Source organism: Triturus cristatus, chromosome 7 (genome assembly GCF_964204655.1).
Source record: "Triturus cristatus chromosome 7, aTriCri1.1, whole genome shotgun sequence".
Taxonomy (NCBI): Eukaryota; Metazoa; Chordata; class Amphibia; order Caudata; family Salamandridae; genus Triturus; species Triturus cristatus.
In genome coordinates this window covers 787171413-787459770 of record NC_140590.1, presented here as the reverse complement: position 1 = coordinate 787459770, position 288358 = coordinate 787171413, and the positions used below count along the sequence as shown (strand labels likewise).

At 44.2% G+C, this 288358-nt stretch overlaps 1 protein-coding gene across 1 annotated transcript; it reads left to right on the top strand.

Moving 5' to 3' along the window:
• Positions 1 to 45385: 45385 nt before the first annotated feature.
• On the top strand, positions 45386 to 287744 carry ITK (IL2 inducible T cell kinase). Its single transcript, XM_085617606.1, has 17 exons — positions 45386 to 45591; positions 46852 to 46956; positions 56516 to 56597; positions 78154 to 78282; positions 112809 to 112849; positions 129595 to 129746; positions 155183 to 155248; positions 161463 to 161517; positions 179981 to 180060; positions 181607 to 181740; positions 217291 to 217365; positions 221364 to 221535; positions 221640 to 221856; positions 238070 to 238134; positions 250052 to 250170; positions 278371 to 278528; positions 286857 to 287744. The coding sequence occupies exons 1-17, from the start codon at positions 45454 to 45456 to the stop codon at positions 286926 to 286928; spliced, it is 1860 nt and encodes a 619-aa protein (XP_085473732.1). The 5' UTR covers positions 45386 to 45453; the 3' UTR covers positions 286929 to 287744.
• The last annotated feature ends 614 nt before the right edge of the window (positions 287745 to 288358 follow it).

The following is a 288358-nucleotide window of genomic DNA, read 5'->3' as shown; positions in this document are numbered from 1 at the left end:
GATAAATCGGTGCTGATCCCATCACAAACAATGGATTTCTTGGGATTTCAAATCAATTCACTCACAAGTCAACTACTTCTTCTTCTGAAGAAGAGACTGGCAATCAGGAAGGAGTTGAGGAGAGCGCTTGCCTCTCCGACAATATCATTGCGGACGTTAGCTCGCCTGGTAGGTCTTTTGGCAGCGTCCATTCAGGCAATCTTTCCGGGACCCTTACATTACAGGGCTCTCCAGAGATTGAATATCTTGCATTTGCGCAAGGGTCTCTCTTATGCGCAACAGATAGTCCTTTCTGCAGAGGCTCGTACGGAGATGAATTGGTGGTTAGACCATATGGATGCCTGGAACGGCAGGGCCATTTTCTCCACCAGCCCGGACATAGTGATAGAGTCGGATGCCAGTCGTTGGGGCTGGGGAGCACGTTGTGGGACTCTAGAAACAGGGGGTCGGTGGTCCCAGGAGGAACTGAAAATGCCCATAAATTGCTTAGAACTTCTTGCGGGAGCATTTGCGATTCGTACTCTGGCCCCTCAGAAGGTCTCTTGTTGCATTCTCCTCCGCATGGACAATGTGTCCGCGGTGCGATACATAAATCGGCTCGGAGGGACCAGATCTCGTCTCCTGGCGGAAATAGCCAAGGATTTCTGGCATTATTGCCTGGACCATCGTATTGCGGTGACGGCGGAGTACATTCCCGGGTCATCCAACGTGATTGCGGATTGGAACTCACGACATTTACGGGTCAGCAGCGACTGGAGGCTGCATCCCAACAGTTTCAAGGCGTTGAACCACAAATGGGGACCTTGTGTATTGGACCTGTTTGCGTCCAGGCTCAACAGACAACTTCCTCATTTCTACAGCTGGCGGCCGGACCCTCTAGCGGTCGGCTCGGACGCCTTTCTTCACTCATGGACGACGGGCATTCTATATGCCTTTCCACCATTTGCCATGATCCCCAGGGTGTTGGCACAGGTTCGCAGACAGAAGGCAGAGCTTGTTCTAGTTTTTCCATGTTGGAAAGCTCAAGCATGGTTTCCGACCGTCTTAGTGTTGGCTTGTGCGCCTCCTGTGCATCTTCGATCATTCCCGGATATTCTCACGGATCCGCAGGGCCTTCGGCATCCATTAGTGGTGCAGGACCAGTTGGTTCTCATGGCTTGGAGACTTTCAGGCGTCGCTGGCAAGTGCCGGGAGTTTCGCAAGACACTCTCTTTTTCTTATCACAGGCTTGGGCACCCTCCACACATAAACGATACGAATCCGCTTGGAAGCGATGGGTTAGTTGGTGTGGTGCACGACAGAGTGATCCCGTGGGATCCGATATTCATCTGATTGTCAATTTCTTGTCGGAACTAGCCAAATCCGGTTTGACATATCGGACGGTGAATAACTTTAGATCTGCAATTTCAGCGGGACACCCTCATGTGAAAGGCAGACCGGTAGGGGAACACCCTTTGGTTTGCAAGGTAGTGCGAGGTATTCGTTTGGTGAATCCTCCTCAGCCTAAGTACACCGTACTTTGGGACGTTTCGGTGGTACTGCGTTTTTTGATGAACTGGCCAAATAATGAAGCCTTGTCTAGGAAGCAATTATCGGCAAAATTGACAGTCTTGCTGTGTCTAATCTCTTGTAGGCGAGTGTCGGATGTACGGGCCTTGGATTTGGCAGGTAGAGTATTTACTCCCTCGGGAGTTTCTTTTACGATTTCACGGCGTACCAAAACGCATTCACAGTGTATCTCGTACCCTGCTTTTCCTCATCACAGAAAATTGTGTGTTGTCAAATGTTTGAAGGTTTATGAAGATTGTACTAGAGAATTTAGAACTGATGTGTCAGGACAGTTATTAATTGCACTTCAGAGACCTTTTTCGCCCGGTCACTTCTGCAACCCTGGCCAGGTGGGTTACTTGGTTACTGGGTCTTGCGGGGATAGATGTTTCCATATTTGGAGCTCATTCTGTTAGAGGAGCTATGGCTTCCAAGTCATTGGGGGCGGGCCCCCGGTTGCAGGATATCATGACTGTGGTGGACTGGTCAGCTGATTCCACATTTAAAACGTTTTATCACAAACCTATTGTGGATGTGGCTTCGGTGGTGGTGGATCAACTTTAAACTAGCATAATCGGAGCCTCCGTGGACTGACATAGGATAAAAAATTGTCTAGCAAACGCGACAAAGAATTTTCAATTCTATTAAGGACACGGAGGCGAGGATTATCCCACCCAAGCTTAAATATTGATAACAATATTGTGTAACTGTTATAATGTTGTACCCACCCTGTTCTTCTATACATTGACTTCAATGTCATTGTCTGAATGGAAGTTACGATGTCAGTTTCCATTCCAGGTGACCAGACCAAGCAGACTTGAGATTCTGGGATTTCGGCATCTGCAGGGTACAGTTCGGTGACGTGACGGATGAGGTAGCTCCGGACAAGGATCTACATCACGTGAAGTTTAACGGTTGGTTTGGACTGTTGGAGTCTATGGCAAAGAAAGAGGAAGTTACGGCTTTGTTGGACACTCTTATTGTTATGGACTGTGTTACGATTGGTGCACACACAGGAAGGGGTTGTCCTTCCGGGTCATGCCAGTTTAAAGTTGTTTTATTGGCTGCTGTATGTTAGACCTGTCAGCCCTTTGGGTGGTCCCTCCTCATCATTATTTATTTTGTCCCACTTTTGCCTCAAACCCTGTTTGACTTTTTCCTTTTTGGGAACCACCAGACTTTTTCGTGTTGCTACAGATTCAGGGAGCCATTTTGGCTACCCCTGAAACTTCTGTCTGAGGGCCTGAAGCACAAAATGGTGGCCTCCTGTGACATCACCAGCATCCACTGGAACCTACCAGCACCTTCCAGAACCTTCCAGGAGATTCCAGAACTGTGTGACAGTTGGAAACCGTTTAGAATGTTGGGAGGATAAGAGAGGCAGTTGGCAGTTGGAGCTGGCAGTTGGCACCTGACTGGTGAAGAGAGAGGAGCACAACAGTGAAGGAGGAAGGAGTGAAGCAGCAGGGGTGGAAACTTGTGCCTGGAGTGGGGTCCATAAACCCACCCTTGATACTTGTCCCTACTGATGGATCCCAGCCTATAGCCCTGTGTGGGAAGAAGACAGAAGAAAACCATTCTAAGGACCTGGACAGCAGGAACAGGCCTTAGAACCAAGAAAACAGCAAGTTTCTGACCTGAGAACTGGTTTCCCTGGAGTCCGGCGTCGAGTAGCCTGAAGACCTGGAGCCCGAGGTGGAGAAGCGGCGCTGACTGAAGTAGCAGACGTCGTACCCGGAGCCGCCTGAGGTCGTGAGAGGGCGCCGACGGAGGTCGTGAGGAATACCAGAGGTCGAGGAGGAAGTGAACCGAGGTCGAGCGAGCGGCGTCATCGGAGGAGTGAAGTCCGCCCTCCGGAGTCGTCGGAGACCGAGGTAGAGGAGCACCGGAGGTCGGGAGTGAGGATCGCACTCCGGAGTCGCCCGGAACCTGTGTGGAGGAGCACCGGAGGTCGGGGGTGAGGATCGCACCCCGGAGTCGCCGGAAGTCGACATCGAGGCCAGGCCGGCTGACGTCATCGGAGCCGAGAGCGCCATCGGACCGGAGCCGCCCGAAGTCGACATCGTGAAGAGACTGCCCGACGCCGTCGAATCGGAGGTCGAGATCGAACCGAGGCCACCGACATCGGACCGGAACCGCCTACCGGCGTCGTCAAAGAACTGACATTGTGCCGAGGCCGCCGAGACCGAACCGGAACCGCCTCACGGCGTCGACACGACTCCAGCGGCGTCGGAACATCAGAAAAAGGGCAGTAAGTGGAGTAGAGGGCGCCTAAGGCCCTGTGGAGACCTGAGAGACTACTCTAAGGGGCTAGGGAGGTGCTGAAACCCACCTGACTGTGCCTGGGGTGAACTGGGACTAACCTAGAGAGGCTGTGTGGAGAGGAAAGCCAGGGCATTGGAATTCCCCCCTTTGATCTACCTCAGTTTAGGCCTCAGCCTTTGCCTCAGCCAGGGAGTAGGACCCCCCAAGCCTTCCACACCCTACAAGCTGTGCCTGGGCCAAATCAGCCCTTAAGAATTGAAGTGTCATCTGATTACATGAGTGTTACTGTATACTTCTAATTATTTATTGGGGAAACTGTATTTATTAAGTTCTTATCTATTTAATACTGCACTGTATTTATAGGTCCACAGGACTTGTTGGTGTACAGTATTTATTGGTACAGTATTTATTGGTACAGTATTTATTACCTCAAAGTATTTAATTGTCTGTATATATTGCACTTGTATTTATGCCCTGTTATTTATGATCACCCCTATTTATTTCAGCAAACAGCAAATATTTATTTGACCTGCTCTATTTAAGAATTTGTATATTGTGATTGTTATTTATTTTCCCAATCAGCAACTAAGAGAAAAAGATAAAGAAGAATATTTTCATAATTTTTACGGTGTAGAGTCGTTTTTGGAACGGATGCACGCATGGTTATTGTATGGGTATATTGTATGCTTAGCACTGCGCCTGTTTCCTGACCACTCGAGCCAAGCTACCACAGTGTGTTCGGGGAGTCCACCACCACCCTGCGGAGTGGGAGTGGGCTGTTTCCAACATAAATTGGTGTTCAGCGGTGGGATAGAGCTGTGCCTACATATACTCAACAATAACTGTGGGTAGTCCATAGGCCTACACCGGGAGTTTTCTCAAAGCGGCCTTCCTAATTGTGGGTTTTTGTTTTTTCCAAATTTACTCTGGTGGTGGGAGGAGGTATTATTAAAGGTACCCCCCTGCATTGTTACTGCACAAAACCTGTCCTCTAACCTGAGTGGGCAAGATGGAGTTTGTTCTTGAAAATCTAGACACGTACACTGTGGCCCAACTCAGGGAGTTTTGCCAGCGAGAGGGGGTGTACTGTCCCCCAGGAGCAAAGAAGGGTGCACTTCAAACCAGCTTAAGGGCTTGGGGGGAGGCACGCAGGGAAAGCAAGGCTGAGGAGGAAGACAGGGATGGAGAGCCTGACCCCGAGGGGGCTGAGATGTACCAACCTGAGGTGGGGAACCTGTCAGCAGGGCCCAGGACACTTTCTAGGAAGGGCAGCACTGTCTCTAGTGGGGGCTTATCCGAAGTGGAGTTAGCAGATCGGAGAGAGAAGAGACAGCTCACATGGGACTTAGCAAGGCTGGAAAAGGAGAAAGAGGAGCAGAGGATGGCCCATGAATTGCGACTGAAAGAAATAGATCTTCAGATTTTGAGAATCGGGGCACAACCTGTTCCTAATGGTGGCAGCCAAAACCAAGAGTCCACTAGGGAATCCAAACCTTACCTGCCAAAGGACATTGTAGCAAGCTATGGGGCGGGTGACGACATCGCCAAGTGGCTAGCAGCCTATGAGGTCTCATTGAGGGCCCATGGGGTTCCAGCGAAGTATTGGGGAGGGGGACTGTATAAATACATGCCTCCAGCTGGTAGGGATGCTTTATTGGCCCTCGAAGAGGATGAGCAAACCCACTATCCCACCATGAAACTGGCGCTCATCAGGAAGTTTGGACTTACTCCGGAAAAGTACAGACAGAAGTTCAGGGGTAGTCACAAACTGGGCACACAGAATTGGGTGGACTTCCTGGACTATGCAAAGAAGGCACTGGAAGGTTGGATTCAGGGCAGTGAAGTAAGGAACTACGAGGAGCTGTTTGACCTAGTGTTGAAGGAACACCTACTCGAGAAATGTTTCCCTGAACTGCGGCAACACCTGGTGGATAGCAAGCTGACCAGTCCCCGGAAGCTTGCTGAGGAGGCGGACATTTGGGCTAGTACCCGGGTGTCCACAAGGGGGACTGGAGGGGATACTCAAAAGACCGGACAGGGCGCCCCCCAGAAGAAAGAAGGAGGGGAAAAGAAAAAGGAGTTCTCCAAAGGCCCCCAAAATAACTTCCAAGGGAAGGGAACAGGATTCACCTCTAAGGCTAACCCTCCCAGAAACCCTAATCCTGGCCAGAGTCAGCAGCCAAGGGTTGTCCATTGCTACGAGTGCGGTGGCGTTGGACACTATAAAGGAGATCCGAAGTGTCAGAAACGCTCACCCCCTCCCACTGGAGGAAAGCCCCCCGGAGTAGCTAGTGTAGTGCTCGGGGAGGAGATGCCCTTAACTAAGGGAAGGGAGTGGGCGGGTGTCACTTTAGTGTCCCTGGGAGAACGGGAGATGGTTCCTAAGATCCAGGTGCCCGCAAATACTGCAAAGTATGGGCAGTGGATCACCATCAATGGCCAAAGAGGGGAGGCTCTGAGAGACACAGGAGCCAGTATGACTATGGTACGTAGCCAACTGGTGTCTCCAGAGCAAGTCATTCCCGATGTACTCCACCCAGCCGCGATGGCTGACGGCAGAACCGGCCACTATCCCGTGGCTGAGGTTCCCTTTGAATGGGGGGGGGTTGCAGGTTCACTTCGAGTTGCCGTAAGCCCTGCCGTGCCAGTCGATTGTCTGCTGGGCAATGACATGGAGCACAACGCTTGGAAGGAGGTGGAATACCGGACTCATACCGAGATGCTGGGTACACCTGACTGGGCCTGTGTTAGCACAAGGTCCGTGACTACCCGAAGAGGGAGTTCATTCCGGCTGGAGCCTGGAACAAAGGCCCAGCCAGCTGCCAGTCAAGGGAAGAACCGAGGACAGGAGGAGCCTGCCTCGGCGTCTCCACCCCGTAGGACGGATAGGCCACCGGAGGTGGTGGACCAGGAGTCTGCGGAGGGGGACGTTACCAACCTGGAGGACCTACCCATCCCGGCCGAGTGGCACGTGGAGGGAGGCCCGTCCAGGGAGGAATTCTGCCAGGGCCAGAGGGAGTGCCCTACCCTTGAGGGGCTGAGGCGACAGGCCGAAGCCCAGGCAGCAGGGAACGTTGAAGGGAACTACAGTGTTTACTGGGAGGATGGCCTCCTCTACAGTGAACCCAAGGCACCCCTACATGGATCGTCACGAGCCTTGGTAGTCCCTCAACGTTATCGAGCCTTCCTTTTAGAGTTGGCTCACGAGATACCATTGGCAGGACACCTGGGGCAAGACAAGACCTTCGCCCGTCTTGTCCCACACTTTTATTGGCCTCAGATGAAAGTGTCGTCCGATACCTACTGCCGGACATGTGTGTCTTGCCAAGCCAGTGGGAAAACAGGGGTGAAGCTGAAAGCTCCCCTGGAACCACTTCCTGTCGTTAGCACCCCCTTTGAAAGGGTGGGCATCGACATTGTGGGTCCGTTAGATCCGCCAACATCAGCTGGTCACAGGTTTATCCTGGTTCTGGTGGATCATGCCACACGGTACCCAGAGGCAATACCTCTGAGGACCATAACAGCACCTGTTGTGGCTAGGGCCCTGATGGGAATCTTTACCCGAGTGGGTTTTCCCAAGGAAGTTGTGTCCGACAGGGGGACCAACTTCATGTCGGCATATATGCGGGCAATGTGGAAGGAGTGTGGAGTGACCTACCGGTTCACAACTCCTTACCACCCCCAGACCAATGGTCTGGTGGAGAGGTTTAACAAAACCTTGAAGGGCATGATCAGAAGTCTGCCTGAAAGCCTGCGGAGGAAATGGGACGTCCTCCTACCCTGTTTACTTTTTTCTTACAGGGAAGTGCCACAGAAGGGAGTGGGCTTCAGCCCCTTCGAGCTTCTGTATGGGCACCCTGTACGTGGACCTCTTAACCTGGTGAGAGACGGATGGGAAAGAACTCCCAGAAAGCTCCCCCAGGATGTGGTGAGCTACATGCTGGCCTTCCGGAGCCAAATGGCTAAGTTGTGGAAGCAAGCTTCTGACAACTTGGAAGCCAGCCAAGCAGTAATGAAGGCGTGGTATGACCACAACGCTCACCCGGTGGAGTTGGAGCCTGGCCAGAAGGTGTGGGTGATCGAACCCGGAGAGCTTAGTGCCCTCCAGGATCGCTGGTCAGGACCCTTTGAGGTGTTGGAGAAGAAGGGTAAGGCTACCTACTTGGTGGACCTGAAGACCCCTCGTCAGCCCCTGCGGGTGCTGCATGCCAACCGCCTCAAACCCCACCACGAGAGGCCCGAAGTCATCTTGATGATGGTGACTGACGGAGGAGAGGACGTGGAAAGCGAGCCTCTCCCTGATCTGTTTGCGTCTCAAGAAAAGGATGGGTCGGAGGAGGGAGTGATTCTCTCCCCATCTCTAACTCCTGAACAGCAGGAGGACTGTCGCCAGGTCCTGGGGCAGTACTCCTCGTTGTTCTCCCTTGTCCCGGGTAGGACTCACCTGTGCGTCCATGACGTGGACACAGGAGACAGCCCACCTGTGAAGTCCAAGATCTACCGGATGTCAGACAAGGTGAAGGCCAGCATTCATAGTGAGGTCACTAAGATGCTGGAGCTAGGAGTGATTGAACCTTCTAGCAGCCCCTGGTCCAGTCCGGTGGTGCTAGTACCGAAAGCTGCACCACCGGGTGCCCAACCAGAACTGAGGTTCTGTGTGGACTACCGGGGACTGAATTCAGTGACAAAGACTGATGCACATCCGATCCCTAGGGCGGATGAATTGATTGACCGGCTGGGAGCTGCCCAATATCTAAGTACCTTTGACCTTACTTCAGGGTACTGGCAGATCTCGTTGACTGATGGAGCAAGGGAAAGGTCAGCCTTCTCCACACCCAATGGCCACTACCAGTTCTGTGTGATGCCCTTTGGGCTCAAGAACGCACCTGCCACGTTTCAGCGCCTGGTAAACCAGATCCTCACCGGAATGGAGAGTTTCTCTGCTGCTTATCTGGATGACATAGCCGTCTTCAGCAACAGCTGGGAGGATCACTTGCGTCACCTGCAAGCTGTTCTCCAGGCCCTGAGACAAGCTGGATTGACGATCAAGGCCAGCAAGTGCCAGATCGGGCAGGGGTCGGTAGTGTACCTTGGACACTTGGTGGGTAGGGGAGCGGTGCAACCCCTCCAGGCGAAGATCGAGGCCATCATGGCCTGGGAACCCCCCAAGACACAGACTGAGGTCCGAGCATTTTTGGGCCTCACGGGATACTATCGCCGCTTCGTGAAGGGGTACGGTACCATCGTAGCCCCCCTCACGGAGCTCACGTCCAAGAAACAACCTCGACGGGTAGTCTGGACGGAGGCTTGTCAGCAAGCCTTTGAGAAATTGAAGAAAGCCATGTGCGAGGCCCCGGTCTTAAGGGCCCCAGACTTTTCCAAGAAGTTCATTGTCCAGACAGATGCATCAGAACATGGCATTGGGGCAGTGTTATCGCAACTCAACGAAGAGGGTCTGGATCAACCCGTGGTCTTCCTATCCCGGAGACTACTTCCCAGGGAACAGAAGTGGAGTGCAATAGAGCGTGAAGCCTTTGCAGTGGTATGGGCTCTGAAGAAGTTGCGGCCATACCTGTTTGGCTCGCACTTCCTGGTTCAGACCGACCACCGACCCCTTCGTTGGCTGATGCAAATGAAGGGGGAGAATCCCAAGTTGTTGAGGTGGTCTATTTCCCTACAGGGGATGGACTTTCAGGTGGAACATCGGCCTGGAGTGGACCACGCCAATGCAGACGGTCTCTCAAGGTATTTCCGCCTTAGTGATGAGAACTCCCAAGGGGTTGGGTAGCTCTCCCCACTTTCAGCTGGGGGGGACGCGTGTTAGACCTGTCAGCCCTTTGGGTGGTCCCTCCTCATCATTATTTATTTTGTCCCACTTTTGCCTCAAACCCTGTTTGACTTTTTCCTTTTTGGGAACCACCAGACTTTTTCGTGTTGCTACAGATTCAGGGAGCCATTTTGGCTACCCCTGAAACTTCTGTCTGAGGGCCTGAAGCACAAAATGGTGGCCTCCTGTGACATCACCAGCATCCACTGGAACCTACCAGCACCTTCCAGAACCTTCCAGGAGATTCCAGAACTGTGTGACAGTTGGAAACCGTTTAGAATGTTGGGAGGATAAGAGAGGCAGTTGGCAGTTGGAGCTGGCAGTTGGCACCTGACTGGTGAAGAGAGAGGAGCACAACAGTGAAGGAGGAAGGAGTGAAGCAGCAGGGGTGGAAACTTGTGCCTGGAGTGGGGTCCATAAACCCACCCTTGATACTTGTCCCTACTGATGGATCCCAGCCTATAGCCCTGTGTGGGAAGAAGACAGAAGAAAACCATTCTAAGGACCTGGACAGCAGGAACAGGCCTTAGAACCAAGAAAACAGCAAGTTTCTGACCTGAGAACTGGTTTCCCTGGAGTCCGGCGTCGAGTAGCCTGAAGACCTGGAGCCCGAGGTGGAGAAGCGGCGCTGACTGAAGTAGCAGACGTCGTACCCGGAGCCGCCTGAGGTCGTGAGAGGGCGCCGACGGAGGTCGTGAGGAATACCAGAGGTCGAGGAGGAAGTGAACCGAGGTCGAGCGAGCGGCGTCATCGGAGGAATGAAGTCCGCCCTCCGGAGTCGTCGGAGACCGAGGTAGAGGAGCACCGGAGGTCGGGAGTGAGGATCGCACTCCGGAGTCGCCCGGAACCTGTGTGGAGGAGCACCGGAGGTCGGGGGTGAGGATCGCACCCCGGAGTCGCCGGAAGTCGACATCGAGGCCAGGCCGGCTGACGTCATCGGAGCCGAGAGCGCCATCGGACCGGAGCCGCCCGAAGTCGACATCGTGAAGAGACTGCCCGACGCCGTCGAATCGGAGGTCGAGATCGAACCGAGGCCACCGACATCGGACCGGAACCGCCTACCGGCGTCGTCAAAGAACTGACATTGTGCCGAGGCCGCCGAGACCGAACCGGAACCGCCTCACGGCGTCGACACGACTCCAGCGGCGTCGGAACATCAGAAAAAGGGCAGTAAGTGGAGTAGAGGGCGCCTAAGGCCCTGTGGAGACCTGAGAGACTACTCTAAGGGGCTAGGGAGGTGCTGAAACCCACCTGACTGTGCCTGGGGTGAACTGGGACTAACCTAGAGAGGCTGTGTGGAGAGGAAAGCCAGGGCATTGGAATTCCCCCCTTTGATCTACCTCAGTTTAGGCCTCAGCCTTTGCCTCAGCCAGGGAGTAGGACCCCCCAAGCCTTCCACACCCTACAAGCTGTGCCTGGGCCAAATCAGCCCTTAAGAATTGAAGTGTCATCTGATTACATGAGTGTTACTGTATACTTCTAATTATTTATTGGGGAAACTGTATTTATTAAGTTCTTATCTATTTAATACTGCACTGTATTTATAGGTCCACAGGACTTGTTGGTGTACAGTATTTATTGGTACAGTATTTATTGGTACAGTATTTATTACCTCAAAGTATTTAATTGTCTGTATATATTGCACTTGTATTTATGCCATGTTATTTATGATCACCCCTATTTATTTCAGCAAACAGCAAATATTTATTTGACCTGCTCTATTTAAGAATTTGTATATTGTGATTGTTATTTATTTTCCCAATCAGCAACTAAGAGAAAAAGATAAAGAAGAATATTTTCATAATTTTTACGGTGTAGAGTCGTTTTTGGAACGGATGCACGCATGGTTATTGTATGGGTATATTGTATGCTTAGCACTGCGCCTGTTTCCTGACCACTCGAGCCAAGCTACCACAGTGTGTTCGGGGAGTCCACCACCACCCTGCGGAGTGGGAGTGGGCTGTTTCCAACACTGTATATGTCAGTAAAGTTAGAGAAGCATAATCCTCGCCTCCGTGTCCTTAATAGAATTGAAAATTCTTTGTCGCGTTTGCTAGACAATTTTTCTGTCTACTTGCTATGTCGATGTTTGTAAGCACATAAAAATCAAAAAAGTAAAATGCTCACCATCGTGAACAAGGATGCATCTGGCAGCCGGAACACGTGGATGTTTTATCACTCTGCGTTGAAACAGTAAAACAGCAGTGATACAGTCACAGGATTGCAGGAGTCATCTTTCCAGTAAATCGAAGGTCTAACTGTTCGCATATATATAAACCCTGGGCGTAGTGGGCGTAGTGGGGCTACGTGGAGCATCACGAAGTGGGGGCAAGTCTACGCACACCCACACACTCCGCGTAGCCCCACTACACGCCACCTGCCTCCCTCCGGCCCGCTTTTAAAGTGTAGTAAGAATGATTTTAAACTTTTAAAAAACAACCTTAAAGGAATTTTAATAACTTACCTGAGCTGCGGCATCCCGGGGCTCCCTCTTCCTTCTCTCGCCGACTTCTTCCTTACAAATGCGCATGCGCGGCAGCCCGTGCATGCGCATTTGTCACGACAGGAACCACTCAGACACTTTCACGTGCTGCACAAAATAAATATTTAATGGCAAGTTCAAAATGACGCGTTTCGGCTTTACGCCTTGGTCACGCTCGTAGAAGCTCATTGTCACCATGGTTATATCCACTTCCTTCAAACATTAGAGGATGGACCTGCCCAAAAACTGTGTATATACAATACTAGCAACTGTGGCGGCCATTTTGTAGTGTGCAAAATTTATTCAGTACATGTAAATTTTTCTTATTTAACACACATTATGTACACCAGATTCACAGATGAAGCTTGTAAACAACAATCTAAGTGAATAAATGATAATTAGTGCTGCTGTCCAGAATTAATGAATGCAACAGCATTAGTACATGTGCATAACAGTCTCGCCCCAGTGGGCAAAATTAGTTCAAAATTCATATCTATGCAAATAAATAAAATTCCATAGTTGTCAATCCAGCCCAAGTGGGCACCAAGTCTGGTTCCAGCAGATGTGCCTACCCTTCTCCCGGCTGGCTGTCTAGCCCAAGTGGGCATTTATGTACACCTAGTCCATAAACTGATAGATCCAACTCATTCAAAGCAATTCATCAGCAAAAAACTACATTAAGCCACCTAGACTTCTTAGACAGTTGATAGAAGTAGTGCCACAACCTAAAAATATAAAAAGTTAAAATTACTGAAAACATCATCTGCTGCTCTGTATAAAACAATACATCATTATTAATCATATAAATGGATTGCCAGCTCCTCACTTGAGTTGAGTCCCTTCAGTGCCAGACTCTCCAGATCTATGATATATCGTGACTCAAGTTTCCTAAGAGACAATTCCCAATTGCCCCCTCTAACTCCTAGGTTCACAGAGTCAATGACAACCATGCGAACCAAGGTCTCATTCATGAAAGATCAGGTTAACAGAGTCACAGCCACCTGTTTCACCATTCTACGATGGCTGCGTAAAATCCTCTGGATGCTCCCCAAAAACACCCAGAGATCTGTCGTGAATGCCTTGGTGACCTCCAGATTGGATTACGGCAACGTGCTCTATCTGGGGTCCTCAAAGACCGTCACACGGCGCCTTCAGCTGGTACAAAATGCTGCAGCTCGGCTTCTCTGTGGCTGTCCTAAACGTGACCACATCACAGAACGCCTGAGAGAGCTGCATTGGCTCCGTGTTGAAAACCGGATAAAATTTAAAGCTTTGAGCTTTATGCATAAGATCAAGACCCAATCAGCACCCCTCTATCTTCAGGCCCTTGTCAGCCCCTATCTTCCTACTCGGGCTCTCCGTTCTTCATCCCATCATCTTTTTAAGGTACCTAAGTTCAAACTTACCAGAATGGGCGGTAGTAGCTTTGCGAACTTAGGACCCAGACTGTGGAATTCACTCCCACTGGCGCTACGGATGGAAAACTGTCACATGCGATTTCGCCGAGCAGTGAAGACCTGGCTCTTCGATCTCTGAATCTTCTGCCTGATATTGTCAATCTGTCTCTTAGCGCCGGGAAACCCTCAGGGGTAGCTGTTCGCGCTCAACAAATTCAATTAATAAATAAATAAAGTGGCTGGCAGAAAAGTGACGAGCTACCGGGTATTGTTTGTTGTTATTTCTTATAGCCCGAATATGCTCCAACACTCGATTTTTAGCCTGTTTAGTACTCCCCATGTACCACTTGTTGCAGGGGCAAATCAATATAATATATACAGTATATCGTGTTGCATGTGAGAATTTTTCTAATCTGAAACTCCCTTTTGGAATTGGGTACAACCAATTTGTGGCAGTCAGAACTCCCTTTACAGGCTTTACAATTCCTGCAACACCTGAATCCGGGTTTGTCATTAAGACTCCCCCTTTCCCCTTCTGTCACATGGTTGTGGCTTAACTCATCTCTAAGTGAACAACTTTTTCTGAACGTAGTTGCTGCCAGTTGTTAAAGCGAGATGGAAGAATGCAGATACGCCGAAATGCGTCCTCGCAATAAAATCTTTAAGGTGTACCCCGTGAGTGGTGTGTGTCTTACTGGAAGACAGGCCAAAAGAACACTATGGGGCATGCCCAAATGACCCTCCCATACCTGGGCATAGAAACATCTATAATATATAAACAATCGGTGTAGAGGGATCAATCACTTGTTTATTTTAGCAGAAGAAACTATAAATTATCTTGGCAATCCATTTTTTCTTTTATCAAATTCAACAATTATTTATCAGATGCAGATATCTATTAGTGAACATCAGAGTGAGAATTACACATAACTAAACAAAAAATCACAACGAATTTCATTACAAAACAACCCATATGTACAAATTCATACATACAACATATAAACATCTCATATATACAACATATATATCCTATACATTCCCCTAACTAATATTGTAATTATGTACACTTCTCCATCACAGTGGTGCATTCAGAGGTAGTCCTCTTGGCGTCAGAGGTATCATTCCTCTACCTTAATTTATTGCGTGCGCCAAATAACTAATCTTTAGTCAACCCAATCGGTGGACTCCTCATTAATCTGTGTGTCATACTGGAAGACAGGAGCCTTGATATTTTACATGGATCCACCTCCGTGTTACTTGCACCCGTCAAAGAAGAGTGCTGAGGTTGCCAGAAGGTGGAGAAACGGAGCGAGTATGTTATATAGGCAACTTGCACCACCATACTGTATTCCGTGGTAGCAGCGCCGATATAATCGCCAGTCATATATATTTGTGGAGATACGGAAATTCGCCGGCTCCAGCGCCGACTGCCGTGTAGCAGTGTAGTTCGACGAGGGGTCTCTCAAGCAGTAATTTGAACAACAAATGGAGGTACTTTGGACATTGGTGGCAAACAAGGGGAGGACACAAATCTTTGGGAGTGCCCATTATGCAGAACAACAGGCAACGTTTTATGAAGCCACCAAGGCTGGATAATGTGGATAAAACGCCCGAAGCATAGCATCATTTCCCGCAAAATTACGGAGATAAAATGACAGTGATATGGGATTGACCAATCTCCTTCCTCCTCTTACCTGCTGCGCCCAATGGGAACTGAGTTCTGATTTTAAAAGTACTGACACGTAGTTGTTGCCAGTTGTTAAAGCGAGCTGGAAGAAGGCAGATACGCCGAAACGCGTCCTCGCATTAAAATCTTTAAAGTGTACCCCGTGAGTGCTGTGTGTCTTACTGGAAGACAGGAACCTTGATATTTTACATAGATCCACCTCCGTGTTACTTGCACCCGTCGAAGAAGAGTGCTGAGGTTGCCAGAAGGTGGAGAAACGGAGTGAGTATGTTATACAGGCAACTTGCACCACCATACTGTATTCCATGGTAGCAGCGCCGATATAATCGCCAGTCATATAGACTTGTGGGGATACAGAAATTCGCCAGCTCCAGCGCCGACTGCCGTGTAGCAGTGTGGTTCGACGAGGGGTCTCTCAAGCAGTAATTTGACAACAAGTGGAGGTACTTTGGACATTGGTGGCAGACAAGGGGATAACGCAAATCTTTGGGAGTGCCCAATATGCGGAACAACGCGCAACATTTTATGAAGCCATCAAGGCTGGATAATGTGGATAAAACTCCAGAAGCATACCAACATTTCTCGCAAAATTACGGAGATAAAAAGACAGTGATATGGGATTGACCAATCCCCTTCCCCCTCTTACCTGATGCGCCCAATGGGAACTGAGTTGTGATTTTAAAAGTACTGACACGTAGTTACTGCCAGTTGTTAATGCAAGCTGGAAGAAGGCAGATACGCCAAAACCTGTCCTCGCAATAAAATCTTTAAAGTGTACCCCGTGAGTGCTGTGTGTCTTACTGGAAGACAGGAGCCTTGATATTTTACATGGATCCACCTCTGTGTTACTTGCACTCATGGAAGAAGAGTGCTGAGGTTGCCAGAAGGTGGAGAAACGGAGCGAGTATAGTATACAGGCAACTTGCACCACCATACTGTATTCCGTGGTAGCAGCGCCGATATAATCGCCAGTCATATAGACTTGTGGAGATACGAAAATTCGCCGGCTCCAGCGCCGACTGCCGTGTAGCAGTGTGGTTCGACGAGGGGTCTCTCAAGCAGTAAATTGAACAACAAGTGGAGGTAATTTGGACATTGGTGGCAGACAAGGGGAGAACGCAAATCTTTGGGTGTGCCCATTATGCGGAACAATACGCAACGTTTTTTTTAAGCCATCAAGGCTGGATAATGTGGATAAAACTCCCGAAGCATACCATAATTTCCCGCAAAATTACGGAGATAAAAAGACAGTGATATGGGATTGACCAATCCACTTCCTCCTCTTACCTGCTGCACCCAATGGGAACTGAGTTGTGATTTTAAAAGTACTGACACGTAGTTGCTGCCAGTTTTTAAAGCAAGCTGGAAAAAGGCAGATACGCCGAAACGCGTCCTTGCAATAAAATCTATAAAGTGTACCCCGTGAGTACTGTGTGTCTTACTGGAAGACAGGAACCTTGATATTTTACATGGCTCCACCTCCGTGTTACTTGCACCCGTCGAAGAAGAGTGCTGAGGCTGCCAGAAGGTGGAGAAACGGAGCGAGCATGTTATACAGGCAACTTGCACTACCTTACTGTATTCCGTGGTAGCAGCGCCGATATAATCGCCAGTCATATAGATTTGTGGAGATACGGAAATTCGCCGGCTCCAGCGCCGACTGCCGTGTAGCAGTGTGGTTCGACGAGGGGTCTCTCAAGCAGTAATTTGAACAACAAGTGGAGGTACTTTGGACATTGGTGGCAGACAAGGGGAGAATGCAAATCTTTGGGAGTGCTCAATATGCGGAACAACGCGCAACATTTTATGAAGCCATCAAGACTGGATAATGTGGATAAAACTCCAGAAGCATACCAACATTTCTCGCAAAATTACGGAGATAAAAAGACAGTGATATGGGATTGACCAATCCCCTTCCTCCTCTTACCTGGTGCGCCCAATGGGAACTGAGTTGAGATTTTAAAAGTGCTGACACGTAGTTGCTGCCAGTTGTTAAAGCAAGCTGGAAGAAGGCAGATACGCCAAAACGTGTCCTCGCAATAAAATCTTGAAAGTGTACCCCGTGAGTGCTGTGTGTCTTACTGGAAGACAGGAGCCTTGATATTTTACATGGATCCACCTCCGTGTTACTTGCACTCATCGAAGAAGAGTGCTGAGGTTGACAGAAGGTGGAGAAACGGAGCGAGTACAGTATACAGGCAACTTGCACCACCATACTGTATTCCGTGGTAGCAGCGCCGATATAATCGCCAGTCATATAGACTTGTGGAGATACGGAAATTCGCCGGTTCCAGCGCCGACTGCCGTGTAGCAGTGTGGTTCGACGAGGGGTCTCTCAAGCAGTAATTTGAACAACAAGTGGAGGTACTTTGGACATTGGTGGCAGACAAGGGGAGAACGCAAATCTTTGGGAGTGCCCATAATGCGGAACAATACGCAACGTTTTCTGAAGCCATCAAGGCTGGATAATGTGGATAAAACTCCCGAAGCATACCATTATTTCCTGCAAAATTACGGAGATAAAAAGACAGTGATATGGGATTGACCAATCCCCTTCCTCCTCTTACCTGCTGCACCCAATGGGAACTGAGTTGTGATTTTAAAAGTACTGACACGAAGTTGCTGCCAGTTGTTAAAGCGAGCTGGAATAAGGCAGATACGCCGAAACGCGTCCTCGCAATAAAATCTTTAAAGTGTACCCCGTGAGTACTGTGTGTCTTACTGGAAGACAGGAACCTTGATATTTTACATGGCTCCACCTCCTCGTTACATGCACCCGTCGAAGAAGAGTGCTGAGGCTGCCAGAAGGTGGAGAAACGGAGCGAGTATGTTATACAGGCAACTTGCACCACCATACTGTATTCCGTGGTAGCAGCGCCGATATAATCGCCAGTCATATAGATTTGTGGAGATACGGAAATTCGCCGGCTCCAGCGCCGACTGCCGTGTAGCAGTGTGGTTCGACGAGGGGTCTCTCAAGCAGTAATTTGAACAACAAGTGGAGGTACTTTGGACATTGGTGGCAAACAAGGGGAGGACACAAATCTTTGGGAGTGCCCATTATGCGGAACAACACGCAACGTTTTATGAAGCCATCAAGGCTGGATAATGTGGATAAACCTCCCGAAGCATAGCATCATTTCCCGCAAAATTACGGAGCTAAAAAGACAGTGATATGGGATTGACCAATCCCCTTCCTCCTCTTACCTGCTGCGCCCAATGGGAACTGAGTTGTGATTTTAAAAGTACTGACACATAGTTGCTGCCAGTTGTTAAAGCGAGCTGGAATAAGGCAGATACGCCGAAACGCGTCCTCGCAATAAAATCTTTAAAGTGTACCCCGTAAGTACTGTGTGTCTTACTGGAATACAGGAGCCTTGATATTTTACATAGATCCACCTCCGTGTTACTTGCACTCATGGAAGAAGAGTGCTGAGGTTGCCAGAAGGTGGAGAAACGGAGTGGGTATGTTATACAGGCAACTTGCACCACCATACTGTATTCCGTGGTAGCAGCGCCGATATAATCGCCAGTCATATAGACTTGTGGGGATACAGAAATTCGCCAGCTCCAGCGCCGACTGCAGTGTAGCAGTGTGGTTCGACGAGGGGTCTCTCAAGCAGTAATTTGAACAACAAGAGGAGGTACTTTGGACATTGGTGGCAGACAAGGGGAGAACGCAAATCTTTGGGAGTGCCCAATGTGCGGAACAACGCGCAACGTTTTATGAAGCCATCAAGGCTGGATAATGTGGATAAAACTCCAGAAGCATACCATCATTTCCCGCAAAATTACGGAGATAAAAAGACAGTGATATGGGATTGACCAATCCCCTTCCTCCTCTTACCTGCTGCACCCAATGGGAACTGAGTTGTGATTTTAAAAGTACTGACACGTAGTTGCTGCCAGTTGTTAAAGCAAGCTGGAAGAAGGCAGATACGCCAAAACGTGTCCTCGCAATAAAATCTTTAAAGTGTACCCCGTGTTACTTGCACCCGTCGAAGAAGAGTGCTGAGGTTGCCAGAAGGTGGAGAAACGGAGCGAGTATATATATGTATATATATGTATATATATATATATATATATATATTACCTACTGGCGGTCGCCAGTAGGTAGTTATAGTTAGGACCCCTTTTCCATAGGAAATCCGCAACATTCTATTTTGAATAACTTTGGCGCCGGTCGATGAATCCTCGCGAATTTCTCAAAATAGGTGGGGCGCTACGCTCCGCTCCTACCCTGAAAGTCTCGGGGGGATTCGTCAAGCGGGGGCTGAGATAAAAGGGGGGTCCCAAAACGCGTTTTTCCCATGCATTTTTCCATAGGACCTTTAGAACGAGCTACAGCCCGAACGGCTGAACAGAATTACTAGAAATTTGGCAGAGAGGTTGTCCCTAGGTCAAGGAAGTGCCTTTTGTAGGTTTGGTGTAAATCTGTTCAGTAGATTCTGAGAAAATAGCCTTTAAATCAATATATATATCTGAGCCCGCTTACGGTACGCTTACCGTACGCTTACCGTAAGCGTACGGTGGCGTGCGCGAGCGTGATTCTGATTGGCTCTTAGATCTTAGTAAACATTCGAATCGGCCGAAACCAGGAAGCGGCGTCCGCCATTTTGTCTCTCGCACTGAGTGTTATTTATCAAACATGATGGCCAAAAACATGTTACTGGGCTGTTTTGACAACTCCCTCCCACATAGTCATGTTGAGGGAGTCCCCAAACATCCCCCAAGATCAAAAACGTTTTTATTTTTTTTTCGGCAATTTCGCCGAGTACGCTTACCGTACGCTTACCGTAAGCGTACGGTAAAAAAATAATAAAAAAAAAAACACTATCCACACTTACCCCACCCCCTGTGCTTTTGGTGGCCGCAGGCCACCAAATGTGCAGGGCTTATGAATTGTGAAAAAAAACTTAATTTTGGCAATATGAAATGATAAAATCGAAATAAAAAAAACACTATCCACATTGACCCCACCCCCTGTGCTTTTGGTGGCCGAAGGCCACCAAATGTACAGGGCTTATTAAAGTTGATAAAAACCGTGCACGGAACGAACTGCGTTAAGTGGGCGCGCACGCCTCGAATGGCGTAAAGTAACTTAGCATTTAAAAAACCGTACAAATTCACTGAAAAAACCATAGGTTTCACACACGTTATAGTTAGGAATTAGCATTTAAAAAACCTTGCAAATTCACTGAAAAAACCATAGGTTTCACACATGTTATAGTTAGCGGAAATTTTACTGATAAAAAACCTGTGAAATTGCCCCGTTATAGTTAGTGCTGGCAACTATAACTCACGCGACCGCAATCTTCTGCTGATGACATATGTGTCTTTATGAAAAAAAAATATTTGTAATATATGTATAGCTAAAAATGTATGGAAGAAGACATGGGCAAATAAGTGTCTAAATACAGTATTAGCATCAGCAGAGGATTGCGGTCGCGTGAGTTATAGTTGCCAGCACTAACTATAACGGGGCAATTTCACAGGTTTTTTATCAGTAAAATTTCCGCTAACTATAACATGTGTGAAACCTATGGTTTTTTCAGTGATATATATATATATATATATATATATATATATATATATATATATATATATATATATATATATATATATATAGTGATAATGGACACAAGGGATTACATCCAAGAAGCATTAAGGCAATTAAATGATGTTTCCAACTACTGTCAATTAAAAAATAATCCAATAAATAAAATGACGATGGACTTGAACTAACACTTGCAGCAATGGTATGAGAAGAATCTCATCAGTGATGATGAAAGGAAGTTTTTTCGTAAGGATTTTCCAGTAATACCATGTATATATTTTTTGCCAAAAATACATAGGACGCTTGTAAACCCGCCAGGGAGACCCATAGTCTCCTTTTGTAACTCGCTATATGAAAACCTATCTCAATATGTGGACAGATTTCTAGCACCCATTGCACAAAATAGGAGTTTGTATCTAAAAGACACTGGAGATTTCCTTAGAATTCTGACTGGAATAACTTGGAGTCAACCGTATCTTTTAGTCTCAATAGACATAGTATCACTACACACATCCATCAGACATGATATAGGACACTTAACCACACAGAAATGCTTCTCAAGATGATAGAAATTTGTCTCACTAATAACATTTTTCTTTTCAACAAGGAGCTCTTTAAGCAAGAGTGTGGAACAGCTATGGGTATTTCCTTTTCCCCAAATTACGCGAACATCACGATGGGGTGGTGGGAAAGAACCATAGCGTGGAGCACAGACAATAAGGATGATCTCGAGCGGATCATTTTATGGGTCCACTATATAGATGACCTATTTCTCATTTGAAATGGAACTGAGCAAGACTTCCAGAAGTACTATTCAAAACTCAATTTGAATCATGTTGGTTTATCATTTACATGCACTGTAAACAAAAGAGAAATTGATTTTTTGGACACTAAAATCTATATAGAAGATGGACAAATACACTCAACACTCTTTAGAAAAAAGACTGCAACTAACAGCATCCTGCATGGGACAAGCTTCCACCCCAGACCATTAATTAACAGCATCCCATATGGGGAATTTATGCGAATGAAAAGAAACTGTTCTAAAAAAGGAGATTCAGAGAAAAAAATTCAGGAGACTATAAGCAGACTTAGAGTGAGTGGATACCATGAAAGGACTGAAATACATCGGCAGCACAACATGCATGCTCAAAAAGCATATCCTAGAGCATATTCGTGCAGAATGGTGATATAATGTATGCCACGGCAAAACACATGAACATATACCAAAAAGGTGATTGGAGGGCGATGTCTTACTATGGAATTAAACTGATATCCCAAGGAGAACGTGGTGGAGACTGAGTCAAAATGCTACGCCAAATGGAATCCCGCTTCATTATAAGACTCAGAACAAAGTTCCCTAGAGGCATCAACAATGATGAAGAACTTTTTGTACATCTTGATAATAATGCTACACTTATGTAATTTTCAAATATATTTTTCCTGTAAAAAGGGACACCGTTTTTTTTTTTTTAAATGGACACAATATTTAGATGCATTTCGAAAGACAGGTACTATACCTGACAAACTAAAAAAGTATAATATGGTTACAGTTTTTCTGGTTGTATTGATGAAAAGCACTGATGTGCCACTACTGTTTTTTGAATTATGAATGAAGTAGTCAAGAAATGCATCTACAACTGTAATAAGGGTACTATACCAGGTAATAATCATGTCTATTGCACTGAACAAGATATAAAGTACAAGACGGTTTATATACATATGGCAGAATAAAACAATGTTTATCGTGAATAACTGACATGACGCGCAATGTCTTTCTTGTAAATATGTATAAAGTTTTTTTCAATATGTTTGGAGTACACTACAACTCCCACAAGGCCACTTTAAGGCTGGGGTGGGCATTATAAAAGTGTAAGTGAGGAAAGACTCACTAACCGTGAGAAAAAGTCTGCTCAAGAGTGCCGCGTTCTTTGTTGCTAAAATTGAAAAAGGGCCAGGATCCGGCCCCTATGCTGAGCACCCGCTGTAGAGCGCTGTAGAGATATGAGGATCTCTTTGTGGAAATATATATATATATATACATATATATATATATATATATATATATATATATATATATATATATATATATATATAGAAAGACGATAATTTCTCTGCACCTCCACACAAATGGCGAACAGAGACGCGAACCCAACGAAATGAGGTCGTATGGAGTTTTATTTGTCTGAACCTCGAACCTGACGCGTTTCGGGCTTCAGAAGCCCTTGCTCACAAGTCAGCTTAAAACACATACGTCACCATTTTTAAATGCATTACAGTGAATGGAGTGTTGACACCACATGGTGCATGAACATAGAAAAAACATTACAAAACGCTAATGCTCAGGTAGGTCTGTTTTCACAACACTTTGTTACTAATTGCTGCTTAAATGCATATAGATAGTCATGTTAACTAAATACTGTAACCAAACAATGCCAATGATTAAATATATTCCAAAAGCATATAAATATACTAATAAATAGAATAGAAAAGAAATGTGCAAATTAGCCAAGCAAGAATTCATGATAAATAATTGCAACATTCATTTGGTCAGGAGTTTTTACCATATTGTGCAAACAAGCCTCTTATGCCAAACTGGTATCTAATAGCAGCTTAAATGCTGTGCTTTCCCAGGAAGCATTCAAAAGTAGTAAAAGACAATCTTTCACAATGTATCATACCCGAGTATAGGTGCTAAATACCTGATCCTTAAATGGAACCCCATAAAGTGCTAGTGCAATAAAATGTATAAATAAATAGGCGGTTAAAAACATCTAGGTAAAGGAAGGTAAAAACCCTAATCCAACAAAGTTAAAATCAGGGCTAAAACCTAACAAAACCATCTGACGTTTTTTATATAAAAAGAAGAAGAACCGCAGTCACCTCTACAAAAAGACAAAATACAAAAATTGATCAGAGAAAGAAAGTAATATATATATATATATATCTCACCAAATAAGTCGCAACAGTTCAGCGCGCTCTCAGGATATGAAAAAACTCTGAATCGATAAGGTATTAACATATGTCGAGGGGATATTCTGGTGGTTGCTGCTTGCCATCACTGCACAAGGACTGCCCAAGAGGAAGGACGTGATGCCCGAAACGTTCAGCAGGGGAGAATTTTAATGAGGATTATGTTCGTGGCAGTAGCTTTTGTCTGTTAGTAATACACCTACCTGTGTGTGCAATCTCACTGAGGAGCAAATCTTCTTTTTTGATACATAAATATATATATCTATATATATATTCACTGAAAAAACCATAGGTTTCACACACGTTATAGTTAGGAATTAGCATTTAAAAAACCATGCAAATTCACTTAAAAAACCATAGGTTTCACACATGTTATAGTTAGCTGGACATTTCCCTCGTAAAAAAACAATGAAATTCCCCCGTTATAGTTAGTAAAGGGAACTATAACTCACGCGACCGCAATCCACTGCTGATGACGTCAGATATTACATCACTGTATTTATTCACTTATTTACCCATTTTTCTTTCTTTTAACCTTTAGCTATACATATTTAATAAATATTTATTTTACAGAAAGACACATATGTCATCAGTGATGTAATATCTGACGTCATCAGCAGTGGATTGCGGTCGCGTGAGTTATAGTTCCCTTTACTAACTATAACGGGGGGAATTTCATTGGTTTTTTACGAGGGAAATGTCCAGCTAACTATAACATGTGTGAAACCTATGGTTTTTTAAGTGAATTTGCAAGGTTTTTTAAATGCTAATTCCTAACTATAACGTGTGTGAAACCTATGGTTGTTTCAGTGAATTTGTACGGTTTTTTAAATGCTAAGTTATGTATTTATTATTATTTTTTTTTTTTTTTTTAAGGTTTTTCACCGTGCGCGTACCGTATTACGGTTTGCGTAATTTTCACGTTTCTACCGCACTCCGCGATTTTTCGTAAAAATATTAAAAACATTTATGGCCCTTGGGGGTCCTTTGGGGACCCCCTGACAATGGCTAGGGGGTCAGGAACTGTCCACCCTGCCCCCTTTTCATGTTCTCCACCTTTATTTTTCACCTCCCTCGGACTGCGAGAGACAAAATGGCGGCCGACACTTCCTGGTTTCGACCGATTCGAATGTTTACTAAGATCTAACAACCAATCAGAATTGCGCTCGTGCACGGCAGGGTGCGCTTACCGTACGCGCACGGTGCGCGCCTATAGATATATATATGCTTTTAAATGCTATTTTCTCAGAATTCCATCGACCTTGAGATATACATATATAAAACATATTTAATTTTCAGAAAAACACACATTCACTGGATGATGTCATCAGTGATGTCATTTGAGATGTCATTTGAGATGTCATCAGTGATGTCATGAGTGATGTCACTGACCATGTCATGAGTGATATAATATGTGACGTCATCAGCAGTGCATTGCGGGCGCGCGAGTTATAGTTAGCTGAACTAACTATAACTGGGGAATTTCAATGGTTTTGTACAAGTGAAAAGTCCAGCTAACTATAACACCCCTGAAACCTATGGTTTTTTTTCTGAGGTTTTTAAAATGCTAATTCCTAACTATAACGTGCCTGAAACCTATGGTTTTTTCTGTGAATTTCAAAGATTTTTTAAATGCTAATTTCTAACTATGCCTACAGAGATAGGACATGTGAAGAAAGAAGAAAAAATGCACAGAAAGAAAAAAAAGAAGTGCAGAAAGAAGCAACAGAAGTCCTCAAAGACGAAGAAAAGTGCAGGAAGAAGGATAACGTGCAGAAAGAACAAAAAGAAGAGCAGAAAGAAGCCTTGTTGCAAAATCATCCTGTACCCTCAACTTTTTCAGACGGATACTGGTGGTAACTGAGTCTGACTAACCAGTCCTAGAGCCAGTGCTATGTTAAAAGACACTTAGAATACAGTAAAAACACCTACATACACTAGGGAACATTATGCGTTGGGGTCCCCCTGTGATTAGCATTACCTCCTCTGTAAGCCCCTAGTATATAATAGGGCAGGGGGATTAAAACTACCTCTTAAAACAGGCCACAGGGCGTTTTTGCACACGTTAACTCAGGCCCTGTCCCCTCCCTTCACCACTGTGTAAACACGCCCTGTGTCCGTTTTTAGTTGGGAGATTAAGTTCATTTGAATCCTGAGGGTCCCTAGGGTCCAACTAGCCCACTAGGTACCTCTAGTAAGTGCCACAGAGCTGCGTTGCAGAGAGGTGTAAAAAGTGGCACGGCCTGGACCACCTCTCTGCAATGCAGCTCAGTGGCGCTTACTGGAAGCACTTGGTGGGCTAGTTAGCCCCCAGGGGCCCTCAGTATTGAAGGGAAATTATATCCCCAATTTAAAACGTGCCATAGTGCGTGTTTGCACACGTCACCTCAGGCCCCGTCCCCTCCCTTCACCACTGTGTAAACGCGCCCTGGGGCTGTTCTAAGTTGAGAGATTAAGTCCCCTTGAATCCTAAGGGTCCCTAGGGTCAAACTAGACCACTAGGTACCTCCAGTAAGCGACCACAGAGCTGCGTTGCAGAGAGGTGTAAAAAGGGTCTTGGCCTCAGAACACCTGTCTGCAGCGCAGCTCCCTGGTGCATACTGGAGATGCCTGTTGGGCTAGTTGGCCCTCAGGGACCCTCAGTATTGAAGAGGAATTAATTCCCCAACTTACAATTTGCCAGGGGGCGCGTTTGCAGAGTGCTGCAAGGAGGGGGCGTGGCCTCCGGCACGATGCCAGTCTTTTATTTTTTACGAAGGGGGGCTGTGTGGTTCCCCTTCTTATTCTAATTTATTGGCCCTGATGACCCCATCCCCCAGGGCCTGTCTCCTAATTATATTTTTTTGACCCCAATCCCCAGGGCCGGCCACTGTTTTTTATTATTTTTAAAAAATATATATTTATAGACACACCTAGGACATGCTGGACAAACCGTACATACCTATCACCATGATGATTTGCGTGATATTCATTAAAAGGCGACTATGCATACAATGAATCCACGTGGAATGTATTTACACCACTAGTGAAGCTCTGACATGTCTGATGCCCTACCGTGCCTAATCCCGGTAGACACCCTTGTCGTTTATTTACACAAACATGGGTAGCTATTGACGGGCACATTTAATACACATGCACACCAAGCCATTCAAAGGGGATTCGACAAAAATTCGACCAAAACTATGCAAGAAACCCCCCTCACGGTTAATAAAACACACATCCACTGCCGGATGTGTAATACTTTTTATTTTACTCTCTGGAAAGGGGACGAACATCACTTGAGAGTCACAGCGCGCTCCTGGCAGAGCCCAATGCTGTGTTACACCCACCATTGCCTGCTGAGTGCCACACACCTCTGTGTTTTATTCCACTAGCTAGTGCATATGCTATGACACTCTCTAGCCCATGTGCACTGTAACACCACCCCGTGAATATGTCATGCCACACTTGTCTTCGCACGGGTTATATTGCCCCATCTAACGTGCCTTCCTCGATGCCTATGTTATAACGCACAGTGCTATGCCATACATATTACAATCTGGGATCCATATCTTTGTCACAGTGCATATGCAACGTTACACTCCCCAGCACATATTTTATATTACAACTTTAGAGACTAGTTAGGTTATACAACACTGCCCTGTGCATATTACACTCCAAGGCGCATATCGCATAGCACGCGCTAGTGCCTGTGCTATCCTGCGCTCTCCAATGAATCTGTAATTGCGCACAATGTATTGCATATTATATTTCACGCCCGGTTCATCTTATATCACACTTTTTGGTGCATAGTTTATACCATACACTATATCTAGTTTCCATTTTCAATCGTGCTCTCAGGACTATGTTCTATATAACACTGTGTTCACCTACCCTTTTCACGGGCATTACATTTTGCGATAGGGGGTGGAGGGTCAGGGGGTGTTTCTGCCAAGTGAGCCCAGAGTCACAGTCACAAACGTCCTCTTCTTCCTGAATAAAAGTGAGATTATGCTGCATACTTGTTCATATTTTAAGTAGTTCGCACAGACACACGTTTTTAAAACAATAAAGTTCCTAATACCCGCCTTCTCTGAACAGTTAGCTTGCTGCCCCATCCCCTCCTCCCTATCCTCTGTTGTGTGAATCCATGGAGTAGCCTCCTCCCTCCTGCCATGCATGGTCTGATGTGCTACCACTGCCCTCAATTTAGTATGATGTACCAGTCCACTCCTCCTGCCCTCCATTGCCCAATTCTATGCCCCATCATTGACCTCCTGCTTAAACTCTGTGCTTAGCTTTCTGCCCCTATTCTCCTTCCCCCTGCCCTCCGATGTCTTTGTGCATGCCCCTGCTCCATCCTTTTTGCCCACCATGTTCCATGGACCTGCCACTCCTATCTACTCTGAGTGTTCTGTTGAGCAGCCACTCCCCTCCCACCTGCCTAGCATTGTCAGATGACTGTAACCTGTCCCTGCCACCTCCACCCTGCCTGTCCACATGCCATGCCCCTATCCTCTTCCTCCTGTCCTACATGGTCCATTGTACTGCCACACACTTCTGCCCTCCCTGGTCTGTTGTGCTGCAACTGCTCCTCCTGCCTGCCCCATGTGGTCTGTTGTGAGGCTCCTTCCCCTGAACTTTCTTGTCTGTGCACAGGTCCTGACCCTCCCTTCTATCCTCCATCGTCCTTTGTGCATGCCCCTGCACCCTCCTTCTTGCCCATCATAGCCATTGTGCTGCCACTAACCCTCCCACTTGCCATGCATGGTCTTCTGTGCTGCCATGGCCCCTCCCACCTTCCCTGTGTGGTCAGTTAGCTGCCCCTGACCCCCTCCCACCTTCCCTCCATGGTCTGTGTGTATGCCATCACAGTCTCAGTTGCTCTTCATGGTGTGTCTTGCTTCTAGTGCCCATCCTGCCTGACCTCCATGGCTATCTTGCTGCTCCTGCCCTGCCCCCTTGCCCCCAGACCTCTGTTTACATGTGCAGACCCCTACTCCCTCCCTCCTGGCTTGTCTGTTCCATTGTAATGCCCCTGATCCGTCCCTCCTGCCCTTTATGGTCTGTTATGCTGCAGCTTTCTCTCCTGTCTGTCCATTATGGCCAGCTAGCTACCATTGCCTCTTGCACCTCTGTTCTCTGTTGTCCATGTGCATGGTCCTGTCCCCTCCCTCTTGCTTTCTATGGATTGTTGTGCTGCACTCCCGTCCCGCATGCCCTGTGTGGTGTATTGTGCTGCTGCAAACCCTGATGCCTGCCCTGCAGGGTCAGTTTGGTGCACCTCTCCATGTCCCTCCTGTCCTCTGTTATCCAAGTCCATGTCCCTACCCCATTTCCTTCCATGATCCAATGTACCATACTTGCGAACATTTTGAACTTGGTAAGAGGGAGATTTTGAAAAAAAACTGGGGTATTGATTTTCCCCTTTGAGTTACATTGAAAAAGAGGAGATTGTAGACAGGAGACAGATCAAATAAAGCCCATTTGAGCTTGGACGGTTCCTGGCTGAATCGGGTCTGTTGGCATGTATGGTTGTACTACCATTGCCTCTTCCTTCTGCCCACAATGGTCTATTACATTGCCACAGCCTCTCTTGCAAGTCCTGTATTGTTGGTTTGTTGCCCCTGCCCCCCTTTCCACTGCCCTCCATAGTCTGTTGTGCTGCCACGGCCCTTCCTGCCTGCTCAGTGTGGTTAAATTGTTGCCTTTGCACCCTCCTACCTGCCTTCAATTTTCAGAGTCCGTGCCCCTGGCCTCTGCCTCTCAACAGTATCCTAATTAACAACTAGATTGCTAACATTCTATATTTATTACAAAAGTGTGGAACGCCTGACGTCATCTTGATGTAATCAAAACTGTAATACCTAGAGCATTTCCTTTAGAAATTACATATACGAGAGGGTCTTATTGGCATCAAAATTATGGTTAGTGCTCTAAAAGACTAAAATAAGGACATATTTTCTGAGCTTTCAAATAGCGACAAAGCACTTTTAAATTATTTGTTATCTTTATGTTTTTTTATCCAGTTGACCACTTGATTAAATGTTGCACTTAGGGGAGAGGATGTGGTGTTACTTCCAGAACTGCAGACTTTGCAACTGGGGAACCAGGTTGGAGTTTCTGCTTCAGCTCGACATTCTGTGATTCTGGTCAAATCACTTAGTCTCCCTATGTCTACAACCAAAATGAATTTGTTCTTGTGTGATGTAACCAATGCTCATGTAAAGCACTCCAATACCTGACAAGTCTGCACTATATAACACTGCAAAAACACAAAATAATAAGTGTTTTGCACACTTCTGTCATTGGGCTATATTTGGGCTACATCTGGGTGATTTTGGGCTACATTTGAGCTCTTTTGTCTCCGGTGGCCATCTTGGGAGATTTATTTGTTATGAAGTTTCCTAATTTCCTCATGTACTGCAGTCTCCTCAGTAGGAAATGCTTTCAGTTTTTTACTTTGATTCCATCATGAAGGTATGTCACACATTTGCCATAAATTCTGAATGTTAGCACTCTAGTTGCTCATTAGATCACTGTAGTAAAACTACTGTTCACCATGGAAGTCTGCTCCTGGTATTAAAAGTGCATGTTTCAGTCTGCATGTCAGAAGTTTTTAATGAAATAGAAGAGGATTTGAGAAGTCGCTCAAAATGTGCCCTCATTTTCTTTCTTCAGCATTAATCATAATTTCTATGGCAAAATGAACCCCCTCATTGTGTTCCTTTTTAAATTAAATGTTTTAAGTGTTACCAGTTTATTCCAATCAAGATGGCTTCAGGTGTGCCATACTTTTGTCATAATGAAGACAGTAAGTGATCTAGTTGTTTTTAAGAACACTCTGGGACATTCTGTCATTGGGCTATACTTGGGCTACATCTGGGTGATATTTGGGCTACATTTGGGCTCTTTTGTCTCTGGTGGCCATCTTGGGAGACTTATTTGTTATGAAGTTTCCTAATTTCCTCATTTACTGCAGTCTCCTCAGTAGGAAATACTTTCAGTTTTTTACTTTGATTCCATCAAGAAGGCATTCAGATGTGTCACACATTTGCCATAAATTCAGAATGTTAGCACTCTTTTTGCTCATTAGATCACTGTAGTAAAGCTACTGCTCACCAGGGAAAACTGCTGCTGGTATTGAAAGTGCATGTTTCAGTCTGCATGTCAGAATTTGTTAATGAAATAGAAGAGGATTTGAGAAGTCACTCAAAATGTGCCCTAATTTTTCTTTCTGCAGCACTAATCATACTTTTTATGGAAAAATGAACACCCTCATTTTGTTCCTTTTTAAATTAAATGTTTTAAGAGTTACCACTTTAATCCAAGCAAGATGGCTTCAGGTGTGCCATATGTTTATCATAAGTAGGACTGTTAGCGCTCTAGTTGTTCTTTGGAACACTCTGGGAAGCTGCAGTAGAACACAAAGGAATCAACTGACTCTCTGCCCTTGTTGGATGTACATGTTTTACTGAGAATGTCAGACTTCATTCTCACATGACTGAGAAAGATCATGTGAATTTACAGAAAATAAGCTCTCAGTTTAGCTTATAGATCACCTTCCAAACCTCTGTGGGAAAAGCATGAGAAAATATTTTTCTCTCAATCATGATATCCCAGCAGAAGGCTTTTTCACATGGTGAAATCACCTTAGAACATACCACAATTCCTAAAATGAGTATGGTACCATCAACAAATGATTTAGAATGTAACTAAAGTCTTAAAACCTTCTATTAACTGCAATGCTTTTTAATGAGGTGCTATCATGTATATTGGTCCCAAGATGGCTGCCAACACTTCTTGGATGATGTGCTGACAGCCAATCAGATCTCACGATGGGATGTGTGGTTAGGCTCCGCCCAGATATTTATGTGATTTTACTTTTGATTTTCTCAGAAACTACTGAACGGATTTACACCAAAAGGCATGACTCTGAACCAAGGGCTACCTTTTTGCCAAATTTGGTGTAATTCCATTCAGCAGTTCGGGCTGTAGCTGCGCCTAAAGGTTCCTATGGAAAATTGCATGGGGAAAACATGTTTTGGGACCCCCCTTTTTTCTCGGCCCCCGCTTGACGAATCCCCCTGAGACTTACAGGATAGGTGCGGACCGGAGCTGGCCAAAAAGTTTTGAAAATTTTGCGAACATTCGTCAACCGGCGCCAAAGTTATTGGGAATAGAATGTTGCGGATTTCCTATGGAAAATAGGTCCTAAATATAACTACCTACTGGCGACAGCCAGTAGGTAATATAAATATATGTATATATATATATATATATATATATATATATATATATATTACCTACTGGCGGTCGCCAGTAGGTAGTTATAGTTAGGACCACGTTTCCATAGGAAATCCGCAACATTCTATTTTGAATAACTTTGGCGCCGGTCGCCGAATCCTTGCGAATTTTTCAAAATAGGTGGGGCGCTACGCTCTGCTCCTACCCTGAAAGTCTCGGGGGGATTCGTCAAGCGGGGGCTGAGATAAAAGGGGGGTCCCAAAACGCGTTTTTCCCATGCATTTTTCCATAGGACCTTTAGACAGGGCTACAGCCCGAACGGCTGAACAGAATTACTAGAAATTTGGCAGAGAGGTAGTCCTCAGGTCAAGGAAGTGCCTTTTGTAGGTTTGGTGTAAATCTGTTCAGTAGATTCTGAGAAAATAGCCTTTAAATCAATATATATATCTGAGCCAGCTTACGGTACGCTTACCGTACGCGTACGGTGGCGTGCGCGAGCGCGATTCTGATTGGCTCTTAGATCTAAGTAAACATTCGAATCGGCCGAAACCAGGAAGCGGCGGCCGCCATTTTCTCTCTCGCACTGAGAGTGATTTTTAAAATATAAAGCCCAAAAACATGTAAAGGGGCTGTTTAGACAGCTCCCACACACATAGCCATGTTAAGGGAGTCCCCAAAGATCCCCCAAGGCAAAAAACGGAATTTTTATTTTTTCGGTAATTTCGCCGATTACGCTTACCGTACGCGTACGGTAAAAAATTACAAAAAAATAATAATTATCCTCACTCTCTCCAACCCTTGTGCAATTGGTGCCCGGAGGGCACCAATTGTGCATGGCTTATTACACCTGAGATAAACTAAAATATTTAAAAAAAAAATAATAAAAAAAAAAATTATCCACACTCTCTCCACCCCGTGTGCAAATGGTGCCCGAAGGGCACCATTTGTGCATGGCTTATAAAATATACGAAAAATTAAAATATTACCTTTCAAAACGAAGTGCATCATATGTCCTCCATGTGCGCACGGTGCGCGAAGCGCATCGTGCGTACATGGCCCATCTAGCGTAACGTGGGCACGCGGTGCACGTAGAGCACCACGTGCCCACCGTGCGTGCACGGCACTAACTGCATAAAGTGGGCGCGCGGTGCGCGAAGCGCACCGCATGCTCACTGTGCGCGCACGGTGCGCGAATCGCACCGTGCGCGCACGGAATGAACTGCGTTAAGTGGGCGCGCACGCCACGAATGGCGTAAAGTAACTTAGCATTTAAAAAAACGTACAAATTCACTGAAAAAAACATAGGTTTCACACACGTTATAGTTAGGAATTAGCATTTAAAAAACCTTGCAAATTCACTGAAAAAACCATAGGTTTCACACATGTTATAGTTAGCGGAAATTTTACTGATAAAAAACCAATGAAATTCCCCCGTTATAGTTAGTGCAGGCAACTATAACTCACGCGAAAATTGCATGGGGAAAACATGTTTTGGGACCCCCCTTTTTTCTCGGCCCCCGCTTGACGAATCCCCCTGAGACTTACAGGATAGGTGCGGACCGGAGCTGGCCAAAAAGTTTTGAAAATTTTGCGAACATTCGTCAACCGGCGCCAAAGTTATTGGGAATAGAATGTTGCGGATTTCCTATGGAAAATAGGTCCTAAATATAACTACCTACTGGCGACAGCCAGTAGGTAATATAAATATATGTATATATATATATATATATATATATATATATATATTACCTACTGGCGGTCGCCAGTAGGTAGTTATAGTTAGGACCACGTTTCCATAGGAAATCCGCAACATTCTATTTTGAATAACTTTGGCGCCGGTCGCCGAATCCTTGCGAATTTTTCAAAATAGGTGGGGCGCTACGCTCTGCTCCTACCCTGAAAGTCTCGGGGGGATTCGTCAAGCGGGGGCTGAGATAAAAGGGGGGTCCCAAAACGCGTTTTTCCCATGCATTTTTCCATAGGACCTTTAGACAGGGCTACAGCCCGAACGGCTGAACAGAATTACTAGAAATTTGGCAGAGAGGTAGTCCTCAGGTCAAGGAAGTGCCTTTTGTAGGTTTGGTGTAAATCTGTTCAGTAGATTCTGAGAAAATAGCCTTTAAATCAATATATATATCTGAGCCAGCTTACGGTACGCTTACCGTACGCGTACGGTGGCGTGCGCGAGCGCGATTCTGATTGGCTCTTAGATCTAAGTAAACATTCGAATCGGCCGAAACCAGGAAGCGGCGGCCGCCATTTTCTCTCTCGCACTGAGAGTGATTTTTAAAATATAAAGCCCAAAAACATGTAAAGGGGCTGTTTAGACAGCTCCCACACACATAGCCATGTTAAGGGAGTCCCCAAAGATCCCCCAAGGCAAAAAACTGAATTTTTATTTTTTCGGTAATTTCGCCGATTACGCTTACCGTACGCGTACGGTAAAAAATTACAAAAAAATAATAATTATCCTCACTCTCTCCAACCCTTGTGCAATTGGTGCCCTGAGGGCACCAATTGTGCATGGCTTATTACACCTGAGATAAACTAAAATATTTTAAAAAAAAATAATAAAAAAAAAAATTATCCACACTCTCTCCACCCCGTGTGCAAATGGTGCCCGAAGGGCACCATTTGTGCATGGCTTATAAAATATACGAAAAATTAAAATATTACCTTTCAAAACGAAGTGCATCATATGTCCTCCATGTGCGCACGGTGCGCGAAGCGCATCGTGCGTACATGGCCCATCTAGCGTAACGTGGGCACGCGGTGCACGTAGAGCACCACGTGCCCACCGTGCGTGCACGGCACTAACTGCATAAAGTGGGCGCGCGGTGCGCGAAGCGCACCGCATGCTCACTGTGCGCGCACGGTGCGCGAATCGCACCGTGCGCGCACGGAATGAACTGCGTTAAGTGGGCGCGCACGCCACGAATGGCGTAAAGTAACTTAGCATTTAAAAAAACGTACAAATTCACTGAAAAAAACATAGGTTTCACACACGTTATAGTTAGGAATTAGCATTTAAAAAACCTTGCAAATTCACTGAAAAAACCATAGGTTTCACACATGTTATAGTTAGCGGAAATTTTACTGATAAAAAACCAATGAAATTCCCCCGTTATAGTTAGTGCAGGCAACTATAACTCACGCGACCGCAATCTTCTGCTGATGACATATGTGTCTTTATGAAAAAAAAATATTTGTAATATATGTATAGCTAAAAATGTATGGAAGAAGACATGTGCAAATAAGTGTCTAAATACAGTATTAGCATCAGCAGAGGATTGCGGTCGCGTGAGTTATAGTTGCCTGCACTAACTATAACGGGGGAATTTCATTGGTTTTTTATCAGTAAAATTTCCGCTAACTATAACATGTGTGAAACCTATGGTTTTTTCAGTAAATATATATATATATATATATATATATATATATATAAATAATCTACTGGCGGTCGCCAGTAGATAGTTATAGTTAGGACCGTGTTTCCATAGGAAATCCGCAACATTCTATTTGGAATAACTTTGGCACCGGTTGACGAATCCTCGCAAAATTTTCAAAATAGGTGGGGCGCTCCGCTCCGCTCCTACCCTGAAAGTCTCGGGGGGATTCGTCAAGCGGGGGCTGAGAAAAAAGGGGGGTCCCAAAACACATTTTTCCCATGCAATTTTCCATAGGGACCTTTAGTCCAAGGTACAGCCCGAACGGCTGAACAGAATTACTTGAAATTTGGCAGAGATGTAGTCCTCAGGTCAGGGAAGTGCCTTTTGCAGGTCTGGTGTCAATCTGTTCAGTAGTTCCTGAGAAAATCAAAAGCAAAATCATATATATATGTGGGCGGAGCCTAACCACACATCTCATCCTGAGACCCGTGGCGAGTTGTAAGTTGGGGAATTAATTCTCTTTCAATACTGTGGGTCCCTGAGGGCCAACTAGACCAACAGGTATCTCCATTATGCGCCAAGGAGCTGCGTTGCAGACAGGTGGTCTAGGCCGTGCCACTTATTACACCTCTCTGCAACGCAGGTCTGTGGTGCTTACTGGAGGTACCTAGTGGGCTAGTTTGACCCTAGGGACCCTTAGGATTAAAGGGGACTTAATCTCACAACTTAGAACTGCCACAGGGCATGTTTACACAGTGGTGAAGGGTGGGGACGGGGCCTGAGGTGACGTGTGCAAATACGCCCTGTGGCGCGTTTTAAGTTGGGGAGATAATTCCCCTTCAATCCTGAGGGACCCTGGGGACCAACTAGCCCACCATGTGCTTCCAGTAAGCGCCACTGTGCTGCGTTGCAGAGAGGTGGTCCAGGCCGTGCCACTTTTTACACCTCTCTGCAACGCAGCTCTGTGGCGCTTACTGGAGGTACCTTGTGGGGTAGTTGGACCCTAGGGACCCTCAGGATTCAAATGAACTTAATCTCCCAACTTAAAACGGCCACAGGGCGTGTTTACACAATGGTAAAAGGAGGGGTTGGGGCCTGAGGTGACGGTGCAAACAAGCCCTGTGGCGTGTTTTAAGTTGGGGAAATAATTCGCCTTCAATCCTGAGGGCTCTGGGGGCCAACTAGCCCACCAGGTGCTTCCAGTAAGCACCACTGTACTGCGTTGCAGAGAGGTGGTCTAGGCCATGCCCCTTTTTACACCTCTCTGCAACGCAGCTATGTGGCGCTTACTGGAGGTACCCAGTGGGCTAGTTGGATCCTAGGTACCCTCAGGATTCAAGGGGACTTAATCTCCCAACTTAAAACGGCCAAAGGGCGCGTTTACACAGTGGTGAAGGGAGGGGACGGGGCCTGAGGTGACGTGTGCAAACAAGCCCTGTGGCATGTTTTAAGTTGGGGAGATAATTCCCCTTCAATCCTGAGGGACCCTGGGGACCAACTAGCCCACCAGGTGCTTACAGTAAGCGCCACTGCGCTACGTTGCAGAGAGGTGGTCCAGGCCGTGCCCCTTTTTACACCTCTCTGCAATGGCGCTTACTGGAGGTACCTAGTGGGCTAATTTGCACCTAGGGACCCTCAGGATTCAAGGGAAATTAATCTCCCAACTTAAAACAGTCACAGGGCGTGTTTACACAGTGGGGAATGGAGGGGATGAGGCCTGAGGTGACGTGTGCAAACACGCCCTATGGTGCGTTTTAAGTTGGGGAAATAATTCCCCTTCAATCCTGGAGCTAACTAGCCCACCAGGTGCTTCCAGTAAGCGCCAATGCGCTGCGTTGCAGAGAGGTGGTCCACGCCGTGCCACTTTTTACACCTCTCTGCAACGCAGCTCTGTGGCGCTTACTGGAGGTACCTTGTGGGCTAGTTGGACCCTAGGGACCCTCAGGATTCAAATAAACTTAATCTCCCAACTTAAAACGGCCACAGGGCGTGTTTACACAGTGGTAAAGGGAGGGGATGGGGCCTGAGGTAACGTGTGCAAACAAGCCCTGTGGCGTGTTTTAAGTTGGGGAAATAATTCGCCTTCAATCCTGAGGGCTCTGGGGGCCAACTAGCCCACCAGATGCTCCCAGTAAGCACCACTGCACTGCGTTGCAGAGAGGTGGTCTAGGTCGTACCCCTTTTTACACCTCTCTGCAACGCAGCTATGTGGCACTTACTGGATGTACCTAGTGGGCTAGTTGGACCCTAGGGACCCTCGGGATTCAAGGGGACTTAATCTCCCAACCTAAAACGGCCAAAGGGCACGTTTACACAGTGGTGAAGGGAGGGGACGGGGCCTGAGGTGACGTGTGCAAACACGCCCTGTGGCGCGTTTTAAGTTGGGGAAATAATTCCCCTTCAATCCTGAGGGACCCTGGGGGCCAACTAGCCCACCAGGTGCTTCCAGTAAGCGCCACTGCGCTGCGTTGCTGAGAGGTGGTCCAGGCCGTACCCCTTTTTACACCTCTCTGTAACGCAGCTCTGTGGCGCTTACTAGAGGTACCTAGTGGGCTAGTTCGACCCTAGGAATCCTCAGGATTCAAGGGGTCTTAATCTCCCAAATTAACACGGCCACAGGGCGCCTTTACACAGTGGTGAAGAGAGGAGAGGGGGCCTGAGGTGACGTGTGCAAATACACCCTGGGGCGCGTTTTAAATTGGGAAAATAATTCCCCTTCAAACCAGAGGGCCCCTGGGGGCCAACTAGCCCACCAGGTGCTTCCAGTAAGCGCCACTGCGCTGCGTTGCAGAGAGGTGGTCTGAGGCCATGCCCCTTTTTACACCTCTCTGAAATGCAGCTCTGTGGCGCTTAGTGGACATACCTAGTGGGTTAGTTGGCCCCCAGGGACCCTCAGGATTCAAGGGGACATTATCCACCAACTTAAAATGCCCACAGGGCGTGTTTGCACACATATCACCTCAGGCCCCCCCTCCCTTCATCAGTGTGAAAAACACACCCCGTGGCGCGTTTTAAGAGGTAGTTTTAATCCCCCTGCCCTATTATATACTAGGGGCTTACAGAGGAGGTCATGCTAATCACAAAAATACCCCAACGCAAAGTGTTCCCTAGTGTATGTAGGTGTTTTCACTATATTCTAAGTGTCTTTTAGCATAGCACTGGCTCTAGGACTGGTTAGTCAGAGTCAGTTACCACCAGTACCCGTCTGAAAAAGTTGAGGGTACAGGGTGATTTTGCAACAAGGCTTCTTTCTGCTCCTCTTTTTGTTCTTTCTGCACGTCTTCCTTCTTCCTGCACTTTCTTCATCTTTGAGGACTTCTGTTGCTTCTTTCTGCATTTCTATTGCTTCTTTCTGTGCGTTTTTTCTTCTTTCTTCAAATGTCCTAACTCTGTAGGCATAATTAGAAACTATCATTTAAAACACCTTAGAAATTAAGTGAAAAAACCATAGGTTTCAGGCACGCTAAAGTTAGAAATTAGTATTTAAAAAACCATTGAAATTCACTAAAAAAAACATAGGTTTCAGGCACATTATAGTTAGGAATTAGCATTTAAAAAACCTTAGAAATTCACTGAAAAAACCATAGGTTTCAGGGGCGTTATAGTTAGCTGGACATTTCGCTCGTACAAAACCATTGAAATTCCCCCATTATAGTTAGTTCAGCTAACTATAACTCGCACGCCTGCAATGCACTGCTGATGACGTCCCATATTACATCACTCATGACATGGTCAGTGACATCACAAATGACATCACTGATGACATCATCCTTGTGATAGAGTGGCAGAACTCCTCTCACCCTAATATAACCTTTGATACACACATACAAAAATAGAAACTAAAATTTTCAAAACAATGGACATACCAAAACCAGTTACAACAACCAATTCAGAAATTCTAAGATCTACATACACATCCACACATTCACCAACAGTCCTATATAGTCACTCAAATATGTATTCACTCATCATATGTACTCATACACCTATACATCCTGTTACACACCGCCACTCATCCTTAGAGTTACTCACACACATAGTCACTCATGCTAATAAAGAATCAAACATCCATTTACTTGCATATACAGTTATACACACACCACCACACTTACTTCTACAGAAACTTACAGATACTTACTCTTTTGAACAATCACTTATAGAAACACATACTTATTCATACAGGAACTCTTCCAATCTCTCACTCTCACATATACTCACTTATATACACCAAAACTCACAAATACTAGTTTAAAATATATGTATTTACTAATAAAGACACTATTGAGACAGTCATTCACTCACTAACACACCCATACACACACTTATCCACCCATACAGTCCTGCACACATACTGTCTTCAACACATACAAATAGTGACTCACTCATTCATGCATGTATGCACTAAGTAATACCCCCCACTGAACCATACAGATATTCAGACACTCATACTGATACTCGAAAAACCTATAACCCATATAGAAACTCATGTAGCTACTCACCAACCCATGCAGCCACTTATACACATAGTGAGAGACTTATACAGATATTTATATATATAAACATTACTCACTAACCCATGTATTCACTAAGATACAGTTAGTCAGTTATACAGTCAATATTTCATTAAAAAAATCATCCATTTAGACACTTATATACCCATTTATTTTTCCATCGACCTTGAGATATACATATATAAAACGTATTTAATTTTCAGAAAAATACACATTCACTGGATGATGTCATCAGTGATGTCATTTGAGATGTCATCAGTGATGTCACTGACCATGTCAAGTGATGTAATATGTGACGTCATCAGCAGTGCATTGCGGGCGCGCGAGTTATAGTTAGCTGAACTAACTATAACGGGGAAATTTCAATGGTTTTGTACGAGCGAAATGTCCAGCTTACTATAGCGCCCCTGAAACCTATGTTTTTTTCAGTGAATATATATATATATATATATATATAACACACATGCCCACAATCTTCTTGATCACCTGTTGTAGGTGGCCCGCCAATTTACCTATTGCCCCTTGTGTCCTCCCCATGAAAATCACGTCCACAGATGCCACTCGCCCACCTTTAAAAAAAGTAGGCTAATGCCCTAAGATTTTTAACCAGGAGCAACAGGAGCACAGCTAACAACCATACTTTGTTTTGTTCATCAACCTTCAATTCTAATGGATCGATTCAAATCTCATGAGCGATTTTCAGAGATAAGTGAAAAAACTGGAATGGTGCAGTCAAACATAATTTTACAGAACATTCTGTTCAAAAAGAAAATTCAAACCTATTCATAAAATAACTGCAGACCACGCCCTCAGGGGAGTTTTTAGGATGGGGTCACAAGAACATTAAACTATGTGTCCTTCAATGCAGACTTCCATCGCTCTGGTCCATCCCAGCAGCCTTTACATTTCCTGCATCCCCCAACCTTCCTCTGCCAGTTCGCACTTGCCCAAGATTTTCCTCCCTAAAAATGCGTTCACGCACCCTGACAAGTGTTTTTTTTTGTGTGAATATATATACTTACCTACAGGCGCGCAACGCTAATAGGGTTAAAGAGGCTTTGACACCCCCAACATACCCCCCTCGTCATATTTCTCAGTCCGGGCTGCTGCAGCTTTAGCTGCTGTGGCATCAGCTTGGCAGTGTCTGGTGTCTCATCTCAGCCACACCCGAGTTTTTCACAGGTATTTAGAAGACCATTTAAATGCCTTTTGTGAACTGGTTAACAAGGCACTGGTTCCAGTACCCCCTATGTCACCACTCTGCCTATTCCTTACATGTGTATTTTATTTTTACTGCCACAGTGGGAGAATGCATTCAGTGAAAAGGCATCTCTGAAGTAGGGATGCCACCTGTCAAAAAGAAAAATATTGGCAATTTGTTGTTGTTTAAAGAGTCAGCAAAGGCCTCACTTTGACATTAAATGGGGCTGTAAATACAATTGTATGTATTCATTTCTAGCATGACTTTTCTGTCTTTGTTTCCTTTTGTTTAATTAAACTTGAACCGTAATTATTAGTCATGGATCCATAATGCAGCCCTAAAACACATTTAAAAGTGATTTCTATTTATGTTTGCTGTTTGAAGAATGCACGGATAAGTTCTAAAAATACCGATTTTATGTGATTTTGCTTTTTTTTAAACTGGCTGGACATCAAAATATCGGTGGTGCTGGTAGAAATCTGATCAATTGGCAACCCTAATCAGGAGAATGAAAGTTTGTTGCAGGATAAGCACATTATTATTTCCTCCACTCTCCATCCCTGATTGATGCCATTATAGCAATAGTGTAACTTATATCTGAAATCCTAAGCCAGCTGTCAATACAATGCTTATCAACTCCAGATGCCTGAGAATACATCCTGCTTTCAGACAACTCACTCCTCTTTCTCACCACTCACATTTTCACGCTCACCCTGCACTCACAGCGATCACACTGCACTCACACCACTCACCATGCACTCACGCCATTCACCCTCCTACTACCCTGCACTCTCATGAGCACACTAGTCACCCTGCATGCACATTAAACTCCACTCACTTGTCACTTTCACCGCTCACCATAAACTAACAGCAATCACACTGCACTCACACTATTACCCTGCACTCACACTAGTCATCCTCCTCTTACCCTGTGCTCACACGAGCCAACTGCTCACCTTGAACTCACAGTGACTACACTGCACTCATGCTCCTCGCTATGAGCTCATGCCATTCTCCCTCCACTTACCCTGGGGTCACATGAGTACACTGCTCACCCTGCACTCACAGTGATCACACTGCGCTCACATCACTCACTATGCATTCTCGCTTTTCACCCTGCACGTACACGAACACACTACTCACCCTGCACTCATGTGACAATTCACTCACCTGTTACTATCTCTGCTCATGCTGCAATCTCACTCAAACAAGCACATCATTCAGCATGCATTCATTCCTCCCACTCTGCACTTTCACCCACACCCAAACTCATATGTCATATCACTCACCCAGCAGTCACTCCTCTCACCCTACTTTCACACTTTCACATCGCTCACTGTGCAGTTACATAGGCACTCCTGTCACTCACACAGCTCACCCTTCCCTCACATGGGCACAGCACTCTCCCTGCTCTCACCATGCAAACAAGCACAGCACTCACCCTGGAGTCACACCACTCACCCTTCACTTCCTCCTTTCACCTTGCACTCATAAGGACAAACCTCGCAGCCTGCATTCATGTAGGCACTCTGTTCGTCTTGTGTGCACACAGGGACAATACACTGCTGGAACTCATAAGGACACTCCACTCACTTTGCACTATCTCCTCCGACCATGCAATCATGAGTCACTTTCACACATCACTCTTCACCCTTGCCGCTCACCCTGCACCATACACAGGCACACCACTCAACCTGCATTTACACTGCTCACACCACCTTGCACTCACTCCTCTCACTCTGCATGCACTCCTCTCACCTGACGCTTACATGGGCCATCCTCTCACATTGCATTCATGCTGCTCACCTGACACTCACATACTCACAATGTTCACCCTACACTTGCACCACTCATGTTACACTCACTCACACTATTCACCATCACCCAGCACTTAAATGAGCACACCTCTTACTCTGCACATATAAAAATTACAAAACTCTCATGAATATATGCATATTTCTACGAAGACACCCACAGAATGCCTACTTTTTCCATGGTAATAGATGCCTACTTAATTCCATCTGCAACAATGGGGCCGTTGAGGGAGGGGAGAGTGGATTGAGAATGTTGAGATGCCTCAAGGAGGGAGACTAGGGCTGAGGCTTTGGGGTATGGTGCTGGATTGAGGTTTGTGTGACACCTTCAGCCATTCCTAGCTTTCCATTCACCACAATGCTTCATTCTGGGGCATGTAGTTTTTTTTTTTACATTGTAATTTGAGTCTCAAAAACCCAAAAATGCAAAGTGTTACTGGATAAAAATCCTGGTTGCCGAAAAAGTCAAGCATTTCATAATATCACTTGGATGCTGTGATATTACATGTTGTAATGTGGATTAGTTCATTTCCAATATTGTAAATGCGTCATCCACACGTGAAACCAAATATAAGCCCTGTACAGTTATTTTAAGTGCACTTTTCATTCACATCATACTTGTAACAAACATTGACATGGCAATATATTATTATTTTTGAATAGCGTATAGAGAATATGGTTTTTATTAAGCTTCACTAAAAGGCAAGGCAGGTATAGCAGAAGCAGCAGGGCAAGCTTTTCTAACACAGTAAAAGCAGAGTGACTATTGGAAGTGTTAGTGGGCAGTGTGTCTGAGTGTGAGTGTGACAGAGTACAAATGTACGAAAGAGTGCAAGAGATATATTGAGAATGTGTGTGTGAGAGAAAGTGTGTGTGTGAGTGTATGTGTGTTATGCATGCAAGTGTGCTGAAGCTCTGGCATACTGGAGGTTATTCTTGCCTTATGGACAAGGGCACTAATAGAATATGGATGGGAGGTGTTACCTATGGCAAACTGCAGACCCTGACATGGTTGTGGGGGCTCGAACTGTCTGACTAAGAAACCTGCTAACCCAGTCATACCCAGCAGCATGGTCACAGAACACACACCACCACACCTGACCGAAGGGCCTGACATGATGCACTTAATTCTTAGCCTATAGGATGGATCCATAGCAAAATGTTGGAACTGATATTTGAGGTAACTCTTGTCATAAGATTTCCTATTCTCATTTTATAGGGGTTGTAAATGGCAAAATGTTGACCCTTGTATACAAGAGGGAAATTTTCAGAGGTACCCATGACTGTGGCTGAAGTATCCATGGTAAATTTCCGGCACTGTCATATTGAATACACTCCTTGGCATAAGGGGCTCACCCATGAAACAATGATGACCTTGGTGTAGTGGAAGTAATTTCTGACTTAAGACATTTGAAAAAAATGAGATCTACTACTAATAAAGGCCAGGCTTCCCTGGTGCACCATGGAAGTACTGGAATATGTCATGAATGCCCGATAAGGGTATGTGGCATTTTAGAAATCTGATCCAAAAAAGTTCAAAAAATTCTCAGGGGAGAAGTCCCTTAAATCGTCTACAAGAAATCTGTTAAATTGTTTTGCTTCATGGAATTTGGGGGAAGTATTACACCCCACTACTAACATAGATCTTTTTCCTCACGTAATGGGTATGAGGTTAGCTCTGACCCCATTTCTGGAAACGCTTGTCCTGCCCATTGCTAGGAGCAGGACTGGCTTTAGGGCAGTCAAACTGGTGCCACCCTACCTGGCGTTGACTTTGGTTTAAAAGCACATGAACTTCCTTGTGCATCAGGCCTTTTTCAGACAAAAATAAAAATGCCAAGATAACTCTAGTAATTAATGTTCCTACTTTAAGCGTTCGGAATGTTGTCTGGTGGCAGTTTTGGTTCATCCTACAGTAGCGTGGAGGGTTAATGTGCCTTTTGCAAAGAATTTGTACCATGCAGATCACAGAACTGAGTATGAGTGAACTAAGTAGCTCTATAAAAAAGTTAAATGTACATCAGAGAGAGGCCATGGAGAGATGAGGTGCACTGTTGGAGAGTGGTAGTGAGGGAATTCATGGAGAAGAAGGTTATGGGGAGGAGAGCGCCAAAAAAAGACTGTCGTAACGGCCGCCACCAGCACTCGAGACGGCCCAGGCTGGGAATATTAGCCTCCCTCAACCAGACCCCCCCAACCAGTTCGTACCTAGTTGGTCTAGTTGCACTCCTGCTCGCCAGATCATCTCGTTGTTGTCTGTGGTTTGCACAGGGTTGCATGTGTTTCATTTTCTCATGTAATTTTGCAGGTGGTAAATGTTCTGTGCACAATAAATGTCATGACTTGCTAGAGGATGTGGTAGGGGTTTTTGGCTTTGGAAGGAAGCCACGTGATGCTGCCTAGCAGTCTGGTTGCATGCTAGAGGTTGCCTCGGAAGCACCCACGCTGCCTTCCTCCCTACCCCCTCCTCCTCCCTACCTTAACCTCTCCCCCACCTCTTTGTCGTCCGCATAGAAGACTTCTCTGGGACCGATGGGCTTGGTTTTAAGTGAAGATTGGGCCAGCCCTCTCGCACCATGAATAACTCCGTCCTCCTGGAGGAACAGCTCATGAAGAAATCCCAGCAGAAGCGCCGAACGTCGCCCGCCAACTACAAAATGCGCCTCTTCGTGCTCACCCAGTCCAAGCTGACGTACTTCGAGTATCGCAACGGGGTAGGTGCAGCGCCAGTGGGACTAACTGAATGAATGCCACTGTTACGGGGCGGGAAAGTGGAGCATGGCTTCCAGTCCCATGGGATACACGGGCTTCTTTATGGAGCCATGCTGTAGTAGAGGGCACAGGAAGTAGGAGGTTCAACCGTGTGGTGGTGGTCACACAAGGGGGGAGATTCTATGATGCTTCCTCCGGATCGAAATTCGGGTCAGAGAAGCTCTTCTGGGATCAGACCCCGGACCATTGCGTCTCCTGGGGTCAACGATCTGACCAGTATGGCTCGTCTAGGCGTCAACCTTCTGACCGCAACGCCTCCTCTGTTGTCACTGTTCTGAGCCGTGAGGCACAAAGTTCCGACCAATGCGGCTCCACTAGGGTCACATTTCTGACCAGTCTGGCTCCTGTGGGGTCGAAATTCTGACCAGTGCGGATCGTTTGGAAGGTACGGGTTCTACTCATGGTCATGCAGAACATATATTCAGAAGGCCAATATCTAAGACTCATCTCCGGTATCATGGTTTGGTTCCCGTTCTAGGCATCGTCGTGCATTTTACTAGTCCCTTCTGGGGGCAATGGTATAGGGGTTTCCTGAAAGGTCTAGGTTCTCCTCTTAATCATGTAGTACACCAGATTCCTTTTGAGGGTCATGTCCGAAGACTGACCAGTGGGTACTTTGGGCACATTGTGTTGTTCAGGCTGTTCTCATAGTCATGTGTACGAAGAGCTCCACCTAGAGGCCATGTTATAGGACAACAGTTGTATTCTCCGAACCTCTGTGTGAGATTCAAGTCTTGGCCTATGCTAAATGTACACAATTTCCTAGACTGGGGTTGTTATTATGGTCAAGTGCTATATTATAGAGCTACTTCTGAAGTGGATAGTATAGAAATAACAAGATTCAGCTAGTTCTCATTCTGAGTTTGTTGCTTGCAGGGAATGACATGGGTGCGTTAGGACCTAGAGTGTAGTGTGTGGGCTATCAAGAAAATAGTGTGTCGCTCCCTCGGGGGTGGATTGTTTTGAGATCCCTCGCCCATCAGCCTACCAGGGTTTCCCTGAGGCCCATATGGCCAGTCGTGCCCTGGACAACCCCTCACATGTTTTCTAGATTCGCTTCAAGATATTGAGAGGCCAAGAAATGTGCCTGTAAGTCTTGTCACCAGGCCTGGCTTTCTAATGCCAGCTCTGAGTGATGCGTGTGTGTTGGAGGCTTATTTATCTTTGCAGCATATTGACACAGATATTTTCTTTTTCTCTAGAAAAAAAGAACTCTCAAAGGTTCTATTGAGCTTTCACGAATCAAGTGCGTCGAAATTGTGAAAAGTGACCTGATCATTCCGTGCAACTACAAATATCCGTTTCAGGTGAGTACGTCTCCATAGGGGGGCGCGTGTGCATGTACCAGAGGCTCTGCGCCAGGACCTGGGAATAGTACATTAGGTTTTGAAACGTGGGCAATGATACATTTAGGACCTAGAGTCTGTGTGTGTGTGGGGGGCGGGTGGGAGGGGGGTATATAAATGTATGTGCTGACTCAGCACTTTAAGCCTGTCGGGTGTCAGGCAGCTGTCCTCAGAGGGCCACTGAACATACAGGCAGCCTACTGCCTCGCGCTGGACATGGGTGGTTAATAGCATAGTCACACTTTAGTAATCAGTGGTTTACAGTGTCGAGGCATGGAACATTATGGTTTATCCATGACCATAAAATCAGGCCAAGGACACTGGGTTCCCCTACTCAGTCCATGACCACACATGCCACAACCTTTGTAACAGTGTGCTGAGAGTGAAGCCCTACAATGTTTTATATAGTGCTCCATGCCTCCCTGTGCGGCGTCTAGGAACTCGAAGTGCCCTGTGTGAGTAAACTCACTCCTAGCACGAGTGAAGATCCTGTGTTCAGAAGTGATACAGAGATAACTTGGATTGCAGACACATGTATACAGGAGATATAGCATGCCCAGTGGTTATGCAGAGGTTCTAGCATGGACTGTAGATGCAGCCTCCTGATGCAATGCAGTATTTGTAGACCGGATTGTAGAGTCAGTGCACAGATGTTTTTCAGTGGTTGCAGCACGGATTGTAAATGCAGTCTCCAGATGTTATGCTGTATATATGGATTGGATTGTGGAGTCAATGTCCAGATGCTGCATTGGTTGCAGCACGGATTGTAAATGCAATCCCCAGATGTTATGCTGTATATATAGACTGGATTGTGGAGTCAATGTCCAGATGCTTTGCACTGGTTGCAGCACGGATTGTAAATGCAGTCTCCAGATGTTATGCTGTAGTTGTAGCAGGATCGCAGAGGCTGTGTACAGGTGTTATTCAGTCGTACTAGTATGGATCGAACAGTGTCCAGATTTCACGCAGGTGTTATTGCATACTTTGAAGAGAATGTGGGCTACTGATATTATGCAGTGATTCACGCAAGATTTTCTGAAGCAGAACCCGGGTGTTGTGCTCTTGTGATGAACTGATAACACAATGCATAGAGGTTTGGCAGCTGTCATTGAGTGAGGACACTGTTTGCAGCAGCTATGCAGCGCCTGTCACGCAGACTGGAGACTCGATTTACACATGTGTGCAGTGCTTCTAGGGTAGAATGAAGATGCAGCGTACAGATGAATTCACGAGGCTGAAGCCACAGTGCTCATACGTTCTACGTCCTTGCAGTGAAGAAGCAGTGTGCAGATGCTATGTAGCATATATTGAAGGCAGAGTAGATGTCTTCAGAAACGAAAGTGACCTTTTGGTGCAGTTATGCACGTATAGCGTTTATATTGAATTCTTGTCTTATGCTCCTTCTTCGTGGTGTGTCTTCTTTGTGCGATGCCTGAGGGTGACAGCGTTCTCTGGTGACAACCTTAGTGGGGACGTGTCTTTTGAAAAGCTGAAGCTGACGTGTTTCGGCTGATCCACAGAGTGGATGCTCCGGCTGGGCGAGCCTTGAATGGAGAAGCTTCTCCTTTTAACCGCCGCCCGCCGTGTATACATCTGAGCCCAGAACGCAGTCGAGTAAACGTAGGTCCTGGGACCATGTGTAATTTAAGCGGGCTTGAATTTAGAGAGGGAGGGAGGGAGCAGGCAGTGAGTCAAAGTGGCACAGAGAGAGGGGCAGTGACGGGACAGCAGGAGACAGAAAATGATAAAGAGATCGAGAGACATATAGAAAAAGCGATATAAACATAGACTGATACATTTATGGCTTGGTAGTTTCTCTGCTTTTCCCTGTATCTTTCCCTGACTTTCTCTGTCTCTCTGTGTTGTCTTTCTCTCTTCATGTCTCTCTTTTTCTATCCATATCTCGTTTCCCATCTTTCTTTGTCTCTCACTGTATTTGAGTTCACTGTCTCTCCTATCTTTCTTTCTCTCACTCCTGTCGCCTTCTTTCTGTGTCTCTCTGTATTTACTTCTTTCTACCTGTCTTTCTCTGCTTCTCGCTATCTCTCCTTGGCTTTCTCTGACACTCACTTTTTTCTCTCTTTCTCTGTGTTTCTCTCTCTCACATCCCACATCGTACTTTGTCATATCCTTCTTCACTCATTCTCTCCCTATTTTTCCAATCTTGTCTTTCGCTTTCTTTCACTCCAATCTCTCTCTGCCTCTTCATGTCTCGCTCTCCGTTTTTAGGTCTCGCCTATCAGACAGCTCATGTGCTGACTGTTACGAGATATATTGTTGGCCTTCCAAGAATGTTAGACCTGGCATCATTGGCATGAGTCTCTCCTCCATTTTTTTCTGTTTGCCTCCTCTGTTTACGATGTTTTTGCTGGATTATTGCTTTGGGCACTGTGCCACTGCTGATCAGTGCCACAGTGCAAGTGCTCCCTATGTTAAATTGTTACATTGATTGGTGTTACCATGATTGGCTTGGTTGACTTACTGTTCAGACCCTAGTCTAGTGCACTGCGTGTGCCAAGGGCGTGTAAGTTAACTGCTGCTGGTGGGCTTGCAGCACTGGTTGTGCCACCCACAGAAGCAGCGGGTAAAATGTGTCTCAGGCCTGCCACCGCAGCGCCTGCGTGCAGTCCCTGACTGCCATGTCGACTTGGTAAGGAAACCTACTTGCCAGTCTCTAAACCTTCACTTTGCCACATTTCAGACACCTCTATGGTAGGCCCTAGGGCAGGGTGCATTGTTGGTAAAAGGTAGGTCAGGCCCTGATGTGTGTGGCATGACCTAATAGTGAATTACAGCCATTTTCGTTTTTCACTATTGAAGGGCTACCTGCCTCCCATAGGCCAGACTGGGCAGACGGATTATTAACTCCATTATAATCTATCTGACTCAGGGAGCATGGTAGCGAGTCGAGTTTAGTATCCCTGAACTCAGAATTTAATAACACACCCTTTAGGATGGATGGTTTTTAAATTCTATGTTTGAAAATAGCACTTTTAGAAAGTGGCTATTTTCTTGTCCAACTATCTACCGGTCTCTGCTGGTTTGGTGTGTGTGTCAGGGGCTGGGTGGCTCCAGAGGTCTGAATGAGTCAGTGTGGGGTGAATGGGGCGTTTACACATAGAGTGAGGGAAGAGTAGCCTGCCCTGCCTGACACAATACTGGCTCCACCTCCTGCTGGGCGACTGATAGCCCTGCTCCTGCCAGTGACAATACTGGCTCCGCCTCCTGCTGGGCGGCTGAGGACTCTGCCCTGCTCAGTGAATGGGCCAGGTGCCTCTGCCTGGCAACACCCACAACAAACCTGAGATGGTGGGAATCTCCCTGTTTGGACAAAGGGAACAAAGGAGAAATGGGGTATAAGAGAAGGACCCCTGAACCAAGAACTCAGATCACTCCTGACAAGGAAACCTGTACCAAGGACAAGAAGCCTGCTGATCTAAGGACTTGCCTCCCCTTTCTGCCAGAGTGCTGTTTTGCTGTGGAGGAACCTGAAAGCTGCTTCTTTATTTTTGCCAAGGAACAAGGAGAGAGGAACTTGGTGTGTACTCTCTGAACACTTGCTAGGAAATCTCCAAGGGCTGGAAGAGTGCCAGTCTCCTGCTGAAGTCACAGGGCCAAAGGACTTCACCATTTGCTGAATTGCTGGAAAGTGTTGTTTCCAGTACACAAGGGAAAATCTGCAGTCTCGACGCCGCCGCCGAATCCAGCTCGACATCGTGAGTAACGGCTCCAGTGTCCCGAGCCTTCGACGCCGGCCGCCGGGCCCGATCGACGCCAGCAGCAACGCCAGTGAGCAGTGGGTATCGGCCCCAGCTCCAAGTGACCCCGTCTCGACGCCGGTATCGACGCCAGTGAGGAGTGAGTATCGGCTCCACCTCCAAGCGACCCCGTCCCGACGCCGCTGCTGATCGCATCGACTCGACGCCCTTCCCGACGCCGTGAGCGCTGCTCCGGCCCGACATCCCTCGACACCGCTGCGGATTGACCCGACTCCGAGGCACGATCGACGCCGACCTCGATGCCGACATCTCGACGCCGTGGATCATCGTTTCCTTCGTTTCTCAAGGTACTGTACTTGTGGGGTCTGTTGCAACTCCAGGCTCGACGTAGCGCTCCTCGCGGTCGACGCCGAACCTTGGGAATCCTGTAGACTCGACGTCGTGTGACTCCTGTGGGGGTTACATTGTTGCCAGAGAACTGTGCTCAGAAGAATACTTTGCTAAAGAACTATTTGCCAAGAAGAAACCTTACTTGAACTATTACTTTTCCTTCCAAAGAGTATTTATTAAGACTGTGGTATATTTTTGTCGTTATTTGGTCTTGTGCTAAACCTTATATAAAAATCCTATTTTTATAATACCTTCTGTGTCGTGTCCATCTGTAGGGTATTCACTTTATTACTGTATGTGGTCATAATTGCTTAACACACTGCCTCTGAGATAAGCCTGTCTGCTCTGCCAAGCTACCAAGGGGGTAGCAGGGGTTATCTGAGTGTGTAATCCCCTTTCCCTGACTAGAGTTGGTTGGTCCCTATTTGTCAGAAGTGCATACCTCTGCCAACTAGAGACTGCCGGTTCTAACAAAGAACATACAGGGTTTGGAGCCCGTCCATTATTTACCATTGGTTGGCTTTTCATGCTGTCACTCTCATTTACCTGGTTCTTATTTGTGTCCCAGGGTGTCAGTCTTGTGTTTGTCCCTCCCATGGAGCTTAGCCTCTTTACCATCTATTCTGATTGGCTGGCTTCTATGCTTTCACAATTTGCTTTTCAAGCACTACTTATTTTCTTTTGGGTTAAGCACTTCATGAGAGAGCATACATTTGCAAGCTGGATCTCTTGTGTACTTCTCTCCGCCCCCAACCCGTGTTGCTCGCTGTTGCCCGACAGGTTCTCTTCTTCTGCTTCCATGTTGCTCAGTCAGTCTCAGGACTTCATCCAGCGCGTAGCGATTGAGCACCGCTGGTCCCCCCTAATACAACCCGCAACCACCAAGGAGCGATCTTTAGCCCTTGTGTGCTAAGGATTCTGAAGTGAGAACAGATTCCAGCCTCACAGTTTCTAGTTGATGATTTAAGACAGGACTGCTGGAACCAGAGTGGATGGGACATGTTTGATTTTTTCAGATGAGCATGCTGGTATCCCGCTCTCTTTGTGTATTGGAGCCTACGTGCCCGATCCTTTTCACCACAGCCCTCCCTGTAGGCCCCTTACGGTGCCCATTCCCTTATCACTGTCCTGAGGAAGACCCCCACGTAAGGTGCCAATAAGCCTACAATATATATGGGGTCGAAACGTCGACACTTTCGTCTGAGCCAACCACTAACAACAGAGACTGTTCTACTGTGTTTTTTCCTGTGTAGCTTGGCTATTCTAAATCATGTAAACAACTGTGATTAATGGCGGAATAACTAGCCATTAATTTTTATTGCTGAAACTAGGATTTATTACTTGCGCATCCCTCATCTCTTCACATCACTCAAATCCTCACAAAATCACAGACTTTCCCTACCAGCCCTTGCTTTTCCTTGTTCTTCTGGGCACTTTGTGTATGAATTTGATTTTGTAATTTATGCATCTGTGGATTAAATAAAACTGCTCAATCATTCAATCTATGCATTGTTCTTATATTTTGTTGAATATAAGTTTTCTAATGTGTTCTGTGGCTTAATATTGTTCACTGGGACCATCTCATATTGTACTGTCTGCTACCCAGGTCCCAGTATCTTAGGGTCTACCCTTATATGTAACATATGCTGCTCATGGCCTCACATATTACATAATTCGTGAAATGTTCTATCACATCATTCATAACATCGCTGATGACATTGAAATTACATAATTGATAACAACACTGTGCATAGCGAGGGTGCAAGTTATAGTTACTTAAGGGCATGAGTTATAGTTACGTGAGATAACTATAATTGGTGAATTGCAGTGATTTTGTTAGTTTAAAATGTTATGTTTTCACTGACTTTTTCACCTAGCTATATCGTCCCCTTAACCTTTGTTTTTTTCAGTCAGGATATCACATATGGCGCTTCTGCCATGCACTACTTATGACCTCCCTATACTTTTTGAACTAAAAAATCAGAGAAATTCACAAGTTATAACTTGCACTCTCACCATGCTTATGACCTCACATATTACATAACTCATGACATTAGAAACCAATTTAACACACTCATTGGATGACCTTATCAGTGATTTCTTCAATAATATAATTTGAGATTTCATCAGTGAGGTCATAAATGAGGTCATAGAACATGTCATGAGTGATGTAATATGTGAGGTCATTTGCAGTGCATGGCGAGGGTGCAAGTTATGACTGGTGAATTTCCATGTTTTTTTTTAGTTCAAAATGTTATGTTGGCACTGAATTTTTTACTTAACTATAACGTCACTTAAAACGTTGTTTTTTTCAGTGAGTTTCAGATGTTTTAAAAAAACAAAATCAAATCTTACTATCACAACACCTAACTATAACATCACTTTAACCTTTGCTTTCTACAGTGAATTTCTAACTTTAAAAAAACTGTAAATTAAGATATAATCACAATTCTTAACTATAACATTACAAATCTTAACTATAACATCACTTTAGCCATTATTTTTTTTCAGTGAATTTCTAGTTTTTATTTTGATGTATCAATCAATCAATCAAGTATTTGTAGAGCGCACTAATCACCCGCAAGGGTCTCAAGGCGCTGGTGGGAGAGGGGGGTGCAGCTACTGCTCGAACAGCCAGGTTTTGAGACGTCTCCTGAAGGTCAGCAGGTCCTGATTCTGTCGCAAGTGGGTGGGAAGAGTATTCCATGTCTTGGCGGCGAGGTAGGAGAATGATCTGCCCCCGGTGGTCGTCCTGTGGATGCGTGGGATGTTGGCGAGGGCGAGGTCAGCGGAGCAAAGCTGGCGGTTCGGGGTGTAGAAGGTTTGTCGTTTGTTGAGGTATACTGGTCCGGTGTCATGGAGTGCTTTGTGAGCGTGGATGAGGAGCTTGAAGGTGATCCTCTTGTTGACTGGGAGCCAATGAAGGTCTCTCAGGTGAGCTGTGATGTGGGTGCGGTGGGGGATGTCGAGGACGAGGCGTGCGGAGGCGTTCTGTATGCGTTGTAGTCTTTTCTGGATTTTGGCCGTGGTTCCTGCGGATAGGGCATTGCCATAGTCCAGTCTGCTACTTATGAGAGCCTGGGTGACTGTCCTCCTTGTTCCAGTAGGGATCCATCTGTAGATCTTGCAAAACATGCGGAGGGTGTTGAAGCAGGAGGAGGAGATGGCATTTACTTGCTGGGTCATTGAGAGTGATGAGTCCAGGATGAACGCCAGGTTGCGTGCATGGTTGGTGGGTATCGGTGCGGCTCCTAGTGTGGTCGGCCACCAAGAGTCGTCCCAGGCGGTGGTGGTGGATCCAAGGATGTAGACCTCTGTCTTGTCCGAGTTCAGTTTCAGGCAGCTGTTCTTCATCTATTCAGCGACGTCCTTCATCCCTTCGTGGAGGTGGGTTTTGGCGGTGGCGGGGTCCTTGGTGAGGGAGAGAATCAGCTGAGTGTCGTCAGCGTAGGAGAAGATGCTGAGGTTGTGTGATCAGACGATGTTGGCGAGCGGTCCCATGTAGATGTTGAAAAGGGATGGGCTGAGAGAAGAACCTTGGGGTACGTTGCAGGTGATCTTCGTGGCTTCAGATCGAAATGGAGGGAGGCAGACCCTTTGGGTTCTGTCGGTGAGGAAGGAGGTGGTCCAATCCAGGGCTTTGTCGCGGATTCCTGCATCGTGGAGACGTGTACGTAGGGTGTGGTGGCAGACGGTGTCGAAGGCGGCCGAGAGGTCCAGGAGGATGAGGGCAGCGGTTTCGACGTTATCCAGCATGGTCCTGATGTTGTCGGTGGCAGCGATGAGGGCGGTTTCGGTGCTGTGGTTGATGCGGAAAGCCGATTGGGACGGGTCCAGGGTGTTGCTCTCCTCGAGGAAGTGGGTCAGTTGCTTGTTGACTATCTTCTCAATGACTTTTGCCGGGAACGGGAGCAGGTAGATGGTGCATGGCCCCCCTCCCCGAGCTTTTACAGGCCCTGGGGACCCCATTCCCCGAGTTCAAATGCCATAAAAAAGGGAAGAGGGCTGCCTGGCCCCCCTCCTCAAGCCTTAATAGGCCCTGAGGACCCCATCCTCCATAAGTCTGAATTCTAATATGAAGGGGAATGGGGCATGTGACCTTCCTCTCTGAGCCTAAATGGGCCCTGAGGACCCAATATTCTGGGTCCAAATGCTATTATTAAGGGGACGAGGTGTGGGCCCCCCATTTCCAGTCCTCATTAGGCCCCGGGGACCCCATGCCCTGGGGTCCAATTACATTCTTAAGGGGAAAGGGGCATGTGCCTCCGAGCCTTCCTGCCTCCTGGGGACCCCACAAACCACTAGTTGGGGGCCATGGGGTGAGCCTTAGGGTTCCCGTGGCCCGAGCCAGCCTCTGCATACTGCAGGAGCCGGCATTGCACCCACCCAGAGGGAGCAGCTGTTTATGCTTGCTCCCTCCGGGCGGGAGCTATATCGGTTTCCCTACTTGCAGGGAAACAGAAGTCTGCTCCCACCCGGTGGAAGCATTTTTAAATCCCCAGCATCTTTGCTTCCAACCAGTGGCACATTTAAAAATGCTAGTGCGGGCAGGGAAACTACTCTGCCCTAGTGGGGGGTTCTCCTGGACAAAGGCCCAGGGAGGTGGGGTCACATCTACCCTCTCCCCTGCATTAGAATTCGGCCCTGGTGGATGGGATCCCTGGGGCCGCACCCCCCCCCCCTGAAATTAGGAACCTGGACTCTCGGGATGGGGTCCCTGGGTCTTTTAAAGGCCCAGCACGGGGGGGCGAGGGCTTCTTGAGAGCTTTTCTAAAGGTTGGCACCGGTGGATTGTCTCTCTGGGGTTGAAATTGTCTCAGGGCGGGGGGGGGGGGGTTCTATGCACCCCCTCTCCACAAATATTGTTTTTTTTAAATGCGGGGACGCCATATGCTTTTTTAATTTTGTTTGCCGCGATCTCGCAGGATCGTAGCAAAAACATGTTTGCCGTGAACCCGTGGGATTGTGACAAAAACAGACATTTTTTGGGCCCAAGGGGTGGGTCCTTCTGATCCCCCCCACAGGGTCTACGGTGTAGGGTATCCCTACCCTGGCCCCTTACATAATTTTTTTAACAACTTTGCAGGACAGGGCACCAAGTTCCGTAGGCCTGTAATGGCTACCAGCAGTATTTTTCTACATGTTGCTGGCAGCCAATCAGAGCACTCGAGTCCCATGGAAGCAAGATAGACCAAGGGAAAAAAAGCTCCCTTGGTCAATCAGAAGTCTTTATTTTTTAAATTAGTTTTGAGGGACTCTTCAGAGAATCACTCAAACCCAACTGTTGAGATATAAATATAATTTTGGAGCTTAAAATGTCCAGAATTACTGAACAGATTTGTATTGTGGTTAGCAGAATGACTTCAGCATGTATCTCTGTCCACTGATGGGCTCTTTCTTCTCTTCCACAGGTTGTTCACGATAACTATCTGCTGTATGTGTTTGCACCAGACAGAAATAGTCGTCAGCGCTGGGTTCTCACGCTTAAAGAAGGTAAAAGAATAGAACTTGTCTCCTGTCCTTATCATATGATGTATTTACTGCAGACAGGCTCAGTGTTCAGTGAGAGATCTTTGTGTGGTCTAACCACAAACCCTGCAAGGGTGCAGAGTGCAATGAAACAGCGATTTGCAGAAGGTCAGCCAGCAGTCTGTATCTCATTAGAGCACAAGACCCTGGTACCTTGGCAGAACACTGTATGAGCCCCAGTTACAGAATAAAAGAGGGTGTTCCAAGTCATGATTGAGGTGCCTTGGGGAGGGGTATCTGGGGGTCAATGGCAATACTAATGCACATTTGTAGGAAATCCCTTTGAAACATTTCGAACAGAGGAATACCTTTGAGTGTTATTTAGCAAAAGACTATTGAACAGCTCTATTATGGCAGCCATTGGCCATGTTAAATGGTGCACATAATCTAATAACCCTTGAAAGACGTTGCCCTGGGGCCACCCTCAGTAAGTAAACACACATTAATAAGCTTGGAATACTGGAATTGTCTATAAGATGTTATAATCATGATATCTCCTGTGGTGGCTTGTGATTCCTCTACTGATGGGTATAACAGTGTCAAAGAGGTATTGCCAAGGGCCAGGGACCTTTGATATCAGGAAAAATGGCCTTAAGTAGGTCTGATTAGGCCTGGGTGTAGTTTGCAGAGTTTTGCTACGCAGAACTTGGGAAGTGTCAAAAACACTCCACGAAGTTCCGCGAGTGGTGGAGTGCACTGCAAACTGCAGTTTGTGCTGGTATTCCTGCCGCTCGGGTAGAAATTCTACTCGAGCGGCAGCTCGTGCTCGCAAACTTACCTTTAGCGATCGCGAACTTACCGATCGCGAGTGGGGAAAAAACTCCGCTGCACATCGTGAAGCAGAGTTTTCTGCACTCCACAAGCTCCGCGGAGTGCAGAAAACTCTGCAGACTCTGCGAACGGAGCGAAGTTCACCGCCTATTTCTGATGCAACCAGAGAGGAATCTGTACAGCTTGAACATAGATGGTGATACAAATATCTTTACATTTGATAGTTTGGAGAAATAACATAAGATGGAGCGCTTGTTTTAGAAAAGATTTGACGGTTAATGGGCTAGCTTGTTTCTTGACCATCTTAGAATACAGTTCGTGCTATTTGATTAGTTTGTATAAAGCAGATTACTGTTATTGGTGGTAAAAAGGATACCACGTATAGGTCTAACAGTAATTTGGAATTAGAATTCTGCCACTCAAATCAATAAATCAAGTATGTATGTATGTATGCATGTACACAGCTCTCAGAGAGATGCACTAGCCACTATAAACTCTAGAGATAAAGGAATAATAATTATTGGCTTCCAAGGGGTATAGTTCTAATGGATGACAAATATCAAGTAATTCCACAGACCTTGTACAGTTCTCTAGAAACTGGAGAAACAATGAAGCGATGTATGCTTATGTAGGCTTTGTGGTGCCTTGTCCATCATCCTAGATTAAGGAGACTGAAATTATCAATTTAACTCAGAATGTACAAGATTCTAAGGCACGTTCTCCATGCTGTCTCATAGAAATTGTCAAAATTAGCTCCAAAATGTTGTCCATAACTGTTGCTCCTCTGTTTGATTGGTGCCTGATAAAGGATTGGCCTCTCACGATTTGGGAAGGAGCCATAGAATTTCTCTTTTAAAATTTGTGGCTGGGTCTGCCACTCAAGCTAATTCATAAAAATAACAAAAAAGTAGCTAAATGAGGAAAGACTTTTAATAATTGGTGTGCAACGGCAATTTTTAGAGTTATAGCTATAGGGCCACGTGTATGACCGTTTTTAGCATTCGCAAATGGCTAATCGTGCTGTTTGCGACCGCTAAATAGGTATGTGGCATGTACTAACCCTATTTTGCGAGTCGGTAAACTATTCCCGACTCGCAAAATAGGGTTTGCGACTCTCTATTAGAAAGGGGCATGCCAAGGCCGTCCCTTCTTAATAGCGTCTCGCAGTGCCATGTACAAATGTTTTGCGGCCGAAATGAGGTTGCAAAACATTCGCATTTTACCGCCAGTGGAAAGTGGGTGGTAGACTAGTTGCAAATTGGAAGAAGTCCCCAAGGGACCCCTTTCCCTTTGCGAATGTGGGCCAGATATTTTTTAAGTGCAGGAAGTGGTCCCAAAAAATGAAACTGAACGTTTCATTTTTCTTTTTGAAACACATCTCGTTTTCCTTTAAGGAAAATGGGCTGCATTTAAACAAAAAAAACTGCTTTATTAAAAAAGTAGTCACAGACATGGTGGTCTGCTGACCCCAACAGGCCACAATCCCTGTGATTTTCGCAATTCTCAATTGGTCGCAAACTGAGACCTGCCTCTCGAATATTAATGAGGCAGGTCCATTGCGAATCGGAAAGAGTTTCTCAGACACTGTAGTACATTCCATTTTGCGAGTCGCAAATTACGACTCGCAAAATGGAATGTTCATACATCTGGGCCATAGAGTTATAGTTAGAATTTATTGGACATTGTGTAATGGTGCAAGAATTACCGTACCCTACGGTATCTGTATATGCCTTGTGAGGTATTACTGATGTGGTTTACCCACATACCATGTAATGAGGTCGAAAAGTATCAGTAAATTAGCGGCATATATTTGCCATTAGTAATACAAACATGATCCCTCACTCCATTTGAGTAGATCCCACTGAAAGTATGTCTAAAATGAGTGGTGAACTGGAAATGGTTTATGCACAGCTGTGTTAGGGGGTTGAAAATCAGGAAAATTATGTAATGCCTAATCTGGCAGAAATGTGGCAAAAGTTCAGGATTTGTATTCTTTTTATGGATTTGTTGAAATCTAGACAGCTACTATGCCCAACTCAGTGTCGATCATTCAAGAAATTAATTGAATTGAATACTTGGAGACGGTGGGACATGAACTCTATCAGTGCCCCAAACATACCACATTCCCTCTATCACCTGGTGGGCCCTGGAGCCTTGTCCTCACTCTCCCATTCCTGCACAAGCGAGTTTGGGCCGTTTTAGGAATCTAACCTAAGTGATATATTGGTCACCTTCTAGAAATCCTCCTCCCTGAGAGATGGGTAAGACTAAAATCCTCATGTTGGCATCCTAGCTTGAGCACTAGACATCACAAACCTAATCAATTACCCTCATCAAATGATGTCATACCCCGGCTTTTAAACATGAAATAACAATCTGCCGCAGCTGCAGGTGGTGGGCATCAGCAGTGTTGGACTGGCCTGTCAGGCAGTCTGAAAGGGCCAGTGTGTAGGAGCCACAGAAGCAGCCCACTCACTGGTCCTTACAAGGTGGTACCTGTGGTAGGGCCAGACTACCCGGCAGGGCAGTCCAACACTGGGCATCGGGCTCATTTTCAGATCTAGGGCTTATTTTTCAACATCAGACTTTGACCCATAGCAATAGAATGACAGCAAAGGGAGACAGTAAGAGGAAGGGAAATATAAGAAAATAATGACATGGGCAGAAAATCAGGGATGAAAAATAATGAGTGAGATTAAGAGAGTATTGTGGTGGAACAAAGGTGGAATCAGGAATATTCCAGCTTTGGAATTCTCCACCCCTATCATTGGGCAGCATCGGATCCTAAGAAAAGGTTTGCTGGATGAGCCCTTGTGCCTACTATTATTATTATTGTTGTTATTATTATTAATATTATCTTATTTCACAAATAAATTATTGATCATGCAGGTTAAATCTTTCCTCAGGGGAAGTCAGGTAAATTTGTCAAGGACAAGGTTTCCCATTTGAGGCCTAAAGCTTTGCCCACCCCTGATAGTTATGCAACTCTCCGGGTGACAAGCACATAATCAAAGTTTACATAGAACGAATGGTTACGTAGTGAGCAAATCACCTAGAACAACTGGTTTCCTTTTGTTGATTTATATCTTTTCGGGTTAGGGTTCTCCAAAATATCCAGTATATGCGGCTGCTGGGTCATGGGATGCACCGGTTGCAGGTGTATACATGGGGTACAGTGTGGGAGAAGTGTAGCAAGAAATGGGGGTCACTGTGCCCCGCAGGACCTAGGGGTGCTCCCGTTTTGTAACATGGCCATGCTGGACTTGCATATTCAGAGCGTTGAGTGATTTCTGGGACTGGGATAGCAGAGGGTGCTGTTTGTAACGCTTGAAGTGAATCAGCAGACCTGTTTGTAATGCTTGAAGTGAAACAACAGAACTGTTTCTGAGTTTTAGCATTTGAATAGCTGGAGGGACCGAAGGGTACATTAGCACAGCTCAATGTGGGTGAGGTGCTGGAATATAGGAGGAAGAACTGAGTGCCCTATTTTCACCCTTACGATTACACATATCCTTTAATAGTAGTGTCTCTTGTTCAATTGGGGAGAAGGGCTGCGGGCATTTCAGATCTTTGTGGCTGCCCAAAGCAAACGCAGTGGGCCCCTGTAAGAGGGTGGTCCTCTTAGTGCCACATTAGGCACATTTCCACGTACCAGTCACTGGGACCCCTTCCCATGGGTATCCCTCCTATGTCCGGCACCTCTGCAGTGTCATTTCCGGCGCGCAGTGGGCTGGGGACAGGTATTTATACCTGCCCCCTCCCACTGGTTATCCTCTTTGTTCCCTGCTGGACATGCTGTCATATTTCACTTGCTCGTGCAGCACATGGTTATCAGTTTGAACCCTCAAATTTGGAACCTGCCAAGTGGGGTGGGGGGGTAAACAAGGGCTTAGTTAACCCCCAAATGTAAATGCACAACTTTGCACACAGTGCACAATGGATTATATTACACAGAACTGTGGTTACGAAGAGAACAGAAGTTTTAATTCCCCCAAGGGGTAATATTTCCTGCCGGCGCTGTATTACCATACAATTGGAGGTCAGCAGGTAGATATAAGGGTATTGTGTTGGCCACTAACAATAACGTTTTAACAAATATACTGATGGTCTTGGAGGCAAACTCCACTGTGCTTACCAGCGAATCCTGAATTCAGGGCCTGGGTGGTGAGAGGTAAATACAGTGCTCAGCCAACCTCTAATCAGAAGGCCCATATTGGCACAGAAGGCACCATAGGGACATCACACGGAACTGTGGTTAAAGAAGAGAACAGCAGTTTCCCCCTTCCAGGGAGGCCATTGAACATTCGTACGAAAGGATAAGTAAAGCTGTGGTTAAAACAGAGAACAGTAGTCCCCAGCTTCCAGGGAGGCCATCGAACTTTCCTATGTAAAGGTAAATAAAGCCATGTACAAGCCCACCAAGCAGGTGGGCTTGTAAGGTCGAATAAGAAGAGCTTGGTAAATTAAGCATGGCCTCATTAGTGCAAACACTACATGGTACCCCGATAGGGACGGGGCACACCTGTAAGATGTAGTTGGAATTTTCCAGCTAGAGGGACTGGTAACTGCAGGTTGCAGGAGGTCATGGAGCCTGCCGGAGGCTGATTGGTACACAGGTGTACCCTCTTCAGGAGCACAATAGGTGTGCCCTATGCCAATACCCAGGAGTCTTGACGGCAGGACCCTGGATTAAAACGTCGGCATATTTCTTCTTAGTCCTCAGTACTCTCAAAGGTGGTAAAATGACTGAACATCTACAAAAGTTCTACTCAAGAATGCTGCAGTACGCAAAGAACATTACCCATGAGGGTATGATCTCTTAAAATTCCCAGTCGGGAATGCAGGCCATCACCTCACAAATTGGTGTCGGTTGTGAGGGATGAGGACGCTCCCAAAAGTGGCATTTACAGAGAGGTGCATGGACCCCCAACAAAGTAGCAGCCTCGGGGCAAGACAGTCTGAGAGACTGGGACCTATGGAGGGGGTCTACCTCTAGTTGGGCTGTGACATCAAGCAAAAGAGGCATGCCCACTTTTCGAAAATGTTGTGTTCATCATAACTTCCTTCAACCAGTGTCATTTTGCAACTCAATTGAAATGCTTCTGAAAGTGTGTATAATTCTTACCGGAAGCACATTGAATGACATAGGTTCTTCTGGTCAATCAAGTGTTGCTTCACTCCAAAACAATGCTGAGATTGTAAGCCATATATTTAGGCCAGGAAACCTCAGGTCTGAGCCCAGGCGCCTAACACATACCCCGAAGCCCCTGTGGCGCAGAGGGAGGACTTGGGGGGAGTAACCTTTCAAGAGCCCCTCAACCCTTCAGGACCTCCCATGCAGCCCAAGGCCAATGAACATCTGTGAGATGTTGGAGACACAGGGGCCCCTCTTTACATTCCGTGGGGTGTCCCATCATTTTGCCTAATGCCACTGTCTGTGCCTCAACAAACACTTTACGTGAAGTTCTTCTTCTTCAAATATTTATTGTTTTAAAATCTATTGACCTCTGTACTCTGTATTTTGATCATTCTAATAATTCATAAACATAAAGGCAAACACAATATATTTGCTGTATCTCAGCTGAAAAATCTAATCTCAGCTTGCATTGCAAGGGTTCATGTTGTTGACATAAGAGAGCGATTTAAGCAGTGGCAGCGGCTGGTGATATTTCAGAGTGGTGGGTGTAATACCTCACCTGAATTACTGAAAGTGAGTGAGCAAAGCGAGTGAACCCTGATTCTTCTAGAAAGGCTCGGGGCGTTCTTCCCTGGCACAAATTTGAGAAAAGGGTCAAATTGTGTAATTTATAGTAGCATTTCACATATATTTCTTGTTTAGCTATAGAGTATGAAAGAGTACTCTTTACATTTTTAAAATGTGTGTTGTGTGCCACCCACTCTCCTATGTCAATAATGACCTTCAGTGCTCAAGGCCCAGTATTTTGTCATGGGTGCTGCTTGATGTGATGGGTGACCTCCTTATGCCAAGAATTAACTTCAATATGCCAGTGCCAAAACGTTGACATTTATACTGTTTATATTCCATGGGTGAGACATATGTAAACATTTACCTCTAGTATTTGAGGGCCAGCAGTTTGTCATAAGTGCCCAGATACCAAGAATTACTTTCAGTATGGCAGCGCTAGGGTGTTCCCAGGAGTGCTTCCATGAGCCAAGAAGTCTTGCCAGAAAGTAAAGAATTCTGCAGTATGCCAGGGACAGTAAAAGACTCCCAATCATAACACACTCTGTTGTGATGGGAATCTACCCTGCATGGTGTATGGGCCTGCATCCCTTTCCTGAGTGACCAACTGTGTGTATCTGGTACCCTAACTTTTATTTTTTGCCCTGGCATCACACTGATCTAGTGTACGCAGAGGTCTAGGTTTGTCCCTGACTTTGCAATGACCACAGCATGTGACTTGTATAATCGCACCAAGCATGCCCTGTATTGGGTTTAGCTCATAAGGCAGTGGTGGCAGCTAGCTCTGTTTTGGGATCTCATAGAGATGACTAGACCTTTTTATCTGGATCAGTGAGTGTTGCCTACTGCCCCCTCTTGTGCTAAGCTCTGCTGACATCCTGTTTATGTGTGTTGTGTGCACATGTTTAGTACACATTCAGCATATGTGCAGTAGTAGGACTCTATTTGTGTATTAGTCTTAGTACCAATCACTGCGGGATCCATTTTGAATGCTCCTGGTTTACCATGACATAGGTGGACTATGAGCACAGCGTTTCCAGACAGTGGGCGTGTATTGCTTGTCTTTCTGTGGCTGGAGGGTGGTGATCTAGACACTGAAATGAGGAGAATAGAGACAGGGCTACCTTTAGAAATTCCATGAAGACTTTGGAATAAGGGGCTACTGATTAGATCTTCCGGAGTACTGCCATTTAATTAGTGGTAGGGATAATGCGTGGGCCGCAGGTTCTGTTGTGCAAGGCGGGGAAGTTTCCAAGTCAGTCCTTCCCTTTTGTCTGTCCCTGATTACTAGAAACTGAATACCTTTTGAGTTCCTTTCCCCCAAGCTCATAGGCACTAGAGGCAGCATTTCTATTTCTATTGGGTTTTATTCAGGAGAAACCACAACATTGGAGTCAAAATTGGGAGTGGAACTTGTGATCATTTGTACACATTTGTACGATTTCCCACATTGCCAGCAGCTCTTACATGCAGATCTTTCTCGTGTAGCTTAGTTGTTCTGAAAGGGAAAGGAAATGCCATTGCATGTTTTTACAAATGATCACTTTATTTGAACATTTGTCGTGTATTGCATGCATTTAATCCTCGCCTGCTTTTGATTGTAGTGTGCATTATGTAGTGTATGTTTTGGGTTTTCCAGGTGTATATTAGTCTCATATATGCCAGAGTCCTTTGGAAATTAGATATTTTGTTTTTTCAGAAGCCTTCTTAAGATGTGCTGTGTAAGCATGCCTTCTATTGTTAGCCAGTCTGTGCTAGTAGTTGTTTAATGGAATGCATCATGAAAACGTCCAAAACCATTATTCCTCAACATTTATTCCAAATGCTTGAATTGCTTTGTACCATTCTTAAATATAATGTAAAATTATGAAGATGTTCTTTTAAATAATGATACTCAGAAGACATTTATGTGAAAACATTCTCAGTTGTTTATAAATATATGGAGAATTATTCAAATAAAATACGTTTTTGCGTTTTTCACCAGTAAGCACGATTCTTTTAAAATATTGCTTTTGAAAACAAGTATGCAAAATTCTTTGTCAAACCCAGAATTACATGCAAATATTATTAAATTATTTGCAAAGTAAGCGAGGTTCTTTGGAAACAATTGCAGAATGGTTTATAGTAATGTATACGAATAAGTCTTTAAAAGTTAATCAGAAGATTTTTTTTAAATGATTATTCTTTACAGTAGCTCTGTTCTTTTATAAGTCAGACCTTTTTAGAGGTAACTGGCTGAAAAAAAGAATGAAACTCGTACTTCTGTTTTATAAGCATCCTCCTTTAAGAACATCTTATGCAAAAGTTCGCAAATTCCTTTCGTAAACCAAGTCAATGTAGAGACCATTAAGTCAACTTGTATACATGTATTTGTTTATTTTTTACCTTAGGTCGAATTTTAACCACCTGTTTAAAAAACTCTGACCCATAGTAATGACCAATTTTTCCAGTATCACATGATGAATTTAATTGTAATACAGTTTTTTTCCTGAAAAATGTGATGTGCATGATCTGTATGTGGTTAGGTGGTTGGACAATATCAAGGAGCAGTTGTGTAACTTGAAATATACAAAAGACTTTATAAAGGTGTTGTTGGAAATTTACCATTTCTGTAGAGTCATCTGGGTCTTTTGCCATTTTACTGAACCCTATTTTTGTTTGCTGTAGAGCTCCGCTAACCAGTGGTGAAGTGCTTGTGCTCTTCTTTTTAAACATGGTAAATTTCACACAACACTAATGGGCACATTAAATTTACTTATAAGTCTTTAGTATATGGTACTACCTTTACCCAGGACCTGCTGATTAAATGCTACTAGTGTCCCTCAGCACTTATTGTGCCACCCACAAAAGTAGCACTATCAACATGTCCCCGGCTGGCATCTGCAGCATGGGTGTGCAGTTATAAAATATGCCTTTTGCCAGGCCAAGATGCTTCCTTTTTTTATCACATATAGGTCACCCCTAAGGTAGGTCTTAAAAGCCCATAGGTCATGGTGCATGGTATTTTAAAGTTGGACTTGTATATTTCATTGTTTACATGTCCTGGCAGTGAAAAACCTTCAAAGTCGTTTTTTCACTGTGGCAAGACTGGCTCTCCCATAGGTTAACACTGGTTTACACTATTATACTTAATAAATGCTAAATTTAGTTTCAGAATAACTAGAAAAACACTTCAAGGACTCATTTTATTGGTACTTTAAAATCCAACTTAATGCTCAAGTCGGATTTTATTATTACTGTTTTGAAAATGACACGTATAGAAAGTTGTCATTTTCCTACCGAAACCCAAAGGGATTTCCTGCTAGTGCCCAGCTGTCACTTGGCCCATGATGCCTAAACTGTGGTGAGATGTGTATTGCTTCCAGACAGTGACAAAGGGCCCTTGGTGTGGGTGAGTGTGTCCTCCTTTGACAGTTAAGCCCGGGGGATGTGCCCAGCCCCTTTCTGTGCCAGCAGCAGCCTGTGCAGTTAAGAGCAGTGGGGCCAGGGGGGGAGGGGATTTCGACGGATGATGATGTGGGAAAATTAAACAAATAATGACTTTTCCCTTGTCATCGGCCGTCAAATCACCCCCACACGGCTCCACCGCTCTTAACACGGGCTACGGCTGTTCTGCACTTCAAGGGATGTCTACCCTGTCACTGGCAAATGAAACTCACACATAGCCTTTGTCTTTCTAGTCAGGCTGGCTCCAAATCCAGTGGGAGGGGTGGAACTGACCAGAATTGGCTTAGGGGATGGACTAAGGATTGTCCTCCACATATAGTTTGGTACTTGGCATAATTGTGGACCTCACATACGTCTCCTCCAAACACTCCTGGACCCGAGAAGAAGCAGAAGAAGGACTGGCCTGCTTTCTAAAGAGTGTGAAGAAAGACTGGACCTCCATGCCTTGAATCCAGAACCACAGAATTGACTCAAATGGGCAGTTGGCTGACCACCTGTTTGAGCTCAAGGACAAAACAAGCTTCCAGAGGCCTCTCACCCTGTAACTACCTAGCTGACCAGTTCACACCCACGGCACCTATACGGCAAGGAATAAAAGATTTCCGATAAAGAGCCCCTTTATGGGTGCCCGTCGAGCATTGCAGAGCTGGCTCAACGGGGAGCAGACCCATATGATGAAGCATGACACCTAGCTTGCTGGATGTGTGAGGGTCCTAGTTCCGAAAGGAGGTATTTCCCACCTCCCCACCACTCTGAGTATTCACCAGGTGGCCAACTTGCCACCCAGGAACACCGTACCTCTTTTGTCTTCTAGTTCTACCCAGGGCATGTACGGTGGACCTTTATCAAGCCCTCATTGTCCCCCTTGTTGTTTACTAAGTGAATCCTAACTCGCAGGTGGTGCCACACAGGTCCTAGACCTGTGGCTGGTGTAAGAATGTCCTCCTCCTTTCCCCAAACTGCAAGAAGTGGGACTTATAAAGTTTTTGCCCACTCTCTGCCTGGAGAACCAACAAAGACCAGGGTCGCCATTGAAACCACAGTCATTGACATCAAACGGCCGTCGGCTTCAGCTTGCTGGTGTCCCCCGAAGAAGCTCTGACGTCCAGAAAAGTTTCTAAGTTCAAATGTGGAGGGCTTCACTGGGCTCGCAGCTGAGCAGCATCCAATCAATGTCTAGACCTTCCTGGGCATGGCGTATGACCTTTCAGAACTTTCCTACCTTAAGTAGGCCACCGTTGTTGAGCCCCGTTTTAGGAGCAGCTTGCCCAATCAATGACTCACCTACAAACACTTTTTCTCCATAAACATTTCTAAGTCAAAAGATAAACTTTCCACCAGGGCAAACCTGGTCCTTGTATATGTATTGTGATCCACCTCTAACAGCCTTAATGTTTGACTTTAACCCGATCCAGTGCAACCAGATACCCGCAGTTGGCACTTTGTGCTTTTTTATGCTGTTTTTAAATCAAACTTTAAAACTTCATATCTCCAGTTCTACTTATTGAAGTTTTGTTGTTTTGGTGTCATTTTATTTATTAAAATATGCTCTATGTTTCTAAATTGGTTTGGGATTTTTCTTGTGTTTTGTTTCGACTTTATTACTTTATAAGTGCTAAATAAATATTTTACACATTGCTTCTAAGTTAAGCCTGACTACTTTGTGTCAAGCTACCAGAGAGTTAAGCGTATGTTTAGTTAGTGACTTTATTGGTTCACCCTGACGAGAACTGTGATTATTATTCAAAGTGGGTTATCACTCCTTTCAACTAATACTCACATTTCTTGCAGGTGTTATACATTAGAGCAGCAAGATGTCATTCATTTGTTTAGTTCATTCACAGGCTTCAAATAAATACCTGCCTATGATCCCAGTCATTTTACTAGATACTATGCACAGTAGGAATCATAACAGGAAGTGTTAGTAGTTATAATCAGAATAATTCTTATTGCGATATGGAATGCTTAAGAGCTGAAATGGTATTATTAGGACAATACAAAAATGCCTACAGCCCTCATTCTCAGCTCTGTACTAAAGAGGTAATTAATGTTGTAGGGTTTTTCATTACCTCAGCTAAAAATGAAACCATTTGATGTTTGGCTACAGCTTGTTTCTACTGATAAGCCCTCCCAGCTATCAAGAGATTTCTTCCATGACTATAGAAAATGTAAGAAATATCTTCCATGGCTATAGAAAATGTAAGAAATCTCTTCCATGGCTATAGAAAATTTAAGAAATCTGTTTCATGGCTATAGAAAAATTTTAAGCCTCCGTCTCTGCATTCGCTGCCATTCGCATGGAGTCTCAAAATACGGCTATCTCATAAATATAAATGAGCCAGGAGCTTTGCAACTCTCTGCAAATCGGCATTTTGCATTGTAATATACTAGTACATTCGTCACAGCGCAGAATGAAGGTGATGTCACAAGGTAGTTTACATGAAAAAACACTGAATGCTGTGTGACCCTGTGTTTATACGTCAGGCCTACCTTTCTCAAAAAGCTGCTGAATTTATTGTAAGTGGTTAACAATAGGATCATCAGTTGGATGAGGAAACTAAGCCACCTTGAAACTCTTTTCTATCTCCAAATACCACTTTTTTATACTCAGCCAGCTGGCATATTATTCAGATCAGAAGAGCAATTCTACTGATTTCGGATTGGTCTCCACGAAGAGGCCATTCATTTCCTGTGTAGGTACAAATTGTTATGGAACTCCCTTCGATCTGAAATCAAGCTCTTATCCATGCCTACAAGCTTCAGGAAAAAACTGAACTTTTATTTGTTTGCTTAAGCAGTCTTTAGACATGGACCAAACCACCTCAATTTCATTTTTTGTATCTCAAATCAATGTCAGTAGTGTGCAGTATACAAATGATGTCCGTTAACAAAACATGCTCTAGTCTCCTTGTTTACAAATTCTAGGAACAGGTTACAGAGACTGCTTGGCAGGCAAAAGAGTTAAAAAGTATCAGTTATCAATGCTTGTTTTGAGTATTTGACAGGACCTAAGACAATCAAAAGAAAGAGTGTTACATTTTGGATTTAGATGCTCATTTACAGAGGCTAGTGACCTTCTGGTGTACACTGCTGCTATCCCTTTTGGCAGAGTGGCTCTTTCCAAGATCGTCATGCTACCCAGATTGCTGTACCATTCTGTAAGTATACCAGCGGTGAACCCCCAAAAGTTCTTCGTGGCGTAGCAAGCCTGATATATTGGTAGATGGGGGTCTAAAGACATCATACTTTGTTTGATTCATAACATATTGTGGCAAAACTGTAGTGGGTGGCAAAATGGATGGCGCCGGAGGATGGTGCTGAATTTCACTTCTTACCGGAAGAACTTGGGGCCATATGTATCAACACATTTCCCCATAGACACAGAATGGGCAAAACCCTTTGATACATCTGGCCCTTGGATCCCTCCCACTGGCGGAAAAGGTCTGTGGTGGGATTGGGACATGCCCGTTTCCATTATTGGTCTGCTCCCTTGAAGAGGTCCAAAATGGAGGCATAATATGCCCCAGATCAGTCCTTATGGTTTCTCCATAATTTAGCAAAGTGCCACACAGAATACACATTGACATTTGGACAAGAGCCAGACTGATGTGAGAGGGATCCTCTGTGTTGCTAATACACTATGTACGTTTGAGGAAATTCAAAGGAGCATGGATTACATGGTGTGCAGAAGGGGCATATTGGTGCTGTAACCAATGAATTCCTGCAAATATTAACCAAGCATGGACTCGGTATTAGGACAGTAACAAACTGTTACTGAAATCTATTGGACTAGAGGGAGACAGCCCCTGGGCAGATATATTGGATGACGACTGGGACATGAGAATTGAATACACCAAGACAGTGACACGTACCACTTGCTCCAAACTCATCCAATTCAATTATCGCCACCAAAACTGCCTCTCCTCAAAGAAATGGAAGAGAATATTTGAGGACCTCAACAGTTGGTGCACAATATGCAGGAAGAATGATGGTGGCTTTTTTCATATGGTCTGAGAGTGATGGGTTCTGTCTGTACTGGACAGAAGCGCTTATACAATCTTCGAGCTTCTAAACATGAACCTATATTGTACTTTAACCGCATGCTTGCTTGGCCTCATTACTACGCCACACAAGCTGAAATATGGGCTTAATTTGGCAAAACTTTGCTTGACTATCTCCTGGAGGTCTGAGAGCACCAACCAGCGAAGCATGGCATGAAAAGTTCGCTGACTTACGATGGCTTGGAAAGCTTAGCTATGTCTTAGAGATCCCCGGTAGTGCCAGGCAAAGGAACTTGGCTGGGAGAAATGACAAGCTGGACTGAGGCTGCATGCATTTTGATGAGATAAGCTGCACCTCATTTGCAATGGCCTGAAATGAGGACAGTATGGGACCCTACAATGCTAGACCTCAATAAACTAGTTGAGCATGCGCCACCTCTAGCGACTCTGATTGGCAAAACCAAAGACACAAATGTGGATTAAATATAGAGTATGTTCTCCCATTAACATCAATGTGGCCATAATGTGAGGAAAGGCCCCTTTACCCTGCGGACCCTAGTAGCTCAGTTAGTATATGGCCACCACCCACTTTGTGACAGTAATAGTAGAACTTTTGGGGGGCCGATCAAGGCAGCTTTTTGTTGTTAACTGGATTGGCTGGCCTCTGACCTTGGAGGATGGTCAGCAGAGGCTCTGGTCTACCATCCCCTAGCAGGGGGATTACAGCCCTATTATGACGTTTTAGGATGGGGTAAATCTTTAGTTATTTCGACCATGTTACTTTTATAAATGCACATCTCTGTAATTGTAAAATATGTAATTCCATGTGATCAAGTTAGAAGTGATGAAGACTATAGTTATTTTATTTAGTACAGGGGAAAAAAATACAATCAAGTGTGTAGGATAACTTGATTATGTACTTTAGTAACAAGGCCTTACTTTATGATGATTTAAGTACTGCAACAGCGTGAAGTGATATAAATAATCTATTTAAAAAGGTCCTGTGAGCTGCCTGTTTTGAAGTACATTATACAGAATGTACTGATGCCTCCTTTTCAAAATGTATCAATGACTTTGGGCAACCCAATATACCCTTGTGGGCTTGGGTAATAGAGTTAAACAGGTAAAGCTGCCTACAAGGTATTCATTCAAAATATATATTTGTTTTAAATAATTCTGTATGTCTTCTATAAAGTGACAACATATGACACCAAACAATATATAAATCAAAACTTGAATGCTTTATTAAGTAAATAAATTAGAGTAACCGGGAGTATCAAAAAATAATTTGATTAATATTAAAAAATGCAAGAACCACGGGTGTCCAGTTCAAGTGACTATGTGTCTGATTTAGAGTTTGGCAGACCGGGTTACTCCGACATAAGTGTGACAGATATCCCGTCCACCATATTACAAGTCCATTATATCCCATGGCTTTTATAATACGGCTGACGGGATATCAATCATGGTTGTGACAGAGTAACCAGTCCACCAAACTCTAAATCAGGCCCAAAATATGCTGCTTAGGAACAGAGGACAATACATTTGTGATTATAAAAATCCTTATCCTTCTCTCTTCAAACAATATATGAAGATCTCCCATATGGGAGATATAGCAAACGATAATAGTACAATTGTCAGATTTAGATGACCTAAGGTTGTCTTTGTTTTTATATAATGCTTTTTTAGAGAAGGTGTTTACTAATGTGTACTGGCACTATCTCCATCAAATCGGACCATATACTATGGGATTCTGTTAGTACTATCAGAATATTTACGATCTATCAGAATATTTACGATTGCTGTGCTGTCAGTGAAAATTTTGTTTAATATTGTTTTTAAGTGTCATGTTTTAAGTTTGTTTTCAGGCATGTTTTAATATGTAGTTGATGGTTTTAGAATACTAAGCCATATAGGAACTTTTTAAGGAAGATATCTAATTGTGGGTTCTGTAGAACAGGGTTTGTTATTATTTTTGCCACTGAAAAACCAAACTCATTAGGTCGATGCCTGCTAGACATCTCGGCTGTCTAGTTTGCTAACAACATCTTAGGGGCATTTTGAAAGCTTCCTTTGGAATACGTCCAACCCGTTGCTTACCATTGGCGTGGTGTTTTGTAACTCACATTTTCTTGCTTTCTATTTTTTTTTACGGAGTTTTATATAGCGCAAACTTGACCCGGTATTGGTATCAGAGCGCTTTACATAGCACCAGTTGCGTTACATTAGGACACATTCATTTTTGTTAGGCACAGGGGGATTAAGTGATTTGCCCAAAATCACAGGATGTTCAGCGTCATTGCCGAGACTCAAACCCAGTTCCCCAGATTCGAGGTCGACCGCCCCAGCCGTTAGGCCAACTCCTCTCCCCTACTTGCTGCCTTTATTTGTTTTAGGCAGTCCAGCTTGAGTTTGTCCATTCTGTAACCCATACCTTATTTACTGTATGCTTCCAAGTACTCAATTTCTGTAAACAGGGCTTTAAATCTTGTTCTTATCTTGTTACATTTACTAGGCAAAGACAGATGTCAAATGTCAGGCTCTGTGTTCTGAGTGAGCTTGATGTTTACCTTTCCTTCTCTGACTTCAAAGTGAGAGAATTTATGTGACAATCATACTGATTACAGGAGGGGGGCTTGTAATTCTGAGTGGTGGAAACAAAAATGTTAATACGATCGAAACAAATCAATTCACTATGTGATTACATTTTTACACATTATCATTTATGCGCTGTATACTTTTATCAGTAAAACTGTATATCTGTGCAAATGCAATGGCTATTTCAATTGAAGATGTGTTCTCCAAAGAGTGCACTACCTCACCGTGAATACTCAACTTTACCCCACTATACTCCACTCCATGCCACGCCACTGCACTCTACTCGGCACCACTCCACACTACGCCACTCCACTCTACACCTCTCCACACTGTCACAGCATTCTACTCTTCACCATTCTACTTTACGTCACTTCACTTTATGCGTTTCTACTCTACTACTTGTATGACATTGTCTGCATCTGTCCATCAATTGTTCTATGGGTATGCCCAGACGTGGGTCCTGTGCTCTCTATGCCACTGGAGTCAAGCTATCCTGGCTGATGAGGGGTGAAACCCCGGAACCGGTCCAAGGATGCTTGTTTCCAGTCCAGGGAGGACCTGGACTGGCAGTTTGGGCTGGACTGTTCCCATTGGGCGCAGGGTCAAGACCGATATACATATGGCTGGGTCCAAACTGGAATGGCGAGCAAAAAAACGACAGATTTAGGCCCAGATGTCTGGATTGGGGTGAATAGTTGACATTGTTCTGCATTCTGTCCATCAATTGCTCTTTTTGCATTTCTACTCTACTATGCATCACTCTACTCTATGCCAATCCATTCCACCGCGCTATGCTGTACTGTGCACCATTGAACTCTTTGCCACTGCACTCTACATCACTCCAGTCTACACCGCGCCACTCTACTCTGCACCACTCTGCCACTCCACTTTGCAACACTGCACTCTATGTCACTGTACTCTACGGCAATGCACTCTACTCTATATCACTCCACTCTACACCAGTGCACTCTATGCCAATCCACTCTATGCCACTCTAATCTACTCTGCACCACTGCAATCTATGCCACCCTACTTGACAGCACTGCACTCTACCCTGCACCACTCCACTCTGCCATGCTCTATTCCACTCTATGCCATTTTAATCTACTGTAAAACAATCTCCTCTAACCCACTCCACTCTACTCTACTCCACTGCAATCTACTCTGCACTACTCCTCTCTGCGCCACTCTACTCTACTCTGTACCACTCTACTCTAAGCCACTGCACTCTCCTCTAAATGCTACACTCTATGACAATGCACTCTATACCATTTACAATCTATGAGAATGCATTCTATACCACTTCACTCAAAGCCAATGCACTCTGCACCACTGCACTCTATGTCACTATACTCTACTCTACAACATTCTCCACCACTGCACTCTACGCCATTGTACTCCACGTCACTACCTCTATGTCACTCTAATCTGCACCAATGCTCTCTATGCCACTCTACACCACTCTACTCTACACCACTGCACTCTATGCCAATGCACTCTGTGCCACTCTCCTATACAACACTTCACTCTACGACAGATAACACTGCACTCTCTGTCCCTGAACTCTATTCTACTCTACTCCACTACATTGTATGCCAATGCACTCTGTCCCACTACACTATGTACCACTCAACTCTATGCCACCCACTCAACTCTGCACTCTCTGCCACTGAACTTTATGCCACTCTATTCTGCACTACTGCACTCTATGCCACTGCACTCAATACCATTGCACTCTACTCTGCACCGCTCTACTCTACACCACTACTCTGCCCCGCTCTACTCCACACCACTCAATTGCACTCTAGGCCAATGCATTGTACGCCACTACACTGTATGCCACTCTACTCTGCATCACTCCACGCCACTGCACTCTATGCCAATCCACTCTAATCTACTCTGCACCCCTGTATTATACATCATTGCACTCTATGGCACTCCATTCTATACCAATGCAATCTTCCCTGCATCACTCTGCTCTACTCCTCACCACTCTACTCTATGCCATCACACTGTATGCCACTGCATTATATGGCACTGCACTCTAAGCCACTTTCTTTACTCAATACCAATACACTCTACGCCACTGCACTGTACGTCACCATACTCTACTCTGAAACACTTGACTCTACACCACTGCACTCTATGAAACTCTATTCTACACTGTACTCTATGCCACTGCTCTCTACACAACTTTACTCTGCATCACTCTACCCCACTGAACTCCATGCCACTGCACTCTATGTCGCTACCCCACACTTTGCCACTGCACTCTACGCCACTTCACTCTACACCTCTCTACTCTGCATCACTCTACTTCATACCAATGTACTGTTCTCTACTATGCACCATTGCACTCTTTGCCACTGCATTCTACACCACTCCAGACTAGGCCACTCCACTCTAATCTGCACCTCTCCACTCCACTCTGCACCACTCCACTCCACTCTATACCACTCCACTCCACTCTACACCAGTGCACTCTAAGCCACTACTCTATGCCACTCCACTCTACTCTGCACCACTCCATTCTACACCAGTGCACTCTAAGCCACTACTCTATGCTACTCCACTCTACCCTGCACCACTTCACTCTACCCTGCACCACTCCATGCCACCTCATTCTACTCTGAAACAATCTACTCTATGCCATTGCACTCTATGCCACTCTACTCTATTCTGCATCACTCTACTCTTAGCCTCTCTCCTATAAATCACTGCACTTTACACCATTGTACTCTACACCACTATACTCACAACCAACGCACTCTACACCACTGCACTCTACACCAACTACTCTGCACCATGGCACTTTATACCACTATACTCTAATCTGCAACACTCTACACCACTGCATTTTACACCTCTGCATGCTACGCCACTCTGAACCATTGTGCTCTATGTCATTGCACTCCACACCACTATATTCTACTCTGCACCACTGTACTGTAGGCCACTGTTCTCTACAGCACTGTACTCTGCAACACTATTCTACATCACTGCAATTAACGCCACCACACTCTACGTCAATGCACTCTGCACCAATGCACTCTGTAACAACACCACTCACCTCTACGCCACTCTACTGCAATCAATTCCACTACAGTGTATGTCACTCTACACCACTACACTCTACACCAGTCTTGTCTACACATTTGCTCTCTATCCTGCACCACTCCACTTTACCCTGCACCACTTCGCTCTACTCTGAAACAATCTACTCTACGCTACTGCACTCTATGCCACTCTACTCCACCCTGTGACTCTCCACACTGTGCTACTCCACTTTAGGCCATTGCACTCTATGCTATGCCACTCCTCTCTATGCCAGTCTACTCTACATCACTGCACTGTACGCCAATGCACTCTACACCACTTTACGCAAAACCAATGCACTCTCCACTAATGCACTCTTAGCCAATCCTCTCTGCACCAATGTACTTTACACCACTTCACTCTATGACACTCCACTCTATTATTCGCTGCTCCATTAAACTCTGATCTGCTCTATGACACTCTACTCCACTATATCCTACTCCACTCTACAACACTCGACTACACTCTATGCCGCTCTATGATGCTCTGTGCAACTCCCTCTATGCCACTCCGTGCTACTTTACTCCACTCTATTCTATGACACACTACTCCACTCCTTTACTCCCCTCTACACCACTTGATGCCACTCCACTCCGACACTCTGTGCCACTCCACTGTACGACACACTACTCCCCTTTACATCACAACAATCTACAGCACTCTATGCCATTCCACTCTACTTCACTACTACACTCTCTGCCACTCCACTCCACACCAATCTAGTCCACTCTACGCCACTCTACCCTACAACACTCTGCGCAACACCCCCAGGCCCCACTCCACTCTGCTCTACACCACTTCATGACACTCTATGCCACTCTACTCCCTTCCACTCCCTCCAGGACACTCTACAGCACTCTATGCCACTCCATGACACTCCACTCCTCGCTACTGAACTCAGCACCAAGCTACTCCATAGCACTCCACTCTACTCCACGACATTTGTTCCACTCCATTCCACTCTACTTTATGCCACTAACTTTTAGCCAAACTAAACAGCATCCACACTGGTGTACAACATCGCTAAAACATATTGGCAAAGCCAATAACTCTTGCATACGCGAGACCTATTGGCTTTGCCAGTGCTTGTTTTGTATCTTATTATTATTATTATTATTATTATTTTAGTACATTATGGATTGGTGACTTATATAACATTAAAATTGTTAGATACGCAAAAGAGTTATAAATACATATGTGACTTGTGGGTTGTGTATGTAGTCTTTTGTTTTGATGTAATTTTCTGTTTTTAACATTATATGTAATGTCTTAATATCATTTTCAATTTATAAATAAAATATATATTTTTGTATGTTAGTTGTAAGGTTTTTGCCCATGTTGTATCTAATCTAATGAGTGCATTTTTCAGAAACACCACAGGGGAGGTTTTAGTCTTCCTGCCAAAACAGTATAATACAATCAACGTACTTTTTGACCCCTAATGGCAGTCTCTAAAGAGTGCCTTCAGCAGGACAAGGGTATAAATTACTTATAAGTAGTATCCTATAACAATCGTCAAAGGTTCCAGATGAATCAGGATATAATAAGATTTATCGAGCCGAGAAAAGGGAGAAGGATTGTGAAGAAACCCAGAGAAAAGCAGTAGTGAGGAACAGCCGCTTGGAAACCATTTCCGGGAAAATGCGGGCACCACCCAGTTTTACTATTTTGGAAGGGAGCAGTTTTGAGGGTGAGGTAGAGATTTCAGTTGCTTTGCATGAGTTTTTAGGAACGTGTGAAGGTTTTGCAGCACAGGAACAGCAAACTGTTTTCCTTGAATTTAAGGAGTTGAGTGGTTCTGTTCCATCACAGAGCAGCAGAAACTAGCAAAAGGCCAGGCGTGGAAGTAATTATTAGTAATGTGGAATTTACTGTAGTAATATACATTCCCTCTAACTTTCAGAAACCCGGAACAACAACAGTGTGGTGCCCAAATATCACCCCAATTTCTGGACAGACAGTCGGTGGAGGTGCTGTGACCAGAGAGACAAGCTGGCTCCAGGCTGCGCAGCCTATGATGCCACTAAGGATGGTGGGTATCAGGCTTCACAAAGTACATCTTCCGTAGCAGACTGCAGTTCACTGGAGGGATGATTGGCATTAAATGAATGTGATTCTTCCACTTAGTGGGAAAATGTGGCCACATCTTGGCGAAGTGCCCCTGAACAAATGTTCTGCCTTGGTATCCATAGAGATTGGTTGTGCAAGGTTTGCCCAGGTGGATGTGTCAGGGATGTGGATGTTCTTCTTCACCTTGTTCACAGAGCGAGTGAGTGACTACGTTAACTGTGTCTCAGTGGCATCCAAGAGCCTTACTCAACACAAGACATTCTAAAACCTACTGTCATTCTTCGGCAATGTCAACCATAACAGATGTGTCTCCTCCTCTCCCTCCCATGGCCTTGTGTGCTTCTCACTTTCTCTCCCACATCTACTTCGATATCTGTTGTGTTGCTGTCTGTCTGTCTAATGCCACATTTTCTCTTTTTTCATTTTTTTTTATCTCTGTTTTTCTGCTTTTGTATCTCTTTAACTTTTGCAACTTCTATGTCCCCTTTCTAAATCTCATTTACTGTTCTTCTTTTCTGTCTTTCCCGCTAATCTTGCATATTATAATTTGGCTCATTTGCTTCTTTCTGTTTCTTTTTCTATTTATTTTCCGTGTCGACAGCTGAACTCCTTTTGTCTGTCCCTCAGTCTGTCTCTTTTTTTACATTTATTAAGTCACTGTTAATTAATTTCTTTATTGGCACATCTATCTATGGGCTACTTTTCCATTAAGTTATTAAGGTTTCAGATTAAATGTGGTTTTAAGGTTAGATATAGCCAGGAAACATAAGCTTTATTATCAAAGTTTTTTTCTTGGCTTGAGACATCCTTAAGAATTTATTTCTTTATTTATTTTTAAGGAAGTAAATGAGAACTCTCTGTAGCATTTAGATATTCAGGGATGACCAAAAATTAAAACTCTCTAGTCTTGTATTTGATTATGGTGGACCATCTTTACATATTAAACCCTTTGGCACATCTGTTGGGTCAATAAGTGCAGTGGCACTACCTACAACCCAATTACACCCTTTGGGTGGGGATGGTGACCAATTCCTTAATTAAATTTGTAGAAAGGTGGAATCTGACTACCTGGTGGCCCCCACTTTTTTCCTGGTGTTTTGATGGTTTTTGACTTAGTTTGGCTGGGAACCTGCTATTCAGGTCCCCAGCCTAGCTGCTTCCTCTCTAAATTGATTCCATGTACTTTAAGTACATTACAGATTGGATTCTGAGGTGCCTTTATAAGTCCCTATGATATGGTATACTATGTACCTAGGGCATAGGTACCCCAGAGGCCTACCAGGGGCTGAAGCATGTGTTATGCCACCCATGGAAAGCCCTCCAAAATGACACCACAGGTCTGCTACTGCAGCCTGGGTAAGGTGGTGCATGCACCCCTTACTGAGATATAGGTTCACTATATCTCACCTATCACTGCACATAGGAACCTATCAGTCACCCCTATGGCAGGCCTTATCAATCCTGAAGGCAAGGTGCTTGGTTATATGTGAGAGGGTGCCCAGGCATGAGCTGAGCCCCTCTGCAGCCTTCGGAATCTCTTCTCCGGGGTTGTCAGTAGTGCAGCCTGACCATATACTCTTAAGTGCATTATATCTAAAACGGTTAATGCTAACTTTGGATTGGCTGCACAGAAACATGTCGTGTTTGGTGTCAAACACCTTGGAATCATACCCCCACATCAATTCCTGATGTGAGAATATGATCCCATCCTTCTAGAGGGAGAGACATGGCAGCACCGGTGTACCCGGTACCAACTTAACAGAACCGTGGCATCACAAAATGGATGCTGCAGCCACAGACACGGGTCTGGCCTCCTGCTGCTGACCGAAACTCCGGCAGGGGAGGCCTGGACAATAGGTTTCCTGTCACAGGGAGGTGTAACCACCTCCCAGACAGGCTTATGTGTATTGGGGCTGGGTGGGAGCACTCTCAGAGTGCTTTGAAGTCTTGCACTGGGGGCACATTTGGTGTCCCTGTGCATAGTCCAGCTCAAACCATTTCAGGGGCTTCCAGCCCTTGCTCTGTTGCAAAACTGGACAAAGGAAATGGGTGTAGCCACCCCTCTTTCCAAACCCTCCCATAGGTGGGTCCCTAGAGTTAGTCCAACCCCTTCCTTAGGTATACGAAGGAACCCCTGGCAACAGGACTTTCGATATCCCTGGACGAAACTCTGCAACTGAATCCTGGAACTTTGACACTCTACTAAAGACTAGAGGATGGAAGAAATCTCCCTTTGGGTCAAGGAGTGACTCCCCTGCTTGGCAGGCACCAACAAAGCAATTGCCGGTCTGCATCTCCGAAGCTCCCTCCGGACGCCGAAGACTTTGCAACACAGGAAGAGGATTTCCAGACTTCTCAGAGGCCAACTCAAGTCCCCAGCAAAGCTGAAACCCGCAGCCCTTGTGAGTAACGTGGAACCGGAACTCCTGGTCACCGTGCACTTTTGCAAGTGCATTGACTTCTCGACGTCTCTTGAAGTTGTGCTTGGGGTTACTTGTAGCCCCAACCTAGAGGAGAGAACACACTGAAGATTGTTGGCCTAGTCCCCCCGAGTGACTCGTTGGCCGCCATTTTGTGATTCCTCTCGAGGTCCCTTTGCGATCCCTGGTCCGTCAACTGGTGGGCCCCTGTGAAGGTAACTTTGATTTTCCTTGGGCTTCCCTCTTTGCTCCAGACGTGCCCTGACTCCCTACCAAGTGGTGAGTCCCTCAGACCTTGTTGGTCACCACCGAAGCATCTTTCTCCTTTCTGCGTTGGTTGCTGTTGCCAAGGCTTGTTGTGTCCAATCCGGGCACCGACACTGCAATACTCGACATCCATCATGGGACAGCTCGAATCCAGCTCCTGGTCATCCTCAATGCCTCCTGGTCCTCGTGGCTGAAGAGTCATGTTTCACCTTCTTCACCTGAAATCCCCTGACATCGGTGGGCATTCACCTATTATGCTCCTGGTCACTGGCTAGTGACCCAGACTCTGTCCCCTCTGCTTTCAGGTTCATCTCAACTTCGATCCAGGCTTGAATCTCTTTGGGCACTTCGCATCTTCCCGGCAGCAGCACTTCTTTGCCAGCTCCCATTGAAAACGATGAGGCGACCCGACAGCATTTGACACCTATGTACCCGGCTTCCCTGAGTGAGGTAACTCGAGTACTCCGGTGCTCCCGTGGGTGTTGACCCTAGAACTTCCTAAGTCGAAAAGGGTTTGGTCCTGACTCATTTCTAAGTGCCCCTAATCGTTAAAAATCTAACCGCGACTTTCCCCATAGAAGCTAACAGGAGCTCGCGGCTGTGTTCTCACACTGCACACGGCCCCCGTGGGTCCCCTGTGTCACTACCTTGGGTGGTTCCGTGGGGTCCCAGCAATTCTACAGGTTCTAGGCCTTGTGTCTAGTTAAGTCGTGGTTCTTATACAACTATTTTAGTATATGCTTTGGATTGCCCCTAGGGCCTGACGTGTATTTGTGCTATTTTACTATACTATTTGAAGTGTAACTTATGTGTTTAGATCTCTAGCCTCATAAAGAGACTAGTAGGGTGTGTTTAGAAATAAATACATATATTTTATATATATACCTGGTGTGGTTGCCTTTCATTTGGTCATTCAAGAGATTATAGACTGGTAAAACAAGCTGCTTTACATTCCTTCAAGACTTAGCCTGAAGGCTGCTCTCCATAGCTACCACTAGGATAGCTTTCAATAAAGGCTGTCTTTAACCTATCACCAATAAGGGGTTATTTGGACTGGTGCAAGGTACCCACTATAAGTAGTGGACAGCATATACCAGGCTAACTTCTCCCAAAATAGTCCTCTAATGTAAACAGATTACACTCAATAACTTTAAGGATTAGGACAAAGACGTTTCTGACCTGTGTTCTAACTCTTGCCTTAGCACTTGATAAAACAACTACATGAGTCTAGGTAAATCACTTTTTTTGTGTGTGCCTAAAACTGTACTTAACATCGGTTACTGTGCTCCACCAGCCGCCAATGCAGAAGCAATTTTACAACGTCATCTTTAGAAAGGAATGCCCTTACCACGACACCTTTATCACGAAATGTCTTTACAACGGAAAGCCTTTACCACGAATATGCCTTTAACATGCATGCCTTTACCTCACATTGCCTTTACCCACAGATGGCTTTACAACAAAAGTGTGTGTGTGTGTGTGCGTGTGTGTGTGTGTGTGTGTGTGTGTGTGTGTGTGTGTGTGTGTGTGCGCGTGAGTGCATGTGCGTGTGTGTGTGTGTGTGTGTGTGTGTGTGTGTGTGTGCGCGCGCTTGGCGATGAAGAAGGCACGAACCTCTCAAGTAGGCGTAAGTACATTTTATTTCCCACATGAAGTTTGTCGTTACGAGTTTCGACCGATACAACGGCCTTGATCACATGCGGAAATGCATTACTGTGAACAATTTTATACCACCCCTATGTGTCACATGTTCCACCATAGACATAAGAATAGCACATATTGCTTTTTTGTGATCTAAAATAGCGTCAGCCGGTATTATTTATAAATATGAGACTAAATAAAGGTAAAGACAACAGTAAAAAACATTTTAAAATTTGATGAAATCCAGCACAAACTATGGGACCCATGTATATTTAGTGCATGAATGCAAAGTTGCTGCAGATCAAAACATATTGCATGGTGTAAAACCGGACTCTAAAAATTAACATATTAAGGATATTTGTTAAAAATCACTAATGATGCTATAAAGGGAATCATCTAAACCTGATAACCTTATTGCGTAAATGCAGCTTCTAATGTTACAATATATGTCATGGTTTATACACATCTTACAATGATCTGTTATTGATGGGTCATGCCCTTATGTCCTATTTTATACTACTTGTTGTCCTACATTTCATCTCATATCACAAGCATTGTGTCTTACGCAAACCTCCTTCACAAATCGTTAACGCACAATGGCCAATGCCCTTGTGCAAATCTTGCAAGTAAAGTGACTAATGCATGGTAGCTCATAGCTATATGCAAAATACCGCAACCATAAAGTGCTATACATTGTGCAACATTGATACAGTACATAGAAAATGTTAGCAACAAATATATAAAACACATCTAAAAAAATCTTTTTGGGGGTTTTAGTTTTTAGTGATTAAAATTATGTTTTTGATCAACAGATGGTAATGTAAACCAAGTTCAAGTTCAAGTTCAAGAAAACTTTATTTCGGAATAATCCATAAAAGCACATAAAAACAGTATAAAACATTGACAACAATGGATAAAATCTTTAAAAATAATGCATCCAGCCAGCCAATACATACTAATTACATACATAAATCAGGTTGACATTTTTAGGTATTTTTTCCGTTTGTGCCAGAAAGCCCCCAAGAATTTTGCCACTGCAAAGACAATGTGTGCGGCCGTTTCGCTCTTGAGAATTCTAAAGGCTTGGTGACACCTTACAAAGCCCATGTTCCTACAAATCGGAATGATCCACTTTCTGCGGAGCTCAGTATAGCCTGTGCAAAAAAATATAAAATGCAGCTCAGTCTCCTCACTTGCTCTGCATGCCGGGCAAATACTGGATGTCGACAGGGACCAGGAGCTAGTGAAAGCGCGGATTGGCAAAGACCCGTGCCTCCATTGTAGGTAGAGCTTCCTAATTATTACGGGGTAAACATTATCCAAGGCCGATTCGAAAATGTATGTGCTCTTCATGAGAAGGAATTGGTTTGTTAGGGACCCTAAAGATTTGGAGGGTCGAAGTAAAGGAGCCTTAGAATCATGATACACCTTGGTTAGAGCCTTTTTAGAAAATTTGGGACACACATTTCCAGGATCATTCCATAGTGCATCTAATCCTAGGCTCATCAAACTATTCCTTATGAATTTAAGCCAAGGAATATTCCCCGAGTTTGGGAAGCTGAGAACTTCCTGGAGACCCTGTCTATAGTGAATCAATTCAGGCACTGTCCATAATCTGCGCCAGTAGATCACAGGACGAAGTGCCAACTCTTCCTCCAATGGTCTAATGCCTAAGTCAAGTCGTAGGGGCACTAGCGGTGTACTCGGAGGAAGGGCTGCTAGACACCTAAGGAATCTATTCTCCTCCTTTGTCAGACTATCCAGGATTTTATGACCCCATAGTTCACTCCCATAGGTAACTACTCCTCTTGCTTGGACTCTATAAATATGAAGAGGAGGGCCTATGGGTTTAAGGGTTGACCTATTCTTCCCCACCAATGCTAGTATTCCTCCGATATGTTGCGCCAGCTTCAGCCTTGTTTTCTCCTGATGTTGACCCCACCCCAATTCCTCATTGAGTGTGACACCAAGATATTCAAACGTGCTCACTCGGTCTAGTACATTTTCCCCAATGCGAGGAATACGGTGAAACCTGGGTGGCGGATTGAAGGCCATAAATTTGGTCTTTGTGGTGTTAATTTCCAATCCATGCTCTCTACAGAAGTCCCCAAAACCATCCAGAATACGCTGGATTCCCATAGGTGACTTGGAGAGAAGGAGGGTATCGTCAGCAAACATAATTGCTGGGACCCTCCTTCCCGCCAACTTCGGGACATCCGAATTGGGGACCCCATTAAGGTGGTCAATGACCCCGTTAACAAAGAGGCAGAACAGGGTCGGTGCAAGTACGCACCCCTGTCTTACCCCTCTCTCAACCGGGAACTTGTTTGAGAGTGCGCCCTGCGCACCGCACCTCACACGGGCATAAGTGTTTGTATGGAGGCGGATGATCATGTTCAGGATATCAGCTGGCATCCCAGCTTTCGCCAGGACTTCCCAAAGCTTACCACGGGGAACAAGGTCGAACGCAGCCCTTAGATCAACAAATACAGTATAGAGGCTGCCACCCTCCAGCTGTATTGTTTTCCAATGTATAAGGGACAGCCTAAAGACCTGGTCCACGGTAGAGATCTTCTGGCGAAACCCAGCCTGAAGAGGGCTCAGGACATCCCTCTCCTCGATCCAGTCCAAAAGTCGATCCAACAGAAGCCTCGCAAAGAGTTTCTGTGGAACGTCTATCAGACTGATCGGTCTATAATTGGCGGGGAGCAAAGGTGAGCCCCTTTTAAAAATGGGCACAATCTCCGCCCCCAGCCAAGTTGGTGGAAGTGCCATCCCATGAATAATTGCATTAAACAGTATCAGAAAGTACAGTGCCCAAATTCTGACTTCGTGCCTTAGGAGGTCGCCTGGAATCTTATCTAAACCTGGCGCTTTTCCTAAAGAAAGGCAAGTGATTGCCCTTTCCACTTCCTCCAGCTTAAAGTCTTCCAACACCGTGCAACTATCAATGGGGTTCACTAAGCTCTCAGGCGGTGTTCCCATTTGGTCTAGCCCAACACTGCTATAGAGGGACGAGAAGTGTTTTTCCCAGACTTCAGCTGTAACATTACCTTCTATTGCCTTTACAGGCTCAGCAGAACCATGTCTGACTATGTGCCAGAATTTTTTGGAATCTCTAACTTTGAGAGCAGATGTTATTTCTGACCAGTTCTCCCAGTCCCAGTCTATTTTCGCGGCTTCCAGACTGGACTTATAGGCCACCCTCTTTTCCCTGATCACAAAGGATGTTTCCTTATTTTTAAGTGCTTGGAGGAGATCTTTCTTTGCTACCCTGCAGCTGGCATTGAACCAAGAGGCTCTTTCGCTCCTCTGTTTCCTGCCCCGGACCACAGGATTCAATACCTCAGCTAGATTGACACAGAGAGCCTGATGGATATCCTCAAGGGAAGAACAGCCATCCGACGAGGGCAATTGAGGGAGAAGGCTCTCCATTCTTTCCAAAGTTTCAGCCACTTGCTCATATATAGCCCTTATACGGTTCGGTTTCTCTAATAGTCTATCCCACCTTAGTCTTCGTCTGTTGCTAGACAGAGTGAGGCTAAGGGCAGGTAAACCGTATCCCCGAGAATCTGGCCTAAGGAGACCATCCGCAGCTAAGGAAAGGATTAGAGGGTTGTGATCACTATCAGCCCTTTGGGCAATTTTAAAGTCTAATGCCAGTTTCCAATCTTGGAGTTTGATCAGTATGTAATCGATCCTCGACTCCTGCCTTGGTCTGTTAATGTAAACCAATATATCGAGGCTGTGATTGTTTCATATTTTTTCTCTAGCTTGTTATTCTCACTCAGAAAAAGCCGTACTTATAATAACACAGGACTTATTTTATGTGTGTTTTCTACCAAGGGAAATTAAGGGGACAGACAAATTCTGATTTATAAAAAATTATGGAGGTCCTCTGTGGTATTTAAACCCAACGGTGTCTTGCTGTCAAATTCCAAGATCATCCTTGTTTCCAGTTTCCTTAACATGAGCTCCCTATTACCACCACATCGTGGGGCGGGGATGGCATCAACTACAAAGTATTTAAGACAATTTAAGTTGTGATCATGTTCTGCCTTAAAGTGCCAGGCAACAGGGTAATTGGCATTGTTGTTGACTATAGCATGCAGATGTTGTAAAATACGTACATGTACCTGTAACCTTGTGCTGCCAATATAGTTCAGACCACATGTACATGGGATAACATACACCGCAAATTCGGTACGACAAGTGTAGTGACCACTTATTTGTCTTTTGTTAGGACTGAATGGTACCATATATTGAGTAGTATTTTGCCTGAATTTGCAGGCCCTGTACGATGAGCATTTAAAAAACCCATGTTGAGGTTTCAACCATGTGGTACTGGAAACTGATTCCGGGCTACTTTTAACCAACTCAGTTTTCATGGATTTGGCAAGTCTAAAAGTGAGTGTTGGTGTAGTAGGTAAACTTGGTGCCGGCACTCCGTCCGTCAACAATATGGGCCAGTTTTTCTTCACTATTGCCCTCACTTGTCTCTGTTGTCTACTGTAAGTTGTAATAAGTCTAGGTGCAGTAGTTTCATTAGTAATGTCCTGAACATTAGACAAAAATGTCTGAGTCATGTTAATTGTATCGTTATCTTGATGCAACAAGGATTCTCTGGTTCGCAATTTAGCTTTCTTGATAGCTTCAGATAACATTTTCTCATTGTAACCCCTTTGTCTGAATCTTTTTAGAGAGGCTTGTGTGCACATGAACAATTCTTTATCTGTGCTACAGAGCCCTTTTAATCTTAGTAGTTCACCATATGGAATGCTAGAAACTAAGTGCTTGGAGTGTGAACTCATGGCATGCAACGTAGAATTGCCTGATGTGGGTTTTCTGTGCAGTGTTGTTTTTGCAGTGTTGTATATATATATATATATATATATATATATATATATATCTATATCTATATATATATATATATTATATATATATATATATATATATCTATATATATATATATCTATATATATATATATATATCTGTATATATATATCTATATATATATATCTATATATATATATATATATATATATATATATATATATATATATATATATATATATATATATATATATATATATATATATATATATATATATATATATATATATATTAGAAAAGAGAGTTGCCTCCAAGGATGAAGCCACACCACGGCAAGTTGAAACCTTTATTTGCGGATTGCAGGACAAACAAACCATCTGCTCCATAGCACAAAGTCTCGAGCCAAACGCGTTTCGAGCGTCACACCGCTCTTGGTCACTGGCAGGCGGGGGAAAGGCAGCACACGCACCACCTGCGCAGAATTTAAATGTCCCGCCCCAGTGGGCGTCTGCGCTAAGCATGCTGGTAGTTGTGCTGCAAAGTCAATAATAGTCAATGTTACCCCAAGTGGGTTGCATGCCTCGCCCCCAAATGTTTGCAATAATTACCCAAGTGGGCTGCTAGAAGCAATTTGGGCTGCCATCCTGCCCATACACCATCCACAAAGCGGACTTGCCGTCCCCGCAACGTCTTTGATTCTTGTCGTTGAAGGCCCGCCTTGATAGCAGTGGGGCTCCCTCGCGGCGGGGCACGCCGCATAACATTAGAAAAGAGAGTTGCCTCCAAGGATGAAGCCACACCACGGCAAGTTGAAACCTTTATTTGCGGATTGCAGGACAAACAAACCATCTGCTCCATAGCACAAAGTCTCGAGCCAAACGCGTTTCGAGCGTCACACCGCTCTTGTTCACTGGCAGGCGGGGGAAAGGCAGCACACGCACCACCTGCGCAGAATTTAAATGTCCCGCCCCAGTGGGCGTCTGCGCTAAGCATGCTGGTAGTTGTGGTGCAAAGTCAATAATAGTCAATGTTACCCCAAGTGGGTTGCATGCCTCGCCCCCAAATGTTTGCAATAATTACCCAAGTGGGCTGTTAGAAGCAATTTGGGCTGCCATCCTGCCCATACACCATCCACAAAGCGGACTTGCCGTCCCCGCAACGTCTTTGATTCTTGTCGTTGAAGGCCCGCCTTGATAGCAGTGGGGCTCCCTCGCGGCGGGGCACGCCGCATAACATTAGAAAAGAGAGTTGCCTCCAAGGATGAAGCCACACCACGGCAAGTTGAAACCTTTATTTGCGGATTGCAGGACAAACAAACCATCTGCTCCATAGCACAAAGTCTCGAGCCAAACGTGTTTCGAGCATCACACCGCTCTTGTTCATTGGCAGGCGGGGGAAAGGCAGCACACGCACCACCTGCGCAGAATTTAAATGTCCCGCCCCAGTGGGCGTCTGCGCTAAGCATGCTGGTAGTTGTGGTGCAAAGTCAATAATAGTCAATGTTACCCCAAGTGGGTTGCATGCCTCGCCCCCAAATGTTTGCAATAATTACCCAAGTGGGCTGCTAGAAGCAATTTGGGCTGCCATCCTGCCCATACACCATCCACAAAGCGGACTTGCCGTCCCCGCAACGTCTTTGATTCTTGTCGTTGAAGGCCCGCCTTGATAGCAGTGGGGCTCCCTCACGGCGGGGCACACCGCATAACATTAGAAAAGAGAGTTGCCTCCAAGGATGAAGCCACACCACGGCTAGTTGAAACCTTTATATGCGGATTGCAGGACAAACAAACCATCTGCTCCATAGCACAAAGTCTCGAGCCAAACGCGTTTCGAGCGTCACACCGCTCTTGTTCACTGGCAGGCGGGGGAAAGGCAGCACACGCACCACCTGCGCAGAATTTAAATGTCCCGCCCCAGTGGGCGTCTGCGCTAAGCATGCTGGTAGTTGTGGTGCAAACTCAATAATAGTCAATGTTACCCCAAGTGGGTTGCATGCCTCGCCCCCAAATGTTTGCAATAATTACCCAAGTGGGCTGCTAGAAGCAATTTGGGCTGCCATCCTGCCCATACACCATCCACAAAGCGGACTTGCCGTCCCCGCAACGTCTTTGATTCTTGTCGTTGAAGGCCCGCCTTGATAGCAGTGGGGCTCCCTCGCGGCGGGGCACGCCGCATAACATTAGAAAAGAGAGTTGCCTCCAAGGGTGAAGCCACACCACGGCAAGTTGAAACCTTTATTTGCGGATTGCAGGACAAACAAACCATCTGCTCCATAGCACAAAGTCTCGAGCCAAACGCGTTTCGAGCGTCACACCGCTCTTGTTCACTGGCAGGCGGGGGAAAGGCAGCACACGCACCACCTGCGCAGAATTTAAATGTCCCGCCCCAGTGGGCGTCTGCGCTAAGCATGCTGGTAGCTGTGGTGCAAAGTCAATAATAGTCAATGTTACCCCAAGTGGGTTGCATGCCTCGCCCCCAAAACCGTTTTTCCTTGCCTAATTGGAGTGAGCCAGTGATCAAGAGGAGAGTATTCTCGAAACGCGTATGGCAGTAACTTTTTGGGAACTGGAGGGCTGGCTGAGAACCCTGCTGCCGGTAGCTGTGTGCGCTACCTCTTCATGTGTGATATCCTCACTTGGGGCAACCTGTGGCTTTTGTATTTAGCGGCTGGTCCGGCCGCGAGGATGTCCTGCCGCTGCTGCGGTTCCTTGACGCTCGGATCTGACGAGCGCTGTTTGGGAATGAAGGGGGCCTAGCTGCTGGTTTGACATTGGCAGAGTTGGAAGCAGCCTTTTCGGTCCTCGAGCCCATTGGGGTAGACATTAATTCAGTGAACATTCCTTGTGGGAGAACGGTACCCAACCGGGTTTTATATGGGATCTTGACTCAGCGACGATGGGCTGTACTACAAAGACCATGATGCCCTGTTTTGCTTACGCCCACATGGGCGGGTCTACACATTCAAATAAAAGGTGTTTCCTCTCAAAACCGTTTTTCCTTGCCTAATTGGAGTGAGTCAGTGATCAAGAGGAGAGTATCCTCGAAACTCGTATGGCAGTCACTTTTTGGGAACTGGAGGGCTGGCTGAGAACCCTGCTGCCGGTAGCTGTGTGCGCTACCTCTTCATGTGTGATATCCTCACTTGGGGCAACCTGTGGCTTTTGTATTTAGCGGCTGGTCCGGCCGCGAGGATGTCCTGCCGCTGCTGCGGTTCCTTGACGCTCGGATCTGACGAGCGCTGTTTGGGAATGAAGGGGGCCTAGCTGCTGGTTTGACATTGGCAGAGTTGGAAGCAGCCTTTTCGGTCCTCGAGCCCATTGGGGTAGACATTAATTCAGTGAACATTCCTTGTGGGAGAACGGTACCTAACCGGGTTTTATATGGGATCTTGACTCAGCGACGATGGGCTGTACTACAAAGACCATGATGTCCTGTTTTGCTTACGCCCACATGGGCGGGTCTACACATTCAAATAAAAGGTGTTTCCTCTCAAAACCGTTTTTCCTTGCCTAATTGGAGTGAGCCAGTGATCAAGAGGAGAGTATCCTCGAAACGCGTATGGCAGTCACTTTTTGGGAACTGGAGGGCTGGCTGAGAACCCTGCTGCCGGTAGCTGTGTGCGCTACCTCTTCATGTGTGATATCCTCACTTGGGGCAACCTGTGGCTTTTATATATATATATATATATATATATATATATATATATATATATATATATATATATATTACCTACTGGCGGTCGCCAGTAGGTAGTTATAGTTAGGACCCTGTTTCCATAGGAAAACCGCAACATTCTATTTTGAATAACTTTGGCGCCGGTCGACGAAATCTCGCGAAACTTTCAAAATAGGTGGGGCGCTACGCTCCGCTCCTACCCCGAAAGTCTCAGGGGGATTCGTCAAGCGGGGGCTGAGATAAAAGGGGGTCCCAAAACGCGTTTTTCCCATGCATTTTTCCATAGGACCTTTAGACACAGCTACAGCCCGAACGGCTGAACAGAGTTCCTTGAAATTTGGCAGAGAGGTAGTCTACAGGTCAAGGAAGTGCCTTTTGTAGGTTTGGTGTAAATCTGTTCAGTAGATTTTGAGAAAATAGCCTTTAAATCAATATATATATCTGAGCCAGCTTACGGTGCGCTTACCGTGCGCTTACCGTACGCGTACGGTGACGTGCGCGAGCGCGATTCTGATTGGCTGTTAGATCTTAGTAAACATTCGAATCGGTCGAAACCAGGAAGCGGCGGCCGCCATTTTCTCTCTCGCACTGTGAGGGGAGGAGGATTAACAAAGGGAAAAACATGTAAAGGGGCTGTTTAGACAGCTCCTAATCACATAGCCTTGATGATGGTGTCCCCAATGAACCCCCAAGGTCAAAAAATAAATTTTAATTTTTTTCGCAAAATCGGCGATTACGCTTACCGTACGCGTACGGTAAAAATTACCAAAATAAAAAAAAAATCAACCACACTCTCCCCACCCCGTGTGCAAATGGTGCCCGCATGGCACCATTTGTGCATGGCATAAAACACACTGTATGAAAAGAAAAAAGATTTCCTTTCGCAACGAAGCGCATAATATGTCCTCCATGTGCGCACGGTGCGCGAAGCGCATCGTGCGTACATGGCCCATCCAGCGTAACGTGGGCACCGCGTGCCCGTGCGTGCACGGCACTAACTGCGTAAAGTGGGCGCGCGAAGCGCACCGCGTGCTCATTGTGCGCGCACGGTGCGCGAAGCGCACCGTGCGCGCACGGAACGAACTGCGTTAAGTGGGCGCGCACGCCACGAATGGCGTAAAGTAACTTAGCATTTAAAAAAACGTACAAATTCACTGAAAAAACCATAGGTTTCACACACGTTATAGTTAGGAAATAGCATTTAAAAAACCTTGCAAATTCACGGAAAAAACCATAGGTTTCACACATGTTATAGTTAGCTGGACATTTTACTGATAAAAAACCAATGAAATTCCCCCGTTATAGTTAGTGCAGGCAACTATAACTCACGCGACCGCAATCCTCTGCTGATGACATATGTGTCTTTATGAAAAAAAAATATTTGTAATATATGTATAGCTAAAATTTAATGGAAGAAGACATGGGCAAATAATTGTCTAAATACAGTATTGGCATCAGCAGAGGATTGCGGTCGCGTGAGTTATAGTTGACTGCACTAACTATAACGGGGGAATTTCATTGGTTTTTTATCAGTAAAATATCCAGCTAACTACAACATGTGTGAAACCTATGGTTTTTTCCGTGAATTTGCAAGGTTTTTTAAATGCTATTTCCTAACTATAACGTGTGTGAAACCTATGGTTTTTTCAGTGAATATATATATATATATATATATTCACTGAATCACTCGACATCACTCCACGCCTCCGGCATAAATTAAAGCTCGTCAGGAACTTTCCAATTCTTTTATTGTTAGCCAACGCGTTTCAAGGCACAAAGGCCCCTTCTTCTTGGGCAGCTTGTCGAACCTCACTGACACTCACAACTGATTTTCCGCCGGTTTAAATTACCCACATGGCCCTGCTGCAACTCTCCCACTCACGTGTTGCTGCAATGTCTTTTGGGGCATGTAGTTCCGTAGTTGTAAGTTAAAATATTGACTTTAAGTAAGTTCAGTCAAGGTTCACGGTTACCAGCATTCTATTTCCTTAGTGGATATGGAATTGTCATGACGGGCTGCTTGATTACTTGCAGAGCGATGTGCCACATAGAGACGAACAGTTCCTCTCCCAGCCTCTCCTGATACGAGATGGTGCTTCCTCCACGGCAGGGACCAGCCATGCTGAAATAGAATAAACAAATTGCCCGAGAGCATTTGAGGAATCACTCGACATCACTCCACGCCTCCGGCATAAATTAAAGCTCGTCAGGAACTTTCCAATTCTTTTATTGTTAGCCAACGCGTTTCAAGGCACAAAGGCCCCTTCTTCTTGGGCAGCTTGTCGAACCTCACTGACACTCACAACTGATTTTCCACCGGTTTAAATTACCCACATGGCCCTGCTGCAACTCTCCCACTCACGTGTTGGTGCAATGTCTTTTGGGGCATGTAGTTCCGTAGTTGTAAGTTAAAATATTGACTTTAAGTAAGTTCAGTCAAGGTTCACGGTTACCAGCATACTATTTCCTTAGTGGATATGGAATTGTCATGACGGGCTGCTTGATTACTTGCAGAGCGATGTGCCACATAGAGACGAACAGTTCCTCTCCCAGCCTCTCCTGATACGAGATGGTGCTTCCTCCACGGCAGGGACCAGCCGTGCTGAAATAGAATAAACAAATTGCCCGAGAGCATTTGAGGAATCACTCGACATCACTCCACGCCTCCGGCATAAATTAAAGCTCGTCAGGAACTTTCCAATTCTTTTATTGTTAGCCAACGCGTTTCAAGGCACAAAGGCCCCTTCTTCTTGGGCAGTTTGTCGAACCTCACTGACACTCACAACTGATTTTCCGCCGGTTTAAATTACCCACATGGCCCTGCTGCAACTCTCCCACTCACGTGTTGCTGCAATGTCTTTTGGGGCATGTAGTTCCGTAGTTGTACGTTAAAATATTGACTTTAAGTAAGTTCAGTCAAGGTTCACGGTTACCAGCATTCTATTTCCTTAGTGGATATGGAATTGTCATGACGGGCTGCTTGATTACTTGCAGAGCGATGTGCCACATAGAGACGAACAGTTCCTCTCCCAGCCTCTCCTGATACGAGATGGTGCTTCCTCCACGGCAGGGACCAGCCATGCTGAAATAGAATAAACAAATTGCCCGAGAGCATTTGAGGAATCACTCGACATCACTCCACGCCTCCGGCATAAATTAAAGCTCGTCAGGAACTTTCCAATTCTTTTATTGTTAGCCAACGCGTTTCAAGGCACAAAGGCCCCTTCTTCTTGGGCAGCTTGTCGAACCTCACTGACACTCACAACTGATTTTCCACCGGTTTAAATTACCCACATGGCCCTGCTGCAACTCTCCCACTCACGTGTTGCTGCAATGTCTTTTGGGGCATGTAGTTCCGTAGTTGTAAGTTAAAATATTGACTTTAAGTAAGTTCAGTCAAGGTTCACGGTTACCAGCATTCTATTTCCTTAGTGGATATGAAATTGTCATGACGGGCTGCTTGATTACTTGCAGAGCGATGTGCCACATAGAGACGAACAGTTCCTCTCCCAGCCTCTCCTGATACGAGATGGTGCTTCCTCCACGGCAGGGACCAGCCGTGCTGAAATAGAATAAACAAATTGCCCGAGAGCATTTGAGGAATCACTCGACATCACTCCACGCCTCCGGCATAAATTAAAGCTCGTCAGGAACTTTCCAATTCTTTTATTGTTAGCCAACGCGTTTCAAGGCACAAAGGCCCCTTCTTCTTGGGCAGCTTGTCGAACCTCACTGACACTCACAACTGATTTTCCGCCGGTTTAAATTACCCACATGGCCCTGCTGCAACTCTCCCACTCACGTGTTGCTGCAATGTCTTTTGGGGCATGTAGTTCCGTAGTTGTAAGTTAAAATATTGACTTTAAGTAAGTTCAGTCAAGATTCACGGTTACCAGCATTCTATTTTCTTAGTGGATATGGAATTGTCATGACGGGCTGCTTGATTACTTGCAGAGCGATGTGCCACATAGAGACGAACAGTTCCTCTCCCAGCCTCTCCTGATACGAGATGGTGCTTCCTCCACGGCAGGGACCAGCCATGCTGAAATAGAATAAACAAATCGCCCGAGAGCATTTGAGGAATCACTCGACATCACTCCACGCCTCCGGCATAAATTAAAGCTCGTCAGGAACTTTCCAATTCTTTTATTGTTAGCCAACGCGTTTCAAGGCACAAAGGCCCCTTCTTCTTGGGCAGCTTGTCGAACCTCACTGACACTCACAACTGATTTTCCGCCGGTTTAAATTACCCACATGGCCCTGCTGCAACTCTCCCACTCACGTGTTGCTGCAATGTCTTTTGGGGCATGTAGTTCCGTAGTTGTAAGTTAAAATATTGACTTTAAGTAAGTTCAGTCAAGGTTCACGGTTACCAGCATTCTATTTCCTTAGTGGATATGGAATTGTCATGACGGGCTGCTTGATTACTTGCAGAGCGATGTGCCACATAGAGACGAACAGTTCCTCTCCCAGCCTCTCCTGATACGAGATGGTGCTTCCTCCACGGCAGGGACCAGCCGTGCTGAAATAGAATAAACAAATTGCCCGAGAGCATTTGAGGAATCACTCGACATCACTCCACGCCTCCGGCATAAATTAAAGCTCGTCAGGAACTTTCCAATTCTTTTATTGTTAGCCAACGCGTTTCAAGGCACAAAGGCCCCTTCTTCTTGGGCAGCATGTCGAACCTCACTGACACTCACAACTGATTTTCCGCCGGTTTAAATTACCCACATGGCCCTGCTGCAACTCTCCCACTCACGTGTTGCTGCAATGTCTTTTGGGGCATGTAGTTCCGTAGTTGTAAGTTAAAATATTGACTTTAAGTAAGTTCAGTCAAGGTTCACGGTTACCAGCATTCTATTTCCTTAGTGGATATGGAATTGTCATGACGGGCTGCTTGATTACTTGCAGAGCGATGTGCCACATAGAGACGAACAGTTCCTCTCCCAGCCTCTCCTAATACGAGATGGTGCTTCCTCCATGGCAGGGACCAGCCGTGCTGAAATAGAATAAACAAATTGCCCGAGAGCATTTGAGGAATCACTCGACATCACTCCACGCATTATGGACTTCAAGTCCCACAAAGCTTCAGATGGACTGTGCACTAAGCAAACGCCCACTGAGGGGCTTGAATTAAATAAAAGGAACCGGATATAAGAATAATGCGTGCATCCATTTTCTTTTGTGCAGCCCAAGATGAAGGGGCATGGAAGCCCTGAAACGCGTCGGCACTTTTAAAGACATGTGGAGTGCGAAGGCAGGCTACAAATCAGAGCCGGATGGCGGAACGTCTGTCGAGTGATCTCGGAATGCTCCAGGGCAATTGTTTATCTATATTTGCACACGGCAGCCCGGCCGTGCCGAGAAGCACCATCGCCTGCAGGGAGCAAAACGTGACTTCCGGCGAGGCTTGAGTCTCCAACTTTGTGGGATTCTTTGGCACAGCGTTCCTTGTCAAATAACCTGCTTAAGCGCAAAGCAACCTACTCAAGGTAATTGATAAATTAAGCATAATACAACAAAAGAACAATGGAGCTTACTTAAAGTTAGCAGTGTATGCGCATTATGGACTTCAAGTCCCACAAAGCTTCAGATGGACTGTGCATTAAGCAAACGCCCACTGAGGGGCTTGAATTAAATAAAAGGAACCGGATATAAGAATAATGCGTGCATCCATTTTCTTTTGTGCAGCCCAAGATGAAGGGGCATGGAAGCCCTGAAACGCGTCGGCACTTTTAAAGACATGTGGAGTGCGAAGGCAGGCTACAAATCAGAGCCGGATGGCGGAACGTCTGTCGAGTGATCTCGGAATGCTCCAGGGCAATTGTTTATCTATATTTGCACACGGCAGCCCGGCCGTGCCGAGAAGCACCATCGCCTGCAGGGAGCAAAACGTGACTTCCGGCGAGGCTTGAGTCTCCAACTTTGTGGGATTCTTTGGCACAGCGTTCCTTGTCAAATAACCTGCTTAAGCGCAAAGCAACCTACTCAAGGTAATTGATAAATTAAGCATAATACAACAAAAGAACAATGGAGCTTACTTAAAGTTAGCAGTGTATGCGCATTATGGACTTCAAGTCCCACAAAGCTTCAGATGGACTGTGCACTAAGCAAACGCCCACTGAGGAGCTTGAATTAAATAAAAGGAACCGGATATAAGAATAATGCGTGCATCCATTTTCTTTTGTGCAGCCCAAGATGAAGGGGCATGGAAGCCCTGAAACGCGTCGGCACTTTTAAAGACATGTGGAGTGCGAAGGCAGGCTACAAATCAGAGCCGGATGGCGGAACGTCTGTCGAGTGATCTCGGAATGCTCCAGGGCAATTGTATATCTATATATATATATATATATATATATATATATATATATATATATATATATATATATATATATATATATATATATATATTCACTGAAAAAACCATAGGTTTCACACATGTTATAGTTAGCTGGAAATTTTACTGATAAAAAACCAATGAAATTCCCCCGTTATAGTTACTGTAGGCAACTATAACTCACGCGACCGTAATCCTCTGCTGATGCTAATACTGTATTTAGACACTTATTTGCCCATGTCTTCTTCCATTAAATTTTAGCTATACATATATTACAAATTTTTTTTTTTCATAAAGACACATATGTCATCAGCAGAGGATTGCGGTCGCGTGAGTTATAGTTGCCTACAGTAACTATAACGGGGGAATTTCATTGGTTTTTTATCAGTAAAATTTCCAGCTAACTATAACATGTGTGAAACCTATGGTTTTTTCAGTGAATTAGCAAGGTTTTTTAAATGCTAATTCCTAACTATAACGTGTGTGAAACCTATGGTTTTTTCAGTGAATTTGTACGGTTTTTTAAATGCTAAGTTACTTTACGCCATTCGTGGCGTGCGCACCCACTTAACGCAGTTCGTTCCGTGCGCGCACGGTGCGCTTCGCGCACCGTGCGCGCACAGTGAGCACGCGGTGCGCTTCGCGCACCGCGCGCCCACTTTACGCAGTTAGTGCCGTACACGCAAGGTGGGCACGTTAAGCACCGTGCGCACATGGAGGACATATTATGCGCTTCCTTGTGATAGGTAATCTGTTAAATTTAATTTGTAAGTGATGACAATAATATGCCATGCACAGAGAGTGTGTTTTTTTTAAAATATTTTTTAGCGTAAGCGCACGGTACGCGTACGGTAAGCGTAATCGGCGAAATTTTCAAAAAATAAAAATTTACCGTTTTTGGCCTTGGGGGATCTTTGAGGACTCAACTAACATGGCTATGTGCATGGGCGCTGTCTAAACAGCCCCTTTATATGTTTTTTGCCTTTGTTTACAGCCCCTCCCTCACAGTGCGAGAGAGAAAATGGCGGCCGCCGCTTCCTGGTTTCGACCGATTCGAATGTTTACTTAGATGTAACAGCCAATCAGAATCGCGCTCGCGCACGTCACCGTACGCGTACGGTAAGCGTACCGTAAGCGCACCGTAAGCTGGCTCAGATATATATATTGATTTAAAGGCTATTTTCTCAGAATCTACTGAACAGATTTACACCAAACCAACAAAAGGCACTTCCTTGACCTGAGGACTACCTCTCTGCCAAATTTCAAGTAATTCTGTTCAGCCGTTCGAGCTGTAGCTGTGTCTAAAGGTCCTATGGAAAAATGCATGGGAAAAACGCGTTTTGGGACCCCCCTTTTATCTCAGCCCCCGCTTGACGAATCCCCCCGAGACTTTCAGGGTAGGAGCGGAGCGTAGGGCCCCACCTATTTTGAAAAATTTGCGAGGATTCGTCAACCGGCGCCAAAGTTATTCAAAATAGAATGTTGAGGATTTCCTATGGAAACGTGGTCCTAACTATAACTACCTACTGGCGACCGCCAGTAGGTAATATAGATATAGATATATATATATATATATTCACTGAAAAAACCATAGGTTTCACACACGTTATAGTTAGGAATTAGCATTTAAAAAACCTTGCAAATTCACTGAAAAAACCATAGGTTTCACACATGTTATAGTTAGCGGAAATTTTACTGATAAAAAAACAATGAAATTCCCCCGTTATAGTTAGTGCAGGCAACTATAACTCACGCGACCGCAATCCTCTGCTGATGCTAATACTGTATTTAGACACTTATTTGCCCATGTCTTCTTCCATAAATTTTTAGCTATACATATATTACAAATTTTTTTTTTTCATAAAGACACATATGTCATCAGCAGAGGATTGCGGTCGCGTGAGTTATAGTTGCCTACAGTAACTATAACGGGGGAATTTCATTGGTTTTTTATCAGTAAAATTTCCAGCTAACTATAACATGTGTGAAACCTATGGTTTTTTTTTTCAGTGAATTAGCAAGGTTTTTTAAATGCTAATTCCTAACTAAAACGTGTGTGAAACCTATGGTTTTTTCAGTGAATTTGTACGTTTTTTTAAATGCTAAGTTACTTTACGCCATTCGTGGCGTGCGCACCCACTTAACGCAGTTCGTTCCGTGCGCGCACGGTGCGCTTCGCGCACCGTGCGCGCACAGTGAGCACGCGGTGCGCTTCGCGCACCGCGCGCCCACTTTACGCAGTTAGTGCCGTACACGCAAGGTGAGCACGTTACGCACCGTGCGCACATGGAGGACATATTATGCGCTTCCTTGTGATAGGTAATCTGTTAAATTTAATTTGTAAGTGATGACAATAATATGCCATGCACAGAGAGTGTGTTTTTTTTAAAATATTTTTTAGCGTAAGCGCACGGTACGCGTACGGTAAGCGTAATCGGCGAAATTTTCAAAAAATAAAAATTTACCGTTTTTGGCCTTGGGGGATCTTTGAGGACTCAACTAACATGGCTATGTGCATGGGCGCTGTCTAAACAGCCCCTTTATATGTTTTTTGCCTTTGTTTACAGCCCCTCCCTCACAGTGCGAGAGAGAAAATGGCGGCCGCCGCTTCCTGGTTTCGACCGATTCGAATGTTTACTTAGATGTAACAGCCAATCAGAATCGCGCTCGCGCACGTCACCGTACGCGTACGGTAAGCGTACCGTAAGCGCACCGTAAGCTGGCTCAGATATATATATTGATTTAAAGGCTATTTTCTCAGAATCTACTGAACAGATTTACACCAAACCAACAAAAGGCACTTCCTTGACCTGAGGACTACCTCTCTGCCAAATTTCAAGTAATTCTGTTCAGCCGTTCGGGCTGTAGCTGTGTCTAAAGGTCCTATGGAAAAATGCATGGGAAAAACGCGTTTTGGGACCCCCCTTTTATCTCAGCCCCCGCTTGACGAATCCCCCCGAGACTTTCAGGGTAGGAGCGGAGCGTAGGGCCCCACCTATTTTGAAAAATTTGCGAGGATTCGTCAACCGGCGCCAAAGTTATTCAAAATAGAATGTTGAGGATTTCCTATGGAAACGTGGTCCTAACTATAACTACCTACTGGCGACCGCCAGTAGGTAATATAGATATAGATATATATATATATATATATTCACTGAAAAAACCATAGGTTTCACACACGTTATAGTTAGGAATTAGCATTTAAAAAACCTTGCAAATTCACTGAAAAAACCATAGGTTTCACACATGTTATAGTTAGCGGAAATTTTACTGATAAAAAAACAATGAAATTCCCCCGTTATAGTTAGTGCAGGCAACTATAACTCACGCGACCGCAATCCTCTGCTGATGCTAATACTGTATTTAGACACTTATTTGCCCATGTCTTCTTCCATAAATTTTTAGCTATACATATATTACAAATTTTTTTTTTTCATAAAGACACATATGTCATCAGCAGAGGATTGCGGTCGCGTGAGTTATAGTTGCCTACAGTAACTATAACGGGGGAATTTCATTGGTTTTTTATCAGTAAAATTTCCAGCTAACTATAACATGTGTGAAACCTATGGTTTTTTCAGTGAATTAGTAAGGTTTTTTAAATGCTAATTCCTAACTATAACGTGTGTGAAACCTATGGTTTTTTCAGTGAATTTGTACGGTTTTTTAAATGCTAAGTTACTTTACGCCATTCGTGGCGTGCGCACCCACTTAACGCAGTTCATTCCGTGCGCGCACAGTGAGCACGCGGTGCGCTTCGCGCACCGCGCGCCCACTTTACGCAGTTAGTGCCGTACACGCAAGGTGGGCACGTTACGCACCGTGCGCACATGGAGGACATATTATGCGCTTCCTTGTGATAGGTAATCTGTTAAATTTAATTTGTAAGTGATGACAATAATATGCCATGCACAGAGAGTGTGTTTTTTTTTAAAATATTTTTTAGCGTAAGCGCACGGTACGCGTACGGTAAGCGTAATCGGCGAAATTTTCAAAAAATAAAAATGTACCGTTTTTGGCCTTGGGGGATCTTTGAGGACTCAACTAACATGGCTATGTGCATGGGCGCTGTCTAAACAGCCCCTTTATATGTTTTTTGCCTTTGTTTACAGCCCCTCCCTCACAGTGCGAGAGAGAAAATGGCGGCCGCCGCTTCCTGGTTTCGACCGATTCGAATGTTTACTTAGATGTAACAGCCAATCAGAATCGCGCTCGCGCACGTCACCGTACGCGTACGGTAAGCGTACCGTAAGCGCACCGTAAGCTGGCTCAGATATATATATTGATTTAAAGGCTATTTTCTCAGAATCTACTGAACAGATTTACACCAAACCAACAAAAGGCACTTCCTTGACCTGAGGACTACCTCTCTGCCAAATTTCAAGTAATTCTGTTCAGCCGTTCGAGCTGTAGCTGTGTCTAAAGGTCCTATGGAAAAATGCATGGGAAAAACGCGTTTTGGGACCCCCCTTTTATCTCAGCCCCCGCTTGACGAATCCCCCCGAGACTTTCAGGGTAGGAGCGGAGCGTAGGGCCCCACCTATTTTGAAAAATTTGCGAGGATTCGTCAACCGGCGCCAAAGTTATTCAAAATAGAATGTTGAGGATTTCCTATGGAAACGTGGTCCTAACTATAACTACCTACTGGCGACCGCCAGTAGGTAATATAGATATAGATATATATATATATATATTCACTGAAAAAACCATAGGTTTCACACACGTTATAGTTAGGAATTAGCATTTAAAAAACCTTGCAAATTCACTGAAAAAACCATAGGTTTCACACATGTTATAGTTAGCGGAAATTTTACTGATAAAAAAACAATGAAATTCCCCCGTTATAGTTAGTGCAGGCAACTATAACTCACGCGACCGCAATCCTCTGCTGATGCTAATACTGTATTTAGACACTTATTTGCCCATGTCTTCTTCCATAAATTTTTAGCTATACATATATTACAAATATTTTTTTTTCATAAAGACACATATGTCATCAGCAGAAGATTGCGGTCGCGTGAGTTATAGTTGCCTGCACTAACTATAACGGGGGAATTTCATTGGTTTTTTATCAGTAAAATTTCCGCTAACTATAACATGTGTGAAACCTATGGTTTTTTCAGTGAGGTTTTTTAAATGCTAATTCCTAACTATAACGTGTGTGAAACCTATGGTTTTTTTAGTGAATTTGTACGGTTTTTTAAATGCTAAGTTACTTTACGCCATTCGTGGCGTGCGCGCCCACTTAACGCAGTTCGTTCCGTGCGCGCACCGCGCGCCCACTTTACGCAGTTAGTGCCATGCACGCACGGTGGGCACGCCGTGCGCACATGGAGGACATATGATGCACTTCATTTTGAAAGGTAATATTTAAATTTTTCACATCTCTTATAAGCCATGCACAAATGGTGCCCTTCGGGCACCTTTTGCACACGGGGTGGGGAGAGTGTGGATAATTTTTTTTTTTATATATTTTTTTACCGTATGCGTACGGTAAGCGTAATCGGCGAAATTAGCGAAAAAATAAAAATTCGGTTTTTGGCCTTGGGGGATCATTGGGGACTCCCACAATAAGGCTAGGTGTTTTGGAGCTGTCCAAACAGCCCCTTTACATGTTTTTGTGCTTTGTATTTTATTCCACACTCTCAGTGCGAGAGAGAAAATGGCGGCCGCCGCTTCCTGGTTTCGGCCGATTCGAATGTTTACTAAGATCTAAGAGCCAATCAGAATCGCGCTCGCGCACGCCACCGTACGCGTATGGTAAGCGTACCGTAAGCGCACCGTATGCTGGCTCAGATATATATATTGATTTAAAGGCTATTTTCTCAGAATCTACTGAACAGATTTACACCAAACCTACAAAAGGCACTTCCTTGACCTGAGGACTACCTCTCTGCCAAATTTCTAGTAATTCTGTTCAGCCGTTCGGGCTGTAGCTGTGTCTAAAGGTCCTATGGAAAAATGCATGGGAAAAACGCGTTTTGGGACCCCCCTTTTATCTCAGCCCCCGCTTGACGAATCCCCCCGAGACTTTCAGGGTAGGAGCGGAGCGTAGCGCCCCACCTATTTTGAAAAATTCGCGAGGATTCGTCGACCGGCGCCAAAGTTATTCAAAATAGAATGTTGCGGATTTCCTATGGAAACGTGGTCCTAACTATAACTACCTACTGGCGACCGCCAGTAGGTAATATATATATATATATATATTTCAAAACAATCGCCCCAAAGCATTTCTGGAATGCACATGACAGCTGTTGAAAACCTCGCGGTTTATTGACACATGGCAAACAACAATTTCATACCGGTTTTTAAATCTCTCAATGCCAACGCGTTTCGAGGTTAATACCTCCTCTATTCCAGCTTGTATAATCCAAACAGCAACGAATCTGGAGCCCTACTATAGGGAATAATGCAAGCTGGATTAGAAGTCCACAGAACCCACTGAGGGTCCAATTTGCTCAATGAGGAACTACTGAAACCAGCATGCATCAGCAATCCATATAGGGCCAATTGTTGTTGCTTAGAGAAATTCATGTTTTTGGCATCTGTGGAAGAAATTGAGACGTAGGCTTAAATGGGCTCAGCGCCCCGCTTTGTTCGACACCTGCCACAGCCACAGTCACTTGTTGTGTCAGGCCCATAGGTATATCCGTAACACTTCCCTCTTCCGTCCTCAAGTTCTCCAAAATTTTAAGGGCAGAATTTGGCATGTTTTACAGGATTTGTGTGCCCATCCAGGGCGAGATGAAGTGTGTTGGTTTAAATATGACCGTTTTTTAATGCATGCGTTTGATTTTACAGGCGATAGAAAGCATAATATCATATTATGTGCTCATTATGAGGAAGAATGTATATGAATTAATGATTTCATTTATTGAAATTTAGATAGCCTGTTTTTGAACAATATTTGGTAACCAACCCACACAGGGTAAGATTATACTTGTTTCATAACGTTTGCACTACCGACACGGGACTAGGAAATTGGACCAAGATGGCGTTTATACTTGTTTCATAACGTTTGCACTACCGACACTGGACTAGGAAATTGGACCAAGATGGCGGGACCTTTAGCGGTGTTATATTTCACCCGGTCCTATGTGGATAGTCCGTTGTTTATGTTGCCACCAGGACATGTGAGGCCAATGGTGTTTAAAGATGGTGGTTTGGGCGTTTTCCGGCTAACATCGACAAAGGCTGTTGCCAACACGCGTCTGGGCCTGTGGTTTGCTAAATAAAATTTCAGAACCTGCCCCCATGAGTGCTGTCTTCCTTCGGTAATTCTGGGAGGAATTTGGAGCGACTATATATATATCTCCCCCTGTGCCGTGGATACTCTGGTGGTGATCGCGCCGTCTTGAATATATATGTATATGTATATATATATATATATATGTAAATATATACACACACACACAGTTTTCCCATCTGTAAAAGATCCTTGATATGGAACTTGCAAGAAGGAAACGGGATCCAATTTCTCAGTGCAATGCTGATTTATTCCTGTGCAAATGTCGCCATGACGTGTTTCGGGCTATGCGGCCTTTGATCACATACATGACATGGCTACAAGATGCTCTCCCCTTTAAAGTGCTAGTGCAATAAACGACCATGAAGACAGACTATCGTGCTGTCTTAAACTTTCCCGCCATGCAGCATAAATCATGGTATTTTTGTAGAGAGACAAACATTGAAACATAATGTGGCATTGGCCAGAAAAATACGATAGTTCATAATGTCTGTATAAATACATATTAATAATAATTTCAAATTCAATATCTGTTGTTTTAAAATTAAACACAACAAAAAGGACAAATAAAAACATCATGTATATAAGTAATGTAAATTTCGGGTACATTTACCAATTTACATTAACATTTGATATTGTCCAAGTGGGCCATGACTAATGCTGCACGATATTGGCATAAGTTCAGTTGTCCTGGTTGTATAAATAACTAGATTAGAACAGTGCTAAAAGTGCTTAAAAGTGCCTAAGTGCTAAAGCTGTTTAAAAAACAGTAAAAAAATGTGCTGAAAAGATTTTAAAAGAGTGGAAGAATAAGAGCAGGGTTATTGCGAGGTTTAGATAAAAAATGCCATCTCATTTTTGGATGTTGTTAACTATGCATTTAGTATGTTCAGTTTTATCTGATTACATTACACGGCTATACTTAGTATTTTGTGTATTTATAGCCATGTTTACAAGTCCTCAGTTGTGTTGAGACCCATTGGATTCTTGCTACCGAACTCCAAGATGTATTTGGTTTATATATGTGTGTGTGTGTGTATATATATTCACACATATATATACTTTGATATGCAAGCACATACATACATATTTTCATGTAGGGTTTAGGGGCACATAGGGTGGTATGGGTTTTTAGAATTTAGGAATGGGTAGGTGTGTAGGGTGGTAAGGGTGTTTTTAAGGTTTAGGGGTCAGTAGGGGGTTTAGGGTGATAAGAGTATTTTTAGGGTTTAGAGTGGGTAAGAGCAGTGGGTCGTAAGGGTGTTTTAAGGTTTAGGGGTCGGTGAAGGTATTAGGTGGGGAGGGTGTTTATAGGGTTTAGAGGTGGGTAAGGGTATAGGGTGGTATACTTTTATAACAATTAAAAAATAAAATGGGGGAGGTTGGGGGGTTTCAATTAAGGATATATTTAAATGTAGAATTTGTTTTAAAAATGGACGTTCTCCCCAATGAAAAAATAAAAATAAAATAATCATTAAATTGGACTGATTGTAAATGTTTTTAATAAGTTACAATAAGACCACACATGTTTCATGGCTTGTGCATTCAAGTATGTAGCTTCATCAGGGCTATAAGCTTGTTACTAATATACATATTCTGGTCAGCACAGATCACAGTCACTTATACAAAGTAATGTTTTTCTCCTGATTTTATCATTTTGAATTTCTGCAAATCAAAATGTTACAAACAGAACAACTGCGAGCTACCAAGTTGCTTCAACATAAGGCATAATAACCGTCTTCACACCATGTGATTCGGATTAGAATGGATTTCTCTCAAACACATTCAGAAGGAGTTTCACTTGCCTTATATATACTTACCATGTGTTGTAAAGGTATATGCATGGTAAATGGAATGCATTGCGTGGTGAAGGTATGCTTGGAATGTCCGACTACCCGGAAACGCCAGGAATGCAAGTCTTCTCTTCTGATTAAGGTCCTCATTATGAGTAGCGGCAGTTACCAGACGCATCAAAATTATGAGATCGAACCTTTCTCTTTTATTTCTGTAAATCTGTTTATTTCAGAAATAGCAGCTAATATGTATGTTTGAAAATCTAGAGGAAATTGAGGAATTACCGGGGGAATCAGATCCGTTATCATCAATTCCCCATATAGCTCCTCATTTCTGAGAGGAGCCCTCAGGGTCTCACTTGTAATGGATCAGGTTTTTCCCACCCCAGAAGTTACCAATACTTCTGTCGTCAGTAGCCTGGGTTTTCCCCACTATCAGAGTTACCTGAGCCCCTAACATCAGCAACTCTGAGTGTGGGGAGTTTTCTGGGTCACTCATAATAAGGCTGTTAGAAGAGAGATACCACAGAGAAACCTGTAGCGGGAAGGAAACAACCCTAATTTACACATGCATATACTTCACCCTGAGGGAAAATCCAGAGCCAACCTCAAAAATACTCTAGACCACGTTTTGGGATTCTGCGGTTGCCTTACCTGTTTTACTTCACAAAACCAAGTTATTGACAAGTTTACAACATTTCTGAAAGAAAGAAAGCTTAAAAATACAGTCACATTCGCCAGGCTTCATGATAAACTTAAAACCTCTGACCATAAACATTTATGCACAAATGTGCTTGTTATGTACGTTCATTCACGTTTCACTGGATGATTGTTTCACAGTTCCAAATTCTCATGCAGAACAATTTCACCCAGGGTCATAGGCCTGTGAGAACCTCCTATGCTGGGGCCCGAGACATCTCTGCCTCAACATAATAGTCCATGAGTGGGGTTACATAGCCATGGATTCCAGGACATCAGCTTTACCCTCCAGTCCGTCAACACAGTTTGGCAAGCATTCATAAAAGACGCTATAGGTTTTATCAAAGTCACTTTAGCTACTATGAGACTAGAATGCTTGAAGGTGAGTAGCTATCACACCCATGATATCTCCTACCACTCGGCCACAACTCCTCCCTTATTACCTTGTTTTTGTTCTTCCACTGCAAATGGTTTTCACTTATCGTCATGCTCACGTGCTGTACCAACCTACTACTAACAAAGGTAGAAGATTGACTTTAACAATAAGCTGCTTTTATTTGGTAAACAAGGTGTTTGCCTAGCAAATTCCCTCAATACCTTTGATTCGGACCAAGGCCATCAGTCCATCGTGTGTTCTCCAAAACGTATCTGAATGGCACTTAGTTAGTGCTTAATTTGAGCCAATGGTTTCAGGTGGGGCCCAGCAACACTCACTTTTGGGGACCCGCACTTATTTTTCTTCACCAATCTTTGACCCAGAGCAAGTAAGAGAAAAACACAAAAGAGGTAAAGGAGGAAGAGAAAGATGTAGAATTAATGAGAAAGAAAGATAGGGATTGAAGAGAACCTTAAAGAGTGAGATAAAGTGTCTGGTGGTGGACGAAAGAGGCATGAGGTGGAATCAGATCAAGGCACCCTTGGGATTCACAACTCCCAACATTTGTTGGTGCTGGCAGTGGGATTCGGAGAAAAACTCTGGGCACCAGCACTCATTGTTTTACAAATTAAGCCCTCACTCAGGGGCAACTATTGTTATGCCTGGTCGGGCGATAGAGCACCGTCATTTCTGCCAAGATACCTCAAAAGATAGACTAGACCAAAAATAGGGGAAATTCACTGCTGTGCTGTCACCAATGGTGGCGTCGATGAGTGGGCGGGACCAGGATTCCTCATTGTCAGCCCCTCGAGGGCCATCTATGCATACGAGTGCCCTGTGCCTCCATCTGGTCGACCTCCACATGTACTTGCTGGCACGGATTATGATGCATGCAGGATACTGATGCAGCCTTCTAAGGGGCAGCTGTGGTGCTTCACGGGTTGTGGGAACCCTTGACATGGTCCCGGGACTGCACTTCGAATCATAAATTTGCAAATGTAGCAGTAGCGCCATGGATGGGATTCCACACTGAATCACTGGCATTTAAGAGACTACTGGCAGTAGATTATTTTTACCCAGACTGGGTTTTTTACACAGCATAGTCCTATCACATGTAGAAGACCATGGCAGAACATTGGAATTTTTTTCTAATTTGTCATCATTATATATAGTGTACATGCAAAAACAAATGATATCAAATACATGTAAGCAGCAATCAATGTGTATAAAGAAAAGTATGGGAACTGTGATTCTGAGTACAGTGGGGGCGGGGTCAGCGAGTGTGGTGGGCGAGCTCAGAGATGTGGCTAAAAAGAACAAAATATTCTCTTCTTTGCTAGCCTTTTTACCCAGAGGTAACTGCATATAAAATATAATGCACACATTTTAAATGAAAACAAATGCAATTTAAATGTATCTTTTGGACATTCATTTTTCTGATAGGAAAGCTAGGTTGGTTAATGTAATCATTACAGATGTCTGTGTGTGAAACCAGATGTCACGGATTCGAATTCTGGTCGGTGCACTGAGGAAATAGTGATGTGTATTAATAGTGCTAAGAGGTCCAAGCCTGTGACGAAAAGCACTATCAATATGTGTCATTAGTATAAAAAGAATATTACACACAGTATAAGGTTGTACACAACATAAAAAGTATGTCACAAACAGTGGCGGCTGGTAGGGGAGGAGGTGAAGGGCAGTGGGAGTTTGAAAACTATTCTTTGAAAAATACTTACCTTTTCCGCATCTCTCCTCGTCGTCTCCGCTTATCTTCTCTTCTCTTCCTGACTATGAGTCAGAAAGAAGCAGGAAGCACACAGGCTCCCCTAAGCCAATCACAATGCTGCAATGCAGCCTTGTGATTGGTTTGAGTGTCATGGTTTGGCGCTCAGAGGGGTACAGGGAGCATGTGCATGTTCCCCACCAGGCTGTGCATTACAGTCTGGTGGGGAATATGCAAAGTGCGCATGACTGTTTAGCCGGCCCAAGACAGCCGGCCAAACCGTCATGCGCACTTAAGTGCATGAACCACTCCTCATCTCTGTGCCACAAGCCTGCCCTAACCCAGCCCTGCAGCAACAAAAAATAAAACAATAACACTGGTATTATCATTTTATTTTTCCCTTTCCCACTGCTCTGAGAGCAGTGGGGCGACGCTTCTCCGCCTTAGCAGAAGAGCAGCTCCTGACCACAAACTGTGTGAAAATATTATTTAAAAGTTTACACTTTCAAAAGTTATGTATCTAGTAAGAAGCTGACTGTAACTAGTTTAAACCTTTTTAATAGGTTTCCATTAAAAGGACAAATTCCAGATTCTATCAATTAAAGCCCTTACTGGCTTTGAAGCAGCATTTAGATTTGCCCATTCACCAATTGCACACATTTACATTTATTTCTGGTAGCAGGCACCCTGAAGAGAAGGCTTGTTTCTTCTTCAGCTGCCTCTAACTTCACAATAAGGAGACCTTTCTTCTCTCCTTTCAATCAGCGGGAGTTGAAACATTCAGGAACAGTTCTTATTTTTAATAAGAAAAGTTTGGGAACAGTTTTGACCAAATTAATAAAGGTTGGGAACCTCGTTCCTCTGCCCTCTTTGACCTATGCATGTGAGTGATATTTAAGAGATATTCAAATCAGAGTGGATATGCAAAACTACTATACCAAGGGCAGCGTTATCAACCGATATATATCCGTGCCTTTCTTGCTTGAATTATACTAGATAAATTAAGGACCCTGCTTACAACACCCTTAAAACAAAAATAGAAATGATCTTTAAGGATTTTGTATTATGTCACAGATCTGGTGGCATCTGTACAATCAGCGCTGCCCCGTGGGACAAACTGCACTGATCAGACTGAGGCAACTTGAAACACGAATAAATCAACAAAGATCAATAATACAAAGTCTTTCCAGGTCTGTGAGGTTGTAAAAACACCACTGAGGGTGAAGACATGCAATTAATGTTACTCCACTGTGAACTTTGGTAGATCCAATCTCATCCCACGGACTGAATGAGGTAGAAGACTGATCATGTTACTTATGAAGGGCATGCATATACCCTCAACCAGGCTGCATGAACTATCACAAATACTGATGAAATGTTAGCCGACTAGTGTGTGGAGCCTACCGCACAGGTAGGCATGAAGTAATTTCCAGTCTTCTGCTCGACAGCAGTCACACAGGTTAGATTTGTGTTTACATCATGAATGGTGGGGGTAGGAACTCTTTTTTTATGACGGTTCCATCAATTTTTTGAAAGTATGAGCAATTAACTTTATGTTCATCATAAATAACAGTGAACCTCATGGTGGAAGATTAATTTAGGTTATTTGATTTGTTTCATTTATGTTAGATCAAACTTACTCTTATGAAGAAGGGGACCAATGTACCCAAAACGCATCAAGACATTTCAATATGAAAGTTGATTGAGAAACAAATAACTTTGAAGTTCGATTAAAAATTACCTTGGGTTTTGAAGCAGAATATTTTCCTACTTTTGTGAAGTACACTTCCAAACCCAAGGGAATCCCTCCACAAAGAGCTGACTTTTGATATTCTAAAAGTGTGTAGTGGAACAATATGAATAGCACCATAAAAAACTAAAAACCATTCAAAATGCGAGGCAAAGGAATTTTTGTTGTTCTTTTTGGGGCCTGGCAAGATATAACTCTATCCTCAGAAACCTCCAAACTTGACAAATTGTCACCATGTCAATTGTCTGAGCCAGTTGTGTCACGTAATTTTACTTATCACTGCTTGTGTGCTACTAGTTGTCAAAAGCAGGGTTAAAAAGTTCATTGCAAATATCTGCCTTGATCAGCAACCACAGTCTTGCCTTACTCTCTGTCTCTGAGACTTGACTTTTGGAAACATCTGGCTCAGATATTTCATTGACAAATGGTCCAGTCTACATTCTCGTACATGAAGATCAGCCTGAGAACAGGGGATGATGCAGCAATGAGCTTTAAAGAAAAAGGTCAGGTGCTTTTAGTTTGGCAGTTTCAACAGTGCACTATGAAGAGCTTTGTAAAGTCAAACCAAGTATTTTGTGGTTTCCTGTGCCAAGGTTACTGTTCTGCTGGTGACTGTTTTAAAATGTTTCGGGTCTTCGCGCAAGCTTGTTTCAGCTTCTCGAGTTCTGACGTGACCATTCTCTTAGTAGTTTGAGCTTGGAGTTTTAGAGAACTGATTGTCTTTTTGACTGCTGATTTATCCAGGTACAGTACAGTTAGGGAAATGAGGCCTATTTTAGATCACAATGTGGATAATTCATAAAGGTATTTGTGAGCACATGAAGTAGTACTACAGGAGGCATCTTTTAAGTACTCATCAATGCCTCTGTGAGCTGGTCCTTAATCTTTAGCACTGCTGCCTAAAAGTGAAATGTATGTGTTTGTTCTTCAATCAGCAACTGAATGTTGGGGTTTGCACACATGTAGTACTTTCATTCTGTGGTAATGTATTTATGGTCTGAGCTGTTTTTCTGGTTATCAGTGTTCATAAGCAAATGTCTGCTTCCTGCACTTAATAGCTTAATCACACATAAACCACCTTTTCACTGTTGTTAAATGTCCAGCCACTACATACTCATACCTGACTTTTATGTTCCCTGGCAATTTCCTAGGATCCATGATGAGAGCCCATGATGTGGTATCATGTCTCAGGGTGATAACTGTGTGGTTATTAGTTGTTTTAACAGCTTTCCTTACTCTCTCTTTCTCCTTCTTTATCTGCCTCTTCATTATCTCTTCCTCTCTCTCACACACTCTATTTTTCACTGTCCTGTTTCTCTCTCTTCTCCTACCAGTTGCCTCCTCACTGTCTCTCCTTTATCATCCATCCTCATTTTCTCTCTTCCTGTGACCTCTCTGTTGCTCACTATAGCATCCTGTCTCCCAATCTCCCCATCCCTCCTCTCTCTCCTTCATAGCTTTTATTCTCTCTTTGCTTCCCTTCCTCAGCCACTCTCTGGCTCTCTTTCTCAGTATTCTCTTGCTTTCTTCCTCTCTTTCTCTCCACTCAATTTCTCTCTCTGTCGCTCTCCCTTCATATCTTTTCTGGTATGAGTACTCCATATGATTGAAGAAACATGCTTGTTGAAAGCGGCGTCTATTAACGCTTTTTGTCTATGGCTGTTTTTTGTGTCGCTGTGACTGTCTTTGCTTTCACATTCATTGTGTGCTTGTCTCGTTTTTAGCGTCTATGAAGCCTCTTCCGCCCACTCCGGAAGACAACTGGGTGAGTGTTTATGTTGGATGGAACGGATGGGAGGGTTAACGGGGCTGAAGCTGGTGAGAGAAGCAAAGGCGCCCAGTCCAGAATAACTAACTAGATTTATAAAGCGCCTTACAGCCACCAGGGGCTGGTCATCGAAAATATGTTTTGGTAGATAAGGATCCAGAATCGAAAGAAAAAAGGAGGTGAGTTGGGGGGGAGGGGGAGAGGAGGTGCTCAGGCGCCTACCTAATAAAATACAATTTTACACTTTTGTAACTTAAGAGAGTTCCAAGGTGAGATTCTGAGCCCCCTGGGGTACTGTTCCATGCCTTGTATCAAAGGATCCAGAAATGGCGCCACTTTACATTCAACGCAATGTTCTCTGACCAAAAGAAAGTAGGATTTTTTTAGGTTCCATAATCGTTATTTTTCATATTGATATCACTGGAAATTACATCCTGCGAATTTTACTCAACGATGACATTGGCAGAAAATCACCTCACATGATATAGGACTGAAATTGTAGAAAATGAAAATAGGCCTTAACCTCACCAGCGGAACTCGTTGGCAGTTTTTAGCTTTAGTAAGACAAGTATTTCAAGAGCTGATTAGATTTTAGAGGGTTCTGGGTACTTCTTTTCATTCTCACTCAGGTGGCTTGGATACATGTTCACCCCACACTCAACCCAAAAACAGTAGGATGACTGATAAATCTGTTAGTTGCATCATTGGGGGAAAAGCATTAGCTTTCCATATTATTAAAGATGTCTTTACCAGAAGGTGTGGGATTTATTTTACCGGTTAGAAATGAGATAGGGTGAAGATCACCTAAAATGTTTTTTTCAATTAGCAGCCACATGGGGGGTGTAAACTTTGGAATGGGAGAGCCAAAGGGAGCGTGGTCTCGCTAGGAAGGCGGTTTGATAATTTTTTTAATCAACCAAGTTAACACCACGGGGCAAGCACAATTTTTTGAGAGATATTTAAGAACGTTTATTTTGCCAAATGAACTTTGTCAATAGCTTGTCCAGTTTGTGATGGAATTCCTCTGATAAAACTAGGGGTAACATACTGATAAGATAGTTAACTATTGGGGTGCCCATCATTTTGATGGTCTCAATATGACCCCACCATGTGAGGAATTTGGGATTCCATCCCTCCAACTAGGATTCAATTTTTTTCACGTTAGTTTTTCATTATGGTGGAGCAACTCTAGTAAGACTGCATTACATTCTAGGCCTAGGTATTTAATGTAGTGGGACTGCCAGGTTAAACCTGTGGATTGGAAAAGATCGCTAGAGCAGAGGTTGTTCAGACCCATGATTTCAGACTTGTCTTTATTGAGGTTATAACCAGACACCTGAGCATAGTCTTCTATTGTCTCTAGCAAGGAGGGGATTGAATGGGAAGCGTCTTTGGACATAATCAGTATGTCGTGAGCGTATGCGGCCACCTTTTCCATCATTTTGTAAAAGGAAACACCAGTTATGGAGGGATTAGTTCGGATCTTGTGAAGTAGGGGCTCTAATGTCAAGAGGAAAAGGGATGGAGACAAAAGGCAGTCTTGTTGGGTGCCTCTGTCCAAATTGAAGGCTGAGGAGAAGAGTCCATCAGATCTTCCTCCGGCAGAGGGGCCACTATATAGGGCCATGGTCATCCTAGTGAAGGTCACGCCTAAGTTATACTTCAATAGGGTCTCTCGGAGAAAGGACCAGGTGACCCTATCGAATGCTTTCTCAGCATCAAGTGTGACAGCTACTTTGTCAGAGTTCTTTAGTTTGGCTTTCTCAAAGATGTAGCATAGGAAACGTGTCTTGTCGTTGGACAGTCTTTTTCTCGTGAATCCCACCTGGGAATGATCAATTAAGGACGGCAACAATGGTTCCAGCCTTTTATAGAGGATTTCTGCATACATTTTTGCATCTAAGTTAATTAGCGAGATTGGCCTATATTTCTTAACCAGCGAAGGGTACTTACCCTCTTTTGGGATAACCACTATGGTGGCCCTGCTGGTTGTGCCTGTGATGGAGCCTGAGTCTGAGAAGTGACGAAATAAGGTAAGTAGAGTGGGGTTGATTACAGAAGCAAATGTTTTATAAAACGTAGCTGTGAAACTGTCAGGGCTTGGGGCCTTATTAGGTTTAAGGGATTCAACCGCCCTACCCACTTCCTCATTCGTTATTGGTGAACTAAGCATCAGTTTCTCCTGGTCCGAGATAGACAGCAGTGCTGCTTCATCCAGATAGATCCGACAGTCCTATGTCGGGGAAATTGAGTCTTTTTTGTATAAGGATAAGTAAAAGCCTCTAAGGACCTCTATAATTTTTTCAAGCTCGGTGTGGGGAACATTAAATTTATCTTTGTGGGAATTAATGCCCCTACAATTCTGCCTTTGTTTCAAGTATGATGTCAAAAGTTTCCCTGCTCTTTTGGCTTCGCATAGTTTTAGGGACTTATATTTATTGCTCCAAATCCCCACCCTTTCACTCAGTATCCTATTGTATTCATATTTTTTGTTGGCGACAGGGGAGAGGGTTTGGGCATCTGGGTAAGAGATGTGTGCAGATTCTCGGGATTTAATCTCTCTTTCTAAAGTTTCAAGGTCTCTACTATGTGCTTTCTTTAATTTAGTTTGAACTTCCAATAAGGAACCCCTAACAGTGGTCTTGAGAGCATCCCAATGAATGGTCGGGGTTGTCTCTGAACCCATATTTACCTTCAGATAGTTTGTTATAGTAGTCCCTATAGTGGTTCTAGGTCCAACGTCTTTGAATCTCCAATTTTATTTAGGGTAACTTGGCTTGGTGCCCATGAGAGACAGGGTGACAGCTAAGTGATCCGAGACTAGCCTAGATAAGATGTCTGTCTGGTCTATTAGATGTAATGGGTCTTGAAGATCAATAGATAGATGATCCTAGAGTGAGAATTATGGGGATTGGAAAAGAAAGTGTAGTCCCTGGTATCCGGGTGTTGCAGCCTCAATGGGTCGAGAAGGTTGAACCTGGTGCAAAGCTTGGGAAGCAATTTGTGTGATCTGGAGGACTGAGTTGATCCTAGAGTAAGAATTATGGGGATTGGAAAAGAAAGTGTAGTCCCTGGTATCCGGGTGTTGCAGCCTCAATGGGTCGAGAAGGTTGAACCTGGTGCAAAGCTTGGGAAGCGATTTGTGTGATCTGGAGGACTGAAGTGATAATTTGGGTTGCCGATATATGGTCAGGTCCAATGGAAGGTTAAAGTCATTGCCAAAAATAAGATGCTGTCAGAGGTGATTTGGTTCAGTGAAGGTGCTAAGGAATCCCAAAATTCCGGATCACCATTGTTTGGGCCGTACACATTGAGGACGTAAAAACAGTTGTTGTTTCAGGATTGGTTTGATAGGATCCATCTACCTCTATTATCTGTGATATGGGATTCGATAGCTAGGCCTGAGTTTCTTTTAGATTAGCGTGAAATTCCACTTACCCACTCTAAGATGATGTCGCTCTGGCACAACCTAAAAATCAAATTCATGGGAAAACAATATTCTGAAGTTCATGGCCATCGAAAGGCATCCATTTTCTAAAACAATTGGGCCCCTCAGAGGCGCCTCTCTCCTTCAGAGAACTCCAAAAACAATATAACCTACCAAACATAGATTTTTATTACTTTCTCAGGCTCAAAGTCAGTTTGTTCAAAATAAGTTATCCCGACAAAGATTCCTCCATCATTAAGACAATACTTTTTCTCAACAAGTCTGGTCACTGATCCTCCAAGCTTTACCACCTCTTAAAACCAAAATTCACACCCCTCAGGAGGGGCAGTCATGAGAATATGGAATACTAAAGGGTCCATCCCTTCAGGTAACTGGCAGCTAATCTGGAAATCTGTTGTAACTCATAAGATCTCCCCCTCTCTCTCCCAAACAAAGTACTGGCTCCTACATAGGACTTTCTGGACACGGGTTTGGCTTCTTAAAATGTCTCTTAGACAAAATTAACCATGTTGGAACTGTAATGATGCTAACGGGGACCCCTGTCATTTACCCGTTCACTGCAGCGCGGGCGTATCTTTTTGGGATAGTGTTTTTGACTTTATCCACTGTGTGGGATCCAACTTAAAAAGGACTTCCTATCCCTAACCCAGGGATTTTAGACCCCCAAATCCATTCTCAGTACGATAGATTTCTAGTGGATATACTATCAACTTCGGCTTGTAAGTCACTCTGTACTGATCAATTGGAAGAATATTGCTGCTATCTCTTTCTTTCTGCTCCTGGCTGAACTGGATTACTTACCTAAGAGAGGCAGACAATATCATTCTTCAGAAATCCCCTTGGAAACCACAAAATGGCAATGTCTGGGACAGTCACTTCTCCACTACCAAACCCCCATAACTCCTTAATAGGTCTTAGATCGTCCCCTTATTTATTTAGACTTGGGTTGGAGTCTACACACATGCATAGACATTGGATCACCCCTCCAAATAAGCATGCCAAATATGTATGCCAAAGTACGTATGATTATGGATACATTATTCTATACTGTCAACATGTAACGTGTTATACTTTCTGGCACAACTGTCTCTTAAGGTTTATGTTTGTCCTGGATACCTCATCTGGTATGCTGCCACCCCTGCTTGGCTGAGATAATAGCGTTCTTTTTCTGAACAGTAATGGGTCATGCCCACCACCATGATCCCCTCGGTGAACCACTATTTTCATTTCTTTACTTTATCTTAATTGTGTCCTAGATGTTGTACTCTGGATATTGCTTTTTCATTCTATATGAGTTATTTTTCAGTTTTTGTAGAGCCCACAAACCATCACCTAATCCAGCTTATGTAACCTGTTTATTATGTATCTTGCTATACAATGACATCATTGTCTCCTTTGTTCTGTTTAACAAAACCCAATAAAATTGTTTGAAATTAAAAAAAAGCATTAGCCTTCCACCAAAATCAGGAAACACGTAAAAGAGTTTCTCCAGGATTCCTAAAGGTATGGGGAGGTGACTAGAAGGAAAGGGCATTCTGTGAGAAACGGAAGGACAGAGTAATGGGGCGAATGTGAGCCAAGCAGCATAACTGGAAGTGGTGGAGCTCTTCAATAGGTGACAACCAAATGGAGGACTTTCCTGCAATCAGATAATGGGCCAGGGTCCTTTCAATTTCTAATATCACTCCCAAATTTCTAACCTTTGTGGAAAGTTAGTACCATCAATAATACTAACTCAGGGAGGTTTATAGGTGCCTTTCCACTTCAAACAGACAAAAATCAACATTGTGCAAATTTTGCTCTCTTTAATTGAATTTAATTGTGCTTTGTCCAGGCCTGGACTGCTACAAGCAGGCATGTCGAAGCTCCAGAAACCTTGTTTTACTTGACTCAATGTAGTTTTGGCATGGCCTATGATGGTGTTCTCACCCTCTAACCGCAGTATGGTAAATAGAAAGGCTCTATATATGTTAATATATATCTGTTTATATAATTGTTTATATATACACACACATTAACATACATATTGAAAAGCACATGGGCGATTCGAGAATCGTGAGAGACCCTACAATCTATCATAGTTGGCTTGGATAAACTGGGATCCAATTTTAAGTGTTGATGGCATTTAGATTAAAAGATCCATATATGGTCATCATATGTACATTGCAGCTACATATGTTAGGCACAGCCACATGTACTCGGGTACTGCCATCATATGGCTAGAACTGTCCTCTGTTAGTAAGTTTTGGCTCATATACTTGGTAATGGCATCACGTTCTAGATGCAGCCACTATATGCTTGGAGACAGTCTTGTTTGCCTGAATACTGCCTCACACACTATGCTCTATTTGCCAGAGTTCTGCAATCGTATGCCCAGGTCAGAGGAGCTTTACATGACTAGATGCAAACCCATATTCTGAGATACATCCATCACACACTAGATGCATTCACACTTGCCCAGGTATTGTAACCATACACAAGATGCGGACATCATAAGGGTGCTGCTACTACATAAACTAGGCACAGTACTATATGCCCGAGTACTTTCATCATATGCCCAGGTGCTCTCATCTTATGCCACATATTGCAGAAAAGAGGAGGGACTGATAATATTTGTTATTGCTGACTCAGAGGGAGGAGATGAGTAGCATGAGTTCTTCCCTTGTCAAAGTATGTGGCTGCCGAGACGGCCCACTTTCATCTATTCTTGTGCAAGAGTGGCATGAACTAAAGTGTATACTGTGATCCAACCTGGATTGGCCTTCAAGTGCAAGTACAAGTTTAGGAAGCCCCAGTATGTACAGAATCAGTCCTGGTGAATATGCTCAGGTACTTAAATAAACCCTGAAATAGAAACGTATACCCTTATAGACCCCAGCACAGCCATATTATGCCAAGGTACTGAGGAGCCACTTCGGTGATTTGCAACCTGGGGAACAGCAGACTCACCCAACCCTGATGCACCTTGAATGGGGATGGTAGCGACGGCCTTTATGTCACAGATGGCAAGTGGGGTTGCTTTGAGAATCATTGCTCCAAACTTACTTGCATGTGCATAGGCACTGAAGATACCGAGCTTTGCTCTCTGCAGATACTAAAAGTTATCCTAATGTGCTTACGCAGCATCATTGAGACTGTAATGTGCAGTTTGAGTCTCTTAATGCTGCCCATATCATATCTCCTCCCACCTCACAGGGCCTGCGCAGATAAGCTGAGTTCCACAGCTGATGGCAATAGATGGATAATGGTTGAAGGCCTCTACCGCATTAACACCGCATGCTGGAAGGTTCATTGTGTTTCAGATATAAGTTGTTGGGGCAGTGTCGCAATGATGGTGCAGGGCACTTATGCACAAGAGTCATGGTCAAGAAAATCATCTTAGCCACCCTTCCTACTGCACACTATGCTATCCTCTAACGCTAGGATTACTAGATATTGCCATTAGAGACCAGTGTCTGTGAAACAAATGAAACTAATGGAATGGTGAGGGGATCTGTAGTGATGTCATAGTTACATGCACGAGATGATCGTAGTGCGTGGAGTCTTTCATGAGGCTCCTGCGTACGATCATCTCGTGTGTAAACATGTTGTTCATTAAATGTGTCCACGCTCCGCGGCGGTCTCTGCTCACCGGTCTTCCAAGCAACAGTAGTTTTGTGCTGGAATCAGTGGCAGCAGGACGTCGTGGTCGTGGGTGAATTTCTCATGGAATAAATCCTTATTCTTCCTCTACTCGACTCTTGAATTATTGAAATTGCAACATATTGGCGACGATTTGGGATTTAAATGCTTCACCCACCTACCACTTTCACCAATTTCTTCATAATTATTTTCTCACTCCGCTTTCAAAAAGAAGGTCGACAGACACGCGTCGGACTTTAGCTTCTTCGCTCTTCTACCTGCGAAGGCTGAACAAGACGCAGCTGTCTTCATTTTAATGCAATTACATCGTGGACCTTACGGAAGTGCCATTTCTCTTCAGGACGAAATAGCGCATGTCGATTTCCAACGCTTGCGTCCTCTTCGTGTTTACAGGGGAGGTGCCGTTTTTAAAAAAAAAGAGAGATCACACACGTTGATCTCCAACGTCACGTCCTCACCACATTACAACATTTAAAGATACAGCACACCATTTTTAGCGTTTTCTTTCTTCAACGCTACCGGCTCATCAGAATTCAAGATTTAAAGGCACAGCACTAAAATTCAACTGATCGTCTACATTCAAGGTATTTATAACTGCGGTCACTGTAATTTTTGAGTACCTTAACATGTTGAATATTACAGAAAGGCTGGTAAAATAAGAGGAATTACTTGTTTTTAGCCATTTTCATGATTTGAAGTCATACTTTATTATTCTAAACGTTCTTAAACTGCCTTTATATCCAGACAAATCATTTTTGGCACCTTTTCTTCAAGTAACTTTTCATGTTGTGCCTTCACAAACCTTTAAAGATTTGTTAAAAAGTTATTTAACTAAAATTGGTATCTCATACATTTTGACCACATGGCGTCTTCTCAACAAATTACAACCCCTCGTCCTTTTCTTCAGTCTCCTGGTAAACCAAGAGTTAAGTGGCGCCAATGGTTCAACATTTTTGACAATTATCTAGTAGCAATTGATGCTACAAAGTATCCAGCTGTTCGTAAGGCAGTCATCCTATATAGTTGCATTGGTCTTGCAGCACAAAAAGTCTTTGATAATTTACCTCACATTGCTCGTACAGGTTCTGGTGATGACTGGGACACCTACAAGGAGGCACTTGCTCGCTTATCAAAGCAATATGATGAGGAACCTAGTATTATGTTGGAACGACACAATTTCTTCGAAAGGAGACAAAGTATTGAGGAAACAGTGGAAGAATACATTGCAGAATTACGAATACTGGCATCCACATGTGAATTTGGTGTAAATACAGATTGTGCAATACGAGACCAGTTCGTATTCAGCTGTTTCTCACACAAAATTCAAGAAAGACTGTTAAGCTGCAGAAATCCAACATTATCTGAAACTATTGATATCGCTAAATCTATTGAACGTTCCATGGTCTCATCCAAGGCGATTCTAGAGGGACATTCCATTAATTTGGTTACCAGTCAACCTGAAACAAGCGTATCTGCCATTTCTACGTACAATGCTGGAAGGAACTTTCAAAGAAAAAACTTAATATGCTACAGATGTGGTTCAAAGTCACATATTGGGAATTCTCCTCTATGTCCAGCATTAGGGAAGAGGTGCACTGTTTGCAAAAAAATTGGACACTTTCAAGGAGTATGCAGAGCAAGGAGACCAATTAAAATTAACAACATAGACATAACGGAGGATGTGCAAACCATTTCAGTAAAACTTACTAATGTTGTTGTGACTATTGAATGCAATGCTATTTGTGAATTGGGTACTGCTAAAGGTCCATGGTGTGATATTTTTGTTGCAGGTATTCCATTTAGGGCCATGGCTGATTCGGGATCTCCTTCTACAATTCTTTAAGAGATCTCATTTGTTAACACTTGGGATAATTCCATTCCCCTCATTCCAACAGACATAAACCCTAAGGCATTCGGAGAGAATGAGATTGATATGCTTGGATATTTCAAGTCTAATTTAAAATGTTTGGGTCGTCATTTTTTGACAAAATTCTACGTTGCAATCAAGGGTAGGGACATTGTTGGGTGGCAGGACCTTGCTAAAATGGGAATCTATCTTAAACCAGGTTCTGACAACCCTATTATTCTTGGGGATTTACCGGAAGGATACATTGCAGAGGACGCTGATAGTATTAACACATTGGCCACTAATTCTTCTTCCTTTTCAGCTCTTTCCACTGAAATTAATGAGATTATCAAGCAATTCCCTTCGGTCCTCACTAACAAAATTGGTACCGTTTTGGGTTTTGAACATCAAATAAGACTCAAAGCTAATGCCCAACCAGTGATACACAAAGTTAAACCCTTACCTCTCAGTGCCAGAGATGATCTTAAAAAAGTATTGGACAATCTTTGTTCTGAACGCATAATTGTTCCTTGTGATTCATCTCAATGGGTTTCTCCCATCGTCGTTTGCAAGAAAAAGTCAGGCGAGGTGAGACTCTGTGCTGACTTGCGCTCATTAAATAAGAATATCATTATAGATTGTCACCCTCTTCCAAAAATCCATGATCTTTTAGCTGGCATAGGGGATTCTAAGTACTTTTCCCTAATTGATTTACAGTCTGCATATCACCAAATCCCTCTCAGTGTAGACTCTCAAGAACTCACTACTTTTATTACACCCTTTGGGGCGTTTCAATATCTCAGGCTACCATTTGGACTAGCATCCGCTGCTAGCGTATTCCAAAAACTCATGGATTCGCTTTTCAAAAATATTTTAGGAGTCCAAGCATACCAGGATGACATTGTGGTCCACGCTAGCAGTCGTGAGGCACATAATTCCACCTTGACCAAAGTTTTACAAATTTTGTCCTCCTCTGGCATGACCATCAGACACGAAAAATGCTAATTTGGTGTTCAAACTCTTGATTATTTGGGTCACACACTGTCACCAGAAGGCATTAAACCCAAACTTTCACTAATACAAGCAGTACGTGAAGGTTCGCATCCAAGGGATAGAGACGCTTTACGTTCTTTTCTTGGCTTGGCTGAGTATTATGCTCGCTTCGTACATGGTTATGCTCAGATAGTTGAACCCCTCCGAGCATTACTTAGGAAAGGGGCAAAATTCTCATGGAGTGATGATCTGCAAGACACTTTTTATAAGGTAAAGGTCATTATAGAACGTGCCCCTGCTCTCCGCCCATTTCAGGATAATTGCAGATGTTTCCTAAATGTTGATGCAAATTTATCTGGCTTAGGAGCTGTTCTTTGTCAGTGGGTAGGAAATAAGGAACATACAATTGCATTTGCTTCTAGGACATTACTACCTCCAGAAACACGTTATAGGACAATTGAAAGAGAAGCACTCGCTTGTGTCTGGGCTATTCAAAAAATTAGATCATATATTTGGGGACGAGAATTTGATATCTTCACCGACCATAAACCTTTAGTTTACATGCTCTCAGGTTCTGGCCCGAACAAAGCATCTGCTAGACTTATACGTTTACTATCCACCTTACAAGAATACCATTTTATAATAAAACATTTACCGGGAGGAAAAAACTTTAGAACAGATTGCCTCTCCAGGATGTCTTTAGAAAATGTTCAGAATGAAGATGATAATAATATTTCAGAGTGTGTGGTTGCAGCTATAGATGCTGTTGTGGGGTTTCCTTCTATTTCTGAACATACTTGGAAGTTAGAATGTGATAAAGATCACAATATACAAAAAGTTAAACAATTTATTACTCATGGTTGGCCAGCAACTAGGACACTATCTTATGACTGGAAGAAATTTGCTCAAGTTGCTGAGGAACTTTCTGTTGTGGGTGAAATCATCATGCGTCATGATTTGTTTGTTCCTCCTGAAAAGTTGTGCAAGAATATCATTCAATTAGCACACCAAGGCCACCTTGGTATTTCTAAAACCTGTAAGAGAATTAAGAAGTTCTATTGGTGGCCTTCCATGGAAACTCAAGTCAAGTCCACTATAGAAACATGCCCATAATGCCTTTTATCTGATAAAAAATGGAAGACTCTACAAACTCCCTTACACCCTGTACCTTTCCCTACCGGACCTTGGGACAAAGTTGGTATGGACTTTTCTGGTCCATACGAACTACTTCCCATGCACAACAAATTTTTAATCTTGTTAATTGATTATTTTCCTAAATGGATGTTTTACTGGTTTTGTGATGGAGCTACTACTGAAAACACCATCAAGTTCCTTGAACATGTGTTTAAACTAGAGGGTTCGCCGAAGTCAATAGTTACTGACAATGGTACACACTTTTCATCACAACGTATGTGCAAATATCTAGAATCTCATGACATACTACATTTAAAGGTCGCACTTTATTTTCCATCTTCAAATGGTCTAGTTGAAAGAGGAAACAGGCTAATCAAGGAAGGTTTCCAAACTGCTATTGCTTCGAATCTAAATGTTGATGATTTTTTGAGAGATAAGGTCTGGTCGTACAACACCACTCCCCATTCCACCACTGGGGTCGCACCGTTCACACTACTGAGAGGTAGAATGGTACATTCAAATTTATTTCCCACTTGGTTGTCTAACAAATCAGAACGAAAAATAGATTCTGTAGATGCAATCAGAGACAGGGTGAAGAACACCCAAGAAAAAATGAAAAGTCAATTTGACTCAAAAAAACATTTCAGTGGAGATTCATTGAAACCCGGTGATTGGGTGTAAATCAAAAAGCCCAAGAAAGTGGTGAAGGGCTCTTCTAAGTTTTCTTGTCCAGTTCACGTTTGCAAGGTATCTAAAGGTTCAGCTTTTTTATTTAACAAAGGGTGGTGGAACAAAAGAGATTTAGTGTTAGTTTCCAATACTCAAGCTGACATCATTTCCAACCATTATGGGTCTAATGCAGGTCATTTACAACCCTACAATTGGTTACAAGATGTGGATCCTGCAAAAACTCAAAGTGCACTAACCTTAGTTATACCCTCTTCTCATATGTTCCAAACACACTCTTTGGTTGTACCTGCAACTACACATTTGAGTGACAGGGAGGTGGATGTGTGCGGGAAAAACACTACTCACACAAGAAGGTTACCAGAAAAATACAAAGATTATATTTTGGAATGATTCAAGGTTCTTGTCATTCATTCTTTTTTTTTTTTTTTTTTTTTTTTTTTAAAACCTTTATTAGCATTTCAACCAATAACAAGTATGGGCCTACAACCCCCCGGGGCCGGCCGCTAAGCAGTCAAAGCAACAGAGATCCAATGTTGACACAGGCAGAACCTCGGGGAGCAGAATCTCCATGCTAATATATTCTCGGCCAGTGAATGGCGCCAGTAGGACACCAGGATTAAAAAGGCTTTCATTTTATAATAGGGAAAGACGAAAGGATCAGGTGCCAAACAATTTCCCAGCAGCGAAAAATGGCAGGCAGAATAACAAACGTAAACAATAAACGGCAATCTATCGAGTCAATGGCGCTAAAACAGGAAGTGCAGGATGTAGAGAAGTATCATGACCAGTTGCGCCTGCAGTCCCATGCCCTAAAGCCCAGAAAACACCCCGGAAATTGTGGCACACATGAAAAAGCAGTGATTCACAACAAAGGAGTTGTACCACGCTGATCCCAGAAAAGAAAAACAAAGAAGAATCAGAGAAGAAAAAGGAGGCCATGGAAAAAAAGGGGTAAAGACTAAAGAATCCCCTTCCCCAACCCCCCACCCTGCACCTCTGCAGATGAGTACGGCCCCCCCCCCCAGCAGTGTGCCTGTCGCCCTGGAACCAGACCCGAAATATAGAAGAACAGAGAAAAGGGAGTAAGAAAAGAACCCCACCAGACGGGGGGTAGAGAGAGTATTAATAAACTGGAGGAGGGCCTTCAAAACATGCCCCCGGCTTCTCCCTCCCGCACGGTAAGTTTTCCCCAAGGCAAACAGTAAGCAGCACAAAATCGACCATGTCAAAGAAAGATGGGGAGCATTATGCACCAATTATACTAATAGCTATGCCATGAGAGCACGCAACCCCTGAGCCCACCCGTCTACTAGATGACCACCCCTGAAGGATCAGCCTTATCCTTGACCACTCTTTGCAAATCTGCCCATGCATACCCCTCGACCCAGCGCCATGTCCAATGTTACAAGGTAAAGGAGTGTCCAAAAACGACCGGGAAGCGACGCACACAGGTGGGGTGGAAGTCTCTGAGTACCAACACAGTCCGCATCATGGAGGGACGTCTTTCCCAGTGTTGCCCCAGGATCTGCACTGCACACAAGGTCCAGGAAGGCGGAATCAGCCAAAGTAGACAACTGTTGCTTGAATTTTCCCTGGGTCGCCGGAGGCCGTGCACGGGACGAGGTCACCACCTCCCACTCAGGTCCAATACCTCCGGAACAGATCAGACCCACAGCCAGCCGATCACACGGAAGCATACTGTCCGGAGTTTCCAGCTGTTCACTAATCTCAGGGATGGCCGCGACATTGTCCTCCTGTGTGCAGTGTGGGAAGTCCCTGTGTACCTGAGGACAGGCAGGCCGCAACTGTCCCGACGCTGATGCCACACCATCGAGCTTACTCCCCAAGACCCCGATGCCATGAACCAAGGTGGAATGAAGGGCACCGAGAGCCTCGAGGAGGTCGCCGTACCCCAGCACAGCTCTCTGCGATCGCTCCGCCACACTCCCAAAAGTCACACACTCCCAATCCTGCTGTGACCCGGTGGACAGGATGGTAGGCTTCATCATAACAAGATGGCCGCCGGGTAGGCCCGACCCGTATTGGGACCGGGACCCAGGGACAAGCGCCTCAAGGTCCACGTCGCTGGAAACAGGGTTCCGGGGGCAGGCAAAAATTATCCGTTGTGTGGTCACGGGCAACAGTCGTCCCCACCACGGACCAGCGCCCGCGAAAATCCGGGAGCAGCCCGCAAGAATCAGGGCGAGTTACGGGCGGCGTCCGGGCAGCTCACCGTCAAAGGCAGGGGCGATCACCGGAGAATCTCAGAATTGCCACCCCGGGCATGCACTCGGTCCGCTACGCTTAGCGGTAGGAACGACCACGGCGAAATGTAGGCCGAGGTGTGCACCGCTCCGGTGGTCCGACTCCACCCAGTCACCACACGCCGCTGTTGTTGAACTGCCACCCGGCCAAGGCGTCCACTCGAGGTCCTGGCTCCAGGGCTGCACGGGCCGCAAATTTCAAAGGCACATTTCTCCGGCGGTACCGCCGCCAGAAACTTCGGAGTCACACGGTCGGTTGCCACTCTCATTCACAAATACGAGCGCATAGCGCAGGCTGAGGATCTCATGCAGGATATCCGTGCGGGATGCGGAGGTTCACGGAGCCGGGAGTCTACGCTTCCGTCCCGGACGCCATCTTGGCTCCTCCCCCTTGTCATTCATTCTTATTATGTAAATTGTTTTGCTTATTGTGTTCTTACTTCCACTTTACATAGACTGCTATTTTAACAAACATGTAATTCTTCTTATCAATTGTTAAGGGGAAAGATGCTGTAGTGATGTCATAGTTACATGCACGAGATGATCGTAGTGCGTGGAGTCTTTCATGAGGCTCCTGCGTACGATCATCTCGTGTGTAATCATGTTGTTCATTAAATGTGTCCACGCTCCGCGGCGTTCTCTGCTCACCGGTCTTCCAAGCAACGGTAGTTTTGTGTTGGAATCCGTGGCAGCAGGACGTCGTGGTCGTGGGTGAATTTTAATGGAATAAATCCTTATTCTTCCTGTACTCGACTCTTGGATTATTGAAATTGCAACAGGATCTTTATTAAGGCACTTGCAGAGGACAAAGTATTAAATTAGACGGTATCCTTACAAATACACAAACAAAGACAACTGCCAGGCATCCGGAAATGCCATGAACACCTACTACATATCGCAGTCCAACCTTGATTATAAGACGTCTCAGCTGTCCGTTGCTCAGCGGTAGGCCAGGGAATCAACAGAAACAATCCAGGAGCAGATCTGTGAGCTACGTAGCAGTGACAAAGTTGTTACATCATAGTTAATTGAGTGGTGATGCTCATCTAAACATTGGTAATGATTCTTGAAAGAACAGAACATAAATCTGCTTGGCATGCTGGCACTGTGAAACGCCTAAGAACTATCCCAAGCCCAAGCAGCACACAGAGAGGTGGCATTTGTCTCTATAATGATGAAACAAGAGGTCCCTGAGCAGTTCGCTAGCATAGGCCACCAAGAGGGCACTGGGCTATCCAGGACAGGCCAGAGGAACACTAACGGCCATATTTAGATCTTGGCGTACGGGTTATTCTGTCACAAAAGTGACAGATATCCCGTCCGCCGAAATATAAATCTCATTATATCCTATGGCATTTATATTGTTAACACTCTCTGTCTCACAGGCTTGAATGCACCACAAAAGTGAAGTGGTGTTTCAAGTTTGGAACAGACAACCACTTTGCAGATGTGTGTTGCACTGCTCTGGATGCATACCTCCAAAAGCCACACTAGGAATTGTGCCATCAAGACAGGCCCAGGCAATGAAGCGTTCAAAATCTGAGAAGAGCATATTTCAAGTGCCAAGTTTCAATATAAGGTTTGGAGCAAAACTGAAGACAGAAGGGAAACAGAAAAGTTAAAAGAAAAGAGATGCAGGAGATATGTGCAGAAGGGATAGAGGGAGGTGGTGCAGATATTAAAGACAGGCAGGTGTTATGGTCTTTTTATGTATTGAGTCTATTCCAGTGGTTATAGGGAGTTGTTGTGTCTTTTTATGTATAGAGTCTATTCAAGTGGTTATGGGAAGGTGGTAGAATCTTTTTATGTATTGAGTCTATTCAAGTGGTTATGGGGAGGTGTTAGAATCTTTTTATGTATAGCGTCTATTCAAGTGGTTATGGGGAGGTGTTAGAATCGTCTTATGTATAGAGTCTATTCAAGTGGTTATGGGGAGGTGTTAGAATCGTCTTATGTATAGAGTCTATTCCATTGGGTCTCACTGTGTAAGAATATTATATGAGGCATTCTGAGGCTGGCAGTTGCTGCCTGTAGGACTGTTATGATTGTACTTGTCTGATGCAAGATTGTCATTTCAATAGGATTGGGGGAACACAAACAGCAAAGAGACCAAGATTGGACAAAGGACTGGCAGACTAGAAAGTGCCAGCGTGAGGATGAACATATTATTTGCTTGAAACGTGATCAGACATCCATCACCAGATACTGGAGTTGTTATCCGGGAGCGTGTCAGTGAGCATTTGTGTTGAGAGAATTACCAGGAAGGTTTGAAGATTCTTGTAGATGATGTGCAGAAGAAAAGTGGAGCAATGTGATGGGGATAAGAAAGTGTCACAGCAAGGGGTGCAGAAGTGAGGCGCTGGCACAGGAAAAAATATGATTTAGGACAACTTGCAAATTGCCTGTAGAAAAGATCCACTAGGCCAAAAGAAGACATTATGGTGAAAAGGAGAATTCTCTCAATTATTGATTAGCTGATCTGTTTTTGCACCACAAAGGCCCTAAATACCAAAGAATGAGTACTATTGTCGTGTTCTTGGAGTAGGGCTAAGCACATGAAGGACATGTGCTCCTGGTATGACGTGGTATCATCCAAGTTAAGCTTCGGCATGGGAGTGGTGATCTACAGGTTTGCCCTCTTTTCCTGCGGAGCCACAGGAAAGGCTTGAGTGTCCTGTTGTCTTTGTTGGGTAACACATTGATACCTCTTTCTTACTATTCACAGCGATCATTCGATGAACCTGGTCAGGTCCGACTTCAAGCCATGTACGACTATGAGACACAGAACTCCCAGCAACTGATGCTGCAGCGCAATGAAGAGTACCTGCTGCTGGACTGCATGGATCTGCACTGGTGGAGGGTGCAGGATAAGAACGGGTAGGAAGTAGGGGACAGGAGCTGAGAGACAACCAAGGAGCTTGAAGGGAGGTGGGGAGTTCTAAACTGAACATCAGGGAGGGGACGTGCCACTGAGGAAAGAGGGTTCTAGCTTTATCGACTGATGAGAGTTTTTGTTTGACCCACAACACTGAGAGGCTTATTTACAAGCCCCTTGCGCCGCCAGTGTGTCACTTTCAATATGGAAAAACTGACATACAGGCGGCGCAAGGGGTTTGTAAATAAGCCCCTGAAAGAGGGTTATTCCCATAACCAGAATGGCCTATAGAGCATGTTCTGACCACTGTATAATGATCAAGATGGATAACAGAGAGGAAAGAGGGGCTTTTGAACAACCACATCGAACATCTGGAGGTTGGTGAGCCTTGGTCCAATTACTGATTATGGAGGGACTGTGTCTCTTCACTTGCAAAGAAAGACATCCCTGTCACACAAGAGAGGGCGAGTCTCAGACCAACACGTAGGTGTCTTCCCACCGCTGACACAAGCCATGGGCTTTTTAACAGTGCTTTACATGTGTATATTAGTTGGGCCCCATGTCTGCTTCCTGTATACCTCCATATAGTCTGTTTACTGTGGTCTTCTACAGCAGTAGTGATGATATTGGCATGAAAAGATGTATTAATATAGATGATGGAGTGTCCTCACTTTTCAGAGCAGCATGTGTACTCTGGCATAAAAGAATTAACTACAGCCCCAAACCCAACACAATTTATCATTCAAATATCAACATTGCGCATATTATTGCTATACGATAATTTTGTTCCTAAATATCATGTTAATATTTTCTGAAAATGAACATATTTTGTTCCTATATTGTAACTTTTCATTTTGGGTAAATGAGCTAATTGCCCTTAAATAACGGATTCCCGTTTTTTAAAGTATCTTTTCTGACCCCCTAAAACTAACTTTTCATGCAGTAGATTTATGAGTTTAGCTTGTCATCTTTTAGCAAGTACTCACCTGCATTATTGCCCCACATGTGAAAATCTGAAACATATGCCATGTTTCACAATCACATATGAGGGATACCCTGTGTAGGAGAGTAGGGTCTGCTATCCTATGGTCACCCCAAATTTTTGCTTTTTGCTTCACTGGTTTTTGACATATTGAGGCTGTGGGCCTGCCAATCAGACCCCCAGCCTGCTGTTCTCTCTACTAAATTAAAACTATGCACCCTAGGTGCATAACCAATTGGAAGTGGATCACCCTGTCAGCCCCTGTACCAGTGTACACTAGGTACCCAGGGCATTGGTGTACCCAAGGCCTGCCAAGGGCTGCAGCATGTATTATGCCACCCCAGGCTTGGCCTAACAATCTGACACAACTGGCTGATCACTCAGCTGGGGTAAGTTGGTGTAATCACCTCTTACTTAGGTGTAGTATACCTATACCTAAACTTAAATGGGACACCTGGTAACCTATAAGTCACTCCTATGGCAGGCCTTAACAATCCTGAAGGCAGAGTGCTTGGTTCCATGTGAGATGGTGCTCTGGCATGAGCTGAGCCTGTCTGCAGTGGTCGGAACAACTTCCTTCTACTGTTTCCAGATATCGTCATACCATATACTCTTAAGTGCATTATGAACCTCGCGGTTAAATGCTATCTTTGGTTTGGCTTTATCAAAACATGTCGAGTAAGGTGTCATACGAATTGGAATACTAACCCCTCGCCAATTCTGGCGACGGGGTTAGCATTCCACCCTTCTAGAGGGACACGACATGTACAGTACCTGAAACCCGGGTAAAATCAGACATAGCCTCAGCTCCACAAAATGGATGCTGCCACCACAGACACAAGTCTGCCCTCCTGCTGCTGGGAGTCCTTCCAGCTTGGGAGGTGTGGACAAAGGGTTTCCTGCCAGGGGAGGTGCGTGCACCACCCCAGACAGGATTTTGTGTATTGGTCAGGTAGGGCTTGAAAGAAACCAGACATGCCTGTGGCTCACAAGGAGCCTCGGTGCATATGCCAGTTCAAACCGGTCCTGGGGCACACCAGTCCCGGGCCTGGGGCGAGCTGGACAAAGGATTGGGGGTGTAACCACCCCCCTTCCTGGTCCCACCCTTAGGGAGGGACCTAGCAGGTAGTCCGGCCCCTAGAATCCGCTTAAAGGTAGGAGCTGTGTCCTAAGACTTCAGACATCCTGGAATCAACTTGAAACTAAGAAGAAGACGGGAACTTCGACGCTCTGCCGCACAGAGGACTGAAGCCAATCTCCCCTGTGGTCAGGGAGTGACCACCTTGCTAACGCAAGCACCATCCAGCGAATCAACGTCTGCTTTGCCGCCGCCTCCCGCCGGAGCCCGAGCCCAGAGACTGACAAGACCTGGACCTCCAGACCTCTCACCGCCCGATCCACAGTCCCTGAAAAGAGGAGACCCGTGGAGGCACCGAGACACGTGGAGCCAGCCATCTTGAAACGACTACGACAAGCTGACCAGTGCAACAACCGAGGCTCCCTCCAAGTTGTGCTTTGGGTCCTGAGAAGCCCAACCCTCGAGCAGCATCTGCACCAAAGGTGAGCCCTCCAGCATCTCCACGATCTGCGTGGGGCCCTTCTGCATTTTGCCACTCGACGCGCCTAACCGGTTGCTGGCCCGCTGGCTAGTGGCCATCTTGGCGACGAAATCTACGACAAACACCGCTGGTCTGGTTGCTCCAGACTGGCCCTTGCTCCCCTCCAAAGGAGCAGTTCCTCTGACCTTGCTGGTCAGAACCATCAGCTTAAACTCCTTGCCTACAACAATTGCTTTTGCCAAGGCTTGTTTGCTTCGATCAAGTCGCCGACACCGCCGACAGCGAGAGCCTGCGTGGGACAGCTCGTGACTCGACTCCTGGACGTCGTCGACCTTCAGGGACCACGTGGCTGCAGAGTCAAGCTACACCTTCCTTCCTGTTTGCACCCGACATTGCCTGGTACCCACCTGGTGCCACGCTGGTCACTGGCTAGTGACTGTGAACACTGTCCCCTCTGCTTACAGGTCTTCAACATCTCCGATCCACTCTTGGATCCACTGCATCTCTTCCTGACCGACCGCCTGCAGCACTTTTGTCTACAGGCCCCACGGAACAGATAGAAGAAACCCGACGCACTTCGAGGCCTATGCACCCGCTTCCTGTGGGTGAGGTAAAGCTGGCACTCCGGTGCCCAAGTGTAGTAATACATCTCTAGTGCCTGTGTTCCAAATCTTAAGTTCCTAGGTCATCCGGAAGATTCCTTTTGCAGTAACTGTGTACTTTTTACGCACCCATTGAAACCTATGGGAGCACGCGTGTGACTATTTGCTCTGCACACGCCACCCGTGGACCTCCTGGTCACTAACTGACGTTAGCTCCTTGTAGGCCCAGCGATTCTAGAGGCCCTAGGCCTTTTCCCTTTCCTGTTCGTGGTACTTATACCACTATTTTAGTATATGGTTCGAGTGGCCACCAGGGCCTATCCATATAAAGTGCAACTTCTGTGTATTCTGTGATAATCTTGTTTGACGATTTGTGCTCCTGTGCTCATAAAGAGACTAGGGGTTACTTTGAGAAATAAATACATATATATTTTGAATATATATCTGTGTGGTGTCCTTTCATTGGTATAAAAGGGGGTTACATTTGGTAAAACAGCTGGCTTAACACGCTTCACGAGTTTAGCCTCAAAGACTGCTTAGCCTACGCTACCACTAGGGCAGCTAGTCCGAAAAGGTTGACTTACAACCACACCATAAGGGTTGCTTGGCATGGTACAAGGTGATCACTTTAACTAGTGAGCATCATATACCAGGCCAACTTCTCACATTGGTGAGCAGCGGTTGGATTTGAGCTTGCTGTGTTTTACCAATTGAAAGATCACATAGGTACCTGTAGGTACATATAAAACAAGATTAGATATACTTAAGTTCTACTGAACTTAGTTGTTGTAGAGCAAAGGGAGTAGCACACCCTGACTACAACTACTAGATAGGTTTAGTAGGTAAACCCAAGTGTAGGTAGATTGCAACACATCCACCCACACTTAAGAGCAATGGCCGGGGCAGAGGGGTCCACTGTACCCATCTCTGTTGAGAGTGACCCCCAGAGGGCACCATCCAGCTTTGCTACCCTTAATCAGAATGAGCTCAGGCATTTGGCAACTCTTAGAGGCCTTAAACAGCCCAAGAACCCAAACTCTGCTGAGCTCAGAGAGCTCTTACAGAATGATGAGAATCAGAGAGCACTCAAGAAAGCTTCCCAGTTAGCCCCCTTAGGGACAGGAACAGGAGGCCCCCCTTCTGAAGATGCCACTGAAGTACCCCTTCCCAATAGTCACCCCTTAGATGGGATGCCTACCACAGAGGATGAGAGTGAAAAGGATACTGACAGTAGTGAGGATGAAGGGAGAACTAGCCCAGTGCCAAGTGTTAAACTTGGCCCAGCTAAACCAAGGCTATTGGGGACTGACAGTGGGTTCAACCCACTGGATCTCCCCAGTGGACTTAACACAGGGCTTGGAAGGCAAAGGAATCGCTCAGGTGACTCCAATGCTTCCCATGGCTCTAGAGGCTCTCAAGGTCACTCCAGGAGAAGGATGACCACCCCTCAGAGGAGGGAACATGAGGCCAAGATGCAAGAGGCTCAGCTGAGGATCAGGAAGCAGGAGCTAGAAGTAGCCCTGATGGAAGAGAAACTTAGCAAGGCTAGACAGCATAAAGAGAGTGGGTCTATACCCACTGGTGGCAGCATTGTCCCTAAGGACAAAGATAGGGTTTTCGACAATAGAAACCTGTCTAAGGTTGTGCCCCCCTACAAAAGTGGGGATGACATCCACAAGTGGATAACTGCTCTTGAGAGAGCCTGCAAAGTACAGCAGGTTCCTGAAGATCAGTGGGCAGCAATCCTCTGGCTCTCCTTTGAGGGAAGAGGCAGAGACAGACTCCTCACTGTTAGAGAAGAGGATGTCAGAAACTACAGAGTCCTGAAGAGTGTTCTAGTTGATGGGTTAGGCTTAACCACTGAGCAGTACAGGTTAATGTTCAGAGACACCCAAAAGACACAGACTCAGGACTGGTCTGAATACATTGAATGTGCCACTAAGGCTTTGGAGGGTTGGTTGCTGGGAAGTAAGGTATCTGATTTTACAGGATTGTATAATTTGATGATGAGAGAACAGATTTTAAATAACTGTCAAAACCAGCAACTGCATCAACACTTGGTTGACTCTGATCTGACCTCTCCCCAAGAATTGGGAAAGAAGGCAGACAAATGGGTCAGAACCAGGGTTAAGCAAAAGAACCAGAACCAGGGCCAAGGGGGTGATCAGAAGAAAACAGACCAAAAGGGTGGAGATCAGAAATCTAAAGACCAGAAGTCTTCAACAGGGCCCCAAACTACTGCTAAGGAGGGTGGGTCCCAACAACAGTCCAAAAAGAAGAAAGAAGGTCAAAAGAAACCCTGGTGCAATCATTGTAAAAATACAACTCACTGGACTAGTGATTGCAAAAAGGGTGGAGCCCCCAACACTGTTGCCCCTAAGGCACCTGCTCCCAGTACTACTGTTAGCAGTGTTGGTCCCCAGACAAAGGGTGTAGTGGGAATCACTATGGGAACTGAAGGAGATTCTGACTTAGACAGAACCCTGACACAGGCAGTCTTGATCTGTGATGGGGACATTGATTTGTCCCTGACTGTGAGCCCCAGTAACCTGGGCAAGTACAGACAGACTCCTTTAATAAATGAAAAAGTGGCTCAAGCTTACAGGGACACATGTGCCAGTGTCACTATGGTGACACCAGGCTTTGTGGACCCTGGACAGTACATACCAGGTGAGAACTACCTGGTGACCAATGCCAGCAATGCCACTACTTCACATAGTGTGGCAGTTGTTAACTTCTCATGGGGAGGGGTAACTGGCCTCAAAAGGGTTGTGGTTAGTGCAGACCTCCCAGTAGAATGTTTGTTGGGCAATGACCTAGAGAGTTCTCTATGGTCAGAAGTGGAGTACAGGACTCATGCAGAGATGTTAGGTATATCATCACATGTCCTTGCTGTGACCAGGTCACAGGCCAAAAAGTGCCTCACTGAACCACAGGTCTTGGATCCTGGAACAATGGACCAAGCACCTACCAAGAAGAAGAACAGGAGGGTCAAGGCTGTGCCTTCCCCCCTGCCTCAGAGTGATGATCAGCCTTCCCAGGAAGCTGATCTAGAGGACCCTGAAGGAACTGTCCCTGAAGAGCTTGAACCTGATCAGGTTGAGTTTCTGGGGACAGGGGGACCTTCAAGGGCTGACTTGAGGCAGGCTCAGTTATCCTGTCCCTCTCTTGAACCCCTCAGACAGCTGGCTGCTGCTGAGGCTGCTGGGAATGCTCAAGGTACCCATAAAGTGTATTGGGATGAAGGGCTCCTTTATTCAGAGGCTAGAGACCCCAAGCCTGGTGCATCCAGGAGGTTGGTTATACCTCTGCAATTTAGGGGCTTCCTTCTTACCTTGGCCCATGATATTCCTTTAGCAGGACACTTAGGCCAGAACAAGACTTGGGACAGGCTTGTCCCTCACTTTCACTGGCCTCATATGAATGAAGATACAAAGGAGTTTTGTCGCTCCTGTGTTACCTGCCAAGCCAGTGGCAAATCAGGTGGCACAACAAAGGCCCCCCTTATACCACTACCTGTGGTGGGGGTCCCCTTTGAAAGAGTGGGAATAGACATAGTGGGTCCCATGGATCCTCCCACTGCATCTGGGCACAGATTTATACTGGTGGTAGTGGATCATGCCACCAGGTATCCAGAGGCAATTCCCCTTAGGACCACTACAGCTCCTGTTGTGGCCAGGGCCCTGCTGGGAGTATTCTCCAGAGTGGGGTTTCCTAAGGAGGTAGTATCTGACAGAGGTACCAACTTTATGTCAGGATACTTGACAGCTATGTGGAAGGAATGTGGTGTCAACTACAAGTTCACCACCCCTTATCACCCACAATGCAATGGGCTTGTTGAGAGATTCAACAAGACCCTAAAGGGTATGATCAAAGGATTACCTGAAAAGCTCAGGCGAAGATGGGATATCCTTCTACCCTGCCTTCTGTTTGCTTACAGAGAGGTCCCACAAAAAGGAGTTGGCTACAGCCCCTTTGAATTGTTGTTTGGGCACCCTGTGAGAGGCCCACTGTGTTTGGTGAAGGAAGGATGGGAGTTACCTCTCAAAAAGCCTAAGCTAGACATAGTGGACTATGTACTTGGTCTCCGCTCCAGGATGGCTGAGTATATGGAGAAGGCATCTAAAAACCTTGAGGCAAGCCAGGCCTTACAGAAAGCTTGGCATGACCAAAAGGCTGTCTTGGTTGAGTATCAGCCAGGACAGAAGGTATGGGTGTTGGAGCCAGTGGCCCCAGCAGCACTCCAAGACAAATGGTCTGGACCCCATACAATCCTGGAAAAGAAGGGAGAGGTCACCTACTTGGTCGACCTAGGAACTCCCAGGAGTCCCCACAGGGTACTCCATGTTAACAGGCTTAAAGCATATGTTGACAGGGCAGACATGGGCTTGCTCATGGCTACAGATGAGGGACAGGAGGAAGAGAGTGACCCTCTCCCAGACCTGTTGTCTCAGAACCCTGAAGATGGCTCAGTTGAAGGAGTGACCCTTGGAGGCAACCTCACTGCCCATCAGCAGACTGAATGTAGACAGGTTCTACAATCATTTTCACATATGTTTTCCTTGATACCTAGTCAAACTGACTGGTGTACCCATGTTGTGGACACTGGTGACAGTCTGCCTGTAAAGAACAAACTTTACAGACAACCTGACCACGTCAGGGACTGTATAAAGGCTGAGGTACATAAAATGCTGGAATTAGGTGTCATTGAACCCTCAGAGAGCCCCTGGGCTAGCCCAGTGGTTCTGGTCCCCAAACCTCACACCAAAGATGGCAAGAGAGAGATGAGGTTCTGTGTGGATTACAGAGGACTCAATGCTGTCACCAGGACAGATGCACACCCTATTCCAAGGGCAGATGAGCTCATAGACAAACTAGCTTCTGCAAAGTTTTTGAGCACATTTGACTTAACAGCTGGCTATTGGCAAATCAGATTAGCTGAGGAGTCTAAGGCCAAAACAGCATTCTCAACCCCAGGTGGGCATTATCAGTTTGTGGTGATGCCCTTTGGTCTGAAGAATGCACCTGCCACCTTCCAAAGGCTGGTGAACCAAGTCCTTACTGGGTTGGATGACTTTTGTGCAGCATATCTTGATGACATTGCTGTCTTTAGCTCCACCTGGGAGGATCACCTGATCCACCTGAAGAAGGCTCTTGAGGCCCTGCAGAGGGCAGGCCTCACTATCAAGGCTACTAAGTGCCAGATAGGGCAGAGTAAGGTTGTATATTTGGGCCACCTTGTAGGTGGAGGCCAAGTTCAACCACTGGAGAGTAAGATACAATCCATCAAGGACTGGTCCCCTCCAACCACCCAGACTCAAGTTCGAGCTTTCTTGGGCTTGACTGGGTACTACAGGAAGTTTGTTAAGAACTATGGGTCCATTGTGACTCCTCTTAATGATCTGACATCCAAGAAGATGCCCAAAAAGGTTCAGTGGACAGTAAGCTGTCAAAAGGCATTTGATGACCTGAAGGAGGCCATGTGCTCTGCACCTATCCTGAAAAGTCCTGACTACTCCAAAGAGTTTATTGTCCAAACAGATGCTTCTGAGTTGGGTGTGGGAGCTGTGCTGTCACAACTTAATGTAGATGGTCAAGACCAACCCATTGCTTTTATTAGCAGAAGGTTGACCCCCAGAGAGAAGAATTGGTCAGCTATTGAGAGGGAGGCCTTTGCTGTGGTGTGGGCCCTGAAGAAGCTGAGGCCATACTTGTTTGGCACTCACTTCAAGATTCAGACCGACCATAAGCCCCTCTTGTGGCTAAATCAGATGAAGGGTGAAAACCCCAAACTGCTTAGGTGGTCCATTTCCCTACAGGGGATGGACTTTACAGTGGAGCACCGGCCAGGTACTGACCATGGGAATGCAGATGGTCTCTCCAGGTACTTCCACTTAGGACATGAAGACGAGACTGGTCAAGGCTAGTTTAATGTCCCAGCGTTTGGGGGGGGGTTGTGTAGGAGAGTAGGGTCTGCTATCCTATGGTCACCCCAAATTTTTGCTTTTTGCTTCACTGGTTTTTGACATATTGAGGCTGTGGGCCTGCCAATCAGACCCCCAGCCTGCTGTTCTCTCTACTAAATTAAAACTATGCACCCTAGGTGCATAACCAATTGGAAGTGGATCACCCTGTCAGCCCCTGTACCAGTGTACACTAGGTACCCAGGGCATTGGTGTACCCAAGGCCTGCCAAGGGCTGCAGCATGTATTATGCCACCCCAGGCTTGGCCTAACAATCTGACACAACTGGCTGATCACTCAGCTGGGGTAAGTTGGTGTAATCACCTCTTACTTAGGTGTAGTATACCTATACCTAAACTTAAATGGGACACCTGGTAACCTATAAGTCACTCCTATGGCAGGCCTTAACAATCCTGAAGGCAGAGTGCTTGGTTCCATGTGAGATGGTGCTCTGGCATGAGCTGAGCCTGTCTGCAGTGGTCGGAACAACTTCCTTCTACTGTTTCCAGATATCGTCATACCATATACTCTTAAGTGCATTATGAACCTCGCGGTTAAATGCTATCTTTGGTTTGGCTTTATCAAAACATGTCGAGTAAGGTGTCATACGAATTGGAATACTAACCCCTCGCCAATTCTGGCGACGGGGTTAGCATTCCACCCTTCTAGAGGGACACGACATGTACAGTACCTGAAACCCGGGTAAAATCAGACATAGCCTCAGCTCCACAAAATGGATGCTGCCACCACAGACACAAGTCTGCCCTCCTGCTGCTGGGAGTCCTTCCAGCTTGGGAGGTGTGGACAAAGGGTTTCCTGCCAGGGGAGGTGCGTGCACCACCCCAGACAGGATTTTGTGTATTGGTCAGGTAGGGCTTGAAAGAAACCAGACATGCCTGTGGCTCACAAGGAGCCTCGGTGCATATGCCAGTTCAAACCGGTCCTGGGGCACACCAGTCCCGGGCCTGGGGCGAGCTGGACAAAGGATTGGGGGTGTAACCACCCCCCTTCCTGGTCCCACCCTTAGGGAGGGACCTAGCAGGTAGTCCGGCCCCTAGAATCCGCTTAAAGGTAGGAGCTGTGTCCTAAGACTTCAGACATCCTGGAATCAACTTGAAACTAAGAAGAAGACGGGAACTTCGACGCTCTGCCGCACAGAGGACTGAAGCCAATCTCCCCTGTGGTCAGGGAGTGACCACCTTGCTAACGCAAGCACCATCCAGCGAATCAACGTCTGCTTTGCCGCCGCCTCCCGCCGGAGCCCGAGCCCAGAGACTGACAAGACCTGGACCTCCAGACCTCTCACCGCCCGATCCACAGTCCCTGAAAAGAGGAGACCCGTGGAGGCACCGAGACACGTGGAGCCAGCCATCTTGAAACGACTACGACAAGCTGACCAGTGCAACAACCGAGGCTCCCTCCAAGTTGTGCTTTGGGTCCTGAGAAGCCCAACCCTCGAGCAGCATCTGCACCAAAGGTGAGCCCTCCAGCATCTCCACGATCTGCGTGGGGCCCTTCTGCATTTTGCCACTCGACGGGCCTAACCGGTTGCTGGCCCGCTGGCTAGTGGCCATCTTGGCGACGAAATCTACGACAAACACCGCTGGTCTGGTTGCTCCAGACTGGCCCTTGCTCCCCTCCAAAGGAGCAGTTCCTCTGACCTTGCTGGTCAGAACCATCAGCTTAAACTCCTTGCCTACAACAATTGCTTTTGCCAAGGCTTGTTTGCTTCGATCAAGTCGCCGACACCGCCGACAGCGAGAGCCTGCGTGGGACAGCTCGTGACTCGACTCCTGGACGTCGTCGACCTTCAGGGACCACGTGGCTGCAGAGTCAAGCTACACCTTCCTTCCTGTTTGCACCCGACATTGCCTGGTACCCACCTGGTGCCACGCTGGTCACTGGCTAGTGACTGTGAACACTGTCCCCTCTGCTTACAGGTCTTCAACATCTCCGATCCACTCTTGGATCCACTGCATCTCTTCCCGACCGACCGCCTGCAGCACTTTTGTCTACAGGCCCCACGGAACAGATAGAAGAAACCCGACGCACTTCGAGGCCTATGCACCCGCTTCCTGTGGGTGAGGTAAAGCTGGCACTCCGGTGCCCAAGTGTAGTAATACATCTCTAGTGCCTGTGTTCCAAATCTTAAGTTCCTAGGTCATCCGGAAGATTCCTTTTGCAGTAACTGTGTACTTTTTACGCACCCATTGAAACCTATGGGAGCACGCGTGTGACTATTTGCTCTGCACACGCCACCCGTGGACCTCCTGGTCACTAACTGACGTTAGCTCCTTGTAGGCCCAGCGATTCTAGAGGCCCTAGGCCTTTTCCCTTTCCTGTTCGTGGTACTTATACCACTATTTTAGTATATGGTTCGAGTGGCCACCAGGGCCTATCCATATAAAGTGCAACTTCTGTGTATTCTGTGATAATCTTGTTTGACGATTTGTGCTCCTGTGCTCATAAAGAGACTAGGGGTTACTTTGAGAAATAAATACATATATATTTTGAATATATATCTGTGTGGTGTCCTTTCATTGGTATAAAAGGGGGTTACATTTGGTAAAACAGCTGGCTTAACACGCTTCACGAGTTTAGCCTCAAAGACTGCTTAGCCTACGCTACCACTAGGGCAGCTAGTCCGAAAAGGTTGACTTACAACCACACCATAAGGGTTGCTTGGCATGGTACAAGGTGATCACTTTAACTAGTGAGCATCATATACCAGGCCAACTTCTCACACCCATCATGTCAGAGTGACGGCAGCAAAGCGTCACAGATATATACCTTTTACTGAAAAGGCCGATCAGAAGCCATGGGTGAACACCATATGCCAAAGGCTGCTTAATAGCAAGAATTGGAATGCCCACAGTATGCCTAGGAGGGCCACTGTAGTGCCTAAAATATCCACAATCTATCAATAAAACTAGCTGTGCAAAGCCCATGGTAAAGGAAAGGATTCTCACATATGCCAAAGAAGAATGCCTTTTGCCAGGGCCATTACAACATCGGAACGCCCAAAAAATGCCAAGGAAGGCTACCTAATGCCAGTGCCACCATAATTCCTGAGAAGCCCGAAATATGCCTAAGAGGTCCCCCTTGTGTCAGGACCATCACTACTCATAATACACAAAGGAAGGCCTCTCTGAACCAAGGGCACCATGATGCCTAAGATACCTGGAGTATGCCAAGGAGGACCTTAAGTCAGCAAAGGTGGAGTGGGAAACAATAGGTGTCACCAGATGTGGCCACCAGATGCCTTGTTGGATGACTGCAACAAGATGCAGAGGATAGCTACCTGACACATGCACTTGTGTATATAGACACACATGCATGCAAACAGCCACACACATCTGCATGAGCACACACAAACTGTAATATTAACATTCACCCACGCGTGGCAAACCCTGACACCCTTTCACATCCAGTGAGACTGACAGCATTGAAGCTGCAAAATATCGGTCAATGAGAATGTGCTGAATGAAAGGTCAATGAAGAATAGCCATGTTGCTCCAGTCCCATGCTTCAAACACACATACATGTCAACGAGAGCACTCCTGACTGCCAACATGGCACATGTATATCTTTGCACATGCACCAATGCCAAGCATCCAGCTGAGGTGCAGTGCATTTGCAGAGATGTACGTGCAGACGTTCAAGGGTGATGTGTGTGCAGATGTTCAAGGGTTATGCGCATGCAGACGTTCAAGGGTGATGTGTGTGAAGACGTTCAAGGGTGATGTGTGTACAGACGGTCAAGGGCGATGCGCATGCAGACTTCCAAGGGTGATGTGTGTGCAGATGTTTGAGGGTGATGATGCGCGTGCAGACGTTCAAGGGTGATGCGCGTGCAGACGTTCAAGGGTGATGCGCGTGCAGAATTTCAAGGGTGAGGTGCGTCCAGACGTTCATGGCTGATGTACATGCAGACATTCAAGCTCCCTCATGGTGATGGGTGATTTTATGACTGCACAGTAGCAACTTTGAAAACAGGTTCAATGGCCCTATCCTACCAGGCAATCTACTGTTGCACTGGTAGGGTGCTTGACTATTGACAGGCTGCAGCAAGGGTCACTACAGCTAACAAAAGCTTCTGCATCGTAGGATCCTTTTTGATATTCATATACGTGAGAATAATTCTCTGCTGTGTGAGGGGGCCCTGGAACACCTAATTGCTCCAGAGATAAAAATAAGGGTAGAAAGCCCAGCATTTTACATTCAGATGGACTATTATTATCATCTCTGTCCTCAAGCTTTCTCGTGGGAACAGGGAGGGAGTTCACGTCTGTCAATGGTTGAGAAGCAGCTGCTCTAAATTTGCGTCTACTGGTCATAGCGAAGGAGGAAAAGGGATCTGCTTGGTAGGTTTTAGGCGTGTAGGCATGGTTGCATGTCGCAGAGAAGGAGGTCTGTTTCAACATGGACCTCACCCTGAACACTAGCACCAACTTCAGTGTATGTAGAGGAGGCAACTAAAGAGATTTCAATGCAACCTGGGCAGGACATTTGAGGGAATGATAAAGCCTGATGGAGCAGAAAGCACAAGAAGCCCAAAAGGAGTAGGTGACATTTTTACCTTATTCCTCTATGTTGTGGGTTCCTGAGATGCTGATAAATGAATTAACATTAAGTGTCTTGGCATCAATCTATGCAGCGTCGTATGGTGCCACGTGGAGTGGTGTGGTGCCAGTTGTGCAGGCGACAAGGAGTGGACAAATGTGAACATCCTTGAAGCCAAGAATTTCCTGGATGTGCAACATGAAAATGAACCTTTAGCATCTAAATGGATCATGCGCGTGATGGCAAACAAGCACCAACTTGCACTAACATTGAGAGGAATCATATCAAATTGCAGTTCCTATTTCAGGAGCTGAAGTGCCTGCTTATTGTCTCCTTTCTTCTCTTCCTTTCCCTGAACATCCCTCTTTAGGAGTCCTTTGTGATGATGGCAGGGCAAGCTACATTGTGCCCGGTGGTCCAGGTCCTCCTTTCTGGACATTTGGTTCTGCAGTCCTCTAGCTTTCTCTTGGCTTGGGTACCTCCTCTGTCCTTGAAGGTTATTTTTGACATTTCTGTGCAGGCTTCACACCCTTTCATCGAGTGAGATACTGAAAGACAGACAACACACACTTGGTGAGGGTGTGAAGTTGTTTTCATCCTCCATCGGGAAGGGCCCTTTACGAACAGTGAAGGCATGGCAAAAATGCATATGAAAATGTAGAAAGAGGTTTTGAAATATTCACCATAGTAGGAATTTGCCAAGTAAAGGCCAAAAGATAAACTTTTTGTGACAAAAATCTCTAAAAAGAGATCAGAACCACTCATCAGGAAACTCCTTGGGCCTTACAGGGACCATACACATTTTTAGCTCTGCTAACCTTAAGGCTCATCGTGCGACATTTCCTCCGCGTGGTTCTTTTTTTTCCCAAATCAGCATGTTAGAATTTGCGTGCTTGGATGTTGTGATTTGTGAGGAATTTGTTCTGTAACCTTAAACATTTTGAAAAATTCAGAAAATGTAGTCTTTGATAGACTTTCAAAGTTATACTTCTGTATGTAAAAGCGTTTAGGACTTCAATAAAGTAGATGCAAAACCATGATTACAAGTAAGTAACTCTTACATTTTTAGTTTTTTAGAGACATTTAGGGAAGGACAAGCCATCATAAGGCAATACTGTTCATTTGCAAACACTTTACTTACCTTTAGTTCCTGGGGTACTTCCTGCTCTCATTTCTGGCTCCTCAGAGATCATTTACTGTTGCTATCGTAAACAGACTAGATGCAAACAGGAGTCTGTTTACTATCTTCATACAAAACCATGTTGGAGGAGTCATTTCGGGAGAGGAGGCAGCAGTATGGGCACTTCCAATAAGTAAATTTTTTAAAGGTGTGTTAGGCCAGTTTTTTCACTGTTAAAGTGTTAGCTTTACCTCTGTGCTATAACCAGCCTTTTACCTGCTTCTCTCTCTAACTCCACAGAATATGTTGGCAATGTCCCCATTAAGAAGCAATCCAATGAAGGACCAGGTAGCAACTGGGAGCCTGCAACTTAGTAAAAACGTTTTCATTATTGATCAATTCTGTGATATGAAGGCAGATGATTTTAACATAATCATGCCTGCTACCTCAGTCTGGCTAAAAAAGTTTCTACTGTAAAAAAAAAGCTGAAACAACCTTATAGCCTCTCTTTCCCTCCCCTCTACTTTTATTCTTGGAGATCGCACCAAATTCATTGCTCTTGCCCACTCATATTAAAGTCCATGGAGTAGAGGTCTAGGTGTATCCATACAGTGCCCCGTAACTGCCGGGGGTCTGCATAAGATCCTCCAGGAGGTCAGCTACCACCTGTACTACTGCCTACATTGCCTGGCTTTGCGGGGATAGCGCCAGGATTCTGAGGAATTTTGGGCTGGCATCCTTTAGAAATTCTTCTGAGAAGAAACTAGGAAAGGGAGCTCAGGTTTTCTCAAAACTGTTGCAGTGAGGTTCAGTGCCATTGAGCTTCTCCATTCATAGATTGTCCCTCCACAAACAATATCGCCTGGCTCTATATTTGGATACTTGTCATTTCCCCAGAGTGATGTGATGACTGTTTGATGCATATAGAAACAGTGCTATCAGCCTGCTTTTAGGTGATTGCAGGGGTAAATGTCTTCCTGTAAAGATATCTAGGGTGGTGTAAGCTAGAAGCATGGTAATTAAGGTATCAGAACTTGCGCCTACAACTTTTGGAACTGCATCCCAGTATCTTGTCAATTTAGGACAGTGCCAAAGTAGGGAATGGACAGTGCTGGGGCTCCCACAATTCCTCCAACAGACACTAGGTTCCCCTGGTCACATTTGTGTAGTTGTACTGATGTCCAATTCCAGAAATACCAGCTTCTCTGCTGGAGGTGTTTCTGGACGTGACTCCATGTAGCGGCAGTAATCCAGGGAAATCCAAGGTAGTTTGAAGAAGTATTTTATTGAAAGATAACTACACCCAGCGCACGGAGCATCCCCTCAGAGGAAAGCATGAACGGTAACTGAGAAGCATCGTTCGAACCTCCACTAAACAGATCCACCATGCGTGGGCCACATATTCAAAGGATAACAAAGTACATAACAGTACATCGTTTTTGCGCAAGGACAATTATAATACAATAAAGCATCGTGTGCTACTCGCGCGATGCACGTTTACCACTACACTTAGATTTCAATAAAGCATCGTGCGCTACTCGCGCGATGCATGTTTACCACTACACAACTTTCCCCCTTACAATAAAAAAATAAAGAGAAAAAGACATAAACATATTGCGTAATATCTGACAAAGCCATCGAATCTTTTAGGGGTCTTAATTGTACGACCACGAGAAGACCATGTATAAACATTCTGAGGGTTTGAACGAATAGAGGAAGAAAAAGGAGATAGAGAGGACTGGGGTGAAATAGCATCCTTTCTTGACGAATCTAACCAGTAACTCCAATGAAGGTCCTCTTCGCCACTCCTACGCCTATCTCGCATAATCTCCACCTCACGGGGAGACACTTTTACCAGATGTCTCTTGTTCCACCACCCTTTCCTGTCAATAAAAACAGCCCCCCTGCTAACTTTAAGGACTTGGACTGGATCAAAAAATTTCGATTCTCCTTTCCTCACTCTGTTCGGTTTCTTAATTAAAAACCCAGTCACCTATTAGGACATCCTCCACACTGGGGGAACATTTTTTTTAATCAAAATTGACTTTCATCTGATCTTGTTTCTCATTCACTCTCTTATATACTTCCTCCAAGTTAATCTTCTTCTCACCAGCAATATCCTGCAACCATGTTGCGAATAAAACAGAATGAGCCTCCCTGCCTCTTAATACATTAAAAGGTGAAATACCAGTGGTGCAGTGAGGTGCAGTGTTATAACTCCGAACTTTCTGTCTGATGAAATCTTCAACGTTAAGGTTAGAAGACAAAGCTGTTTGTAACCCTTCTTTGATCACTTTATTTCCTCTCTCCACCAACCCGTTTGATGAGGCGGAATACAAAGCGACTTTAAGTTGTTTAATATCTAATTCCTTCAAAAATGTGCACATCTTTTCGGACACAAAATGGGTACCGTTATCAGTAACGATGATTTTGGGAGAACCTTTAAAAAAAAAAACCTTACTTAAAAATGAAATTGTTGAGTCAGTATCAGGGGCATTTACAAAATCATAGTACATCCACTTTGAAAAATAGTCAACCATTAAAATGACAAATTTCTTCTCGTGATTTAAAATGGAATAAGGTCCAGAAAAATCAAGACCAACCTTTTCCCAAGAAGAGTGCGGAAATTCAGTGGGATGCAAAGGGACTTTAAGAGTCTGCCAGTGTATGTCTGATAAAAGACATTCAGGGCAATCATCGATTGTCTTTCTCACTTGGGTATCTAAGGAAGGCCACCAGTAAGGTTGTTTTATTTTCATAATGGTTTTAGTGACCCCTAAATGTCCCTGATGAGCCTTGTTCACAATTAAAGAACGTAAACTAGACGGGGGAACAAACTTGTCCCCCCTTCGAACAATACCATTCTCTACTGAGCGTTCTTCAGAAACTTGAGCAAATACACGTAAATCACATTCTAAACACCTAGACTCAGGCCAACAATGAGTGGAATAATCAATAACTTTCTGAAGGACTACATCTCTCTCGCAAGCCGAATTCCAATCTTTTTCTGACAAAACTGAATCATATTCAAAAACTGCATCTACTACTGCAACACACTCGATGTCCTCAGAACAGATATCTTCGTCATCATCTTTGATCATTGACAACCGAGAAAGGCAGTCAGCTCGGAAATTCTTTCCACCCTGTATATGTTTAATATTGAAATGAAACTCTTGTAATCTGGACACTAATCTCATTAGTCTGGCAGACATACAAGGAGAATTTACTTTATCAAAAATATAAATCAGGGGTTTGTGATGCATTACAAGCTCAAATTTCCGACCCCAAATGTACATTTTAAATTTCTGTACTACCCACACACATGCCAACGCTTCAATTTCGATAGTACTGTACTGTTGTTCAAATGACTTGAGTGACCTTGATGCGAAAGCTACAGTTTGCTCATGACCATTTACCCTTTGTGTAAGCACTGCCCCAAGACCTGAAATGCTAGCATCAGCGGTTATGATAGATGTTCAATCGTCCCTGTAAAGCTTGGGCCGACACAATAATTTTTTTAACATCGCTGAAATCTTTTTCTAGGTCAGCCGACCAGTTAAAACTATTACCCTTCCTTGGAAGCAGTAGTAAAGGCTCGACTATTCGAGCATATGAGGGAACAAACCTAGCATAATACTCGGGTAATCCTAAGAAGGACCGTAAAGGAGTCCTTATTAGTGGGGTGTTTGGCATCCTCAATGGCCCTAATGACTGAAAATTTAGGTTTGATCCCTTGTTCGGAAACAGTGTGACCTAAATACTCCAGTTCTTGGACTGCGAACTTACACTTATCCGAATGTACAGTCATGTGTTTTTTACATCAAAATTGACAGAACTCATTTTAAAATCATATTATGTTCCTCAAATGATTTTGCATAAATCAAAATATCATCTAATTAAGCCTGTACGCCACTGATTTCACTAAACAGAGTATCCATGAGTTTTTGAAAAACACTCCCCACCGATGCTAGGCCGAATGGAAGACGTGAAAATTTGTAAGCACCGAAGGGGGTAACGAAAGTTGTCAGTTCTTGAGATTCTTTTGATAAAGAAACTTGGTGGTAAGCCGATCTCAAGTCGATAAGGGAAAACCATTTAGCACCCCCTAGATTTGCTAATAACTCATGGATTCTAGGAAGAGGGTGACAGTTTGTGATAATATTTTTGTTTAAGGCACGCAAGTCCGCACAAAGTCTGATCTCACTGGACTTTTTGTGTGCGACCATGATGGGTGCAACCCATTGGGAAGAATCTGTGGGTTCTATAATCCCTTGGTCACACAAATTCTTTAAAGTTTCTTTTAACTCATTCCTTACACTTAAAGGAACAGAGCGTACCTTGTGTGAGATAGGTTGTGCCCCAGGAATTAATCTAATGCGGTGCTCAAAACCCTTAACAATACCCACTATGTTGCTAAATACTGGTTCGAACTCCGAAATAATCTCCTTCAGGTTAGAATCTGTACCAGAAATGTTGCACTCAATATTACAAACTGGAAGTTCCCCAACCTTGATTGGGTTCTCATCACCAAGAACCAAATACAGGCCCATGCGAGCAAGATCTTTCCATCCGATAATATTCTTACCTTTCTCAGCAACATACATTTTTGTCATAGTCTCTCTACCAAGGCATTGTACTAAACCTGAGAAATACGCAAACATATTTATGTCTTTTTCCCCAAATGCTTTTGGATTTATATCAGATGGAAGCAGGTCTACCTTCCTGTTCCATAAATCATAAAAAGTAGTATCTCTCAGGATCGTAACAGGAGACCCTGAGTCCGCCATCACCTGTAATGGAACATTGTCAATTATAGCCGAACATAAGGGGCCTTTTATGGAATTCTTTTCACCATCACAGTCTAACGTTATGACTACTTTGTTAAGTGAATTACCACAAGCTTCAACATCTGGATCAACACAGCTTACATAAGTGAGCTTCTAAGGTTTCCACATACTCCCTGAAAGTGTCCCATTTTTTACAAATAACACATCGTTTGTTGATAGCAGGGCAATTTGGGGAATTGCCAATGTGGAAAGTTTCTTTTGAACGAATTTAGCAGGCTTATTTTTAACATTTCTTGAGCATAAGGAATTGTCTTTGTCGGTTTCTGATGATAAAATGAGATTAAATCCACTTTTAGAGCTGTCTATTACTTTACTGGAGAGAGTGGAATGCTCAATGCTTAAGGCTAAGTCAATTACCTCAGATAGAGACGGGTTTTTGCATCCTAGAATTCTCTCCTTAATTTTACGTGAAGCGCAGTTAAAAACTAACTGGTCCCTGATATAATTATCAGCCAGTGGTCCGAAATCACATGTGGTTGACAAAACTCTGAGGGCAGATATATACTCTTCCACTTTCTCTTCTTCTTTTTGCTTTCTGCTATAAAAATTATGACGTTCTAGCAAGATGTTTGGCTCATCTGAAAATTGTTTTTTAGGCGTGCAACTGCTTCCAGATAGACATTCCACTGACCATCACCTGCAGGAGATGCTGGTGGTGGAATAGGTACAATACTATCGAAAATCCTTTGAGCAGCCTGACCAAGACATCCGAATAGCAATGCAAACTTACGAGCAAGAGAGTAACCAACAGCATCAATAGCAACTAAATGATTTTCAAAAAACCTAAACCATTCTGAGCAAATGATTTGAGGACTGCCAGGTTTGCTGAGGAATGGAGGGGGCTGAGTAATTTGTTGAACATTAGCCATCACAACGCTCCAGAAATAAAACAAAATTACAAATGAAGTATATGGAAGCAAAATATTGAATTATGTCAAATGATGTTAAAGACACCTCAGGAGTATAATTAAATGAAGCGTGCGTGTCGCTGTTGAAGCTTTGACACACAACTGTTAAATAGTAAGGATCGTTGAATCCGTATGCCTGCCTGTTCTTGGGTAAATGTCTGATAAACTGTCTATAAAGCGTGTGTGTCGCTGTTGAAGATGTGGCACACAACTGTTAAATAGAATGCACCATTGAAGGTGTATGCCCGTCTGTTCTTGAGTAGTTGTCTGAGTGTGTGTGTCGCTGTTGAAAATCCTGGCACACTGAGAAAGCTTTAATTCATGTTATTTATAGCGTGCGTGTCGCTGCTAAAATTGCTGACGCGCTGGAAACATAAATAAAATGTGGCCGTCGCTGAAGATGCAGATGACACGTTGTCAAAATACTTCATAGGAACTGGCAGTTGAAATAGCTATCGCGCTGGGAACGTTTATATATAGCGTGCGCGTCGCTGCTAAAATTGCTGACGCGCTGGAAACATTTCTTCAATTGGAAGAGAAAAAAAAAATTACGCGTGCGAGTCGCCGAAAATTAATCAAACGCGCTGTCAAAATACTTGGGAAGCTTTATTGCATGCAATGTATCTGTTACCGGCAAGGTGGCGCTGATCTGGGTTTTTTCCCCACCCAGATAAAGTAATTTGTAGCATTCTGTAGCTTTCTAAGTATGATAGGAGGGACACAAAGTGGAAGTGAGTGGAAGATGAACAGTATCTTAAGGAGAGTGGTACATTTAACTGGTGCGACTGTCCCAAAACAGGACAGCCCTTACATGTGACAAGTCTGTAGTTCTTGGTGTGTTCAATGCAATAGTGTTATGTAGATGCGTCTTCTGCAGCCGCTCCTATTTAGACTATGTAATCGATTATGTGGCAGGAAATTGGAAACTGTTTATGTAGCAAGATTTTCTGGGCTTTGGGAACAGTCAGATTCTGTATTTGGGATTTTTGTAAAGTCAGGCGAAACCCAGAGGCCTCCTGCAACTTCCTCGCCTCCTCTATTAAAGCCAACAGGGAGGTCACCAGATCAGTAAGTGACAGCAGGACATCATCCGCGTACATGCAAGTTTGTGTATGTCCCTTCCTAGTTTAACTCGGCAAACACCTTTGTTGTTCTGAACCCTCTCTGTCATTGGCTTTATGTATAAAACCTAATAGCACTCTCTCTGTATTGTCACTACATGTCCTACCTGGGATAAACGTAGACTGGTTGGTATCTACTAATCCCAGCATTAAAAGGTTCAGCCTATGTTCTGGGATATCAGTGAAGGTTTTTGCATCCATGCTCAGGAGAGATATTGACCTATAGGAGGTGCACTGCAACCAATCTTTACTTTGTTTGGGGATCACTATGATGGATGCCTCAAGCATAGTCTTTGCCATTGTGTTGGTTAAGATACATTTGAATAACCTAGTCAGGATTGCAGCCAGTGCATGACAAGAAGCTTTATAAAAGGTCAGAATGACATTTTCTAAATCAGGCACTTTTCTGAGTTGTATTCTGGTTATTCCTGAGATGACCTCTTCCAATGTTATTGACCAGTCTAGTGAGTGAACCTGTGTTTGTGTGAGTTTTGCAACAATAAACTTTGCAACGTAATCATGCATTGAGTTAGGAGGCACGTTCATAACTCTCTATAGGTTGCCATATAATTGTTGAGTGTTCCATAGGTTGCTAGTGTTATCATTAAAACCTCTACTTTGTGACACTTTCACTGCTCCAGTTCTTTTCTTGGTTATTTTAGCCCTCACCTTGCACACCAGCAATGTACCAGCTTTGTTTCCACCAGCAGAGAACTTTTTCTTTATCTAGAGTAATGTGTATTCCGCACTGACCATGTTGAGCAATTTAACCTGCGTACTCAGGATGCTCAGCACACTCCACATTTTCACTGCCCCTGACCTTTTGTGCTTCATTTCTAGAGCTGTGAATTAAATGTTGAACTCTTCTCTCTTCTCTTTTCTCTCTATATTTATCCTGACCTCTGTAGCTATCAGAGTACCTCTGATCACTGTTTTTAAAGGCTCCCAAAGGATACTGACAGTGCCGAATCCCTTTATTATTTTCAGCCAGAAACTGGACAATCACTTCTTGGATCTCTTTTCATATTCCTAATTTTGGAGAAGGCCATTCCTCGATCTCCGCCTATCAATTAGCCTAACTTTTCCTGGGACGTCTAGTATGAATTGATGAATTGAATCAGTGGACTTGTGGTATGATTTGGTTGGGGCATGGTCTGCGAGCAATATGGGCTGTATACTGCATTAACAACAATACAGAACAGCTGGGACGAGCCTAGGAAGCGATACAGCCTGGTGTTGGTACGATGGGATGCCAAATAGTATGTGAAGTTGTGTGTGTTTTAATCCCCCTTCGGTCCCTGAATGTCAGCACCTGGATATAGAAACTACGAGACGTGCATAGTATTTAGCCCTGGATGGAAACGGGGCTGCTCACATGGGGGAACTTGGTCAAAGACGGGTTGCTTCGACGTTACTTAGAGCATAACGATGGTTGAGTCCTGATATGAGGATGGTTGATTTCCCTCAAATAAAATTGTTTCTTTTGTTCTGGTGGCCTCCATTAATTCCTCCTTGGTCTAAAATCGTGGACACTGGTCAATATGCCTTCTGGCCTTCACTTCTAACAGTGGCTGCTCCAACTCTTTGGGTCCAGTCTAATCAGAACTTTACCCTTTCCAGGTTCAGGATAATGCTTTGTAAGGGTCTTTTAAGAAACCCTTCAATGTCTCCTCTCTCTGAGGTCTATGATGTTCCCCAAATTCTTACTCTGGTGTTTTTTCTAAGTATTTTATATGTCCTCAACTTGTCCCTGTAGCTCAATGTTTTTATCTCTAAAGCATAGAAGTTTATGCCTGAGTGTATCCACTTATTTTTCTCTGGGGTCACCTGTGTCTTCCAGTGAGGAGACACAGTTCCGCAAGCCTGTGTTATCATGCTTGACTTCTTGGAGATCCTTTATTAACCGGCTCTTATTGTTGAAATGTCTTCTTTCAGGCTACGAAAGAGGTTCTCTCTTAAGGACTTGGTTATGGAAGGCTTTTTTTCTGAGCTCTATTTCTGAGACCCAGTCCCAGTGGGGAAAGTGCAGGTGGTTCCTTTTTGTCACTATTGTTCTTGACGGCATCTCTTTAAGTGTACGTTCCTTCTTGTGTTTCCCAGGTCTCTTTAGGTGCATGTTGGGGCAGAGCTCCAATATCCCCGTTCCTTTCCACTCTTCCTCCCCAGTCTTCTCGCACTCCGGGGAGGCTCCTCTGTTCACTGTTTTCAGTGCGTGGGTGTTGTTTTGGAAGTGTCTCCTGCAAGGATCCTCCAAGTTATTGTAGTTGAGTTAAGCGATTGGTTTGAACCAGCTATAAACTAAAGCAGGACTCCCCAACTATTGAAGGTTTCATAGGTTGAAATCAGCAACAGGTTAAAGCTGTGACTTGACCCAAGTGATTGTTGAAGGTGATTTCAGATCAACTATAGGACTCAAAGGAGATCTGAGATGAATTAAACAGTAAAGAGCTGGTTCTGACTACCTAAAGACTAAATGGTACCAAGGTAAACAGATGGATTCAGGTCACAGAAGTTAGATAGCAAGGGCATGAGAGCATTCACAGGAATATAAGAGTATCTTCAACCACCAAGAGAGGTTAGAAATCAGCTCAGAACAACCGCATGAGAAAGAATGGAACACTTACAACCGCATAATAGAAAGAGGGGAATTGTGACCACTGGCAAAGTAACCAGTTGGGTACACATTTTTAAGAAAAAATACAGTGCTTATAATGTGCAGAGTGTATATAAAATATTAGGACCTGCCATGGGAGGAATTTAAATAACTTCAACAAATCTGAAGAAAAGTGAGGGTCTTATGCTGAAGATTTTGAAACATTAGGCGTTGGATCCATCAGAAGGGAAAGAAGAAACAAAGCAAGGCAGAAATAGTTGTGGCTTGGATAATTTACTGTTGGTCGGGTGGTGCTGAGACTGACTGTTAATGAAAATGAGGAGTGAAATCACCCAGGGGGTCTCTCAAACTAGCTGCAGACTTCCAAACCTAAATCTCTTGTTGACTCCCTTTATTCTAATCTCCTACTGATCCTCTTTCTCATACCTCTTACCATACTCACTCATTTAGCTCCTGCTGGCTCTTCTTCTATAGCTCCCACTGATTGTATCCACAGTATTCTGCAGCTTCTGTATACGGGGTCTTCAGAAGTTCAACAAGACCGCCATAAAGCATCTACCAACTTTGCAAGAGGATAACCCCCCAGCAGACTCAAGGAAGAGTTACCTTTACATCCCACTGACTTCACAAAGAGTCTTCTGTGGCTCATGTGTACTCCAGAAGGGTGTCCCGTAGCTACAGATGACTCCACAAAGAGTCTTACGTAGCTTCTGTGCACTCCATGAGACTATGCTCTAGCTCCTGACAGAATCTTAGGCAGCTCCTGGGTACCTTGTAAGGGTTCCTTCTGTCTTCATCTTATGCCTCTGTGAGGGTGGCCTATAATTCATGCTGAATCTACCTGCTGTGCCCTGAACATTACTTTATGACAAGAAACAAGACCCCTATAGCTCTTGCTAACTGTACATCTCTTACTGAATCCTCGTCAATGCATCTATCATGTTACAGTAGTGAAATGTCTTTGGCCCAATGAAGGGGTCCAATAATTAGCCCCTGGCGACTCACCTCCACTGTCGGTTTTGCAGATGGAAAATGCCATGTCTTACTAAAATAGATTGTCTACATGCATGTGCCTTAGTGTTGTCACCCAATAGGAGCCTTTGACAGACGGATTAACATTAAATAAAAACAAATTAATGAACAAGGTCTTTTTTTGCAGGCATGAAGGTTACGCACCAAGTAGCTACCTTGTGGAGAAGAACCCCAAAAACCTGCACACGTATGAGTAAGTGAATGCTCTATAATACCCTCACATAACTACTATTTCCATGGTGCTCTACATTTTCTGTCCCCCACCAATAAAATCAATGAGTATCATACAAGAGAGTATTTAATAATTTGCCACTCATTAATTGTTCAGGCGTGTTACTGAATACCAACGTTTGTATGAAAATGAATATAGTTGTATGGTTTATCACAATTTATTTCTTGAATTATTACTTAATATTTGCTGTTGTTTTTTATAGCACAGATATATCATTTTGGTGTTTTACTAACTAAGGTCTTCATCTGTAGCATGGTTTCCAGCCCACAGCCTTCTTTCTCCTACCTTTCACTGACGAGACACTGACAGGGGATGCAGACCTGTGTATTAGAAGTGTTTAGGCCTCCAGGCTGATTATGGTCCTTGTGGTAGTGAGGAGGCAGAAGTGAAAATATGTAACATACTACCATGTGCCTTTAACAGCTGCCTTACACACAGAAGCACGATGCTTAACAAAAACTAAAAATCTGATCACATCACTCGTGCCCTCTTCTCATTCAGATACCTACCCACTAATGCATGTTGCTTCCTCAAGCTGCATGTACCACCTACAGTGCCCTGAAGGTAGGTACTCCCATGTACCACAAAACTCAAGGGATTAAAGAGCTCTCAATGCCTATGAACCAAGAGCAATCTTTTCTTTGACATCCCCACATTAAAAGAACAAACACTTTTGCTAGGCGCTTCTCTAGCAGCTCACCTAAAATCTGGAACATCCTTCCCGACACACATCAGAAATACTCCCTCGTTCTCTATCTTCACAAATCACCAAAGGAAATCCTCAAGGCCTGCATAGATTAATCCTCAATGCAGAACCTGGACCGGGCTTCTGCCTCACCTTCTCTCTCACGCCTGACAAAATTAACAATGTATTGTAATCAAACTACCTAAAACTCTGATTGGAAAATCTGGGTGTTTGCAGCCTGTTCGGCCTGGACTATACCATGTTCCTTGTGCCCTTATGCTGTTGTTTCTTCTTATACATTTCCACCCTAATTAGAAAGATTCTCGTGCTCTAAATGCCATATTAAAATGCTATCCCCACCCTTAGTGTGCCTCCTACCTTCTGCACCCGCATTTATCCTTGGTATAGATTTTGTTAAATTGCTTCCCCACAAACGGCTATGCTTGTTTCTCTGAATGTATGTATGTCTTTCTGGTTTAGTCATATCTGCCCATCTCATGTAAGGCACCCATTCTCCTACATGTATTAATTCTCATAAATGTATAAATTAAATTTGTTAAATTTAGTATATGGTTTGTAATTTGACTTTGTTTTACTGTATACATCCCCATGCCACAGCCTTTTCTAACCATCCTATGAATTCCACACGCTCCTGTTACTTATTTAAAGTAGTTACTATGTAATTTCTCATAGACACCTATTTTAACGATAACCAGATTTTACTGCATTATATTGTATATTGGCGGAGGATAATCGCCACACTGCTTTTCAGAAGTGTAAGGAAATATAAAATGATAATAACTAAAAGTTATTATAATTTTATTTTCCCTGTTTGTGGATGCGGCAGCTTTGCCAGGAAGTGCGAATGGGGCTGATCTGCAGGCAGAGCAGGGGAGAAGAGGAGTGGTTTTCACTCCCTAAGTGCGCATGAATGTTTGACCAGCCCTCTCGGGCTGGCATAACATTAATGCGCACTTTTCCTGTTCGCCACTCAGACTGCATTACAGCCTGAGTGGAGAACATGCCCAGGCCCACATTCCCTGGCTGAGCGTCAAACCTCGGCACTCAGACCAATCACAACGCTGCAATGCAGCGTTGTGATTGGCTTAGGGAAGCCTCAGCCCGGGTGAGCCCGGTTGTTCCGGCCGGCGCAAAGAGGAGGACCCAGCGAGGAAGATGCAGTGAGGAGGTAAGTTACATTTTAATTTTAATTACCCCCTTCCCAACCTCAATGCCCCCTCGCCCTGCCACCCTCGATCCATGCCGGCCACCACTGACCGTATATTCTATGTACAGTGCTCTGAAGACCACCTGGGTCAGATTCACACTTTATTAAACAGAAGGACATAAAACAGGATGTAATTAATTAACGCTGCACTCTTGAAGATTGATGTTGAGAAAGGTACATTTGAGCACTTCAAATTGACAAAAATACACTTGCATGTTTGATAAACTAACAAGTCTTCCCTAGAATGCATACAACATGCACGGTTGGAGTAGCGCCATAGTACTTCCCAAACAAATCATACCAGTATCTGGGATAATAGACAGAAGACGAGCAAATTTATTTCCTCACAAGTTTAATGGGAAATAAGACTGTGAGAGGGTTGTTGTAGACATTAACATTGAAACTATGAATAAATCCAGGTGTTCTCAAGTACTTTTTGTTGAAAGTCGCCTTTAAACAGAACTACAAAGAGAGTGATGCAATCCTGGGTCAAAAGAGTCCCTTTGTTGGGGATACTCAGATGGAAGTGAGAAGCTTACAGAGCCATTCGTGCGATGAAGTATTTCTTGCAAATCACAACTTTGCTTTACTTGTAAGAAGGCGTTTGGGAGGTTTAAGTAACTGTCGGTCACTACTAAGTGAAGGGGAGCACAGACAGAAGAGCTAAAAGAAAAACTATCTGATGTAAAACCCATTTGGGGTCCACAGGGCAGGGGGAGGCTACTGGGCCAAGACTATTGGGCTGTGGTCGCAGCCTCGACTGTCCTGAGTTCCGGCCTCATATGGCTTTGAAAACTGGGCCCCTTCAGTACTTGACTCTCGGTGGTAGCGATGGCAAGCAGTCACAGGCTTCTCAGGCAGGTTAGTGTTGGGGTATGGAAGGCCCAGCACTCAACTCCACAGCCCACAGTGGCAATAACATGATTGTCCAGCCTAGTTCTTCTCTTCATGTAAAGAAAAACCTTTATTTTACTATAAGGCACAATATTACCCACAAGACAAAAGTTGTGAGATACTTGATGTACGGGTGTGAGTCCAGTATGTTAGTTGGTTACTCCGCTCTCACTCTACCCACCCTCACTTGTAGTTTAGGATCTTGTGGTGTGGTAGCTAGTTCAGGTGCAGTGCTACCCCTCCCTTAGCTTATAGTCTCTACGGCTGAAGCAATAAATAGTCTGTCACCTGTTCTCTGGGCAGCAGCAGCCGGGGCAGTCCTTCTGCTCTTATTCTGTGCTCACTGGAATTGTGCTGGGCTTTAGTCAAGTCATGCAGCAGCAGCATTCATTTGGGGGGGGGGGGCACGCTGCTTGCAGAGTCCCAAAAACAGTGGCTTGGGAGGCTGGTTTCTGTTAGTGGCTGTCTTGTGGGTTTCTGCAGTTTCTGCAGGCGGCATGTATTGCTGTTGCAGCAGATACATTTCCTCTGATCTGGTGAGTCTTGATGGTGGTTTTTCTTAACTTTCCTGGGAATTGGTGACAATACAGTCTTCTTCCAGGTCCAGGTGCAGGACTCCAGAGGTGAGCAATCAGTTTCAAGACACTTTGGGGACGGCTGAGTCCTTTTGAATGCTCAGGACTCCAGCGACATTATAGCTAATCTGTGCTGCAGTACACAGTGCCTTGAGGCAGCAGCTTTGTCTTCGGAGCAGTGTACTCCATTTTGAATATTATGGGGCATGCCTGGCTAGCCATTCAGACAGTCAGCAGGGTAACCTAGGGTGGGCACCAAGGGTTTACAAGAACCTTCTTTTCAGGTGATAAAGACCTCTTGGGCATGAGTCAGTTGTGCCACGATTGTGTCACCCACAATCACTGGGCACACTCTGGCAAGTGCCATGGCTTCAACAACATGGATGATGGTGGAGCTTTTCAAGCATGCTTCAGAAGTGCTGCGGTTTCTTTGATGAGTTCAGGGATGGCTCCCAAGCTAGAGCACAAGTCACACTAGTTGTGAGTCACTGGTGGATGGACCACAGCTCTATGTAACCGCTTCCGTTCACACAACAATCAGCTCCTGCCACATGGTCAGCTTGCCCCTTCTCCCTCGCTCAGGCAGGACTATTACGGTTTCTAGGATCAGAGTCCTGGTGATGCCCGCTCACCTCTGGGTAGCTGCTGTCTGGCTGGCACCACTTCTAGTTATGGAGTAGTTCTCTGGGTACTTTGTGGAGCACCCCTACCTTGCTCAAAGAGAACTTTGAACTGCAAAAACAAGTGGGTCAGCAGCTTCCACCCTTATAGAAGGATGGCAGACAAGGATCCAGATTCTCTGTCTGTATATTTAGGACCGGTTAGAGTAAGCTCTGTTTTTCTGTGTCCTTCTCAGACTCAATTCTAGACTCAGCCTTTGCCTTAAGTGATGCTCTTCTCGGCAGGGTTGTCTCCAGACTGGATCCCCCGCAACAGATGCACAAAGAAGTGTGAGCAGTGTGCATCCAACTATTAATGGCCACAGCTGACAGTGATCAGGAAGAGAGACAAAGAGCTTGTCCCCGTATAAAGAACCGTTCACACCCAGACAACAGGAACTGCTGTACCATCCTTCACCCCTATCATATACCAAACGGCAATTTCAGGAAGACTAAGTAGCCCTCTGTGTCAAAAAGAACTAGTTGAATTACTATGGGGAAACCTGTCTCTTTTTTCTACTCTTCATTGTCTGGGTTTTATCCCTCCAGTCTCAGGAATGTCAACAATACACTTCCACTGTCTGGAAAAAACCTCCCCTGCATCATGTGCAAATGAACAGGCCAGTGGTTGAACTCACAAGCCTGTGTCACTCTTGTTCACTCATGCACTCATATAGTGTGTAACACGCTTCTTGCACCTAACACGCATTATTCGATGCTCTCAGATCTCCATGCTAGGAGTCTGGGTTCACCATTAGCAGTGTAAATGTACATGGGTGGACCAGTAGGCTGCCACTCCTGTGACATGTTAAGAGGGTTCATCATGTTACGATCACTAGAAAGCATGGTATGCTGCACCACCATGCGGTACAGGGGAGCCTGTAACAGGGACAGTAGACCTCTGTCACTACTGTGGGGTTGCTTGGTGAACCCCTCCAGGCCTAGGGCAAGTCTAGGATCAGTCTTATTTCGAAGGCAGGCCAAGGTCTTTATGCACAATGTTAGGTTAGTGTGTTGCTGGGGCCGAAAAAGACACTCGCAATTGGGCACGCATGCAGGAGACATGACTGTACACCATGAAGGGGTCAGTTCCTTTCCAACACTAACGAAAAGCTACCTCTACTTCCTCTGGGATGGGTGATTGAACTGAGACCTCATGATGCCGCTACAGTCCTCACATTGGGAATAGCGGTCTGTCCCCCAAGTGTCAGACATTTCTGGAATGAGAGCTCATTTTGAGACATGCTTTAGGAGAGTGCATGCTGAAGAAATGTGCAAGCATTTGTTTTCAGATCCAGCAAAGCACACCCACCATTGCAATAGGGTTCCAAGTACAAAGTAACCTACCTCTAATGGGAGTGGAGGATAAATGGGTAGCAAACCTCCATTTTGTGACATTGTTTCTGTGCAGAACTCAAACAAACATTAAAGAAAAACTGGACACTCATCCAAAGAAAGGTGCTATCAAATATCTCCGCCTAGCAGCAAGCAGAGAAGAACAGCGGGAGTCTCATAAATGAGAAGAGGCAATTTTGGAGCAACTGCAAGCAAAGAAATTACAAAATAAAGCTACTGCTGGAACCCTCTCACAAGCATTTCCAATCTGCCAATAAAGAGATAGATATAGGCTCACACCTGACAGAGCCCCGGATACCTCCTAGAGCCCAATCCTGGTTTATGTAGAATAGCACAGTACCAAAGGTGACTGAATACACAGTGGCTTGATAGAGAGACATATGATTACTTTCTGATGCAACAATATTACTGGCACTTATAGGGAAGGATGACAAGCACATATTTTCCCTGCTTGGGAACACGGATTAATACGGAATACAAGTAATATATACAGGAAAACTGCTGCATAAATCACTGACTGATCATTCTGATGTATGACTGACATATCACCTTTCTGCATCAGTGAATACTGGCTAGTTGCTCTGTTTAGTCATTTTGGTGGTCTGTGGTCCCACTTGTTATTCTTCCTACTGTACATCTGACTGTTAGCTTTTGTGTCTGACTGAGTAAATGCATTGGTAGGTGACTGATAAATGACTCTTGTGGATAATTAACCTATAATCTTGTGTATAAACCTAAGGCCTAGATTTCTGACTCATCTTGTCATTTTATCCCTCAGGTGGTACAACAAGAACATCAACCGAAATAAGGCGGAGCGACTGCTATACAATGAGGTGCGTATACACTGTGCAGGTAGGGCAATAGTAGGTCACTAAAACTAATAATAATGATGCTAGGTTACTGCACCAAATTTCTCCTGCGAACAGCTCACCACATTCAGTATCCAGTTGGACAAACTGTCTTATTGCTGGTCCAGTCAAAACAGCCATTAAAGTACACACACCAGGCAGATCAGCTGTTGCCATGCAGTTACCAATCCTACCGATCTACCAACACACACTGTGCCACATTGTGTCACACAACACCGGCTCTCCACTTGGTCACTCGATGAGGAGCCAATATCATAAGGTGATACATAGGGTGAGCTGGAAACCCCTGTGCAGAGTGGGTTTCTAGCCTGTGTTTGGAGGATCTGCACAACCAATGTCCAATCAGAGGTTTTTAAATCTTACCAGGATATCAGTGACAGCCTGCAGATGCTTTTTATTGTTCCCCCCTCTTTTTGAGAGAGAAGGAGGGGGGTTAACATGTCTCACAGGCACTGCTCGTCACAAAGCCCTGCCCCCGCCAAGATCGATCCCCTCCTCACACAATGCAAACATTTTAGAAGTTTCCAAGTTTGATCCCAGTAATGTTTGTCAGAGAATCTTTCAGAGCACATACTTGTGAGAATGCTTTGCTCTCTGCAGATTCTGGTGCAAATTCTGGTTCAGAAAGCTGTCTCCAGTAAATCCTTAGTTCTGACTGAGGATAATATCAAAATTCAATACATATCAATAACTTGAAGCACGTTTGGCTCCACAAATAAGAAAGAGAGTGGTTAAGTTTAAAAAACATAAATATTTATTGAAGGATTAGCAAACTTACAAACTCAAGTCATCATAATATTTGAAATAGCAATTCCAAGATGATCAGAAAGACAACTATTATAAAATTCTCTCAAAAGGAAAGTTAAGTAAAGTCAGTTCTTCTATAAAGAGAGCACCCTACTCTGCTTAGTCAGGAAAAGGTTCTGCTTTGATGTCAGGGAAAGGGGTTTTGCCGTAAAGGTATCTGTCTGCTCTAAGGACAAGTGAAGGAATACCCACATAAGGATTAAGCAAAGAAGCTTCTGGAAAATCTTCTATGTGGCATTAACTTAAACCACACAATTCTAACATTTACTGCAGCAACACATGAATCTCACACGAAGGACCAATCAGGTTAAAGTACATGAAAATCGCACAAACTCATTATTTTCACAGGCTACTACACATTGATCTCACTCTAAACGTTCTTCAGACTTTCAGGTATCTGCAACACAGTGAGAGACATTTGGTCCAAGAAGTACTCTGTAGGTGCTTGTTTGCATGTTCCACAAGGATTGCATAAAGAAAACATTTAATGTGGGAACAGAAAACAAATAATACATCATTTGAGATTGCTGGTACAGTCATTAATACCATGGCTATAAAAAAATAAAGAAAGATACACCACATGGAATACCAACCCGATGTTAACCATTTAAAAATGCAGACCAAATTAGCTATGGTCAATCTAAACATAAATAAATTCACACCCAGTAAATTTGCGTGTGACACATTAATGACGGTATTAGTGCAAAACATTTAATTTTGAAAAAAAATGGCACCACATTCCAATTGGAGCAGCTGCTAGAGAGCAGGGCAGAAGATGCAGTTTGGGTTGCCACCTTTTCATAGAAAAATACTAGCCATCTGTTCATGCTTTCACATTCTTCAAAGACCCGGACATGATTCTTTAGTAGAACTTTATGTGAAACCATCCATATTCATTTTTAACATGGCCTTTTTTGTCTTTGTTTATTTTATTTATCAATCAGTGGTCATTAGGGAAGCTCTAGAACATTTTTAAAGTATCTTTTTTTCACATTTACGGTTTATATTGTGTACTGAAAGGGGGGGGGAACATAGGTGTTGGTGATTTTTTTGTTTTTGTATCCGCTGGGACATTAAAAGGCCAGTCATGGTGGTAGTAAAACAGCCAGGTGGAAATCCTAGCTGCAACCCTTGCACGATTGAGAGGAGTTACTCCAGTGTAGTATTGAGACAGCTGTTTGTGTACGGTGTCTCTTTACTTCTAACAGTAAAATCAATAGCATATTTTATTGCACATTATTCTTCATCAATGTCCTTCCTGCCAATACTACACCGAGATAGAGCACATCTCATGAATGTTTCTGCTTTGTGCCACCAGGTCACACTGGAAGAACCTGTCAATGGTCATGACTCTACAATTGTTTGGTTGTGGGCCTACGTTTCAGAACATGGCTTCTCTTCTTTATTCCTCTCCAAGGGCGCCTATTTTTGTTAATGGTTTACAATCCTCATACTTTTCCTTATATTAAGGTGTCCTTCAGGGCTGTCCATTATCTCCCTTAATTTTCATTCTTACTTTGGAGCCATTTTTTCTCAGAATCTGACTGAACCCCACTATTCAAGGATTACAGTATAAATATATTCAGTTAAAGATAGCTGCATATGCCAATGACATTCTCTTACTTATATCTAATCCAGTGACTTCTTTGTCTGCATTTTTATCTGATGTAGACCAATTTGCTGCACTATCGGGATACAAAATTAATTCAGATAAATGCGAAATTTCCTCTCTTAGTAAATTTTGCTATAAACAGGATTCCAATTGTGCTCATTTTACGTGGACCCCAGAAAAATTAAATACTTAGGACTGTGGTTTAGGAACAATATTAAAGAAACAATGCATTTGAACCTTGATTCTGTAATAACTAAGATAGTCACTCTGGCTTCTAAATGGACTCCACTATATTTCTCATGGTGGGGTTGATTGGAGTCAATTAAGATGATGCTTGACCCTCCTATTTTATACACTCTTTCTAACATCCCTATACAGATTCCGTATAGTTATTTTAATAAACATCATGCAATCCTATTTAAATTGTTATGGAATAATACAAAAACTCAATAATCTATCTCCAAATTATAACGTATTAAGGAAATGGGGGAGTCAATTTCTCCAATTTTATTTCCTATCATTTGACATTCTGTTTAGAACCATCCACATTTTTTCACCTTACAGATGATTCTGCTCCTCTTCCTATATGGACAGACATCAAATTGTCCAGTCTTCTTCCCTTCTTGTTTAAAAATGTCTTTCCTTTACGCAGAAACCTATTTCCTAATCCTCTCCTATTTTTAAGCACACCTATAAATAATTAAGTTCAATTCTTTTTCAGCATCTTACTTAAAGGGATTACTTCCTAGAATCTTCCATAAGGCCTAACAAACTGATTAAGGTTAATGGTGGAGTAATGTTTTCAAAGCCTTGGAGAGAGAGAGGTCTATTATGGGTTAACAGCTTTTCCATAAGGACACATTTCTCTCCATTCGACTGACACAATCTTTGGTCACCTGTCACTGTTTTTTAGTTTGCTCTTCAAATAAATGTTCTACACATCAAACATCTGTTGAAGAAGTTACTATACTCCCTTAACTGTTCATATGCATTGTTTTTCATAATGTGATTTCATCCATATATGTGTATGTTTAGGCTTCATTGCTTCATAAGTGTTCTTTAGCAAATATTTATATTGCAGCCGTATGGTTCCAAGATATGTAAATGAAAGGTCTTACTTATCTTTTCACTCCCATTTACCTTTATTTTTCTTTTACTTCTCTTCTCTAATTTACTTTTCTCCCCCTTTTCTTCTGATTCTTTCTCTCTTCAATTTCTTATTTTTCAAAAGCATGTCTGGATATACTATAATTTTAAAGTTTTCATTTGGTTTATGGAAATGTAGAAGATTATATTCCAACTGACTTGTTCTATTTCTCCAGTAACTTGGCCATTGTGTTGTATTGGCATTAATATAGAATGTTCTACCCTGACAAGGTTCTGAATCACTGTGTGGATAAGAAGCATGTTACTCTATGGGATACTTACAGCATTAAAGACATTTGTCATGCAAATTGAATTACAGCTTGTTCTGCTGTTTATCACACAGTTGCTTCAGAGTTCGTAAGTAGTGTGCCATGCAATCTGTTATAAAAGATGGCACAAGCTTGCATGCAATGTGTCATACCGCATGTCCTTAAGAGGTTATGCAATCTGTCACGTAGGCAATCATTCGGGTGAATGTACATGCAGTCTTGTAGTGAGCATGTGAGCTGTCACAATATTACACAAAAAGCTTGTGGGCTCTGTGATGTGACAGTGTGAGCATCTATGCAGATGAATGTGTGTGAGAGAATGTGTGAGTGTACATGACAGCCTTTTTCTGAGAGAGTGTGACAATGTTACTTTGTATAACTGAAAGAGTATGTGTGTCACTGTATTTTTGTGTGTGTGTGTTGTGTTAAGTGAAAGACTAAGAGAAAGAATAAAGAAAGAAATAGTTCCTGGCACGTAGGGCTAACAGCAAACATAATGTGTACCAACTGCCTTACTGACAATATCTAATATTGACTTGTAAAAAAACATGTCATTTTCTGGTTGTCTGATGTATTATCCCAATAAAAATATTGATGACACAAACATTGCCAAAAGAATATTAAGAGCACATATATCAAATGTATATACTTTGTAAGTACAGTCAAAATATCAACACAAGTATACAGACCACAATATTGTCAAAAACCGGGTAAGTATATCAAATTTTAACTTTAAAACATATACTGAACTTTACAAATATTAAATATAAAAAATAAGTATGTATTAAATATAAAATGTACAAATGTATAACTTACAAACATAAAATAAAAATATGCATTTCAAAATAATTGCATGAATAAATAACATCATATTTTAAAATATTACTTAAACATAAATAGTAAAAAAAACAAATTAATTCTATTAAATACTAGATATTAAAAATTAACAAATATATTTTTTTAAAGTTTTACAAATCATATTAAAAAAATTGCTTGCAGAGGTAAAATTCACTACTGCCTCTCCAAACTAAGCAATAGTGAGAAAGTGTTGGACTTTGGAGTGTCAGATTTACTATCTCTACTCAACCATAAGCAAAAGTAGTGATAGTCTATGAGTTTGGAGTGGTCACATTTACAATTCCCACTCCAATCTGAGCGACATTAGGGGAAGTGTTGTACTTTGGAGGGGTCTAATATACTGTTCTTACTCCAACATATGCAAACGTAGGGAAGTGTTGGACTCTGGAGGGGTCAGATTTAGTATTCCCACTCCTCCATCTGTAAGCAGAAATAGGGAAAGTGTTGTAATTTGGTGGAATCTGATTTACTATTTCAACTCCTAAATTCTTTAAATAAAGCATTTAATTATAAACCAAATAAAAAAGTTTAAAAACGTGTTAAAAAAATTATCTATTCATTAAATATTAAACAACTAAAATTGAATTTGAAAAATAAAAATGTTATATTTGAAATAAAATGAAGTACAATTAAATAAAAGGTTCAATGAATACACTTCTTTCTCTATAGTCCTTAAAACAAACACCAAGAAGAAATACAGTAAATATAAAAAAATATTATGAAAATGATACATTATTAATATTAAATTCCAATATCATCAAAACAAATGATAAATGTAAAATTAAATAACATAATGTAATAATTAACTATGCAGTCAACCAATTTCCAATTTTTTTTTTTTTTAAACTAAGGCATTCAAATAGCAATCAATATTTACAGATACATAATTATCAATTGAAAATGAAATTACAATAAAAAAGTGGCGAATTCAAAATAAAAATTTGAATTTTGAAATCATCCCCACCCTAATCCTCTACAAACCAAGAATTCACTACAAAATTAATAATTTCTATTTAAATTGAAATATTAATCATGTAAAAGCTTACAAACTATTCTACAACAAATTACACACAAATGATATAATGCTAATAACTTATAATACTAAAATAACCAATATAGATAAAACTTAATAAAAAACGATTTTTTTATACAACTATATTATATAAAACACTATTATATACAACTATATTTAAATAACAATATGAAATAACTAAAAACACGATATTCTTACCTTCTGTATTGTGCCTCATGATATTTTGGGCCACGGTATTTGTGACACATAACATTTTTCATATGAAATTTTGTCTGACTACCCATTACCTGCTTCTGGGCATGCAAACAACTGACATGAAGAGTTACTGGGTTTGGAGAAGCTTTGAAAATGGCTTGCATTTTGTGGCATGAAGAAGTGAGACCACCGCACACCATTTCATCACAGAAAGTTGTTCCCAGTCCTAGACTTTCATGAGACAACCTTTTGCATTTTGGGTGTTGTAGATTTGGTTTCTTTCCATTGAACTAATTAGCGTAACACACCTGATAGAAGTATTATGTATGTTAAGAGTGCAGAACTGGAAGTAGTGTCTGTTAAAACAGAGAGTGAGGTGGCCACTTTTCCTGAAGTAATTGCAGGTGTCCACCATTTATATCTTGGGGAAGTCTGACCAGTTGCCTTTTTCCTCCATCTCCTTCCCCTAGACCTAACAAGATGTTGGTGGTTTCAGCAACCCTCTGTAATTGGATTAATTCTTGGAAGGCTCTGTCTTTCTCTCCTTGGTGAACCTGATAAAGGTTGACAGAGTAATTCTAAGATAAGAGTAGTTCTTATATGATCGTATGCCTCTCGTGGGTGGACTAGCGAGTGATTTTTTTTTTATCTGAATAATTCTCAGCTGACTACTATCTACGGTGAAGCTGCTGCTGATGCTTTATTAAACTCACTGTAGGTAGTTGCCTCATACCACCCCCATAAGAGTCCACAAAAGGGCCTTAGATTGAAAAGAATTACCTAAAAACCTTCATAATAGAAAAATGTAGCAGCTAAATGGTAAACTGTCATTTTGGCAGGTGTTTCGAAAATTCATACACCTGAGCTGGGTGAAGTTTATACAGGACATCGTTGTTTCTCATTATGTTGTGCTACCTGCACATACTGGTTGTATGACAGAAATACATACATAGGGAAATACATAGCATGCCTTAACCACACATTTTTACCCCGCATTTTTTTACAATGCTTATGCTTTTACAACTTATGCCATTACCATTCATTCATTACCACAACTTCACCCAGGATCCCGAACACGCGGCGGGTGCCTCCATGGAGACCCATTTTGTTGCACAACAACTTCAAAACAGGTAGGAGCACTCACGGGGCAATTCAAAATATTTAATTAAGCAGACGCGCTTCGGCGTAGTGCCTTCCTCAATGCAATGAAATCATCATACAACACAGTGTGTGATTGGTTTCAATTGTCAAGCTGTTGCTCTCCTTGGTGGAACTCCAACCAATAGAAGGGAAGTACAGTTCTCACTCGGTTCGCTGTGGCCCCCAAGCATTAAGATGCGTCCGTGTTTCCACCCGAAGTTACTCCATAGTATGGGCCTCAATGCCAGAATTAACCATCATGCTGCAATGCACCAGGAAACAACATTTGCAGGCCCCACTCAGGAATCACAGCCCCACAATGTTGTCCATTGGGACCCCTCACCACAGTGTGTGCCCCTCACCTGGCGCTGGCTGTCATCTACAGGACTCCCGCGGGTATCCGCCATATGGAAGGGCATCCTGGATTTGTATAATCCACAACTTTGCATAGTCGACGGGCTCTGGCAGCGGCGGTTCTGGTATTCCAAATAAATTCATTACCACGGCTTCACCCAGGATGCCAAACACGCGGCAGGTGCCTCCATTGACGGGGGTGAGACCCATTTTGTTGCACAACAACTTCAAAAACAGGTAGAAGCACTCACGGGGCAATTCAATAGATTTAATTAAGCAGACGCCTTTTGGCGTATAGCCTTCCTCAATGCGATTAAACCATCACACAACACAGTGTGTGATTGGTTTAAATTGTCAAGTTGATGCTTTCATTGGTGGAACTCAAACCAATAGGAGGGCAGTACAGTACTCACTCTGTACGCTTTTCAGTCTCAGCCGAGACCTTGCTCACGGGGATGACAAAAACATCCCCATGAGCTAGGTCTCAGCTGAGACTGAAACGCATAGGGGTGTGCTGGCTTGCTGTTAATAAACACCCTGGAACTACACCAAATTGGAGTATTGGTAAAGTTATTTGAATAAAAGGATGGAGCTGGGAGTGCAGAGAGGAATTCCTTTGGGAAAACTATTTTGAATTTGGAAACGGCTTGGTTCTGCCGTACTCGAAACGCACCACCAGCAGTGGTCGAAGTGGGCGGGATCGGAAGGGCACGGTGTGCCCCTACTTCTTCAATTCTAAGGATTCCGTTCCCCTACTTTTTTATTTTGAAAATGCGTTCCAGGACGCAAGAAATCACCATCGCCTTTAAATAAAACTCGGCGTTTCCTGGCGTTCGGGGACGGGCGGCAGAGAAGTAAAAGTACTCTGTCTTTTCCTTCTTGCTCAGAGAAGAAAAATACAGTGTCCACTTCTTCTATGCCGCTTCAACTGCCCCCCCCCCCCCACTCTTTCATTCTTCCCTCTCTTTCTGTCTGGCAGTTCTTCTCTTACTGAAAACCGTGAATTCAAGATGGAGTTCTCACTCTCTTTCCTCTCCTTTCTTTTATTTGCTCCCCTGTGAAATTGATCCAAAAAAGAAAATAATTATTGCCGGAAATGTCGGATTTTAATTCCAAAGTGCAGCATCTGGAATAAAAGGTTAAAAATATGAAAAATAACTAAAGTAAGACAAAGTGGTAGCAAACTGGCCAGATTGATTTTATTCACACCCAAACACATTAGCGCCACTTTTACAGAGTTTGCCAGTGAAGCGCTATTTTTGTTTTCTTGTCTTTGTTTTCCCTGGGCTTGCAACTAGTGCACCAATCCTGGAGGTACTGCAAAGTGTGGATTGGAAAACAAAATGTGTACTGCGGCTCTGCATCCAGGGATGTGGTCTTTTTACCATACTGCTAACGTTTTGTAAGGATATCAGCAATATCAGCAGGGCATTGAAATGGGTCCATTCAAGGCCCTGTAGTCATGTCCTTAACTTTTCGGGCAAAAGCACTCACTGATTTCTGAATAGTGAGTGTAAAAGCGTTAAGGTAACCATGTTGTTCCTGCTTACATTTCACATGGTTTGCAAAATTTAGCATTCCCTGTGAGTGTTTGCTTTTTCCAGGATGTTGCTACTTTTTTTTGTAGGCCGCATATTGCTCTTGTCTATTGCGTCATTTAAATTGAGCATCATCCAGGTGTTTATAGCCGGCAGCAATTGGTTTGTAGTTGAAGGCAGTGTGAGTTTTTCTCAGTGGGGCAGTATGGTGTTCAGTGGGGGAGAGGATGTGGCACTATGACCAAAGCTGCTGAATTTGGAACTGGGGAACCAGGTTCAGCCTTAATAACCAGTCCACCAGACGACTCTCCTGAGAGAGTACAATCCCATGCTAGACCTTAGAAGGCTTCGCAAGACCTTAGAAGCGCTGGTGTCTTAGCAGCAGCAGGTGGACCCTAGCACTGGCAAGTCTGGGTTAACCTTCAAGGTTTGTCCACCACAATCTATACTGAAGTTCACCTCCAGTCTTGCGGGAAGGCCTATGAAGCAGCACAGCCAAGAACAACAGTTACTCTTGTCACTGAGGTCACAGGACCCTTGAGAAGGGCCAGCTCTAGGGCAGTGCAACCGGTGTGACCGGGCGCTGACTGGGTGGAGGCATTAAGTTTTCAAGTATATTAAGGTTTTAAAAGCGCTTGCTGCCTCCTTCCTGGCCTCCAGCAATTTTCGGCAACAATAAAAATGTCATGAATACTCTGGTGTTTAATGTTCTTCCTAGAGAGAGATCGGAGTTTTGTTTAGTGGAAGTTTTGACTCATGGAAAGGTAGCACAGAGGGTTAATGTGCCTGCTGCAAAGAGCATGTACCATGCAGATCACAAAGTGCATATAATGTAAATAGGTCAGTGGGCTACTGCTTTTGTCAGAGAAATCCTTTTGTTGCTTGCAGTTTATAAGTGAAAATCCTAACATAGAACAGTGTGCTATTAACCTATATGGCCTACTAGTATGGTTCTCATGTGACTCCTACACCTTGTAGTCCTTAGTCTTATGTAACAATTTCTATACAGTGATTTACACACATATTGATTGTCTCTGAGTAATGTATGGGATGTAAAGTGCTCTGACCACTGGTATGAGTGGCGCTGTAAATCAAATTAAATGCATCTGAGAGAGAGTGTGGTTATGGAGATTGAGGGGCACTGTTAAAGGGTGTTAGTGAGGGAATCCATGGCAGAGGTGGTCATTGGGGGGCAATAACAAACATTAATGCACAGGGCACCACCAGTGCTAAGGCCGGACCTGCCCTTGAGGCCAGTCTGCCTCACCCATAGGTATCTCCATTGGCATTGTTTCAGAGGTAGTAGCTGCAACTCACCAGGGATTGGCAATGCAGAATTTGCTCGCACACCAAACTAAGTTCACAAACTTCACAGTCTCTCTGCTTCATTCACAAGCACTTTTAACATGTGCTGCTTGCTGTGGGGCCACTGGAATTAATTATGGAACAAGCAAAGGAGGACAACATTATGCCGCAGGGTTGACTAAATTATGCATTAAAAAAAAGGCTGCAGAGTAATGCAGTATATTTTCTGATATTTTATTATTTTGACATGTGTACACATGCTAACAGTCTCTGGAAATATTTTGCCTTATTAGTACCAGTGTAACATACAAATGCAACAGTGAGAAAGGTGATCAGTCAACCTTTGCAATAAGCCATCTACTCCGCAGCAAAACAAGTCACATTTTTTATTAACTTTTGATACGTATGAGCAATAAACAATTTATTAGTTTAAATGGTCAGATCATGCAGCAGATCTTGCATTGTGAGGCAAATATGGCAGAGCCATAATTATATAGAAAACATTTGCAAACTAGGATATTTTGCCATTCATGTTTGAACCTCTGTTGTGGAAAAAGGGAGAAGTGCTGATGACAAACTCCATGGCTCTGCGACAAATGGCTTGTGCTTACTCATTTTCTCGTATTTGGGACGTTCTGTGATTAGAAGCATATCCCACTTTGTGAATGTGTTTTAATGTCAATAACTCATTATAACCTTAAATAATCATGTGTATCCATTGGTTGTTTAAACTGGGCAGTGAAATGCTAAACAAATACTAAAAATTGGGATGTTTGTGCATTCTGGCCACACCTCCGGCTCCGCCCACTGATCCAATCCTTGGGTTATTCCCGCCCTCTGATTCTCCGCCCACAGTTCCCCTACTTTTTTTCCCCCACTTCGACCACTGACCACCAGAGATGCGCCCACTGGGTCATAAAAGAGGACCATGCAGGAAATATATATATATATATATATATATATATATATATATATATATATATATAAATATATATATATATATGTTTTTTTTTCTTTTTTCCAAAGGCCCACAAGCTTTAAGGACGCACTCGACACCAGCTGATAACCAGTGAGTCTCGCTTCGTGCATTATGATTAGGGCTCCCGGTTTTCCGTTTAAACGGATATTTACATATAAATACAGACGGAAAACTCTTTTTCCTTTGTCTGTATTTATATGTAGAAGCGGTAAAATACTAGCAAACGTAGCGTGCTGCCGTGACACGCCCCTCACCTGCAGGGCCTTACAGTTTCTGATTTGCTTGAGAAATCTTCCAATTAGGGTCTTTTTTGACCTGCTGCCGTGCCCTGACCCAATCGTGGTTTGATCCCGGCCTCACTGTATGGGCGTGTCTACATTTATCCGGCCCCACCCTCATACCTTTTGCCTATTATTTTGGGGGGTCACCCCCTACTTCCTCCTTCTTTTACCTTCACAGTGACCACCCTGAGTGCAGAAGGAGGCTCCCGGTTGCCTTTTTTGTTGCTGCCATGTTTTCTCGCCATCTCCGGTGTTCCGCCACTCGAGTGAGCTCTGCAGCAGCCCATCGCCATTTTAAGGCACAGGTAAGTGTATTTTTCCGACGTATGTTATCGGGGGACAGATGAATGGCGGTCGTTACGTAATTGGTGCAGAAAGGTAAAGCGCTCCAATACCTCGGTGCCGAGTTCGCACTATATTTAAATATGCATCAACATGTGGCGGAAGACCAATCCTATCACAAACTCTGCAAACACTCCAGCCACTGCATCTTTAAAGCCGAGCTTTGTTTGATGGCAGCCTCACAGTCAGGGCCGGAGTGTTTGCCGAGTTTGTGGCCGGGTTGTTCTTTAAGTGCGGTACACAGTGAACTATCGCTTTATATTACCAAAACCAAAAATGAATGTGTCCGTACGTAATTGGTGGGAAATGTAAAGCGCTCCAATACCTCCGTGTCAAGTTTACACTATATTATTTAAATATGCATCAACGTGTGGCGGAAGAACAATCCGGCCACAAACTCTGCAAACACTCCAGCCACTGCATCTTTAAAGCCAAGCAAAGCTTGATGGCAGCCTCACAGTCAGGGCCGGAGTGTTTGCTGAGTTTGTGGTCGGGTTGTTCATTAAGTGCAGTACACAGTGTACTGTCACTTAATAGCACCGTGACAACCAAAAATTAATGTGTCCTTAAGTAATTGTGGGCAAATGTAAAGCGCTCCAATAACTCCATACCGAGTTTGCGCTATATTATTTAAATCAGCAACAACGTGTGGCTGCAAGAACAATCCGGCCACAAACACTCCTGCCACTGCATCTTCAAAGCCAAGAGAAGCTTAATGGCAGCTTCACAGTCAGGGCCGGAGTATTGGCTGAGTTTGTGGCCAGGTTGTTCTTTCAGTGCAAGTACATTGTGTACACTGTGTACATGTCACTTAATCTCCCCGTGCCTACCAAAAATGAATCTGTCCTTGTGTTACATATTTGGTGCACATGCTTGTTTATTTACTTGTGCAGGGCTAATCTCCGATCTCAAGCACCCTGATTGCATTCTTTGTTTCTTGAGTAGAGAGCTGGTGAATTGTCTGAAAAGGATTTATAAAATATTTTAATTGATAAAGATATGTTGCGAGTCTCGGTTTGTATCGGCTTCAATGTGCATGCGCTCTTTAATGCTTTAATGCAGAGGTCAGTCTAGATTAATTTCGGTCACACTTTAAAAGTTTTTATTATTTTGGATGAAGGTGGTCAGTTATACTGACGGATTTATGTGGTCTCAATTAGGATTCTGAGTTGTGCAAACACTGATTTGAAATTTCCTAATGCAAGAGTTGACTATGAGTGGATCAATCAATCAATCAATCAATCAATCATGAAATGTATATCGCGCACTACTCACCCGGAAGGGTCTCAAGGCGCTTGGGGGAGGGGGGCTGCTACTGCTCGAACAGCCAGGTCTTGAGCTGTCTCCTGAAGGCGAGGTGGTCCTGGGTCAGTCGCAGGTGGACGGGTAGGGAGTTCCATGTCTTAGCCGCCAGGTAGGAGAAGGATCTTCCTCCGGCGGTGGTCCTCTGGATGCGGGGGACGACGGCGAGGGCGAGGTTCGCGGATCGTAGCTGGCGGGTGGGCGTGTAGAAGGTCAGTCGGTCGTTGAGGTATCTTGGGCCCAGGTCGTGGAGGGATTTGTGTGCGTGGGTGAGGAGTCTGAACGTGATCCTCTTGTTGACAGGGAGCCAGTGCAGGTCTCTTAGGTGGCTCGAGATGTGGCTGCGTCGGGGGACGTCCAGGATGAGTCCGGCGGAGGCGTTCTGGATATGTTGAAGTCTTTTCTGAAGCTTGGCTGTTGTACCGGCGTAGAGGGTGTTTCCGTAGTCAAGTCTGCTGGTGACGAGGGCCTGGGTGACCGTCTTCCTGGTCTCGGTCAGGATCCATCGGAAGATCTTGCGGAGCATGCGAAGGTTGTGGAAGCAAGCTGAGGAGACGGCGTTGACTTGTCTGGTCATCGATAGGGAGGATCACCAACTATAGTGTTTACTACGGCCCTCAGTAGTGATGCAGAATGTAGAGATTTCACAACATTATCAATCCAGACAAGTAAACTCCATACATGTTTTGCATAGTTGTGCTGGGATTAGAAGTGTGGTAAGAGAGCTGACAAACTTTAAAAAAGTCATGAGGATAGGAATTGATGCTGAAGAGGTTTGAAGGGCTGAGCCTCCGTTCACTCATGCCCTTTTAAATACATTGTGACAAATTCTTTAGGAGAATTAAAAAATCTACATTGGCACATTTAGCAGAGTTGGGCTGAATTATGTGCATAAGATAAATAAGCCACAACTACGGCTTTCACTTCATTAACAAACCAGAAAGAGCCTCACTGTCCTCAAAGTCTCTTGAAATGCACATGTGTTTGTAATACAACGGCAACGTTTTCAGGTGAATGTATTGTGTTGACCAATAACAATCGAGCGCATGCGTGTATTGTCAATTTAAATAAATGTGGAAAAATACTACCTGTAGCGTCGTCTTTTGCTTGTGGCAAAAATAAATATGGATAAATACAGATAAAATGCCCCAAAAATAAATATGGATAAATACAGACAGATATGGCAAAGAAATAAATACCATAAAACCGGGAGCCCTAATTATGATCCTGCGAAAGGCTGTGGGTGGAAACTATTTTGTTACCTGGAAGCAGCACACTAACTGTGGTAAATAGAAACCAGCACTGCATTCTGTGCCCTACGAGAGGAAAAACATGCTTTTATGTAATGCTACTGTGTTCACGAACTCACTTAGAGGTTACTAAAATGCTCTAATGGGGACTACAAGTCCCAGCATGCGCAGGATCATAACGCACGAAGCGAGACTCACTGGGAGTCGATAAAGGTGTATGCAGTTAATGGGATTAGAGCACTTCGTGGAACATTTGCATTTCGAGCTGCCTATGAAGAAGAGGCTGTTTTGCTTCTAAACGCGTCAGGCTTAAGAAATTGCACTTTGGAATGTGGATGCTGTGTTTGCCTTTGTGAAATAAACCTGATGGTTATCAGCTGGTGTCGAGTGCGTCCTTAAAGCTTGTGGGCCTTTGGAGAATATATATATATATATATATATATATATATATATATATATATATATATATATATATATATTCACTTAAAATACCATAGGTTTCACACATGTTATAGTTAGCTGGACATTTCACTCGTAAAAAACCAATGAAATTCCCCCGTTATAGTTACTGCAGGCAACTATAACTCACGCGACCGCAATCCTCTGCTGATGACGTCAGATATTACATCACTGTATTTAGACACTTATTTACCCATGTCTTCTTCCATTATTCTTTAGCTATACATATATTACAAATATTTATTTTTCAGAAAGACACATATGTCATCAGTGATGTAATATCTGACGTCATCAGCAGAGGATTGCGGTCGCGTGAGTTATAGTTGCCTGCAGTAACTATAACGGGAGAATTTCATTGGTTTTTTACGAGTGAAATGTCCAGCTAACTATAACATGTGTGAAACCTATGGTTTTTTAAGTGAATTTGCAAGGTTTTTTAAATGCTAATTCGTAACTATAACGTGTGTGAAACCTATGGTTTTTTCAGTGAATTTGTACGTTTTTTTAAATGCTAAGTTATGTATTTATTAATTATTTTTTTTTCAGGTTTTTCACCGTGCGCGCACCGTGATTTTTTTTTTTTTTTGTAAAAATCGCGAGGTGCGCGCACCCTGCGCGCACGGGGCGCTTCGCGCACCGTGCGTGTGCTGTGGGCGCTCGGTGCGCTTCGCGCACCAAGCACCCACGGTTCGCAGTGCGTGCCGTGCGCACAGGGTGCGTGCACCTCGCGATTTAAAACATTTTTAAAAATTGTTTTTTTCTCCCTTGGGGGTCCTTCTGTGACCCCCTGACCAAGGCTAGGGGGTCAGGAACTGTCCACTCTGCCCCCTTTTCACGTTCTCCACCTTTTGTTTTCACCCCCTCAGACTGCGAGAGGCAAAATGGCGGCCGACACTTCCTGGTTTCGACCGATTCGAATGTTTACCGACATCTAACAACCAATCAGAATTGCGCTCGCGCACGGCAGGGTGCGCGCACGGTGCGCGCGTATAGATATTGATATGCTTTTAAATGCTATTTTCTCAGGAAATACTGAACAGATTTACACCAGACCTGCAAAAGGCACTTCCTTGACCTTATGGCTACCTCTCTGCCAAATTTCACGTAATTCTGTTCAGCCGTTCGGGCTGTAGCTGTGTCTAAAGGTCCTATGGAAAATAACATGGGGAAAACGCGTTTTGGGACCCCCCTTTTTTCTCGGCCCCCGCTTGACGAATCACCCCGAGACTTTCAGGGTAGGAGCTGAGTGGAGCGCCCCATTAGTTTTGAAAATTTCGCGAGGATTCGTCAACCGGCGCCAAAGTTATTCAAAATAGAATTTTGAGATTTCCTATGGAAACTAGGTTGTAACTATAACTATCTACTGGCGACCGCCAGTAGATAATATATATATATATATTACCTACTGGCGGTCGCCAGTAGGTAGTTATAGTTAGGACCACGTTTCCATAGGAAATCCGCAACATTCTATTTGGAATAACTTTGGCGCCGGTCGACGAATCCTCGCGAAATTTTCAAAACTAATGGGGCGCTACGCTCCGCTCCTACCCTGAAAGTCTCGGGGGGATTCGTCAAGTGGGGGCTGAGAAAAAAGGGGGGTCCCAAAACGCGTTTTTCCCATGCATTTTTCCATAGGACCTTTAGACACAGCTACAGCCCGAACGGCTGAACAGAGTTACTTGAAATTTGGCAGAGAGGTAGTCCTCAGGTCAAGGAAGTGCCTTTTGTAGGTCTGGTGTAAATCTGTTCAGTAGTTCCTGAGAAAATAGCATTTAAATCAATATATATATCTGAGCCAGCTTACGGTGCGCTTACGGTAAGCTTACCGTACGCGTACGGTGACGTGCGCGATCGCGATTCTGATTGGCTGTTAGATCTTAGTAAACATTCGAATAGTTCGAAACCAGGAAGCGGCGGCCGCCATTTTCTCTCTCGCACTCTTAAGGGGTGAGGAAAAACAAAGGCAAAAAACATGTAATGGGACTGTTTAGACAGCTCCTTACCACCTAGCCTTGATTAATGGGTCCCCACAGTTCCCCCATGGGCAAAAATCCATTTTTATTTTTTTACGAAAAATCGCCGATTACGCTTACCGTACGCGTACGGTAAAAAAAAAAAAAAAAAATAATAATTATCCCCACTCTCCCCACCCCGTGTGCAAATGGTGCCCGAAGGGCACCATTTGTGCATAGCATATCAATAGTGTAGAAAATGTAAAAGCTTACCTTTCACAGCGAAGCGCATAATATGTCCTCCATGTGCGCACGGTGCGCAAAGCGCATCGTGCGTACATGGCCCATCCAGCGTAATGTGGGCACGGGGTGCGCGTAGCGCACCGCGTGCCCACCCTGCGTGCACGGCACTAACTGCGTAAAGTGGGCGCACGGTGCGCGAAGCGCACCGCGTGCTCACTGTGCGCGCACGGTGCGTGAAGCGCACCGCGCGCGCACGGAACGAACTGCGTTAAGTGGGCGGGCACGCCACGAATGGCGTAAAGTAACAGCATTTAAAAAACCGTACAAATTCACTGAAAAAACCATAGGTTTCACACCCGTTATAGTTAGGAATTAGCATTTAAAAAACCTTGCAAATTCACTGAAAAAACCATAGGTTTCACACATGTTATAGTTAGCTGGACATTTTACTGATAAAAAACCAATGAAATTCCCCCGTTATAGTTAGTGCAGGCAACTATAACTCACGTGACCGCAATACTCTGCTGATGACATATGTGTCTTTATGAAAAAAAAATATTTGTAATATATGTATAGCTAAAATTTAATGGAAGAAGACATGGGCAAATAAGTGTCTAAATACAGTATTAGCATCAGCAGAGGATTGCGGTCACGTGAGTTATAGTTGCCTGCACTAACTATAACAGGGGAATTTCATTGGTTTTTTATCAGTAAAATGTCCAGCTAACTATAACATGTGTGAAACCTATGGTTTTTTCAGTGAATATATACACAATGTATTTATGGGGGAGATCCCTCACACCCCCAACTTACCTTAAATAAGGCATGCGTTGTAAAAACTTACACGTGCTAAAAACATGCGTGATAAAAATGCGTGGTAAAGGCACAACGTGGTGAAAACCTCTTTGTAAAGAGTGTTTCCCTACATACTGAACTCTGCGGATTTGCATATATGGTTTAGTCAAAGCTATTTATTCAGTTTCAATAAAATTGCATAAACTACTGTTGGTTTATAACGTGAATTTACATCAAACAATTAATATCACAGTTACAATTAATAAACCAGAAACCTATCACTTTATAATACGAATAAAGTTGCCACAATGGTTAATGCTTCTTGCAATGCATGATCTCCCGCAAAGATGGTTTACAGTTGATATATGTATGATGCAACAATTTCAAAAGCATTTCATCTTCGTGCGTTTGTTGATCGCCGCTTTAAAGCTAATGACGTGATCTGTTTCTCGCTCTCTTTTGTCCACGTCTCTCTTTGTATCTCTTACAATCTCGGTGTCTGTTCCTCTCCATCTCCTCACTTTATATTCTCCCTTCCCCTTGGCTCCCCCGCCTCCATTCTCCCAGGACAAGGAAGGCGCGTTCATGGTACGAGACTCGCGACAGCCTGGGACATACACAGTCTCCGTCTTCACCAAGGCTCTAAGGTACAATCCGACACCTGTCTGACAGGATGTCTGCTCTGCTTCCGTTCCGTTCCTTGCACGCGCCATCTGACCGAACATGCATCGTACATGCCTGTCTAAACAGAATAGTACCCACACACCTGCCTCAATGCACACATCTGAGAGCTCTCGCCACACGCCCACCTGATCTTTACCTACCTGTCTGAAAGTGCCACCCCGTAAACCGGTCGGAGTGCCCTCACCACCTGCCCCCAAGCTTTACAGCCTGTCTCAAACTATGCGCCTCCCTGTGCTCATCTGTAGGAGAGCTGCCACCATATGCTCACTGAGCTGTGTTATTGCTTCCTAACCCGTCTCACTTTGCCACCCCATACACAGCTGTCTCAGACAGACACATCTGCCTCAGCGCTTCACCGCAAGCCCACTGGAGACATGCTACTGCTTACATGTCTGTCTCACCCGTAGGGACTGTGGCTGACCGTGCACAGCTCTTCCTCGCACTCACATTTGAGATATGGCATTCCTGGCATACTTACCCATGATGTGACACACTTGATACACCTACGTGGGTTGTGCCATTTTCCACATGTTTGAGCCGTGTGGCTTAACTCTGTGAACTTGCCTGACCCTGCAACGTTCTCCTTTCCACATCTGTCACTTGTTTATGTTACCCAACACCTTACACACCCTTCTGGCCTGTGCCCCTCCTTACATGTCTGGCCTGTGCCCTCTTTTACATACATCTGTGAGCCAAGCCACAGTTTACAGGTGTGTGTGCCACCTCTTACACAGCCCGCATGGGGGCACTGGGACTTCCCTAACACCCAGCAGAAGTCTGAAGCATGTTAAAGATGCACTCTGATTTGCACAGACATAGGACACAGGGGCTATTGATAGATGCTCTATTCCGTCCACCCGATCCCCTGAACTCAACGGACTTGTTGTGTACGGTGCATCTTTAACTATTGATACCTCACCGGTCTGATGTCACCAATATCCCACGGTCCTTGGGGGCTGCATGTCTGTCTGAGCTCCTCCACCTGGACCCACACTTTGGCTACATTGAGTTATTCCCAGGGGGGTTTAATGGGTTCGGAGCTTCCTGGACAGATAGTACACATTGGTTCTACTTTGTTAATCCTGAGGCTGCATGTGTGCTGTGGCCTCCATGGTCTAATATCACATATTGGTTGTAACCAGTTATCCCTTGAAGAGGCCCTTTGTCTAAAATCATTGGATAGATCTTGCTGCCGGCAAGGGGCCAAAGCGTAGTCTTGACATCTGTGCAATATAATGTATGGCATCAGCCGAACGAGACATTCCTCTGCTCCGCGGGGTGGAGAATCCTGTTGTATATGATTAATTATCCACAGGTTGCAGAATTGTATTTTTGATTCCCTTGCACCGTTACAGTCTGTTGGGTATATCTACCCACACACAGGGTGTAGCAAGGTGGGCGGTGTCAGCTGCTACACTGCCTGTCCTAGCAACATTTGTTGTTGTTGTGATCCCACCACTGGTCACTTAATTATAACTTAGTGCCTAAAATGTGTTATTGTTTTGTCAGTGAGAAGAACCCCTCCATTAAGCACTATCACATCATGGAGACCGAGGACAGCCCGAAGCGATATTATGTGGCAGAAAAACATGTTTTCGAGACCATCCCGGAACTGATCAGGTACCATCAGCACAACGGAGGGGGTGAGTAGGGTGACCAACCGTCCGTAAATTTCACAGACCGTCCGTCATTTTGGTGTGATGTCCGTTGTCCGTAATCATTCCTTTTACGGACCTTTTGTCCCTAATTTTGGACATTAATTACAGTATTCCCTGCGAGAAGGTCCAAGAGATGAAAAGTTCTCAGGGGCCAGCTCGCACCTGTCTGTTGAACTCCAGAGGCTGCAGCAGCCCCTCCCTGAGCTCTCACAGAGTGTGGGCGGGCCCATTGTCATTCCGACTGAGGCCGAGTATCCCTTTGGAATGACAATGCGCCCGCCTCTGCCTTTAGCATATCATGTGCCAGTGAGATCGTTGTTAGTGATTATGGAGGAGCTTTCCCCAAACAGAGTACTGAGGGGAACTTGTGGCCTTGTGTATTTGTCAATGTTGTACACAGAGTCAACAGGGCAGGAGCAGTGACGGGACAGAAGAGTCGACAGGAAAGGAGAGGTGATGAGGTAGGAGAGGTGACCGGGCAGGAGAATTAACGGGCAGGATTAGTAACGGGCAGGAGAAGTGAGAGGGCTGTAGTGTCCTAGCAGGGACACGTTCTAGTGTTCCTATGTGTGTGGAATACACTGTACACCCACCCACCACAGACGTCACTGGGTCAGGTGACGCTGTTAATAAAAAGGCCGAGCGCACGTGCTCGTGGCCATTAACCCACTACCCCACCATGTGTCCTGTGTCCGTTATTCCCAGCATGGGGGCCTAGGGCCCAACATCACACTGGCGACGAGGCGGGTACTCTTCCCCGCGTGTGCAACCCCTATCGGCGCAACAACAAAAGAAGAGGGAGAGGGAACCTACGGTGCCAGCAGTGCCGGAGTGAACAGCGGTCATCGCAGCGGAGCCCACCCGCATCCGCCGTGAGGCTGTGACCCCCTGACGAGGAAGTCGGGTGCCCACCCCGACCCCGTCGCCCCTGCCGCAGTGCCCGGAAGCGCCCTGAAGGACAGCACGCCGAGCGGAGCCCACCCGCATCAGCGGCGACCCCCACATGCGGCGTGAATCGTGCGGAGCCCACCCGCGGGGAGAAGGAGGCCCGCCGGCCGAAGGTGAGGGGCCGCGCAGGGGCGGAATGAACCGAACGAAAAGCGGAGCCCACCCGCATCAGCGGCAGCCTGAAGACGTGGCCGCTCAGTGCCAGCACCCCCGCCAGAGACCCGGGAAGTAAGGAGGCCGGTGGAAGCGGGGGCGGGATAAACTAGGGGCATCGCGGAGCCCACCCGCAGCGAGATGTGTCTGCAGGCGGCCAGCGCTGCCAAGGAGGAGCACCGGATTAATAGAACCAGCGGGTGCCTACCCCGCATAGAGACTTACTGCAAGAGAGTCAGTGCGCGACTGAAGAGCAGCCGGTAGAGGTAGTGCCACACCCCCAGGAGCAGTGAGCATGTGGCCGTCAGCCACGCGAAAGACAGACCCCGCTGTGGGGCCGCAGCGAGGGCAGAGCAGGACCGACAGCCTGCGAGTGCCTCCCTCACCGCCTGCCGTCACAAAGGAGACAACGGCCGGCATGCACCGAAGCCAGCCCCACCCCCGGCAAAGTGAACAAGCGGACGGTAGCAACGAGTGTCCCCACACAGCCAGGGAAGCGCGAGGGTCCGAGTAAATAAGCCCCCACCCCTCCCCAAGGAAAGAAAGGACGGGCACGCACCGAGTCCTCCCGAGGGGCCGTCAGGAGGCACTAATGTGGCCCAGAAACCACTCTACAATAGAAATTAGCTTAGGCTGGAGGGAATGCCTGTGGCCCCCCCCTGCCTCTAAAGGAATAAATGTAAAGGAATCACCTGCTGTCTGGCCCGTATCCTGCTCCCAGTGTTCTGCTCCTGCTGTGGCTCCAGCTCCCCTCGAGTGAAGCCTGGAAAGAGGGAAGACAACACAGCAGAAAGCTCTGGCAGCAGAGAAGGTTGCTGCTGAATGGAAGAAGGGCATACCCTGCACTGCCATCTAGTGGCCGGAGGGCAGCATTGCACCAGCTGCAGGAAAAGAGTGGAAAGGCTAGAGAAGAGGCAGCAAGGCATGTACCGCAAAGTCTGACGGAGGCAAGGTGGTGAGCACACAGGAATGCGCCAGAAGCGCAGGAATGTGCCAGAAGTACGGGAACGCGACGGAGGCGCACAGGGATGCGCAGGAACGCGACAGAAGCGCAAGGGAGAAGAGATAGTGTGCCACAGGGAGGCAGCGCCATCCCACAGCGACAAGTAGGAAGAAAGAAAATGGTGTCAAGCCACGTCCACCCCAGCAAGGACCGCGCTGTCGCCGCATCAAGTGGAGTGACCCCTCAAGGGAGCCAAAGGACTCAGCGCAGATGTACCCCGGACGCGGAAAGTACACAGCAGCGCCTACAAGAGAGGAACGACACGGAAGAAGATGTGCGCAGCAAGTATCCAACGACACTGAAGGATAAGGACGCAGAGGCACACCCAGTGGCGCCAAGAAGCCACCACAACCACCCAGTGGCGCCAAGAAGCCACCACAACCACCCAGTGGCGCCAAGAAGCCACCACATCAAGAGATCACGGCGCAGGGAGCAATGCTACACTGAAGATGTACCACGACGGTACGAAGAGAAGCACGCACCAGCGCCCGACAAGTCAGAAGACACAGGGAGTCACACGAAGTGACGCATCTCGTGAAGCTGACCAGCCAAATGGTCGCACCAACAGAAGCCAACCCGCCAGGGGGCAAAAGGAGGTGATCGACGCACGGGTCAGTGAACCCACGGACCAAGAGGTCTGACGAAAGACCGAAGGTATCCTGCCAGAGATCGGCAGAATGGACCGTCAAGTGGTCAGAGAAGTTCAAGAACGAAGAGGACCAAGAGCATGGCCCCACGAACATCAACAACCAAAGTAACTGGCGAAAAGGAGGAGAACGAAGAGGACCAAGAGCAGGGCCCCACGAACTTCAACAACCAAAGTAGCCGGTGAAAAGGAGAAGACGAAGAGAAGGTCACGACCCTAACTCGGAATGCTGAGGAAGATGGAGAGAGTGTCCTCGGACGAGGACAAGACCAGGGGGAACACATGCAGAGTGCGCGCGCTGCATGGAGAAGCCTGGCCAGACCAAAAGGAGAACAGAAACGGTCCAGAGTAGGTCGTGAAGCGAAAGGAAGAAGAGATCGGAGTGGCACGTCTGCCACTATAAGAAAAGAAGAAAGAGGAGATCGGAGTGGCACGTCTGCCACTATAAGAAATGAAGAAAGAAGAGATCGGATTGGCACGTTTGCCACTACAAGAAAAGAAGAAAGAGGAGATCGGAGTAGCACGTCTGCCACTATAAGAAATGAAGAAAGAAGAGATCGGAGTGGCACGTTTGCCACTACAAGAAAGGAAGAAAGAAGAGATCGGAGTGGCACGTATGCCACTGCAAGAAGAGGAGAAGAAGGAAATAGATCTGTGGCACGTTGGCCACTGTTAAGAGTGGAAGGAGAAGTCAGAGTGACTTGACACCCTCACGGAGATTAGAACTGAGGAAAGAGAGAGGAGTGTGGCAAGACTACTCCCACCTCAGAGATAAGGAAGGCGACAAGTGCCAGAACAGGGGGAGCAAGTCCTGAGAACACCCGTGGCACGGGTAGAAGTCCATCTGCTGTGGCGGTGCCTTCAGCACATCTGGGATCGGCAGAGGTGAGCCGGCCGGACCATTCGAGACAGCCACCTTTGGGGTCACACGGTCACTGGACGTTGCCAGCCGTGGTGACTCAGGGGCAAAGGCCTCAGGGATGCCAGTGAGAGAGCATCCCCGCAACGAGAGATGGTCATCAGCCGCCCTCCAGCACAGGTCCCAGGAGGAGGAAGACATCGCGCGCGAAGACAGGAGCCAACAGCTACCCTCCAGGTCTGACTGCGGAATCTGAGGTGAGACTTGTCGTCTCCGCTGCGCCCACACTGAGTGGAGGGCGAGGAACACGATACTGTACACCCAACCCAGGACAAGTCCTATAGAGAGGGCCTCAGGGATATCCCGTGGCAGGGGAACACCTGTGAGAGGGGCATCATGGTGAGAGGGGTGTCTTGCAAACAATCCGTCTTTTGGCAACACAGAACACACGCCACCGACGAAGAAGAGAACAGGACTGAAGGTCGAACGGCAACATCTAGCGGTGAATCACAGGAATTCTAACTGCGTTTGTCGCCATGGAAGCAAGGTAAAGAAAAGACTGTGAGGACAACTTCAAGGCAGAGCCGTCAACAGACTGGATCCATCAAGCACCCATGGCTGGTGTCACAGCGAACTGTTAGTCTCCACGGCAGGAAGAACGTCGTCTGTGTATCCAAGCAGCTGAGGCGTAAGAGACTCTGCAGAAGTTTGGTCACTGTACTGTATAGGTGTATATCTTTATTTTTCCTCCCGCAGGTTGAATTTTGACTTTGGGTTTTCTTTCATTAAAGATTGGGAGGAATGTAGTGTCCTAGCAGGGACACGTTCTAGTGTTCCTATGTGTGTGGAATACACTGTACACCCACCCACCACAGACGTCACTGGGTCAGGTGACGCTGTTAATAAAAAGGCCGAGCGCACGTGCTCGTGGCCATTAACCCACTACCCCACCATGTGTCCTGTGTCCGTTATTCCCAGCATGGGGGCCTAGGGCCCAACATCACAAGGGCAGGAGCGGTGACAGGGCAGGAGAGGTGACGGGGCAAGAGCAGTGACGGGACAGGAGAAGCAACAGGAAAGGAGAGGTGATGCGGCAGGAGAAGTGACGGGGCAGGAGCGTTGATTAGGCATGAGCAGGAGCGGTAACCGTGCAGGAGCACTGAACGGATAGGAGCACTGAACGGGGCAGGAGAAGTGATGGGACAGGAGAAGTGATGGGACAGGAAAAGTGATAGGGCAGGAGCGGTGATCGGGCATGAGCAGGAGTGCTGACCGGATGTGAACAGTGAACGGACAAAAGTGGTGAACGGGGCAGGAAAAATGACAGGGCAGGAAAAGTGACGGGGCAGGAAAAGTGACGGGGCAGAAGCAGTGACGGGACAGGAGAGGCAAGAGGAAAGGAGAGGTGACGGGCAGGAGAAGTGACTGGGCAGGAGAAGTAACAGGGCAGGAGAAGTGACAGGGCAGGAGAAGTGACAGGGCAGTAGAAGTGATGGGGCAGGAGAAGTGACGAGCAGGGGAAGTGATGGGCAGGGAAAGTGATGGGCAGGTGACGTGATGGGCAGGAGAAGTGACGGGGCAGGAGAGGTGACAGGACAAGAGAAATGACAGAGCAGGAGAGTTGACGGGGCATGAGAGGTGACAAAGCAGGAGCGGTGATTAGGCATGAGCAGGAGCGGTAACCGGGCGGGAGCGGTGAAAGGACAGGAGCGGTGAACGGGGCAGGAGCGGTGAACGGGGCAGGAGCAGTGAACGGGAGAAGTGACGGGGCAGAAGAAGCAACAGGGTAGGAAAGGCGACAGAGAAGGAGAGGCGACAGGGAAGGAAAGGCGACAGGGATGGAGAGGTGTTGGGGCAGGAGAAGTGACAGGCAGGAGAAGTGACGGGTAGAAGAAGTGACGGGCAGGAGAGGTGATGGGGCAGGAGAGGTGACGGGCAGGAAAAGTGATGGGGCAGGAGCAGTGACGGGACAGGAGAGGCAACAGGAAAGGAGAGGTGACGGGCAGGAGAGGTGACCGGGCAGGAGAAGTGACAGGGCAGGAGAAGTGACAGGGCAGGAGAAATGACAGGGCAGGAGAAGTGACGGGGCAGGAGAAGTGATGAGCAGGTGACGTGATGGGCAGGAGAAGTGACGGGGCAGGAGAAGTGACGGGGCAGGAGAAGTGACGTGGCAGGAGAAGTGACGGGGCAGGAGAGGTGACGGGACAGGAGAGATGATGGGGCAGGAGAGTTGACGGGGCAGGAGAGGTGACAAAGCAGGAGCGGTGATTAGGCATGAGCAGGAGCGGTAAACGGGCGTGAGCGGTGAAAGGACAGGAGCGGTGAACGGGGCAGGAGCAGTGAACGGGACAGGAGAAGTGACGGGGCAGGAGAAGCAACAGGGAAGGAGAGGCGACAGGGAAGGAGAGGTGTTGGGGCAGGAGAAGTGACAGACAGGAGACGTGATGGGGCAGGAGAGGTGATGGGGCAGGAGAGGTGACGGGGCAGGAGAGGTGATTAGGCATGAGCAGGAGCAGTGAACGGACAGGAGCGGGGAACAGAGTGGAGCGGTGAACTGACAGGAGCAGTGAACGGGCAGGAGCGGTGAACTGACAGGAGCAGTGAACGGACAGGAGCAGTGAACGGACAAGGAGAAGTGACGGGGCAGCAGAAGTGACAGGGCAGCAGAAGTGACGGGGCAGGAGAAGTGACGTTGCAGGGGAAGTGAGGGGCAGGGGAAGTGACGAGGCAGGAGCGGTGATCGAGCATGAGCAGGAGTACTGACTGGACAGGAGCAGTGAAAGGGCAGGAGCAGTGAACGAGCAAGAGTGGTGACGGGGCAGGAGAAGTGATGGGGCAGGAGATATGACGGGCAGGAGCAGTGATTAGGCATGAGCAGGAGTGGTGAACGGGCAGGAGCAGTGAATGGGCAGGAGCAGTGAATGGGGCAGGAAAAGTGACGGGGCAGGAAAAGTGACAGGGCAGAAAAAGTGCCGGGGCAGGAGCAGTGATGGGACAGGAGAGGCAACAGGAAAGGAAAGGTGATGGAGCAGGAGAGGTGACCGGGCAGGAGAAGTGACCGGGCAGGAGAAGTGACTGGGCAGGAGAAGTGACCAGGCAGGAGAAGTGACGGGCAGGGGAAGTGACGGGCAGGGGAAGTGACGGGCAGGGGAAGTGATGGGCAGGGGAAGTGATGGGCAGGTGATGTGATGGGCAGGTGATGTGATGGGCAGGAGAAGTGACGGGGCAGGAGAAGTGACGGGTCAGGAGAAGTGACGGGTCAGGAGAGGTGACGGGACAGGAGAGATGACAGGGCAGGAGAGTTGACGGGGCAGGAGAGGTGATGAAGCAGAAGCGGTGATTAGGCATGAGCAGGAGCGGTAACTGGGCAGGAGTGGTGAAAGGACAGGAGCTGTGAATGGGGCAGGAGCAGTGAATGGGACAGGAGAAGTGACGGGGCAGGAGAAGTGACGGGGCAGGAGAAGCAACAGGGAAGGAGAGGCAACGGGGAAGGAGAGGTGACAGGGAAGGAGAGATGACAGGGATGGAGAGGTGTTGGGGCAGGAGAAGTGACAGGGGTACCTGGGTAGTGGCTGGCGAGCAAGGCTGTGTGCTCTCCTCTAACTCCAAAAGGTTCCTTGATAACTCTCCCTCACTTCATCTGTTAGAACCAGTACTACAGATTCACCCTTTTTGGTCGTTTTGTGGGACCTGAAACAGGTAACAACAGACTCCTAAACATACCAGAAAGGAAGTGAACGGCTTCTGTAGACTGAAGGGTGCTGAAATACCTCCATCACGTGTGGAGCCTCAAATGTATTCTTAACTAAAGACCTTTTCTTTCCAGTCTAAAGGCTCCATTAAATTGTCAGTCTTACTGTCACTGTTACTTGAGCACATGGTTCCATTTTCTGCCAGTGGGCTATGGGTGTGTTATAAACAGAGGCCTGATGGCCGTTCTGTGCATATGGGGAGTGCATTGGTACAAAAGGGCCTAGGAGCATGCACGTGACCCAGAGACACCGGTTTCATCCAGAGATTGCCCTTTCAGTGGTGCCACGTGCATACAGCTCCTCAAACTTGGCAGCTAGTGCACAGGCAGTGTGCAGGTCTCTGCTCCTGCTATGAAGTCATAGCTTTAGGTTGTTCGGCCTTCTATGTGTCAGGTTGTACAGACATGGGAATCATTGCCTTTCCCAAGCTTACTGGACATTAATAAAATCTCTCATAATGTAGTTTGTCTTTAATTTTTCTATTGTCAGGAGAACACTGAATATATTAATAGATGTAAGAGTGTCGCTTTCCGAGCTTTCCCTCGAATCATGGAAGAAAACGCTTCACGGTCGAGCCAGCTCATCACAAATAATATTTGTATAACCATTTTTCGGTTTAAAATTGCTGATTATTGTAATGTAAAAAAACGTCAGCTTGAAGCCCTCACGGAAGCAATTAATGAGGTTGTACACAAGGACCTGTGATTCTAACACGACAAGATGCCAATGTGCCTGGTTTAAAAAGTTTGCTGAAAAAAGGGAAGAAACAAAAGTATCCTGTGCTCTAGGAAGGTATCAGTGTGTGTTCAGCTTGCAGCCAAGGTGAAAACTGTGAGCAAAGAGACATTCGTCCTGACGGTGATGAGGAAGTCCTCAGGCTGTGGAAAAGAGAGATGCAAAACACAGCACACCTCATTATTTCAATGAAAGCCCTTCACCACTCAAAGTGCGTCTGAGTGCCAGAAGAGAATCAGTCACAAAGGTCACTGTGATCGCAAACAGGCACTGGAAGCAACTACACGAGCCAACATTCAACATGCATTGCACGATCATGCATGTGGAGCTCATGTACGAGTCATCTTAATTGTGTCTTCAGCTGCAAGGAATACGGAGCGTGTGTATCATTAATCAAAGTCCAGTCACAAACTAAGGCACTGGTGAGCGCTACCGGAAATCAAATGGGAGTCAAGTGAAATAGAACAGACAACCGCACTGAAACACCAAAGTGTGTGCCAAACCAATGCAGTTAAAGAATAACGCAAGGGTAGATGGATATCCTGAGCGACCGTCAAGTCAAAAACAAGCAAAAGCTGCCTTTGTCAAAGCGTGAGCTGTGGAGGCTGACGCCCATCTATGACTCCATAGTATAACCAATTGATGAGCGTGCTGTTGAAGAAAGCATGCAACGGTGAAGCCATGACAAAAAGTCAAAGTATAAAACCATGCGCAACAAAGTGAATACCTGTAGTGCAACCACGCTGTAAGTCAGTGTACCGCCGCACACAGCACCAGTGAAACCTACGTATTCCCGACAGTGATTTTAAACTCTCAGTCGCATTCATGGAGTAAATGAAAGCTGGTAAAAAGTCTACAAGAGGTGGTTTTGAGTGAATGGAAACTGGAGCCTAAAACAGATTCAGTAATGTTGTGAACTGTCAATTAAAGCTTCAAAGAAATTGACTAGTATACGCATTGCTCTGATAAAGGATATGGTAAATATATGCACTGTGAAACTGGATGAGTGCACCCACCCCAGATAGAAGGGGAGAGGATGTGGCATAAGGGCTAGAGTGGCCATCTTCGAAGCTGGGGAACCGGGTTTGAGTCTCACCGGGAGGCTCAACATCCTTTAATACTGGGTTACTTAGATTGTCTCTCCTTGCCTAAAATTTAATGTATCTATGTACAATGCAGCTGGCTCGTGTACAGCACTCCGATACCTTTGGAGTGCGGAGACAAAAGGACAATAACATACAGCCGCCAAAGAGACGTGCTGTACTGCTCGATTTTCCCGGCCCTATTGTGTTGACGGGTGATTAGGGTGACTTCAGTCTCTTACCATTCAAGCCTAAGGGTTAGAGTAGTGAATGGAGCCTATTTTACTAGGCACTTCGACATGATCCTGTGTTCTTCCCCATAGATCAGGGCTTGGACACATATCCTAGGGGATAGATTCGTTAGTATTAGGGATAACCTGTCCTGTAGTGAGGGTATTTCATGGAGCCGTGCTGAATTCAGGCCTGGTAGGCCTCAAACGGGAGAGACTCCATCTTTCTTTCTGCTCCGGCAGCTTGAGATGCTTCTAGGTTAAGGGGGATGTTTTAGTTATGAGGTGTTATTCGCTTGGAGAGAACCGGTTCAGACCAGCCCTTATCGAAGGATTGTATTTTTCTTCATGCCGAAGACACTACATCAGGCCGGCCGGCTGGGAAAGTGTCCTTGGTACGGGGAGGTACAAGAATTTGGTGGGCGGCAGGTTACGGGCCGGAATTTTCCATGAGGAAATGCACCTCTATATTAGTGAAAGTCTGAGGCAGATACTGGCACTTACTTCAGTCCGTAGGCGGCATCTAGCCGTTAGCAGTAAAGCTACTACTTATTCCAGGGAAGACAGATGACAAACTTGAAGGCGGAGAAAAACCGAGAGACAGATACTCTTCTAGCAGAATAGCAAGAGAGGAGAGAGTAGCCGATGAGGAAGAGGTCCCAGTGACTCGGAGAAGGGAGAAGGGAACAGATCCGTGACTGCGGAGGTGTGACTTCCAGGCGAGCCGAGGCACAGACGAGAAGGGAGCCTAGATGACCATTGAGTGCAGGCTACACACGACTAAGGTGATGTCGACCCCTTTCTTATTAGAGTGTACAACCTAATCTTTCACTTTTCTTTGCAGGTTATGTGTTACATAGTAATGTTATGTGATGGCGTATGTAATGAGTAATAAAGTACCAAGTTTGTAGTGAATCAACATGTGCTGCGTGTTCTTGTATAAGAGGGTAGCCTATTCTTCTAGTCAGCTGTGACTTGACATGAACAGATGTTAACCCTGATCAGGTAAGTGGTAGCTGAATAAGGGAGAGAGGAGCCCCTCGAACCAGAGAACAGGTTGTGCTCAAACTGGCGGTTCTTGTGTGATCTGATAAATAGTTGTATGTTATGGTAATCATAGGATGAACTTGTGCTGAGGCTGCCGTCTGGGTAGGAAGTCCTGGGTCCGTCTGGGATCGCGAGGCTGAGGCTGCCGTCTGGGTAGGAAGTCCTGGGTCCGTCTGGGATCGCGAGGCTGAGGCTGCCGTCTGGGTAGGAAGTCCTGGGTCCGTCTGGGATCGCGAGGCTGAGGCTGCCGTCTGGGTAGGAAGTCCTGGGTCCGTCTGGGATCGCGAGGCTGAGGCTGCCGTCTGGGTAGGAAGTCCTGGGTCCGTCTGGGATCGCGAGGCTGAGGCTGCCGTCTGGGTAGGAAGTCCTGGGTCCGTCTGGGATCGCGAGGCTGAGGCTGCCGTCTGGGTAGGAAGTCCTGGGTCCGTTTGGGATCGCGAGGCTGAGGCTGCCGTCTGGGTAGAAAGTCCTGGGTCCGTCTGGGATCGCGAGGCTGAGGCTGCTGTCTGGGTAGGAAGTCCTGGGTCCGTTTGGGATCGCGAGGCCGCCACTTGTGTGTGTATATATATATATATATATATATATATATATATATATATATATATATATATATATATATATATATATATATATATATATTAGGAATTCCCTGTCCTTAGGTGGTATATATATATGTGGTTACTAGTGTGAATAGGCCCTAGGGAGGGGGTAACGTTCTGGCTGGGTTAGAGAGGCTCTGCTGAGCGGGTTCTATCTGATCCGAAAACCCAAGCAGAACACGTGCTCACAGATAACAAAGTAGGCCCGTTAATAAAAAGGAGTACTTGGGCCATGGGATACTGATAAGAATAACACAGGAAGAACAGCAAGAAATGTCATGCTACATCCAATAGAAAGGAAGGAAAAGTGAGTGGAAAGCAGACCAACCAATGAAAAGCAGGGATGGGATGTCAGCCCCTTTTAAGATTCATATTTAATGCAATAGATTTCACAAGCAAAGCGCATGCGCTGTGCAGGCTAAACCTAACACGCGCAGCTGTGCAGGCGAAATCTAAAAACACGTATACTTTATGTCTGTGGGTGTACTAGGAGCATTTGCCCTTTTTATGGATAATGGAGAAGGCTAAAGGCTGAACTACAGAGGGTTCGTAGGTGGGGAGGGGTATGCAGTTCTTCTGTACAACAGGCAGTACATTCTGTTTAAGTATATATTGCTGGCCCCGGTAACATAAACAGCCACCCAGGGGCCCCAAACCGGCCCCCACCCTGGCGGCCCATCGGAGAATTGCCCGGTACCCGCTACGGCCAGTCCAGCCCTGGTTGTTAGTTGCATAAGCAACAACTATGACTTTGTTGAATATAGTATGACAATCCTTCAGTTATGAAATGATGAGACTGTGAAAGAACTTTAACGAGTCTCTTTGAAGTTATCCCTAAGGCAATGAAGGGTGGGACCACTGCAGAGTTAAGATTTATTTTTCACCCTGAGGGTGATGGTAAAAATGGAGTGCCCAATAGGGACCTGTCTAACGCCTGCTTTTTAGAACTGCGGGTGCTCAGCACTGGTGGGCCCCGGCCCACTTTAACCCTATGTGCGGGGAGTCAGTGCTGATAGGAGATCTGGAAGGAGTGCTGACCGGGGTGTCACGGGACTGCGAAAGGCTATGTTTATTGGTTATGGCTGATTATGGTAGTTCCGGTTACCGTTGATTGCTGCTGTTGTTCATGAGGTTCTTGTGGCAGGGGCCGATGGTTGTGACAGTTAAGACTGGGAAATGCCATACTTTAACAGAACTTACAAATGCAGATGTCACATATAAGCAGACGGAAAAGTTGGCAAGCGTGGATACCGTTACACTGCGCATGTTATGTTATGTTAGCGGAACTTATAAAGCGCAGCGGTAACCCGGAGGTATCCTGGCGCAGGTTATTATCCCCTTGGGTAAAGAAATGGTAGAATGCTATTACAGGTTAAAAAGCCAGGTCTTTAGACTCTTCCTAAATGTCAGGAGGTCTGTGCTGTTTCTCAAGTAAAAAGGGAGGTCGTTCCACGCTTTTGCAGCACGCAAGACAAAGCTTCTCCCGGCCCAGGAGTCTTTTTCTGTAGGTGGTTCTCTCACCAATTTGGCTTCCATGGAACGTAGGGGCCTTTTCGGCCAGTACCATTGAATATTCTGTTTCGGATACTCAGGGCCTATGCCTTGAAGAGCCTTAAGAACTGTACACAGGGCTTTAAAGCGCACTCGTTTCCTGACCGGCAACCAATGAAGTTTACAAATTTCCTTGGAGATGGGCACAAATTTGGGTGTGCCTGACAACAACCGCATTTTGCAGCAGTTGGAGTTTGTTCATGAAGCGTTCCTGTAGGCTCTGATAGAGGGCATTACAATAATCGAGCCTAATAGGACAAGCGCCGTGACCACTGTTCGCTGGCTGTCCGCCGGTAAAAAGGGGAGAATTTATTTGATCATCCTAAGCACATGGAAAGTGGAAAATGACATTGTATTGATCTGATCACCGAAATTAAGCTTGTCATCAATCATGATGCCCACGTTTTTTACCTTCCTCGATGGTGTAGGAAGAGTGCCTAGTGTCATTGGCCACAGCTTAGGGGTCCAAAAATTGGTGTCATTCCCAAAGAGGGTGACCTCTGTCTTGCGCGAATTTAATTTTAGGCAGTTTTGTTTCATCCATCTCCCCACAGCTTCCATACAGTCGTGGAACTGAATATCTAGTCCAGTTCCCTGACCTGGCCGCAGCGACACAACAATCTGTGTGTCATCAGCGTAGGATGTCAGTCTAAAACCAAAGGAGCTGATCAGTGAGGCAAGTGATGAGACGTACACATTGAAAAGTAGGGGGCTAAGTGAAGACCCTTGAGGCACTCCGCAAGGCAGGGTAAAAGGTTTGGAGTGAAATTTATCCAGCGTGACTATTTGCGAACGCCCCGATGGAAATGATTTAAGGAGCTTCCACGCTTTACCTTGAACCCCACATGCCAACAAATGATCCATCAATAAGTCGTGATGGACCAAATGAAAGGCTGCCGACAGGTCGAGCAGCACCAGGGCGGCCATACCTCCCTTATCTAGGGCTTCCCTAATCTCTTCCGTGGATTTGATTAGTGCTGACTCGGTGCCGTGACTTTCTCTAAAACCGTATTGCGTAGGGTCCAACACCTGGTTATCACCTAGGAAGGCACTGAGTTGCACATTCATTGCCTTCTCAATTATTTTCGCTGGTAGTGGAAGTCGGGAAATCGGTCGGAAGTTATTTGGATCTTTGGGATCAAGATTTGGTTTCTTTAACAGGCGTACTATTGAAGAGAATGTTGACTGTTTTGGGAAATGCCCTGTTTCAAAAATTGCATTAAAAAGGGAGGTGAGTGCAATGGCAACGGGAGTAGGGGCGAGTTTTATCACCGAGACCGGGCAGGGATCAAAGGGGGAACCTGATCTCTTTGCCATGAGCAGTTTCTTAGTATCCATTAATGAGATATCAGCAAATTTGTCAAAGACATGGGGGGGGTCATTAGTTGGCCTAATTCTTCCCGGCAGGCAGGCCCTCAGGCTCTGCAGAACTTGAGAGGGTAAATGCCGAAAAAATGATCTCCACCTTATTCAGGAAAAATCTTGCGATGTCCTCGCATAGTTCCTGATTTGACTCGATTTTTGCTGAACGGGGGGAGACCAGAAATGATACAGTTTTAAAAATTTCTTTTGATGAATTTTTTGCTAATTTGTTTTGATTTGTAAAGAAGTTTTTCTTAGCATTGAAAATCAGTATCTTGTAAGAGGCAAGACTCTGTTTATATATCTTTCTGTCTGACTCCTCATATTTTTTCCTCCAATTCCGCTCGAGGGATTTACACATGAGTTTCTGCTTCCTCATCTCCTCCGTGTACTAAGGCGCTGTTGGGTGAGATCTTTTAGGAAATCGGTGTTTTAAGGGGGCTAATTTGTTATATGCTGTTCCCACCCAGTCTGTGTAAAAGTTGGCTGCCTCGTCTATTCCTGTAGGTAACGGACCAGCAGTTGCTGTAAGCGCCACCTCTAGGTCTTTGCCCTCAATTCTATTCCATGCCCTGGTCTCAATTTGACTCTTAGTGCCCCCCTTGTCGACATCGTGAACGGGACAAGTCAATTTGAAAAGTACAGCTGCATGATCAGTCCATGTAAGTGGTAGCATGCCCGTACATGTGAGCTGAGGATGGTTTGAAAAAATACCATCCAAAGTGTGCCCTGCTATGTGCGTGGATCCTGCCACTTGTTGAATGAGGTCCCCACTCTTCATCATGTCTATGAGAGTGATAGAGATCAGGGTATCTAAAATATGCCCACTACCACGGATAGAGTAATCACACAGTTACACGCACATACATTCATCATACACAAGGGCCCATTTCACTAACATGCGCTCAAATACTCTACCAGCAATAAACCTGTGGAAAGAAAACACCTAAACACCCTGCATCAATATCAGGTCGATCAGATCTGGTTTTGTGACTGTCCTTAATCAATAACATAATCTACACAACATATACAATAATGATCAAAAATATAAACCCAATAATTGACAAGAAAGAAAATTCAACACCATGTTTAAAATTATATTGCTTTATCTAAAATTAGTCAAAGTAAATCAATCAGAATAAATCATTTCTCATAGTTACCTATTCTAACTGTCAGAACGGGTCAGGACAAGTCTCTCGGTAAAGTCTCTCAAGACGAAGTCCTCAGCATCGATCCTCAGCAACGCGATCTCACGCGGCAAAAGTAAAATGGCAAGTGGCAAAAAGGGTGGCAAGAACCCTCTCTAAGCTAACAGTTTTTATAATAAATTGAACAAAGGAAACACACCTTAAGTTTGCAAAATACACTGAATCACTGAGCAGAGCGAGAAGGAAAGGATGAAACATTGCAACATTTGTGAACCTCCGCTCAGGAAAAATTCACATAGCGAAGACTACGGAACAGGAACCAAGAAAATAAAACATGTATCACATTTAATCCGGCTTCTCCTCGGCCATCGAGCCACAGTTCAGAGTTTTCCTCTAAGGCTCCTTTGTTTTTCAAGATTGCCAAGGACACTTTCACTTCTCTTGGAGAACTCCCAAAAACTGCTGCTGTCCTCATGGAAAGTTTTATTCAAGGACCATGGTCAGTCAACTTCAAGACCATTTCCAGCAGGGGTCTCCCTCGTCACGTCTTTCACATATTCACTCGAGGCCAGGCTTCAAAATTCAGCCATCTTAATACTGGCCTCCATAGGCCACAATAGACCATCTTTAATTAAAGAGACAAAATAAACGTTACTACAGCATAGTGATTATACAGTGTTAACCCCACTAATACCCTTATGTGTATGCATTTATCTAGCTTTTGCAACATAAAAAAGCATTAATTCAGACAGCGTTTTGTGCTCAAAATAAACAGCACACAGCAACGTTTAAACATGGAAACCTGCACGTTATTTTTTAGAAAACAGAAACAGCACACACATGCTAACCCTCGTGTAACTTTCTCTTATGTTAAGACAAACGGATTGATTAATAAAAACACACTTGCACAAGACAAATAATTAATTTGTTATTTATTAATAATTAATAAAACGCATAGACATACTAGAGCTTCAAAAGCCCCTGAATTTTCTAAATGAAAACTCTGCTCCAGCAATCCCCCCTTTGGTGATTTTATCACCAAATAAACCCAAAAAAACAATTAGTGAAAATGTAGTCCCATTTTAGGAGAAATCAGAAATGTCTTTTCCCCTTACACAACATTAAACACCAGTCACTCTTTCATCATCTCTCTTTGTCTCTAAGTAAACACTCTCCCTCAATTCTTCTAATTCAATTTCTTGAGGTTCTCTTTTCAACTTCTTATTTTTCTTTTCCTTATTCAATTTCTTTTTCCCTCCCCTGTTTTTACAACACACACACACCAATCTTATTATTAATAAAGCCACAATTATACAAGACAAGGGAAACAATATTCTACCTATAATAGTACTACCTATCTTTGCAATAAAATCCTTAACAGCTATCATTTTATTAGCTATTTTAGTCCACAAACTCCCAGCTTCAAGTGGTACTAATTCTTCATGCAAATCAGTAATATTTCTTATATAGACCTTTAGGTCTTTACTTTCGTCAGGAATGTAAGTACAACAATGTTGAACTTTCAATATTCCACAGACTCCACCCTCCTTGGCCAATAGAATATCAAGGGCAAGTCGATTTTGCATAGACATGGCACGTATGGCACTTAATTCCGTATTCACCAAAAGAAACCCTCCTGCGGTATTTGTCGATAAGCGATCAACCACTGTGGACAGTTTCCGAATTCCATAAGCATTTAAAGAAATTCCCACTGCTGGAATCAAAACCCCAAAAATATCACCCACAATTTCAGACCAAGTTTCTCTCTTAAAACGTGTTAATAAGTTAATATCTTCTACATCTCTTATTTTATCTGTATGAAAAATCTTAGGAAAAACCAGGCCCACATAACATGTGCCATACCAATGGTCAGGCAACTTGTAATAAGCCTTGTTCCCACAAACATAGTACACTCCTGGAAAAATTGTATCTTCTCCACCTCTGAAACCCCAACCTGTCGCAATGAAGTATGTATCATGGCACTCACTAGTTCCCACAAAATATGTATCATATTGGGATTTCCTTCTGGTAATACAAAGTTTACCCTTCTGCGGTGCATCTAGAGCTAAAGTTGGACTAGCCCCATTTCTCAACTCTTTTCCCATGTCAATGTCCCAAATTGTCTCACTCACTTCATATTTTCCCCCTTTCTCATGCATGTTCACTCTCCTTTCTTCTACCATATCCAGGAAAGCTCTCTCCTCTTCTTTCAAACTGCAAGTTAAATTATTCTTAAAAATGTAATCTAATGTTAATCCCTTTTCTTCAATAAAAATTTCACCAAAAGTGTTAGCTTCTTTAGCTGGATTCAGCTCTTTGTTCATTGGCAAGTGCCCAAAAATACTAGCTCTGTTAGACATCTTATAATCTATTTTCCCTAACAAATAAAAAACACTACTTAAAATACTACAGGAAATACCATATGTAGCTGGTAAATGGTGATAAGTAACATCCTCTGAAACAGATGCAGGTAATTGCATACAGACGTAGCAATCCCTTACTTCCATTGTCTTCACATATTCATATAACAGTTTAGAAAAAACATTACTAGAAAAATTATTAATTGACCTATCTTTGTGTATGTAACTACTACTTCTAATTGGAACTACTTTTTGTGAATTCTTCTCTACATTTGTCACATTTTCTATATTCATTCCAAACTCTACTCTAAAAGTAACTAATAAAATTAAAACACCCCATAGAAGCATTAATAATCCAGTACAACAGCAGCACATTCTACACCACCTCTTAAAGAAGGCACACCTATTTCTATTATCCTCTATGTTAGCCATTTTAGTTTAGCCTCTACTACTCCACTACTGTTTGAACTTCTTCAATTCTTCAGCAATTCTTCAGCTTTCAGTTTATCCAAATGATCTCTTCGTTCACTTGATCCAAGTGAATCTTTCTTTCACTCAGTTTGGATACTTGTCATTCTTTACTTCAATTTCTTCAACATCAAATTGTATCAGATCTCCAACGTCAAGATCCTCAGTACTCGACTCTTCTCCAATGTCAGTCAAGAGTACTTTCAGAATTTCACCAGTATCTTCCTCAACCACTTCTCTCAAGACCACTTCCGGATTATCTCGAGTCACTGTTTCTTCTTTTCCTCCTTCAGACAGTGCCACATAAGACCATTCCGGTGATCTGTACTTTTGGTTGGGTCTTCTTACTCTTTTTATTTCCACTGGTTCGTTTGATTCCTTTGATTCTTCTCCTTCAGCTTTTGAACTTTGACTCGAAACTTCATTCACTTGTTCAGCTTTCGATGAATTTGCTCTTATTACTCTGTATCTCAGCCTCTTAACTCTGTTGTTAGGCCAACGATCTCCTCTTAACACCTTTTTCGGCTTTATTTCTTTATTACTCCTTTCTCCAATCCAAGTTCTCTTTCTCAGAACTCGACCCTCTGTTTGTTCATCCTCATCATCTGTTTCAAGTGCCTCTTGTTTCCGTTTTCCAGCAGCTTTCTTCTTCTCCACAGATTTTTTCACTACTGTTTGAGACTTCCCTACTCCTGTCCCTCCTCGGGTCTCCGACACGCAATCTTCTTGCTGTCTACTTGTCCCTTCACCTAGCTCCTCAAGAATGTTCCCTACACCTCCTCGGGGGTCTTCCGCAATCTGTCCCTCTCTATCTTCTTCTGACCCTACTTCTTCAAGTATAATCTCAAGTGGTTCTTCAATCTCCTCCTCTTCTGATTCAGGAGTAATCTCTGTGTGATTTCTTTTTTCTTTTCTTTTTCCTTCACTGCTGTTTGAAACTTCAGGCTCTCTTACAGAATCTGATCTTTTCTCTGATACTCGCAGTGATTCTCTTGAAGCTCTCTCTGCTTCTTTTCTCACTGATTCCGTATCATCAGTATCTTCACCATCACTAGAATCTGACTCTTCAAAATACTCTTTACCAGTCCCTTCTTTCGGGTTTGGAACTCTCAGAGTATGACTTGCATGTACCCAGTGCTTCACTCCAGCACACTTTACTGCAGTCGTTGTAGTCAGAATGACTTGTCTCGGCCTTCCCCACCTTGGAATCAAGCAATTTCTTCTTCTGTGCACCTTAATCCTCACCCAGTCTCCTGGACTCAGATCATGGGCTTGCTTCTTCTCAAGTGTGGTAGCTTCTTCTCCAACCTGGTGAAACACAGAATGAACTGCGTCAGCCAGGCCTTTACAGTAATCCAAAATCATGTCATCAGTTATTGTCACCAACTTATTGACAGGCACGAATGCATGGCGCATAGCACGTCCCATGATTATCTCGTGCGGACTCAAACCAGTAGTTCTATCTGGAGTAGATCTCATTGTCATCAGAACTAAAGGCAAAACATCTGGCCATTTCATGCCAGTGGCTAAGCACATCTTTCCAATCCTATTCTTGATCGTGCCATTAATCTGCTCAACCACACCAGAAGCCTCTGGTCGATATGCACAATGTAGCTTCTGCTGTATTTTCAATGCTTCACAAATCAAACCCATGAGCTCATTTTGAAAGTGTCTACCTCTATCAGACTCAACTGTAACTGGAAACCCGTACCTAGGAATCAACTCCCTCAACAGTAATTTTGCCACTGTTAATCCATCATTTCTTCTAGTCGGGTAAGCTTCCACCCACCTTGAAAACAAACAGACTACCACTAGAACATACCTCAGTCTGTTCACTTGGGGCATCTCAATGAAATCAATCTGCATTCTTGTAAAAGGACCTCCTTCTCTGCCTATTGTTCCCAGACTCACCACTGTCTTTTTCCCAGTGTTAAATTGCTGACAAACTAAACACCTCTGACAGATGCTCTCTGCAATTCTCCTGAACTTTGCATTGTACCAGGTTTGTTTAAACGACCTAACCATCGCGTCTCTTCCCAAATGTCCCTGGCCATGATACATCCTTGCCATTGACGACAAGATTGAGTTAGGCATCACTGGTCTGCCATCTCTGTAGACCCAAACATGGTCTGTTTCTCTTGGAGCACATCCTGCCTTAATCCAATCTTGTTTCTCTTCATCTCCTGCCTCATCTTGTAACTGTTTCACTTCATCCCAGGTCTCTAGGACATTAGTAAACATCACAGAAAGAAAAGACATTTCCCTTTCTCTGTCCCTGTTAATGGACTGATTTGTCTTGGCACAGTACTGCGCAACATCATTGGCGTACCTGTTTCCAATCGTTATAAAATCCTCCCCCTGACCATGGGCAGCACACTTTACAACTGCTAACTCCTTAGGCAGCTGTATTGCCTCAAGCAATTTTCCAATCATTTCAGCATTCTTTATTGGAGTTCCACTCGATGTCAAGAAACCTCTTTGTAGCCAAAGCTGGCCAAAATCATGCACCACTCCAAATCCATACTGACTATCAGTCAACACAGTCGTCCTCAAATCTTTCCCCATCTCACAAGCTTTTGTCAATGCTATTAATTCAGCAACTTGCGCAGATTTCACTCCTTTCAATGGTGATGCTTCCATGACCTCTGAAACTTTGCACACCGCATATGCTGCACATAGCACACCATCATCATTCCTCAAGCATGATCCATCCACAAACAACACATGGTCATTCTCAGGTAAGGGAATATCCCTTATTTCTGGTCTCGGTTTCGTACAGTATTCAAGCACATCCAAACAATCATGATCATCTTCCATCTTTATACCCACATTTTCAATATCCGGCAAGAGTGTCGCTGGATTCACATTCACACATCTCTCGAGAGTCACATTTGATGCTCCCAGAATCACTTTTTCGTACTTAGTCAACCGACTATGTGACATGTACTGAGTTCTGCTTCTTGTCAAAAGAATTGCCACATTGTGAGGTACGAATACCCTTACAGGATATCCCATTATGATTCCCTCACTCTGTTCCAGGCTCCTGCATGTTGCAGCCACAGATTTCAGACAACCTGGTAAACCCACAGCTACAGGGTCAAGTGTTGATGAGAAGTACGCAATAGGCCTTCTCAATTGTCCATGTTTCTGGATTAACACTGAAAGTGCACATCCATTTCTCTCACTGCAGTACAGCTCGAATTCTTTTTCATAGTCAGGCATACCCAAAGCTGGAGCCTCACACATTTTACTTTTGAGCTCTTCAAATGCTGCCAATTGTTCTGCATCCAGATCTAATGGATCTGTCATTTCACTTTTTGTCAGTTTAATCAGTGGCTTTGCTATCAGAGAAAAATTAATTATCCACTGACGACAATATCCCACCATACCCAGGAACATTCTCACTTCTCTCTGGGTCTTTGGAGCTTTCATTTCTCTGATTATCTTGATCCTGTCAGTAGTCACTTTTCTCAGACCCTTTTCAATATTGTGTCCAAGATAATGCACCTCTTTCTTGCAAAATTGCAATTTGGCTGGAGATACCTTTAACCCTCCATCTGCCAGATGATTCAGTAAAGCTATGGTATCCACTTCACAAGCTTCACGTGTCTTTGATGCCACCAATAGGTCATCAATATATTGTACTAGCACTGAACTCTCAGGCATGATCAGACTTTCCAACGATTTCTTCAATAACTGATTGAATATCGAAGGACTCTCCGTATACCCCTGTGGGATACGACACCATGCTAAAATACGCTGGCCAAACCTAAATGCAAAAATCGGCTGGCTGTCATGAAGCAATGGAATTGAAAAGAACGCATGACATAAATCAATCACTGTATACCACTCAGCATCATGTGGAATTTGATACAGAATTACTGATGGATTTGGCACAATAGGACAACATGCCACCACAATTTGATTAACTTTTCTCAGATCTTGCACAATCCTAAATTTGCCATTAGGCTTTTTCAGTCCCATTATCGGTGAATTACATGGACTACTCAATAATTCTCTTAGAACTCCTTGCTGAATCATTTTCTCAATTATAGGAGTTATCCCTTCAATTATTTCTGGTGTCATTTTGTACTGAGGAATGTTAGGATATGTAATTCCCTCTTTCACTGCAATTTTCACTGGATCTACATTATTCATCAATCCCACATCCTCTCCTGTAAAATCCCAAACTGCTCTTTTCACTGTGTCTCTCAGCTCTTGAGGCAAATCCTCCGGATTAAACACAGCAAATGCACCAATTAACTCACTTTCTCTATTTTCTAGAGTCATTCGGTAGAAAACATCATCATCTGGTGTCTCAAAAGCTATTCCATCTGGTGTACAAAAAATTGTGCAGTTCATCTTACACAATAGGTCCCTACCTAACAGGTTCACTGGACTCGTGTCACAGACAATAAATCTGTGCATGTCTGAAAAATTCCCGATCTGTACTCTTACTGGTTCAGTAAGACGTGTTCTGATTTGTGTATTAGCTACACCAACTACTTGGATTGCTTCATCCGAGAGAGGAAGATTTCTAACATCTGTTGACCTGACAGTTGATCTTGTCGCACCTGTGTCTACCAAAAAAGTAACACTTTCCTCATTTATTTTCCCATCCACAAATGGTCCTGCCTGGTCTATTTCTAGAGTTGCACCAAGTATGCACTCTTCCTCCTCTCTTCGGCACCGTCAATAATCACCCTCAGACTCACTCCCTTCACTCTTTAACAAGTACTGCTGTACTTTGTTAGAACGTCTTGGTTTGTTTACCTGCTCATCATTGTAGAATCCTGAATCCTGATTATACTTTTGTACCCCTCTATTCTGCGGCAAGGGCGGTTTTGGCTCTTGACTCTGCTGTCTCACAACTTTCTGTTGTTGCTGTTGATTATTCCCTTCGTTCTGGTTCTGCACCTGTTGATTTAAAGGTTTACTCTCATTACTCACTAATGGTGGATTAGGACATTCAGATCTCCAATGTCCCAGTTGGCCACAGTTGTGACAAGGGAACTTTTTCTTTGCTTCCTCAAGACTTCCTTTCCCTTTTCCTGCATATCTGGGTCTATTTCCTGCATTATTTCCTGGATTATTCACCTGTTCCACTAACTGTGCTTCCTGTCTTTCTGCAACTTTCACTTGTGCCCACATTGCTTTCTCTTTCAGCTTTCTTTGTTTTGCTTCAATTTCATCACTGAAGTATTTTGCATGTCTCAGAATCTCATCTACTTTTTTACTCTGCCAATCCACTGTGTGCTCACGAATTCTCTCACCAATTTCAGGTCTTAGACCATATACAAATCTGTATACAAAGTGACTCAAATCTTTATCACCCAGGTGTTCGTCTCCACTGAATTGTTTAAAAGCCAGTATCAGCCTCTCGTAAAAAGCATGAACTGATTCTTTTGCTTCTTGTTGTGTTCGATCTATCTTAACCCAGTCTGTCTCTTTTGGAGGAACTTTACTCTTCAGGTATACCATCACCTGATCATACTTCCTCATTACTTCTGGATCTGGTGCCCCTGTTCTTGAATCTCTTGGATACTCCTCAGTAGGCCAACTCACAACTATTTTACACTCAGTCCACAAGTCTGCTGGAACAATTATATCAAACAGACTATTCAGGTCAACCCACAGCACTTTTGACAATTTCACAAACCTATCTACCTGCCTATACCACTCGACGGGCTTTTCTCTCAATCGAGGGAAATCATTCGTAAATGATAAAATATCCTGTCTGGTCCATGGAACATGTACATATCCTCCTCCAGGTATTTCTCTCATAGGATAATTATCCACTGGTTTCTCCTTTTCTCTTACTGGAAATGCTGAATAAGTTGTTCTATCTACAGATTCCTCTCTTTTCTTATACCACCTATCCTTCCACTTTTCCACATCACCCCATCTTCGCAGTAATGCCACCATTTCTTTAATCTGTCCTGTTCTACCAGAAGCATTCAAATTTTCAATGTCCTTCTCAGTAAAATCCATCCTGTAAGTTCTCTGTAAAGCTTTCACTTTATCAATGTCAACTCCTTGTTCATTTGCTATTGCTCTTAGCCTATCATGTGTATTCCTTGCTCTCCAGGTAACACTTTTACACATAAACAATAGCTCACCATCATGATGACTCTTCAGGATTTCTGCTGGAACTGTTCCTGTCACAAGCTCTTCTAATTCTATACGTAACCTAGCCACATCAATAACTTGTGAATCCTTATCCTTTTTCTGAAGAACCTTCATCCAATCATTCAAATCATCAACTGTTATTTCAGCAGTTTTTCTCACTGGAACCACTCTTTTCTGCGGTTCTAAGATTGGCATCCCTGAACAACCAGGTTCACTAGCATCCAATAGTTCACTACATGTGTCATGTCTTGTTTGTCTCAGGTCACTTCTTTCTGCTCTTTTATCTGAATCTCCTGAAGGACCAACTGAATTTGTCAAATTATTCCCAACATATGGAATCACCAGTCCATTCTCACCTGCTCTCTGTTTGTCAAACACAGGCATAACTGGACCTATTGTTACGGGCACCGTAACAGCTTCCAGATTCTTCGTTAACTCCCTAATTTTCTCAGTCAGTTCTGTTGTCGTTTTTGCTAATTTTCTGGCATTTTCCTCACTACTTCGATTCTCTCTCTCCCTGAAAGAACTACTACTTCTTGATTCAGGTGTCACTTTTTCTTTCTCAATAATACAGACTGTATCTCTTATCGGTGAAACAACTGGTGTACTCTCATCTGGTTCTGGTCTATATGGAGGTGGTCTCTTGTAAATCATGTCATTTAAGACCTCATCATCATACTCATTAACTCCAACTGCTCCTTCTTCAATTGTTCTCATAGGATATAATCCCTCTGACATATTAACATCTCGCCATCTTTTCATCCGATCATGATGTGTTTCACGATCATGTCTCCTCCCAAACATATTCCTGTAATACCCTCCAGATCTTTGCTTTTCTCGCTCATGAACTTCCTCTTCCCATTCCACTAAAGCCTCGAACTGTGTAGGTCTTGGCTTCGGGTCCAGACGTACCATCTTTTCCCGTAAATTTCTCAACACGGCCAAATTAAATGAACCATGTTCTGGAAATGCTAAAACACCATCTTCTTTAGTATACCTAACCCAATTCTGCAACCATATACAGGTATGTAATCCATATTTCGCAACCATGAAGGATGCAGGTGTTTTCGCTGGAGGTAGCAACTCACCCTCTCTCGTTTTAACCTCTTTATCCTTACTAAACCACCTTTTAACTTTCCCAAAGAATGTTTTTTTCTTTTTCTCTTCTTGGTAATACATTCTAGCGCTTACAGAAACTCTCTACTCTCTCCGTATTATAAATATACAATACGAGCTTCTCAACCAATAGCAGCGCGACTCACACTAACGCACCAATCCTGGAGCGTCTACGTCACTAAACAGCTCTTCCAATCCCTGCGCGACTCACACTAACGCACCAATCCTAGCGCGAACCCTATTCTGATCCACTATCCAATCAGAGCGCGGACTTTCTGACGTCAACAGTCGCTGCAGTTTGTCTCTGTCTTCTGTCTCTCGTCTACCCCTCCTTTACAAAATCTCTCAGTAGACTTCGTGTCAAGAATTTCTACAAAATCTATTAGTTACAACATAAAAACATCTCCATTGTCTGCTTCGCTAACCACAGAATAGTAAAAGAGAGTCTATTTTCATAAGAAACCTTTCATTGACACAGTAGCACTTCTTCTACTCTGCCCTACTAACATACATTAATTAACTGTTTCCTCTAGGACTTGTCCAAAGAGTCTTACAATCAACTAAATGTACAAACTTTCACACACATTCATGCAAGAAAAATATAGTACATGCACACAGAATCCTGTTCTCGGGAAGCAGCGCACAATCTGTCCCACTACAGAATTATAACATACATTAACTAAGCAACTTCGCCCAGTTCCTCAAACAAGCTCAGAGAATACCTATTACTCCTCCCGCGATAAGCTTTAACGGAAATCCTTATGGATCCCTGGGACTTAAGACCAGAGTTTCAAAGATAACCTTCACTACGATACACACTCCTTACATACCAAAAATATCTAATAGTAACATACGACGATGTCACTGATTCCGAACCCAGACAATGTGAACGCGCAACTTCAATTGTCACACGTTATTCCTTACAATCCCTTCTTTCCCGAGAGCAGCATATACTTCCCTCTGCCCTACTACGGAACTGCTACAACAGCTTCCAAGTTCCAGAAGCACTACATATAACTCAACATGACGACTCCAACATATAATATTAGTACATATACCAATATTGACAAAATAAAATCAATAATCAATAAGCTAATGTACAAGCAATCTTATCAGATCAAGACAACCATCAAAAACCATCCTATCTCTGCTACCAGGAAATTGATAGAGATCAGGGTATCTACAATATGCCCACTACCACGGATAGAGTAATCACACAGTTACACGCACATACATTCATCATACGCAAGGGCCCATTTCACTAACATGCGCTCAAATACTCTACCAGCAATAAACCTGTGGAAAGAAAACACCTAAACACCCTGCATCAATATCAGGTCGATCAGATCTGGTTTTGTGACTGTCCTTAATCAATAACATAATCTACACAACATATACAATAATGATCAAAAATATAAACCCAATAATTGACAAGAAAGAAAATTCAACACCATGTTTAAAATTATATTGCTTTATCTAAAATTAGTCAAAGTAAATCAATCAGAATAAATCATTTCTCATAGTTACCTATTCTAACTAAGTGTCAGAACGGGTCAGGACAAGTCTCTCGGTAAAGTCTCTCAAGACGAAGTCCTCAGCATCGATCCTCAGCAACGCAATCTCACGCGGCAAAAGTAAAATGGCAAGTGGCAAAAAGGGTGGCAAGAACCCTCTCTAAGCTAACAGTTTTTATAATAAATTGAACAAAGGAAACACACATTAAGTTTGCAAAATACACTGAATCACTGAGCAGAGCGAGAAGGAAAGGATGCAACATTGCAACATTTGTGAACCTCCGCTCAGGAAAAATTCACATAGCGAAGACTACGGAACAGGAACCAAGAAAATAAAACATGTATCACATTTAATCCGGCTTCTCCTCGGCCATCGAGCCACAGTTCAGAGTTTTCCTCTAAGGCTCCTTTGTTTTTCAAGATTGCCAAGGACACTTTCACTTCTCTTGGAGAACTCCCAAAAATTGCTGCTGTCCTCATGGAAAGTTTTATTCAAGGACCATGGTCAGTCAACTTCAAGACCATTTCCAGCAGGGGTCTCCCTCGTCACGTCTTTCACATATTCACTCGAGGCCAGGCTTCAAAATTCAGCCATCTTAATACAGGCCTCCATAGGCCACAATAGACCATCTTTAATTAAAGAGCCAAAATAAACGTTACTACAGCATAGTGATTAAACAGTGTTAACCCCACTAATACCCTTATGTGTATGCATTTATCTAGCTTTTGCAACATAAAAAAGCATTAATTCAGACAGTGTTTTGTGCTCAAAATAAACAGCACACAGCAACGTTTAAACATGGAAACCTGCACGTTATTTTTTAGAAAACAGAAACAGCACACACATGCTAACCCTCGTGTAACTTTCTCTTACGTTAAGACAAACGGATTGATTAATAAAAACACACTTGCACAAGACAAATAATTAATTTGTTATTTATTAATAATTAATAAAACGCATAGACATACTAGAGCTTCAAAAGCCCCTGAATTTTCTAAATGAAAACTCTGCTCCAGCAAGAGCCAATGTGTCGGGATACATGAGTGCTTCCAGATGGTAATTGAAATCACCCAGGATCGTGAAGGAGTCAGAACATAGACCTACTTCCAGCAGATTCCCAATGGACGCAAGGAAGTTGTTTCTGGGCACAGTGGGTCTATAAAGTAAGATTCCTTAAAAGTATGATGATCAGACAGAGAGAGGCTGAAGGAGAGCGCCTCACAGGCTGAGTTAGAAGCTGTACAAAAACCCGCCTTCAGTGAGTTGTGATAAATTATGGCTATGCCCCCACCTTTCCTGATTGGTCTGTTTAAGGTGTGACATAGAAACCCAGGAGGTGTTGCCGTGACAATGTCAGGACCCGAGGCTTCATCAGTCCACGTTTCCGTAATAAACGCCATTTTAATCTCTCTTTCTTCAATCAAGTCCGCGCACTCAATGCTGTGCTTCACTATAGATCTGGTGTTGAGCATCATGCACTTAATTGCTGTAGTTTCCGGTCCCATATCTTTTTGCTTTTTTGTGGTTATGCGGCTAGCATTTTGGTACGTGAGTCTTGGTAATGTGCAGTTGCAGTTAGTGCAAGTGACCAAGGGAGCGGGAGGACACGACTCCCACGTGAGACATATGCACCCAGGGGATTTATTAGTTGTCCTCACGTCTAATAGCTGTGTTTTTGTATAGCTTAGGGAGGGAGCAGTTCCTGGTTTAAAAAGCACAGGGGGAAGGCGCTGATCACGATCCGTGCGCGGACGGGCGCGCACGGGCTGGCCTTTGGCGCACCGGCGGCGCACCCGCTGCGTGTGTCCGCTGCACAGTCGCGTCAGCACATGCATTTGTAGTTAGGCAGGGCGAGGAACTGGCCCGCTAACCTACAATACCCCAAGATGGCGGCTCCGCTCAGTCCCACGAAGCCGACACGATCCCAGCGTGAGCAATCGAGCGCGAGGGCAGACCGCAGCTAGAAGTGCAGCCAAGATCCCTCTGAAACCCAGGTGCGTTTTTAAAAACCAATTCCCCACAGTAAAAACAGAGCATTTGTAGTCTATCAATTTAAAAACATGTTAAACAAACATAAAATCAGGGCAGTCCGAGTAACTGTGCAAAGTATAGCAAATAGTGCAAGTAGTGCAAATCGCGCTGCAAGAGTCTCCCGGCTCAAGCCTCAGGAAATAATAACTCTGCGCGGTCGTATCAGCACGTGCATTTGTAGTTAGGCAGGGCAAGGAGCTGGCCCGCTAACCTACAACTCCCCCAAAATGGCAGCTCCACTCAGTCCCACGGGGCCGACACGATCCCAGCGTGAGCAATCAAGCGTGAGGGCAGACCAAAGCTAGAAGTGCAGCCAAGATCCCTCTGAAACCCAAGTGCGTTTTATAAAACCAGTTTAAAACCAATTCCCAACAGTAAAAACAGAGTTTTTTTAGTCTATAAATTTAAAAACATATTAAACACACATAAAATCAGGGCAGTCCGAGTAACTGTGCAAAGTATAGCAAGTAATGCAAATCGCGCTGCAAGAGTCTCCCGGCTCAAGCCTCAGGAGATAATACAAGCAGTGGAGGGCCATTTCTTCGGAACTCTTGACGTAAAAAGTAATAGTGGCAAATACAGATTGTCATAAGAAGAAACCTTATTGCACATTCTATCAGTTATCTATTGGCCGAAAAAAAACATTATTCCATGTGTTTTAGTGTTGTTTACAATCCTTTTTTTAACATATTCCGATGATTTATTACTGAGCGACCATGTGGTGGCGCCCTCTTTTTAAAAATGCAAAAGGAAAATAATGTTGTCTGTCTGGCTTGTGTTTTTGTTGCTCAACAATGTTTTAGAGGTGTAGACCTATAACACTGAACACCTCAAATCCCTCTCAGCATTAGATTTATTTCCACAGCACGCGCGCGCATGCGTACACTCTCTTTCTGTCTCTCTCTCTCTCTCTCTGTAGGCTAGGAGTCTCCAGCCTTTCCTATAGAGAGAGCTTCTTCTAGCCATTGTAATCCTACTGCCTCATTAATATAGAACTCAAAAAGTGTACAGAAAGGCCAAGTAACTTAAACACAGCCCCTGGAGTACTCTAGTCTTGCTACGGTGAACACACAGCATTAATGGCACAAGAAGGTTTACCTGTGGAGTACCCAGGCATTAGTCTTGTCACTTTACTTTTGCATTTGAAACAGCTCTGAGAGGTGTGTCCCTCAAAGAGAGTTGATAGCCTTAGTGTCATTCCGCACTTAGGAAGTCACTGCTCTCATTTACAGAGTCCTGGCCATAAAGTATTTCACCGTCCAGCTAATTGCCCTGACCTTCATGCTTGATACCTCCATTCTTGACACCTTCATGCTTGACACCTTCATGCTTGACACCTTCATGCTTGACACCTTCATGCTTGACACCTTCATGCTTGATACCTCCATGCTTGCCACCTTCATGCTTGCCACCTTCATGCTTGATACCTCCATGCTTGCCACCTTCATGCTTGATACCTCCATGCATGATACCTCCATGTTTGACACCTTCATGATTGATACCTTCATGCTTGATACCTCCATGCTTGATACTTCCATGCTTGACACCTTCATGCTTGATACCTCCATGCTTGACACCTTCATGCTTGACACCTTCATGCTTGACACCTTCATGCTTGATACCTCCATGCTTGCCACCTTCATGCTTGCCACCTTCATGCGTGATACCTCCATGCTTGCCACCTCCATGCTTGATACCTCCATGCTTGACACCTTCATGCTTGACACCTTCATGCTTGACACCTTCATGCTTGACACCTCCATGCTTGACACCTTCATGTTTGACACCTTCATGCTTGATACCTCAATGCTTGACACCTTCATACTTTACCTCCATGCTTGAAACCCTCATTCTTGACACCTTCATGCTTGACACCTTCATGTTTGACACCTTAATGCTTGATACCTCCATGCTTGACACCTTAATGCTTGATACCTCCATGCTTGACACCTTCATGCTTGACACCTTCATGTTTGACACCTTCATGCTTGATAGCTCCATGCTTGACACCTTCATGCTTTACCTCCATGCTTGACACCTTCATGCTTGACACCTTCCTGCATGATACCTCCATGCTTGACACCTTCATGCTTGATACCTTCATGGTTGATTTCCACAAACAAACAAATCAAAAGCTCTTTTTTTTATCATATACATTACACCCTTAATTAAGACCATTAGCAATAATACATTTAGGCTAATAAAGACTTTATAGCTGAATGCAAATTAACAAATAAGAGAACAAAGAAATTAATGAAGAAAGGAAGAAAAAGAGGAAATACCCCAAGGAGTTTTCTAGACAACCACATCCTGTCCTATTTTCTAGACAACCACAAACTGTCCCCCTTCTGATATGAGAAGCTTTACTCCAGTGACGAGCTTTATAATGCTTACATTGTGCTTTGGCTTGCAGAAGATGTAGATGTGTAGCTTTTTTGTGGTATGATTCGCTGCATATGAACTGCTTCTGTGGGAACCAAGGAAGGTGAGATCTTGAGGGGCCGCATCTGCACATGGAATCTACATGAGCATAAGAAGGGTGATTGTCACTAAGAAGAGTGAAGTGAATTGTTGTACTCGACCTCTACCAGCACAATCCATTGGTGTCAGGAATGCTAATGATTCTTTTAAAACATTTCAGATGTTGCTGTCTGGATTGATTTAGGCATTCTGTCTATCAGTTTGTGGGTGGTGGCTGGAAGACTTAAAGTGCCTGGTAACCACCCTTCAGTTGTTTCCAGAAGAGAGCTGTAAACTGAGTTCCTTTATCAGTTACAATGATTTTCAGCATGCCATGTCCACCGCAGAAGTGTACTAAGAAAACACCTGATAGTTCATCTGCATTGGGGAGTTTCTTGAGTGGAGTGAAATGTTGCGTTTTTTTGAAGTAATGTACCACTATAAAAAATGTTGTGTATGTATTAAATGATAATAGCTAAAAGTCTGTTGAAATCAGATTACCAGGCTGAGTTGAAGTGTGGAGAGGTTGCGCTCACCCAGCTGTAGGCGTGAATGAAGTCTTTGGCTGAGCTCAAATGATGTACTTCTGTATGTACTCTTCTATCAGTGATTTGAGGCAAGACCACCAGAAATAGATACTGATCATCGCCAATATTTTCCTCTGTCCCGGATGTTCAGTTGCAGGAGAGGCAAGATATTATTTCATGACATGCAGTTGCACAGATTTGGAGAGAAGAAATTGATGTGCTCCTCAGTATAACAACATTCTCCATAAAAACCTCCTGTCGGATTCCTTGAAGATCCATTGCTTAGTCTGAATATCTTGTGCATATTATTGATTATTTAAAAAAATTAGAAGTATCTTAGATGGATACACCCATGATTCATTGAGAGGTCGTGGTTATTTCTGAGAAAACAGTGTGTTGTGAAAGAATATCTGTCTTAGTTTTACTTCCAGTGCTGACGATAATGACATGGTTGACTCTGGAAAAGCACAGCCCAGCAAGCATGCCACACACTTGCACAATTCAGGAAGTCAGACACAATGCACTGTTATCGTCCGTCCACATAGAAATCTTATGATGCTGCACTTTCAGATAATACCTCCAGTGAGAGAAGGCTTCTTTAACTGACATACATTGTATATTGTAGATTGGATAGTTCCTTTCTGTTTCTGAAATAGCCCAGGAATAATAAGATATGGGAGTCTTGAATATCAGGATCACATTGAGATAACACTGCTACTGCTGCAAATGTCAAAGCACCGGTTTCTACGACTCAGATTGGTGCAAATGTTAATGTGGTTTTATTTATTGAAACACTTGCTCTTCTCCCCAACAGAAATTTTTTTACTTTTTAGTCAACTGAAAAATGTGTTGGATGAATGTAATTCTTAAATGAACTGTTGATGAAAATTTGCAAAAACAATGAAAGTTTGTACTTCTTTTACTGATAAAGGAGATGGTAATTGTAAAACTGCTGTAACCCAGCGGCGGCCGCTCCATTAGAGCAGAGGAGCACCGCCCCTCCACCACCACCAGCAAATAAAATGATAATAAAACGGGTTTTAAACCCGTTTTATTATCGTTTTATTTTAATCCCCTGGACCCACCCCCAGGACTCTGATGAGTCTTGGGGCGGGACCAGAGGATGACAATGCTGGTGGGGGAGTGGTGGGTACTCCCTTCACTGCGCATGAGGTGTTTGGCCTGCCGTCACAGGCCGGCCAAACCCTCATGCGCAGTGAAGCTCTCTCCAACCTAAGCTACCTTGCTGGGGCTGGAGAGAGCAGACAAATGCTCCCAGTCTGCCTGGGAGCGTGAGTTGCCGGTGATCAGGCCAATCCCAATGCTGCTTGCATGCAACATCAGGTTTGGACGCAGTGCATTCTGGGAGCCTGTGCTCAGAATAAGGAAGAGCGTGATGCGGCGTGAGAGAGCAACAGCGTTAAGGTACTTTTTAAAGAGTTTTTTTGTCCCCCGATAACCCCCATCCAACCACCACCCCACCCCCACCTCCCTCCCTCCTCCTGCCCACCACTTTGGCAGGGGACTGGGCAGTAGTGCTTTCATTTTGGAGAAATCCAAATTGATTGCTAGTCCGGAGATTTGAAAGCCCTGAAAAAGGTAGGCTGGAGACTAAAAGTAAAAAAAATTCTACTTTTGTGTTCAGTGAATGCATTCTCAGCTGGCTTAGACTTTCTGAAACAAGACTGCAACACTTCTCTAAGGTGTCAGAGAATATGATAATTTTGTCCGAATAGCCCACCATACATACATCAACGAGATCACAGAAGATGTTACTAACAAAATGTTGAAAATCAACCGGAGCATTGAAGACGCTGAGTGGGTTAATTAAATATAAAAAGTTACCATACTGTGTGTTGAAGGCCATTTCCAATGAATTCACTTCATGTGTTCCTACCAGATGGTGTGCTTTCCTCAAGATGAGGGTGAAGGAAAAAAAAACTGGACGATAATAATGTTCACCTCTCAGTAATCAAACACAGGGTCGGTATTCTCCATTCGCTCTTGTAACAAGGAATGTGGTGGTGTTAAATGCTTGATAAAGCCCTTCTCCAGATTTTCTTTCAAGTATTGATGCAGAATGTTGTCTTCCTTCACCATCAAAGGATATACTCTTCCATGAAAAGTTAGTTCCTTCCTCACAAATAACAGCACATTCCTCAATCTATGAAGTACAGGAATGTCATGCTGTTTCAGTTCAATACGATGTAAAAAAATAAACTCTTCATCTACCCTAACTTGTTTCTCAAGAATGCCTTGAATTTATTAAAATGACAGTCCACACCCGATTCCCATATACACTGTTCACTCTTAATTCGCACCTTAAGTTAATAGCATCCTCCCAGTACATGCTGAGCATGTTTCACTGCACATACCACCCCCATAATCTGCCTGTCCTGGAAATTTATGATGGGCACAAAAACCTATAATTTTATTACACTTCGTCCTAATGCTAAATTTTCATATAATTGGGTTAAGGCCTTCTGTTCACTAGGTTTAAAAAAAAATACAGATCAAAAATGTGTGAATGGGGAACGTGAATCTGTCAACACTTCTATGACTTCCATCACTAGAAATTGTGCAGGTTTCATACCATAAGGTTCTGTGGCAACACTACCAACATTCTCTTCACGCCCCTCTGACTCATGCACTTTATTTAAACATTGAACCAAAGACAAAATACAATTCTAAGGCTCATCCTTAGCTTGCTTACCTTCCTAAACCAAGTTGACTCTCATTCTGTTACTTAAAAGCTTGTTGGGAAAATGTCCTTTTTTGATACATTGAAAACACTTCTTTGCCTCAGCAGGACATTTTTTAATGAGTAGGAGTGATTTCTGGAACAACACACTGTACACCTGAGTTTGAGTTTGAAAGAGGACTTGTCTTTGTTCCTTTCAAGTCTATGAATTTTGTTAGCAATTTTAACAGATATGGAGTCAACTGAACTTTTCTAATCATTTAGCGTTTTAAAATAATTTATTGAACGCTCAACACATTTTGCCATGTTGATAGTTTAAGTCAAAGTGGGGGTTCATGGTTGTAATAGTTGTTCTCGTATATTTTTATTAGAACACCTAACTGTTAATTGATCTCTAACATATTATAATTGTCTGTTTTGTTGTCAAAATCACACTTACGGCTAAGATTGTAAATGCTTGATACGTTAGAATTCATTGGTTCATCCACCAATAATTGTCTGGTGTAGAAACTGTGCTGCTCCATAATATTGTGTACTTCATCGAAAAATTAAGGGCCAGATGTATGAAGTATTTTGCCATGTTCAGATCGCATTTTGCTTTTGCGATTCGGTATTAGGAAGGCGCGAGTTTAGGGCTTCCTTTCCTAATACCGAATAGCACTGGTATGTATGAATGCTTTGCGACCAGGAATACAGTCCCAAAACATTTGCAGTTACCACCCACATCAAGTTGTAAAGTCTGACAACGTGTACTTCTAGTCATGTTTGGCACTTAAATGTTCCACCTGTATTATAAATTTCAACCCCTGTCAGCAGACAGCTGTCCTTCTGAATCTGCCCTCAGAGTTGCACCTGCTGGAAAAGAGGCTGAATCTCTTTCTGGCAGTGATATTTTCCCCAAGAGTTTTGTTGACCTTCTCTTCTACTAATCCCAATGCATGGCTGAGGGATTGTGTGATGAGGGACCATCTGGTGTTGTATCTGGGTGCTAAGTGTGGGGCACATAATTACTGCATGTATTACTGGGACATAACAAACGTCCCTGAAAATGCAGGAATAACCAGCCCCTCACAACCTGCTGGTGTAATGCGTTGGTGTGTCTTATCCCCATAGGCCTGGTGTCCCGCTTGCGGCATCCTGTCTGTTCCTGGCGAGAATCAGCTCCTGTCACTGCTGGAATGAGCTATGGTGAGTTTAGTAGACAGTGCATCCACACTAGTTCTCATGACATGAAAGAGGTCTGTGCTCCATCCCTCGAAATATGTTGTGTTGTTCACATTTGTATAGTACCAAACCATCCTTCTTATGGCATTGTAGGACATTCTGTAACTCCACGCCCAATCTTAAAGAACTGGGACCGCCATCAGTCAGACTGGAGAATGCATCCTGTGTCATTGTCTGTTTTTCTATTGGTGGTTGTTTTTTTGTGAGTAGTGTTAAAATCCAAAATGTTTTGCATAATTTAGTATGAGAGTAAAATGAGTTTGACCTAGGGCGAGTTATGCGTTGTTTTATTTTCATGTTTGGGTGTGCCACATTACTTTCCATTTTGCTCTCGATTGGGGCTAGGTAGCGTTTGTCCTTTGCTCGGCCAGAGTATAATATTTTATGCTAGCATCAAAAACCAGGCCAGTGTGTATGTTCGTGTAGATAGTCTCTCTATATTGTATGTTTTTGTGGTGATTGACAGTGCGGTTGATTGTGCCACACTTTGCCAGCTTTATAGGTTTGAAGCTGTGTTGTGTATAAGGTGGTGAGTGAGCTCTCTCTAGCATGTGTTGTTTGAGGATCACTGACATAATATCGACTACAAAAATATAGACTTACAAAAATATCGATGCCAAAATATAGAATACCAAAATATCGAAGTCCTATCTCCAAACAGGAAATTACAAAAATATCGAATCCAAAATATCGTTGTAAATAATATAGTTAGTCAAAATATCGAATTTTTTAAATGTTTTAAAAGTAATGTTAAATTAATGAAATAATACATATAATTAACTGACACATACTTAAATAACAGTAAACTTAATGAATAATTAAAGTAAGTTAAAAAAAAAAATTAATACATATATCTTAACGTGATATTAATTAAAAATATTCAATATTTTCTGTGTAGGATAGTGGGCGCGTAAAATTTACTATTACCACTCCAGTAAGTGCAATAGTAGGGAAAGCGTTGGATAGCGGGAGGGTAAAAATTACTATTCCCACTCCAGAGAATGCAACAGTAGAGAACGCGTTGGATAGCGGGAGGGTAAAAATTACTATTCCCACTCCAGAGAGTGCAATAATAGGGAAAACATTGGATAGCGTAGGGGTAAAAATTACTATTCCCACTCCAGAGAGTGCAACAGTAGGGAAAGCGTTGGATAGCGGAAGGGTAACATTTACTATTCCCACTCCAGAGAGTGCAACAGTAGGGAAAGCTTTGGATAGCGGGAGGGTAACATTTACTATTCCCACTCCAGTGAGTGCAACAGTAGGGAAAGCGTTGGATAGCGTAGGGGTAAAAATTACTATTCCCACTCCAGAGAGTGCAACAGTAGGGAAAGCGTTGGATAGCGGGAGGGTAAAAATTACTATTCCCACTCCAGAGAGTGCAATAATAGGGAAAACATTGGATAGCGTAGGGGTAAAAATTACTATTCCCACTCCAGAGAGTGCAACAGTAGGGAAAGCGTTGGATAGCGGGAGGGTAACATTTACTATTCCCACTCCAGTGAGTGCAACAGTAGGGAAAGCGTTGGATAGCGTAGGGGTAAAAATTACTATTACCACTCCAGAGAGTGCAACAGTAGGGAAAGCGTTGGATAGCGGGAGGGTAACATTTACTATTCCCACTCCAGTGAGTGCAACAGTAGGGAAAGCGTTGGATAGCGTAGGGGTAAAAATTACTATTCCCACTCCAGAGAGTGCAACAGTAGGGAAAGCGTTGGATAGCGGGAGTGTCAAATTTACTATTCCCACTCCAGTGACTGCAACAGTAGGGAAAGCGTTGGATAGCGGTAGGGTAAAAATTACTATTCCCACTCCAGAGAGTGCAACAGTAGGGAAAGCATTGGATAGCGTAGGGGTAAAAATTACTATTCCCACTCCAGAGAGTGCAACAGTAGGGAAAGTGTTGGATAGGGGGAGGGTCAAATTTACTATTCCCACTCCAGTGACTGCAACAGTAGGGAAAGCGTTGGATAGCGGTAGGGTAAAAATTACTATTCCCACTCCAGAGAGTACAACAGTAGGGAAAGCGTTGGATAGCGTAGGGGTAAAAATTACTATTCCCACTCCAGAGAGTGCAACAGTAGGGAAAGGGTTGGATAGCGGGAGGGTCAAATTTACTATTCCCACTCCAGTGAGTGCAACACTAGAGAAAGCGTTGGATTGCAGTAGGGTAAAAATTACTATTCCCACTCCAGAGAATGCAACAGTAGGGAAAGTGTTGGATAGCGGGAGGGTAAAAATTACTATTCACACTCCAGAGAGTGCAATAATAGGGAAAGCATTGGATAGCGTAGGGGTAAAAATTACCATTCCCACTCAAGTAAGTGCAATAGTAGAGAAAATAATAATTTTTTTTTTTTAAATTAATTAATTATTAATACAAAAACAAGTATTACAATTAATTACCAATCACACAAGAATTGATTATTTATAAATACCAATACATTTTTGTTTAATTAATTAACTATTAATAATTAATTAACAAAAAATTGTTTTTCAATAACAAACATTAATAAATTCAAATAATACCAATTAATAATTAATTTATAATATATTAATTAAGGATATACACAAATTATTTAAATAATTATTTTTTTCAAATTATATTACTTCCCACCATATTCCCCTATAAACACAATACCCGCTACAAATATTAATTGAATACAATTAACATAATTATCAATTAAACTATTAATACTAATTAATTACCAATTAATACTAATTATTTACCAATTAATAATTAATCAACAACCAATTAATTTGCAATACCAATTAATAATTAACTAATAAAAATTAAATTACTTCCCACCCTATTCCCCTATAAACCCACAACCCGCTACAGAAGTAAAACGCAAAATTAAATTAAAGATATATTAATTAACAATATACACAAATAAATTAAATAATTATTTATTTACAATTATATTACTTGCCACCATATTCCCCTATAAACACACTGCCCGCTACAAATATTAAATGAATACAATTAACATAATTATCAATTAAACAATTAATACAAATTAATTACCAATTAATACTAATTATTTACCAATTAATAATTCATCAACAACCAATTAATTTTCAATACCAATTAATAATTAACTAATAACAATTAAATTACTTCCCACCCTATTCCCCTATAAACCCACAACCCGCTACAGAAGTAAAACGCAAAATTAAATTAAAAATAATTAATAATTCCTATAAATTATTATTTAATAATCTATAATTAAATTACTACCCACCCTATTCCCCTATAAACCCACAACCCGCTACAGAAGTAAAACGCAAAATTAAATTAAAAATAATTAATAATTCCTATAAATTATTATTTAATGTACTATAATTAAATTACTTCCCACCCTACTCCCCTATAAACCCACAACCCGCTACGGAATTAAATTACAAAAAAATAAAAAAAGATAAAATTCATTAATTTAAAAATATTCTAACATACATTCCAATATTAATACATACTTTTAACACATATACTAACACTTAAAACACTATAAAAAATTCGATATTTTTAACAACTATATTATGACTGTCGATATTACTTACTTCTATATTATTGCAATCGATATTTCTTACCTGATTTTCGATATTCTTCACCGCTATATTTTTGCAAGTCGATATTCTGTCCATTCGATATTAAAAACTCGATATTCTGGCTACTCGATATTTTTTTTTCGATATTATGTCTAGTTACCGTTGTTTGAGTATGGCCATTGGACTGGATCGGAGCAATGGTGCAGTATTATTGTTGTCTGGAGAGTGCTACTGGATGTCCGATGAAATTCCACATAAGGGTTAGCAAAGGTGTGTTATGAACCTCATATTTTTGGACAAGCGTGTGCCTTCGCTTGTAGGCTAACAGAAGGGGGGCCCTCATGCATCCAGAACATGATAACTGATTTAGATCACATACAGCACTTTACTCAAACTCCGTCTTCTTCTTGCAGGAAAGTGGTCAATAAGCCCGTCCGAGTTGGCCATTGTGCAGGAGATTGGCAGTGGCCAATTTGGGGTGGTGCAGCTGGGCTACTTGCTGGGAAAGATGAAGGTTGCCGTTAAAACAATCCGCGAGGGATCCATGTCAGTGGAGGACTTTGTGGAAGAAGCGCAGGTGGTCATGTAAGGGAATCCCTCTCTCCGAGCTTGTGGCAATATGCCATCCCTGCCACCCTCTCACGGGCTCCCACTCACCACCGTGTGTGATTGTGTCTTCTCTCTTGCAGGGCACTGTCACACCCTAAGCTTGTCCAGCTCCTGGGGGTGTGCCCACAGCCAGCCCCCATCTGCCTGGTCTTTGAGTTCATGGAGCATGGGTGTCTCTACGACCATCTGCACACCCAGAGGGGGTGTTTCTCCCGAGCGACACTGCTGGGCATGTGCCAGGATGTGTGCGAGGGCATGGAGTACCTGGAGCGCGCCCTGTTCATCCATCGAGACCTGGTAAGCAGCATGGCATGGTCATTAGTCCTTGTGCCACACATCTGCGGCCAGGAGTCTGCTGTACTGCATCGGCTTGGTGTGGTGGTGGGTTAACATCTCCAGACTCGTAGTACACGGCCCTTCAGGTAGTCATGTGCTTGACTAGTGTGTCATCCCAGGCGCTTGACTCTTCTTTCGCAGTTGTTTGCTCGCTATATTAGGTTAGAACCAAAGCTGGTGGGAAGACTGGATTAGGAATAAATCGTGGGATCTGAGAAACCTTCTAAATTTTTCAGGACGTTGAAGTTGTTATCTTTAACATCTCCCTTTCCTCTTCTACATAGGACAGGAGGAATTCCCTGTGTTCTTTGATAGAAAATATTCGGTTTACAATAGTCAGTTAGGACCTAACACGTTATCAGGAATGAAAGCCTTATTTACAGTTTACACACAAGGAAAACACTAGAAGGTATTTTACACAAAAAACGGATACAAAGTGAACCAGGCAGAGCCAGCTGAAGTACAAGAAGCACAGAAGTGAGTTACCAATATATCAGTGGGCATTTGACATAATTCGGGTTGTTCAGGAATACGGTGAGACCCAAGCTTCATCTGGTTCTGCAAGCGGTAAGAGGCACACTGACAAACACACTGATGCTAAATGTGAATTGCCAGGGGCCCTCAAAGACCAGCCCCTCTGAGCACCATCAGTGTCTTTCCTATTGCTTACTAGCTTCTGACTCCAGGTGCTATCATGTGCAGGTCTTCGGTTGTAGGAATCTTCACTACTAAAGTTACCTTTCCTTGCCTCAGTACTTCCATAAATGAGGTGTGCCACTCCACCCCGGCTACCGCGTGACCTATCAAAAACAGAACGTTGAACCACCTCTTCCTGCTTCTATTTATCATTACCCTCATCCCTGAAGTTCTGTGCAAGGAGATTTTCATATATAGTTCCAGGAGCTGCCATTATGCTTCAGGTCATCACTAAGAGGGTTAATGAAAGTCCTACGCTGCTGGTATCAATTCTTCACAGAGCAGGGATTTCAGTCCATCCCTTCTTGGACGACTGGCTGGTTCGAACTCCTTCAGCTTCTCGAACACAAAGACATTTCTTTTTGGTATGGGGTCACATTTCAATTATGTAGGGTTGAGCAGGTAATGCTGCGCTAGCATCTTATGCAGGAAGTTCTGCTTTATTATAGTAACTTCCAGCTTCATGATGAGGACTTCAGAGAAGCGTGTGAAGTAGAGGTAGCATAGACCAACATGGTCGTAAGTTTGTTGTTAGCCACAAACATTTTGTCAGTACTTCCCCACCCTTTAAATGCACATAAACATACTTCTACTGACAACATAATTAAGAGGGTTCCCAGACTAGAAAGAGAAGGGAACACCTTCATATTTCGTGGGTGAATAGGGGGTACATAAGAATTTTCCCTGTGGAGGAGGAAAGAGAAGTTAAAAACACTAATGTACATCTTGGCATGATGCACACACTCAGATCTAACAATAAGTCCTCATTTAGAATTTGGTGGGTGGTCCAAAGTGGGAGTTTGTTTTTAAAAAGAAAATACGAATGATCTTGGCAGCCTGAGAGTTTTCTCCCAGAGTGTGGCATTCTTTTTTCTGTTTAGAACCACTGGGCTTTACTTTGAGGTCTTGAACAGAACAAAAAAGTACATCAGACTGTCTACTCTAAACATGGCGGATGCTCCAAGTCCGTCGGGCATTGGTATAATGTTTCTGCCAGCGGGGGCCCTGCCAGTGGAACATGATGGTCCACCTGATTCTCAATAAAGCTTGCAGACTGGCAGTTTGGCAGACAGGGTACTCCCTTCATTTGGGGCGGATTACCCCTGCCCACCAAATTCTAAATGATGCCATTCGTAGTTAATCCAAATTGGTAAATTATGGCAAGTAATATTAATTATGGAAATGAGTTTCTGTTTTTCTGACACACTTGGCTTTCATAATGATATTGTCAGTTTCTTATGCATGTTTGTTAATGTGTAGAATATTAGTATTGGTAGATAAACAACATTTTTCTTGTATCATTGGTTGAATTGCTGTCCACCTACTATATAAAATGTTCTGAATTATCAATTAGCACCTTTTTTCAACATAAGAGGTGCACCTGGCCGTACCGTTTGAGGTGTTGTTGAAGTTCTGAGCAAAATGGAACTACGTAGGGATTTTAAGAATATCACTCATAGTTCCTTTGCTCCCTGGACTTCTAGCCTGTCCATCTTCCAGGAGAATAATGTCCAGGTGGCGGTCGCGCAATTCGAAAAGGCTGTCACTGAGGCACTGGATGAGTTGGCTCCTATCCGGGCGCGTTACTCAGCGAGAAAAAAGCCATCTGCCCCTTGGTTTTCGGAGCATTTAAGATTTCTTAGACAAGAAGTCAGGAGACGGGAGCGGTTATGGCATACTAGCTGGGATCGGGGTGACAAGGAGGCCCACAAAACCCTGATGAGGAAATACAAGATGGAAGTGATAAGGGCTAAACAGGAACATTTTACGGCCCTTACCACCTCACTCTCCTCCCCGAAGGAGCTTTTCAGGATAGTGGACTCTCTTATGTCCCTTCAAACCCCGGACCCTGTTATTTCCTCGCAGCAGCTCTGTAACAGCATAGCTGTCTTTTTCCAGACGAAGATCTCTGACATTTATTCCGCTTTAGAGCTGCAGAGGACTTTAACCATTGAGCCCCTTGTATCTGCGGATGCGGCTCCTGTTCTCACTGCTCTTACTGAGAAACCCTCTCTGGGACGTTTGGAATCCTTCCCTCCCCTCTCTTTGCAGGATTTAGAGAACCTCCTGAATAATACCAAGTCAGGCTCGCCATTGGATACCTGCCCGCTTAAGATCCTCAAGCGGTGCAGGGAATCCCTCCTGCCCCCTCTCGTTGACATCATGAATAGGGCCATGAGGGATGGTATTTTTCCCCCTCAATGGAAAAGGGCGGTAGTGAAACCTTTACTCAAGAAACCATCTCTTGATCCTGGGGTTCTAAAGAACTTTCGCCCCATTTCACTGCTCCCTGCCCCTGCGAAGATGTTAGAAACTCATCTGAATAAACATCTCGCAGCTTTCGTGGAAAGTTCGGGTTGCCTTGATTATTCCCAGCATGGTTTCAGGAGGGAACATAGCACCGAGTCGGCCCTCACCATAGTACTGGATAATATCCGTACACGTGCGGATGGGGGTCAGACCACCCTCCTGATCCTGCTAGACCTCACTGCAGCCTTTGACACCCTTTCTCCCTCAGTTATAACATCTCGCCTGAGGGAAATCGGGGTTGAGGGAGCAGCCCTGTGTCTATTGACCTCTTTCCTCGATCAAAGAGAGCAAAGAGTGAAGCTGGGGGAGTTCCTATCTCCATCCATGTCTGTGCAATGTGGGGTCCCTCAGGGGTCGGCATTAAGTCCGACCCTTTTTAACATATACGTGACCCCTCTTGCCAGACTAATTAGATCTTTTGGGATGGAGGTAGTTTCCTTTTTTTTTTTTTTTTTTTTTTTTTTTTTTATTGAGAATTTGCCTGGTGTACATAGTAATCCAATCAGTCATTACAAATAAACCAATGGTAGAATATATAAACATTCTCCTCCAACCAAACTAATTAAGAAAGAAAAGAATTACATAATACAAAATCAGAAAGTAACCACATCATAAGTCATCAGTTTGATCTTCTCCAGCTATCAAGAGGAGCCCACATATTTCTACCCATTTCCCTTATTTTTTCCCCCTTTTGATCATATAGACAAGACTCAATATTATGTATCGCTAAAAACCTGGACATCCACATTTGAAAGGTTGGGGGGGAAAGATCTTTCCATCCTGTTGAAATAAGAATACGTAACACAGCAACCGATACAAATACCAGTGCTTCAGCAGAGTTAGACAAGTCTGCTTTGCTATCTACACCTACCAACACCTGCGTAGAAGATAATACAATTCTACATTTTAACAATCCAGCCAAAAAATCAGAGATTTCTCTCAGTATCAAGGATAGCTTATCACATTCGAAAAACATATGTAATAAATCTGCTGGGCCAGTCTGACACCTAGGGCACTTATCATTCTCCACCAATCCCCACGAAAACAATTTGGCTGGAGTAAAGTACAGATTAAACAGTGTTTTAAAATGCTGTGCCCTTAAATTAGATGAACGTAGCCATTTTTTATTTAATATAAGCGCTAAATCAAGGTCCACATCCGGGTTGTCTAACTTAATGGATAATGCATGTTCGGTTTTTTCCATATCATCCTGTACACCCTCCATGAGATGATTATAAATATGTTTGATTTTATTTCCCCCTTTCCCTACGTAATCCAATAACGGGCAGCGTGTATTAACAGTAATTTTCGGTCTGATTGCCTTTAACAACCGAAATACCTGACTATAAAAAAGCCAGTGAGTAGGTGGTACCCCAAATTTGACCTGAATTACATCAAACCCAATAACCGCTCCACTTTCCCACACATCCCCGATGGTCTCGATTCCGTGCTCTTTCCAAAATTGATAGTGCATACCTGTATCCAGATGTGGAAACAATTTAGAATTCCATAGAGACAAATATGTGTTAACTTTAGGAATCTCTAACAACTTTTGAATAGCTTTCCAAATCCCCCATATCCCACTTACAATCTTGAGCCTCACCTTTGAATAATATCTACGGTCGACTTCCATCAATAGTAGCCCTACAGCCTTCTTCCCCAATAAAAGCTCGAATATAGTTGGAGGGTCCTGACTGTCTCCCTGAATCCCTGGTAAATTATCGTTTAATTGGAATAAAATTGACATTTGAGCTAACTGGGAAGAATAATGATACAATCGAAGGTTTGGGAGGGCCATTCCACCTCTATCGTAAGGGAGGGACATGAACATCAAAGATCGTCTTGTTTTCCCATATTGCCATATGAACCTATTGAAAACTGATTCCAACTTCTTCAGTAATTTTTCCTCCAGCAGGAGGGGGATAGCACGAAACAAATAAAGAACCTTGGGGAACATTGCCATTTTGAGAACATTCACCCTCCCCACCAAAGATAGATGTAGAACGTCCAATCTTTTTAACTCCGCTTCTATTGAGCCAATAAGCGGACCGTAGTTTTCTACATTAATCTTGTCCACTGCTGCATTGATCCTCACCCCTAAATATATTGCAGAATCAACATATCTATTATCTGACTTAATGATGTTATTTGTACCAATAATCTGGGTCTTCCCCTCGTTTAACAAGTACCCAGATCTTTTGCCAAATTCTCTTGCCAACTCCACTAGTGCCGTCATCGCCTGCTGTGGATGAGTCGTAAGAATCGCCAGATCATCGGCATAAGCCAACAGCTTATTACTATACCCATTAACGATCACTGGGCGAATCAATGGACAATTCAAGATTCTATAGATCAGAGGATCTATATATAGCGCAAAGAGTATCGGGGAGCAGGGACAGCCCTGACGAGTGCCTCTCCTGATCATAATTTTCTCAGAACTCTCCCCCATCACCGACACCCTGGCTACCGGATCTTTATACATGGCTCTGATAGCGTTAACTGCTTTTGTACCGAATCCTCTATCTTCCAGAATACCCCAAAGATAGTCCCAGGTTACGCGATCAAAGGCCTTCTCTGCATCGAGGAGGATCATGGCCATCTCGCCCCCCCTGGCAGCGTGAGCGTCGAACAGAGCGATTGCTCTCCGTATATGATCTGTAGTGCCCCGCCCAGGCACAAACCCATGCTGCCAGGGGGATACAAGACCGCCAATAACCCCCCCCAACCTTTTGGCCCAAATTTTAGAATACAATTTAGTGTCTGCATTAATGAGTGATATAGGCCTATACGAACCTGGGTTTTCTTTAGGTTTGCCTTTTTTATGGAAAATAATTACATTTGTCCCTTTCCATGAATCGGGGATAATGCCTGTACACAGGATACCGTTAAACAAATCCAACAAGATAGGAACAATCTCAGGTTCAATATTCTTATAGACTTCTGGGGGAATTCCATCGGGGCCTGCAGCCTTCCCGACAGCCAGCTCATGCAAGGCATCCTTAATTTCCCCTTAAGTAATGTCTCTATCCAATTTTTCCCTCAGTGATTCATCAAGAACTCTACCTCCATTATCAAACTCACATCTTTGATGATCTTGCTGATCGATAGGGAGATCCTCACAGTCATACAGTTTTTGATAAAAATTTTTAAAGACCCTGAGGATGTCTTGAGGCTCTGAATAATTTTTACCATCCTCTTGTATGTTTGAGATTACATTCCTCGTTCTATCCTGTCTTATTCGTAGGGCAAGAATCCTACCTGCTTGCTCGCCTGTCTCATAGCGCTTGGCCTTGGAAGCCTGATACTCACCTACCTCCTTCTCTGTAACTAATCTCTGTATATTAGCTTTGATAATAGTCAAACTTTTTGCGCTTTCCGAGCCATCTATTCCATTTCCGATATCCCTCACATGGAGCTCCTCTGCTTTGATTAAATCTATCATTAACCTTTCCAGCTCCAATTTATCTGCTTTCTTTAAATGGTAGTTTCCTATGCAGATGACACGCAGATCCTCGTCTCTCTCTCCCAGTCAGTTAGCTCGACTGCCGCCAATTTTAGATCTTGTATGGAGGCAGTCGGCCAATGGATGATTCATAATTCATTGAAACTGAATGGGGAGAAGACGGAGGTGATGGTGTTCGGAGGAAAGGAAGAGGTATGGTCAACCGACTGGTGGCCAGACTCATTGGGAGCGTGTCCTGTCCCCGCCTCTTCGGCCAAGAACCTAGGAGTTTTGATCGACCCCACCCTCAGCATGTGCCAACAAGTCAATAGAACTGTCTCTACTTGCTGGGGCATTATACACATACTGAGAAAGATCAGGCACTATCTCTCGCGGCAGGCAAGGAAACAAGTTGCTGTTGCTCTCATTGGCTCCCGGCTGGACTACTGCAATGCGCTATATGCGGGACTGAATAAAAGTCTGCTGCAGCTCCTGCAAATGATCCAGAACGCAGCAGCTAGGTTTGTCCTGGATTTGCCCAGGCGTGCCTCGGCTACCTCTGCCAGAAAACTGTTACACTGGCTTCCTATAGAGGACTGGATACTTTTTAAGACCATGTGCATGACCTATAGGGCCCTAGCTAATGGTAGCTCTACTGGAATCGGATCTATTCTATCTTTCTACAGCCCCTCCAGGAATTTGCGCTCTTCCAATAGACTTCTTTTATTAGTCCCTCGTATCCGGAGAACTAAATGGGGGGGGCAAAGCCTTTCCATTCTGGCACCTAAGTGGTGGAATGCTCTTCCACTGGAACTTAGATCCCTTCCCACTCTACAGCTATTTAGAAATGCTTTGAAAACCCGTCTTTTTGCGAGGTCATACCTGTAGTTGTGTTCTGCCTTCTGTTTTTGATCTGTTTTGTAGGCGCCTTGATGCCTTCGGGTTTTAGTTGCGCAATATAAATTTTATTTCATTCATTCATTCATTCATTCATTCATTCATTCATTCATTTGTGGAGTGCTCCTTCGCCTCTCAAAGAGATCTCATGGAGCTAGTGATGGTTATTGTTGCCAAACTAGATTGATCTGGGAAGAATGAAGGCTGAGTGGACTTCCCTGGATTCAAACATATGACATTAATGATAAGTCTTCCTATGGTCTCCAGTAAGTAGTTATAGTTAAGACCATGTTTCCATAGGAACAGCGTTTTTTGACTTGCCTATATCTTTGGTCAGTTTTACGAATCTTCACAAAAGTTTCCCCAAAAAAGCGTCCCTGTGATTCTTGTTGTGCATGGAAAGTTTGGGGGTGATTTGTCTAGTTGGGGGTTGAGAAAAAGGGGTTGGGGCAAAAAAAACGTGTTTTTCCCATGTTAATTCCCATAGGGATTTTGAACACGACTACAATCCAAACTGCTGGACGGAACTACACCACATTTGGCAATAAAGTAGATCTTGGTCCACAAAGAGTGCTTTTTTTTATTTGGTGTAAATCTGTTCAGTAGTTTTAAAGTTAAGAAAAGAAAGCCAAATTTGTATATATAAGGATGTGACGCCTCACCGAATCCTACTTATCTCGTGCTGAGATCTGATTGGCTGCCAACACTTCAACCAGGAAGGGTTCGCAGCAATCTTGGGAGCCAACACTTCAACCAGGAAGTGTTGACAGCCATCCTGGGACTCCCAGGAAAAAACATTAAAATAAGAAAAAGGGGCAGGGTAGGAACACCTTGACCCCTTAGCTCTGGTGTTGGGGTCCTTGAGGGCCCCACCAGGGCCCAAAAACATTTTTGTAAAATACATTTTCATTGAAAATCGCAGTGGATATGCGAATCCAACAAAAAATAAAAAAACAAGGGTAGGCTCAAGCTCTTGTTTTGAAATGAGCCCCCGGGTGGACCAGGTTCCGGGGGCATTGTTTAAAAAGTAGGGGGGTGCAAAGGGCCCCCTCCTGAGGCTCTTGGACTCCCAGGGACCACCACCTCCCCAGGGATTTATCTTTAAAAATGGAGGGGGACACGTGGACCACCCTCCAAGGATTTGTTTAAACCCCGGAGACCACCACCTCCCTGGGGCTTTAGTTTTAGAAACAGAGGGGGGCTGCGTGTACCCCCTTCTGGGGATTGAAGAACCCCCGTGGACCACCACCTCCCTGGGGCAATAAACTAGTATTAAAGGGGGGAGCAGGGGCCCCCAGGGGACCACTACCTTCCCGGGCCTATTAAATAAATAAAACTGGGAGAGGGGCCGACTCCAGGACAAAACAGTTTGCTCTGATGTGGTGGGAGCTTTGACAGCTCCTGTGAAGTCAGAGCAAACAGAAACTCTGCTCCCAGCAGGCGAGAGTTGTGAAACCGCTCCCGCTTGTTGAGCGCAAAGTTTTCATCTGTTTCCCTACCCACTGTCAAGCGGGCAGGGAAACAGATAAAACGATTGCTTTCACAGACAGGGAGCTGCATGTTTAGCAGCTCCCTGTCTGTGAGAGCAATGCCAGCTCCTGCACGAGGCAGGGAGCCAGCAGGGACTGCATGGGCCTTGAGGCTCCCCCGCAATCCCCAACAGTACTGACTGGGTGCCCTGGGTGGGCTCCAGGGCACCCACAATGAAGAGGCCAGGCCCCGGGAGAAGGGGTCGCTGAGGCCAAAATCAGCCCGGGGAAGGGGGTTGTGTGGCCCTCATCCCCTATTGAAGTATGGCCGGGCCCCAGGGGATGAGGTCCCTGGGGCCAAAATGAGCCCAGGGAGGTGGGGACGCATGGACCCCTTCCCAATTCAGTTAATGCTGGGCCCCAAGGAGATGGACCACACATCTCTCCCACTTTTACACTGACCACACTACCGAGCCATATAAGTACCCAGCACATCTCCTCATTCACAAAGGTGACACAACTGAGACGTTTAAAAGCCCACACTGCTAAGAGTTCTCTTTCAATCACAAATGCCACCAACTCAGACATGTAAGAACCCCATACATTCAACTCCTTAATAAAAATCACACAATGGCAACATGTAAGAATCACAGACATTTCCCTCCTTCTCAAGCACCACACAATTGAGACATGTAAGGACCATACATGTCTCATTCTTTTACAATGACCAGACTACTGAGACATATAAGTGCCCAACACATTTCCTTCATTCACAAAGGCCACACAACTGAGGCATGTAAGAACCCAAGAAATCTCCCTCCTTCATAAACACAACACAACTGAGGAATGTAAGGACCCCACCCATCTCCCTCCTTCACAAACACCACACAACTGCGACTTGTGAGATCTGTGCAGAGAACAGAGAGGAAAAAGGAGCAGACAATGGAAAAGAGAGGGCAGAAAAAAAGAGCAGGAAAGGCAAGAAAGAGTGTTGTAAAACAAACAAAAAAGACAAAACGGGGCAGAAAAACGAGTGGAAACGGCAAAACAGAGGTCAGAAAAAAAGCCTCAAATGCAAAACAGAACAGAAGAGGGCAAAACAGAGGGCAGGAAAGGCAAAACAGAGTCAGAGAAACGAGCAGGAAACCAGAGGGCAAAACAGAGAGCACTCAGACACACACATGCCTGCTCACAGACCCACTCAGAGACTCATGCACTCACTCACAGACCCAATCAGAGACTCGTGCATTCGTTCACAGAGTGTATGAGTGGCTCTATGGATGAGTGAGTAGTTGTGTAAGTATTTGTATGGGTCTGTGAATGAGTATGTAGGTGGTTGTGTGGGTGTGTGAGCGGGTATATGAGAGTTTGCATAGGGGTGTGAGTGGGTGTGTGAGTGCTGCTGTAGATGATGTCATCTGTGATGTCATTGGAGATGTCATCAGACATGTCATCAATGATGTCACTGACCATGTCATAAGTGATGTAATATGTGAGGTCATAAGCAGGGCATTGCAGGGGCATAAGTTATAGTTAGCTCAGCTAACTATAACTGTTGAATTTCACTGGTTTTCTACGAGTGAAATTTAAGCCTAACTATAACGTCCTTGTAACCTTTGTTTTTTTCCAGTGAATATATATTTTTATATATTCCAGCTACGCAGTAGCAATCCACCAGCACTCACGGGAGCAGTTACCCAGTATTTAATTAGGATTCAAGCACACTCAGACGCGTTTTGGCTGCTGCCTTTGTCAATGATTGTGTGCGCCGAGAAATAGCGTCAATAAATACACATTTCATTGGTCATTAATTTGACATCAACAGAGGACTTCACACACCAGACATCCATCTGTCCAATGATTTCGGCCATCTTAAAACATGCAATTCAATTTAAATTACATCATAAATGGAACACCAGTATGTGACAAAGGTAATTCTATCACCATGATTGCGCAGTGTATAAGTATCATAATGCCCTTCATGTTACGGTCTTTTTGTATATGTACATACCAACCCTTGTCAATTTACGCTCAAAGACCTCCACATCATACCACAACTGATCTGCAGAAATGTTGTGACATTATACAACCCTGAATGGGCTCAAATTGCTAAGGCATCATGATAACAGTGGATGGGAACATACCCTTTTTCCTACTGAACCCTGTATGGGTATAGCCAAATGTTCACCCACAACAATTCCAATACACAGCTAGTGTTACAATCTACAATGTTAGAAGCTCCTCTTGCTATTTCATATGATGCCTTACCAGATTCTTAATCTCATATTATATACTCATGAAATAAATTCTCTACTTATAACAGTTCTAAGTTTGCAAATATATCACCATTTCCTCCCTGCTGTTTAACCCCAATGGTATTTTTGTTTGGGTGTCAATAATTTTTATCTTGACTCTAGTCTGCGGAGCTGCAGTTGTCTATCACCTCCCCTTATGTCTATGGGCACATGGTCCATGCAGAAGAATTTCAACTGGTCCCTGTTGCTTCTATGGTGACTTTCAAAGTGTCTTGCCACCGGATATGTTAATTCCTTGTTGGCAATCACTCTGAGATGTTCCAAAATGCACACCTTGGTTGGATGTATGGTGCTGCAAATATATCTTAAGCCACATGGGCATACCATACAGTATACTGTGTGGCAAGTGTTACAATTCATGAACCTCCTGATTTTCTTGGGTGCCTTCAGACCTGGTACAACATAAGACAAGACTTTATGGCTTTTCTTACATGCCTTGCATTTGCTACAGGGGAAGAAGCCTGTTACTCTTCTGAAGTCAATAGGTCTGTTGTCTGTGGAACAATGACCCTGTACCAGATGGTTTCTCAATGTCCGTGTTCTCCTAAACTACATTGGGGGTGATTCAGGTAAATCATGCCCTATCGTGGAATCTGACTTGAGAATGTGCCAGTTTCTTCGTAACACATTTCTAATGTCGTTTGTATCAATTGAGTAGCCCATAATCATTCTAAAATTCTTACAGGCTATCTCCCTTCTTGTTGTGCTCTTGTATTTGGTCATTAACCAACTCCAGTCTAGATTTTTATCTACCTTACTCTTGGCTTTAACCAGAACATCTCTATGATATCCTCTTATCATGAATCTCTGCATGCTTTCTTCAGCTGCAGTCTGAAAGTCGCAATCCCTATTACAATTTCTCATTATACGTAAAAGCTCACCATATGGTATGCTTGCTTTTGTTTTCTCAAAGTGACAGCTGCTAGCATGCAACAGAGAATTCCCAGCAGTCTACTTCCTAATACTGTTAAATCTAAAAAGTTCACAGATGTTTCTCGTATTTTACCTGTGAATTTGAGATTCAGATAATTTTCATTGAGCACTCTTAAATAGTTCCTTGCTGATTTTTGGTACCTCTATAAATGATGAAAAGATCGTCAATATACCTGTTCCAACTAATGACATTGCAGGTCCATTCATCATTGATATCAGCCCAGGCCACACGCTTCTCCCACCAGCCAATGAAAAGATTTGCATAGCTGGGGTGAAGCAGGTGCCCATGGCCGTACCTCGTATCTGTCTAAACAGTTGATCCTGAAACAAGATGATGTTATTATTTAGACAGAAATCGACAAATTCCATCAACATCCTATTGTGCTCTATGAATGTCAGCGATCGTCCATTCAAAAAGTAGTTCAACTCCTCAAGACCTTGTTTATGCTCAATGCTGGTATAAAGACTTGAGATATCAAGTGTCATCATCACAAAGTTTGTCTCCCAGGCAACACCTTCAATTTGCCTAAACAATTCTTTGGTGGCCTGTACATAGGAGACCAGTTGGATCACAAAGTCAAACAGAAACAAATCTACAAATGTTGATATCTTCTCGCTTAGGTTGCCCAGAGACGAAACTATAGGACGACCCGGAGGGCTAGTTTTATTCTTATGAATTTTCGGGCGGTGATAGAAAGTAGGCAGACGTGGATGTTTGCATTTGAGAAAGGCGTACTCTTCCTTTTCTATCATGCCTTTTTTGATGCCATTTGTCAATGAGCGTGTGGTATCCCACTATGCTGCTCTCATATTCTTTCCTCATAAACCTTCTATAGCTCAAGCTGTCATTTTGTTGTTGCAATGCTTCTCTTCGATATATATATATATATATATATATATATATATATATATATATATATATATATATATATATATATATATATATATATATATATATATATATATATATATATATATAAAAATCCAAACAGCTATCTCCCACCTCCGACCGGCGAGGAAGAAGCACACGGACACCAACTCGTGCTTCAAAGGTATTTAATGTTAATCAGCACCCACACAGCACGCCATTACGCGTTTCGGCCACCAGATGGCCTTGATCACATGAAGTAACTGCTGAAACATTATGCTTTTATAATTCAAGAGCACTCTGTAATCTCGTGATGCTTGTGTCCATGGACATGGAAAAAATACATTGGTTTCTAAGTTTGTTATTTGGTGATGGAAAACATGTAACAAATACATATACATTGGCAAATGTACCAGCATGGGTCTGAGATGTTGAATGGTTGTACTAATCGGTAAACCTGCTTCAAAATACTCTTCCATGTAAACAATGATATCACAACCTTGTAACTACAAGTTATTCTGCATAGGTTTAAGGTACAGTACTACGTTGTGCAAATACGCAATAACAGGTGCAAATTCTGATATCTAAAGTGCAAAATAGTGCTATCAATGTGCAACAAGATGCAAATGTGCAAAATACGCAAAGGTAGTGCAAACTGCAAATAAATGCATATTAATACATAGGGAGACCATAAATAACGTCCTTAAATAATGCACAATCAGAATTCATTACCACATTTCAACATATGTTAAAGGAGTATCCGATAATAAAATCTATATGAGCGACCCAAGATAGCTGTTAAAATCAATAGCCAATGTAAAAGATCCTAAAACCAATCTAAAAGTGAGTAAAGTGCAAAAATAGTGAAATAATGATAAAAATACAGCGGGAATCCAGCGAGGAGGTAGATAAGAGGAACACTCCAAAATACTATTCTCCTAAATGAGGTTCCATCTTCACAAATACATAATAACAACCAAGAGCATAAATTATAGCAAACGAGAGTCCCAAGTTATAGTGGGTCCCCAGAGCTGCTTGTAGCTTGATGGTATTGTACCCAGGTGAGAAAGGGAACTTGGCTGACAGTGTCCTCATGTTTGGAGAACTGGAACATACCGTTATGTGGAGAAGGCGTTTGATATTCATTGTTTTCTTGTCTGTCGCCTTACTCCTTTAAAATTGAGAAGACAAAAGTAGGGGAAAGTATAGAAGGAGCAAATTAGTCCAAACGACTGGGTAACAGTTCTGCTCTAAATGCAATTAGAAACTGGTATTCATATGATTAGTGAGGATACAGGTAAGGCAAACAAGATAAGTCAAACAGTAGGATATCTTCGGACATGAGAAATTGATACTATATACACTGCAGGAAACAATCAAGAAAGATAAAAGCTAGTCTAAAAATGAGAGAGAGCAGAGGCAATCCCATGCGGTCTGTCAGTAATCAGATAAAATTGTGTAGATCTTCGGTGGTGTTTAGGCCCATAGGTGCTTTGCTATCAAACTCGAGTATGTATTTTGTTTCGAGTTGTCTAAGGGCTTTTTCTCTGTTGCCCCCTCTTCGCTGTGCGGGGACACCATCAACAATGAAGTATTTCAGGCAACTGAGATCATTGTTATGTAGTTTTCTGAAATGCCGTGCTACAGGGTAGCTGGAATCATTATTTACGATTGCCCTTAAATGCTGTAAAATTCTTACATGGGCCTGTAGCTTGGTGCTCCCAATGTAATTCAAGCCACATGTACAAGAAAGGACATACACCACAAATTCAGATCTACAAGTAAAGTGACCCTTAATTTGTCTAGGGTTGTCACTGAACGGGACTGAGTACTGACTGGTGTTCTGACCAAATTTACATGCTCTACAACTGGAGCATTTGAAAAAACCTCTTCTAGGTTTTAACCATGAACTATATATATATATACTTCACCAAGACTCCCACAGCTGCTGGCTGATAAACGGGACACAGACGCCAGTTAAGTGCTATTTTTCTTCTTTTATTTGCTGGTGCTGTACATGGCTGATGACGCGTTTCGCCCACTGAATGGGCTTGATCACATGGCAAGCATAAAGTCTGTCATTGCTTTTATGCACCTAAGACCATGTGTGTATCACGGGATACAGTGAGAAATGGAAAACAGACTCTACTAGGACTTTTTGTATACAGGCGTCCATAACAATTGTAAAGTTAACAGCTTAAAAATAAGAGCTTAAAAATGACAGCTTAAAATTAAGAGTGATTTAAGGTAAATCGAATGTACATCATAAAGTGCAAAGTGCAGTCTTTTAAATTACAGTACATATGAATTCTCCATGTGCAAAATATTGCAAAGTTCTCTTACTAGGTAAACATAGTGGTGTTTTCCTGCCAAGTGTATCTACTTTCTGATTGACTTAGTAGAATGGAATTATGAGCATATAATGCAAACCGTTAAATATCATAGGCATAATGCCGTAAATTACATTTCTCATAGTATAAACACAAAAACTTTGGGCAGGATCCCAGCTCGTACCAGCAAAATTGTCATATTATCTGGAATAGGGACTTAAAATTCAGAAATTGTCACTGGACTGAGCTTGTAATAATAAACTAATAGTATTCACCTTTAAGATTGTAAACCATTGTCAATGAGCACTGAGAATCTGACTGTGATCCTATTGATATATATATATCCCCAGAGTTGTTGCGCTAGTTGACTTAGCCACAAGAGCTGTCTTTTTTTTGCTTTTGAGTCAGAGTTTAATACTTGTTAGAGGAGTTTCTTACATTTCTTAGTTTACATAAAATACATAGTCATACACACCATGATGCATGTTGACTGGTATTATATATTTATTTCATCTAACAAAGTCTGGGATGTTTTTAAAAGTAATTGTATTGATTCTACGGTGACGCGTACCTTGTCAGTCTGAGTAGATTAAGACATTTTCTCTCTTTTCAGTTACAACTTTTACTTGGTTTTGTTTGTGGCCAAGCATCATCTGTCAATCTAATGGCAGACCTTTCTTTTCTTGTTAGTAAGCCCCTCACCTTTTCAATTGAATCAACACTTTTATGTGTGTGTCTTCGAAGATCCCTTAAATAGATGTATGAGAAGTTGTAATATAGCACAGTCTGTTCTGTGTTATACAGGGGCATTGAAGAGAAGATATGGTTCTCTAACATCGTCTTCGAATTCCTTTATGTTTGATCAATTAATTGACTTAAACTTCCTTTCATCTTCTGTGTGTCTGTCTCTGCAGGCTGCTCGCAACTGTTTAGTTGGAAAAACACAAGTGGTGAAGGTTTCAGACTTTGGAATGACAAGGTAAGCTGAGTTCTCTGCTCTGCACTGTTGTTATTCACTATGTGGTGAGTCACGCAATGCACTAAGTGATGAGTTAAACCCTTGATGTCCTGCAGATGTTCAGATTAGTCACAAAAAGGTGATCCCAATCAGTGGTCGAAGTAGGCAGGATCGGCAGGCACGGAGTGCCTCTACTTTTTTTATTTAATAGAATCCATTCCCCTACTTTTTTATTCTCAAAATGTGTCCCAGGACAGCAGAAACAGCCAAGACCTAGAGATAAGGCTCTTCGTGGCCAGAGAAGGAAAAGGACTCTGTCTTTTACTTCTTGCCCAAAGAGGACAAGGACAGTGTCCACTTCTCTTGCCCCCCTCTCTCTTTCTTCCTTGTCTTCTTATTCCCGTGATTTCTGTCTCTGCCTCTCTGCCTCACTCCTCCTCAGTTGCTGAAAACCCAGTGGCGGCTCCTCTGCTAAGGCTGAGAAGCGTTTCCCCACTGCTTTTAGCAGTGTTACTAAAGGAAAAATAAAATGACAATAACTAAGTTATTATCATGTTATTTTACCTTGTTGCGGCTGCTTTGCAGGTGGAAAGGGGCGGGCTGCTCTGCTGACAGAGCATGGGAGGAGAGGAGTAGTTTGTTCTCCCTAAAGTGTGCATGAATGTTTGGACTGCCCCATTCATGTGCTTTATTGCATGTTCTCCATGCTGGCTGCATTACAGCTTGCATGGAGAACATGCCCAGCCTCCCATTCTCTGGCTGAGCACCGATCCAGGGCATTGCAGCATTGTGATTGGCTATCCAGAGGCTGGGAGCTGGGTGCATCCTGCTTCCTGCCCTGGAAGCGGAGAGAGTACTGAGAGGAGGCGGTGGCAATGGCAGGCATCAGCAGAAGACAGGTAAATGTGTATTTTTAAAAAAATCATACCCTCCTCCCCGACTCGCCTCCCCACCACCTTCAAAATCACTGTGAAAACTGTGACTTCATGAAATGGCTCTTACCCTCTTTCCTCTTCTTTCCTTTATTCGTTCCCATGTGAAGTGGATCTAAAAAAAGAGAAAAAAACACTTTTCCTGGAAATGTCTTTTTCTGACATTTTTCTATTTTAAAGTGCAGTCTCGGGATGGAGAGAAAAAAAGGTTCAAAATACGAAAAATAAAGAAATAAATAAATAAAGCAAGACAGAGTGGACGCAAAGTGGCCAGATTGGTTTTATTCACACCCAAATACATTAGCGCCACTTTACAGAGTTTGCCAGTGAAGCGCCACTTTTGTTTTCTTGACTTTCTTTGAACAGCATTGTTTTGCCTGGGTGGGGAAGTGCACTGTTCCTGGAGGTGCTGCAATATCTGGTTGATGCGTGGAGTGGAAAACATTTAATGTGATCCTTATCAGCTGATTTTCTTATTTTAGTTCATAAAATGTGTACCGCGGCTCTCTGTTCAGGGATGTGGTCTTTTTAAACCATACTGCTTACGTTTTGAAAGGATATAAGAAATGGACATTGAAGCAGGTCCCTTCCAGGCCCTGTAGTCATGCCCTTAACTTTTAAGGCAAAAACTCTCAGTGATATCTGACTAATGAGTGTAAAAGTGTTAAGGTAACAATGTTGTTCCTGCTTACATTTCATATGCTTTACTTAATCTTGCATTCCCTATGAGTGTTTGCTTTTTCCAGGATGTTATATTTTTTTCAGGCAGCATAATATTCTTTTCTAGTGCATAATTTGAATTGAGTCACATCTAGGGGTTTATAGCGGGGCACAATTGGGGTGTAGCTGAAGGCAGTGTGAGGTTCTCTCAGTAAGGCAGTATGGTGTTCATTGGGGGAGAGGATGTGTTACTATGGCCAGAGCTGCTGAATTTGGAACTGGGGATCTAGGTTCAGCCTTCATTACAAGCCCACCAGACAATTCTCCTGAGGGAGAGCATTCTCATGCTAAACCTTAGAATGCCCCCCTAGACCTTGGAAGCCCTGGTGTCTTACCACCAGCAGGTGGACCCTATCGGTGGCAAGTGTGTGTTAAACTTGAAGGCCTATCCACCACAATCCATACTGAAGTTCACCTCCAATCTTGCGGTCAGGCCTGCGAAGGAGCACACCATAGAGCAACAGCGACTCTGTCACTGAGCTCACAGGACCCTTGAGGCCAGTCCGCCACACCCATTGGTACCTCCATTGGCCTTATGTCAGTGGTAGTAGTGCAACTCACCAGAGATCTGCAATGCAGGATCTGCACGCACACCAAACTAAGTTTGCAGACTTCACAGTCTCTCTCTCTCTCTCTCTCATGCAGCAATGGAGGATAAAATTATGTTGCAGTGTTGACTGAACTATGCAGCAAAAAAAAGGCTGCAGCGTAATGCGGTACATTTTCTGATATGGGTTATTTTGACATTTTTACACATACTAACAGTCTCTGCAAAGAATTTGCCTCATTAATGCCAGTGTAACATACAAATGCAGCTGTGAGAACGGTAACCAGTCAATCTCTGCAAAGGGCCCTGCACTTCGCAGCAACACAAGTCACATTTCTTAGTAACTTTTGACCCCTTTGAAGTACAAACATTTTTTTGTTAAAAACTTCAGATTCGGGGGTGTGTCTTGGACAGCAGAGCTAATGCCTCCTTGATACCGTCTCTCTGCCGGACACGGAGTCAACCATGCGACCTTCGCCGTGCATCTGAGGCTCTAATAAGAACCGAAACCAGAATCTGAGCGCTCATGCCGGGTGGCGTCTTTTGAGCACGCCAAACAACAGCTGGATGCATTAGTGCCCGTGAAAATCAACTTTAAATCTTTCAGTGCTAGCACACATGTTGAGCACAAAATGGCAGAGACTAAGGGTGGGCGTAATGTGCATAAGGGACCTACGCGGAGAGGCACGGAGATGGAACCAATCTCCGCACTCTCCACATAGTTCCGTTACGCGCCGCCCGCCTCCCACCCGCAGTATTAAATAACTTTAAAATCCCTTCTTGCCATCACCAGCAGCCTAAAAAGACGAGCTGCCGAACTTGAAGACCGGAACAGAAGGGGCAATATCAGAATTTTTGGAATACCAGAAGGGTCAGAGGACTCTGCAGAGTCATGCATTTCCTTCTTGGAGAACGGGATTCCCCAGATCACTGGCATAAAATTCCACAAGAACCTGGAACTGGATCGCGCACACAGAATACTGACATACAACTCATGGGCAAGGAAAATGACACGTCCGACCATTTGCAAACCTCTGAGATATCAGCATACGGAGGCCATTCTCAACTTTGCTGGAAAAAATCGCCAGATCACATGGAATGGACACAAAATAATATTCACACAGAGCTACTCAAAAACAACCTTCGGTACAAGGAAGGGCTTCCTCATGCTTAGAGACAGACTATGAAAAAGAAACATCAAATTCTCTTTTGCTGGCCCATCAAAATTTAAAATCACAGTGAATGGAAGACTCCACATCTTCACTGATCCAAATGAACTGTCGAACTTCCTAGACAGCCCAAACTCACAAGACATGGATCACGCTAACTCCTTCATGATATCCTTTTACCCAGCCCAATAGCTGGTCTTTGCCTCACAAGAGTTTTCCCTCCATAGAACAGGACTATTCGGTTTGTCTTACTGTTCATGATTCTAATTTGCTGTCAATTTGTTGTTAAGTACGTAAACACTTGCCTTTTAAGAGGCTGCAGTGTAAGAGAATTGTAATCACCCTAGAATGGGGTTGTTCAGATCGAATTATTGTCCATATACAGGGTTATTCAGAATGAATTATTGTCCATGAACACTATGCATTTTCACTGCTAACTAGTACAAAGTTAAATCAAACCGTGACAGTTGTTATAGTTATAACATTTGTAACAACTGCTATAGGTTACTATATGTTATTATACACCACACATTACAAGTTACCACACTTTATACCACACCCGGTTATACTAGGCATGTTACTATATACCACGAATCTCCTTTATATGACATCCCCCAGCTCTTTAGGGCCACACGCTAACATAGTTAGATACTCAACATAATTAACTTCACAATACACTAATATACCAACGGTTATAAAAAGTCAGATGCCGCAACCACATATATACTCTAGTTACTATGTGCCTCAAAGGGTCTCAATCCAAAATGTTATAGACCTAACTACGCTAATTCCATTCTTACACTTTAGAAGGTTATCTAACGAATAATCATATCATCTCCGAGTCGGCAGATTGACGCTCCTGCTGTCGCACCTCCGACATTCAATGCCTGCAGGGTTAGGGAGGAGCGAGTGGGTGTGGGGACGGGGGCTGAGGGTTTTGTGGTTTTTTCTTTTGCTGTCATCATTATTATTTTTGTGACTTTTGGCCTGTTCTTCTTTTCGCTTTCCCTTATTATTGTTTCCTATCCTGCACGTTAACTAGTCATTTGATCAACTTTTGAGTATACGCAGAGCCGTCTGTACTTCCCACTACTTCAGAGCTGTTACTCCAAACACGCGTTAACAATCAGCACACAATCAAGTCCAGCCACCATTACACACGCATACAATGACACATAACATTTCAGACAACTTCATTAACATATCCCTAAATGTGAAGGGCTTAACCATCCGAGTAAGCGATGGAAAATTATGGACTATTCAGCAAAATCGAAAGGAGACACCATACTCCTTCAGGAGACAAAACTATATACCAAAGACTCTGAATTCATTACACAACTGGATATCACAAGTGTCCTGCTCACCAGCGGAACACTAAAAGAAAGGCGAAATTACCCTTATGGCAAGAAAATGCAATAACACTCTTGAATCATGCTCACATGATGAGGAGGGCAGACTTCTGGTTACACGTTTACATAGAGGTGATGACACTTTTCATGTTGTAAACTTATATGGACCAAACACAGACCAGCCTAAATTTCAGGAAAAAGTCTCTAACAAAATAGGGCACGTACCTAAAGAAGACTTAATCATAGTGGGCGGTGACTTTAACCTGCAAATACCATCTCACAAAATCTCACGGTGTAGTACAGAAAATATGCTCAAAATATAATCTAATAGACTATTGGCTCCTTCAACACTTCAGAGACTATACCTTTAACTCAGCCCCACACAACTCATTTTTTTTTTTTAACATTTTTTTAATATTTTTGTACCAACACCCCAATACAATTCCACAACAGCCCCAGCCTGCCACCGGAGAGTGTTACACATGACATTGCAACTAGTTGTGCATAAGAAAAGTCACCCTTCCCGCCTAGGCTCCCCCCACCCTCTCCCTCCCTCAACCCATGTCAGTGTGCCCCGATCTACCTATCCTCCCCCTGATGCGACCCCCCCATTACTATGATTCGTGTATGGGTACTCAAACCTATCTCTGGCAGCTTGGGCTTTCCCCCATGTCCAGCCGCGAGCCCCACACAACTCATACACAAGGATAGATTATATACTAATATCGGGCTCATACACTCACCTAATCAACCAGACCAATATCTCACCAAAACTTCTCTCTGATCATTCATGCATTAACACAATATTAACAGGCAGCCACTCTAAGCCTCCACTTAAAAGATGGCGTTTCAATAACGATGTTCTATTAGATCCCAATGACAAAAGCATTGAAGCCTCAATCACAAACTATCTCAAAAACAACGACCTCCCGGAAACAAACGTAAACACTCTCTGGGATGCGCTGAAAGCAACCCTGAGGGGAGGTTCTCATAGAAATCCAAACGAAAATCAACAAGAGATACAACGCAGATCTATTAAAACTAGGACAAGAAATTAAGCAATTGGAAAATGGGCATGTCAACTCTCTAAACAACAACACACTTAACCAACTCACACAAAAGAAATATGAATACAACTAAATCTTGAGCGAAAGAGCAGGTTTGTGGATAAATAACTTTAAGGGTCTCAAACTATGCGAAACTAACAAAGCGGGGAAGATGCTTGCATCCTACCTCAAACACAAACAATATCAACACAGAATCACATCAGTCAAAGATGTGAACAATCAGTCGCACACCAACACAAAGGAAATATTAAACTGGTTTAAACATTTTTATGAATCTCTATATCGTAATAATCAGGACTTCAACCTGCAAAAATGCACACAATATCTGGATCGAACAAGATTCCGCAACTATCAAAACAGACAGACTAGCCCTCGGTAAGCCGATACATGCTTCGGAAGTGACTAAAGCCATTAAAACCCTGAAAGAAAACAAAGCACCTTGACCAGAGGGCTTTACAGCCAAATTTTACAAAACATTCACAGATCTACTACAACCAACCATGCTAAACATATTCAATAACACCACTGGTTCAGGCGGAGTAACAGATTCAATAGCAGAATCCAACATTATAGTAATTCCCAAAGAAGGGAAAGACCCTTTACAACCAAAAACCTATAGACCAATATCTCTCATAAACGTAGACTGCAAAATCTATGTGAATATTTTGGACACTAGACTTAACAAATTCCTCCCAAAACAAATGAGCAACTCCCAAGTAGGCTTCATTAAACACCGTATGTCAAATGATAATACCCGCTTTCTCTGCCACGTCCTCGAAAACGTGAACTATGCTAACAAACCATCTGTAGCTATAACTCTAGACGCAGAGAAAGCTTTTGACAGGGTATATTGGTTGTTTTTAAATCAATGCATGAAGTCCTTTGACCTTGGTGATCCATTTATAAAGATGGTAATGGCCTGTACCTGAAACCCTCCGCGCAAATTGCGATTAACTGTTCCCTTTCCAAGCCGCTCACCCTTCAGCAAGGCATGAGACAAAGCTGCCCACTTTCACCTTCCCTATTTCTTTTCTCTTTAGAACCCATCTTACAGAATATAAAACAAAATACCGAAATCACTGGGATGGGATTCAATGATGAACAGGTTAAATTAGCCACTTATGCGGACAATATTCTGATTGTCACAGAGAATCCTGGGCCCTCAATCAAGGCTCTTATGTACACCATAGAAACTTACTCTGAACATTTGGGCTATAAACTTAAAAGAGACAAATCAGAAGTAAAACCATTAAATATTCACTGCACAAAAGAGGTCTTGGGGTCATCGGGTCTGGCATGGCAATCCGGATACATAAAATACCTGGAAATTGAGTTTGGGAGCAACATAATAAATAGACACATTACACCACAATGAAAACACTACCCTAGATAAAATTAGAAACTATTAGACAAATGGTCCCCCAAATTTATCACCTGGTGGGGCAGGATCGAAACAATAAAAAGGATGATCACCCCGTTATTTAATTACCTCATCAATATGCTATCCCTCTTTTTAACCGAAGACTTCCATCACAAACTAGATAATCTGATCTCAAAATATATCTGGCAAGGTAAGAAAGCTAGACTAGTCCTCGAAACACTCTGACTAGATATGACACTGTGGGGTGTTATCCTGGCCGACTTTAAAATCTATCAAACTGCCTTCTGAGCTAAACAGGGCTGCTACTGGCTTTATCATCCCAACAATAACACCCCAGAGTGGCTTCAAATAATCTAAACCCACTCACCCTATTAACTACCAACACTGCCAAATTAGATAGATCAAAATCTATATTTAAAAACACAAAAACTTCTCTCTTAAAACTAGACAATAAACTCCATACAAGCATAAGATACTCAAATCTTGCATCTCTATGGAATAACCCCAACAATAAATACAATGGTAAACCCATGAACTTTGAGTCATGGATAAATAAAGGTATTTTCTTCCCACAACAACTAGACTGCTCATCATATCCTATAACTTTCTCAGCACTCCAAAATACATACAAACTTGATAAGATGGAATTCTATAACTTCCTTAAAATCAAAGCGGCCATATCAAAATCTAAAATGCATAGAACAACCCCACCTCTCCCTAGCTTCAAAATAAAAGTTAATAGCTTGGGGCATCAAGTATCCCACATATATAAACTCCTACGTCCTAAATCCTCGCACTTAAACAAAAAGCTAACATTGTTCTAGGAACAACACTCTTCTAACCCCTTGTCTGAATCACAATGGGCCCAAATATGGAAATCAATTGCCTAACAAAAAATCTCTCCAGTTTTGTCACAACCGAAACTATGGCTCATCCACAAGGCACACTGGACCCCAGCGCGTCTACATGCACAACATCTCCTTTTAGATCCCACTTGTTGGAACTGTAAAGAAGAGGAAGGCGATTTAGCCCACCTCATCCTACACTGCAAAGCTTTATCCTTTTTTTGGGACAAAGTGTTTGCATTTTTATCAACCTTATTTAACTGGCATCTAAAAAAAGAATTTGCTTCCCTAATTTCTGGCTTTCTTAATGCAGACCTAGAAAACCAAGCAGACAGGGCACTAATGGACCTTTTCCTCATATCAGCAATAAAAATAGCCCTAAACAACTGGAAGAACACACACAAGGCCACGTTCAAATTTTGGATTAACTGCATTACGCATATTAGAGGCGCAGACATTATCTCCCTCCAACATTCACCATGGAAACCTCCAGTTAGTTACATCTGGGACAGGTTAGACAATTACTTCGCCCCAAACAAATGAGCAACTCCCAAGTAGGCTTCATTAAACACCGTATGTCAAATGATAATACCCGCTTTCTCTGCCACGTCCTCGAAAACGTGAACTATGCTAACAAACCATCTGTAGCTATAACTCTAGACGCAGAGAAAGCTTTTGACAGGGTATATTGGTTGTTTTTAAATCAATGCATGAAGTCCTTTGACCTTGGTGATCCATTTATAAAGATGGTAATGGCCTGTACCTGAAACCCTCCGCGCAAATTGCGATTAACTGTTCCCTTTCCAAGCCGCTCACCCTTCAGCAAGGCATGAGACAAAGCTGCCCACTTTCACCTTCCCTATTTCTTTTCTCTTTAGAACCCATCTTACAGAATATAAAACAAAATACCGAAATCACTGGGATGGGATTCAATGATGAACAGGTTAAATTAGCCACTTATGCGGACAATATTCTGATTGTCACAGAGAATCCTGGGCCCTCAATCAAGGCTCTTATGTACACCATAGAAACTTACTCTGAACATTTGGGCTATAAACTTAAAAGAGACAAATCAGAAGTAAAACCATTAAATATTCACTGCACAAAAGAGGTCTTGGGGTCATCGGGTCTGGCATGGCAATCCGGATACATAAAATACCTGGAAATTGAGTTTGGGAGCAACATAATAAATAGACACATTACACCACAATGAAAACACTACCCTAGATAAAATTAGAAACTATTAGACAAATGGTCCCCCAAATTTATCACCTGGTGGGGCAGGATCGAAACAATAAAAAGGATGATCACCCCGTTATTTAATTACCTCATCAATATGCTATCCCTCTTTTTAACCGAAGACTTCCATCACAAACTAGATAATCTGATCTCAAAATATATCTGGCAAGGTAAGAAAGCTAGACTAGTCCTCGAAACACTCTGACTAGATATGACACTGTGGGGTGTTATCCTGGCCGACTTTAAAATCTATCAAACTGCCTTCTGAGCTAAACAGGGCTGCTACTGGCTTTATCATCCCAACAATAACACCCCAGAGTGGCTTCAAATAATCTAAACCCACTCACCCTATTAACTACCAACACTGCCAAATTAGATAGATCAAAATCTATATTTAAAAACACAAAAACTTCTCTCTTAAAACTAGACAATAAACTCCATACAAGCATAAGATACTCAAATCTTGCATCTCTATGGAATAACCCCAACAATAAATACAATGGTAAACCCATGAACTTTGAGTCATGGATAAATAAAGGTATTTTCTTCCCACAACAACTAGACTGCTCATCATATCCTATAACTTTCTCAGCACTCCAAAATACATACAAACTTGATAAGATGGAATTCTATAACTTCCTTAAAATCAAAGCGGCCATATCAAAATCTAAAATGCATAGAACAACCCCACCTCTCCCTAGCTTCAAAATAAAAGTTAATAGCTTGGGGCATCAAGTATCCCACATATATAAACTCCTACGTCCTAAATCCTCGCACTTAAACAAAAAGCTAACATTGTTCTAGGAACAACACTCTTCTAACCCCTTGTCTGAATCACAATGGGCCCAAATATGGAAATCAATTGCCTAACAAAAAATCTCTCCAGTTTTGTCACAACCGAAACTATGGCTCATCCACAAGGCACACTGGACCCCAGCGCGTCTACATGCACAACATCTCCTTTTAGATCCCACTTGTTGGAACTGTAAAGAAGAGGAAGGCGATTTAGCCCACCTCATCCTACACTGCAAAGCTTTATCCTTTTTTTGGGACAAAGTGTTTGCATTTTTATCAACCTTATTTAACTGGCATCTAAAAAAAGAATTTGCTTCCCTAATTTCTGGCTTTCTTAATGCAGACCTAGAAAACCAAGCAGACAGGGCACTAATGGACCTTTTCCTCATATCAGCAATAAAAATAGCCCTAAACAACTGGAAGAACACACACAAGGCCACGTTCAAATTTTGGATTAACTGCATTACGCATATTAGAGGCGCAGACATTATCTCCCTCCAACATTCACCATGGAAACCTCCAGTTAGTTACATCTGGGACAGGTTAGACAATTACTTCGCCCCAAACAAACCACCGTAAGAATACATACGGGTAAACACTAACTCACTCAAGCTCCAATGGAATTACCCCCATAGATACACCAGTAGCCGGATGTGGCTCATCCTCTTATAACCCCTCACAATCACATATTGCAATCCTGCACACTGAAGGTTAATGCGCAAAGACCAGTACACATGGAAAGTAATGGTTCCTTCTTCTTTTTTCTCACTCCCTCTTTCTTCTCACCTATCTTATTTAAACTTGTCCATTATACATGACCTCAAGCCACTTATTGTTTTGTATTATTGTTCTGTATTATTGTTTTGTATTAATGCTTACCTTGTTTACTTATGTAATATTTTTGTATTATCTGTTTTCTCAAAAACGTAATAAAAATCCTTTGAAATCTAAAATCGTCAGATTAAGCAGCAGTATTATGTGGCAAACATGGTTGAGCCATTATTAGGTAGAGATCAGATGCAAACTGGGATATTTTGCCATTCATTTTTTAACTGCTCTTGTTGGACAAGGGAAGGGAAGTGCTGATGACAGAAACTCCATGGCTCTGAGACAAATGGCTTGTGATTCCACTTTTAAGCGTATTAGGGACATTCTATGATTGGAAACGTGTCCCACTTTGTGAATCTATTTTAATGTCAATAACCCATATTAAACCTTAAATAAACATCTGTATCCATTGGTTGAATTAAATAATTTAGTCATCTGTAACTGGTCAGTGAAATGCCAAACAAATACTAAAAACATTGGGATATTTGGCTTTTTCTGGCCACACCTCGTAATCTTCCCACTGACACAATCCTGGGGTTATCCCCACCCTCTGGCTCTCCGCCCACTGTTTCTCTACTTTTTTTCCCCCATTTCAACCACTGATCCCAATCTGCTCTTATGAGGTTAGAAACATCACAGGCACGATTCACAGATGGCAGGTGAGTGCTTCTACCATGTTTCTATAAGATGTGTGCAAACACCAGAAAAAAGTGTCTGGCACTCGAGTCACAGAGTGCCCAGCAGTCGGGATTAAGTGTGAACGCTTTTCTGATACTTGAGTTCAACCCTGCCATAAATTTTGTGCAGTATCAGATGTCCTAATTTTTTTTTCTCCAGAAAATTGTGCATTCGAAGTCCATAAACAGAAGCATGTTCAGCTAATTTGTTCATTCTGTACGCTGCTTGTTATGTTGTGCGGTGTGTGGATGGCTACATTGTGCTGAGTGATGAGGTGAGAGCCCCTGCTGTGGGCTGATGCATGGTATTGCACAGCAGTTGAGTTACTTGCGGTCATTGCGCGTCTCAGTTGCCCCTTTCTCTGATTCGTCCTCTCTTCTCTCTTGAGGTTCGTTCTTGATGATGAGTACACCAGCTCGACGGGTAGCAAGTTTCCAGTGAAGTGGTCGGCCCCTGAGGTGTTCCGCTACGGCCGGTACAGCAGCAAGTCAGATGTCTGGTCATTCGGTAAGGACTTACTCAGATAAGCTGAGCTGTAGAGGTGAGCGAGCTAACAAATTAACAGGGAGAGCCCAACCAAAGGTCTGCATCGGATCTTAGAGCCCGTGCCCGAGCTTACCCCTGAAAATATATGCAAGGTAAATCATACAACAAACATCACGTAAAATATGATAAAGTCTCTTTAAAGTTCAAAATGGTGTATTTTTTTAACATTTAGAAGCTTTGACATTATTAGGGCGCATTGTAGCACAGCACTGAGAAGTACTTATTAAAAGTGATAATTTTGTACAACTGGTAGTCTGAATTCAAACTATTTAAAAGTTTTTTCGTATGTAAATAATGAAGAAGAAACAGTTTTGATGAAATAAAACATTTACCTAAGATCTCACAATTTAAGTGGTAAAGCCACACTTTTTGTAGGTTTTCTGGTTTACCTTTGTACAAATTTGCCAGTAAATCGGTATCTATTTGTCTTTACTTATATTAATGCTTTGTTTTTACCACTTAAGGCATTTTTCTGCAGTTTTTAAAATATAGCATAAACTCGTCCTGAAGGTATTGGAGAAAGTTACATGACCTATATTACTCAAGGTCACATGCATTGTTTGTAGGCATGGGGAGATTGAGTGATTTTCCAGAAAATCATAGGATGTTAATCAGACACAGTTTCAAACATGGTTCCCCATAACACAGACAGCAGCTCTGGCTGTAACGCCTCATCCTGGGTGCAGAGAGGGAGGCAGAAGCCACAAGAAAGCTCGGATCATTATGGGTTTGAGCTTCCAACAGGACCTCGAGATGAGCCAGACTTCAGGTTCGAGCCTGGCTCGAGCTTTCAGTGGCTCACCCTCCTCTACTGAGCTGTTCAGTAGACAGGATTTTAGAAGGTTCCTTGAGGGCTATGCCCTCCCCAGTTTCAATGTAGATTTAAACAAGCATTTGCAATGCAACAGGTGGCGCATTTGTTAGAGCTATTGACATTGTAATGTAAACGTTTTTTAGTTATGTTTTGTGGAGTGAAGTGGATGTATGTGATGGCCATTGTCTGTGTTACAATGCATCTAAAAGGAAGGAATCTGGGAAATGGAATGTGGCAAGGTCTGCTAGGTCGGGTTGCAGCTCTCGGAGGTACAGTTGATAAACACCTTTTGTCTTTTAAAATACCTTTTCACAGGGAAACAAAAAACAAATTCCAAAAGAGAGGCATGAAACCAGAACAGGTGTTCACAAACCAGAAGTACAAGCATCAACTATAACAGACTGGTTTACCGTGCCACTTTTATTTAACTATTTAAGATGACAGAGCTATAGGTTTTAAAGTGTAGTAAAATACAGATCTGAGCACCAAAATATAAGTTGATCTGAGCAAAAGATGTGGCAGTGATAGCTTTTAAAATGCATTAGCATGCCTACAACAGTGCCAAAATACAACACAGTTCAATAGACCTCTGACCTCCGGGTCAGGGCAACTGCTTCCCCCTCGCGCTGCTCCACTGTTAAGGCCCTGCCCTCATCACCTTCTGGTCATCCAGGTAAGGTGTTTGAGGTCCTCCTCCACCTGCAGGCTCCTGCCTGCGCCTCATTTGTGGTGGTCTAGTGGAAGAGCCTGCTCTTTTGCTAGTCTGCTCTGTATGTGTCTTCCTCTTTCTGTTTTTGCCTCTCTCTGTCCTTTCTGTTATTTGCATGTTTTGCCTTTTTTGCCTTTTTTATGTCTTTTTCATTCAATTTTCCTGTTTTGCGTTGCCTTTTCCCCCACCGCTGCTGCCCCATGACCCCTCCCCCCCACTGTGTTCCCACTCCCGTCTCCCAGCTGCACCCCCTCCCCCTGACCCCTAGTTAATGGCGGCCCTACCCTACGTTCTCCACCCCACGCAGAACAACAGAATTCACAGGAGGCCGACTGGAGATTTATGTGTTTAGGGACGGATGTCTATTGATTCTAACATTTTATATACTGTTTTGTATAGCACTGTATATATTATCTTCACTCTAAACACCCTGTCACTTTTAGAGCACTTATTCACCTGTAAGTCACCTTTTCGTCTTTCTAACTATGAATATGTTCTTGTGACAGCCTCACATTTGTGTAAAAAAACGGAAAAAGAAAAAGAGTACAATATACTAACTTTGATTTACTTCATCCTCGTGTGTTTCCTTTTTAAATTTCTGTACATTTGATGATGGAACCATAAGAAATGTTGCACCCGACAGAACCAGCTGTAGTATGTTTTCCCTCCTCGACCAAGGCCACACAGCAGCCCTCATCCTCCTAGACCGCTCAGCAGCCTTCAACACCGTTTCCCACGGCACACTAGCCGCCAGACTCCACAACACCAGCTTCCCAAGAACAGCCTTAGACTAGATTTGATCTTTCCTCTTTGGCAGAACACAAAGAATAAGTCTCCCACCCTTCCCCTCCGAAGCTACAGAGATCAGATGCGAAGTACCCCAAGGATCCTCCCTCAGCCCCACGCTCTTCAACGTCTACATGGCCCCCCTCGCTACCATCATCAGAAAACACAGACTCAACATAGTCTCATATGCCAACGACACCCACCTCATCCTCTCCCTCACCCAGGAAGGTGACATCACCAGGTGCAGTTTCCAAGAAGGGATGAAGGATGTCACAACATGGATGAGTAGCAGCTGCCTGAATCTCAACTTGGTGAAAACAGAAGTCCTCATCCTCAGCTCCACCCCCTCCACATGGGACAACAGCTGGTGGCCCTCCGCCCTCGGAAACCCACCCATCCCTACGGACCACACTCGCAACCTCGGCATCACACTCGACTCTTTACTCACCGTGAACCGCCATATCAACGCTGTGTCCTCTACATGCTTCAAAACTCTCCTCATACTCCGCAAAACCTTCAAATGGATCCCCCCTACTCAAGGAAGACCGCCACTCACGCATTCATCACCAGCAGACCGGACTATGTAAATTCTCTTTATGCCGGAATCAACAAAAAACTCCTCTGCAAACTCCAGATCGTCCAGAACGCCGCAACCACAGGTGTCCACGACATCCCATGACATGAGCACATCACCCAACACCTCTGCGACTTCCACTGGCTCCCCGTCAAAAAAAGAATAACCTTTGAACGGCTCACACACACCTACAAAGCCCTCCATAACACTGGATCCCAATACCTTATCGAACAAATCTTCTTCCATGCCCCCAAGAAAAACCTTCACTCTGCCGACTTAGCCCTAGCCACAATCCCCCGCATCCATAGGGCCAGAGCAGATGGCAGATCCTTCTCCTACATCGCGGCCAAGACCTGGAACGAACTCCCCCTCCGCATCAGATGAAGCCCAACACTGCATCATTTCAAAAAGTATCGCAAGACCTGGTGCTTCAGAAGACCTACGAAGCTGCCCGTACCCCGCCCCCCTGCACCTTGTTACCCTCACCGGTGAGTAGCGAGCTTTAAAAATTCCTGATTGATTGATTGATCGATTGATTGAACATGAGGAAGTTTTAAACAGAACATATGTATTTGTAAAAAAACAAAAATGAAAAAGAAGTAGTGCAAAAGCGCTTTATTTTAAGATGGAGGGGCCACAGCAATTAGCTTGGTGGAGCTGCCGTTTTGTTCATTTAATTTTGCAGTACCAGGCAGAATGTACATGAAGCTGCCATGCCCCTCCACCGCTGCACCCGTGAGGAAAGAAGACAATAGTGTAAAGCGCAGCATCCCTGAAGCGGGCTCCGTGTTGTTAAAGTAAAAGCTGCGCAGCGTTCAAAAGTATATAAATAAACACATTTTGTATAATTTAAATAGCAACGGAAACTCAGGAAGTGATTTCACTGCCTGTTAACATACAGCTAATGCATGTTGTTGGAATCTCACATCGGTGCCATCCACAGCCCAGCCCACTAAGCCTATGTACGTGGGACGGGTGGGCGAAGGATCTATAACGACAAAAGGCGGAAGTAATTACACATGCTGACCAAACAGAAGCATGCATTTCTAAAAGGCATAAACGGGAACAAACGAGAAAAAAAGAGGAGGGGCTTCAAGCCACAGTGTACATAACAGCATGCCTCGCAGAACAGTGCATGCGCTGCCCAGGCTCAACCTAAAAAGGACCTTTAACAACCCCTTTGGGACAAAAGTAATATTTATTTATTTACATTACTTATCTGAAATTGTATATAGCACATGTAAGACCCAATGGGTGTCATAGCACTTTGTAGAGATCAGTTTCCAACTGTATAATTCCCGAAAATATATATATAAACAGTGCATGTCCATTGAAAGGACTAGTGCTGCTTTAAAAAAATGGGATCATATTGAGGGAGATGGGGGGGGGGGGCACACATGAGAACACATCGGAAGGAGCAAGCAGTGATTCTATGGACCATTGCCTCAACCCCCTCCACCACTCCCAAGCCAGTGGCACTGTTTACAAAGGCAAAGCTGTCCCATGGGGACAGCATCCACTTTGGGAATCAGCTATCACCCCGTTTGAGATGTCATGTGTGATCATGTGTGATCAGTGGTTTGTGTCTGCAATTGTGGTTACAAGCCATTGATACATCGCTTTCTGAATCGCACATAGGAGGGGGTGTCCTTTTCAAGGCCCCTCCTATTTGTGTTACGTAAAGGCTTGCAAAATCCTTATCACAATTCGAAAAGACATTTCCAACTTATAAAAGGGCTTTTGTAAATAGTAAAAAGGAATTTTGTGATCACGATGCCTGTGGTTTTGCAAGTCGCAGATTTGTAAACAAAAATACCTTTGTACTTCAGGCCTGATGTTTTGAAACTTGAAGAAAAGTGCAAATTGTCTAAAAGAGCAGTCTGTTTTTTGTACTTAAAACTGGACCTGTGTGTGCTTCTTCTGCTGTGAGGACCAATGAGAAAAAAACAAAACAAAATGATGTGGACTGAGTGTGAAGGAAAAGAAATAACCAGTCATAATTTTTTATGCTCTCCCCTATTCTTGCTCCTCTCCTTTCGAGACCTCTCATGTGATCACTCTGTGCTAGCCACAATCCTTAGGCCTCCCAGATCAACGGAAAACTTCTAATGGTCCATGGCTTCCCTTTGTGTCAAGGCTCTTGGGTTTATTTGATGGTGCATAGCCAGCTCCAAAGCGTTTACAATAATTGTTCAAACAAGGGGATGTTTCGCTCTGAATGATTTACATTTTGCTACAATTTGCTTGGAAAAAGAAAAGCCTATCATTTCATTTTCAGAGGCAAATCTTGATGACTCTTGTATCCTGAATGTCCTTGGTTGAGTTAAAGCCCCAACAATCACATGTTGTGTTTGCTTCCCTCATCCTCACAGCCTTGCTTTCCCCTTTATCTTGAACCACTAGTTGCTCGCCGGCCTCTGAGGTCCTGCATGGTCCAACAAGGCCTCTGGATTGCAAATACCTAACATGGGGCCAGCACAAGGAGTTCCCAAAAAATAAGAGAAGTAGGCCGGGTAACCTTTGTTTACTCTAGGGGCAAACATGGTTGTTGGTCTCCAGACAGGGACTCAGTTCCAATTAGCCAGAACTGTGAGGAGGAAGAGGTGAGCTCAGGATAATGAACATTGCTGGTAATTAATGTACCCATTCTCAACTTTTAACTAGAAGTAGGGGTTACTTATTGGTAATCTTCATTACACCTACTTCATATCTGCATATATGCTGTACTGTCTGTATACCTCAACTGTAACATGCATCGCAGTTGCAGTTATTGGTTGCATTTAAATATGGACCTTCACTTCTCAAATACATTCCCTCATTTGTTACTTACAAATATGCCCTATATTTTTGGACTCTTATTTGTTTAGGAAACTTCTTCTGCCGACAGCTGTTTAGGAATTATCACAATTTTCTCTCTGTGCCCTTGCATGGCTTGTGTTTTGGGGCCCTCGCCTGTTGCACCTGTGTGCAGCCTCTGATCAGTCACAAACGTGGTTCTGGGCCCACATCTGTAGCACACGTTCAGAGACCCCCACTTACACGTGTCTGATAGCTCTCGTGCAACCATGACTATGCCTGCCCTACCATGCTGTACACTCACTTTTCTCGTGCTCATATGGGGCCTTTTGCCTTCTAGGGCATATATTTATCGTCCTCTTTGTAAATAATTTTCCTGTGGGATCTGTGCCTATTTACATCTGCTAATTCCTGCAAAGAATGTGAAAATGTATAGAAGATCGACGTTCTGCAATTATACTGCTGGTGCAATAAACCTTAAAATAAAATGACATATGTTGTGCTTATTTTTCTACACAAGCTCCTGCACTCTTCATGTTTGAAGTGTATGTCTGAAAGAGGTACAGTTTGTAAATGTGGTGCCTTGAACTGAAGACAGGGCTACAGAAAAAAAGCTGAAATGAACCCCACACAATCTTGCTAGACATTGCTGCTTCAGGACTGTTCTTATGGGACACAGAGAAAACCCCAGTGGGTTGGAGGAGAGCAGGCTGCTTTTAGATACCTCAGTCCATCCAATCCAAAATAAGCTCAGAGTGTGTAACTCCCAGTGCACTTTGTGCACATGGTTTACTCCCATGGAGCAATAATACTCAGGAAGCATTGAAATAGTTCATGGTGTTCTCTCCACAACAGCCTACACATCCTCTAGCAAGTGTGTCTAGAAATATTTGCTGTAAAATTAATCCCCTGGCCCGTTTAAAGAAAGAGCAAGCATTGCCAATGCCAACAGGTCTGCCTTATAAATGAAAGTGCCTCTTCAGTCTGCTGGGTGCAAGCACTCAGTAAGGTATCATGCATGCATTCTGTAACTCAGCCTTGCACTCATCCATCCATCCATATGAGGAAATATGAATTTTGTGATCAGTTATGTCCCCTATCGTAGACCCCAACGGCTCCATGTGCATGCTATAAGTACATGTATGTTCCCTCCTGCTCCAGTTTTGAAGACGCAAATATATGTGCGTCCACCGTCAACATGTCCTCTTTCAGATCCGCCATGAATGGGTCAGATATTCCATTCCTAAGTATGAAAGGCCACCGACTTTATGTGGTTCACTTTCCACATTTTACAGATTCAGGCGAGTAGGCCCGAATTCTGTCATCAAGCCTTTTTCTGCCTTCTGCCTCTGAAAGCTCCAGTCTGAGCCTGCATCTGTATCCATGAACTTTGTCCTACTCCCTGCGCGGCTAACGGTGCCTGATCCAGCCTGTCGCCTGCCAAAAACTGTATTTCACCTTCAAGATTATCTCCTCCGCTCCTCATCCGATGCATTCCTGTCTAGTAGTTTAAGTAAACATTCCTCCAGCTCCCGTGCACAGGGCCAGGCCTCGCTGCCCTCATGCAAGTAATTCATAGCCCCGTTACCATGGAATATTCCTACCCCCTCGCATCTAGTGTAGACACTTAGACGCTTGTACACGCACTAACCGTCAGTATAGAATAGATTCTATCCTAGAGACCTCTCCTTTTGGATAACACAGTTCTTTAAACATAGGATATTAGATATGATTTGGGATTAGGTTGACACGACCCCCAGACTTCTGTCTCCACATGTAGAGCTAAATGTCAAGTCCCCTTCACCCTCTAGTTGCACGTCAATCACACGTCATGCGGCTGCGCGCGCATCTCTGCCAACTATTTCTGCTGACATTGCAGGATTCTCTTATGGATCCACCCACTTGTGACATCATGTATGATGACGTTTATTAAATTACGCCCATAAGACCGCCTCTATTGGTTACGTATGCACAGTTTATCTGTATTATCAGCTGTTACGCCTCCTGCATCTGTTTCACTGTAATGTATTTTCTATAAAACTGCTTATCTGTCAATAAAGTATGCCCTTCCTTCCTGAACTTTCGTGGTGATGGAATAGAATGCCTACAATTCGAATTGTATTCCTTTGTATAGGAATAAAGCCTTTTAAAACCTCTAATACCACGGATTCTGCCTCTTATATTTACTGAGTTATTCTTAATAGACTTTACCGCATAAAAAATAGTACCGGTAATGAAATATTTACCACATAAATTGGCGCCCGAACAGGGACACTTTCTCATCTCACGCGCCGGCGGTGCGTTGCAGGCCCGGTCTCCTGCCACAGCTGAACGGACAAAAACGCGTACCTGCAGGATTTCCTGTATCTCCCTCCGGCCAAGCGGGGACGACTGAGGCTGCGATCAACACCCAGACGAGGCGGTGAGAAGTGCGAAGTATCCCGACCAGAGCCTAGCTGAGAGAGCAAGAGCCGAGGTATACAGAGGCCCGCCAGGTTCCGAAGTTCCGAGTCCAGTCCAGTCGAGTCCAGTCCGGTCCAGTTTCAGTTCCGTTCCGAGGCCTTCCGTTCCGAGCTACCCGGTGAGTACCATTACCGGGGAGGCCTTTAACGTGCACATAGTCTGTGCCGGTCAAGACGGGTTTGGGTACACAAATCCGGTCTGCACTGTTTTAGCAGTGTATCTGTACTGTTTAGCAGTATATATAGTATGTTTTGCATATAAATAAGTACTATCTAGTGTCAGTATTATGTCAGTAACTAGTTTCCTATTAGTTATCATTGTTCGTAAAACTGTTAAGTGTTAAATGTTTTAAAATACGTTCTATATACTGTGGTGTGAATGACTGTTCATTATTGTGTTTTTTTTTGTATAAAGTGTGTTCTAGTAATAAGGTAAAAAAAAAATGCCGCTCTTTTCGAAACTAAGACAGATCAAAACTAGAAAAGGTGTACTCGAAGAAGCTGTTCCCATCCCACCTAGGGACACTCCAGGGTACTTTATGTATCATAAGCATGGCCTAGATGCCGTATTATTTCTTGATTTATGGGTGGACTACACCAAAGAATTACCAGAGAGTCAGAGATGGCCCGCAGCGGGGACCTGGGATGCAGATTGCATCATGAGAGTAGAAGAAGAATTATGGAAAAAGAAAGCCAGACAGTCACAGAAAGATGCCATTGAATTATGGCGTAAAGAATCATATAGACGTACAGAAAAAGCACTCAGACAGGAAGAGAAAGGTAGAGAGAATTCAAATAAAACCCGAGAAAATCTATTACTTGAGGAAGGTACCCGAGTAAAATCAGAACAAGTAGATAGACAAAGAAACGCTCTTATGAATGGTATGTATCCTCTTCTGGCCGAAGGGTTACCTAAGGCCACTCCGGAAATACCAAAAGACTTAACTCCTCCATTGCTCCCGATAAAAGCACATCCCAAAACACATCCCAAAACAGCAAAGGACGTTTTCCTTTCCTCCTATTTAGATGACGCAGCTCCCGAGTATGCTAATGCCATACCACCCACACCGCTTGCCGATGGTGTTCAACACCAAGAGCATCCGTCTGTATCCCCGCAACTACAAACTCCTACACAAGTTCCAACAGGCCCGTCCGTTTCTACAGTTTTTCCCGCATATACAATCTCTATCCTACGCCCAACGAATCCTTTCGTGCCTAGCACCTCAGATGGTGCTACAGGAGGTACGACAGACATGTTTGCCACACCGCCGCGAAATAAACAGACCCTTAGAGATTTAGCACTCCAACGTACACCCCAACTAGCGACATCTGACATGTTTAAAGAACAGCTTGTGGATTGTAGATACGACCCAGTACCAGGTAGATAGGATAAATTGCTCATATCATCACTACGTATAAGACGAGCTACATTATATTTAATGACAATACCAGGAATGGGTGAACACCTAGACGAAATATATCGCTTTGTCCAAACAGGGCAAGGTCCAGAAAGTATTAACGAAGCTATGGAATACCAGAAAGTGGATGTCCAAAGACAACTACTACGTTTTTTCATAAATTGTGTAATTAGGAATCAAGACAGGCCTGGGGCAGATCACGATACCATGCAAAGACTTGCCAAATGGGGTCAGAACATATCAGAAGAGAAACATGATAGACAGGCGTGTATAATCGCCATGTGTCGAAAGATCCGCAAGGAAGTAGAACGAATACATAAAGAAAGACGAGAAACCGACAGAGTAGAATCAGAAGAAGAGGAGGAGCAAGAATCAGAGCAATTAGAAACGATAGCTTATGTAGGTAGAGGAAGACCCCATAATAATACCAGAGGTTTTAACGACCCGATACGCCCAATACATCCAGAATATAATAGACATTTTCCAAACCCTATGTTAAATACAAAATCCCCTGAACACCTATTCCAAGCTGCTGATAAATTACTCCGAGATCGAAGGGGGTACCACATGCTCGATTCCATGGACGAACAAGAGTTAGCCAGGTCAGCAGTACAATGGGCTGACAGTCCCGGCGAATACAATGATGACGTACTTGCACACACGTTTCTGAATCTAGACCCATATGAACAGCGCTTAGCTAGTATATACATGATTCAACACCTCCTTATATTATATAAAAGCCAACACTCCGATCCAGGACCCTTACCTGACATATTGACAGAACTACTCACGAACATATGGAGAGGGTCAGGTACTGATTTGATTAAGGAAATTCTAGAATCCCGAAACCAATATTTAAATTTCGTATGCCCAGAACACGTTCCAGTTCCCATTATGGGAAGAAAAATGTATCACATAGATAGACAGAACCCGTTACGCGAAGTGCACCCAATAAGAGGTGCCGGTGATAATTTTACACGCGTGTTTGTGTACACGCCTATAACTAAATTGGAATTATTAGAAATGAAGAAAGTAGTACCCAGCCATGACAAGGACCCAGCAGGTTTCCACCGTGAGATAAAAGACATGTTACTCATGGGAGAGTATACCTACCCCGATATTATGAAAATATTAAAAGTCCTATTACCCGCCGGTGTTTACGAAAAACTCAAAGAAAAGGAATGGGAGGTGGGAGACCAAAAGATAGATTGGACAGCATTAGAAAACGAAGAAAAGGCCCGAGCTGCAGGAGCAGGACTTGGGGAAAAGACTACAGCACTAGCAGGATTACTAATACAGGTACTGCCACGTTTATTAACTACGAAAAAGGAAGACTGGGGTGCAATCTCAGCCTGTAAACAAAAACCAGATGAAGACACTAGTGATATCTATTCCCGATTTGAAAAATGTTTTAGTATAAATAGTGGCATAAAAACTAGTAGTGAGTCATATCCACATCTGTTTGTGACAAAATTAGTTGAAAATTCTCTGCTACAAGTCAAGAATAGAGTATTGAAGTTCGAAAGTACCTGGCAAGGTAATACCCCATCACAGATGCTACAGATGTTACAATATCACCACAATAGAATTAGAGAAGAACAAGAACACGAACAAAGACGTATGAAAGATACAAAAATGAAAATGCTTGTTGCACAGTCAGTTCCAGCCGATAGTCATCAAAAGGGTGATTCCGCAGGTCCTGCGAAAGGGACATGCAACTATTGTAAACAACCAGGTCATTATATACACGATTGTCCAGTCCTGAAACATAATATTGCCACAGGTAGAACGCAGGAGAGACCACGTCCACCTAGACAGGATCAGAATCAACAACAAATCCCTCAGCATGCACAACCTAGGTTAGCTCCGCAACAACTAGCTCCGCAACAGGCAGCTCCACAACAGATCGTAGCACCACCACAAGCGCAGCCTATTGCTGCAACACAAGCATTATTGAGTTTCCTGTAGACCAAGAGGGACCTTATGTACATAGTGAACTATTAGGGGAAGACAGAAAGTTTTTACTTGATACAGGGGCAAGCAGAACAACTATAAGACGCAGTGAAGTTCCAGGGGCACCCCTCTCAGGCTCACAGAATATTTCCCTTGGATTCTCAGGAAAACCTATAATCAATGACGTAACACAACCTCTTCCACTTACAGTCGGTCCATTGACACGTACTACAGATTTATTGCTTACTAAATCATGTCCAGAAAACTTGTTAGGCATAAAAACATTGAAAGCTCTAGGAGCCATAATATGTTGTTCTCCGGAAGGAGTACGACTATTTTTACGTGACTTTAAAGGTCACTACGTGTCCAGAGACATGGATCACCGACTGCAGAATTTACCTACACATTTATGGGCACAAGGCCCCACTGATGTTGGTTGCATGAACATTACACCATATCGAGTCACACTGAAAACAGGAATAGTACTACCACGAATGCGACAATACAAGTTACCACCAGATGCTGTAGTGGCTTTACTGCAAATCATTGACGAGCTCATTGCACAAGGAGTGGTTGTCGAAACCGACTCCAATGTATGCAATTCCCCGATAATTCCGATTCTTAAAAGAACGGATCCAAAAGCACCACCAGTATATCGATTAGTTATTGATCTGCGCGAATTAAATAAATGTATTGTACCACAATACCCTGTGGTCCCAGATATCTCTTCATTACTCACAGCTATTGACTCAGAAGCAGCGTTTTTCACTGTAATTGATCTCAAGAATGCTTTCTTTAGTGTCCCAATCGATCCGGAAAGTCAATATTTGTTCGGATTCAGTTTAAATGGACGAAGTTTTAAATTCACACGCGCACCTCAAGGATTTACAGAAAGCCCCAGCATCTATAGCCAAGCACTGAAACGAGAACTTGACAGTATCCACATGCCAGTTAACACTGCCTTGCTCCAATATGTCGATGATCTGCTGATCACCGCCCGAAGCGAACTTGAATGTGAGACAGCGTCACTGACGGTTTTGAAATTTCTGGCTGACAAGGGGCACAAGGTGTCCCCTTCTAAGCTGCAATTCTGTGTCCAGCGAGTTGTTTACCTTGGGCACTCGCTGTCCAAGGAGGGAAGGCAGCTTACATCCGACCGCATCCAGTTAATTGCTAACATGCCACCACCCAAGACACAAAAGGAGGTGCGGGCTTTTATAGGCCTCACTTCATACTGTAGGCAGTGGATCCCTCAATATGCATTTCTAGCAAAACCACTCATCCAGTTGACAACACAGGAGGCAGCCACATCGACTGTCCTCCCTTGGACTCCAGAACATACACACGCCTTTGAAAGCTTAAAGAAAGCTTTATGCCAAGCACCTGTCCTAGCAACACCATGTTACAGTAAACAGTTTACACTCTTTGTTACAGAACGCGAAGGTACGGCCTTGTCAGTACTCACTCAGGAACAAGCAGGATCACATAAACCATGTGCTTATTTCTCTAGTACATTAGATCCAGTAGCTCAGGCACTTCCAGCGTGCCTGAAATCGGTGGCAGCAACAGCTTTAGCAATCAGACAAAGCGATGCCATAGTGCTAGGACATCAATTGACAGTACAAGTACCACACGCAGTAGAGGTTCTCTTGAACCGCACACAAACACAACACTTGACTATAGCGAGACTCACCGGTTACGAATTGACATTGTTTCAGCCACACATAGAAATCAGACGTTGTAATACGTTAAATCCTGCCACACTGTTACCAGTAGGCGGAACAGATCCATTGGCACATGATTGTGTCGAAGTCATTACTATCACGACGAAACCCAGACAAGACTTGACAGATATCCCTTTGTCAGATCCAGACTTGACATTGTATGTAGATGGGTCATGTATGAGAACAAGTACAGGAGAGTTAGTGGCCGCTTACGCAGTCACAACAGACACTGAAGTCATTGAAACAAATTGTATTAATACTTTGTCAGCTCAAGCAGCAGAGCTCACCGCTCTGACACAAGCCTGTATTCAAGCCACAAATAAAAAAGTCAACATATACACAGATTCACGTTATGCATTCGGAGTCGTCCATGACTTCGGCGTACTGTGGCGAGAGAGAGGTTATTTAACTTCTCACGGTGCCCACATCCAACACGGACCCCTCATTCAAGCCCTATTAGACGCGATTCATCTACCTACTGCAATATCGATTATGAAATGCAAAGCCCATACAAAGGTTACCGATATCATTTCTCAGGGTAATGACCTTGCTGACAGAACAGCTAAACAGACTGCTCAGAATCAGACTCACACAACTGACACGACAAAGACAATAGTTCCGACACCAACACATTGCATGACAGTTAAGGATCCCGCCCTTGATGTAATTGACATACAGACACATGCTACACCAGAAGAAATAAAGAAATGGACTGAATTAGGAGGGATCCAAACAGATCAAGGATGGATGACGAAGGAAAAATCTATATGGTTTCTTCCCGACTCAATGGTTCAAGTCATCATTAACACTATACATAGTCCAGCGCACCTAGGAGAAAAAGCTATGCTAGACAGCATTCAACACATTTGGTTCAACAAACATTTACGAGCCGCAGCTAAACAAAAAGTTCGTACCTGTATGATATGTTGTCAGTTTAATCCAGGTAAAAGCATCCCCGTAGAACAGGGTGGATTTCAAACTCCCGATCATGCTTTTGAAGTCCTCCAGATGGATTATATCCAGATGGAACGATGTCGAGGATTCAAATATGTTCTCGTAGTTGTCTGTGCTCTTTCTCGTTGGACAGAAGCATACCCGGTTTCAGATTACACTGCCCCGACTACTGCCAAACAGTTAGTTCGAGAATTCTTCCCACGGTACGGTTTACCACGTGTTGTCTACTCAGATAACGGCCAGCCGTTCTCATCCGAACTAATGAAACACGTTTCCCTTTTATTAGGCTACCAATGGAAATTCCACTGTGTCCGACATCCCGAGGCGGCAGGTCTCGTGGAACGTCATAATCAAACTCTGAAAATTAGATTGTCCAAAATATGTAGAGAAAAAGGAGTCGATTGGATAGTAGCCTTACCAGTTGCGCTCTTTTACATGAGAATGGTAGCACATTCTCGAACAGGGCTATCCCCGTACGAGGTGATCTTCGGTAGACCACCAAATATGTGGGGACGCCTATACCTCGCAAAATCACTGATGTTGACTGTAATATGCTGACAGATTACCTGGCTTCCTTGATGTCTGCACTACAATCTTGTCGTTCACAGGTATCCGCAGCTTTTCCCGACAATACTGAGGTGAAGCCCCATGACGCGGTTCCTGGGGACCTGGTTCTGGTCAGGAATTTTGACCGGAAGACCCAACTGGATCCTAGGTGGAAGTCACCGAAGTTAGTTCTACTCACTACAAGGACAGCCGTGAAAATCGAGGGACGGAAAGGGTGGTTGCACTCGAGTCATATCAAGAAATTTTATGGACTACCATCCAGTGTAGATACTCAACCCTGTATTCCCTCACAGACAGACTCAAAGCTCCCCTTGGCTGAATTAACAAAACCAGAACTTTACAAACTAAAATTGAGGTCTAGTAAGTCAGACAATTTGATTGTTTAAGTCCTCTCCAAGGTGAATCGGTTGAATTTGTCTCTGACATGTATCCTCTAGACCGGAATAGAGAAAGAAATCATCAGATGCAGCTCAAGAAGCATGCGTATTGTAAATCATTTCGTAGTCACTGCACAGTAACATTATTAATTTTGTTTTTTCTAAGTCTTCTGATCATCATTGTCAGCATACTATTACACATGTATTGCCCTATTCCTAAGCGTGCTTACAATATAACTGCAGAACATTCTTTTAGCGAATTACCTCCACATGAATTGTCTTATAGATTTGCGCTGCGCAACAACACATTCATTAGTATGTTACATCATTCCCATCAAACCAGCAATGCCACAAATTGTTGGATATGTGGCCGACTCCCTCCCTATCAGAACTATAAGGGAGTTTTGCCCCTCTTTCCCTATCCGTTCACACACAATGGCTCCTGTGGAGCATGGTTTAGTTTGATTAATTCCCTAGATTCAAATTCCGCAGTTTATCAAGACAACTGGGTATGGGGAAACCTGAACTTAGTTTTGCTTAAAGTCTGCTACCCTAACAAGGAGGGACTTCCCAAAAGAACAGGAACTGATCTAGAAAATGAAGTATATGGATTAGGTAATTTTACACTTAACCTCATGATCCTGAACGTTGAATCTGAAGCTACACCAATCTTGCCCGCCATGTCAGTATTCCCAGTAAAAGGGGAATTATGTGTAAGAAAGAATGGCTCCATACACATGGGCCATAGTAAATGCACCACTGTAATAAAATTCAGTGATCAAGGCAAGTCTACATTTAGAGCTTCCCGTCATTCCTACTTTATATGTGGCCAGACCGCATATATACGTCTACCTCTAGATTGGGATGGTACCTGTTACATAGCATTCCTTCTGCCACCTGTTTTCCTAGCTCCTCCTGATTATCATAGAAATACCCATTTAGTACACAATAGACAGCAGAGAGATCTCCCAATTGTCGATTACACTGAAACAGCATGGGAAAAATACACAGATTTCAATAAAGGATTCTTTCCCTATATAGGTACAGTCACTAATAGTAAGCTGATACGTAGATTAACCAGAACCCTTGAAGCAGTAGTGAACGAAACTATTTCCGCCTTAGGCAATTTAACAGAAGAGCAGTCTGCTATGCGGATTGTTGTGCTTCAGAATCGTCTTGTCCTTGACGTCATCCTGGCCGATAGGGGCGGAGCTTGTAGGGTCATCGGATCAAGTTGCTGCATTTTCATACCAGAAAATTCGCCGTCAGTATATAAAGCCATAACTCGCCTTCATAAGATTGTAAGCCAGATACACCAGAGTCCAGGCACCTGGACTTGGTCCGGTTGGTTCTGGGGCATGTTGTCAGCCAGGGGATGGAGAATCCTATCCTTCCTAGGTATTGGCTTTCTCATACTATTCAGTTGCTGCTTATGTTTACAATGTGGGCCAGCGATTTGTGGTCTGTGTGCCACCTCGTGTATCCCACATCCAAGTTTTCGTTCGAGATCCCGGAAGAAGAAAGAAGAACAAATGATGCTATATGAACAGATCGATGGATTGATGAAGATCGATATCTCCTGAGGGTCCGTAGGGGACAAGGAGGGAATGAGGAAATATGAATTTTGTGATCAGTTATGTCCCCTATCGTAGACCCCAACGGCTCCATGTGCATGCTATAAGTACATGTATGTTCCCTCCTGCTCCAGTTTTGAAGACGCAAATATATGTGCGTCCACCGTCAACATGTCCTCTTTCAGATCCGCCATGAATGGGTCAGATATTCCATTCCTAAGTATGAAAGGCCACCGACTTTATGTGGTTCACTTTCCACATTTTACAGATTCAGGCGAGTAGGCCCGAATTCTGTCATCAAGCCTTTTTCTGCCTTCTGCCTCTGAAAGCTCCAGTCTGAGCCTGCATCTGTATCCATGAACTTTGTCCTACTCCCTGCGCGGCTAACGGTGCCTGATCCAGCCTGTCGCCTGCCAAAAACTGTATTTCACCTTCAAGATTATCTCCTCCGCTCCTCATCCGATGCATTCCTGTCTAGTAGTTTAAGTAAACATTCCTCCAGCTCCCGTGCACAGGGCCAGGCCTCGCTGCCCTCATGCAAGTAATTCATAGCCCCGTTACCATGGAATATTCCTACCCCCTCGCATCTAGTGTAGACACTTAGACGCTTGTACACGCACTAACCGTCAGTATAGAATAGATTCTATCCTAGAGACCTCTCCTTTTGGATAACACAGTTCTTTAAACATAGGATATTAGATATGATTTGGGATTAGGTTGACACGACCCCCAGACTTCTGTCTCCACATGTAGAGCTAAATGTCAAGTCCCCTTCACCCTCTAGTTGCACGTCAATCACACGTCATGCGGCTGCGCGCGCATCTCTGCCAACTATTTCTGCTGACATTGCAGGATTCTCTTATGGATCCACCCACTTGTGACATCATGTATGATGACGTTTATTAAATTACGCCCATAAGACCGCCTCTATTGGTTACGTATGCACAGTTTATCTGTATTATCAGCTGTTACGCCTCCTGCATCTGTTTCACTGTAATGTATTTTCTATAAAACTGCTTATCTGTCAATAAAGTATGCCCTTCCTTCCTGAACTTTCGTGGTGATGGAATAGAATGCCTACAATTCGAATTGTATTCCTTTGTATAGGAATAAAGCCTTTTAAAACCTCTAATACCACGGATTCTGCCTCTTATATTTACTGAGTTATTCTTAATAGACTTTACCGCATAAAAAATAGTACCGGTAATGAAATATTTACCACACATACATCACTGACTCATTCTTGCATTCTTCCACTTACACAGCCACAGTAAAGCACACAGACAAACTTAACAACATAAAGCAAGATAAATAAATAGAATAAAAGTAGAAATAAAACATGCTCCTGCATAAACATGCAATGCATGATTTTGCAATAAAAAAATCTAATTAAACATAGCAGTGGGTGGCCACATTGCAATGGTATTGTACTAGAGGCGGGCAAGTCAACAAAATAACTGTGAGAGCCGAGCCAGAACCAAGTCAAGGGTCTGGCTCGGCTCTAAGAGCCTGTGCACGAGCCGAGCCGTGCAAACATTTGCTATGTAAATCATGCATAAAACATCACATAAAATCTGATAAAGTCTTTTCAAAATTAAAAAAGTAGATTTCTTTAACATGCAGCAGTTTTGACATTAACTAGTCACATTACACCCAGAAGCTGACAAGGAGGTGATATGATTGGGGAGTGGATCTCCCTGATTCAAGCGATATTATTGGGCCGCGCAGCTAGCTGCCATCAACCAATGCATTTATAGGTCCCAAGGGGACCCAGGATACCAGATGGACAGGTGTCTGTTCCCTGATGGGGATGTCACGAGAGTGCTATACACCAGACCCACCAAACTGCAACTGACAGGCAACATTTGCACACACTGTCCACGTATCGACGGCAGCTACTAAGAGTCTAGGCTGGGAGGGATGAATCACACGGGCCACCCCACTCTGGGACAGCTAACAAGTATATTTGAGCAGTCCAATGAAGTTCAAAGAATATCTTGCTTTTATAATCCAGTTTATTCCATGAGAAATCAAAAGTAACCGATTTTTCAACCATGCAGTTTTTATCCGATCCTCATAGTTGAAGGAGTGCCTGTAAAGGCTTCGCTCACAGACACATAAAGATTCAAATTCCTCATAGTTCAACGTGGAGATTGTTTTGTAAACGAACCTCCGGTGTTAGAATAGCCGAACGTTCCAAACCATGCGTGCTGGCTCAAATAAAACCACAACAAATGTGTTGAATATTTTTGAATTGTGTCACGTGATAAACCCATATCACGCGACACACAACCAGAGGAAACATGAACTTCATTGGACTTCACAAATACGCTTGTTAGTTGTGAATCCTGGTTTGGGGAACCTGACGAGGCTCTAACTGTTACATTATAGACAACTAAAACTGCCAGGTCTTCTGAAGGGATTCCACCAAGAAAACTCTTCTAGCCGTAGGGTTTGTCAAAGGGTGTAATCAACATCAAAATGATTTCCAACAAAGGCGAACTGTAGGAATTCATGTAGCATAATATATGTCTGCAGGCTTGACTAAATCACATCAGGCCTACTGCCTTTGTCATAATTTTCCATAATAAATAGATTAGATCGATAGCATATGAAATAACGTTTTCCCAATGAATCAATCAGGCATATAGCCTTTAACTTGGCTTGTTACCATAACCAACTCTGATCTACTGCATTGGGCATATCCTTTCCCACGAGGCAGCCTTCAGGTATAATGTAATAAAATTATAAATATGCACAGAATTACAGCTCTTAAAGCAATATCCCTCCTCGGAGACCCTAATAATTATTATCATAGTGTAAATCTTCTATCCCCGCTTTTTATCAAGTGGGGCATAAACACCAAAACATTTGCCTACTCCAGTAATCTGTGAGATTCCATGTAAAAAATACCTGTGTGTAAGCTTTAGAACAGTGTAATAACAACCCATCCTAAAATTGCCTTTAGCAAATGCTGTTTACAATAAATAGGTTAGGCTTACTGGGTTTGCCATAATTTTTCAGAATAAAGAGATCAAACATATGAAATGTGATATACCTTTTCAGAATTAACCTAAAGGCCTACAGCCTCTACTTTTGGCTTCTCACCATCAGGAAAACAGGTCTGCTGAAGTTTGCATAAGATGGCAACCATCATGTGTACAGTTACAAACTTACAAATTTGTACAAAATGATAATTGGAAAAACAATATACACCACCTCTGGAAGGGCCTTACAAAGATTGCTGCAGTGTAAAATATTCTACCCACGTGTTTTGTCAGGAAGTGGACCAACACCAAAACCCTTGCCTGCTATGGTAATCTATGAGATTTCATGTAGCAAAAGACCTGTCACAGCCAGGGGCGTAACACAGGCCCCCGCAGCCCCCGCAGTGTGGGGGGCCTCTAAGCTGCAGGGGGCCCCCTCAACACAGTATTCAGGCCTGGGAGCTCCGGAATAAATCCAGAGCGGGGGCCCCTCCTATGGCATGGGATATAACTTATCTTTAACATAAACTTGGCTAGTCGCCATTATCAATGCAGACTTTCTATGTTGAGCACAAGCTTTCCCACAAGGCAAGAAGGTGCAGTATAGGCACTCTTTTTCAGTGGAAGCACACATTGTCTACCCAATCAAATGATGTACTAAAGGCAGCAAACGTATAGCCAGAGCCTAAGCCCCTCTACCAGTAGTAGTTCTAAGTGTAAAACCATCATTTAAGAAGTAAAGTATCCATTCACAAGATCTTCACTCAGAGGTTTGGCATCTGGTTTGTGGAGAGGCAGGTTGAGCCGAGATCTTGCCACAAAGATTTGGGACTATCTGATCATCTCTATCTGGATAAATCTGGTCTTCAATTTTCTTTTACAAAAGAAAGGATAGAACCCATCTATGGTTCACAGATATGGAACAGTCCAACCTGCAAACAACTGTTTATGTCTAGGTATATTATGATGGGCCGACTTATGTGATGTTGGGAGTTATACAGTAATGTCAATTCATATATAACCCTCCTGGCCCTCACTACTACTAATAGCATAACACTGAGCAGTCGGGCAGCTGATTGAAGTTCGCATAGGATGCATACTGGTTTCCTTATACTGCTTAACCAATTTACCATTGCATAATACAGATGTGTTATGCGTCATGTCCATCACCCAGTACTATACCAGTCCACAGCAGTTAGCCACCCATCTCTTACTGAACATGCATGGAATAACGGAAGAAATCTGCATATACAGCACTAGCACTTCCTCAAGAGGGCGTTCCCTTATTTGCATTGGGGCGTGGCCCCATGCAAATGAGGTAATCCTTTTGCCTCTGCGCCCACACCATATTACAGACTCAGGCGCAGAGGGCAAGAAGCTCTCAGGAGGCGCACTCAGGCCCGGACTGGCCGTAGGGGGCACCGGGCAATCCCCCGGTGCGCCGCACGGGTGGGGGCCGGTTTTGGACCCCTGGGAGCCGTTTTTGTTACAGGACCGTTTTTGCAGCATAGCTGCAAAATCGGCCCTGTAACAAAATCGGCCGAAAACCGGCCCTGGCAAAGAGCTCGGCGGCACCCCCAAGCCCCGGGGGACCGGCCAAGCACTTTGCCAGGGCCGGTTTTGGTTCTCAGTCCGGCCCTGGGCGCACTGAGACTGTGCAAACTGATTGCAGCCCTGTGGTGAGGAGATAGGGGGTCTCATGGACCCCAGAGACATCCCTTTGCAGGCAGGTGCAGTCACTCACTGCACCCGCCTGCAAGGGGATCTCTAATCCCCTTTAAAAGTGCAGGCGTGTTGCTGCCTGCACTGTGAAAACACTGAACGGATTCAAAGCAGCCTCTCTGTTTTCCACCTGATTGTGCTGCCCCCAGGGCAGCGCTAGTTTGCGGCTGCCCTGGGGCCAGAGCATGCCCCCTAATATGGTGTATTTTCCTTGATTGCACCGTGTGCACATTTTAAAAGGTGCGTCTGGCGCAATCAAGGAAAATGTGCCTTATATCTAATACGCACCAGATGTGGGATGAGGATGAGTCCACCCCAGCAGCTTAACACCATTTCTCCCTTTGCCTGCTCAGGTCCAGAACCTTTACCTCGGAATGGAAAGCCCAGTGCTATAACTAGCTGGATGGCCTATGAATAGAGGGACCTGCGGGGCTGTTGAAAGCTGCCAGCGCACAGAAAACCATAAACTGCACGCCTCTCTCTCACGCATCCTCATCTATCGCACCACAAAGTGCTGTGCCCCAGAACACGATACCCGCACTTAGGTAGCCATAAAGCACGACAGGGATTCACTTCCCAAACATGATCAAAAACAAAGACAGCACATTTTCAACCACACACCCTACATGAAGGCAAGCGCTTCAGCCCCCACAGAGAGGCAATAAGCGCTGCGTAAATGTTTCAATACAGTACAAGTGCGAACTAGGAACATTGCTGAAACCTTTTCCGTTAACAGGGACGCCATGTTTACTCGCTTCTATTATCTATGATCCTTATTTTGGGATCTGCCTGGAGTAGAGTAGTCACTTTTATTAGTGAATAATCCCGTGAATTTGATAATATTCAGAGATTCTGAAGGGGCTGGGAGATGTTAATTGCAAGCAGGTCTCGTATGTCTAGTTGCATACCCTGCTGTGGGCCCCTGGGTGGAAGGTGCCCTATGGCTGTTTGCTTTGGCTCTGCCCTGGAATCCGACTCTGGTGACGGGCGCCATTGTCCGCCCCTGCGAGATTATCCCTCAGTAAGCCTCGTGCGCGCGGCACATTCTTGCTCCGTGGGAACGAATGTCACCCGGTCACGCGGCATTTCTCCATGGTGAGAAAGTGGCAACGCTTGTGTAGCACGGATAGTTAGTCCCGGGATATTGCAACGAACGCACACGCTTTTACAAGACCAAGTATATTTTTCAGCATTGTACCAAAGTGTCTATATTTGCACCAGAGGTTTTCTCGGCGCTTATGTGTAGTGTGATTTCAAACCGCGGATCTTTTCCAAGGATGTATCGAACCCGAGAGATTGTGTGAGGAGGTCTTCCATATAGTGCCCTTATTTATTTCTTGCAGTTTTATATAAAGCCAACTTGGCCCAAGAGAGTTAGAGCGCTTGCTATGGCAACCAGACATTATACATTTAGGCACTGGAGAGGTTAAGTGATTACTTTCTCCCAATCGGTATTATCTCGAAGCTGAGATTCGAAACTGATCCCTATTCCAAATGTGGTAGCTCTGCCCGGTGAGCTGCATCCCATAGGCTAGAAATGTGTCAAAAGCCTAATATTACATCAATAGGAGTCTTTCCGTTTCAGAGGCCTGTTCCCGGGTTTCGTCTAGGATGAACACATGGCAAGGGAAACCCAAGACAGAGGACTCAACTGTTTACCTGTTCAATGTGCTGTTTCAAACTGTGCATTTGTAACTCCTCTATAATTGATCCAAGCTTTATGGTGTTATTTTATACTTCGCATGACTTAGTTACCTGATGTACGCCATTTGTCTTGTCTCCTAGTGATGTTGGCAGTGCTTAATTTGTAAATAAATAAGTGGCAGGGTCTTCGCCAGGAGGCCACCGGACTTTGGAGCACACATTACACTGACCAACTCTTGCAATGACAGTACCAACACAGTCACTAACTATCATACACCTATAAATGTGACATTTAAGACCCCCAAATTTTGGGGGGCAGATAAACGTCATTTTTAATGCATATTGAAATAATAAACAACTGTTGTTGTGCTGACCTCTAAATTAGACAAACAACGCCACCACGTGGCAGACTGTCATAAGTGCCGGTGTTGACAATCCAGTGCCAAGCATCGGAAACCACCAGCTCAAATTAGGCGCTGGATGTTGGTGTCTTGGAGTGTGGCATCAGAAACAGGAACCTGTTCATGGCTAGTGCAGACCCTACGGTTTTAAACATGAGGACAAGGGAAGACATGAACACTGCAGAACTGCATCACGACGAGAAGTGGACAGGCAGTATACAACAGCACATGGCAACAAGAACCACAGAAGTACAGGCACATGCTCTCAGAATAAAGTGTTACACCTCAGCACACTGCATTAGACAAGAACCAGATGAGTATATGCAAGCACTTTTAAACCCATGCAAACACAACAGCACACTGCATTAGAAACGAACCGTAGGCGTGCATGCAGGAACATGTGAACAATGTGTTTCACCATATCAGACAGAACGAGACAAGAACCAAAGGAGTAGATGCAGGCTCTTGTAGAGTCAGGCATTATATCAAACACGCAAAAGGTGATGCGAGGTATGCTTTCAATAAGTCTAACCACTGGCAATGGCCCATCTTGTATTCCAACCCACCGTTTGTTGGACCACCGTGCCACCTCAGTTTGGACCCAGCCAAATGCAAGGCAGTCTTTACCCCCAACAAGAGCAGCTCAGCCTGAACTGCAAGGCCAGGCCCACCCTGAACCGCAACACAAGCAACCCAAGAACAGTTGCCCTGATTGGGTTTCTTCAGTCGGGTATAGCTTGGCACCAGTGGCACAGTGAGCAAGGGAACCCCATCTGGGCATTCCCTTGGCCACTTTAGATGTTACATCAGACACATAAAAGGTGATGGGAGGAATGCTTGAATTAAGTCGAACCCCTGGAAATCACTCAGGATAGCATTCCAACACATCATTCTTTTGCCCACCATGCCACCTTAGTTTTGCTCCAGCCATATGGAAATTAGTCTTGACGCTGTTTCAATAGCAATAGTTCAGCCTGAACTGCCAGGCCAGGTGCTTCATGAACTGGCGCACATGTAACCCAAGAACGGTTTTGCCCTGATTGTGGCTCTTCAGTCAGGTGTAGATTGATTCCAGTGGTGCAGTGAGCACAGGAACCATTTCTGGACCCACCCATGGGCACTTAATTCAATACATCAACTACACAAAAGGTGATAAGAGAAATGCTTGCACTAAGTCTTACCACTAGCAATCAATCAGGATAGCATTCAAACCCATCATTCTTTTGCCCACGATGCCATCTCAGTTTGTATCCTCCATATGTAAATCAGTCTTGGCCCTGCTGCAACGGGACCAGCCCAGCTAGAACTGCCAGGCCTGGTTCTCAATGAACCGTAACACACGCAACCTAAGACTGGTTGCACCCTGATTGGAGCTCTTCAGTTAGGTGTAGTTTGGTACCAGACATGACACAACAACAGATAGCACAGTACATCAACCAGAGCAGTGCGTGCCAGTACTTGTAGAACCAGTGGTTTCACCACAGCACACCGCATGTGACATTAATCAAAGGAGTACATGACAGTACTTGTAGAATCAGGCATTACAGCACAGCACACCGCACCAAACAGTCAGAGGTGTAGATGCAGCTACTCAATGCACAAGAGTCAAATCAAAGGTGACCACTGCACCAGATCAGGATTAGATTTGTACACTACACAACAGTGCATCCTGAGGACAGAAGAAGAAATGCACAATATGCGACTGACGACCCACTAAAACATGTATTTGGTGCTGTGATAAACAGGAAACTGCTTTTTCCCAAGATCAAAGTGGAGTTCACAGCTATACAACACCACAGGCCTAAATATATGTCTGCTGGAGAGGTATTCCCAGGGAAGATATCATTTTGCATTATCACAACTGGTCTGGTAGTTCCACACTCGAAATTGCCGGAATATGGGGGAAATAAGCATGATTAAACCAATCACATCTGGTAAAATCTCATGCACCTGGTGGTCCTGGTAAAGGCCCAGCCCAGCCACCACCATACTTCCCTTTGCCCAACCCCCCGCCCCCTCCTCCCCCGAAACCTGATATTTTTGGGTCCACATGATTATTCCTTATTCTAGGGACAAAAACTCGTAATTGCATGGTGCAATTACTGTCTGTACTAGGTGATTCTGGCCTTGGTACATTTGTCTCTCCTGAACCTCTCAACTCATAATCTGACCCCATGTAGACTTGTAATGCTAGTCCACATTACTTTGTGTCACTGGTCCAGTCGTTCTTATGCCAGTGGCAATGTGTCTTACTCCACCCTGCCCTAGCGACTTTCTAATGAGCTCTAAAGAGTTGAATACCACACGGTAAGACCTGTTAGTCTAATTGAAATATATGATCAACTGAAACAAGTGAAGAATATCTTAGGCTGCATGTGTATTTGAGATGTTTTAGCATTTAAAGGATCCTGCTTAATAACACGATGGTTATCTGGGCTTGGAGCTAACAACCTGGCGGTAACTAGACCCCCTGGGATAGGACCCCGACACACTCACAGCCACTTTCAAGGCCCAGTCAGACATCATCTTGGGGGCAGTAGAGGGAATCTAATTCTTTTAAAGGATTTGATACCTTGCACAACCTGTCCTCAACCTGAGAAAATTTAAATTGCATCTCTTGTTTAGGAAGCTACTTTCAGCTACCAGAGAGTTCTTAACGGTGTAATTACATTTTTGTGTTGTTTATGTTACGTCTCATTATTTTGGAAGATTGGTTCATATTGTCTCACCATGAGCTGGAGAAGATCATTAGTAGTTTTCTGCCCAATGGATGCCTCTCTCTCTTGTCTAGCAAAATTGTGCCTGTCCATTGTCCATCTTCATACTTAGGACAATATATACCCCTGCAATGGAAGGCTATCTACCCAAGTGTTTCAGGCAAGCATGGATTAAACAACTGTTGAAGAAGTACTCCCAAAGCCTGGTGTATCCGGCTACTTATCAGCCAATTGCTGGAGCACTGTTCATGACAAAAAAAATGGAATGGATGGTTATCAAAAATCTATCACATTGTTTGCAGGCATATAAGTTACTGAGAGATCTTCGGTCAGGCCAGGAGGGCCACTGAGACTGTACATGTGAGGTTAGGAGAGAGGTTACTTAGGTGGTGGATCAAGGTCAGAATGTAGTTGCCAGACCTGCCTGATCCCTTTGATAATATAGCTCATGTGATATTGATGGGAAGAGTAATGGGCATACATTGAGTGTCATTACATTTGTTTAGATTGTTTTTTGACTATTGACTCACTAAGGTGTCTAGTAATGGGGTGATGACACCACCTGGTGGCACCTGCAAGTTAACACCCATGAGTTGTTCCTACTGGAGCCGGTGCCTTTCAACATGTGTGTGAAACATTTACATTACTTGTTAATGGTGGTGGATTCCACATATATGGAAAGGACAGCCACTTTGGCATCGAAAGACACAGAACGTGCGTTGATATAATGTCGACTGGCCGAACACGCCCTCAAATGCATGAGCAAACCAAGAGAAACCAGTCTTAGTATCACTACTGTGAAGGAAAATTTACGCTGCCCTGAAAAACGTTCTTAGAACATGTATGTATTCAAATCACATATGGACTAGGACAGATTGCCTTCCTTCTGAAATTGGGAATGAGTAAATAAATTCTCTTTGGCCCTGAAGAAGGCCATCACTGGGGAAACGCATTGGCTGCGCGGAACTGTTCTTTTCAATCAGAAGACTTTGAATAAAGAATCACAAAAATCAAGGAAAAGACCTCTCGATTCATCTATTCTTGTCGCTAATGTAGCAATTTGCTTTTACTTATGCCTCTCTCTACTATTCTCTACTATTTTTTTAGGTCTGATCCCAGACCTTTTTTTATGTGCTGCGTTGCAAAGTTTCTTGGCCAGGCATGCCCTATCAGATGGAAAACCCTCTCAAGAGTGGCACAGCACTAATTCGATCAAGGCTGTGATGAAACTGCCGCAGGGTTATCAGGTCGCATGGCCAAGCTATAACACAAGTTCTCATGCACACACACTTTATCCATAAATAATCCCTGCTGCTATTTCAAGAGAGGCAAGAGCCCTTTAGCAAGTGTAATGGGGGCTCTTAGCCGGCCCATTACAAAGATTTTTATTAAAGTGGAACAATACGCAGCCTTTCCCTCCATTTTTACTGTATATAATGTATATTTTTATTGATATCATGTGTAATAACTCTTATCTAATTGATCACGACTATTGTACAATGCGTCGCAGGTCTGGCAGCTTACTTTGATGTATTGCTTGTGCATATAACTCTTTATGTTGCTGTATGTTACATCTATTCTGTATTGTATTTATAAAATGTTTTTATAGCTTTCATGACACCAGTTGTCGAAATGAAGCTTATACAACAACTATTTTTATACACTTTGGCATTGATTGTGAGTCTCCAGGATCAGTAACCCCATTAACCTTCGACTGATCGAGTTCCTGCTCCCATGATTACAATACGTGTGATACAAGACCTAGTTTAACCAGTTGTAGAAGTGCACCCATTAAAAATAATGAGCCTCCAGGTCAGGCAAAATAGGCTGTTTTTGCCCTGGTGTGTTATATATGTATGATGATGTGTTTGTGTGTGTGTATGAACTATTCTAAACTATGCCACTGGCCTATACTTGGAGTGGGCTTTTCCACGCGGTAGGGAACTCCACCTCTCCCTAATGTGATTTATTCTCTTCCCTAGGTGTGGTGATGTGGGAGGTTTTCACAGAGGCAAAGATCCCTTTTGAAAGTCGAACAAACGGAGAAGTGGTTGAAGATATTTCTGCAGGACTCCGGCTGTACAAACCTAAGCTGGCCTCACACAGCATCTACAAGCTGATGAATGCCTGCTGGATGGAGGTGAGTGGAAAACAGAGGCATGGAAACAGGCTGACCCAGACACTTCATAAACTAGGGCCTTGTGACGGGTTAGCACAGCAACATCACTGGTGATCTGTACCTAGCACCAGGAGACGAGCACACTTCATTCACTCAAACCTCGCTCTAGGTTAGCTCAGGTACGTTACCCTTCCAAAGCCCCCACTCGGTGGCAGATTGACACAGTAATCTCTTTCATCTACAGGCAAAGCCATGCAATAGGCACTCAGTGACACCACCTTGTGACCAATGGATTCAGGGATGTTGCAGATCAAAATTGAGGTCTCTCCATAAGGTCTAAAAAGTACCATGTGCCTCATTTATCTCATATCCAGGGCCTGAAAATAAACAGTGGGACCCCCAACTGTCGACAAGCAGGATCGGAAGAGAAAGGAACCAATGGACATCAGAATCTGGAACTTCAGTCTGTAGTGAGGATGAACTAGGGACCTCACCCACCACAAAACAGTGATGGTGATGGCAGATGGAACGCTAGCCAACTACAATTAGGACACAATGACAGGTTGTCATTTCTCAACCATAGCCTGGTTATAAAGAAAAACACGTGGGGACCTCAGCAATATATAACCAACGCCTGGAGAGACTGACTTAGGGGTCTCACCTAGTCATAACCGGAGCAAGGAGCCCGGTGGAACAAGCTCATTGCCTAAAACCTGTGTTCTGAGACAATCTGACCAAAGTGCAGCCCCCACCCAAAACCAGAACCCATCATCAGACACTCTCTGATCTCAGCCATCTACAAGGGTCTAGTGAGAGACCTCACACACCCAGATTCAGGGACTGGCAGGAGGCTGCCTCAGGATTCTCTCAATGATCATTAAAAGTGCCTGGTGATTGGCAGATCTGGGATCCTCACCTCTCAAGAAGAAGGCCAGGTAACAGGCTGAGAGTTGCCCCCTGCACACCTTAATCATGGTCCCAGAACCATGCATGCTGAAGAACCTCATTGTCTACATCTGGAACCCAGGCCTGACCAGGGCCACCCTGATATGTTATCAAAAGTAGCCTGGCACACTGCAAGGTTCCCTCAGGTTTATCATGAATGCAAAACCTCAGGATAGGGTAGACATAGAACTAGTCGGTGAGCATCCCCATTTTCCTAGAAGGCTATGAAGGAGCATCTAGTGCTTCTATCTTTACTCCGCAGCCACTATTTAGAATTTGTAGACTCCTTGAGACAGAACATAGGAATAGTTATTGATCATAACACTCCCATTGGCCAGTATTGACTTCTCACTGCCAATAACTAGCCTTTTCTAGAGTTCTGATTCTTTGGAACAAACAATTACCAGATGCAAATACACACAAAACCGTAGTGAAAGAACCAAAAGAACCACTAACCTTTTGCCTCTCTCCTTACTAAGATCTTTTGTCGTCTATATTTGGCCAACGGGCCGATCTTTGGGCATATGCGGCAGAGAACTCCAGTGGGAACCCGTCCGTCCCAGGTGTCTAACCCCTCGTCATTTTCTTGATGGCTGTGTGTATCTCCTCTATCTCTAACGGATCATTTAACTCCACCTGTTGTTGTGGGGTGTGTAAGATATCGAAGTATCTCTCAATCGTGGCAGCATCCATCTCACTGCTGGTGTCATACAATCTGGAGTACTATTTCCTGAATGACTCGTTAACTCCATTATGGGTATTTACTATTCTCCCTTGGTGATTTTTATCAACTGGGGTCTTTGGGGTCTCGGAGCGCAGAAGCCAAGCCAATAGCTGTTCTGCTGTATCCCCCTCCAAATGTTGTTGAGCTGTGTCATCCCTGTAAACTATTTTGCAGAGGCGTGTAAGGGTTGTTTTGTATTCTGTCCTCTTTTGAATCAACCAGGGTTGAGCACCAGTTACGCACACCGAGGGGCATTTGAGCGGGCAGATATCAGTTTCCAGGGACAGGAGTTCACAGCGCAGCACTAATCTTGCACCATAGATGGATTTAATGCGGATACCCCTCAATACAACCTTAAATATGTCCCATTCAACTAGGGAGTTCGATGCCATGCCCTAATTTTCTAGAAAATATTGATCCCCCATGTCTCCTACAGTGGTCCTAAAGGCAGCGTTGCCTAGCGCCTCCGCCATGAGGTGCCATGTCAGTATTGCTGAAGGCCCATTGCCCCAGCGAAGAGATATCTTAAGGACATTATGGTCTGACAGTGTGCATCCGAGATATTCGGGAGACCCAGCCCTGTTTACCAGCTCCAGGCTACAGTATAACAGGTTGATGCATGTGTGTGTGTATTGCTGTGAAGTGAGAATATTCTCTTGCCTCTGAGTATAGTAGTCACCACCTGCATGTGTGCTGCCCATTGCTGTAGTTGCCTCGTTGTCGTTGAGAAGGAGGCACTGACTAAAGGGGCGGATAGACCTATCCTGATCCATGTCTGGCACAGTGTTAAAGTCACCACCAACATACATGGTGCATGAGCATTAGAAAGAAGGGAGGATCCTAGAGAATCTATGAGTGTGGCTTGATTCAAGCAAGGTGCATACAGCGCTATCAATGTGAGTGAGAGACCACCCAAGAGCCACTCCAGAACAACAAATCTGCCCTCTGGGTTCACAACTGTATTGTGCGTCAAGTAGGGGACACCCGGAGACACCCACATGAGTGCCCACCTGACATAAATTGAGTATGTGGTGCCTACCAGTATGCCTCTCCACCTCTTGTTGAGTTTGGACTCTTCTTCACCAGTAAGGTGAGTTTCTAGCAAGCAGTTAATGTGTGTGTGGCGACATTTTATGTAGGCGTGGACCTTATAACATTTAACATATTTCATCATCCTTCTGATGTTCCATGCCAAAATATTATAACTAGGGCTAGTGATAGGAATGTTGTCTCCCATGTGGAGAAGGGGTTTTGTGGTGTGGTAGTATGTCCCTAATCCTCCCAGGCATCCTCCTCCCTCGGTTCCACCCTTGTCTCAAGGTTAAATCTGGATATGCACATACAATATTAAAACGTAACTTGTGTAACAAAGCAACATGCTCTTTCTACTGAGAAGATGGATTGTTTCCCACCTAGGGCCTAATTCACTAACCGGTCCTCCAGGAAGAGCTCCATGATTGGGCCTTCAGCTATCTCAGGCAGACTGACTATGTGAATGTTATTACGATGGGAGCGGCCTCCTGCATCATATAGTCTCTATCTTAGTTGGCAGACCTCCTCCTGTGGAGCCTGGATATGTGACTGCGCATCTTACACTGTGGGTCGGAGTGTTGCCATAGTGGATTCAGTCTCGTCCACCCTTTCCTTCAATTTCATGTTGTCCACTTGTAGGAGCCCTATGTTGATTGTGAGTGCATCTAGTTTGGTCTCCAGGTGGGTTTTAATGTCTAGAATGGCGGCAAGTATTTCATTGAAGTCCCTTGTATAGTCACATAGGGTTTATTCCATCCCCATCGTGTTGAGAGTGCTTTAGTCAGATATGATGACTGGAGACTAAGGAGGCCTTCTACCTTTGGGTTTCACCATGGTGTCCCTCGACGAGGTCTGGTGTGGCCAGTGCGGTTGGCTGTAATGATATTGGTAGTGTTTCTCTAACCCAGCCTCCGGAGGAGATGTAGCCCATCACAAGGTAGGCCACATCATGCAGCAGGACCCCCTTGGCCACCAAGTAAGTGAATTTGCCTCCCATGTGTATATTATATGACCACAATAAGGGGGGACAGTGGCAGCCGTTCCTTGTTGTCATCCAGTGTGATCATAGGCGGATCTGGAGGCGTGGCCCGTACTGACTGGGCCTCCCTGGTTCTTGTGCACCCAGGACAGTTGGGCTCCTGCGAGTCGGTCCACAATTGAAAGAAAGGAAGAAGGGCAACTCGTCCTACAGGGCCTCCCACTCTCTTCCTATGTCCTCCTTTGTCACAATGGCACCAAGCAGTTCAGAGAAGGTCTGGACAATCACCCCTCGATGCAGGCTTGTCTGTCCCCACCTCAAGTGCAGGGTGGTCATGGGTAGATGAAAGATGCAGCAGCATTGGGACATGTGGATGCTGGGCCTCCGTTTTTTGCACCCACCAGCACCGGCTGCGCAGTGCGTGTATCAATCCTGAGTCGCTAAGGGGTGGGGGCTTTGTCGTTGGGTGGTGAGTGCCTTAATTCTTTCCTGTGCCTCCTCTCTATTCAGAGTCTGGCTTTGTACTCAGTCCGTCATACCACTGGGCCCACCTCATAGGCTGCTGTCATGATGAGCAGGGTGCAGGCCTGCTCATTGTGTCAGCTACTCGCTGGAAGGGGTGGAGGTTGTAACCGATAGAAGCGGGAAAGTTCAGAGACCTTGCTGAAGGGCCGCTGGCCATCCCCTGGACCGCCACTGCCCCTGAGGCATAAGATTCAACCTCAGGAGACCAGGTGCGGGTCCCGAGGCCACTCCGCACCAACCGCATGCGTCCTGCCCTGCTCTTGCCCCAGCACCTCAGCATGGTACTCCACCTAGCACGTCCGCTAGCATTTAGCAGTGGGGGCTCCGGTGACTGTGTGTCTGTCAGGTGCCAGCAGAGGGGCTCAGGAGTCTTGCAGGATATCTTTTGCTGGGGCTGTTCGTCTGAGTTCAGGTCACAGTGACCATCCCAGCTGCCATCTTGGCCACGCCCCTGGGTAAATAGAGACTCTTAGTGGAGATCCTGGAAAACAAAAAGACAAAACCTGCAGGAGGGGCTTCCTGCCAACCCCAAACATTTGAAATCGACTCTCAGGGAACCTAAGACTGATCCCTACTCTGCTCTGATTTTGAAGGTCCTTTAAACCCGACAGTTCAAAATGGCGCCATGAATCTAGCTACCTGCAATATCGGGGCTATACCCTATCACCGTCAAGGTTTATTGTTAATTTACTTTGCTATTTGTTTCTTGTGACGCTAGGTCCACGTCATATAAATTCCTTCAATAAATCAATAAATGAGCTTGTGCTCTAATGGGTGCTTTAGAGTGTGATGAGATCTTCTGTGACAATTTACAATAATCGAGTATCCAAAGACTAGAGACCCTTATGCTTTAAAGAGATGAGAAGATTCTCACAAACTTTCCGATTTCCCATATAAACTTGTTTGTAAAATGTATTTCCTCTGACAGCACGTTGGTCTCTTTTGTAGGTAGAATACTTGCTTAAGGATCTGTCATCACTAAAGCACATTCTTCCTCTCCAGCTTGAGTCGCGTATTGGCGCTCCCCGCATGGAGCCTGGTTTGCAGAACCCTTTGTGATTTGTTGATTTCTTGCATTTACCCTTTAATTGTACTGCTGTAGGTAAGGAGTATGTTGACCAGCTTCCACTGGGTTACATCTCCTCCCCAGATGTTGCATCTCTGACTGTTAAGAACAAGCACTGGCAACTCTAATAGGTCTGACATTGCCTTCCAGCCTTTTGGTTTCTCAATGTTTGTGTTTTGACATGGGTTTTCCTAAATTGTATTTTTGTTGGAGCTGCCAGGAGCTCACCGATATAAGAAAATAGTTGGCTAGAACTCAAAAACTATTTTGTCTCAAAATATGGTAGTCCTTGCCACTGGAGCAATCTACTTTGGTGTGAATGTGCTTCTTGTGAAGCAGCAGAATTCCATAACTCACAGTGAAGTTATGAAATGGCTGAAGTGCGCTGAAGCACTGCCCCTCACTGTATATTGTTAAAAAAAAGCAATGAATGAAGACAGCTGACCGAAAGCCCCTTTGAGTGAGTATATTATGTATACAATTTGGTTAAAATCAAAAGGTCTTGGCTAACCAGACCTAAAAATGAATGCAGGTAACTCGAACAGGTCTACTCGCTTTGCATGGTGTATTATTATGCTTTATCACACAATTAGTCCAGTCTTTCATTCTAGTTCATTCAAATGTCTAGTTGCAGCGGATGATCATCGCCCCACTGCTTTCAAGCAGTGCAAGAAGAGGAAACATAAAATGATAATAACTTTGTGCTGCTTTGCGGGCTGGAGGGCAGGGATGCTCTGATCTCAGAGCAGGGTAGGGGAGGAGTGGTTTGACCGCTCCTAAGTGTGCAATGAGTATTGGGTCGGCCCTCTCGGGCCGCCCAAATCAGGCATGCGCACTTTCCCCATTCTCCATGCAGGCTGCATTATAACCTGCATGGAGAACATGCCCAGGCCCCCATCCCCTGGTTGAGTGTCAAACCAGGACTCTCAAAACCAAACACAAAGCTGCATTGCAGCATTGTGATTGGTCAGGGGAGCCTGGGTGCCTACCAATCACAACGCTGCATTGCAGTGTTGTGATTGGTCAGTGGGGCCTGGCTGTGCTTCCTGATTCTTGAGGAGAACATGGGGCAGAGACGCGGGTAAGTTAATTAAAAAAAAAATAGCTTTGCGCATCCTCACATGACTTCCCGCCCCCCGCGTACCCCCGTGCCTGCAACACCCCCCCCCCGTGCGCCCTTCCCCACCACCCGCGAGCCATGCCGGCCTCCACTGATAGTTGCTGATGTCTGCATTTCATCTGTCATCTTGCGAATATACCTGCAGTCTGTGGTAATGAACGACAGAGTATATTTTTTTGTGCTACCTGCATTTCGTTTTCATAAAGCTTGCAGAACCCTCTGCCTCAACAGTGGTAGACCTCCAGTTTGAGCATCTGCTTTTGACCCAAAGAGGTTTAAAACTCCATCTTGACAACGTTTTAAACTTCTGTACGTACCTTTTTTTCTGATAACTGCCCTGCTGTATCATAAAGCCATAAACTCTGTGGAGCTGGCTTGGGGGTAGCAAGGGTTTGTGACACTCAGCTGTAAGGATATGCTTCATCTCCTTATTCTAGGGTCTTCAACTCTAAAAACCCATCTAGAACTAAGGCTGCTCAATTGATGCCCCCCCTGGGGATCTTTGACCTTTAAGCTGTTGGGGGTACTGTCTGTGCTGAAACACACAGGGTCTGATATGTGAGGCCTAAATAGATGCTAGCCCTGAGGGTTCCATGTTCCCACACCCACTTCACTACTGGGAAGGACAATAAAATCCCCTCTCTCTTCTTTAACCTTATAATAACTCTCTTGATGTAGGGCGTCTTTTGGTGGGAGGTGTCCGTCTCAATTTTATTGAGCTCCAATACCACTGTCCTTTCCAGTTTTAATTGTGTCACTTTGCTATTGCTATGGCTTCCCTTGAAATCCTTTGTGTTTTCCCACTCCTTACTTTCTTGGGTTGACTATCATTACAGCCAGCACCTATGAAGAATGGAAGACGCGGTAAGGATGTATGTGCCCTATTCGAGAAACCAGAATATTTAGCAAAAGGTGCCCACACAAACATGCTAAAATCTTGGACCCGTGGATCGAATTATTTGGCCTTGATATTTAAACACATGTATTTCCGGTTTGGTCTGACTGACTGCTAGACAAAAATTGCGGTGCCTTATTAACACATATGAAAGATGATTCATGTGCAATTTGGTAATATTTAGCTCAGTTATATGTGGTCGCACTGTTTTACTACATCTCACAATTAATTAAAAAAAGAGTTATAAAAAACGAATCTCAAAAAATACATTTTAAGAAACTCAAACTATACGATATATAACCAGTTAGGTAACAAAAAAATAACATATCAGTGTTCCTAGTCATCGTAAAGCGCAATAAACATGAGTGAACTTACAGAACCTTCAGGCAATGCTAAACTTTGCACTGATAAGGAAGAGAGGGAAGAGGGCCAGACACCACGGCTGCTAATTGTCAAGGGTGATATTGGATTGGGCAAGAGCAGCACTCATCTTTAGTATCGTGGCATTTCCGTTGAACTTCAGTTTCAAAGTTAGTCACAGTTTTAAATCTCTGCTGCTTGAAGTAGATAATGTGGATTTGAGGCCTTGTGGAGTTGTTGTCGCAAGGAAAGATGGTTTCTGTTTTACTTTAGAAGGAGCCTGCAGCCTTTAAGGCCATTACTGCCTTACAGAGCTCTGTCATGACGACGGGGCAGACTTGCCGTTTCTTATTGCCCCATGTTGAGCAGTGTACATATCTCGTCTGCTCTGCTGTGTTGGACCAGCATGCATTGAATGTGTGTAAGGTGGGTTTCTTTGTTAGCTTTAACAGTGCAACTGCCCCCAGAACTCTGCAACTGGCTAGTGGCTGTTTGTGGTTTGCAGTGAAACACAGCAAGTGTGCACTTTTTAAGGTCTTCAAATGCACGCCCTGTGCTGCCTGCAAGGGTCATATATCTCTGACCAGGCCCACACACAGTCCCTCCTGCCTTCATTGAATACAAACTACACATTTGTCCTCCCCTTCTGCTGACCATAGGGTTCCCTTTTTGTGAGTTTGATTCTTTTTTTCTTCACCCCCAGAAACCTGAAGACAGACCGCCCTTCGCAGACCTTCTCTGCCAGCTGAAAGAAATCTCAGAATGCGAGCTGTAAACCAGAGCCAGAGCATTTGGGCCGCCAAGTCCAGAAGACCAGAGCTTCATGGAGCACGCGTGTCACCCACACCAATGCAGATCACCTGACACGTGGTGCAGAGCCAGGCTCAATAAAAGCAATGGCATCCCGGGGTTCCAGCAAAAATCATGAGATGGAAGGAAATCTCCATAGGATAATCAGAGCTTTGCCTGTGGTTGAGCCATGAGACTGGTTACCCAACCTTAGCAAGGTCTGCTGCAGGAGGCAGACACACAACCAGGCTCGTGGATCCGAGCAAGACAACAACACAACAGATCCAGAAACTGTGTGTCTTGCACCACCATAGAACGAGTAGAGCCTCGTTTTCAGGATAGTGTCTTGTCCTGGATCCAATGCTTCTTTCAGGCGTTCTCTGTCCTGCATGACGAGCCTGGTTGCAGGAGAACTAGCCACCGTAACGAGAGGCTGTGGAAATAGAATCCTTTTTGGTTTTGATCCAATAGGTCTCTATGGAGACCCAGAGCGAAGGATGACATTTACACTTTAGGAATTTAGCAGGAAATAATCTCAAAAACAATTTCACACCCTTGTTTTAATATGAGATGCCCGCTCCGACTTTGTTTTCAGGTATTTTTCTCTGTAATGATCCGCTGTTGTATAGCAGTTGTGTACAGTCCAGAACTTCTCCTGCATATTTGCCTCAGTGATTTGCCCTATATTGTGTGTAACTTATTCTTTAAATGTTGTTGATTTTATTGCCTTTCATTTTGAGATGCCGATGCTATTTTTTGGCTTTGTTACTTATGTGTAAATAAACTTTTTTCATATTGCGAATGCTTAATGCTTTTCTTGTGGCAGCAAGGTACATGCCATCAAGCAGTGAGTGAAATATCAGATTTCTATTTCTAACCATAGTAGTCAACACATATATTTTTACGGTGAGGTGAAAGTGTTCTCACCATTTTTCAGGGCTGTGTGGTATTACCTTTTAATTCATAATTCCATCCTATGTTTCACAAATATAAGTTTAAGATTGTTAGGAATAAAGTTAGAAAACAATGAAATATTTTCACCTAACAAAACATGTAAAACAATAATCCTGTAAAAACAGGTGAGAAAAACAGGAGTACATGTAACATGGGGAAGCGAGGATGCTTTGCACAGCATCGTAGGCATGGAAATTAAACTAGCTAATTAATCAAGGTCTTATTTCGGGTCCCATAGCACTTTAGGACTGAAGCCAGTGTTCTTCTGGATATGGGAAATTAATTCCGAAATATATGAATGACTGTACCAACATTCCAACCCGATGGAAGGTAAGATGTTGAGGCAGTAAGGAAGGCTTGCGTGTCTTCCTTTTCCTTAAAATTAGTCTCTTACTTTCCATAACTCTCCTGAATAATAAGGACCTTTGGAAGCAGCTAAGATGTGCCAGGCCACTGTTGTGC

Bases quoted from the DNA above. Each gene is read 5' to 3' on its own strand.
- ITK (XM_085617606.1), top strand. From the start codon at position 45,454: ATGAATAACTCCGTCCTCCTGGAGGAACAGCTCATGAAGAAATCCCAG. The intron at 217,366-221,363 runs GTGAGTTTAGTA...TTCTTCTTGCAG, and splicing joins CACTGCTGGAATGAGCTATG to GAAAGTGGTCAATAAGCCCG. The intron at 250,171-278,370 runs GTAAGGACTTAC...TCTCTTCCCTAG, and splicing joins GTCAGATGTCTGGTCATTCG to GTGTGGTGATGTGGGAGGTT.